At 46.4% G+C, this 288358-nt stretch overlaps 6 protein-coding genes across 15 annotated transcripts; 4 read left to right on the top strand and 2 right to left on the bottom strand.

Annotated features, from left to right (window-relative positions):
- The first annotated feature begins 681 nt into the window (after positions 1-681).
- LOC121283193 (solute carrier family 13 member 5-like) lies at positions 682-86546 on the top strand. Of its 3 annotated transcripts, XM_041197440.1 has the most exons (12): positions 682-937; positions 2949-3077; positions 5590-5726; positions 6282-6496; positions 12637-12838; positions 15133-15255; positions 43911-44126; positions 55350-55468; positions 74677-74786; positions 75923-76084; positions 83856-83993; positions 85341-86546. In XM_041197440.1, the coding sequence occupies exons 1-12, from the start codon at positions 836-838 to the stop codon at positions 85467-85469; spliced, it is 1782 nt and encodes a 593-aa protein (XP_041053374.1). In that variant the 5' UTR covers positions 682-835; the 3' UTR covers positions 85470-86546. The 3 variants fall into 3 exon arrangements, with proteins under 3 accessions (XP_041053374.1, XP_041053375.1, XP_041053376.1); XM_041197441.1 differs by lacking the exon at positions 43911-44126; XM_041197442.1 differs by lacking the exons at positions 15133-15255; positions 43911-44126.
- Positions 86547-103970: 17424 nt separating this feature from the next.
- LOC121283543 lies at positions 103971-115234 on the bottom strand. Of its 4 annotated transcripts, XM_041198247.1 has the most exons (5): positions 115114-115218; positions 112560-112744; positions 110637-110772; positions 106416-106524; positions 103971-105025 (listed from the first exon to the last, which is right to left on the bottom strand). In XM_041198247.1, the coding sequence occupies exons 3-5, from the start codon at positions 110745-110747 to the stop codon at positions 104754-104756; spliced, it is 492 nt and encodes a 163-aa protein (XP_041054181.1). In that variant the 5' UTR covers positions 110748-110772; positions 112560-112744; positions 115114-115218; the 3' UTR covers positions 103971-104753. The 4 variants fall into 4 exon arrangements, 2 of the variants coding, with proteins under 2 accessions (XP_041054181.1, XP_041054182.1); XR_005944281.1 differs by lacking the exons at positions 112560-112744; positions 115114-115218 and adding an exon at positions 112967-113918; XR_005944282.1 differs by lacking the exons at positions 112560-112744; positions 115114-115218 and adding an exon at positions 112967-113918 and having other exon boundaries at positions 103971-104424.
- med31 (mediator complex subunit 31) lies at positions 115007-119848 on the top strand. The gene is made up of 4 exons (XM_041198249.1): positions 115007-115228; positions 117776-117850; positions 118493-118589; positions 119306-119848. The coding sequence occupies exons 1-4, from the start codon at positions 115198-115200 to the stop codon at positions 119496-119498; spliced, it is 396 nt and encodes a 131-aa protein (XP_041054183.1). The 5' UTR covers positions 115007-115197; the 3' UTR covers positions 119499-119848.
- Positions 119849-125102: 5254 nt separating this feature from the next.
- On the bottom strand, positions 125103-225019 carry LOC121283115 (solute carrier family 13 member 5-like). 4 transcript variants are annotated; one of them, XM_041197238.1, is made up of 13 exons: positions 224697-225017; positions 189243-189351; positions 153635-153763; positions 152863-152999; positions 152078-152295; positions 150359-150563; positions 142419-142541; positions 139494-139709; positions 134664-134785; positions 134104-134213; positions 131462-131623; positions 130104-130241; positions 125103-126256 (listed from the first exon to the last, which is right to left on the bottom strand). In XM_041197238.1, exons 2-13 carry the CDS (start codon positions 189348-189350, stop codon positions 126128-126130), a joined length of 1797 nt encoding a protein of 598 aa, XP_041053172.1. In that variant the 5' UTR covers position 189351; positions 224697-225017; the 3' UTR covers positions 125103-126127. The 4 variants fall into 4 exon arrangements, with proteins under 4 accessions (XP_041053172.1, XP_041053174.1, XP_041053175.1 ...); XM_041197240.1 differs by lacking the exon at positions 134104-134213 and having other exon boundaries at positions 224697-225019; XM_041197241.1 differs by lacking the exon at positions 139494-139709 and having other exon boundaries at positions 224697-225019.
- On the top strand, positions 174099-182628 carry LOC121283116 (thiosulfate sulfurtransferase GlpE-like). Its single transcript, XM_041197242.1, has 3 exons — positions 174099-174444; positions 181750-181858; positions 182172-182628. Exons 1-3 carry the CDS (start codon positions 174334-174336, stop codon positions 182438-182440), a joined length of 489 nt encoding a protein of 162 aa, XP_041053176.1. The 5' UTR covers positions 174099-174333; the 3' UTR covers positions 182441-182628.
- A 2903-nt stretch (positions 225020-227922) lies between the features above and the next one.
- Positions 227923-283912, top strand: scarf1 (scavenger receptor class F, member 1). Of its 2 annotated transcripts, none has more exons than XM_041196746.1 (11): positions 227923-228423; positions 230563-230624; positions 234607-234708; positions 239077-239599; positions 254705-254923; positions 255588-255716; positions 260182-260285; positions 262292-262397; positions 265163-265287; positions 272382-272516; positions 281991-283912. In XM_041196746.1, the coding sequence occupies exons 1-11, from the start codon at positions 228323-228325 to the stop codon at positions 283034-283036; spliced, it is 2652 nt and encodes an 883-aa protein (XP_041052680.1). In that variant the 5' UTR covers positions 227923-228322; the 3' UTR covers positions 283037-283912. The 2 variants fall into 2 exon arrangements, with proteins under 2 accessions (XP_041052680.1, XP_041052681.1); XM_041196747.1 differs by having other exon boundaries at positions 227924-228423; positions 272442-272516.
- Positions 283913-288358: the final 4446 nt, after the last annotated feature.

Below are 288358 nucleotides of genomic sequence, written 5' to 3'. Positions count from 1 at the left end.
GAAGGAGCTGCATATAGGGTAAACACTGATGCCACTGGGTGCTGGTAGTGGTCAAAACCCCAAATCGATGGTCTGGTGGGGATAATATACAACCTCCCAGTGTCACCTGGTGGCTGAGATTTTACAGGGATTCAGGGAGAGGCTGACAAATCAGGTGAGAGGGCTGGGGGTTGCTGCACCCATTGCCTTCAGGCTATTACGGGCATTTTCCCAGTGGCAAATGGCCCTCCTACCCAGTGGCCAATTGAAGCTTTAAGTAGCCAACTAAGAGTCTCTTCCTGTCGCTGTAGGTATTTTACCAGAGGTGGGGGTGGGTCCTCTGACACGTGGGGAGACTGCCTGACGAACCGTGGTGGCCTTCTTGTGGAGTGGTTGGGGTGGGGGTCCCTCCTGATTGGGCACTCATTTGCCCGTGGAACCTCCACCCCCCACCCCCCAAATCCCCACCTCAGGTGGAAAGGGCTGTCTCCATGGTAACACCACCCAGCACTAACCAAACACACACCCACTTCCCTCACTGGCCCCATCCCCTTCAGTTCCAGTAGTGACCACCGGAGGCGCTGCTGAGATTTAAGTGTTGATTGGCTGATAGCCTCTGGGGGCGGTGCCTCCGCCTTTAGTGGGACAGGCCACTCTCCCGGGTGACGAAGCCACTGTGACGCCGGGAGGCAGTTGGTTAATAATAACCAGAATAGGTTAAACTGGTCAGTGGATCACTGAGAGTTAAAACAGATGAACTTTTGGAGAAGTTATTATACTGGGATCTTGGAGCTAGTGATGGTCACTCGAGTGGATTGTCAGTAAGTGGAGAGGCTCCGGCCACTGACCATCTACAATGCTGTCCTGGCTCAGACCACTTCGTAACTACAGGGATCCTTTGCTGCTCGCTGTCCCTGTGATACTCTTCATGCCTTTACCCATTGTTGTTCGGACCACAGTAAGTTCCATTTCCACCTTGAAATACGGTTCAGGATATCTAACAATCATTAGAAACAACTGTAAACTGTGTTTCATATTAAAACAACTAGCAATTTAAGACGGAAAACCAGAATGGCAGTGTGTGTGTGTATGTATGTATGTGTGTGCAATCTCAGATTTGAGAGCAGTTTGGAAAATGTGAAGGGATGTTTTTCTCGGAATATTTTTTGGGAATTGTAAAGTGCTGAAGGAGCTGAGCGTTGGACCGGCTCGTTAACAGGAGGGACTCAATCTGTAAAACACTGATCGGCCTGTTCCACCTATAGCAGAAGAGGAGTGGGAGCAACGGGCACAAACAAAAACAAAATTACCTGGGAAAACTCAGCAGGTCTGGCAGCATCTGCGGATAGGAGCACAGTTAACGTTTCGAGTCCGAATGACCCTTCAACAGAACTAAGTAAAAATAGAAGAGAGGTGAAATATAAGCTGGTTTAAGGTGGGGGGTGGGACAAGAAGAGCTGGATAGAGGGCCAGTGATAGGTGGAGATAACCAAAAGATGTCACAGACAAAAGGACAAAAAGGTGTTGAAGATATTTTCTAAAGGAATGTGCTAATTAAGGGTAGAAAGCAGGCAACGGGCAATTTATTTTTGTAGGTTACAAACATGCGAACATGGAGCAGGAGTCGGCCACTCGGCCCCTCGAGCGTGCTCTACCATTCAATAAGATCATGATTGACCCACATTCCCATCTACCCCGATAATCTTTCACCCCCTTGTTAATCAAGAATCTATTTAGCTTTTCCTTAAAAATATTCAAAGACTCTGCTTCCACTGCCTTTTGAGGATGATTTCCAAAGACTCCCAACACTCTGAGAGAAAAAATTTCTCACCTCTGTCTTAAACGTGTGACCCCTTATTTTTAAAACGTGACCCTTAGTTCTGGATTCTCCCACATCCTCTGCACATCCATCCTGTCAAGTCCCCTCAGGATCTTAAAGGTTTTGATCAAGTCACCTCTCACTCTTCTAAACTCCAGCGGATATAAGTCTAACCTTTCTAACCTTTCCTCAAGAGACAACCCACCCATTCCTGGTATTAGCCCAGTAAACCTTCACTGAACCGCTGCTAACACATTTACATCTTTCCCTAAGTAAGGAGACCAGTATTGTACACAATACTCCAGATGTGGTCTCACCAATGCCCTGCATAACTAAAGCACAAGCTCCTTACTTTTGTAGTCAATTCCCCTCACAATAAACCATAAAGTACTATTAGCTTTCCTAATTACTTGCTGTACCTGCATACTAGCCTTTTGTGATTCAGGCACTAGGACACCGAAAAGGCTGGTATGCAGGTGCAGCAAGGAATTAGGAATTACAAACAAAGGTTGGTTCTTGCAGTGTGAGTGTACTCATTACAACTTGACTTCTATTTCCTCAACTTTCCCATCTGTCTCCTGTCTGGACTCCCACATTCCACTCTCCATACGCTTGAGCTCATCAAAAACTCTGCTACCCTTGTCTTAACTCCCAGCAAGTCCTGTTACCCTGTCACCCTGTGCTTACTGACCTACATTGGCTCCTTGTTCGGCAATGCCTTGATTTTAAAATTTTCATCCTTGTTTTCAAATCCCTTCCTGGCCTTGCACCTCCCTATCTCTGTAATCACCTCCAGACCTACAGCCCACTAAGATCCCTGTGCTCCACTAATCCCGGCCTCTTGAGCATCTCCAATTTCTATCGCCCCCATTGCCTTCAGCTGCCTGGTCCCTAAGCTCTGGAACTCCCTCCCTAAATCTCTCCTCCCTCTACCTGTCTCTCCTCCCTTGAGAAGTTCCTTAAAGTTCTTTGACCAAACTTCTGCCCACCCCTCCTAACATTTCATGTGGCTTGGTGTCAACTTCTGTTTGGGAATGTTCCTGTGAAGCACCTTGGACAGTTCATTACATTAAAAGTGCTATATAAATATAAGTTGTTGTCACTACCATGGATTTCCTTCTGATCTGATTTTTGTTTCCCTCTCCAACAGGAAGCCTATTGCGGATATATTGTCCTTCTGATGGCTGTGTATTGGTGCACTGAAGTCATCCCCCTGGCTATCACATCCTTCCTGCCCATTTTACTTTTCCCAACATTTGGAATCATGCCATCCAAAACAGTAAGTTTCAGAAACAACACTGTTGTCCCCGAAATCACTTCTGTGAACCTGAGCAGACCAGCATATCAGTGCAAAAGATAAGGCTGAAGCATTTGCTACAATCTTCATCCAGAAGTGCCGAGTGGATGATCCATCTCAGCCTCCTCCGGAGGTCCCCAGCATCACAGATGCCAGTATTCAGCCAATTCAATTCACTCTCATGATATCAAGAAATGGCTGAAGGCACTGGATACTGCAAAGGCTATGGGCCGTGACAATATTCCAGCAAGAGTACTGAAGACTTGTGCTTCAGAACTTGCTGCGCCTGTAGATAAGATGTTCCAGTACAGCCACAATGCTGGCATCTACTCGGCTATGTGGAAAGTAGACCAGGTATGTCCTGTACCCAAAAAGCAGGACAAATCCAACCCAGCCAATTACCGCCCCATCAGTTTACTCTCAATCATCAGTAAACTAATGGAAGGGGTCATCAACAGTGCTATCAAGCAGCACTTGCATAGCATTAACCTGCTCACTGAAGCCCAATTTGGGTTCCATCAGGGCCACTCAGCTCTTGACCTCATTACAGCCTTGGTTCAAACATGGACAAAAGAGCTGAACTCCCGAGGTGAGGTGGGAGTGACAGCCCTTGACATCAAGGCGGCATTTGACAGAGTGTGGCATCAAGGAGCCCTAGCAAAACTAGAGTCAATGGGAATCAGGGGGAAAATTCTCCACTGATTGGAGTCATACCTAACATGAAGGAAGATGGTTGTGGTAGTTGGAGGTCAGTCATCTCAGCTCCAGGACATCACTGCAGGAGTTCCTCAAGGTAGTGTCCTTGGCACAACCATCTTCAGCTGCTTCTTCAATGACCTTCCTTCCATCATAAGGTCAGAAGTGGGGATGTTTGCTGATTGCATAATGTTCAGCACCATTCGCAACTCCTCAGATACTGACGCAGTCCAGGTCCAAATGCAGCAAGACCTGGACAATATTCAGGCTTGGGCTTCCAAGTGGCAAGTAACATTCACTCCACACAAGTGCCAGGGAATTACCATCTTCAACAAGAAAGAATCTAACCATTGCCCCTTGATGGTCAATGGCATTACCATTACTGAATCCCCCACTATCAGCATCCTGGGGATTACCATTGACCAGAAACTGAACTGGACTAGCCATATAAATACTGTGGCTACAAGAGCAGGTCAGAGGCTAGGAATCCGGCAGTGGGTAACTCACCTCCTGACTCCCCAAAGCCTGTCCACCATCTACAAGGCACAAGTCAGGAGTGTGATGGAAAACTCCCCATTTGACAGGATGAGTGCAGCTCCCACAACACTCAAGAAGGTTGACACTCTCCAGGACAAAGTAGCCTGCTTGATTGGCCCCACATCAACAAGCATTCACTCCCTCCACCACCGACGTATAGTAGCAGCAGTGTGTGCCATCTACAAGATGCACTGTAGGAATTCACTTAGGCTCCCTAGACAGCACCTTCCAAATCCACGACCAATACCATCTAGAAGGACAAGAGCATCAGATAAATGGGAAGACCACCACCTGGAAGTTCCCCTCCAAGTCACTCACCATCCTGACTTGGAAATATATCGCCGTTACTTCACTGTTGCTGGGTCAAAATCTTGGAACCCCCATCTCTAACAGCACTGTGGGTGTACCTACACCATGGACTGTAGCAGTTCAAGAAGGCAGCTCACCACCAGCTTCTCAAGGGTAATTAGGGATGGGCAATAAATGTTGGCCCAGCCAGCAAAGTCCACATCCTGTGAATGAATTTTTAAAAAATGAAACTTTAAAGAGAAACGAGATTGTAATGATATAATCATCATCTTCCCCTTGAACATTGATGATAAAGTGACTCCTCTGGCTGGCAATTCGTTAGTTTATGCCCAGTAACCTGTAATACAACATGGGATTGACCATATTATCTCAATGAGCTGGTACCTTTCCCAAACTGTCCAAAAAAAGGTTTACAACCAATCAGCAGGATTTCTCTAGGGCACTGTTTGATGCCAACCTTCTAATACCATTCACTAGCTAGAGGCACAGAGCCCACTGGCCCCAGTGTGAATGCAGATCACTGACCATAACCCACTGGCCCCAGTGTAAATGGAGATCACTGACCACAACCCACTGTTCCCAATGTGAATGGAGGTCACTGACCATATCCTACTGTTCCCAGTGTGAATGGAGATCACTGACCACAACCCACTGTTCCCAATGTGAATGGAGATCACTGACCACAACCCACTGTTCCCAGTGTGAATGGAGGTCACTGACAATAACCCACTGGCCCCAGTGTGAATGGAGGTCACTGACCATAACCCACTGTTCCCAGTGTGAATGGGGATCACTGACAATAACCCACTGTTCCCAGTGTGAATGGAGGTCACTGACTACAACCCATCCCAGTCTAGTTTTTGGCAATGCAGACTGGTCCTTGTCTCAGGATGTGTTACATACCCACATGGCCTCAATGTGATGTTGTATGACTGTGTACTTTCTGTTTCAGGTGTCCAAACAGTACTTGAAGGACACCAACGTCCTATTCCTTGGTGGGTTAATGGTTGCCATAGCTATTGAACATTGGAATCTTCACAAACGCATCGCACTGAGAGCCCTGCTCCTTGTGGGTGTCAAGCCAGCTCTGTAAGACTTCTATCCTTTGTCCAGTTGTGTTACAGATGGCATCAAGCACACAGTGAACATTAATGCATAGAATTAGAAAGCAGGATAAAAGGACAGGAAGTAGTTCCCTATGCAATTTATTTCAGGACAATGTCAGGTCCTGTAAATGTAGAATATTCAATGTCCATGGGTGGGGTGGGGGTGGGGGGGAAGAGTGGGTAGTGAGAGAAGGAGAAATAAGCTTCAGCATCAGGAATGCTTGAAGCAATATTGCCTCCAGTCTGCTTGTGGTCCCCACTCGGAGCCCAGAGCACAAGATATTCCAACACCCACATGCGGTCAAGGCTGTTCCCCACATCTGCTTTAGAGATGAACTTCATCAGACAGTTAATGTCCCGAGGGAGGGGCTTTGATGGGTTAATGTCCCGAGGGAGGGGCTTCGATGGGTTAATGTCCCAAGGGAGGGGCTTCGATGGGTTAATGTCCTAAGGGAGGGGATATTAGCGAGAGGTGGGGGCTTTGATGGGCTGGAAGCTATTTTCACGTCGCCAACTGGCTTGTTTCTATCCTTTCCAGGTTAATGTTGGGGTTCATGGCCGTGACAGCATTCCTCTCAATGTGGATCAGTAACACAGCCACCACTGCAATGATGGTCCCCATCGCAAAGGCCGTGCTTGACCAGCTCAGCAGCACTGACGAGGCAGCAAGGATGGAATTGGGAAATTCCCGTTCTTCTGCTCATGAAAAGGAAGTGGAGTCAAAGAGCACCATTCCTGACATGGAGTTGTCAGGTCTCTAACACATTAACTCACTCAATGAGGTGTCTTTAATAAGATTTCTCACTTCACTCCCACTCCCCAGGCCATGCGTGTTTCAGAGTCATTATAACACAGAAGGAGGCCATTCACAGTGGAAGTCTAAGCAGCCCCAGGGGATTCAAATCCCTGTGAGGGGGTTGGGAGGGAGGGTGGTGTGGACAGCTGGTCAGTGTCCAGGGTGTTACTGAGCCAGAGAGATGTGGTTCTAACTCTTGTGATATTGCAGATTGTGGCAGGTGGTCGACAGTTGCCCCTGGGCTATTCTTCCCCCCTCTCCAGCTTAACTTACTTCTTTTCACTGTCTACCCCAATCATTCTTTACATGTGTAGCAATAATCTGCACCATCAGGGCACAGAGTCTGGATGGAGAAAGTGTGCTGTGTAATAATCTCATGAATCAAATATTCATCACCCCCATTGTCTTCCCTATTTAACCTTGAACATCCAGTTCTGCCTCACAGAGTGAGCACTGGACGCACTAACCACTTGTTCAGTATTTGTGCATCAGCATCACACACTTGAGAAAAGCAGAATATTATTTAAGTGGAGAGAGACTGCAGAATGCAGGATGCAGAGGCATCTGGGTGTCCCTGATCATGAATCACAAGAAGATAACATGCAGGTACAGCAAGCAATTAGGAAAGCAAATGGAATGTTGGCCTTTTACAGCCAGGGGGATGGAGAATAAATGTGAGGAAGTCTTGCTACATCTGTTCAGGACCTTGGTGAGAATGTACCTAGAGTATCGCGTTCAGCTTTGGTCTCCTTCCTTAAGGAGAAACTTGAATTGGAAGCAGTTGAGAGAAAGTTCACCAGGCTGATTATGGGATGAAGGGGTTTGTCTTATGAGGAAAAGTTGGACAGGTTGGGCCTATACCCGTTGGAATTGTAGTGATTGTAGGTATAACCTTTCCTACTGCCTTTAGGGGTCACATGATTGTACTGATGAATGAACCCTAATTCTGGTAATCTTAGGGGCAGAGCTTTCTAGTCATGGACCTGGCTCAAGCATATAGCTTCTAAACGAGCTCTGTAATAAAATCATCTGATTCAAGTAAGAAACCTGTCTGCTACATTTAGTTTATTACAATTAGCGACGAGGATAAACAGCTCCGACGCTGTGCCTCGCCTTGTGAATGTGATTACACCAATTCTCAAGAAGAGAAGGAAAAGTATGCTCACCAGTCGTGCCACTGTTCAGCAGAATTGACCCATTTGATTCGACCATGGAAAACTGGAGCCAGTACATAGAGTGCCTAGGGTTTTATTTCATGGTGAATGAAATAACAGCACAGGAGAAGCAGAGAGCAATTCTTTTAAGTGTCTGTGGTAGCAAGGCATATAACTCAGTCAGACGGCCCCGAAGGTGCCTAATTCTAAATCTTTTAATGAGCTGGCAGACCTCGTGAAGACACATTTTCAGCCGAAGCCATTGGTAATTATGCAGAGATTTAAGTTCAACTCTAGAGTAAGGGCCCAGGGTGAGTCCATCACAACTTATCTCGCAAAGTTGAAACAGTTAACTGAGCACTGCGACTTCAGGGATACCCTCAATGACATGTTGCGGGTCTAGTTGGTTTGCAGCATACACAACGATGCCATTCGGTGCCGTTTATTTGCTGAAGTTAATGTTGATTTGAAGCGCGCCATGGAAATAATGCTAGTAATGGAGAGTGCTGCGGGGAGACTCGCAGGCTTTACAGAAAATGCAACATGGCACCATTCTTTAGCTGGGGCAGGAACCGACCTCCAGGCACGGTGCAAAAACCAGAGAGACAACAGTGAAGAGGGAGACAGTCTCTGCTGCTCGAAAAACAAAACAGCATCGTGGAAGCAACTCAGCAGCGATTCAGAAATCAATCTGTTACCGATGTGGGGGGTAACGATGTACCAGAAACCTGTATATTTAAGGAGGCAGAATGCTACTACTGCCACAAAAAAGGGCACGTTATAAAGCAACGCAGGACAAAATTGAGACAGCCAATCAGATAGCAGACCAAGATGATTAAATACAATTGAACCAGAAGCTGCTGATATTGATATCTATTTCCTATACAATGTTATAGCAGTAAAAACTGAACCAATTACCATCACGCTTCAAGTGTCTGGGATACCTCTAGGCATGGAGGTAGACACATGAGCATCGACCACAGTGGTGGGAGAACACACATTTAAATACCTAAGTGAAGGTACCCAGCCACTGAATCTGAAGCAAACCACTGTTCAGCTGAATACATACACTGGAGAGTCAATACAGTTGAAAGGCAGCACCACTCTTCTTGTGTCCTATAAGCAACAGACAGCCCAGCTTCCAGTGATCAATGTAACAGGCGAAGGACGTAGTCTGGGCTGCGATTGGTTACAAAAATTAAGCTCAACTGGTCAGAAATATTCCAAGTGAGAACAGGAGGAATTCCTGAGCTGTTAAGGAAGTCGACAGCATATCTCATGAATAATTGATAAAGATAAAAGGCTTACAAGCAAAAATATATGTAGATTTGGAGGTGACACCCCCCCCCCCCCCCCCACCCCCCCTCCCCGGTTCTTTAAGGCCAGACCCTGTGCCTTCTGCGCTAAAGGAGAGGGATACAGAACTGTGCAATTAAAGAAGGTCGGCATCATCCAGCCAGTCCAATTTTCGGAATGGGCAACACCCATAGTCCCTGTGATGAAATCAGATCAAACTATTTGCTTTTGCGGAGACTATGAATTAACTGTGAACAAGGTTGCTAAATTAGATAAATATCTTATCCCGAGGATTGAAGATTTGTATGCTAAAGTAGTTGGAGGAAAATCCTACACCAAACTGGACATGAGCCATGTATACCAACAGCTAGAGCTGGACAGCACATCAAGAGGGTATGTGACCATCAACATGCACAAGGGCCTGTACCAATATACACGCCTACCCTTTGGTGCATCACCTGCCTGTGCAATCTTCCAAAAGACCATGGAAAACCTATTGTAAGGACTTCCCCAAGTGTTTGTGTACCTAGATGACGTCCTGATCACAGGATCAATGGAAGCCGAACATTTGGCCAACCTAGAAGAGGTTTTAAGAAGATTTTTGGAAGCTGGTGTACAATTAAAGAGAGAGGAGTGTACTTTCCAAGCAACCGAAGTCACTTACTTGGGTCACCGAGTGGGTGCCCAGGGGTTGCATCCAGTAGAGGAGAAAGGGCAATCAAGGAGGTGTCCTCTCCTTTTTTTTAGGGCATGATAAATTATTACAGACGCTTCATGCCAAACTTGTCAACAGTGTTAGCACCTTTACACTTATAATTTAAAAAGAGCCATCGTTGCTCATGGAATGCACCAACAACAAGAAGCCTTCGTAAAAGTCAAGAAGCTAATACACTCATCATGTCTACTCATACATCATGACCCATCAAAAGAGTTAATATTAATCTGTGATGCATCTCCTTATGATGTGGGAGCGGTGTTGTCACACAGGATGGAAGATGGTTTCAAAAGACCAATAGGCTATGTCTGCAGAACCTTCTCTGCAGCCAAGAAGGAAAGTTTACCTGTTATATTTAGAGTGAAGAAATTCCATCAGTATCTGCATGATGACACTCCAGCATAGTGTCGGGCCATAAACCACTAATTGGTTTATTTTTTGAAGATAAAGCTATTCCGCCGATAGCCTCAGCAAAAATTCAACATTGATTTAGTCTTATTGGCGTTTGAGTACACCTGGTGTGCATATTGCAAATGAAGAGGCACTCAATTGGCTTCCATTACCAGGCAGCATTGTACATGCTCTAGTGCCACAAGAAGTTGTACTTGTGTTGAATTTCTTGGACTTTTTGCTGATCTGTGCGAAGCAAATAAGGAATTGGACAAACAAGGATCCAACTTTGTCAAAAGTCCGAGACAAGGTATTGCAAGTATGGTTGAATTCACCAGTCTCTGAAGAGATAAGACCATTCCATACCCATAAAACAGAGTTAAGTTGTCAAGATGGAATCTTGTGGGGATCAAGAGTTGTCCCTTCGCAAGGAAGAGAATCACTCTTGACAGATCTTCACAGTGCACATCCAAGCATTTTGAAGATGAAGAATCTTGCGCGAAGCTATGTCTGGGGCCAGGAATAGACAATGACATTGAAAGAATGGTCAAGCACTGTCTCCAGTGTCAGCAACAACAGAAGTTGCTGTTTCAGCTCCACTGCATTCGAGGGAGTGGCCTGGTTGACCCTGGGTTAGACTACATATAGATTATGTAGGTCCATTTTTAAATACCATGTTTTTGTTGATCATCAATTACAGATGGAATAGCACATTCTAAGTGGATGGATGTGTATGAAGTTAGATCACTAACATCATGTCCAACTATTGAAAAGCTGCGCCAATGTTTTAGTAAACATGACCTACCAGAAGCCATTGTTTCAGATAACTACTGTCTTCACTAGAACAGAATTCCAGAGATTCATGAGTTTAAATGGAGTGGAACATACTAAAACATCACCATATCATCCCTCATCAAATGGGTTAGCAGAAAGAGCAGTGAAAACTTTCAAATCAGGAATGAGGAAGTTATCCGAAGGAACGTTAGAAACTCGAATTTCACGTTTTCTTCTCAATTATTGTACGATTCCTCATGCAACTATGGTTCAACACCATCAGAATTACTGATGAAACACCATCTTCGTACAAGGTTAAGTCTGGTGTTTCCAAGTTTAGAGAGGAAGGTAGAGAAGAACCAGACTAGTCAGAAATTGAATCAAGATATTCATAACAAAGCTCGAAGATTTACTGCGGGAGATACAGTTCTCATATGGTATTTTGAAAATGGACCGAGTTGGGTTCCTGGTATAACTGTCTCAAACTGGGCCTTTGTCATTCCAAGTGGAAGTGGAAGACTGGATTGTTTGAAAACATGTGAATCATCTAAGGAGTAGAGAAACATTCCAACAACCAGCTATTCCCTCTGTAATTGATGTTGAAACATTAATCCCTGAGGTGCCAGATCGATCTAGAATAGACATGCCTGATGTCTCTGTTGAATTACCTAATACTGAACTACCACAGTCTAAGGATGTCCCTGATGCTGCAGTTCCTAATCATGTCGATCCAGTGGGAGAATCTCAAGTTACAGAGCTATGCCGCTCTAGCTGAATTAGAAAACCACCTCAGAGACTTAGTCTTTAATCGCACGACTTGTGTATCTATGTATATATTGTGGATTAAGATATTCTTTGTAAATAGGAAATGTAAAAAAAACTAAAGGGGGAGGAAATGTAGCAATTGTAGATGTAACCTTTCCTACTGCCTTTAGGGGTCATGTGATTGTACTGATGAATGAGCCCTAAGTGCGGGTAATCTTAGGGGTAGAGCTGTCTTGTCGTGGACCTGGTTCAGGCATGTAGCTTCTAAAAGAGCTCTGTAATAAAGTTATCTGCTTCAAGTAAGAAACCTGTCCAATACATCAAGTTCCTTACAGGAGTTTAGAAGAATAAGAGGTGATCTTATAGAAACAGATCCTGAGGAGGCTTGACAGGGCGGATGCTGAAAGGATGGTTCCTCTCATGGGGGAATCTCGAACTAGGGGGCACAGTTATAAGGGGTTTCCTATTTAAGACAGAGAAAAGGAAGAATTTCTTCTCTCAGAGGGTGGTGAATCTTTGGAATTCTCCACCCCAGACAGCAATGAAGGCTGGGTCAGTATACAGAAAGCTGAGTTAGATAGATTTTAACCTAAACTGGATTTTAAGTGTTATGTCTTGTGGCTTTCAGTTTGCTTATGGACTGATATATTGTTACTTAGTGAGGTAGTGAGTGAAGCGGCAATCTGGAAATATATGGGCATAACAATATAATCCCTAATTCTATTAATGATATAACAATATAACACAGGTTATGGGGGACAGGCAGGAAAGCGGAGTTAAGGTTACAATCAGATTAGCCATGCTTTTATTGAATGACAGAGCAGGTTTGAGAGGCCAAATGGCCTACTCCTGCTCCTATTTCTTATGAGCCATGGCCATGCAAGCGTCTCCCACTTCTCCTTATCGCTGTTGCACCATATTCGCAAATCATACTTAACAAAAGAGTCTGCCCCACTGGACATGAGGTAATGTTTGTGACATTTTTTTCCTCTGTATCCTGTAGATGTAGCTACTTCATCTAAAGAGGCAAATGTTCAGCAGAATAACTTGAATGTTTCCAAGGTTCCGATAGGATCCCATGATCAACATGAGAAGGACATGCATAAAGGTCTGACTTTGTGCATCTGCTATGCAGCCAGTATCGGTGGCACTGCAACTCTGACTGGCACTGGCCCCAACCTGGTACTGAAGGGGCAAATGAACCAGTGAGTGCTTCATTTTACACTATCCAAACAATTCCTCTCAAAAGCTGTACTTGTGTGGAATGTGCTGTTATTTACTAAACTGTTCCTTCTTATGTATCAGTCCCAACCTCATTTTATTCCGCTTAAAATTAAATTCCTGATCGCCGTTCTATTGGAGGGTCAGAACTGAGCGAGTGCAGCACTGTTGAAGGGTCAGTGCTGAGGGAGTGCTGCACTGTCGGAGAGTCAGTACTGAGGGAGCGCTGCGCTGCTGGAGGGTCAGTATGAGGGAGTGCTGCACTGTCGAAAGGTCGTTACTGAGGGAGTGCTGCACTGTCGGAGACTCAGTATGAGGGAATGCTGCACTGTCGAAGGGGCAGTACTGAGGCAATGCTGCACTATCGGAGCAGCAGTACTGAGGGCTGCTGTACTGTCACAGGGTCAGTACTGAGGGAGAGCCGCACTGTTGGAGGGGCAGTACTGGGGAAATGCTACACTGTTGGAGGGTCAGTACTGAGGAGCGCTGCACTGTCAGAAGGTCAATACTGAGGAAGTGCTGCACTTTTGGAGGGTAAGTAATGAGGGAGCACCACACTGCCCAGAGCATAAATACTGATGGAGTGCTGCACTGACAGATGGGCAGTACTAAGGGAGCGCTGCCCTGTCAGAAGGTCAGTACTGAGGGAGTGCCGCACTGTTGGAGGGGCAGTACTGAGGGAGTGCCACACTGTCGGATGGGCTGTACTCAGGGAGCGCTGTACTTTTGGAGGGTAAGTACTGAGGGAGCACCACACTGCCAAAGCATCTGTACTGACGGAACGTTGCACTGTCGGAGGGGAAGTACGGAGGGAGTTACCTACCTCGGTAGTGAAAATCCAGCCCCCAGTCTCAACAGCATTTTGGGAGAAAGAGTTCCAGATTTCCATTCCCCTTTTGTGAAGAAGTTCTTCCATGGGGAAACTGTGAGGTGATCCACTTTGAGCTGAGGCAGGATACAACAGAGTATTTTTTAAATGATGGGAAGTTAAAAACTGAAGGAGCAGAGAGAGAGAGATTTAAGGATCCAAGTACAGAAATCATTGGTGGGCAATAATTCAAAAAGCTAATAGGATATTGGTCTTTATCTCGATGGAGCTGGAATACAAAGGAGCGGAACTGATGTTACAGTTTATATAAAGCTCCAGTCAGACCCATCTGGAGTAACTGTGTTCAGTTCCGGGCACCGCACCTCAGCATTGCCCCTGGAGGGAGTGTGGTGCAGATTCATCAGAATGATACTGGGGCTAAAAGGGTTGAATTATGGCTTAAATCAAGAGTTTCACAGGTTAGGCTTGTAGTTCTTTGAGTATAGAAGGTTAAGGTGTGATCATATTGAGGTGTTAAAAATGATTAAAGGATTTGATGGGGTAGATAGAGATAATTCCTGTGAGGAGTGTGAGTCCAGAACAACAGGACAGAACCTTAAAATTGGAGCCAGGCCATTCATGGGTGATGTCAGGAAACACTTGTTCACACAAAAGGGAGTGGAAATCTGGAACTCTCTCCCTCCAAAAGCCCATTGAGACTGGGGATCAATAGGAAATTTCAAAACTGGGTTTGATTGATTTTGTTGGGTAAGGGGATTAAGGAAACCAAAGAAGGTACATGGAGAGAAGATACAGATCAACCATGATCTAACTGAATGGTGGGACAGACTGAATGGCATCCTCCTGTTCTGATCATCATAGCAATCTCTCTCATTCTCTGTCAGTTTAGGGGTATATAGCATAGTGGTTATGTGACTGGACTAGTCATTTAGAGCTCTGAACATGGGTTCAAATCCCACCATGGCAGTTGGGGGAATTTAAATTCAATTCATTCAATAAAATCTGTATTAAAAAGCTAGTCTTAGTAATGGTGGCCATGAAAGTACTGAAATGTCATAAAAACCCATCTAGTTCACGAATATTCTTTAGGGAAGGAAATCTGCCGTCCCTTACCTGGACTGGCCTCCATGTGACTCCAGACCCTTACCCGGACTGGCCTCCATGTGACTCCAGACCCTTACCCGGACTGGCCTCCATGTGACTCCAGACCCACAGCAATGTGGTTGATTCTAAACCACCCTCTAAAAGGGTCTAGCAAGGCACTCAGTTGTATTCAAGAAGGCAGCTCACCACCCCTTCCCCTGGGCAGTTAGGGATGGGCAATACGTGCTGGTCTTGCTAGCAATGCTCACATCCCAAGAATGAGTAAAAACAGGCCACTGAAAAGGTGTTTTATGAAAGAATGTGAGTATATTTTAATGAGTTCTTTTTGATCTTGTGTTTGTGAAGGCTATTTCCGGACAATGGAGATGTGATTAATTTTGCCTCGTGGTTTGGCTTCGCGTTTCCCAACATGCTGATCATGTTGTTTCTCTGCTGGCTATGGCTACAGGCTTTATTCCTGGGACTGAAGTAAGTGGCTGTTTTTTAAGGACAGTGAATTGTTTAATACTGCTGCGTGTCTGTACCTGTGACCCTGAGGGACAGTCAACACAATATAACTGGTTATTTAAAATCAGAGTTATGGAACTATATGAGTAAATGAAAATATACTTCAGTTGCAACAACAACTTGCATTTATATGGCACCTTCAATATTGGAAAATATTCCAAGATACTTCACAGGAGTGATTATCAAACATAATTTGGTACAGAGTCATATCAGGCAAGAAATTAGGACAGGTGACCAAAGACTTAGTCAAAGAGGCAGGTTTTAAGGAGCGTCTTAAAGGAGGAGAGAGAGAGAGAGAGAGGGGCAGAGAGGTTTAGTACAGAAATTCCTGAGCTTAGGGCTGAATGCATGGCGGAGAGGAAGCCACGGCGCACTGATTATAATTGGGGGATGTGCAAGAGGCCAGAATTAGAGGAGTGCTGAAATCTCTGTGGGTTGTAGGGAAGAAGAAGGTTACAGAGATAGGTATACAATGGTATGAAGGTGGCCCATGACAGTGGCATCAATTGCTGGTGCCTCCAGAGTCAAGAATAATGCTCCTTCATACATGATCCACCTTCATTCCCACCATTTTCAGGACAAGAAGACCATCAAAGGCCAGCCTGATGTTGATCTCCCATCTCTGGTGCAAAGATGCTGGGACGATGTTCTATTGGGCTTCCCCAAATCCCCCAATGTACCATGGCTAGAAATCCTGTAGAAACAGTCTTAACAAGCAGTATTTACCATTTCCCTGGGATTTCAATAAAAACCATCCAATGGGAGGCCATGAAACTGTTGCTGAATTTAACAATGCCGACTGTTGGTTTTGGGGGTGGGGTTTGAGGCCCTGTTGGTATGGGAACGGACTGGCCACAAAGTTCAGTCTTCAGGCTCCTTTAATGAGATAAAGTCAGAACAAGATTATTCCGATTCCAGGTAAATATTAGCATCTGACCCTGTGTTGCACCTGGCCTGGGAGTGTTTGACGGGGACAGTGTAGAGGGATCTTTACTCTGTATATAATCGCATGCTGTACCTGTCTTGGGAGTGTTTGATGGGGACATTGTAGAGGGAGCTTTAATCTGTATCCAACCGCGTGCTGTACCTGTCCTAGGAGTGTCTTATGGGGACAGTGTAGAGGAAGTTTTACACTGTATCTAACCCTATGCTGTATCTGTCCTAGGAGTGTTTGATGGGGACAGTGTAGAGGGAGCTTTACTCTGTATCTAACCCCATTCTGTACCTGTCCTGGAAGTGTCTTATGGGGACAGTGTAGAGGGAGCTTTACTCTGTATTTAACCCTGCGCTGTACCTGTCAAGGGAGTGACCAGAACCATGATAGGGTCCCCCCGTCCTCACTTTTCACCCCATCAGCCACTACATTCAAAGGATCATCCTCCCCCATTTCCGCCAACTCCAACAGGATGCGACCACCAAACACATCTTCCCTTCACCCCCCCCGCCCACCCCGTTGGCATTCTGTGGGTACCGTTCCCTCCGGGACACCCTGCTCCACTCCTCCATCACGCCCAACACCTCAAACCCCATCCCACGGCATCTTCCCATGCAATTACAGAAGGTGCAACACCTGCCCCTTTACCTCCTCCCTCCTCACTGTCCAAGGCCCAAACACTCCTTTCAAGTGAAGCAGCATTTCACTTGCACTTCCCTCAATTTAGTCTACTGCATTCACTGCTCCCAATGCTGTCTCCCCTACATTGGAGAGACCAAACGCAGACTGGGTGAACGCTTTGCAGAACACCTTCGGTCTGTCCGCAAGCATGACCCAGACATCCCTGTCACTTGCAGTTTCAACACACCACCCTGCTCTCATGCCCACATGTCCGTCCTTGGCCTGCTGCATTGTTCCATTGAAGCCCAACACAAACTGGAGGAACAGCACCTCATCTTCCCACTGGGCACTTTACAGCCTTCCGGACTAAATACTGAGTTCAACAACTTCAGACCATGAACTCTCTCCTCCATTCTCACCTCCTTTTTATCTCCTTTTTTAATATTCATTATCATTTTTTAATTATTATCTACTTATTTTTATTTACTTTCATTTTCATTCCTTGTTTTATCCCCACCTTTTATCCTATTTTCTATTTCCCACCACCATCCCCTCCCCCACCCCACCTCCACAAGGGCCATCTGTCACTTGTTCACATTGTTCTTTCTAGAGTGCTTACCCTTGTCCTGCTATTACCACATTCTGCTTTCTGACCTTAATGCCATCATCAGCACCTCCTTTAGCCAGTCCCACTACCATTAACACCCCTTTGTCCTTTTCTTCATGACATCTTTGGCAATCTCTCCTTTGCCCCCACCTATCGCTGGCATTCTATCCAGCTCCACCTGCTCCACCCCCACTTAAGCAGGATAAACTTCATCACATTATTACTTAACTCTAAGAAGAGTCATACGGACTCGAAAGTTAACAGTTTTTCTCACCACAGATGCTGTCAGACCTGCTGAGATTTCCCTGCATTTTCTGTTCTTGTTTCAGATTTCCAGCATCTGCAGAATTTTGCTTTTATCTTAGTGTTTGATGGGGACAGTGTCGAGGGACCTTTACTCTCTATCTAACCCCGTGCTCTATCTGTCCTGTGAGCGTTTGATGGGAAAGTGTAGTGGGAGCTTTACTCTGTGTCTAAACCTCTTTGCACTTGCCCTGGGAGAGGGTGATGGGGATAGTGTAGAGGGAGCTTTACTCTGTATCTAACCCCGTGTCCTAACTGCCCAGGGAGTGTTTGATGCGAACGTGTAGTGGGATCTTTACTGTGTCTAACCCTTGCTGCACCTGCCTTGGGAGAGTTTGATGGGGACAGTGTAGAGGGAGCTTTACTCTGTATCTAAACCTGTGCTGTACGTGTCCTGGGAGTGTGTGATGGGGAGAGTGTAGAGAGAGCTGTATTCTGTATCTAACCCCATGCAGTACCTGTCCTGGAAGTGTGTGATGGGGACAGTGTAGAAGGAGCTTTACTCTGTATCTAGCCCTGTGCTGTACCTGTCCTGGCAGTGTTTGATGGGGAGAGTGTAGAGGGAGCTTTAATCTGTATCTAACCCCGTTCTGTACCTGTCCTGGAAGTGTCTTATGGGGACAGTGTAGAGGGAGCTTTACTCTGTATCTAACCCTGTGCTGTACCTGTTAAGGGAGTGACCAGAACCATGATAGGGTCCCCCCGTCCTCACTTTTCACCCCATCAGCATCTACATTCAAAGGATCATCCTCCCCCATTTCTGCCAACTCCAACAGGATGCCACCACCAAACACATCTTCCCTTCACCACCACCCCCCACCCCGTTGGCATTCTGTGGGTACCGTTCCCTCCAGGATGCCCTGGTCCACTCCTCCATCACCCCCAACACCTCAACCCCCTCCCACGGCACCTTCCCATGCAATTACAGAAGGTGCAACACCTGCCCCTTTACCTCCTCCCTCCTCACTGTCCAAGGCCCAAACACTCCTTTCAAGTGAAGCAGCATTTCACTTGCACTTCCCTCAATTTAGTCTACTGCATTCACTGCTCCCAATGCTGTCTCCTCTACATTGGAGAGACCAAACGCAGACTGGGTGAACGCTTTGCAGAACACCTTTGGTCTGTCCGCAAGCATGACCCAGATCTCCCTGTCACTTGCCATTTCAACACACCACCCTGCTCTCATTCCCACATGTCCGTCCTTGGCCTGCTGCATTGTTCCAGTGAAGCCCAGCACAAACTGGAGGAACAGCACCTCATCTTCCCACTGGGCACTTTACAGCCTTCCGGACTGAATATTGAGTTCAACAACTTCAGACCGTGAACTCTCTCCTCCATTCTCACCTCCTTTTTATCTCCTTTTTTTAATATTCATTATTGTTTTTTAATTATTATCTACTTATTTTTATTTACTTTCATTTTCATTCCTTGTTTTATCCCCACCTTTAATCCTATTTTCTATCTATTTCCCACCACCAGCCCCTCCCCCACCCCACCTCCACAAGGGCCATCTGTCACTTGTTCAAGTTGTTCTTTCTAGAGTGCTTACCCTTGTCCTGCTATTACCACATTCTGCTTTCTGACCTTAATGCCATCATCAGCACCTCCTTTAGCCAGTCCCACTACCATTAACACCCCTTTGTCCTTTTCTTCATGACATCTTTGGCAATCTCTCCTTTGCGCCCACCTATCGCTGGCATTCTATCCAGCTCCACCTGCTTCACCCCCCCTTAAACAGGATAAATTTCATCACATTATTACTTAACTCGAAGAAGAGTCATACGGACTCGAAAGTTAACAGTTTTTCTCACCACAGATGCTGTCAGACCTGCTGAGTTTTCCCTGCATTTTCTGTTCTTGTTTCAGATTTCCAGCATCTGCAGAATTTTGCTTTTATCTTAGTGTTTGATGGGGACAGTGTCGAGGGACCTTTACTCTCTATCTAACTCCGTGCAGTACCTGCCCTAGTAGTGTTTTATGGGGACAATGTAGAGGGACCTTTACTCTGTATCTAACCCCGTGTCCTAACTGCCCAGGGAGTGTTTGATGCGAACGTGTAGTGGGATCTTTACTGTGTCTAACCCTTGCTGCACCTGCCTTGGGAGAGTTGATGGGGACAGTGTAGAGGGAGCTTTACTCTGTATCTAAACCTATGCAGTCCCTGTCCTGGAAGTGTGTGATGGGGACAGTGTAGAAGGAGCTTTACTCTGTATCTAACGCCGTGTTGTACCTGTCCGGGGAGTGTTTGATGGGGCCAGTGTAGAGGGAGCAGCTCCACCTGCTCCACCCCCCCTTAAACAGGATAAATTTCATCACATTTTTATTTAACTCGAAGAAGAGTCATACGGACTCGAAAGTTAACTCTGTTTTTCTCACCACAGATGCTGTCAGACTTGCTGAGTTTTCCCTGCATTTTCTGTTCTTGTTTCAGATTTCCAGCATCTGCAGAATTTTGCTTTTATCTTAGTGTTTGATGGGGACAGTGTCGAGGTACCTTTACTCTCTATCTAACTCCGGGCAGTACCTGTCCTTAGCAGTGTTTTATGGGGACAGTGTAGAGGGAGCTTTACTCTGTATCTAACCCCGTGCTCTACCTGTCCTGTGAGTGTTTGATGGGAAAGTGTAGTGGGAGCTTTACGCTGTGTCTAAACCTTTTTGCACCTGTCCTGGGAGTGTTTGATGGGGACAGTGTAGAGGGAGCTTTGCTCTGTATCTAACCCCGTGTCCTACCTGCCCAGGGAGTGTTTGATGGGAACGTGTAGTGGGATCTTTGCTGTGTCTAACCCTTGCTGCACCTGCCTTGGGAGAGTTTGATAGGGACAGTATAGAGGGAGCTTTACTCTGTATCTAACCCTGTGCTGTACGTGTCCTGGGAGTGTGTGATGGGGAGCGTTTAGAGAGAGCTTTATTCTGTATCTAACCCCATGCAGTACCTGTCCTGAAAGTGTGTGATGGGGACAGTGCACAAGGAGCTTTACTCTGTATCTAGCCCCGTGCTGTACCTGTCCTGGGATTGTTTGATGGGGCCAGTGTAGAGGGAGCTTTACTCTGTATCTAACCCTGCGCTGTACCTGTCAAGGGAGTGACCAGAACCATGATAGGGACCCCCGTCCTCACTTTTCACCCCATCAGCCTCTACATTCAAAGGATCATCCTCCCCCATTTCCGCCAACTCCAACAGGATGCCACCACCAAACACATCTTCCCTTCACCGCCGCCCCCACCCCCGTTGGCATTCTGTGGGTACCGTTCCCACCGGGACACCCTGGTTCACTCCTACATCACCCCCAACCCCTCAACCCCCTCCCACGGCACCTTCCCATGCAATTACAGAAGGTGCAACACCTGCCCCTTTACCTCCTCCCTCCTCACTCTCCAAGGCCCAAACACTCCTTTCAAGTGAAGCAGCATTTCACTTGCACTTCCCTCAATTTAGTCTACTGCATTCACTGCTCCCAATGCTGTCTCCTCTACATTGGAGAGACCAAACGCAGACTGGGTGAACGCTTTGCAGAACACCTTCGGTCTGTCCGCAAGCATGACCCAGACCTTCCTGTCACTTGCCGTTTCAACACCGTGCTCTCATGCCCACATGTCCGTCCTTGGCCTGCTGCAATGTTCCAGTGAAACCCAACACAAACTGGAGGAACAGCACCTCATCTTCCCACTGGGCACTTTACAGCCTTCCAGACTGAATATTGAGTTCAACAACTTCAGACCATGAACTCTCTCCTCCATTCTCACCTCCTTTTTATCTCCTTTTTTTAATATTCATTATTGTTTTTTAATTATTATCTACTTATTTTTATTTGCTTTCATTTTCATTCCTTGTTTTATCCCCACCTTTTATCCTATTTTCTATCTATTTCCCACCACCATCCCCTCCCCCACCCCACCTCCACAAGGGCCATCTGTCACTTGTTCACGTTGTTCTTTCTAGAGTGCTTACCCTTGTCCTGCTATTACCACATTCTGCTTTCTGACCTTAATGCCATCATCAGCACCTCCTTTAGCCAGTCCCACTACCATTAACACCCCTTTGTCCTTTTCTTCATGACATCTTTGGCAATCTCTCCTTTGCCCCCACCTATCGCTGGCATTCTATCCAGCACCACCTGCTCCACCCCCCCTTAAACAGGATAAATTTCATCACATTTTTACTTAACTCGAAGAAGAGTCATACGGACTCGAAAGTTAACTCTGTTTTTCTCACCACAGATTCTGTCAGACTTGCTGAGTTTTCCCTGCATTTTCTGTTCTTGTTTCAGATTTCCAGCATCTGCAGAATTTTGCTTTTATCTTAGTGTTTGATGGGGACAGTGTCGAGGTACATTTACTCTCTATCTAACTCCGGGCAGTACCTGTCCTTAGCAGTGTTTTATGGGGACAGTGTAGAGGGAGCTTTACTCTGTATCTAACCCCGTGCTCTACCTGTCCTGTGAGTGTTTGATGGGAAAGTGTAGTGGGAGCTTTACGCTGTGTCTAAACCTTTTTGCACCTGCCCTGGGAGAGGGTGATGGGGACAGTGTAGAGAGAGCTTTGCTCTGTATCTAACCCCGTGTCCTACCTGCCCAGGGAGTGTTTGATGGGAACGTGTAGTGGGACCTTTACTGTGTCTAACCCTTGCTGCACCTGCCTTGGGAGAGTTGATGGGGACAGTGTAGAGGGAGCTTTACTCTGTATCTAAACATATGCAGTACCTGCCCTGGGAGTGTTTGATAGGAACAGTATAGAGGGAGCTTTACTCTGTATCTAACCCTGTGCTGTACGTGTCCTGGGAGTGTGTGATGGGGAGAGTGTAGAGAGAGCTGTATTCTGTATCTAACCCCATGCAGTACCTGTCCTGGAAGTGTGTGATGGGGACAGTGTAGAAGGAGCTTTACTCTGTATCTAACGCCGTGTTGTACCTGTCTGGGGAGTGTTTGATGGGGCCAGTGTAGAGGGAGCAGCTCCACCTGCTCCACCCCCCCTTAAACAGGATAAATTTCATCACATTTTTACTTAACTCGAAGAAGAGTCATACGGACTCGAAAGTTAACTCTGTTTTTCTCACCACAGATGCTGTCAGACTTGCTGAGTTTTCCCTGCATTTTCTGTTCTTGTTTCAGATTTCCAGCATCTGCAGAATTTTGCTTTTATCTTAGTGTTTGATGGGGACAGTGTCGAGGGACCTTTACTCTCTATCTAACTCCGTGCAGTACCTGCCTTAGCAGTGTTTTATGGGGACAGTGTAGAGGGAGCTTTACTCTGTATCTAAACCTGTGCTGTACGTGTCCTGGGAGTGTGTGATGGGGAGAGTGTAGAGAGAGCTGTATTCTTTATCTAACCCCATGCAGTACCTGTCCTGGAAGTGTGTGATGGGGACAGTGTAGAAGGAGCTTTACTCTGTATCTAGCCCTGTGCTGTACCTGTCCTGGCAGTGTTTGATGGGGAGAGTGTAGAGGGAGCTTTAATCTGTATCTAACCCCTTTCTGTACCTGTCCTGGAAGTGTCTTATGGGGACAGTGTAGAGGGAGCTTTACTCTGTATCTAACCCTGCGCTGTACCTGTTAAGGGAGTGACCAGAACCATGATAGGGTCCCCCCGTCCTCACTTTTCACCCCATCAGCATCTACATTCAAAGGATCATCCTCCCCCATTTCCGCCAACTCCAACAGGATGCCACCACCAAACACATCTTCCCTTCACCACCACCCCCCACCCCGTTGGCATTCTGTGGGTACCGTTCCCTCCAGGATGCCCTGGTCCACTCCTCCATCACCCCCAACACCTCAACCCCCTCCCACGGCACCTTCCCATGCAATTACAGAAGGTGCAACACCTGCCCCTTTACCTCCTCCCTCCTCACTGTCCAAGGCCCAAACACTCCTTTCAAGTGAAGCAGCATTTCACTTGCACTTCCCTCAATTTAGTCTACTGCATTCACTGCTCCCAATGCTGTCTCCTCTACATTGGAGAGACCAAACGCAGACTGGGTGAACGCTTTGCAGAACACCTTTGGTCTGTCCGCAAGCATGACCCAGATCTCCCTGTCACTTGCCATTTCAACACACCACCCTGCTCTCATTCCCACATGTCCGTCCTTGGCCTGCTGCATTGTTCCAGTGAAGCCCAGCACAAACTGGAGGAACAGCACCTCATCTTCCCACTGGGCACTTTACAGCCTTCCGGACTGAATATTGAGTTCAACAACTTCAGACCGTGAACTCTCTCCTCCATTCTCACCTCCTTTTTATCTCCTTTTTTTAATATTCATTATCATTTTTTAATTATTATCTACTTATTTTTATTTACTTTCATTTTCATTCCTTGTTTTATCCCCACCTTTAATCCTATTTTCTATCTATTTCCCACCACCAGCCCCTCCACCACCCCACCTCCACAAGGGCCATCTGTCACTTGTTCATGTTGTTCTTTCTAGAGTGCTTACCCTTGTCCTGCTATTACCACATTCTGCTTTCTGACCTTAATGCCATCATCAGCACCTCCTTTAGCCAGTCCCACTACCATTAACACCCCTTTGTCCTTTTCTTCATGACATCTTTGGCAATCTCTCCTTTGCCCCCACCTATCGCTGGCATTCTATCCAGCTCCACCTGCTCCACCCCCCCTTAAACAGGATAAATTTCATCACATTATTACTTAACTCTAAGAAGAGTCATACGGACTCGAAAGTTAACAGTTTTTCTCACCACAGATGCTGTCAGACCTGCTGAGTTTTCCCTGCATTTTCTGTTCTTGTTTCAGATTTCCAGCATCTGCAGAATTTTGCTTTTATCTTAGTGTTTGATGGGGACAGTGTCGAGGGACCTTTACTCTCTATCTAACCCCGTGCTCTACCGGTCCTGTGAGTGTTTGATGGGAAAGTGTAGTGGGAGCTTTACTCTGTCTCTAAACCTCTTTGCACCTGCCCTGGGAGAGGGTGATGGGGATAGTGTAGAGGGAGCTTTACTCTGTATCTAACCCCGTGTCCTAACTGCCCAGGGAGTGTTTGATGCGAACGTGTAGTGGGATCTTTACTGTGTCTAACCCTTGCTGCACCTTCCTTGGGAGAGTTGATGGGGACAGTGTAGAGGGAGCTTTACTCTGTATCTAAACCTATGCAGTACCTGCCCTGGGAGTGTTTGATAGGAACAGTATAGAGGGAGCTTTACTCTGTATCTAACCCTGTGCTGTACGTGTCCTGGGAGTGTGTGATGGGGAGAGTGTAGAGAGAGCTGTATTCTGTATCTAACCCCATGCAGTACCTGTCCTGGAAGTGTGTGATGGGGACAGTGTAGAAAGAGCTTTACTCTGTATCTAATGCCGTGTTGTACCTGTCCGGGGAGTGTTTGATGGGGCCAGTGTAGAGGGAGCAGCTCCACCTGCTCCACCCCCCCTTAAACAGGATAAATTTCATCACATTTTTACTTAACTCGAAGAAGAGTCATACGGACTCGAAAGTTAACTCTGTTTTTCTCACCACAGATGCTGTCAGACTTGCTGAGTTTTCCCTGCATTTTCTGTTCTTGTTTCAGATTTCCAGCATCTGCAGAATTTTGCTTTTATCTTAGTGTTTGATGGGGACAGTGTCGAGGTACCTTTACTCTCTATCTAACTCCGGGCAGTACCTGTCCTTAGCAGTGTTTTATGGGGACAGTGTAGAGGGAGCTTTACTCTGTATCTAACCCCGTGCTCTACCTGTCCTGTGAGTGTTTGATGGGAAAGTGTAGTGGGAGCTTTACGCTGTGTCTAAACCTTTTTGCACCTGTCCTGGGAGAGGGTGATGGGGACAGTGTAGAGGGAGCTTTACTCTGTATCTAACCCCGTGCTCTACCTGTCCTGGGAGTGTGTGATGGGGAGCGTGTAGAGAGAGCTTTATTCTGTATCTAACCCCATGCAGTACCTGTCCTGAAAGTGTGTGATGCGGCCAGTGTAGAGGGAGCTTTACTCTGTATCTAACCCCGTTATGTACCTGTCCTGGGAGTGTCTTATGGGGACAGTGTAGAGGGAGCTTTACTCTGTATCTAACCCTGCGCTGTACCTGTCAATGGAGTGACCAGAACCATGATAGGGACCCCCTCCTCACTTTTCACCCCATCAGCCTCTACATTCAAAGGATCATCCTCCCCCATTTCCGCCAACTCCAACAGGATGCCACCACCAAACACATCTTCCCTTCACCGCCGCCCCCACCCCCGTTGGCATTCTGTGGGTACCGTTCCCACCGGGACACCCTGGTTCACTCCTACATCACCCCCAACACCTCAACCCCATCCCACGGCACCTTCCCATGCAATTACAGACGGTGCAACACTTGCCCCTTTACCTCCTCCCTCCTCACTCTCCAAGGCCCAAACACTCCTTTCAAGTGAAGCAGCATTTCACTTGCACTTCCCTCAATTTAGTCTACTGCATTCACTGCTCCCAATGCTGTCTCCTCTACATTGGAGAGACCAAACGCAGACTGGGTGAATGCTTTGCAGAACACCTTCGGTCTGTCCGCAAGCATGACCCAGACCTTCCTGTCACTTGCCGTTTCAACACCGTGCTCTCATGCCCACATGTCCGTCCTTGGCCTGCTGCAATGTTCCAGTGAAACCCAACACAAACTGGAGGAACAGCACCTCATCTTCCCACTGGGCACTTTACAGCCTTCCAGACTGAATATTGAGTTCAACAACTTCAGACCATGAACTCTCTCCTCCATTCTCACCTCCTTTTTATCTCCTTTTTTTAATATTCATTATTGTTTTTTAATTATTATCTACTTATTTTTATTTGCTTTCATTTTCATTCCTTGTTTTATCCCCACCTTTTATCCTATTTTCTATCTATTTCCAACCACCATCCCCTCCCCACCCCACCTCCACAAGGGCCATCTGTCACTTGTTCACGTTGTTCTTTCTAGAGTGCTTACCCTTGTCCTGCTATTACCACATTCTGCTTTCTGACCTTAATGCCATCATCAGCACCTCCCTTAGCCAGTATCACTACCATTAACACCCCTTTGTCCTTTTCTTCATGATATCTTTGGCAATCTCTCCTTTGCCCCCACCTATTGCTGGCATTCTATCCAGCTCCACCTGCTCCACCCCCTCTTAAACAGGATAAATTTCATCACATTTTTACTTAACTCTAAGAAGAGTCATACGGACTCGAAAGTTAACTCAGTTTTTCTCACCACAGATGCTGTCAGACCTGCTGAGTTTTCCCTGCATTTTCTGTTCTTGTTTCAGATTTCCAGCATCTGCAGAATTTTGCTTTTATCTTAGTGTTTGATGGGGACAGTGTCGAGGGACCTTTACTCTCTATCTAACTCCGTGTAGTACCTGCCTTAGCAGTGTTTTATGGGGACAATGTAGAGGGAGCTTTAATCTGTATCTAACCCCGTGTCCTACCTGCCCAGGGAGTGTTTGTTGGGAACGTGTAGTGGGTTCTTTACTGTGTCTAACCCTTGCTGCACCCGCCTTGGGAGAGTTTGATGGGGACAGTGTAGAGGGAGCTTTACTCTGTATCTAACCCCTTGCAGTACCTGTCCTGGGAGTGTTTCATGGGGACAGTGTAGAGGGAGCTTTACTCTGTATCTAACCCCGTTCTGTACCTGTCCTACGAGTGTCTTATGCGGACAGTGTAGAGGGAGCTTTACTCTGTATCTAACCCTGCGCTGTACCTGTTAAGGGAGTGACCAGAACCATGATAGGGTTCCCCTGTCCTCACTTTTCACCCCGGCAGCCTCTACATTCAAAGGATCATCCTCCCCCATTTCCGCCAACTCCAACAGGATGCCACCACCAAACACATCTTTCCTTCACCCCCCCACATTGGCATTCTGTGGGTACCGTTCCCTCCGGGACACCCTGGTCCACTCCTCCATCACCCCCAACACCTCAACACCCTCCCACAGCACCTTCCCATGCAATTACAGAAGGTGTAACACCTGCCCCTTTACCTCCTCCCTCTTCACTCTCCAAGGCCCAAACACTCCTTTCAAGTGAAGCAGCATTTCACTTGCACTTCCCTCAATTTAGGTCTACTGCACTCACTGCTCCTAATGCTGTCTCCTCTACATTGGAGAGACCAAACACAGAGTGGGTGTATGCTTTGCAGAACACCTTCGGTCTGTCCGCAAGCATGACTCAGACATCCTTGTCCCTTGCCATTTCAACACACCACCCTGCTCTCATACCCACATGTCCATCCTTAGCCTGCTGCAATGTTCCAGTGAAGCTCAACACAAACTGGAGGAACAGCACCTTATCTTCCACTGGGCACTTTACAGCCTTCCGGACTGAATATTGAGTTCAACAACTTCAGACCATGAACTCTCTCCTCCATTCTCACCTCCTTTTTATCTCCTTTTTTTAAATATTCATTATTGTTTTTTAATTATTATCTACTTATTTTTATTTGCTTTCATTTTCATTCCTTGTTTTATCCCCACCTTTTATCCTATTTTCTATTGCCCACCACCATCCCCTCCCCCACCCCACCTCCACAAGGGCCATCTGTCACTTGTTCAAGTTGTTCTTTCTAGAGTGCTTACCCTTGTCCTGCTATTACCACATTCTGCTTTCTGACCTTAATGCCATCATCAGCACCTCCTTTAGCCAGTCCCAGTCCCATTAACACCCCTTTGTCCTTTTCTTCATGACATCTTTGGCAATCTCTCCTTTGCCCCCACCTATCGCTGGCATTCTATCCAGCTCCACCTGCTTCACCCCCCCTTAAACAGGATAAATTTCATCACATTTTTACTTAACTCTAAGAAGAGTCATACGGACTCGAAAGTTAACTCTGTTTTTCTCACCACAGATGCTGTCAGACTTGCTGAGTTTTCCCTGCATTTTCTGTTCTTGTTTCAGATTTCCAGCATCTGCAGAATTTTGCTTTTATCTTAGTGTTTGATGGGGACAGTGTCGAGGGACCTTTACTCTCTATCTAACTCCGTGCAGTACCTGCCTTAGCAGTGTTTTATGGGGACAGTGTAGAGTGAGCTTTACTCTGTATCTAACCCCATGCTCTACCTGTCCTGTGAGTGTATGATGGGAAAGTGTAGCAGGAGCTTTGCTCTGTGTCTAAACCTTAAAGCACCTGCCTTGGGAGAGTTTGATGGGGACAGTGTAGAGGGAGCTTTACTCTGTATCTAACCTCTTGCAGTACCTGTCCTGGCAGTATTTGATGGGGAGAGTGTAGAGGGAGCTTTACTGTGTATTTAACCCCGTGCTGTGCCTGTCCTGGAAGTGTGTGATGGGGACAGTTTAGAGGGAGCTTTACTCTGTATCTAACCCTGTGCTGTACGTGTCCTGGAAGTGTGTGATGGGGACAGTTTAGAGGGAGCTTTACTCTGTATCTAACCCTGTGCTGTACGTGTCCTGGGAGTGTGTGATGGGGAGAGTGTAGAGAGAGCTTTATTCTATATCTAACCCCATGCAGTACCTGTCCTGGAAGTGTGTGATTGGGACAGTGTAGAAGGAGTTTTACTCTGTATCTGGCCCCGTGCTGTACCTGTCCTGGGAGTGTTTGATGGGGCCAGTGTAGAGGGAGCTTTACTCTGTATCTAACCCCGTTCTGTACCTGTCCTGGAAGTGTCTTATGGGGACAGTGTAGAGGGAGCTTTACTCTGTATCTAACCCTGCGCTGTACCTGTCAAGGGAGTGACCAGAGCCATGATAGGGTCCCCCCGTACTCACCTTTCACCCCATCAGCCTCTACATTCAAAGGATCATCCTCCCCCATTTCCGCCAACTCCAACAGGATGCCACCACCAAACACATCTTTCCTTCACCATCCCCGTTGGCATTCTGTGGGTACCGTTCCCTCCGGGACACCATGGTCCACTCCTCCATCACCCCCAACACCTCAACACCCTCCCACAGCACCTTCCCATGCAATTACAGAAGGTGTAACACCTGCCCCTTTTCCTCCTCCCTCTTCACTGCCCAAGGCCCAAACACTCCTTTCAAGTGAAGCAGCATTTCACTTGCACTTCCCTCAATTTAGTCTACTGCATTCACTGCTCCCAATGCTGTCTCCTCTACATTGGAGAGACCAAACGCAGACTGGGTGAACGCTTTGCAGAACACCTTCGGTCTGTCCGCAAGCATGACCCAGACATCCCTGTAACTTGCCGTTTCAACACACCACCCTGCTCTCATGCCCACATGTCCGTCCTTGGCCTGCTGCATTGTTCCAGTGAAACCCAACACAAACTGGAGGAACAGCACCTCATCTTCCCACTGGGCACTTTACAGCCTTCCGGACTGAATATTGAGTTCAACAACTTCAGACCATGAACTCTCTCCTCCATTCTCACCTCCTTTTTATCTCCTTTTTTTAATATTCATTATCATTTTTTAATTATTATCTACTTATTTTTATTTGCTTTCATTTTCATTCCTTGTTTTATCCCCACCTTTTATCCTATTTTCTATCTATTTCCCACTACCATTCCCTCCCCCACCCCACCTCCACAAGGGCCATCTGTCACTTGTTCACGTTGTTCTTTCTAGAGTGCTTACCCTTGTCCTGCTATTACCACATTCTGCTTTCTGACCTTAATGCCATCATCAGCACCTCCTTTAGCCAGTCCCACTACCATTAACACCCCTTTGTCCTTTTCTTCATGACATCTTTGGCAATCTCTCCTTTGCCCCCAGCTATCGCTGGCATTCTATCCAGCTCCACCTGCTCCACCCCCCCTTAAACAGGATAAATTTCATCACATTTTTACTTAACTCTAAGAAGAGTCATACGGACTCGACAGTTAACTCTGTTTTTCTCACCACAGATGCTGTCAGACCTGCTGAGCTTTCCCTGCATTTTCTGTTCTTGTTTCAGATTTCCAGCATCTGCAGAATTTTGCTTTTATCTTAGTGTTTGATGGGGACAGTGTCGAGGGACCTTTACTCTCTATCTAACTCCGTGCAGTACCTGCCCTAGTAGTGTTTTATGGGGACAATGTAGAGGGACCTTTACTCTGTATCTAACCCCGTGCTTTACCTGTCCTGTTAGTGTTTGATGGGAGAGTGTAGTGGGAGCTTTACTCTGTGTCTAAACCTTTTTGCATCTGCCCCGGGAGAGGGTGCGGGGCATAGCGTAGAGGGAGCTTTACTCTGTATCTAACCCCGTGTCCTACCTGCCCAGGGAGTGTTTGACGGGAACGTGTAGTGGGATTTTTACTGTGTCTAACCCTTGCTGCACCTGCCTTGGGAGAGTTTGATGGGGACAGTGTAGAGGGAGCTTTACTCTGTATCTAAACCTATGCAGTACCTGCCCTGGGAGTGTTTGATAGGGACAGTGTAGAGGGGGCTTTACTCTGTATCTAACCCCGTGCTGTACCTGTGCTGGCAGTATTTGATGGGGAGAGTGTGGAGGGAGCTTTACTGTGTATCTAACCCTGTGCTGTGCCTGTCCTGGAAGTGTTTGATGGGGACAGTGTAGAGGGAGCTTTACTCTGTATCTAACCCCATGCTGTACCTGTCCTGGCAGTGTTTGATGGGGACAGTGTAGAGGGAGCTTTACTCTATATCTCACCCCATGCTGTACCTGTCCTGGGAGTGTCTTATGGGGACAGTGTAGAGGGAGCTTTACTCTGTATCTAACCCCGTTCTGTACCTGTCCTACGAGTGTCTTATGGGGACAGTGTAGAGGGAGCTTTACTCTGGTATCTAACCCTGCGCTGTACCTGTCAAGGGAGTGACCAGAACCATGATAGGGTCCCCCTGTCCTCACTTTTCACCCCGTCAGCCTCTACATTCAAAGGATCATCCTCCCCCATTTCCGCCAACTCCAACAGGATGCCACCACCAAACACATCTTTCCTTCACCCTCCCCGTTGGCATTCTGTGGGTACCGTTCCCTCCGGGACACCCTGGTCCACTCCTCCATCACCCCCAACACCTCAACACCCTCCCACAGCACCTTCCCATGCAATTACAGAAGGTGTAACACCTGCCCCTTTTCCTCCTCCCTCTTCACTGCCCAAGGCCCAAACACTCCTTTCAAGTGAAGCAGCATTTCACTTGCACTTCCCTCAATTTAGTCTACTGCATTCACTGCTCCCAATGCTGTCTCCTCTACATTGGAGAGACCAAACGCAGACTGGGTGAACGCTTTGCAGAACACCTTCGGTCTGTCCGCAAGCATGACCCAGACATCCCTGTAACTTGCCGTTTCAACACACCACCCTGCTCTCATGCCCACATGTCCGTCCTTGGCCTGCTGCATTGTTCCAGTGAAACCCAACACAAACTGGAGGAACAGCACCTCATCTTCCCACTGGGCACTTTACAGCCTTCCGGACTGAATATTGAGTTCAACAACTTCAGACCATGAACTCTCTCCTCCATTCTCACCTCCTTTTTATCTCCTTTTTTTAATATTCATTATCATTTTTTAATTATTATCTACTTATTTTTATTTGCTTTCATTTTCATTCCTTGTTTTATCCCCACCTTTTATCCTTTTTTCTATCTATTTCCCACTACCATCCCCTCCCCCACCCCACCTCCACAAGGGCCATCTGTCACTTGTTCACATTGTTCTTTCTAGAGTGCTTACCCTTGTCCTGCTATTACCACATTCTGCTTTCTGACCTTAATGCCATCATCAGCACCTCCTTTAGCCAGTCCCACTACCATTAACACCCCTTTGTCCTTTTCTTCATGACATCTTTGGCAATCTCTCCTTTGCCCCCAGCTATCGCTGGCATTCTATCCAGCTCCACCTGCTCCACCCCCCTTAAACAGGATAAATTTCATCACATTTTTACTTAACTCTAAGAAGAGTCATACGGACTCGAAAGTTAACTCTGTTTTTCTCACCACAGATGCTGTCAGACCTGCTGAGTTTTCCCTGCATTTTCTGTTCTTGTTTCAGATTTCCAGCATCTGCAGAATTTTGCTTTTATCTTAGTGTTTGATGGGGACAGTGTTGAGGGACCTTTACTCTGTATCTAACCCCGTGCTCTACCTGTCCTGTGAGTGTTTGATGGGAAAGTGTAGTGGGAGCTTTACTCTGTCTCTAAACCTTTTTGCACCTGCCCTGGGAGAGGGTGATGGGGACAGTGTAGAGGGAGCTTTACTCTGTATCTAACCCCGTGCTGTACCTGTCCTGGGAGTGTTTGATGGGGACAGTGTAGAGGGAGCTTTACTCTGTATCTAACCTCTTGCAGTACCTGTCCTGGCAGTATTTGATGGGGACAGTTTAGAGGGAGCTTTACTCTGTATCTAACCCCTTGCAGTACCTCTCCTGGCAGTGTTTGATGGGAACGTGTAGTGGGATCTTTACTATGTCTAACCCTTGCTGCACCTGCCTTGGGAGAGTTTGATGGTGACAGTGTAGAGGGAGCTTTACTCTGTATCTAAACCGATGCAGTACCTGCCCTGGGAGTGTTTGATAGGGACAGTATAGAGGGAGCTTTACTCTGTATCTAACCCCGTGCTGTACCTGTCCTGGGAGTGTTTGATAGGGACAGTATAGAGGGAGCTTTACTCTGTATCTAGCCCCGTGCTGTACCTGTCCTGGGAGTGTTTGATGGGGCCAGTGTAGAGGGAGCTTTACTCTGTATCTAACCCTGCGCTGTACCTGTCAAGGGAGTGACCAGAACCATGATAGGGACCCCCGTCCTCACTTTTCACCCCATCCGCCTCTACATTCAAAGGATCATCCTCCCCCATTTCCGCCAACTCCAACAGGATGCCACCACCAAACACATCTTCCCTTCACCGCCGCCCCCACCCCCGTTGGCATTCTGTGGGCACCGTTCCCTCCGGGACACCCTGGTTCAATCCTACATCACCCCCAACCCCTCAACCCCCTCCCACGGCACCTTCCCATGCAATTACAGAAGGTGCAACACCTGCCCCTTTACCTCCTCCCTCCTCACTCTCCAAGGCCCAAACACTCCTTTCAAGTGAAGCAGCATTTCACTTGCACTTCCCTCAATTTAGTCTACTGCATTCACTGCTCCCAATGCTGTCTCCTCTACATTGGAGAGACCAAACGCAGACTGGGTGAACGCTTTGCAGAACACCTTCGGTCTGTCCGCAAGCATGACCCAGACCTTCCTGTCACTTGCCGTTTCAACACACCACCCTGCTCTCATGCCCACATGTCCGTCCTTGGCCTGCTGCATTGTTCCAGTGAAACCCAACACAAACTGGAGAAACAGCCCCTCATCTTCCCACTGGGCACTTTACAGCCTTCCAGACTGAATATTGAGTTCAACAACTTCAGACCATGAACGCTCACCTCCATTCACACCTCCTTTTTATCTCCTTTTTTTAATATTCATTATCATTTTTTAATTATTATCTACTTATTTTTATTTACTTTCATTTTCATTCCTTGTTTTATCCCTACCTTTTATCCTATTTTCTATCTATTTCCCACCACCATCCCCTCCCCACCTCCACAAGGGCCATCTGTCACTTGTTCATGTTGTTCTTTCTAGAGTGCTTACCCTTGTCCTTCTATTACCACATTCTGCTTTCTGACCTTAATGCCATCATCAGCACCTCCTTTAGCCAGTCCCACTACCATTAACACCCCTTTGTCCTTTTCTTCATGACATCTTTGGCAATCTCTCCTTTGCCCCCAGCTATCGCTGGCATTCTATCCAGCTCCACCTGCTCCACCCCCCCCTTAAACAGGATAAATTTCATCACATTTTTACTTAACTCTAAGAAGAGTCATACGGACTCGAAAGTTAACTCTGTTTTTCTCACCACAGATGCTGTCAGACCTGCTGAGTTTTCCCTGCATTTTCTGTTCTTGTTTCAGATTTCCAGCATCTGCAGAATTTTGCTTTTATCTTAGTGTTTGATGGGGACAGTGTCGAGGGACCTTTACTCTCTATCTAACTCCGTGCAGTACCTGCCCTAGTAGTGTTTTATGGGGACAATGTAGAGGGAGCTTTACTCTGTATCTAACCCTGTGCTCTACCTGTTCTGTTAGTGTTTGATGGGAGAGTGTAGTGGGACCTTTACTCTGTGTCTAAACGTTTTTGCACCTGCCCCGGGAGAGGGTGCGGGGCATAGCGTAGAGGGAGCTTTACTCTGTATCTAACCCCGTGTCCTACCTGCCCAGGGAGTGTTTGATGGGAACGTGTAGTGGGATTTTTACTGTGTCTAACCCTTGCTGCACCTGCCTTGGGAGAGTTTGATGGGGACAGTGTAGAGGGAGCTTTACTCTGTATCTAAACCTATGCAATACCTGCCCTGGGAGTGTTTGATAGGGACAGTGTAGAGGGGGCTTTACTCTGTATCTAACCCCGTGCTGTACCTGTCCTGGCAGTATTTGATGGGGAGAGTGTGGAGGGAGCTTTACTCTGTATCTAACCCCATGCTGTGCCTGTCCTGGAAGTGTGTGATGGGGACAGTTAAGAGGGAGCTTTACTCTGTATCTAACCCTGTGCTGTACGTGTCCTGGGAGTGTGTGATGGGGAGAGTGTAGAGAGAGCTTTATTCGGTATCTAACCCCATGCAGTACCTGTCATGGAAGTGTGTGATGGGGACAGTGTAGAAGAAGCTTTACTGTGTATCTAACCCCATGTTGTACCTGTCCTGGCAGTGTTTGATGGGGACAGTGTAGAGGGAGCTTTACTCTGTATCTAACCCCGTTCTGTACCTGTCCTACGAGTGTCTTATGGGGACAGTGTAGAGGGAGCTTTACTCTGGTATCTAACCCTGCGCTGTACCTGTCAAGGGAGTGACCAGAACCATGATAGGGTCCCCCTGTCCTCACTTTTCACCCCATCAGACTCTACATTCAAAGGATCATCCTCCCCCATTTCCGCCAACTCCAACAGGATGCCACCACCAAACACATCTTTCCTTCACCCTCTCCGTTGGCATTCTGTGGGTACCGTTCCCTCCGGGACACCATGGTCCACTCCTCCATCACCCCCAACACCTCAACACCCTCCCACGGCACCTTCCCATGCAATTACAGAAGGTGCAACACCTGCCCCTTTACCTCCTCCCTCCTCACTCTCCAAGGCCCAAACACTCCTTTCAAGTGAAGCAGCATTTCACTTGCACTTCCCTCAATTTAGTCTACTGCATTCACTGCTCCCAATGCTGTCTCCTCTACATTGGAGAGACCAAACGCAGACTGGGTGAACGCTTTGCAGAACACCTTTGGTCTGTCCGCAAGCATGACCCAGACATCCCTGTAACTTGCCGTTTCAACACACCACCCTGCTCTCATGCCCACATGTCCGTCCTTGGCCTGCTGCATTGTTCCAGTGAAACCCAACACAAACTGGAGGAACAGCACCTCATCTTCCCACTGGGCACTTTACAGCCTTCCGGACTGAATATTGAGTTCAACAACTTCAGACCATGAACTCTCTCCTCCATTCTCACCTCCTTTTTATCTCCTTTTTTTAATATTCATTATCATTTTTTAATTATTATCTACTTATTTTTATTTGCTTTCATTTTCATTCCTTGTTTTATCCCCACCTTTTATCCTATTTTCTATCTATTTCCCACTACCATCCCCGCCCCCACCCCACCACCACAAGGGCCATCTGTCACTTGTTCATGTTGTTCTTTCTAGAGTGCTTACCCTTGTCCTTCTATTACCACATTCTGCTTTCTGACCTTAATGCCATCATCAGCACCTCCTTTAGCCAGTCCCACTACCATTAACACCCCTTTGTCCTTTTCTTCATGACATCTTTGGCAATCTCTCCTTTGCCCCCAGCTATCGCTGGCATTCTATCCAGCTCCACCTGCTCCACCCCCCCCTTAAACAGGATAAATTTCATCACATTTTTACTTAACTCTAAGAAGAGTCATATGGACTCGAAAGTTAACTCTGTTTTTCTCACCACAGATGCTGTCAGACCTGCTGAGTTTTCCCTGCATTTTCTGTTCTTGTTTCAGATTTCCAGCATCTGCAGAATTTTGCTTTTATCTTAGTGTTTGATGGGGACAGTGTCGAGGGACCTTTACTCTCTATCTAACTCCGTGCAGTACCTGCCCTAGTAGTGTTTTATGGGGACAATGTAGAGGGAGCTTTACTCTGTATCTAACCCTGTGCTCTACCTGTTCTGTTAGTGTTTGATGGGAGAGTGTAGTGGGACCTTTACTCTGTGTCTAAACGTTTTTGCACCTGCCCCGGGAGAGGGTGCGGGGCATAGCGTAGAGGGAGCTTTACTCTGTATCTAACCCCGTGTCCTACCTGCCCAGGGAGTGTTTGATGGGAACGTGTAGTGGGATTTTTACTGTGTCTAACCCTTGCTGCACCTGCCTTGGGAGAGTTTGATGGGGACAGTGTAGAGGGAGCTTTACTCTGTATCTAAACCTATGCAATACCTGCCCTGGGAGTGTTTGATAGGGACAGTGTAGAGGGGGCTTTACTCTGTATCTAACCCCGTGCTGTACCTGTGCTGGCAGTATTTGATGGGGAGAGTGTGGAGGGAGCTTTACTCTGTATCTAACCCCATGCTGTGCCTGTCCTGGAAGTGTGTGATGGGGACAGTTAAGAGGGAGCTTTACTCTGTATCTAACCCCGTGCTGTACGTGTCCTGGGAGTGTGTGATGGGGAGAGTGTAGAGAGAGCTTTATTCGGTATCTAACCCCATGCAGTACCTGTCATGGAAGTGTGTGATGGGGACAGTGTAGAAGAAGCTTTACTGTGTATCTAACCCCATGTTGTACCTGTCCTGGCAGTGTTTGATGGGGACAGTGTAGAGGGAGCTTTACTCTGTATCTCACCCCATGCTGTACCTGTCCTGGGAGTGTTTGATGGGGACAGTGTAGAGGGAGCTTTACTCTGTATCTAACCCCGTTCTGTACCTGTCCTACGAGTGTCTTATGGGGACAGTGTAGAGGGAGCTTTACTCTGGTATCTAACCCTGCGCTGTACCTGTCAAGGGAGTGACCAGAACCATGATAGGGTCCCCCTGTCCTCACTTTTCACCCCGTCAGACTCTACATTCAAAGGATCATCCTCCCCCATTTCCGCCAACTCCAACAGGATGCCACCACCAAACACATCTTTCCTTCACCCTCTCCGTTGGCATTCTGTGGGTACCGTTCCCTCCGGGACACCATGGTCCACTCCTCCATCACCCCCAACACCTCAACACCCTCCCACGGCACCTTCCCATGCAATTACAGAAGGTGCAACACCTGCCCCTTTACCTCCTCCCTCCTCACTCTCCAAGGCCCAAACACTCCTTTCAAGTGAAGCAGCATTTCACTTGCACTTCCCTCAATTTAGTCTACTGCATTCACTGCTCCCAATGCTGTCTCCTCTACATTGGAGAGACCAAACGCAGACTGGGTGAACGCTTTGCAGAACACCTTTGGTCTGTCCGCAAGCATGACCCAGACATCCCTGTAACTTGCCGTTTCAACACACCACCCTGCTCTCATGCCCACATGTCCGTCCTTGGCCTGCTGCATTGTTCCAGTGAAACCCAACACAAACTGGAGGAACAGCACCTCATCTTCCCACTGGGCACTTTACAGCCTTCCGGACTGAATATTGAGTTCAACAACTTCAGACCATGAACTCTCTCCTCCATTCTCACCTCCTTTTTATCTCCTTTTTTTAATATTCATTATCATTTTTTAATTATTATCTACTTATTTTTATTTGCTTTCATTTTCATTCCTTGTTTTATCCCCACCTTTTATCCTATTTTCTATCTATTTCCCACTACCATCCCCTCCCCCACCCCACCTCCACAAGGGCCATCTGTCACTTGTTCATGTTGTTCTTTCTAGAGTGCTTACCCTTGTCCTTCTATTACCACATTCTGCTTTCTGACCTTAATGCCATCATCAGCACCTCCTTTAGCCAGTCCCACTACCATTAACACCCCTTTGTCCTTTTCTTCATGACATCTTTGGCAATCTCTCCTTTGCCCGCAGCTATCGCTGGCATTCTATCCAGCTCCACCTGCTCCACCCCCCCTTAAACAGGATAAATTTCATCACATTTTTACTTAACTCTAAGAAGAGTCATACGGATTCGAAAGTTAACTCTGTTTTTCTCACCACAGATGCTGTCAGACCTGCTGAGTTTTCCCTGCATTTTCTGTTCTTGTTTCAGATTTCCAGCATCTGCAGAATTTTGCTTTTATCTTAGTGTTTGATGGGGACAGTGTCGAGGGACTTTACTCTGTATCTAACCCCGTGCAGTACCTGCCTTAGCAGTGTTTTATGGGGACAGTGTCGAGGGACCTTTACTCTGTATCTAACCCCGTGCTCTACCTGTCCTGTGAGTGTTTGATGTGAAAGTGTAGTGGGAGCTTTACTCTGTGTCTAAACCTTTTTGCACCTGCCCTGGGAGAGGGTGATGGGGACAGTGTAGAGGGAGCTTTACTCTGTATCTAACCTCTTGCAGTACCTTGTCCTGGGAGTGTTTGATGGGGACAGTGTAGAGGGAGCTTTACTGTGTATCTAACCTCATGCTGTGCCTGTCCTGGGAGTGTGTGATGGGGACAGTTTAGAGGGAGCTTTACTCTGTATCTAACCCCTTGCAGTACCTGTCCTGGGAGTGTTTGATGGGAACGTGTAGTGGGATCTTTACTATGTCTAACCCTTGCTGCACCTGCCTTGGGAGAGTTTGATGGTGACAGTGTAGAGGGAGCTTTACTCTGTATCTAAACCTATGCAGTACCTGCCCTGGGAGTGTTTGATAGGGACAGTATAGAGGGAGCTTTACTCTGTATCTCACCCCATGCTGTACCTGTGCTGGGAGTGTTTGATGGGGCCAGTGTAGAGGGAGCTTTACTCTGTATCTAACCCTGTGCTGTACCTGTCAAGGGAGTGACCAGAACCATGATAGGGACCCCCGTCCTCACTTTTCACCCCATCAGCCTCTACATTCAAAGGATCATCCTCCCCCATTTCCGCCAACTCCAACAGGATGCCACCACCAAACACATCTTCCCTTCACCGCCGCCCCCACCCCCGTTGGCATTCTGTGGGTACCGTTCCCACCGGGACACCCTGGTTCACTCCTACATCACCCCCAACACCTCAACCCCATCCCACAGCACCTTCCCATGCAATTACAGAAGGTGCAACACCTGCCCCTTTACCTCCTCCCTCCTCACTCTCCAAGGCCCAAACACTCCTTTCAAGTGAAGCAGCATTTCACTTGCACTTCCCTCAATTTAGTCTACTGCATTCACTGCTCCCAATGCTGTCTCCTCTACATTGGAGAGACCAAACGCAGACTGGGTGAACGCTTTGCAGAACACCTTCGGTCTGTCCGCAAGCATGACCCAGACCTTCCTGTCACTTGCCGTTTCAACACACCACCCTGCTCTCATGCCCACATGTCCGTCCTTGGCCTGCTGCATTGTTCCAGTGAAACCCAACACAAACTGGAGGAACAGCCCCTCATCTTCCCACTGGGCACTTTACAGCCTTCCAGACTGAATATTGAGTTCAACAACTTCAGACCATGAACGCTCTCCTCCATTCTCACCTCCTTTTTATCTCCTTTTTTTAATATTCATTATCATTTTTTAATTATTATCTACTTATTTTTATTTACTTTCATTTTCATTCCTTGTTTTATCCCTACCTTTTATCCTATTTTCTATCTATTTCTCACCACCATCCCCTCCCCACCTCCACAAGGGCCATCTGTCACTTGTTCATGTTGTTCTTTCTAGAGTGCTTACCCTTGTCCTGCTATTACCACGTTCTGCTTTCTGACCTTAATGCCATCATCAGCACCTCCTTTAGCCAGTCCCACTACCATTAACACCCCTTTGTCCTTTTCTTCATGACATCTTTGGCAATCTCTCCTTTGCCCCCAGCTATCGCTGGCATTCTATCCAGCTCCACCTGCTCCACCCCCCCTTAAACAGGATAAATTTCATCACATTTTTACTTAACTCTAAGAAGAGTCATATGGACTCGAAAGTTAACTCTGTTTTTCTCACCACAGATGCTGTCAGACCTGCTGAGTTTTCCCTGCATTTTCTGTTCTTGTTTCAGATTTCCAGCATCTGCAGAATTTTGCTTTTATCTTAGAGTTTGATGGGGACAGTGTCGAGGGACCTTTACTCTCTATCTAACTCCGTGCAGTACCTGCTTTAGCAGTGTTTTATGGGAACAGTGTCGAGGGAGCTTTACTCTGTATCTAACCCCGTGTCCTACCTGCCCAGGGAGTGTTTGGTGGGAACGTGTAGTGGGTTCTTTACTGTGTCTAACCCTTGCTGCACCTGCCTTGGGAGAGTTTGATGGGGACAGTGTAGAGGGAGCTTTACTCTGTATCTAACCCCTTGCAGTACCTGTCCTGGGAGTGGTTGATGGGGACAGTGTAGAGGGAGCTTTACTCTGTATCTAACCCCGTGCTGTACCTGTGCTGGCAGTATTTGATGGGGAGAGTGTAGAGGGAGCTTTACTGTCTATCTAACCCCATGCTGTGCCTGTCCTGGAAGTGTGTGATGGGGACAGTGTAGAGGGAGCTTTACTCTGTATCTAACCCTGTGCTGTACGTGTCCTGGGAGTGTGTGATGGGGAGAGTGTAGAGAGAGCTTTATTCTGTATCTAACCCCATGCAGTACCTGTCATGGAAGTGTGTGATGGGGACAGTGTAGAAGGAGCTTTACTCTGTATCTAACGCCGTGTTGTACCTGTCCTGACAGTGTTTGATGGGGAGAGTGTAGAGGGAGCTTTCCTCTGTATCTCACCCCATGCTGTACCTGTCCTGGGAGTATTTGATGGGGACAGTGTAAAGGGAGCTTTACACTGTATCTAACCCCGTTCTGTACCTGTCCTACGAGTGTCTTATGGGGACAGTGTAGAGGGAGCTTTACTCTGGTATCTAACCCTGCGTTGTACCTGTCAAGGGAGTGACCAGAACCATGATAGGGTCCCCCGTCCTCACGTTTCACCCCGTCAGCCTCTACATTCAAAGGATCATCCTCCCCCATTTCCGCCAACTCCAACAGGATGCCACCACCAAACACATCTTTCCTTCACCTTCCCCGTTGGCATTCTGTGGGTACCATTCCCTCCGGGACACCCTGGTCCACTCCTCCATCACCCTCAACAGCCTCCCACAGCACCTTCCCATGCAATTACAGAAGGTGTAACACCTGCCCCTTTACCTCCTCCTTCTTCACTGTCCAAGGCCCAAACACTCCTTTCAAGTGAAGCAGCATTTCACTTGCACTTCCCTCAATTTAGTCTACTGCATTCACTGCTCCTAATGCTGTCTCCTCTACATTGGAGAGACCAAACGCAGACTGGGTGTACGCTTTGCAGAACACCTTCGGTCTGTCCGCAAGCATGACCCAGACGTCCCTGTCACTTGCCATTTCAACACACCACCCTGCTCTCATGCCCACATGTCCGTCCTTAGCCTGCTGCAATGTTCTAGTGAAGCACAACACAAACTGGAGGAACAGCACCTCATCTTCCCACTGGGCACTTTACAGCCTTCCGGACTGAATATTGAGTTCAACAACTTCAGACCATGAACTCTCTCCTCCATTCTCACCTCCTTTTTATCTCCTTTTTTTAATATTCATTATCATTTTTTAATTATTATCTACTTATTTTTATTTACTTTCATTTTCATTCCTTGTTTTATCCCTACCTTTTATCCTACTTTCTATCTATTTCCCACCACCATCCCCTCCCCCACCCCACCTCCACAAGGGCCATCTGTCACTTGTTCACGTTGTTCTTTCTAGAGTGCTTACCCTTGTCCTTCTATTACCACATTCTGCTTTCTGACCTTAATGCCATCATCAGCACCTCCTTTAGCCAGTCCCACTACCATTAACACCCCTTTGTCCTTTTCTTCATGACATCTTTGGCAATCTCTCCTTTGCCCCCAGCTATCGCTGGCATTCTATCCAGCTCCACCTGCTCCACCCCCCCCTTAAACAGGATAAATTTCATCACATTTTTACTTAACTCTAAGAAGAGTCATATGGACTCGAAAGTTAACTCTGTTTTTCTCACCACAGATGCTGTCAGACCTGCTGAGTTTTCCCTGCATTTTCTGTTCTTGTTTCAGATTTCCAGCATCTGCAGAATTTTGCTTTTATCTTAGTGTTTGATGGGGACAGTGTCGAGGGACCTTTACTCTCTATCTAACTCCGTGCAGTACCTGCCCTAGTAGTGTTTTATGGGGACAATGTAGAGGGAGCTTTACTCTGTATCTAACCTCTTGCAGTACCTGTCCTGGGAGTGTTTGATGGGGACAGTGTAGAGGGAACTTTACTCTGTTTCTAACCCCGTGCTGTACCTGTCCTGGCAGTGTTTGATGGGGAGAGTGTAGAGGGAGCTTTACTGTGTATCTAACCCCATGCTGTGCCTGTCCTGGAAGTGTGTGATGGGGACAGTTTAGAGGGAGCTTTACTCTGTATCTAACCCCGTGCTCTACCTGTCCTGGGAGTGTTTGATGGGAAAGTGTAGTGGGAGCTTTACTCTGTGTCTAAACCTTTTTGCACCTGCCTCGGGAGAGGGTGAGGGCATAGCGTAGAGGGAGCTTTACTCTGTATCTAACCCCGTGCTGTACCTATCTTGGGAATGTTTGATGGGGACAGTGTAGAGGGAGCTTTACTCTGTGTCTAACCCTGTGCTGTACCTGTCCTGGGAGTGTTTGATGGGGACAGTGTAGAGGGATCTTTAATCTGTATCTAACCCCATGCTGTACCTGTCCTGGGAATGTTTGATGGGGACAGTGTAGAGGGAGCTTTACTATGTATCTAACCCTGGGCTGTGAGTTAGAGGAAGGCAGGAGCAGGTGGCTCCACAAGTTGACTCTATTTCAGCCTCCATAAGAACTGTGGGAAACTTCTCGGAGAATCCTCAAGGAAACCTTTGGCCTCTTCAGCTCAGATTTGCTCCTCCATACTGAGTCCTCTGATTGCAAGTCTCTCCAATTCCCTGGAGAGATTGGGATTGGGGAATTGCGAATAGTCGGGGATCTAGTACTGCAGAGAGCTGTATAAGAGAGAGGAGATCAGTTCCACCAGATTGCTGTCCAAATGTTGAAGGTGATAATTCTCCATGTAGTATATTTAGGGTCTGGGGCTGAGGTCCATTGCTGTCCAACACTGTGCCCCATGCAGAGGCCTCAATCCTTCCCCATCCACATTTAGATGCTAATGATATCTCAATGGGATAGAGCTGATAAAATGCTTCTAAAGTGAACTTGTCTTGCTAACAGTTTTCGGAGGCTGTGGGGATGCGGAATTCCGATCTCGTCGAAGGAGAAGAGAGCTTATGGTGTCATCCAAGAGGAGTACAAGAAGCTGGGCCCCATGGGCTTTGCAGAGAAAGCTGTCCTCATCCTCTTCGTCTTGTTAGTGGTGCTGTGGTTCACCCGGGATCCCGGGTTTGTCCCAGGCTGGGGAAATGTCCTCTTCAACAAAAATGGCCAGGAGTGAGTACTGAAGACAGGGTAACAGAACCCGAGGCTGGATTGTAAAGTGAGACAGGGCAGCCACACATTCACTCTGCTTTTAGCAAAGACTTGCATTTCCATATCGCCTTTCACCCACTTAGGAAGTGTAATCACAATTTTAATGTAGGAAACAGGGCAGCCTTTTTCTGCACGGCAAGATCCCACAATCCAAAACATGGTAAGGACCCAGATAATGTGGTTTAATGTGGGCTGTTCAGGGATAAATATTGGCCCAAGACAACGGGGAGAACTCCCTCTGCTCTCCTTCCGATAGTGGCCATGGGATCTTTTACTTCCGGTTAAGAACATAGACAGGGGATTTGGTTTAACTTCTTATCCAAAAGATGGCAGTACTCCCTCAGTACTGACCCACTGACAGTGCAGCACTCCCTCAGTACTGACCCTCTGACAGTGCAGCACTCCCTCAGTACTGACCCTCTGACAATGCAGCACTCCCTCAGTACTGACCCTCTGACAGTGCAGCACTCCCTCAGTACTGACCCTGTAACAGTGCAGCACTCTCTCAGTATTGACAGTGCGACATGCTCTCATTGCTGACCCACCAGCAATGCAGCAGTCCCTCAGTACTAAATAACATCGATGACACCAAGATAGATAGGAAAGTAAGTTGCAAAGAGGAGGTAAAGAATTTACAAAGGGACTTAGGCAGGTTAAGTAGTGGGCACAAATTTACAGTTGGAGGATAAACTGGGAAAATGTGAACTTGTGCGGCTTGGTAGGAAGAATTGAAAAGCTCTATACTATTTAAATGGAGAGAGATTGCAGAACTCTGAGGTACAGAGGGATCTGGGTGTCCTAGTACACAAATCACAAAAAGTTAGTATGCAGGTACAAGTGATTAGGAAGGCAAATGGAACATTGGCATTTATTGCAAGACGAATAGAATATACAAGTAGGAAAGTTTTACTGCAGCTGTACAGGACCTTGGTGAGACCATGGCTGGGAATTTCCAGCCCGTTGTGGCAGAACCTGCTGTGGGAGATTCAGCGGCCCAAAGTCCATTGACTCTCGGTGCGACTGGACCATCCCGGCAGCAGGCAGGGCCGGAAAACAACCCCCCACATCTGGAGTACTGTGCACGGTTTTGGTTTCCTTATTTGAAAAAGGATATAACTGCATTAAACATCGTAAAACATCTGAAGGTGCTTCACAGGAATGCTATCCAACAAATTTGACAGAATCACAGAACTATGATGCAGGAGGCCATTCGGTCCATTGTGTCTGCAATGGGTAGCAAGTCACAGAGGAGATATTAAAATAGATGAGCAGTTAATAATACTATCTCGTTGGTCAATACCAGGTCTAGTATAGCCTACTCACTGCTGGTGCCAAAACATGCTGTTCTAAAAAACTATCTGAAAAACATTCTATTGAAGGAGGGCACCCAAGAAGTAGGTTTTGAGACACATCTCAAAGCGGGTGAAAGAGATGAAGAGGTTTAGAGAGGGAGTTCCAGACCTTAGGGCCCAGGCAGCTGAAGGGACGGCTGGCAATGGTAGACTGATTAAAATCGACAGAACAAGATGCCGAATAGTCAGCCTGGATTCTAGAAATGGAGTTGGACAGCAACAGGAATGTATGACTGTTTGTGGTCGCATTGGGAGGAGGGAGGTTGGGGACAGGAAGATGTTAAATCTTGATCCAAGCAGTCTTAGGTTGTAACCCTCACCAGCCTGTGAACATGCCCTAGATGGGGGAGGGGGGCAGACTCCAAATTGAGCAAACTGTACAGAAACCCATAATCAGAGAGGACCCTCAAAGGGCAATAATTCAGCTCCTGCACAAACCAGGAGATTTGGAAACCTGGAAATGTACAGAGCCCATCGGAGAGACTCGAGAACTCAGAGTTGTAGCAGCTTCAGAGGAGTTTCTGGGGAACACACAGCTCATTGTTCAATTGGAAATTCAGCCAAGAACATATTTAGAGAATAAAGCTGGAACAAATCCGTTGCCTAAGGTTACCATCAGTTCTCTGCACTTGTTCTCAGAGTAGGTTGAGAGGGCCCATCGAGTGCCAAGATAGAGTGTCAACATCGAGCATCCTGCAGTCAGGTGTAACATGGATACAGTGCAGGATAAACTACCTGGTGCTATGCTGAGGGAGCTCACAAACACATGAGCAATACTTAGAAACGCATGTGTACAATTCCATGGGAGATCTCCCCCCATCCTGGGCTTGGGATTCTGATTGGTATAAACTCCATTTTGGAGGAGGGCACCCTCCCTCCCTTGTCAGAAAGGTACGATGATCATCATGGGGATTTTAATCTACATTTAGACTGAAAAAATCAGATGGGCAAAGGCAGCGAGATGTGGAATTCATAAGATGTTTTTTGGATAGTTTCTTAAAACAACATGTTCTGGCACTAACCAGAGAGCAGGCTACACTAGACCTGGTATTGACCAATGAGATAGTAGTAATTAATGACCTCATAGTGAAGGCGCCCCTAGGTAGCAGTGAACATAATAGGATTGAATTTTACATACAGTTTGAAGGAGAGAAGAGTGGGTCTAAGACTAATAGTTTAAAGTTATATAAGGGCAACTGCGAGGGCATGAAAGCAGAGCTACCGAAAGTGAACTGGCAATTTAGGTTAAGGGGTAGGTCAGTAGAGATGCAGCGATGGACACATTTCTTTTATTCATTCATGGGATGTGGGCTTTGCTGGCTGGGCCAGCATTTATTACCCATCCATAGTTGCCCTTGAGAAGGTGGTGGTGAGCTGCCTTCTTGAACCGCTGCAGTCCATGTGGTGTAGGTACACCCACAGTGCCATTAGGGAGTTCCAAGATTTTGACCCAGCTACAGTGAAGGAACAGCGATATATTTCCATGTCAGGATGGCAAGTTACTTGCAGGGGAACCTCCAGGTGGTGGTGTTCCCATCTATCAACTGCTCTTGTCCTTCTAAGTGGTAGTGGTCGTGGGTTTGGAAGGTGCTGTCTAAGGAGCCTTGGCGAATTCCTGCAGTGCATTTTGTAGATGTTACACACTGCTGTTACTGTGGGTCGGTGGTGGAGGAAGTGAATGTTTATGGATTTGATGCCAATCAAGTGGGCTGCTTTGTCTGGATGGTGCCCAGCTTCTTCAGTGTTTAAGCAGCTGCACTTATCCAGGCAAGTGGGGAGTATTTCATCACACTCCTGACTTGTGCCTTGTAGATGGTGGACAGGCTTTGGGGAGTCAGGAGGTGAGTTACTCGTCACACGATTCCTAGCCTCTGACCTGCTCTTGTAGCCATAGTATTTATATGGCTAGTCCAGTTCAGTTTCTGGTCAATGATAACCTCCAGGATGTTGATAGTGGGGGATTCAGTGTTGGTAATGCCATTGAACATTAAGGGGCGATGGTTGGATTCTCTCCTTTTGGAGATGGTCATTGCCTGACATTTGTGTGGCGCAAATGTTACCTTCCAATTGTCAGTCTAAGCCTGGATGTTGTCCAAGTCTTGCTGCATTTGGACATGGACTGCTTCAGTATCTGAGGAGTCACAAATGGTGAACATTGTGCAATCATCAGCGAACATCCCCACTTCTGACTTTATGATGGAAGGAAGGTCACTGATGAAGCAGCTGAAGATGGTTGGGCCGAGGACACTACCCTGAGGAACTCCTGCAGTGATGTCCTGGAGCTGAGATAACTGACCTCCACCAACCACAACCAACTTCCTTTATGCTAGGTATGACTCCAACCAGCGGAGAGTTTTACCCCTGATTCCCACTGACTCCAGTTTTTCTAGGGCTCCTTGATGCCACACTTGTCAAATGCTGCCTTGATGTCAAGGGCAGTCACTCTCACCTCACCTCAGGAGTTCAGCTCTTTTGTCCATGTTTGGACCAAGGCTGTAATGAGGTCAGGAGCTAAGTGTCTCTGGCGGAACCCAAACCGGGGGTCAGTGAGCAGGTTATTGCTGAGCAAGTGCTGCTTGATAGCACTGTTGATGACCTCCTCCATTAGTTTACTGATGATTAAGAGCAGACTGATGGGGTGGTAATTGGCCGGGTTGGATTTGTCCTGATTTTTGTGTACAGGACATGCCTGGGCAATTTTCCACATATCCGGGTAAGATACCAGTGTTGTAGCTCTACTGGAACAGCTTGGCTAGGGATGCAGCAAGTTCTGGAGCACAAGTCTTCAGTACTATTGCCCGAATATTGTCACGGCCCATAGCCTGTGAAGTATCCAGTGCCTTCAGCCGTTTCTTGATATCACACGGAGTGAATTGAATTGGCTGAAGACTGGCATCTGTGATGCTGGGGACCTCTGGAGGAGGTCGAGATGGATCATCCACTCGGCACTTCTGACTGAAGATTGTAGCAAATGCTTCAGCCTTATCTTTTGCACAGATGTGCTGGTCTCCTCCATCATTGAAGATGCGGATATTTGTGGAGCTTCCTCCTCCAGCATGTTGTTTACCACCACCAGTCATGACTGGATGTGGCAGGACTGCAGAGCTTAGATATGATCTGTTGGTTGTAGGATTGCTTAGCTCTGTCTATCACTTGCTGCTTATGCTGTTTGGCATGCAAATAGCCCTGTGTTGTAGCTTCACCTGGTTGACACCTCATTTTTAAGTATGCCTGGTGCTGCTCCTGGCATGCCCTCCTGCACTCTTCATTGAACCGGGTTGATCCCCTGGCTGGATGGTAAAGGTAGAATGGGGGATATGAGGTTACAGATTGTGTTCGAGTACAATTCTGCTGCTGCTGATGGCCCACAGAGCCTCATGGATGCCCAGTCTTGAATTGCTAGATCTGTTTGAAATCTATCCCTTTTAGCACGGTGGTAGTGCCACACAACATGATGGATGGTATCCACAATGTGAAGGTGGGACATCATCTCCACAATGACTGTGTGGTGATCACTCCTACCGATACTGTCATGGACAGATGCATCTGCAGCAGACAGGTTGGTGAGGATGAGGTCAAGTATGTTTTTCCCTCACCACCTGCCGCAGACCCAGTCTCGCAGCCATATCATTTAGAACTCGGCCAGCAGTGGTACTATTGAGCATTGAAGTCCCCTGCTCAGAGTACATTCTGTGCCCTTGCCACCCTCAGTGCTTCCTCCAAGTGATGTTCAACATGGAGGAGCACTGATTCATCAGCTGAGGGAGGGCAGTATGTGGTAATTGGCAAAAGGTTTCCTTGCCCATGTTTGACCTGATGTCATGAGACTTCATGGGGTCCAGAGTTGATGTTGAGGACTCCCAGGGCAACTCCCTCCCATTGTGCCGCCAGCTTTACTGGGCCTGTCCTGCCCGTGGGACAGGACATACCCAGGGATGATGATGATGTGTCTGGGACATTATCTGTAAGGTATGATTCCGTGAGGATGACTATGTCAGGCTCTCCCAATTTTGGCACTAGCCCCCAGATGTTAGTAAGGAGGACTTTGCAGGGTCGACAGGGCTGAGATTGCCGTTGTCGTTTCCAGTGCCTAGGTCGATGCCGGGTGGTCCGTCCGGTTTCATCCTTTTTTGTGATATTGTAGCGGTTTGTTACAACTAAGTAACTTGCTAAAGGCATTTAAGAGTCAACCACATTGCTGTGGGTCTGGAGTCACATGTAGGCCAGACCAGGTAAGGACAGTGTCCCCTATCATTAGTAAACCAGATGGGTTTTTACAACAATCAACAATGGTTTCATGGTCATCATTAGACTTTTAATTCCAGATTTTTATTTAATCCAAATTCCACCATCTGCCATGATTTGAACCCAGGTCCCCAGAGCATTACCATGGGTTTCTGGATTACTAATTCAGCAACAATTCCCCCACGCCATTGCCTCCCCTACAAAGAGGATATTTCAGAATACACAGAATAGATACATTCCAATGAGAAAGAAAAATTCCCAGGGGAGGTCCCACCACCCATGGTTAACTGAAAAAGTTAAAGATAGCATCATACTTAAAGCAGAAGCATATAATTGCGCAAAGATGGGTGGCAGGTCAGAAGATTGGACAGAATATAAAAAATAGCAAAGAATGAGTAAAAGATTAATTATGATGGAAAAATTAGAGTATGAGAGAAAGCTTGCTAGAAATATAAAGACAGATAATAAGTTTAAAAAAGAAAATAGTTAAAGTGAGCATCGGTCCTATAAAAAGTAAGTCTGGGGAATTAGTAATGGAAAATAAGGAGATGGTAGATGAATTGAACAGGTCACAGTTATAGAAGCATAGAGGTCTACAGCACTGAAAAAGGCCCTTCAGCCCATCAACTCTGCGCTGGTCAAACAAGTACCTAACTATTCTAATCCCATTTTCCAGCACTAGGCCCATAGCCTTGTATGCCATGGCATCGCGAGTGCACATCCAAATGCTTCTTAAATGTTATGAGGGTTTCTGCCTCTACCACCCTTTCAGGCAGTGAGTTCCAGATTCCCACCATCCTCTGGGTGAAAAAATTCTTTCTCACGTCCCCTCTAAACCTCCTGCCCCTTAACTTAAATCTTTGCCCCCTGGTTATTGATCCCTCCACCAAGGGGAATAGTTCCTTCCTGTGTACCCTATCTATGCCCCTCATAATTTTATACACCTCAATCATGTCCCCCCTCAATCTCCTCTGCTCCAGGGTAAATAACCCCAGTTTATCCAATCTTGCCTCATAACTGAAACTTTCCAGCCCAGGCAACATCCTGGTAAATCTCCTCTGCACTCTCTCTAGTGCAATCACATCCTTCCGATAATGCGGATTCCAGAACTGCACGCAATACTTTAGCTGTGGCCTAACAAGCATTTTATACAGTTCCAGCATAACCTCCCTGCTCTTATATTCTATGCCTTGGTTAATAAAAGCAAGTATCCCATATGCCTTCTTAATCACCTTATCTACCTGTCCCACTACCTTAAGGGACTAGTGGACATGCACACCAAGGTCCCTCTGATCCTTGGTACTTCCCAGGGTCCTACCATTCATCGTGTATTCTCGTGCCTTGTTTGTCCTACCCAAGTGCATCACCTCATACTTATCCGGATTAAATTCCATTTGCCACTGATCAGCCCATCTGACCAGCCTGTCTATATCCTCCTATAATATAAGGCTATCCTCCTCACTATTTACCACCCCACCAATTTTGCAGTATATTGCATTTTTATGTTGCATTTGTCTTTTCTATAGAGGATACAATTGACATCCCAGAAATAGCTGAAAATCAGGAAATGGAAGGGAGGGAGGACCTCAAGAAAATTACAAACACCGGGGAAATGATACTAAGTAAATTGTTGGAACAATGGGTTGACAAGTCCCCAGGTCCTAATGGACTTCATCTTAGGGTCTTAAAAGAAGTGGCTAGTTCGTTTCAATTTTCCAAAATTAACTAGATTTGGGGAAGTTCCATTAGATTGGAAAATAGCTAATGTAACCTCTTTATTCAAAAAGCAGGAAAGCAGGAAACTACAGGCCAATTAGCTTAACATCTGTCATAGGGAAAATGTTAGGAGCTATTATTAAAAGCATTATAACAGGCACTTAGATAAATTCAAGGTAACCAGGCAGTGTCAACTTGGTTTTGTGAAAGGGAAATCATGTTTATCCAATTTATTGGAGTTCTTTGAAGAAGTAACATATCCTGTGGATAAAGAAGATATATTGTACTTGGATTTTCAGAAAGCATTTAATTAGGTGCCACATCAAAGATTATTGCGGAAAATAAAAGCTCATGGTGTAGGGGGTATCATATTGGCATGGATAGAAGATTGGCTAGCTAACAGGAAACAGAGGGTCGCCATAAATGGGTTATTTTTTGGTTGGCACTATGTAACTAGTGTACTTCCACAGGGATCAGTGCTGGGGCCTCAACTCTTTACAATTTATATAACTGAATTGGATTAAGGGACCGAAGTTATGGTTGATAAATTTGCTGATGACACAAAGATAGGTAGGAAAGAAAGTTGTGAAGGGGACTTAAGGAGGCTACAAAATGATATAGATAGGTTAGGTGAGTGGGCAAAGATCTGGCAAATTAAGTATAATGTGGGAAAATGTTAAATTGTCCATTTTGGCAGGAAGAATAAAAAAGAAGCATATTATTTGAATGGTGAGAGATTGCAGAGCTCTGAGATGCAGAGGGATCTGGGTGTCCTAGTGCATGAATCGCAAAAGGTTAGTATGCAAGTAATTAGGAAAGCTAAGAGAATGTTATAGTTTATTGCAAAAGGAATTGAATGCAAGAGTAGGAAGGTTATGCTTCAGTTGTACAGAGCACTGGTGAGAGCACATCTGTTATAATATTGGTCTCCTTATTTAAGGATGTAAATATGCTGGAAGCAGTTCAGAGAAACTTTACTAGACTAATACCTGGAATGCCTGTTATTATGACAACCGCCCATTGCCATTGATGAGTTGGTTTCCATAACCCAGCCGATCCTCAGCACCTGTATTATGCCAGGTTGAAAATCTGGCTCAGAGGCAAGTATGGCAGGATTGCTAGTGGTTGCCATTGGATGCCAACACTAACTCATTGTGCCATCCAAACACTTTTCCTTCCCTGAAACTTAGAAGGTTTGGGGGTGATTAATTAAAATTTTCAAGATATTTAAGGGGAACAGACAAGGGAGATAGAGAGAAACTATTTCTGCTGGTTGGAGAGTCTAGGCCTAGGGGGTAGAGTCTAAAAATTAGAACCAGACCTTTCAGGACGGAAATGAGGAAACATTTCTTCGCAAAAAGGGTGGTAGGAGTTTGGAAGTCTCTTCTACAGATGGCAATTGGCACTAGATCAATTATTACCTTTAAACCTGAAATTGACAGATTCTTGTTAACCAAAGATATTAAGGGATATGGGGCAAAGGCAGCTATATGGAGTTAGATCACAGATGAGTCACAATCTCATTGAATGACAGGACAGGTTCGAGAGGCTGACTGGCATCCTCCTATTCCTGTGTTCTGCAGTATGTCAGTGCTGGGGTCAGGGGGAGCATCTTTCTCATCCTTTACTTCATACGAAGTGAGTGGAGAAAATTAAAAGGGAAGAAATAAAGGACAAGAGAGTTAATTCAACAAGGATGGAATAATGAGAATTCTTGATATCAAATCAACCAAATGTTACATGATCCAGGGTGAGAGGTTGTGGGAAAAGACTGAGTGAAGATTGAAAGCACATTACACCAGGATGACTGAGCTCAAAGACTGGCTGTCAGGGGCTGAATGTTCAGGAGATCTGATGTGACTGGGTGTATGCAACTGAAGCTGTGTATTAAGCACTGACTAATGTCTGCTTCTCTGCTGACAGGATGCAGCCTGTCTCAGACTTCCCACTCAGGGGATTTTTAAAATTCATTCATGGGATGTGGGTGTTGCTGGCTATGCCAGCATTTATTGCCCATCCCTAAATGCCCTTGAGAAGCTGGTGGTGAGCTGCCTTCTTGAACCACGGCAGTCCATGTGGTGTAGGTACACCCTGAGTGCTGTTAGGGAGGGAGTTTCAGGATTTTGACCCAGCAACAGTGAAGGAACGGCGTTATATTTCCAAGTACAGTGTGTGGCTTGGAGGGGAACTTGCAGGTGGTGGTGTTCCCATGCATCTGCTACCCTTGTCCTACTAGGCAGTAGAGGCCACTGGTTTGAAAGGTTCTGTCTAAGGAGCCTTGGTGAATTGCTGCAGTGCACTGTGTAGATGGTACACACTGCTGCTACTGTGCATCATTGGTGAGGGGATTGAATGTTTGTAGAAGGGTGCTAATTAAGTGGGCTGCTTTGTCCTGGATGGTATCAAACTTCTTGAGTGCTGTCGGAGCTGCACTTATCCAGGCAAGTGGAGATTATTTCATCACATTCTTGGCTTGTACCTTGTAGGTGGTGGACAGGCTTTGGGGAGTTAGAAGGCAAGTTACTCATCGCTGGATTCCCAGCCTCTGACCTGCTCTTGTAGCCACAGTATTTATATGGCTGGTCCAGTTCCGTTTCTGGTCAATGATAACCCCCAGGACATTGATACAGCGATGTTACTGCCATGTCAAGGGGTGAAGATTATGTATGCTTGTAAGTGACGGTCATTGCCTGGCACTTGTGTGGCGCCAATGTAACTTGCAGCCCATTGCAGGTTGTTTACCTCAATATATGCCCCAGGTGCAGTCTCAAAATGTCCAATAATGATATGTCTATGTTTAGTTTCTCCACAATTTTCCTGCTAGAGGTGCTGTCAGGGAGTGAGATCCAATACCTTGGCTACTGTCAACCAAGTGGCTATTGTTCTTGTGTGAACCCAGACAATGAGGCATCACAGCCAGGCCTGCCCTGCCCTCATGAGTTATCACAGGGTTACTGAGGACAGTGGCTACTCTAGCTGGGAACTTACCGCTCAATGAAGTTGAGTTTCAGATAGTTTACCCCCAGAGCCACTGGGAGAGGCAGGACAACGCTTCCACACTTTATCGAGAAAACAACTCAGATCTCTAATGAACTAAAATGGCATTTTGACCGTTTGGAGTAGGTGCCTAGTTCCACAATGTGCTGGCCTGACACTGAACCTGGCTCTGTGCCTACACCCTGCATTCAGCTGTTTCAGTCTAATTGACACGAAGCACACGGGCTCTGGCCTAGGGGCTAACTGCCAAATGGCCTCAGCCAAGATGCACCAGAAACTGTCGAAGAAACCTAAAGCAGGGAATAAAAGATAGAGTGAAACAAGAGGAAGTGACAGAGTCTGAGAGTGATGAATGGGCCTGGTCTGATGAAGATCAAAGTGACAAAATCCAAATCTGAAATCCCAAGTCTGGAGGTTGAATAAATTTGGAACTCCTTTTGTTTTCGGCCTGTTTCCCTCCATGAGGCCAACTTGCTCTTGGAAACTGTGCCAGAGCATTGGCTACTGTCCAGAAACTTACCCACATTTGTGTTTGGACGCCAGCATTGAGGCAAACCCTTTATGTTTCTGCGCTTTTTGAAACTTTGACTATTCACATTCACGGTGAAAAAACTGATTCTGCAGAGCGTGGGAACAGAATCTTTTCCTGTGGATTATGAATGAACATCCCACACTGAGCTGAACTCATTTTCACCCTTCACCCAATGTCCAGACTTCAGTCATAGGTACTGATCATGATCGGGAGCTCGAACATTTTCACTGCCCCTTTCCGGCTCCACACTAGACTCTGTGACACTGAGACCATCTCTCATCCACAGTGATGAACCAGTAGAGATCTACTAACTTGACTCTAACTAACTTTTGCTCATTTCAGATATGTCACTGATGCCACTGTGGTTCTCTTCATCGCTTTCCTCATGTTCATAGTTCCATCGCAGAAGCCAAAGTTTAAACCCTGGAATCGGCTCAAGGGCTCGAAGAAGAGAATTTCAGGTTTGTGTGCAGGACAGGTACAGCAACGGGGTTAGATACAAAGTAAAGCTTCCTCTACACTGGCCCCAACGATGTGTCTCTGCCCCAAATGGAACATAGGATTTAGGAGCACGAGTAGGCCACTTGGTCCTTCGAGCCTGCTCCACCATTCAATAAGATCATGGCTGATCTGGTTGTGGTCTCAGCTATACCTTCCTGTCTGCGCCCCCATAACCCTTGACTCCCTTGTCAATCAAAAATCTGCCCAACTCAGCCTTGAATAAATTCAATGACCCAGCCTCCACTGCTCTCTAGGGAAGAGAATTCCACAGATTAACAGTATCACAGTATCATTCCAGGGCAGAGGAGTCCAATCGGCCCATCAAGTCTGTCCTGGCTCTCTGAAAGAGCATTCCACCTAGTCCCACTCCCCTGTCTTATCCCCGAAACCTGGCACATTCTCTCTTTTCAGGTAGCAATCCAATTCCCTTTTGAATACCTTGATCGAACCAGCTTCCACCATCCTATCAAGAAGTTTGTTCCAGACTCCAGCCAGCCTCTAGGTGAAAAAAATTTTCTTCGCATCACATTTACTCCTTTTGCCATTTATTTTGAATCTATGTCCTTTAGTTCTTGATGTTCTCTTGAGTGGGAACAGTTTCTCACTATTTACCCTGTCCATACCTCTCAGGATCTTGAATACCTCTATCAAGTCTCCTCTCAGCTTTCTTTACTCAAAGGAAAACAGTCCCAACCTCTCCCAGTCTATCCTCATAGCTACAGTTATTTATCCCTGGAATCATTCTTGTGAATCTCCTCTGTACTCTCTCCAATAGCTTCACATCCTTCAAATATGGCACCCAGAACTGGACGCAGTACTCCCGATGAGGCCCAACTCGTGTCTTATACAAGTTCAACATGACCTAGTCATAGAGTCATAGAGGTCTACAGGGCAGAAAAAAGCCCTTCGGCCCATCGAGTCTGCGCCGGTCAAACAAGTACCTAACTATTCTAATCCCATTTTCCAGCACTAGGCCCATAGCTTCTTCTGCCATGATATCATGAATGAACATCCAAAAACATCCTAAATGTTATGAGGGTTTCTGCCTCTATCACCCTTTTAGGCAGTGAGTTCCAGATTTCCACCTCCCTCTGGGTGAAAAAATTCTTTCTCACATCCTTTCTAAACCTCCTGCCCCTTAACTTAAATCTATGCCCCCTGGTTATTGATCCTTCCACCAAGGAGAATAGTTCATTCCTGTCTACCCTATCTATGCCCCTCATAATTTTATACACCTCAATCATGTCCCCCCTTAATCTCCTCTGCTCCAGGGAAAATAACCCAAGTCTATCCAATCTCTCCTCATAATTAAAACTCTCCAGCCCAGGCAATATCCTGGTAAATCTCCTCTGCACTCTCTCGAGTGCAATCACATCCTTCCGATAATGCGGATTCCAGAACTGCATGCAATACTTTAGCTGTGGCCTAACAAGCATTTTATACAGTTCCAGCATAATCTCCCTGCTCTTATATTCTCTGCCTCAGCTAATAAAGGCAAGTATCTCATATGCCTTCGTAACCGCCTTATCTACCTATCCCATTACCTTAAGGGACCGTTGGACATGCACACCAAGGTCCCTCTGATCCTTGGTACTTTCCAGTGTTCTATCATTCATCGTGTATTCCCGTGCCTTGTTTGTCCTGCCCAAGTGCATCACCTCACGCTTATCCAGATTAAATTCCATTTGCCATTGATTAGCCCATCTATATCCTCCTATAATCTAAGACTATCCTCCTCACTATTTACCACCCCACTAATTTTCTTGTCATCTGTGAACTTACTGATCAACCCTCCTACGTTCAAATCTAAATCGTTTATATTTACCACAAACAGCAAGGGACCCAACACCAATCCCTGTAGAACCCCACTGGACACAGGCATCCAGTCACAAAAACACCCCTTGACCATCACCCTCTGCTTCCTGCCATTCAGCCAATTCTGGATCAAATTTACCAAATTGCCTTGGATCTCGTGGGCTCTTACCTTCATTATCGGTCTCCAATGCGGGACCTTATCAAAAGCCTTGCTGAAGTCCAAGTAGACCACGTCAAATGCATTACCCTCATCTGATCACCTCTGGGAAAAATTCAGTCAAATTGGTCTGACATGACCTCCCTTAACAAAACCATGCTGACTATCCTTGATTAAGCCCTGCCTCTCCAAGTGTAGATTAATTCTGTCCCTCAGAATTGCTTCCAATAGTTTCCCCACCACTGTGGTTAGACTGACTGACCTGTCGTTCCCTGGTTTATCTCTTCCTTCCTTCTTGAATAACGGTGCCACATTGGTTGTCCTCCAGTCCTCTGGCACCTCTCCTGTGGCCAAAGAGTATTGAAAATTATTGCCAGCGCCCCTGCTATCTCCTCCCTTGCCTTAATCAACAGCCTGGGATACATTTCATTCGGGCCTGGAGATTTATCTACTTTTAAGCCTGCCAGACCACTTAGAACCTCCTCCCTTTCTATGCTAATTTCTTCAATTATATCACAGTCCTTCTACCTGATTTCCAGACCCACATCACCCCTCTCATTTGTGAACACCGACACAAAGTATTCATTTAGAACCCTAACCACGTCTTCTGGCTCCACACACAAATTACCACGATGGTCCTTAATGGGCCCTACCCTTTCCCTAGTTATCCTCTTACTCTTCATGTACTTGTAAAATAACTTTGGATTTTCCTTCATTTTACCTGCCAATGTTTTTGCATGCCCCCTATTTGCTCTCCTAATTTCCTTTTTAAGTTTCCCCCCTACACATTCTGTACTCCTCTAGGGCTTCCGTTGTTTCTGGCCCATCCTTGTCCTTTTCCATAACAACCTTGAACCTAACGGAGTTATGATCACTATCTGCAAAATGCTCCCCCACTGATACCTCTACCACTTGCCTGGCTTCATTCCCTAAAATTAAGTCCAGGACTTCTTGTTGGACCTCCTACATACTGGCTTAAAAAGCACTCCTGGATGCATTTTAAGAATTCCACTCCCTCTAACACTTCAACTAACCCAGTTAACTTTGGGGAGGTTGAAATCCCTCAATATTACTACCCTATTATTTTTATACTTATCTGAAATTTGCCCACATATTTGCTCTTCTATTTTTTTCTGACTGTTTGGGGGCCTATAGTATACTCCCAGCAATGTGATTGCTCCTTTATTGTTTTGCAGTTCTACCCATACGGTTTCATTTGAGAAGCCTTCTAAGATGTCCTCCCTCCTTACTGCTGTAATTGATTCCTTGATCAATATTGCGATAGCCTCTCCTCTTTTACCTCCTTCCCTGTCTCATCTGAAGGCCCTATATCCTGAATATTGAGCTGCCAATCCTGCCCCTCTCTCAGCCATGTCTCTGTGACAGCAATGACATCATACTTCCATGTGTTAATTTGTACCCTCAACTCATCTGCCTTATTCGTCAGACTCCTTGCATTAAAATAAATACCATCCAACCTTGCCAAATTCCCTTGTGCCTTAATTGGCCTATAATTTCTATGGCTTCCAGACTCACTTGCTCTCTCTTCTAATTTTGGCTGTGCATCTCCCCCCTGCTGAACCTCCTCTCAGGATCCCATCTCCCTGCCATGTTAGTTTAAACCCTCCCCGCAAGGAGGCAATTCTAGATTTAGTGATGTGTAATGAGGCAGATTTGATAAGGGAGCTTAAGGTGAAGGAACCCTCAGGAAGAAGTGACCCTAATATGATAGAATTCACCCTGCAATTTGAGAGGAAAAAGCTGGAATCAGATGTAACAGTATTACAGTTGAATACAGGCAACTATAGAGGCATGAGAGAGGAGCTGGCCACAATTGACTGGGAGATGAGCCTAGCGGGAAAGACAGTGGAACAACAATGGCAGGAGTTTCTGGGAGTAATTTGGGAGACACAGCAAAAATTTATCCCTAGGAAGAAGAAGCATACTAAAGGGAGGACGAGGCAACCATGGCTGACAAGGGAGTCAGGGACAGCATAAAAGCTAAAGAGAAAGCATACAATGCGGCGAAGAGCAGTGGGAAACTAGGGGTTTGGGAAGCCTACAAAGACCAACAGAGGACAACTAAAAAAGAAATAAGGAGGGAGAAGATTAAATATGAGGGTAAACTAGCCAGTAATATAAAAGAAGATTGGAAGTGTTTTTTTAGATATATAAAGGGTAAGAGAGAGGCAAAAGTGAACATTGGGCCGTTGGAAAATGACGCTGGAGAAGTAGTAGTGGGGAACAAAGAAATGGCGGAGGAACTGAATAGATACTTTGCGCCAATCTTCACGGTGGAAGACACGAGTAACATCCCCAAAGTTCAAGAGAGCTGGGGGGCAGAGATGAGTATGGTGGCCATTATCAAGGAGAAGGTGCTAGGAAAACTGAAAGGTCTGAAGGTGGATAAATCACCTGGACCAGATGGATTACATCCCAGAATTTTGAAGGAGATAGCTGAAGAGATAGTGGAGGCGTTAGTGGTGATCTTTCAGGAATCACTGGAGTCAGGGAGGGTCCCAGAGGACCGGCAAATCACTAATGTAACCCCCCTGTTTAAGAAGGGAGTGAGGCAAAAGACGGGAAATTACAGGCCAATTAGCCTGACCTCGGTTGTTGGTGAGATTTTAGAGTTCATTATTAAGGATGAGATTTCAGAATACTTGGAAGTGCATGGTAAAGTAGGGCAAAGTCAGCATGGTTTCATCAAGGGGAGGTCATGCCTGACAAATTTGTTAGAATTCTTTGAGGAGGTAACGAGTAGGTTAGACAAAGGAGAGCCAATGGATGTTATCTACTTGGACTTCCAGAAGGCCTTTGACAAGGTGCCGCACAGGAGGCTGCTCAGTAAGATAAGAGCCCATGGTGTTAGAGGCAAGGTACTAGCATGGATAGAAGATTGGCTGTCTGGCAGGAGGAAGAGAGTGGGGATAAGGGGGTCCTTCTCAGGATGGCGGCCGGTGACTAGTGGAGTTCCGCAAGGGTCAGTGTTGGGACCACAACTTTTCACTTTATACATTAATGATCTAGATGAAAGAACTGAGGGCATTCTGGCTAAGTTTACAGATGATACAAAGATAGATGGAGGGACAGGTAGTATTGAGGAGGCAGGCAGGCTGCAGAAGGATTTGGACAGGTTAGGAGAATGGGCAAAGAAGTGGCACATGGAATACAACATGGGGAAATGTGAGGTCATGCACTTTGGTAGGAAGAATAGAGGCATAGACTATTTTCTAAATGGGGAGAGAATTCAGAAATCTGGAGTGCAAAGGGACTTGGGAGTCCTAGTCCAGGATACTCTTAAGGTTAACAGGTTGAGTCGGTAGTTAGGAAGGCAAATGCAATGTTGGCATTTATTTCAAGAGGACTAGAATATATGAGCAGGGATGTGCTGCTGAGGCTTTACAAGGCACTAGTCAGACCACATTTAGAATATTGTGAGCAATTTTGGGCCCCGTACCTCAGGAAGGATGTTCTGGCCCTGGAGAGGGTCCAGAGGAGGTTCACGAGAACGATCCCAGGAATGAAAGGCTTAACATATGAGAAACGTTTGAGGACTCTGGGCCTATACTCGATGGAGTTTAGAAGGATGAGGGGGGATCTGATTGAAACTTACAGAATACTGAAAGGCCTGGATAGAGTGGACGTGGGGAAGATGTTTCCATTAGTAGGAGAGACTAGGGCTCGAGGGCACAGCCTCAGAGTAAAGGGAAGACCTTTTAGAACAGAGATGAGGAGAAAATTCTTTAGCCAGAGAGTGGTGAATCTATGGAATTCAGTGCCACAGAAGGCTGTGGAGGCCAGGTCATTGAGTGTATTTAAGACCGAGATAGATAGGTTCTTGATTGGTAAGGGGATCAAAGGTTACGGGGCGAAGGCGGGAGAGTGGGGTTGAGAAACTTATCAGCCATAATTGAATGGCGGAGCAGACTCGATGGGCCGAATGGCCTAATTTCTGCTCCTATTCTTATGGTCTTATGATGTTGGTCCCATTCTCGTTCAGGTACAACCTGCCTGCCTTGTAGAGGTCCCACCGCCCACAGAAATGGTCCCAATGTCCTAGAAATCTAAATCCCTCCCTCCTGCATCATCTCTCCAGCCACGCATTCATCTGGACTAACCTCCTATTTCTATACTCACTAGTGTGTGGCACTGGAAGTAATCCAGAAATTACTACCTTTGAGGTCCTGTTTTTTAATGTTTCCCAGCTCCCTAAATTCTGCTTGCAGGACCTCATCCCTCTTTCTACCTATGTCATTGGTACCAATATGTACCACGATCTCTGTCTGTTTGCCCTCCCCCTTTAGAATGCCCTGCAGCCGTTCAGTGACATCCTTGACCCTGGCACCTGGGAGGCAACATACCATCCTGGAGTCACGCCTATGGCTACAGAAACGCCTGTATGTTCCCCTTACTATCAAGTCTCCTTCCACTATTGCTCTTACCCTCTTTTTTCTCTCTCCGCACCCCCCCGTGCAGCTGAGCCACTCACAGTGCCATGAGCGTGGCTGAACTCCCCAGAGGAACCATCACTCTCACTATTCACCAACACAGAAAAACGGTTCTCAAGCGAGATGCACCCTGGGGATTTCCTGACTACCTGCCTGCCACCTTTCTTCTGACTGATGGTTACCCATTCTCTCTCTGTCTGCACTTCAGTAAGGTGTGGGGTGACCACATCTAAAAATGTGCTATCCACGAAACTCTCAGCCTCGCGGAGGTACCTCAGTGCCTCCAGCTGCCGCTCAAGTTCCGAAACCCTGAGCTCAAGTAGCTGCAGCTGGTGGCACTTCCTGCACATGTGGTCGGTCAGAGTGCAAGGAACATCTAGGACTTCCCACATGTTGCAGGCGGTACATAACATGAGACAGAACTGCCCTGCCATGCCTCTAGTTGTGGAAAAAAACCCTTACTTTAAGTTAAATAGTAAAAAAAGTTAAATTATTTATGTACTTTAAATAAAAACTAGAATGCTTACCTTTCCTTAGCTTAATCTATTTTAAACTGGAGAAAAGCTGGAGTAAAACACTTACTCACTACTCATCAATCAGCTCTCAGCTTTGTGCTAATGTAACTTTTTGAAGCTTCCCCACACTCATTCTGGTTCTGATCTCTCCGCCGCTCTCTCACAGTCTTGCGATGTCACTCTTGTTATTTTCAACAAGAACTGACTGCAGGACACTCTTCCCAGTCTGCTTCACCACAATGCTGATTGCAGGACACTCTTCCCAGACTGCTTCACCACGATGCTGACTGCAGGATGCTCTTCCCAGACTGCTTCACCGTGATACTGACTGCAGGACAGTCTAACCACGACCTCCTTACTCTTGTACTCAATGCCCCTACTAATAAAGTCTAAGATACTATATGCTTTATTAACTGCTCTCTCAACATGCTCTGCCTTCTTCAATAACCTATGTACATATACACTGAGGTCCCTCTGTTCCTGCACCATTTTTAGAGGCTTGCCCTTTATTTTATACTGTCTCACCACATTTTTCCTGCCAAAATGAATCACCTCACACTTCTCTGCATTGAACCCCATCTGCCACTTGTCTGCCCAATCCACCAACATGTCTATGTCCTTTTGAAGTTCAACACTATCCCCATCACAGTTGACTCATTTCCAATCTTCGTATCATATGCAAATTTTGAAATTATGCCCTGTGCACTGCAGTCTAGGCCATTAAAAATATCAGGAACAGCAAGGGTCCCAATACTGACCCCTGGGGAACGCCACTACAAACCTTCCTCCAATCTGTAAAACAACCATTTATCACTACTCTGTTTCTTGTCACTCAGCCAACTTCTTATCCAAGTGCCTACTTTCCCTTTTATTCCATGACCTAGAATTTTGCTCACCTTTGTTGTGTGGTACTGTATCAAATGTCTTTTGAAAACCCATATACACCACATCAACAGCATTTCCCTTATCAACCTTCTCTGTTACCTCCTCAAAAAATTTCAAAGAGTTAGTTAAACATGATTTTCCCTTAATGAACCCATGCTGGCTTTCCTTAATTATCTTGTGCTTGTCTACGCGATTATTGATTTTGTCCCCAACTATAGTTTCCAGAAACTTCCCTAACACTGAGGTCAAACTGACTAGTCTGTAGTTGCCAGCTTTATATTTGCATCCCTTTTTGAACAAAGGTGCAGCATTCGCAATTCTGCAGTCCTCTGGCACCTCCCCTGTGTCTAAGGAAGACTGAAAGATTATCACTAGTGCATCTGCAATTTCCACTCTCACTTCGCTCAGTATCCTTGGATGCATCTCATCCAGTTCTGGTACCTTATCTATTTTAAGTAAAGATAATCTTTCTAACACCTCCTTCCTCTCAGTTGTAAGTTCTTCTAGTGTATGAGTTACCTCCTCTCTCACCTCGGTCTGGGTAGGATCCTCTTCCTTTGTAAAGACATGCAAAGGGCTTGTTCAGCAACTGCACTATTTCTCCAGCCTCCACATGCAAGTCCCCTTTTTTTGTCCCTAATTGGCCATACTCTTTCTTTTACTACCCTTTTATTATTTACATGCTTATGGAAGACCTTGGAATTCCTTTTTATGTTTATTGTCAGCCTCTTTTCATGCTCTTTCCTTGTTTTTTCTTATTAATTTCTTCATTTCCCCTCTGGTCCTTCTGTATTCAGCCTGATTTCCATTGTGTTTTCTACCTGACATCTGTCATATGCACACTTCTTCCTTTTCATCTTTACCACTATCTCTCTCATTTTCCAGGGTGCTCTGGATTTATTTGTCCTGCCTTTCCCCTTCAAGGGAATATACCTGGACATTGCCTGCAATAGTTTTTCTTTAAAGGTGGCCCATTGTTCAGCCACCATCTTTTTTGTCAATGTTTGATTCCAACTCATTTTACTCAGATGCATTCCCATCCCCATCGAAGTTGGCTTTCCCCTAATTAATTATCACTGCTCTGGATTGTTCTCTGTCCTTTTCCATGATTAACATAAACCTTATGATACGACGGCCACTGTTCCCTGGACGCTCTCCCACTGACATTTGATCCACTTGCCAAATCATTCCCCAAAACCAGGTCCAAAAGTGCCTGCCTTCTGGAAACATACTGCTGCAGAAAATGATCTTGAACACATTCCAGGAACTCTCGCCCCTCTTGTCCCTCTGTACTATTCCTATCCCAGTCTTTTTTAGATAATTGAAGTCCCTCTATAATTCTTGCGCCTCTCTGTAATTTTTTTGTAAATTTGTTTATCCACATCCTTTCAACTAGTTGGTGGATTATATACTACACCAATCAATGCTATTGCAAATTTTTCATTCCTTATCTTTAGCCAGAGAGATTCTGCCCTTGACCACTCTAGAATATCCTCTCTCTCCAGTACTATAATGCCATCTTTAATCAATATTGTTACTCCCCCACCAACCCCCCCCCAACCTCCTCTCTTGTCTCTCCTAAACAACTTGTACCCAGAAATATTTAATGCCCAGTCCTGCCCTTCTTTAAGCCAGGTCTCTATTGTAGCAACATTATAACCTGTGCCTACAGTTCACCAACCTTATTAACCACACTCTGTGCATTCACATACATGCACTTTACTTTCCCCTTTACTCTAGCCCCATCTAATGACTGACTATTGCCTACTCTAATTTTATCAAACTCTCCAAGTATTCTACCTACCTTGATATTACTCTCTGATATATCCTCATTATCAGTTGATACTTCACTACTTCCAGCTGCCAGTTTTTCTCCTCTGAACACTGAATTTCCCCATAGGTTCCCATCCCCCTGCCAATCTAGTTTAAACCCTCCCCAAAAGCACTAGCAAACCCCCCCATGTGGTCATTAGTCCCAATCCTGTTACGGTGTAACCTGCCCTTCTTGTACAGGTCCCACTGCCCCAGAACCGGTCCCAATGCCTCAGAATTCTAAACCCCTCCCTTCTACTCCATTTCTCCAGCCACATGCTGAACTGCTCAATCTTCCTATTCTTATACTCACATGCACATGGCACTTGGAGTAACCCTGAGATTACGGCTCTTGAGATTCTGTTTTTTATTTCCCTTCCTAACTCCCTAAAATCTGCTTTCAGGACCTCATCCCTTTTCTTACCAATGTAATTGTTCCCAACGTGGACCAGGATCTTTGGCTGTTCACCCTGCCCCAAAAGAATGTCCTACAGCTACTTTGTGACATCCTTGACCCTGGCACCAGGGGGGCAACATACCATCCTGGAGTCACATCTGTGGTCACAGAAATGCCTGTCTGCTCCCCTAACTATGGAATCCCCTACCACTATAGCACTTCCACTCTTCTACCTCCCCTCCTGTGCAGCTGAGCCACCCATGGTGCCACAAACCTGGCTCTTGCTACAGTCCCCTGAGGAGCCATCTCGCCTACCAGTATTCAAAATGGAAAAGAGAGTGAGATACCCCCAGGGGATTCCTGCAAGACCTGCCTGTTTCTCTTAGATACTCTGGTGGTCACCCATTCCCTCTCTGCAAGTGTACTTCTTAGCTGTGGTGTGACCACCTCTCTAAACATGCCATCCACATAATCTTCAGCCTTGCGGATGCACCACAGTGACTCCAGCTGTTGATCAAGCTCCACAACTCGAAGCTCAAATTTCTGCAGCTGGTGACACTTCCTGCAGATGTGGTCTTCGAGGGCATTTTGTGTCTGCACTACTTCCCACATCCCACAAGATGTACATTCCACATGGCTGAGCTGCACTGACATACTTTAAACTTTATGTAACATCTACCTGTTTTCCTTTATCTACCTTGACTGTTACTTTGTCAAAAGATAGTTTGGATTTCCCTTTAATAAAGCCATGTTGCCTCTGCTTAACAGTGGGAGAGTGAGAGGAGAGTGGCTTTTTAACAGTGAGAGTATGAAAGGAGCATGTACTTTAACATAGAGAATGTGAGAGGAGAGTGTCCTTTAAAAGTGAGAGTGTGAGAGGAGTGTGAGAGACCATTTAAAAGCGCTAGAGGGAAAAGAGGGTGGAGAGCAGCTGATTGGTGAGTAGGATTGGTGAATATTTCTAGTCTTTAAAACTAAGGTCTAAATTTCTAAATATCTTGCCATAACATCCTTAATAATGGAATCTAGCACTTGCCCTATGACAGATGTTAGGCTAACTAGCCTATAGTTTCCCACTTTATGCCTGCTTCCTTTCTTGAATAAAGACGTTACATTTGCTATTCCCAATCTGCTGGGACAGTTCCAGAATCTAAGGAATTTTGAAAGATTCTAACCACTGTCTCTACCATCTCTGCAGCCACTTCTTTTAAGACCTTAGGATGCAGGCCATCCAGTCCTGGGGCTTGTCAGCAGCAGGGCCATTTACAGAGAGAGTGCTTGTGAAAAGCAGCAGGGCCATTTACAGAGAGAGCTCTTGTGAAAAGCAGCGGGACCTTTAACAGTGAGACAGTGAGAGAAGCAGCAGGATCTTTAACATTGAGAGAATGAGAAGAGAGTGGCCTTTAACAGTGGGAGAGTGAGAGGAGAGTGGCCTTTAACAGTGGGAGAGTGAGAGGAGAGTAGCCTTTTAACAGTGAGAGTATGAGAGGAGAGTGTACTTTAACAGAGAGAATGTGAGAGGAGAGTGTCCTTTAAAAGTGAGAGTGTGGGAGGAGTGTGAGAGACCATTTAAAAGCGCTAGAGGGAAAAGAGGGTGGAGAGCAGCTGATTGGTGAGTAGGATTGGTGAATATTTCTAGTCTTTAAAACTAAGGTCTTTAGTTTGTGTTTAGGTCTCCAGTCTTTTTTTCTCTTTTTCTTATAGATAGCTCGTTAAGTATAAGATCGATACTGGTGTGTGTAAGAAATAATTATAATAAAGTGTAAAGTGCGGGGATACTAGAGTAATTAATTAATAATTTGAATAAAATGTGTTGCTGCTGCAACATGTGGGAGCTGCTGGACACAAACGTGATCCAGAGCGAGCACATCTGTACCAGGTGTTTGCAGTTCAAGGAACTTCGGATCTGAGTTAAGGAGCTGGAGTCCGAGCTGCAGACTTTGCGCCACATCAGGGAAGGGGAAAGTTACCTGGACACTTTGTTCCAGGAGGCGGCCACACCTCTCAGATTAGGTCATTCAAATCTGGTTTGTGATCAGGGACATGAGGGTGTGACTGCAGGTGAAGCATGTATGGGGGCCCAGTGGGTAGAGTTTGAGGAGCCTCGGCCCCTGCAAAGGTCCAACAGTTACAAGGTTCTTGCAAGCTGTGTGGACAAGAGCGAGGACTGCAGGGAGGATGAGCGAACTGACCACAGCACCGTGGTGCAGGGAGCCATTCAAGTGGGGGGAGGAAATAGGAACATAGTAGTGGTAGGGGACAGTATAATTAGGGGGATAGACACTGTTCTCTGCAGCTATGAGCGTGAGTCCCAAAGGCTGTGTTGCCTGCCCAGCGCCAGGGTTAAGGACATCTCCTCAGGGCTGGAGAGGGACTTGGAGTGGGAGGGGAGAGATCCAGTTGTTGTCATCCACATTGGTACCAATGACGTTGATAGGACTAGAAAAGAGGTTCTGATTTGAACAGTTAGGAGCTAAATTAAAAAGCAGAACCTCCAAGGTAATAACCTCAGGCCTACTACCTGAGCCAAAACCAAAGCAACAATTGCTAGAAAAACTCAGCAGGTCTGACAGCATCTGTGGAGAGACAGACAGAATCAACGTTTTGAGTCCGTATGAGTCTTCTTCAGTACTACCTGAGCCGTGGGCAAACTAGCATAGGATAAATAAAGTCAAAGAGTTAAATACGTGGCTCAAAGATTGGTGTGGGAGGAATGGGTTTCTGTTCATGGGGCACTGGCATCAGTACTGGGATAGAAGGGAGCTGTTCCGGTGAGGCGGGCCTCACTTGAACCATGCTGGGACCAGTGTCCTGGGCAAATTGAATAACTAGGGCCGTAGAGAGGGCTTTAAACTAAATAGATGGGGGAAAGGTTCGGGAAAGGGGATACATAGGCTTACAAAGCAAAAGGGTTTGGTATCATTGCAGGGCAGCTATTTTGGTCATGATACCCAGAGTGTGACAGGAAGGGACAGAGTGTACAAACATAAAAAAAAGCAGCAAATAGGGTCAAAGGTGGAAAAAATGGTAAAAAGGCAAAATGAATGGCTCTTTACTAAAATGTACGTAGTTTTCGGAACAAAATAAATGAATTAACAGCACAAATAGAGGTTAATGGCTATGATCTTATGGCCATTACGGGGGACATGCTTACAAGGAGATAAAAGCTGGGAACTACATATTCAGGGGTATGTGATTTTTGGATAGGATAGGCAGGAAGGAAAGAGTGGTGGGGCAGCTTTGCTACTACGAGATGGAATATGTATGATAGCAAGAAATGATCTTGGATCAGAAGATGTAGAATCCATATGGGTGGAGGTAATAAATATCAAGGGGAAGACGACACTGGTGGGAGTAGTCTATAGGCCCCTGCACAGTAGCTATACTGTAGATAAAAACAAAAAACAAAAAACTGCGGATGCTGGAAATCCAAAACAAAAACAGAATTACCTGGAAAAACTCAGCAGGTCTGGCAGCATCGGCGGAGAAGAAAAGAGTTGCCGTTTCGAGTCCTCATGACCCTTCGACAGATAGGACAGAGAATAAATCAGGAGATAATAAGGGCATGTAAAAATGACATTACATTAATCATGGGTGACTTTAATCTTCATGTAGATTGGGAAAAACAAATTGGCAGAGGTAGCCATGGGCAAGAATTCATAGAGTATATTCGGGACAGTTTCCTAGAACAATATGTTGTGGATCCAATCAGGGATCAGGCTAGTTTGGATCTGATAATATGTAATGAGGCAGTTTACTGAATGATCTCAGAGTAAAAGATACCCTAGGAAACAATGACCATAACATGGTAGAATTTAGCATTCAGTTTGAGTGTGGGAAACTTGGTTCGGAAACAAATGTGCTAAACTTAAATAAGGGTAATTACAAAGGAATGAGGGCAGAGTTGACTGGAGTGGACTGGGATAGGATTTTAGCAGAAAAAACAGATGATGAACAATAGCAGACATTTTGTTCATGACTATCCCAGTGAGGGAGAAGGATTCAAGGAAGGGGATAAACCAACCATGGTTAACCAAGGAAGTTAAGGATACTATCAAATTAAAAGAAAAGACATACAATGTGGCAAAGATTAGTGGTAAGCTAGAGGATTGGGAAAGTTTTAAAAACCAACAAAAGATGACCAAATAAAAAAATAGAGGGAGAAAATAAGCTTTGAGGGTAAACTAGCAAGTAATATAAAAACAGACTGTAAGAGCTTCTTTAAATATATAAAAAGGAAGAGAGACCAAAGTGAACATAGACCCCTTACAGAATGAGGCTGGGGAAATAATAATGGGGAACCAGGAAATGGCAGAGGAATTGAATAAATACTTTGTTTCAATCTTCACGGTAAAGACACTAATAGCAATCCAATACTAAGTAATCAAGGGGCAAAAGAAGGGGAGGAAATAAATACAATAACTATCACTAGAGAAAAAGTACTAGGGAAATTAATGAGGCTAAAGGCCGATAAGTTCCCCGGACCTGATGGGTTGCATCCTAGGATATTAAAAGAAGTAGCTACAGAGATAGTGGATGTACTGGTAGTAATCTTCCAAGAATCCTTAGATGCTGGACGTGTCCCAGAGGACTGGAAAACTGCCAATGTAACACCCTTATTCAAAAGGTTGGTGGGGGGGGGGGTGGTGGTGACAAAAAACAGGTAATTATAGGCCAGCTAGCTTAACATCCATCATTGGGAAAATGTTAGAGTCTATTATAAAGGATGTAATAGCAGAGCATTTACAATTACATAATCTAATCAAGCAGTCAACATGGCTTTATGAAGGGGAAATCATGTCTGACAAATTTATTAGAATTCATTGAGGAGGGAACAAGCAAGATAGATAAAGGGGAACCAGTATATGTAATATATTTCGATTTCCAAAAGATGTTTGATAAGGTACCGCAAACAAGGCTATTTAATATAAGAGCCCATGGTGTTGGGGACAGCATATTAGCATGGATAGAGGATTGGCTAACTAATAGAAGTCAGAGAGTTGGGATAAGGGGGGCATTTTCAGGATGGCAACCTGTAACTAGTGGAGTGCCACAGGGATCAGTGCTGGGGCCACAATTATTTACAATATATATTCCTGACTTGGATGAGGAAAGTGAATGTGCTCTCGTCAAATTTACAGATGACACAAAAATAGGTGGAAGGCAAGTGGTGAGGATGATGCAAGGAGTCTGCAGAGGGATATAGACAGGTTAAATGAGTGGGCAAAAAAGTGGCAAATGAAATATAATGTGGGGAAAATGTGAGGTTATGCACTTTGGCAGGAAGAATAGAGGAGCTGAATATTAATTAAATGGAGAAAGACCGCAGAAAGCTACAGCACAGAGGGATTTGGGAGTCCTTGTGCATGAATCTCAAAAAGCTAACATACAAGTTCAACAGGTAATAAGGAAGGCAAATGGAATGTTGGCCTTTATTTCAAAGGGAATGGAGTATAAAAATAGGGAAGTCTTGCTAAAACTATACAAGGCACTAGTTAGACCATACATAGAATATTGTGAGCACTTTTGGTCCCTTTATCTAAAGAAACATATACTGGCATTGGAGGCAGTCAAGAGAAGGTTCACTAGGTTGATTCCGGGTATAGAGGGATTTTGTTTTGAGGAGAGATTGAGTAGGTTGGGCCTGTACTCATTGGAGTTTAGAAGAATGAGAGGCGACCTTATTAAAACATATAAGATTCTTAGGGAGCTTGACAGGGTAGATGCTGAGAGGTTGTTTCCCCTTGTATGAAAGTCTAGGACCAGAGGGCATAATCTCAGAGTAAGGGGTTGCCCATTTAAAACGGAGATGAGGAGGAATTTCTTCTCTCAGAGGGTAGTTAATCTGTGGAATTCTTTACCGCAGAGGGCTGTAGAAGCTGAGTCGTTAAGTATATTCAAGGCTGAGATAGACATTTTTAATCAGTAAGGGAATCAAAGGTTATGGGGAAAAGGCAGGAAAGTGGAGTTGAGGATTATCAGATCAGCCATGATCTCATTGAATGGCAAAGCAGACTCGAAGGGCCGAATGGCCTACTTCTGCTCCTATGTCTTATGATCAACCTTTAGGTCTAATAGTTTTCCCAACATCCTTTCCCTGACGATTGTGATTGGTTTAAGGTCATCCCTCCCTGTCACCTCTTGATTTTCAAGTATCTTTGGGAAATTTTCTAAGTCTTCTACCGTGAAGACAGACACAAGATACTTGTTCAACACCTCTGCCATTTCTTTGTTTTTCATTTCCGAGCCTCACTCTCTGGAGGACCAACACTAGCTTTAGTGAATCTTTTCTTATTTAAATATTTGTAGAAACTCTTAATTTCTCTTTTTATATTACTACCTAGTTTTCTCTCTTCTTTCTGCCTCTATTTTTTTTTAGTCATTCTTTGCTGGTTCTTAAAGTCTGTCTAACCCTCTGACCTGCCACTAATCTTTGCAGATTTGTAGTGTTTCTTTCGATTTAACTTCCTTATTTATCCAAAGATGATCCATCCTTCTCTCTTTCTCACTGAGTTAAATCTTTGCTGAGAGTTATTAAAAATCTCCTTAAAAGTCTGCCACTGCAGCTCTACTGTCCTACATTTTAACCTAATTTCCCATTTATTTTAGCTAGCTCTGCCTTAATACCCTCATAGTTACCTTTATTTGAGTTTAAAACACTAGTCATGGACCCACACCCCTTGCTTTCAAACTGAACATTAAATTCTATCATGTTGTGATCGTTATCACCTAGAGGCTCCTTTACCATGAGATTATTGATTAATCATAGCACATTACCAGATCCAGAATAGCCTGCTCCCTGGTTGGCTCTAGAACACACTGCTCTAAGGAATTGTCCCAAAAACATGCAACTTATTTTCCCAAGCTACCTTTGCCAATCTGTTTCGTCCAATCTACATGTAGATGAAAGTCACCCATGATTATTGTAGTGCCTTTCTTACACAACCCATTTTTTTCTATACCCTGTCCTACTGTGTAAGTACTTTTAGGGGGCCTATAAACTACGCCCACAAGTGACCTATTAACTTTACTATTTCTTATCTCTACCAAAACTGATTCTGAATCTTGCTCTTTCAAGCTAAGGTCATCTCTTAGTACCAAACTAATGCCATCCTTAATTAACAAAGCTACCCAGCCACATTTTTCTAGCTTCCTGTCATTCCGATATGTCAAATACCCATCAACATTCAGGTACCAACCTTGGTCATCTTTCAACCATGGCCGGAATTTTCCATGCCAGCTGGCATCAGAAGTGTTTGGTGGCATGAGCGGACAATGTGGCGAGAAAGCCAAAAATCGGTTTCACATTGTTGTGAAACCAGTTACCATGGTCCGCTCTGCCCACCAATGGTGGGCCATGTTCCCTGCCATCGGATGTCGGGAACCTTATTGTAATATATCAGCATATCATTATAGGGCCAGCCTGCCAGACTCATCCCCCACTGCTAGATTGTCTGACCATGTCGGCGGACGGGTTTGACAACAGTATATATAAGGCATGTACTTGGCAGGCTGCACATCGCTCAGACTTCAGGGTTTGTTTGCCTACCTTGCTTCGGGCAGCACTCATACTCATCAGCGCCAGACTTCACAGACAGCACCACATGGCTTTTAGAGAGACTCACAGCAGGTCTCTACCTACCAGATCAGCCGTTATGTGGGTGGCTTTTCAATGGCTGCAGGGCTAGGTCTTGCTTGATGAAGGGAGAGAAATGGCCTCAAGCAAGGGAAGAGACTGCAGGACGAGAACTGTACTGGGGAAGGGGGTATCCCAGGGTGGGTGTGGGGGCACATGTTGATCTGTGCAAGTGGCCTCAAGATGGTAAGAGCTGAGAAAGCAGCCTCCAGAGGAGATGAGGCCGGATGGACATGTGAGGGTGTGTGTGAGAATGGGTGGTGATGTCCCTTGAGCTGGCCGTGAGTGAGATGCCAGTGAATACGTGATGGGCTTGAGTCTGTGAGCTTAGAGTGATGAGATGGTTGCCTTACCCTGGCTTAATGGATGAGATCATTCATCCTCTATCTGCATTGAATGGCCAACCTCTTCTGTGCAGCATTGGCATTGATCCCCACTGCCATTGCCTACCAAGCCGGAGTGCTAATGTCACTGCCCCTCCTGTGGCCAGAGAGGTGGTAGAGGACATCACAGTGAACCTTCATGGCATCCAGAAGGCACTTGAGAGCTGCAGTCTTTTTGCCTTTTGGGGCTATGTCTTCTTTGCTGCAGCCCTGGGAGCACTGAGTGTAGCTATACTTTAAATTTGGTGCCTAGCATGATGAAGCAGCGAGGTGATGGCGTGGCGGGTGAATGAGAGCCCAGTCAGCATGGAAATGGTATGTTTCCCAGGAATGCATAATTAATGCAGCAGATGTGGGATGATACAGCGTGAAAACCTGCCATTGCGACCAGTGGACAAAATGTCATTTTACCCGCCCGCTATCGCACTAGCGCAAAACTGGGACAATTCCACCCCGTGTCTCTGTAATGCCTATCAGGTCATACATATTTGTCTCTATTTCTGCTAACAATTCAACCCTTTTGTTGCAAAACTGCATGCATTCAGATCTAAGGGCTTAAACTTTTTTTGAAAAAAAGATTTTTGCTATCTCCGCCCTTACCTGTTGGTGCACTCTTATGATTGTATGTTCTGTCCTTTCCTGTCACACTCTGGAACTCATTACCCAAATTGCTGCCCTGCTCTATTACTTTGTTGTTTCCCTTTACTATATCTCCTTTTGCATGACGCCTTCCCCCAATCTCAGAGTATCAGCTGCTACCAGTGTGGGTGGCCATTCTGAGTTGGAATTACAGGCAGTTCTGTGCCATGGCCCTTTAGGGGCTCAACTATAACTGCACAAATTAACTTCACACTTCCACACCTGAGAAATTCCGGTTGACATCCCTCCTGTATCCTGGGCTGCATTTGAACTCATATTGTTGAGGTGAAAGGACTCCATCTGGTCCACTGCTCCACACATCTCCCTTTAACCTTTCAAACTTGCCTCTTGAATGCCGGGATCTTTGCTGCTAATTTAGCGATCCTATGTCAAACGCGTTCCAGCCAATTGCTGTGCAGAAATGATTGGGTAGGAAGAAAATGATAATTAGATTGTTTCTTTCTAAAACACTGGCCAGACAAGAAGCAGGTGAAGAAACTCCTCGACTGGAATACCGTCCAACATAAGCTTCCCTGGAATGTGGTGTTATTGCTGGGAGGAGGCTTTGCATTGGCTAAGGGCTGTGAGGTAAGCACCTATTATAACTTTCCTCTGCCAGGAATCTAGAAACCCAGGGGTAAACAGAGAGAAGTCAATAGTGTGGTTGAACTGACCACGTTCATGACCAGTTCAATCGAGTGCAATCTGGACCATTTTGGGACTTTGCCCTTACAGATAAATCTGAGCAACCTCAGATTGATGATGTGTCTGATTTCATAGAATCACATAGCACAGAAGGAGGCCATTCAGCCCAGTCTGCCTGTGCTGGTTCATTGAAAGAGCTATCCAATTAGTTCCAACCCCTGCCTGCTCTTTTCCCATTATCCTGCAAATGTTTTCTTTTCCAGTATTTATCCAATTTCCTTTTGAAAGTTATTATTGAATCTGCTTCCACCATTCTTTCAGGCAGCACATTCCAGAATACAACAACTCGCTGTGTAAAATGGTTCTGTCACCATCCGCCATCATGTGAATTGAAGACGTTTACCTGGGACTAGACTGTCATTTCCTTTCAAGTTGATTTTGTGGGCACAGGAAGAGTACATTGGATCATTGGAAACAGGAGGAGGCCATTCAGCCCCCCAAGCCTGTGCTGTTATTCAGTGGGCTGACCTATACCTCACCTTCATTTATTCACCTTAGCTCACCCGACACATTTACCCAACAAACATCTATCCATCTCAGTCTTGGAAATTCCACTGATCACCCCAATTTCAACCGCGTTTTTTGGGGGGACAGTGTTCCAGATTTCCACCCCCCTCTGCATGAAGAAGTGCTTCCTGATATCACCCCTGAATGGCCCGGCTTGAATTTTAACATTCTGCTCCCTTGTTTTGCACTATCCCCACCAGGGGAAATATTTTCTCTTCATTTATTGATTCTCTTTGATTTTAAACCCCTTGCTCAGATCATCCTTCAATCTCCTAAACTCAAGAAAGTACAAGTCATAATTCAAACTCCAATTTCTGACAGTCGAGTTGGGGAGCTGTGTATGTACCCTGCAACAGTAACTGGTCAGTACAAAGTGAAGGTTTTGTACTTTGAGCTTGGGAATGGGATGGAGAATTGGCCTGGCAAGTGACCAGAAGCCCAGGATCATACTTATGGACTGGACATTTATCAAAAACACTGTCAGAGATAAAACCTTCATCCTTTTTTTCCAGGTGTCTGGTCTCTCCCAATGGCTGGGGAATCAGTTACTTCCACTGCAGAAAATCCCTCATTGGGCCATTGCTGTTATCTTGTGTGTGGTGATTGCAGTCTTCACAGAGTGCACCAGCAACGTAGCTACAGCCACACTCTTCCTCCCTATCCTGGCTTCAATGGTACGCCTTGCCTTCTTCATGTTGCTGTGTGTTATTGAGGATAAAATGGGGAGGGGGTGGGGTGAGAGTTTCCTTTCAAGAGTTTTTTTTTCTTTCATGGGATGTGGTCATCACTGCCAAGGTCAGCCTTTGTTGCCCATCCCTAAATGATCAAAGAAGCTTATTGGCCATTTAAGAGTCAACCACATTATTGTGGGCCTAGAGTCACAGCTAGACCATACCAGGTAAGGATGGCAGATTTCCTTTCCTAAAGGGGATTAGTGAACCAGATGGGTTTCTATGGTCGATGATAGTTCATGGTCACCATTACTGAAACTAGCTTTCAATTCCAGATGAAGTGAATTCAAATTCCATCAGCTGCTGTGGTGGGATTTGAATGCATGACCCCAGAGCATTTGCCTGGGTCTCTGGATTACTAGTCCAGGGACATTCCCACTTCTCCACCATCTCCTCTTGGAGTCACCTAGTTGTGATTTCCAGCCCCACACCAGACTTTGAGCACATAATTCAGACTCTAGTGTACTGAGGGAGCGCTGCGTTGTCAGATGTGCTGTCCTTTGGACAAGGACGTGTTAGCCTGTTCAGGTGGATGCTGAACTCTAACAGGGAATCAGCAGGGTTGATATTCTGGAAGTTGAGGATCAAATGGGCCGAAGGGCCCTATTTAATTTAAACCCATCGCCAGTACAAATCCATTCAAACTTCTAATCCAATTGTTCTTTTTGTTTTTGAGATGTGAGCTTCGCTGGCTAGTCCAGCATTTATTGCCCATCCCTAATTATCCTTGGGAAGGTGGTGGTGAGCTGCCTTCTTGAACCGCTGCAGTCCATGTGCTGTAGGTACACCGACAATACTGTTAGGGAGGAAGTTCCAGAGTTTTGACCCAGCAACAGTGAAGGAACAGCGACATATTCCCAAGTCAGGATGGTGAGTGAGAGGAAAACTTGCAGGTGGTGGTGTTCCCATTTGTCTGCTAACCTTGTCCTTCTCAGTGGTAGGGGTCGTGGGTTTGGAAGGTGCTGTTGAAGGACGCTTGGTGAGTTCCTGCAGCGCATCTTGTAGATGGTACACACTGCTGCTACTGTGCGTCGGTGGTGGAAGGAGTGAATGTTTATGGTGGTGAATGGGGTTCCAACCAATTGGGCTGCTTTGCCCTGGATGGTGTTTAACTTCTTGAGTGTTGCTGTAGCTGCACTCATCCAGGCAAGTGAGAGTATTCCATTACATCAAGGAAACTGTGTAAAAATGAAACATGTACCAATAACATAAAGAGCAGAATTAATACTGACTGAGGGAACAGGAAAAGAGGCAGAAGGGAGCGTTGAATAGGGTGTGAAGTTTCATGTTCCCAACATCGGAAGAGAAGCGACAAATTCTCCTGGCAGTGGGTTGGAAGGAGGCAGTGCTGAAGGCAGGCAGCATGAAGCTAATTGGAATTGAATTGCATGCAATGAATATTCACTAAAACACAACTTCCTCGGAGTGGCAATCAGTGTCCGGTTGCCGCTTGGTCCCGTTTTTTGCCTTAATTTTTTTTCAATCTGGTCTCGCCCGACCTCCCGACTCAGGCCAAAAAAGGTCCAGGCAATGCAGCGCATCCTCAGGGCTGAGCATCAACGTGCAGCTGAGTCGAAGGGAAAGCAGCCAGGCCCCTTTTTCACTGACTGCCATAAAGTTAAGGGTTCACTGAAGTTTAAAGGTCCTTGACAAACCAGGGAGAAGGAAAGTGCCTAAGGTAAATGGATAGAAGTTGGGGCGGTTTGGGAAGCAAATCGGAGGTCTGGGGGGGGAACCGAGGTTGGGGGGGATGGAATGAAGGTTGGGGGGTTGTGCCTTCGGGTCCAGTCATGTCAGGCCTTGGGGGAGTCAGGGGTCGGGGGGGTAGGGTGTATCGAGCCAAGTCACTGGCCAGGGGATGGTTGGAGGTTGGCAGGGGGTGAGAGATTGGGGGTGTTGGAAGTCGGATCAGGTTGGGCCTTGGTGGGGAGTGGGAGTGAAAGTGAGGGTTGGGAATGGCTCGGGTTGGGGGGTGGGGGGGTCTGTTGGAAAAGTCCACCTGAAATTGGGGAAATCCTGTAGTCTGGGAAGTTCCTGTAGAGGGGTGTTGTCCCTTGGGGGTGGAGAGGAATCCCATGGGGAGGGCAGTCAGGTGGGGGTGGGGGAATGGAGTTTGGGAGACCCCTGGGTGTTTGGGGGGTGGGGTGTCCCTTGGAGAGGGGGGTGGGTAGTCAGAGGTGTTGGGGAGTCTCCTGGATCTGTTCAGCAGTTACCCAGAAGTTAGAAGTGGTTTTAATCCTCCTAACCTTTTCTGGGTAACTATTGGTGTAACCCAGTCAGAACAATCCAAAGTTTGCAATTTAAATTGCATTTTTAGATGGTTCTCAGTGCAGGGCAATTACTTGGAGGAAGTTTGCACTTCTGGGCAATTGCTGTGCAAACCCTTACCTAGGAACTTCCAAAGGGGATTCACCAGCATATCTTTGGGTACCCTCCCAGTACAACATTGGGGAGCTCGGATGTTACGGCCCAACATTTTACGATTAGGCTCATTTACGGCATAGAGGAGGCTATTCAGCCCATTTTGTCCATTCTGGCTCCTCGCAGAGGAATCTAGTCAGTCCCACTCCTCATCTCGATCCCTGCAGACCTGTAAGTTTATTTCCATCAAGTGCACATCCAATTTCCTTTTGAAATTGCTTGTCATAATCTTGTGCCCCTCTATCAAATCTCTCAGAACAACCCCAGCTTCCCCAACCTTATCTTGTGACTAAACCTTCCCCCCATTCCCGGAACCATTCTGGTAAATCTCCTCTGCACCTTCTCAAAGACGTTCATATCTTTCCTAGAGTACAGTGGCCAGAATCAGACACAATACTCTAGTTGGAGCCTAACCGCACCTTTATACAGGTGCAAATGCAGCCCCACTAGAGCTATACCTTGAGTGCCCTACCATCCATTCTTAATTAGCACATTCGTTTAGATAATATCACCAACTTCGACACCTATATGTTCTTTTGTTCTGCCGTCTGTGACATCTTTTGATGATCTGCTTCTATCACTGCTTTTGCCTACAACCACACCACCCCCCTCCACTTCTCTCCCCCCACCCAACAACACCCGCCACCTTAAACCAGCTTATATTTCAACCCTTCCTGGGATTCACCTAGTTCTGTCGAAGGGTCATGAGGACTCGAAACGTCAACTCTTTTCTTCTCCGCCGATGCTGCCAGACCTGCTGAGTTTTTCCAGCTAATTCTGTTTTTGTTTTGCAATGTAACTTTGCTACTTTAGTTCTCAATGCCCCTATGCATGAAGGCCAAGACTTTGTTAACCTCTCTTTCAAGATACTCTGTCACCTTCAAAGATTGATGCACATATACCCCTGGGTCCCTTTGTCCCTGCATTGAATTGTGCCATTAAGTTCTTTATTTCCTCTCGCTATCCCTCTGTCAAAATGCATCACCTCCATGTAATACACTGCCCTGCATTAAACTCCATCTGCCACTTGTCTGTCCGTTCTACCAGTTATTCTGTCTACGCCCTGTTACAGTTAATTCATATCTTCACTACCTTTGCAGTTAAGTTGGAGTTGCACAAGAATCATGGGCCTTCACTTTTACGACTAGTTAAAGCTGGCATGGAGCTGCAGAAGCAGTCTCCAAGGTGACAGCCGAGCGAGTTGAAGCTGTCTGTCATCACTGGGAGAATTTTCTGGAAGAGAGGAGGGGAGGCTGAGAACTTTTGTGGGAAAGGCTGACGGGGACCAAGGGAAAGTCGAGGGTGATTGAGAAGCAATCAAGGGTGATTGAGGAACAGGAGAGGCACTTTGAGTGGAGGTCGAAGGTCATTGAGAGCAAGACCAGGATGTGATTGAAGAGGACCAGGGTGAACACCATAAGGCACAAGGTTCTGGTTCAGGGTCAGGTCACCAGTGCAGGACACATCTTTGCCTGGCTTCTGCCCTTTGTTCAACTTCTGGAGGCAAAATAGGTCTCGTCCACCCAGTGTCCCTGGAACCTCAGGTGGAGGTGGAGCAGAGCAAAGGAACAATGGCATTGACTCCTGTACAACAGTGGCCTGAATGCCAACAAGGGGCGGCATGAGACAATGAGGCCATTGAGGATGGAGGTAACCAGGGGCCACTGTGGTGATGAAAAATGGCACGCCCTAGAGTTACCACATGCACCTAAACTACCTTCAGATAGCTGAGAGGCTGTACCAACAATGGCTGAGGATGTCTAGGATGGCAGTCACTGACCCGATGCTCTCCTTCCAGACCACCTGAACTGGGAGGGAACCCAATGCCAGTGGTGTTAGAAGTGACTGCAGCATTGAACTTTCACACCAGCAGCTCCCTCCAGAACCCCAGGGGGAACATGTGGCATCTCACAGACGCCTGCACGTTGTTGCATCAGAGGGTCACAAATGCACTGCTTAGTACAGATTCAGAGAGCCAGGCTGAAAGATCTGTGGGGTTCGGGACCATCACAGTTGTCCCAAAGGCACCCGAGGTTACTGACTGCAGGTATGTGGCGATCAGAGCTCCCTGGGACAAGCCTGCAACCTTGATCAATAGAAAAGGGTTCAAATCCATTAATCTGCAATTGATCTGCCACCACAGGAGACCTAACTGCCAGATGGGTCTGCTTGGTTCCCAGGGAACTCTCATGATGCAAACATTCTTCACAACCCCCAGGTGTCACAGCTGTTTGAGGCCCCCCCACACGCCTGCATGGATGGATTCTAGGTGACAGGGGCTATCCCCTCAAGACTTGGCTGATGACAGCAGCCAGAAACCCTCAAACCCCAGCTGAGGAGCACTATATGAATCCCATGAACCAGATGGGCTCATATAGACAGACTGTCGCAATGTTGAAAATGAGGTTCTGCTGCCTGGACTGCTGTGGTGGTGGTCTCCAATATGTGTCTCCAATATGCGCCTCAAAGGGTCTTGTAGATTCTAGTTGTCTGCTGTGCCCTGCACGACCTCGCGCAGCAGAGTGGGGGGCGGACTTGCCAACCATGGACATAGAGAATCCACACTCCTGATTGGACAAGGAGGATGTAATGGAGAGGCAGGCTTTCATGTTGGGGTCTCAGCATCAGGTGCCGGGGTGAGGGAGACTTCTCATTCTGAACAGGTTTCAGCAAGCATGATGCCCTCGAAAACCAATCAGCCTTACACCCACATGAACTTAGCATATCCATTGAACATGAAATCACCATTGAACAAAGACAAGTCACTCCATCCTCACCAGCCCAGTCACTGAGATATCAATACTTCCCCTTCATCCATACAGGATTACCATTTATCATGCAAGCAATTACGCTGCTAACCAGGCCCCACCAACAAAACCATTCAGCACATGTGAATAAAGTGAACAAGATTATTTAAACCTACACTAACATATATACTGCATCCTAATGTCAGATCACCTGTGCCACCTTTGTGCAACCATAAGCTCTTATGTTTATGCTTGTGGTCACTACGATGGTGCGACCTCAACATCTGCAGTTGAAATGGAGGCGAGCTGCTGACTGTGATGCTCATTGCCTGGGATGACCTTGGCGACTGACCTCCCATTGCCTGAGGCCTGGAAAGTGCCCCTCCTGAAGAGTGCAGGTGCATCCTGTTTGGCCTTGGCTACTGGAGACACTGAGGTCACTGGCAGAGGAGCTAAGGAGCAGCTACTCGCCCTTGGAGCACCCCGAGAGGAAGCACTTCCTCCATCGCAGTGAGCAATGCTGCGTCCCTGACAACTCGAGGAGGAGGGATAGCTGGGGGCAGGTCCGCACTGTTCGTTCCCCTCTCAGCTGGCCATCACTACACAGAGCCCATGGCCTAGAGTGACAGCATGCTTACCAGAGCCCACATCTGGCATCCAGTGACTACTCTGCTGAAACCTAGCTCTTCATGAAGGCTGCCAACCTCTCCATGGAGGAGACCAAGTGCTCACCCACCTGAGACATGGCAGAACTCATGGACTGGATGGTCTTCTCCATCATCTGTGCATGTCTGCCCTGTGGGGGAATCCAAAACCAAGGGGCACAGTTTCAAAGTAAGGGGTTCTCCCATTTAAGATGGAGATGAGGAGGGATTTCTTTTCTCAGAGGTCATTAGTCTGTGGAATGCTCTTCCCCAGCAAGCCTTGGAGGCTGAGTCATTGAATATATTCAAAGCTGATATAGACAGATTTTTGACTGGCAAGGGAGTCAGGGGCGATATAATTTAGGTCTGCGTGTGAGGAGCCATGTCATTAAAGAGAAGCTAAAATAAACCATCAGCCAATTTTCACCCAACCCAGAATGTGGAACTAATTAAACCAACAAGCCATATCTCTACTAGGTAATGAGGGATTAACCTTTTAACCACAACCAAAAGCCCTCTCCAAATAGTTATGGTCATTAGGTAATAATTAAGTGAACATGAGGGATTTAAAAAATCCAATTGCTAAGGGCACACCTATTACACTCAACAACTTCTCCTTCTCCCCATGCTTATTAGTTCACACTGGACAGCAAACTGAGCACCTTCTAAACTCGTGACTTCTACCATCTAGAAGGACAAGGGCAGCAGATACATGGAAACAACACCACCTGCAAGTTCCCTTCCAAGCCACTCACCTTCCTGACTTGGAAATATATCGCCATTCCTTCACTGTCGCTGGATCAAAATCCTGGAACTCCCTTCCTAACAGCACTGTGGGTGTACCTACACCACATGGACTGCTGCGGTTCAAGGCGGCAGCTCATCACTTGTCAAGGGCAACTATGGATGGACAATAAATGCTGGCCTAGCCAGCGATGCCCACATCCCATGAACAAATGTTTTGTAAAAAGAAATCCTTAATTTAAAGCAATGAATTAAACCTTAAATATCTCGCTTTGGATGAAGCTGAGGTGCAGACTAGCAGATACCTAAAAATACAACTGGCTCTCTTTAAAGGGAGATGTGAAGCTTTTGGTTTGTGACCTGGCCACAATTCCTCCCTGAATGTGAAACTCCACAAATCAGATGAACTGGAGCATTTATCTCATCGGCATTTGTGGGAACTTGTACATAAAATAGCAGCTGTGGTTACTTCCATAAGAACAGTCACTGCATCTCCAAGTAGCTCACTGTTCCTGAGACCCTTTGATAAGGTGCTACATAAATACAAGATTAAAAGATTGGCATTTCTATAGCTCCTCACAGCCTCAGGACGTCCCAAAGCAAATCAGAGCCAATGAAATACTTTTGAAATGTGGTCGCAGTGTATAATGTGGGAAACACAGCAGCCAAGTTGTACACAGCAAGCTCCCAGAAACAGCAACAGAATAAATGACCAGATCATCTGTTTTTTCCTGACATTGGTGGAGGGATCAATATTGGCCAGGACACTGAGATTAACTGCTCTGTTCCTCTTCAAAATAGTGCACTTGTGGGATCTCTTACATCTACCTGACAGACCAAATGAAGACTCAGGTTAATGTCTCATCTGTTATAGTGAGGCGCTGTGCATTAAGAGCACATGTGCACTAAATTGCATGCCCAAATTCTGCTGCTCACTCTGCTTTTCATTTGTTGGGTTGAATGTTTTGGACCAGGCTTCACCCAATACATTGAAGATTGCCCAAGTTAAGCATTAACTCCCAGGATTCAATAATTACCCCGATGTAACTAGGTTAGATTGTGTTACATTAAGCAACATTGCTGCAGCTACTAATCCGAACCAACCAATACTGATCTGACATGTCCCCCCATCTAACTCATTTCTCTTTTCCAACCTAGGCTACCATGATCCGTATGAATCCGCTGTATGTGATGATTCCAACCACTTTAAGCACCTCCTTTGCCTTCATGCTGCCTGTTGCCACTCCCCCCAATGCCATTGTGTTCTCCTATGGCCACCTCAGGGTCTTAGATATGGTAAGTGATTTTGATTGACAAGGGAGTTAAGGGTTATGGGGGAGGAGGGTCAGGCAGGAAATCGGAGTTGAGGCCACAATCTGATAAATCATGATCGAATTGAATGGCAGAGCAGACTCAAGCTAAATATTTATTAAATGCAGGTCAGAGTATTGTGTTCAATTCTGGGCATCGCACCTTAAGAAAGGTATGAAGTCTTTGCAGAGGGCGCAGAGTTTACTAGAATGATTCCAGGGATGAAGGAGAAGCTGGGTCTGTTCTCCCTAGAGCAGAGAAGCCTAAGAGGAGATTTGGTAGAAGTGTTCAAAATCTTGAACAATATTGATAGATTAAATAGGGAGAAACTGTTTCCATTGGCAGGAGGATCAGTAACCAGGAGGACACAGATTCGAAGTATTTTGCAAAAAACTCAAAGGCAAGGTGAGGAAACATCTTTTTGTGCAGTGAGTTGTTGCAATCTGGAACACGCTGCCTGAAAGAATGGTGGAAGCAGATTTAACAATAACTTTCGAAAGAAAACTGGATAAATCATAGAATAGAATTATAGAAAAGTACAACAGAGAAAGAGGCCATTTGGCTCATTGATTCAGTGCTGGCTCTTTTGATGAGCAATCCAGTCAGTGCCACTTCCCCACTCTTAACCACTTCACTGCAATGTTTTCTCCTTCAGTTCTGATTCAATCTGTGCCTTCTCATTACTGATGCTTCAGCTATTGGAAATATTATTTATTTATATTAAGTGTAAATACTTAAAAGAAAAATAATTTGCAGGGATATGGGGAAAAGAGTGGAGAAATTGAAGTAATCTACCAAAGAGCTGGCAAAGACATGATTGGGCTGAATAAATTCCTTCTATGCTGTATGATTCTAACAGACTGGAGGGGGCCGAATGGCTTCCTCATGTTCTTGTGTAACAGGCTCGAGTGCTGAAAGGCCTGCTCCTTTCATGTGTAACAGGCTCGAGGGCTGAATGTCCATCTCCTGTTTCTGTGAAATAGGCTCGAGGGGCAGAGGAACCTCCCCTGTACCTGTGGGACACATTTGAAGAGCTGAACAACCTCCTCCTGTTCCTGGTTAACAGTTATTGAGAGGCTGAACGGCCTCCTCCTATTCCTATTTAATAGTTATTGAGGAGCTGAAAGGTCTCCTCCTGTTCCTATGTAATATATTAAGGGGCTGAATGGCCACTTCCGGTTTCTATGTATATGCAATGTTATCTTCTATTGGACTCCAGGGCTTGTACCGCTACCAGTCACCAACATCAGGAATGTATCAGCTAGACATTCAGCTTCTGAGAGGGCAGATTCTAATCCGATTTGACTGAAACTATGTTCTATCAATCTACAGGTCAGGGCAGGAAGCTTCATCAATATAATCGGAGTGGCCAGCGTTACTCTCGCCATCAACACCTGGGGTTATGCAATTTTCAATCTCAACACCTTCCCCGAATGGGCTAATGTCACCCGGAGAGTGTGACAGGCTGAGGCCATGCACTGTCATGTCATGTGGAAGTTAGAGGTTATTGAAGTGACAATGGGGAAAGTTGAGGATTAGAGGCTGTGACTGAATCAGCTAATGATGCACGTTCGAATTCCAAAGGAATGTGATTGAACCAAGTATGACTTGTGGGGAGAACACCAATTTAATGTGCAGAAATAGGGGTGTGCTGATTAAAAGATTAGCTTATCCATGATTGCAGTATCCTGTAGTTGTGTTCCTCGTTTCTATTCCTCCATGGCTTTGTCCCTCCCTATCTCTGTAACCTCCTCCAACCCTACAACATTCTGAGATCTCTGTGCTCCTCCACTTTTGGTCTCTTGAGCATCCTTGATTTCCATCGCTCCACCATTGGTGGCTGTGCCTTTAGCTCTTGGGCCCTGAGCCCTGAAATTCTCTCCCTAAACTTCCCCATCTCTCTCTCTCTCTCCTACTTTAAGACTCTAGTTAAAACCTCCCTCTTTGACCAAGCTAAGAGTCTCCTGGCCTATTATTCCCTACGTGACTTGGTGTCAGGTTTTGTTTGATAATACTCCTGTGAACTGTGTTGGAATGTTTTACTATGTCAAAGGACAGGTCAAGACCCCTGTGCAGGCAACCTCCACCTCTGGGGCCTCTGTGCAAACTCCTTCTGTACTTGTGGAGAGACCAAGCAATGCTGCACATTACTGAAGAGTGTTCCCTCTACAGCCTAAGTGGTGGGGTTATCACCTTAAACTCAGCAAATGAGGAGGCTATCGTATCTGGCTTCAGGGATTTGCATTTGCTAAATAATAAATCTGTTAAAGGCGCTATATAAATGCAAGTTATTATTGCCCAATGCTGAATGAAGTTTAACGAAGTGACTTGGTTGGACTGATCACCATCCAATATCCCAATTCTGTTACCGCCCCCCCCATATGTAGTTATTGTCAGATTGGAACCGAGTCTAGAATTGGCCCTCACTGTTTAAGCAGCTCAACTTCACAAAACAAAAAACAATTATCAAATACAGGAAAAATAAAAGTGGCCTTGCCAATCAATTTACTGTTTTGTTTGTGTCCAATCAGTACATTCTCTAAGACATGTATCCTTCTCTATTTCTCCTGTGGTAAATTTAAATCATTTTCAATAAATCTGACTTTGAAAAGTGGCTGATCTTATTCATGAATTGTGGTTTGAAAGTTGATTTCTCTTCTCTGCTGAAGAATCCTTGGCTTTTTCCACAGTTGCATATTAACAGTTTCAGACGGGACAGGTTCTTCAGCCCATCTAGCCCACCAAAGTACTGCCTTAGGGTAGGGTCGCCAACTGTGACTGGACGTATTCCTGGAGGTTTCATCACATGACCTCTCACCCCCAACTGATACTTCTTCCCATCTTCAATATTTGAAAACATAAGAAATAGAAACATGAGAATGCCATTCAGCCCATCTAACCTGCTCTGCCATTCAAAAGGATCATGGCTTTACCTCAACTCCACCTTCCCGCACTATCCCCTTATCCCTTCATAGCTTAGTGTCCAAAAATCTATCGACCTCTGTCTGGGATATACTCATTGACATGGCCCTCTGGGATAAAGAATTCCAAAAATGTGACTAAGATTCTCCTCATCTCAGTGCTAAAGGGAGGTGATGTCTTAGTGATATTACTGTTGCTGGACTAGTGATCAAGAGACCCAGGGTAATGTTCTGGGGACCCAAGTTCAAATCCTGTCAGTTTTTTATTGAATTTGAATTCAATAAAAAACTGAAATTAAAAGTCTAATGATGACCATGAGACCATTGTTGATTGTTGTAAAAACCCATCTGGTTCAGTAATATCCTTTAGGGAAGGAAATCTGGCATCCTTACTGAGAGTCACCTACATGTGACTCCAGATCCACAGCAATTTGGTTGACTCTTAAATGCCCTCTGAAATGGCCTAGCAAGCCACCCAATTGTATCAAACCGCTACAAAATCTCAAAAAAGGAATGAAACCAGATTGACTACCTAGCATTGACCTAGGCACGGTAAACAACAATGGCAAACTCAGCCTTACTAACATATTAGTGCCAAAATTGGGAGAGCTGTCTCACAGAATAATCAAGCAACAAGCTGACAGAGTCATCCTCACGGAATTATATCTTACAGATAATGTCTGACATCACCATCATCATCCCTGGGTATGTTCTGCTCCACTGGCAGGACAGACCTGGCGGTGGTGACGGCACATTCGGGAGGGAGTTGCCCTGGGAGTCCTCAACATCGACTCCAAACCCCCTGAAGTCTCATGGCATCAGGTCAAACTTGGGCAAGGAAACCTCCTGCTGATTACCATGTACTGCCCTCCCTCAGCTGATGAATCAGTGCTCCTCATGTTTAACACCACTTGGAGGAAGTACTGAGGGTGGCAAAAGCACAGAATGTACTCTGGGTGGGGGACTTCAATGTCCATCACCAAGGGTGGCCTGGTAGCACAAGTGGCTCAGTCTGTGGCAGCTGGTGAGGGAACGGACAAAAGGGAAAAATATACTTGACCTCATCTTCGCCAACCTGCCTGCCACAGATGTATCTGTCTATGACAGTATCGGTAGGAGTGACCACCGCACACACGTTGTGGAGACGAAGTCCCACCTTCACAATGAGGATACCCTCCATCATGTTCTGTGGCACTACCACCTTGCTGAATGGGATAGATTTCGAACAGATCTAGCAACTCAAGACTGGGCATCCAAGAGGCACTGTGGGCCATCAGCAACAGCAGAATTGTACTCGAACACAATCTGTAACCTCATGGCCCGGCATATACCCCACTCTAACATCACCATCAAGCCAGGGGATCTACCCTAGTTCAATGAAGAGTGCAGGAGGATATGCCAGGAGCAGCACCAGGCACACCTAAAAATGAGGGGTCAACCGGGTGAGACTGTAACACAGGATTATTTGCATGCCAAACAGCATAAGCAGCAAGTGATAGACAAAGCTAAGCGATCCCACAACCAACGGATCAGATCTAAGCTCTGCAGTCCTGCCACATCCAGTCGTGAATGTTGGTGGGCAAATAAACAACTCACTGGAGGAGGAGGCTCCACAAATATCCCCATCCTCAATGGTGGAGGAGTCCAGCACAACAGTATAAAAGATAAGGCTGAAGCATTTGCTACAATCTTCAGCCAGAATTGCTGAGTGGATGATCCATCTCGGCCTCCTCCAGAAGTCCCCAGCATCACAGATGCCAGTCTGCAGCCAATTCGATTCACTCCATATATCATCAAGAAATGGCTGAAGGCACTCGATAGTGCAAAGGCCAAGGGCCCTGACAATATTCTGGGAATAGTACTGAAGGCTCGTGCTCCAGAACTTGCCGCATGCCTAGCCAAGCTGTTCCAGTACAGCTACAACACTGGAACCCGGCTATGTGGAAAACTGCCCAGTTACATAAAAAGGTTAAATGCAACCTGGACAATTACCGCCCCATCAGTCTATTCGCAATCATCAGTAAAGTAATAGAAGTGGTCATCAATAATGCTATCAAGCGGCACTTGCTTAGTAACCTGACGCCCAGTTTGGGTTTTGCCAGGGCCACTCAGCTTCTGACCTCATTACAGCCTTGGCTCAAACATGAACAAAAGAGCTGAACTCCCGAGGTGAAGTGAGAGTGACTGCCCTTGACATCAACTGGAATCGATGGGAATCGGGGAAAACTCTCCACTGGTGGGAGTCATACCTAGCACAAAGGAAGATGGTTGTGGTTGTTGGAGGTCAGTCATCTCAGCTCCAGGACATCACTGCAGGAGTTTCTCAGGGTAGTGTCTTAGAACCAACTGCTTTCAGCTGTTTCATCAATGACCTTCCTTCCATAATAAGGTCAGAAGTGGGGATTTTTGCTGATGATTGCACCATGTTCAGCACCATTCATGACTCCTCAGATACTGAAGCAGTCCATGTCCAAATGCAGCACGACCTGGACAATATCCAGGCTTGGGCTGACAAGTGGCAAGTAACATTTGCGACACACAAGTGCTAGGCAATGACCATCTCTAACAAGTGAGAATCCAGCCACCTCTCCTTGATGTTCAATAGCATTACCATCCCTGAATCCCCCATTTTCAACATCCTGGGGGTTACCATTGACCAGAAACTGAACTGGACTAGCCATATAAATACTGTGGCTACAAGAGCAGGTCAAAGGCTAGGAATCGTGTGATGGGCAACTCACTTCCTGACTCTCCAAAGCCTGTCCACCATCTACAAGGCACAAGTCAGGAGTGTGATGGAATACTCTCCACTTGCCTAGATGAGTGCAGTTACCTCAACACTCAAAAAGCTTGACACCATCCAGGACAAAGCAGCCCACTTGATTGGCACCACATCCACAAACATTCACTCCCTCCATCACCTACACACAGTAGCAGCAGTGAGTACCATCTACAAGATGCACTGTAGGAATTCACCAAGGCTCCTTAGACAGCACCTTCCAAACCCACAACCACTCCCATCCAGAAAGACAAGGACAGCAGACACATGAGAACACCACCACCTGGAAGTTCCCCTCCAAACCACTCACCATCCTGACTTAGAAATATATCACCTTTCCTTCACTGTCACTGGGTCAAAATCCTATAACTCCTTCCCTAACAGCACTGTTGGTGTACCTACACCACATGGACTGCAACAGTTCAAGAAGGCAACTCTCCACTACCATCTCAAGGGCAATTAAGGATGGGCAATAAATGCTGATCCAGCCAGTGAAGCACACATCCCATGAATGAAAAAAAAATTATTCTCTAAACTCCAGAGAGTATTGACCCAATGTATTCAATCTCCTCATACGATAATCAGTATCTTTCCATTTAAGTAAGATGATGGACATGCAGCAAATCCATTGGGAATGGGGTAGCTTTATATTGTGCACTTTTGTTGATGGCTGAAGAAACAATGAGAGGCAGGTTTTGCCACAAGTGTTGTACATGAAGTGGTTTTCAGGTGTTGCTGTGGGTTGTTGTTTTTGGTGCTGGCGCTTTGATAGAAAAAAACAGAAAGGCAGAGTATTTCTTAAATGGTGAGAGGTTGGGAAGTGTTCTTGTTCACAAGTCACTAAAAGCTAGCACGCAGGTGCAGCAAGGTATTAGGAAGGTAAATGGTATGTTGACCTTCATCACAAGAGGATTTGAGTACAGGAGTAAAGATGTCTTGCTGCTATTGTATTGAGCCTTGGTGAGACCGCACCTGAGGTACTATGTATAGATTTGGTCCCCTTATCTAAGGAAGGATATACTTGCCATGGAGGGAGTGGAACAGACTAATTCCTGGGGTAACGGAATTGTCCCGTGAGAAGAGACTGAGGAAACTGGACATGTATTCTCTAGAGTTTCGAAGATCTCATTGAAACTCACAAAATTCCTACAGGGCATGACAGAGTAGATGTAGATAAGATGTTTCCCCTGGCTGGTGAGTCTAGAACCAGGAGACTCAGAATAAGAGGCAGTCTGATTGAGACAGAGATGAGGAATTTCTTCAATCAGACAATAGTGAATCTTTGGAATTCTCTACCTGCGAGGGCTGTGGAAGGTCCATCATTGAGCATGTTCAAGGCAGAAATCAATAGATTTCTGGATACTCATGGCATCAAGGGATATGGGATGGTGCGGGAAAGTGGCGTTGAGGTAGATGATCAGTCATGACCTAATTGAATAGCGGAGCAGGCTCAAAGGGCCAAATGGCCTACTAATGCTCCTATGTTCTAATGTCCAATTCCTGGAAACTCTAGGGCAATGCTAGAGGGTTATTAAGTCCCATGTTGGTACATCTCGAATAATCCAAAATCCCAGTTGTTAACAAATAGCCTGCTCAGTTACTTCTTGAAATCCTTTAAGGTTTCTTGTTCTCCATTAATCTTTTAGAGGTGTTGATATCTCTGGGTTTACCTGTTCTGCCCTTCTATAGAGTTTCTGCTTATTGATATTGATGTGATTAATAGTCATTCTAATTCTTCTTTATGTTCTGGCCAACATGCCCCACTTAACTGAAAACCTACATTCAGCTCAGTATTACTCGTGGGGTTTTACTCTACTCAAAATGGCTGCCACATAGCAACTATTACTGGATTCAAATTAATTCAGTGGATGTGAAGAAATTTGAAATATGAGGGGGGAGTAATGATATTTTTTAATTCATTCACAGAATTTGGTTTTGCTGGTACAAGCTCTTTTTTCTAGATTTAATTAAATTCCAAATTCTACAGCTGCCATGGTGGGATTTGAACTCTCAGAATCATTAGTTAAGGCCCTGGGTTATAAGTCCAGTAACATTACCACAATGCTAACATACCCCTGTGCTAGTGCCATACCTATTACCGGTATTGAGTTCTCACAGATGCTCCAGAAGACTTGTGTTCCAGTGCTTGCCATGCCCCTAGCCAAGCTGTTCCTGGAGTGGAAATTGCAGGGGCACTGGCCATAATCTTTCAGTCTTCCCTAGCAGGGAAGATAACAGAGGACTGGAGAATTACAAACATTACGCCCTTGTTCAAGAAGATTGTAAGGCCCAGCAATTACAGACCAGTCAGTTTAACTTGAGTGGTGGGAAAGCTTCTAGAAACAATTACTTGGGATAGAACTGGTAATCACATGAAAAAATATGGGTTGATTCGGAAGTACCTGCATGCATTTCTAAAGGGGAAATCATGTTTAACTTTTGAAGAGGTAACAGAGACGGTTGATGAGGGTATTACAGTTGATGTGATGTACATGGGCTTTTAAAAGGCATTCAGTACAGTACCACACAACAGACTTGTGAGAATAAAAGGGACAATAGCAACGTGGTTACAAAATTGGCTGAGTAGTAGGAAACGGGGGTAAAGGTCAATGGATGTTTTTCAGGCTGGTGGAAGGTTTGTAGTGCATTTCCCCAGGGGTCGGTATTGGGACCCTTGCTTTTCCTGATATATATTAATGATCTAGATCTTGGTGTGCAGGGGACAGTTTCAAAGTTTGCAGATGATATGAAACTTGGAAGCATTGTAAACTGTGAGGACAGTGTCGAACTTCAAAAGGACATAGACGAGTTGGTGGAGTTGACAGATTGGTGCAGATAAATGCAGAAAACCAGTGCGGAAAACTGAGACGATGCATTTTGGTAGGATGAACGCGGAGAGACAATATAAAATAAGGGGTACAATTGTTAAGGGGGTGAAGAAGTAGAGAGACCTGGGTGTATGTGTGCATACGTCATTAAAGATGGCAGGACAAGTGGAGTGCGCGGTTAATAAAGCATACAATATCCTGGGCTTTATTAATAGGGGAAAACAAAAACAAAATTACCTGGAAAAACTCAGCAGGTCTGGCAGCATCGGCGGAGAAGAAAAGAGTTGATGTTTCGAGTCCTCATGACCCTTGAACAGAACTAGGTGAATCCAAGGAAAGGGGTGAAATATAAGCTGGTTTAAGGTGTGTGTGTGTGTGTGTGTGTGTGTGTGGGTGGTTGGGTGGTGGGAGAGAAGTGGAGGGGGGGGTGTGGTTGTAGGGACAAGCAAGCAGTGATAGAAGCAGATCATCAAAAGATGTCACAGACAAAAGAACGAAAGAACACATAGGTGTTGAAGTTGGTGATATTATCTAAACGAATGTGCTAATTAAGAATGGATGGTAGGGCACTCAAGGTATAGCGCTAGTGGGGGTGAGGGGAGCATAAAAGATTTAAAAATATTTAAAAATAATGGAAATAGGTGGGAAAAGAAAACTCTATATAATTTATTGGAAAAAACAAAAGGAAGGGGGAAGATACAGAAAGGGGGTGGGGATGGAGGAGAGAGTTCAAAACCTAAAGTTGTTGAATTCAATATTCATTCCGGAAGGCTGCAAAGTACCTAGTCGGAAGATGAGGTGCTGTTCCTTCAGTTTGCGTTGGGCTTCACTGGAACAATGCAGCAAGCCAAGGACAGACATGTGGACAAGAGAGCAGGGTGGAGTGTTAAAATTGCAAGCGACAGGGAGGTTTGGGTCATTCTTGCAGACAGACCGCAGGTGTTCTGCAAAGCGGTCGCCCAGTTAACGTTTGGTCTCTCCAATGTAGAGGAGACCGCATTGGGAGCAATGAATACAGTAGACTAAGTTGGGGGAAATGCAAGTGAAATGCTGCTTCACTTGAAAGGAGTGTTTGGGCCCTTGGACGGTGAGGAGAGAGGAAGTGAAGGGGAAGGTGTTACATCTTTTGCGTGGGCATGGGGAGGTGCCATAGGTGGGGGTTGAGGAGTAGGGAGTAATGGAGGAGTGGACCAGGGTGTCCCAGAGGGAACGATCCCTACGGAATGCCGACAGGGGGATGAAGGGAAGATGTGTTTGGTGGTGGCATCATGCTGGAGTTGGCGGAAATGGCGAAGGATGATCCTATGAATGCGGAGGCTGGTGGGGTGATAAGTGAGGACAAGGGGGACCCTATCATGTTTCTGGGAGGGAGGAGAAGGCGTGAGGGCGGATGTGCGGGAGATGGGCCGGACACGGTTGAGGGCCCTGTCAACGACTGTGGGTGGAAAACCTCGGTTAAAGAAGAATGAGGACATGTCAGAGGAACTGTTTTTGAAGGTAGCATCATCGGAACAGATGCGACGGAGGCGAAGGAACTGAGAGAATGGGATGGAGTCCTTACAGGAAGCAGGGTGTGAGGAGCTGTAGTCGAGGTAGCTGTGGGAGCCGGTAGGCTTGTAATGGATATTGGTGGACAGTCTATCACCAGAGATTGAGACAGAGAGGTCAAGGAAGGGAAGGGTCAGAGATGGACCACGTGAAAATGATGGAGGGGTGGAGATTGGAAGCAAAATTAATAAATTTTTCCAAGTCCCGACGAAAGCATGAAGCAGCACCGAAGTAATCATCGATGTACTGGAGAAAGAGTTGTGGAAGGGGGCCAGAGTAGGACTGGAACAAGGAATGTTCCACATACCCCTTAAAGAGACAGGCATAGCTGGGGCCCATGCGGGTACCCATAGCCACACCTTTTATTTGGAGGAAGTGAGAGGAGTTGAAGGAGAAATTGTTCAGTGTGAGAACAAGTTCAGCCAGACAGAGGAGAGTAGTGGTGGATGGGGATTGATTGGGCCTCTGTTCGGGGAAGAAGCTAAGGGCCCTCAGACCATCCTGGTGGGGGATGGAGGTGTAGAGGGATTGGACGTCCATGGTGAAGAGGAAGCGGTTGGGGCCAGGGAACTGGAAATTGTTGATGTGACGTAAGGTGTCAGAGGAATCACCAATGTAGGTGGGAAGGGACTGGACAAAGGGAGAGAGAAGGGAGTCAAGGTAATGAGAAATGAGTTCCCTGGGGCAGGATAAGGCTGACACGATCGGTCTGCTGGGACAGTTCTGTTTGTGGATTTTGGGTAGGAGGGAGAAGCGGGCCATCCGAGGTTGGGCAACTATCAGGTTGGAAGCTGTGGGAGGAAGATCCACAGAGGAGATGAGGTCAGTGACAGTCCAGAAAACAATGGCTTGATGTTCAGTGGTGGGGTCATGGTCCAGGGAGAGGTAGGAGGAAGTGTCTGCGAGTTGACGCTCAGCCTCTGCGAGGTACAGGTCAATGCGCCAGACAACAACAGCAACACCCTTGTCAGCGGGTTTGATGACAATGGAAAAACTCAGCAGGTCTGGCCGCATCGGCGAAGAAGAAAAGAGTTGACGTTTCGAGTCCTCATGACCCTTCGACAGAACTTGAGTGAGTCCAGGAAAGGGGTGAAATATAAGCTGGTTTAAGGTGTTGAGGGGGGGTGGTTGGGTGGGGGGAGAGAGAGAGAAGTGGAGGGGGTTGGTGTGGTTGTAGGGACAAACAAGCAGTAATAGAAGCAGATCATCAAAAGATGTCACAAACAACAGAACAAAAGAACACATAGGTGTTAAAGTTGGTGATATTATCTAAACGAATGTGCTAATTACGAATGGATGGTAGGGCACTCAAGGTATAGCTCTAGTGGGGGTGCGGGGAGCATAAAAGATTTAAAAATATTTAAAAATAATGGAAATAGGTGGGAAAAGAAAAATCTATATAATTTATTGGAAAAAACAAAAGGAAGGGGGAAACAGAAAGGGGGTGGGGATGGAGGAGGGAGCCAAGACCTAAAGTTGTTGAATTCAATATTCAGTCCAGAAGGCTGTAAAGTGCCTAGTCGGAAGATGAGGTGTTGTTCCTCCAGTTTGGGTTGGGCTTCACTGGAACAATGCAGCAAGCCAAGGACAAACATGTGGGCAAGAGAGCAGGGTGGAGTGTTAAAATGGCAAGCAACAGGGAGGTTTGGGTCATTCTTGCAGACAGACTGCAGGTGTTCTGCAAAGCGGTCGCCCAGTTTACGTTTGGTCTCTCCAATGTAGAGGAGACCACATTGGGAGCAACGAATGCAGTAGACTAAGTTGGGGGAAATGCAAGTGAAATACTGCTTCACTTGAAAGGAGTGTTTGGGCCCTTGGACGGTGAGGAGAGAGGAAGTGAAGGGGCAGGTGTTGCATCTTTTGCGTGGGCATGGGGTGGTGCCATAGGAGGGGGTTGAGGAGTAGGGGGTGATGGAGGAGTGGACCAGGGTGTCCCAGAGGGAACGATCCCTACAGAATACCGATAGGGGGGGTGAAGGGAAGATGTGTTTGGTGGTGGCATCATACTGGAGTTGGCGGAAATGGCGGAGGATGATCCTTTGAATGCGGAGACTGGTGGGGTGATAAGTGAGGACAAGGGGGACCCTATCATGTTTCTGGGAGGGAGGAGAAGGCGTGAGGGCGGATGCGCAGGAGATGGGCCGGACACGGTTGAGGGCCCTGTCAACGACCGTGGGTGGAAAACCTCGGTTAAGGAAGAAGGAGGACATGTCAGAGGAACTGTTTTTGAAGGTAGCATCATCGGAACAGATGCGACGGAGGCGAAGGAACTGAGAGAATGGGATGGAGTCCTTACAGGAAGCAGGGTGTGAGGAGCTGTAGTCGAGGTAGCTGTGGGAGTCGGTGGGTTTGTAATGGATATTGGTGGACAGTCTATCACCAGAGATTGAGACAGAGAGGTCAAGGAAGGGAATGGAAGTGTCAGAGCTGGACCATGTGAAAATGATGGAGGGGTGGAGATTGGAAGCAAAATTAATAAATTTTTCCAAGTCCCGACGAAAGCATGAAGCAGCACCGAAGTAATCATCGATGTACCGGAGAAAGAGTTGTGGAAGGGGGCCGGAGTAGGACTGGAACAAGGAATGTTCCACATACCCCATAAAGAGACAGGCATAGCTGGGGCCCATGCAGGTACCCATAGCCACACCTTTTATTTGGAGGAAGTGAGAGGTGTTGAAGGAGAAATTGTTCAGTGTGAGAACAAGTTCAGCCAGACGGAGGAGAGTAGTGGTGGATGGGGATTGTTCGGGCCCCTGTTCGAGGAAGAAGCTAAGGGCCCTCAGACCATCCTGGTGGGGATTCGTCTCCGGGCTCACTTCTTTGGGCAGGAGTCCTCTCCCTGTTCAACGGATCCTTTCACCCACCTCCAATATTCTCCCTCCACCTGGACCCCTCCCTCTGGATTCTTACCTTCTCTTGATCTTTTCATTGAGAACTGTCGGCGCGACATTATTTGTCTCAATTTCTCTGCTCCTCTCACCCATTCTAATCTCTCTCTCTCTGAACTTACTGCACTCAATTCTCTCAGCTCCAACCCTGACATTGTCATCAAATCCGCTGACAAGGGTGGTGCTGTTGTTGTCTGGCACACTGACCTCTACCTCGCGGAGGCTGAGTGTCAACTCGCAGACACTTCCTCCTATCTCTCCCTGGACCATGACCGCACCACTGAACATCAAGCCATTGTTTCCAGGACTGTCAATGACCTCATCTCCTCTGGGGATCTTCTTCCCACAACTTCCAACCTGATGGTCGCCCAACCTCGGACGGCCCGCTTCTATCTCCTACCCAAAATCCACAAACAGAACTGCCCCGGTAGACCGATCGTCTCAGCTTGCTCCTACCCGACAGAACTCATTTCTCGTTATCTTGACTCCCTTCTCTCTCTCCTTGTCCAGTCCATTCCCACCTACATTGGTGATTCCTCTGACACCTTACGTCACATCAACAACTTCCAGTTCCCTGGCCCCAACCGCTTCCTCTTCACCATGGACGTCCAATCCCTCTACACCTACATCCCCCACCAGGATGGTCTGAGGGCCCTTAGCTTCTTCCCCAAACAGAGGCCCGAACAATCCCCATCCACCACTACTCTCCTCTGTCTGGCTGAACTTGTTCTCACACTGAACAATTTCTCCTTCAACTCCTCTCACTTCCTCCAAATAAAAGGTGTGGCTATGGGTACCCGCATGGGCCCCAGCAATGCCTGTCTCTTTATGGGGTATGTGGAACATTCCTTGTTCCAGTCCTACTCCGGCCCCCCTCCACAACTCTTTCTCCGGTACATCGATGATTATTTCGGTGCTGCTTCATGCTCTCGTCGGGACTTGGAAAATTTTATTAATTTTGCTTCCAATCTCCACCCCTCCATCATTTTCACGTGGTCCATCTCTGACACTTCCCTTCCCTTCCTTGACCTCTCTGTCTCAATCTCTGGTGATAGACTGTCCACCAATATCCATTACAAACCCACCGACTCCCACAGCTACCTCGACTACAGCTCCTCACACCCCGCTTCCTGTAAGGACTCCATCCCATTCTCTCAGTTCCTTCGCCTCCGTCGCATCTGTTCCGATGATGCTACCTTCAAAAACAGTTCCTCTGACATGTCCTCCTTCTTCCTTAACCGAGGTTTTCCACCCACGGCCGTTGACAGGGCCCTCAACCGTGTCCGGCCCATCTCCTGCGCATCCGCCCTCACGCCTTCTCCTCCCTCCCAGAAACATGATAGGGTCCCCCTTGTCCTCACTTATCACCCCACCAGCCTCCGCATTCAAAGGATCACCCTCCGCCATTTCCGCCAACTCCAGCATGGTGCCACCACCAAACACATCTTCCCTTCACCCCCCCCTATCGGCATTCCGTAGGGATCGTTCCCTCTGGGACACCCTGGTCCACTCCTCCATCACCCCCTACTCCTCAACCCCCTCCTATGGCACCACCCCATGCCCACGCAAAAGATGCAACACCTGCCCCTTCACTTCCTCTCTCCTCACCGTCCAAGGGCCCAAACACTCCTTTCAAGTGAAGCAGTATTTCACTTGCATTTCCCCCAACTTAGTCTACTGCATTCGTTGCTCCCAATGTGGTCTCCTCTACATTGGACGTAAACTGGGCGACCGCTTTGCAGAACACCTGCGGTCTGTCTGCAAGAATGACCCAAACCTCCCTGTTGCTTGCCATTTTAACACTCCACCCTGCTCTCTTGCCCACATGTCTGTCCTTGGCTTGCTGCATTGTTCCAGTGAAGCCCAACCCAAACTGGAGGAACAACACCTCATCTTCCGACTAGGCACTTTACAGCCTTCCGGACTGAATATTGAATTCAACAACTTTAGGTCTTGACTCCCTCCTCCATCCCCACCCCCTTTCTGTTTCCCCCTTCCTTTTGTTTTTTCCAATAAATTATATAGATTTTTCTTTTCCCATCTATTTCCATGATTTTTAAATATTTTTAAATCTTTTATTCTCCCCCCACCCCCATTAAAGCTATTCCTTGAGTGCCCTACCATCCGTTCTTAATTAGCACATTCGTTTAGATAATATCACCAACTTTAACACCTATGTGTTCTTTTGTTCTGTTGTTTGTGACATCTTTTGATGATCTGCTTCTATTACTGCTTGTTTGTCCCTACAACCACACCAACCCCCTCCACTTCTCTCTCTCTCCCCCCACCCAAGCCCCCCACACCTTAAACCAGCTTATATTTCACCCCTTTCCTGGACTCACTCAAGTTCTGTCGAAGGGTCATGAGGACTCGAAACGTCAACTCTTTTCTTCTCCGCCGATGCTGCCAGATCTGCTGAGTTTTTCCAGGTAATTCTGTTTTTGTTTTGGATTTCCAGCATCCGCAGTTTTTTTGTTTTTATCTCTGGGTTTGATGACAATGTCAGGGTTGGACCTGAGAGAACGGAGTGCAGTAAGTTCAGAGAGAGAGAGATTAGAATGTTTTCCTTGGAGAGGAGAAGTTTGATAGAGGCCTTCCCAAACATGAAGCAGCTGGATAGAGTAGATAGGGAAAAACTGCTCTTGCTCGTAAAAGGATCAAAAATGAAATGGCACAGATTTAAAGTGATTTACAAAAGAAGCAAATGTGATGTGAGAAAAAACGTCGTCACACGGTGAGTGGTTTGAGTCTGGAATGTACTGCCTGGAAACGTGATGGAGGCAGGTTCAATCAAGGCATTCAAGAGGGCATTGGATGATTGTTTGAATAGGAATAATGTGCAACAATACGGGGAAAAGGCAGGAGAATGGCACTAAGTCATAATGCCCATTTGGACAGCCGGAGCAATCACGATGGGCTGAATAGCCTCCTTCTGTGCTGTAACAATTATGTATAAATACTGTGGCTATAAGAGCAGGTCAGAGGCTGAGAATTCCGCAGCGAGTAACTCATCTCCTGGCTCCCCAAAGCCTATCCAACATCTACAGGCGCAAGTCAAGAATGTGTTGGAATACTCTCCACTTGCCTGGATGAGTGCAGCTCCCACAACACTCAAGAAGCTTGACACTATCCAAGACAGAGCAGCCCGCTTAATCGACATCCCCTCCACCATCAATGCACAGTGGCAGCAGTGCATACATAGGAACATGGGGAAATAGAAACAGGAGTAGGCCATTCAGCCTGTTGTACCTGCTCTGCCATTCAATATAATCATGGCTGGTCACCCACTTCAATGCCTTTTTCCCCACACTATCCCCTTATCCCTTTATGACATTGGTATTTAGACATCTGTCAATCTCTGCTTTAAACATATTTAATGACTGAGCTTCCACAGTCCTCTGGGGTACAGAATTCCAAAGATTCACAAAAAAGTACCATCTACAAGATGCACTGCAGGAACTCACCAAGGCTCCTTCGACAGTACCTTTCAAACCCACGACCTCTACCATCTAGAAGGACAAGGGCAGCAGACGCATGGGAACACCACCACCTGGAAGTTCCCCTCAAAGCCACTCACCATCCTGACTTGGAAATATATCAGCTGTTCCTTCACTATCACTGGGTCAAAATCCTGGAACTCCCTTCCTAACAGCACTGTGGGTGTACCTACACCACAGAGACTGCAGCCGTTCAAGAAGGCATCTCACCCCCACCTTCTCAAGGGCATTAGGGATGGGTAATAAATGTTGGCCTAGCCAGCGATGCCCACATCCCATGAAAGAAAGAATAAATTAAAAATAATTATGCATTTTGCTCACTTAAAGTTACCATACCCATATAGCTGCAGAGGGAGCCTAGAAGAATGAAAGAATCCATGTTTTAACAGCACATGCAGTTCTGATTCTGAATGCTGCTTACTGAACCTCACCATATTTTCCCAAGGACTTCACAATGACCTTTCAGCTGTCAGGTTGAGGGATGGGCCGCTCTCAGTAACCAGCATGACATCAAGCCTACGACATGCCTAAAAATAAATAATAACATATTATTTCGCCAATGCATGGATATTGTATGTTATTTAAATCACTTAAAAGTGAATGACTGGGCTGCCACGCTCACAGAAATATCGCCGAAGGGACCACGCTCTTCAGCTTGTTGTCTGGCTGCATTCACTTTGCTAAGTGTTTCACTCGGGAGTTTAAATTTAGACATTTAAAAGGAAAAGCATGAGAGAAGTAAAGATATCATTCCCCCGGGAGTGGTCAGCACTCCTGGGGGTGGACAAAATAATCAAAAAGGCTAATGAAATGCTGGCCTCTATATCTAGAGCACTAGAAACAAGAGGGTACACCATACAAAGCCCTGACTCAACCACACCTGGAGTAACTGAGCATTTCTAGGCAACTTAACTTTGGAAGGATCTATTGGCCTTGAAGGGAGTTCATCCTAGGGTTACTAGGATTTACCTGGATTTAAAGGGTTAAATGACAAGGTGAGATTACACAAACTAGGGCTGTATTCCGTGGGAATTAGATGGTTAAATGGTGATTTGATTGAAGTTTTCAAGAGGTCAATAGAGAGAAACTATTTCCGCTGGTTGGACATTCTTGGACTAGGGGACAGAGTCTAAAAATGAGAGGCAGACCTTTCAGGAGGGAAATTAGGAAACACTTCTTCACACATAGGATGGGAGGAGTTTGGAACACTCTTCCACAAACGGCAATTGTGGTTAGATCAAATGGTAATTTTTAATCCGACATTGGTAGATTTTTGTTAGCTAAAGGTATTCAGGGCAAAGGCATGGATATGGACTTAGATGGCCGATCAGACATGATCTCATTGAATGGTGGAATGGGCTCAAGAGAATTAAATGGCCTCCTCCTGTCCCTAGACCTTGACCTAGTGCAATAGTATGACACATGTGATAACCTGTCTAAAAGCTCTCTATTGACATGAATATAAATAAAACCTTGGGACAGATGATAAACATGCTCCAGCTCACATACTCCTTTTACACTGTAGTACTGAATCACAATCTATACATCGACGTCTTGATATTAATAAACACTGGAGTTTATTTCAGAGTCTGCCTTGGATAAATCTTGATGCTGAATGATTGCAAAATCAATCTGAATTGATTCATATCCCAGAAACAGTAACAGTCAAACTAAGACCTTAAGTTCCATGCTGTGTTAGAGTGACACACTAATATCCTTGAGGTAAATGGTTATTCACAGATTTATTTCAATCGTTAGTGTACAGAGAAGATTATGGTTGATCCAATTCCAGAACGACATGGCAATGTATTACAATGAGCAAGAGGGTCCAAGCACTGGAAGGAAATTATACAGCAGTGAGAATCAGCACCTTCAGGAACTGTCCCCCAGTGAGAGTCAGCACCTTCAGGAACTGTCCCCCCGTGAGAGTCAGCACCTTCAGGAACTATCCCCCAGTGAGAGTCAGCACCTTCAGGAACTGTCCCCCAGTGAGAGCCAGCACCTTCAGGAACTGTCCCCCAGTGAGGGTCAGCATCTTCAGGAACTGTCCCCCAGTGAGAGTCAGCACCTTCAGGAACTGTCCCCCAGTGAGAATCAGCACCTTCAGGAACTGTCCCCCAGTGAGAATCAGCACCTTCAGGAACTGTTCCCCAGTGAGAGTCAGCACCTCCAGGAACTGACTCCCAGTGAGAGTCAGCACCTTCAGGAACTGACCCCCAGTGTCCCAGTGAGAGTCAGCACCTTCAGGAACTGTCCCCCAGTGAGAGTCAGCACCTTCAGGAACTGACTCCCAGTGAGAGGCAGCACCTTCAGGAACTGTTCCCCAGTGAGAGTCAGCATCTTCAGGAACTGTCCCCCAGTGAGAGTCAGCACCTTCAGGAACTGTCCCCCAGTGAGAGTCAGCACCTTCAGGAACTGTCCCCCAGTGAGAATCAGCACCTTCAGGAACTGTTCCCCAGTGAGAGTCAGCACCTTCAGGAACTGACTCCCAGTGAGAGGCAGCACCTTCAGGAACTGTTCCCCAGTGAGAGTCAGCACCTTCAGGAACTGACCCCCAGTGTCCCAGTGAGAGTCAGCACCTTCAGGAACTGTCCCTCAGTGAGAGCCAGCACCTTCAGGAACTATCCCCCAGTGAGAGTCAGCACCTTCAGGAACTGTCCCCCAGTGAGAGCCAGCACCTTCAGGAACTGTCCCCCAGTGAGAGTCAGCACCTTCAGGAACTGTCCCCAGTGAGAATCAGCACCTTCAGGAACTGTCCCCCAGTGAGAATCAGCACCTTCAGGAACTGTTCCCCAGTGAGAGTCAGCTCCTTCAGGAACTGTCCCCCAGTGAGAGTCAGCATCTTCAGGAACTGTCCCCCAGTGAGAGTCAGCTCCTTCAGGAACTGTCCCCCAGTGAGAGTCAGCACCTTCAGGAACTGTCCCCCAGTGAGAGTCAGCACCTTCAGGAACTGTCCCCCAGTGAGAATCAGCACCTTCAGGAACTGTCCCCTAGTGGGAATCAGCACCTTCAGGAACTGTTCCCCAGTGAGAGTCAGCACCTTCAGGAACTGACTCCCAGTGAGAGTCAGCACCTTCAGGAACTGACCCCCAGTGTGCCAGTGAGAGTCAGCACCTTCAGGAACTGTCCCCCAGTGAGAGTCAGCACCTTCAGGAACTGACTCCCAGTGAGAGGCAGCACCTTCAGGAACTGTTCCCCAGTGAGAGTCAGCACCTTCAGGAACTGACTCCCAGTGAGAGTCAGCGCCTTCAGGAACTGACCCCCAGTGTCCCAGTGAGAGTCAGCACCTTCAGGAACTGACCCCCAGTGTTCCAGTGAGAGTCAGCACCTTCAGGAACTGACCCCCAGTGTCCCAGTGAGAGTCAGCACCTTCAGGAACTGAGTGTCTTCACGGATGGGGGCGTTGGTTTGAAGCATTCGCTTTCGTCCATAATTTTATTATTTAAATGCAATTTACAATTATCATTCATTCCTCAAAATAATCAGATTCACAGCATTAAATGTGGTCATAAATTTAATATACAATAATTAATCACTTCACAGTAACACCTTGTGAGTCTTTAGCCAGAGTGCTGGGCCGAATGATCAGTCCTTAATTGGATTCCATAGAATCGGTTCCAATGTCCACTCGCTATACCTTCCCCCCTGACCCCAGCTTCCATGTGACAATTTGCATGTTGTATCGTTCAAATCAATGGTGGTTTGATTGTCGTTGTGTTTGCTGTGACACAGGTCTGTAACTCTTTTTGAGTCACCCCGCCCCAGCTTTGAGTGGACGAGGTGAACAATTCTTACTTTTCCTGTCTGAATCTTCCACGTTAACAAGTTCTTTTGTGACAGGCCGTTCACAATTTGTTATTCTGAACAGTTCCATACTGGTCTCCTGCCACTCGAAATAATGATGTATTTGCAGATTCCTCCCTCTGCAGAACTTGTCATTGCTAATTCCAGTTCTCTGTAAAATGGCATGGAAATACCCTTAAATTAGGCTTGTGGCCTAAACTAACCATTGCTGTAAGGTCAGTCTTCATTTAGCAGTTCATATTAAACACACTTAAGTATAAAATATCCAGCCTCTCTCAAGATTACACTTTTATTCTTCTAAGAGTCAGTTAACAAGTAAAAGTTAATGTTAATATTAAAGAAACATCGATTGTATTATAAGATTAGCAGTCAATACGTCCGATTAACCCCGTCCTTCTATTGCAGAATTTCCCATTTAATGATACCCATTGGATGCTGTGGTTTCTCCATCCTAATTTACTGATGCCAAGCACAATTTGCTCAGATCTGGGCCCTGAATGCAGGCTCAAGGAGCTGACCCCACATCATATTGTAGGGGTGGACGAGGCTCGTGGGCTGATTCTCACTGTCCACAATGGCTTTCCTCTCATTGGCCCATTTCACCAGCCCCCCCTCCAGGTTGTAAACCTTCAGTAGCCCGCGCAGGTGCTGCCCGGCATCACTGGCTAGAAACTCCAGGAGTTTCTGTGCCACTTTGGAGGAGCGATATCCCACTGTACAGTAACATATCACCTCTGTGATTTCGATACAATCTGCAAAAACAAAATAGCAACAAAACAGTCACGTAGGATGGCAAGCAGAAACTCTCTTGGGGTGACATGGTGAACTTACAGCCTGGAGCTCCATCCAAACACAAGCACCTGGAGCAAGTGCAAAGAGCCATTTGGAAAGCAACCCTGTTCATTTCTGGTAGAACAACCCACCATATCCTCCAATCCCACCACCTCTCTGAATCCCACCAATCCCGCCGCCTCTCTGGATTCCACCAATCCCACCACCTCTCTGGATCCCACCGCCTCTCTGGATCCCACCGCCTCTCTGGATCCCACCGCCTCTCTGGATCCCACCATCTCCCCATAACACTCAGCGTCATTGTCTCCTCATATTCCCAATCGCACCCACCCTCTCTCCAGAAACACATCCAATTGCTCCTTGATTCCATTTAGTCTCTGCTTTAATCTCCTAGCCTGGGAAAAGAAAGAGAGGGAAGGAGTTGGGGAATGGGAGAAGGGGCTGTGAGGAGTTAGAGGAAAGGGGGAGGGAGCATGCTGGGGGAGTCACAAAGTAGGGGGGGGCAGGTAGGGAGAGAGAGAAGGAGAAGGAGTGGGGAGGAAGAGGGAGTGGAAGGGTGGAAAGCAGAGGAAGGGGGAGAGGGACGGAGGCAAGAAGGAGCAGGATTGAAGGAGAGGGGGAGGGGAGGGAATGAGGGAAGAGAGAAGCCACGAGCATTTTAAAAGACCCAAGAGGTTCAGTAGAAAAATATTTAGTTTGTTGATTCCTTTCAGCAACAACGGAACAGATGTTTAAAATATTCTCTCATGGGATGTGGCCAGTATTTATTGCCCATCTCTAATTGCCCTTGAACTGCGTGGCTTGCTAGGGCAGTTAAGCAGTCAAGAATCAACCAGTTAAATCAGCGGGAATGATTTAACACAGTTCAGGCTGTCACTGTGTCTCTTGGTGAGAGGGACATTATCAGAGAAACAAAAAGAAGATTTTACCTCAGATGAACACAAGAGCTGTCTGTCCCAATCAAGACCTGAGGTCAGAAAATTATTCAACTGAGAAGCAAATTAAAGACAGCGACAGAGACAGAAAAGAAAGGGAGGCTGGAACTACTAGGGCTGAGGTTAAATCATGGTAGAATAGTCAGAGACTGTGAAATCCCGAGATCCTGTTTTAAGCAGTAAGTCTGAAACAGCAGATACCGTAGAACAGTGGTAACAGGCTGCCCAAAACAATGTCATTCGGAATTCAGCACTTCCCCTTCAGAGTCCGGGTTGTCTGTGACCCCATTTGGTTTGTTGTTGTTGTTGCAGAGACAGTCTGCACTTTAACTGTCTCACAGGCCAGAGGCTGGATGTTGTCATCCTGTCCAGACAGCAGTGAAGAACCCATGGATGAGAGTTAGGCTGTCCCTACCTGCCAGGCCCAGATCCTTGACCAAATGATCCATGTTGGTGGTTTCTGGGTCAATGCGAATGGCCCCTTGTAAGTGACTGATCTCATATTCAGGCGGACTCCGAATATCCTGGAAGAACAGGAAGACATTCATAGGGCAATGATAGGGAGTTTCAATGCCAGTTCATACCCATGTGTATACCCACGCTGGGAGTGTTTGATGGGGACAGTGTCGAGGGAGCTTTACTCTGTATCTAACCCCATGCTGTACCTGTCCAGGGAGTGTTTGATGGGGACAGCGTAGAGGGAGATCTACTCTGTATCTAAACCCCTGCTATACCGGTCCTGGGAGTGCTTGATGGGGCAGTGTCAAGGGAGCTTTACTCTGTATCTAACCCTGTGCTGTAGCTGTCCTGGGAGTGTTTGATGGGGACAGTGTAGAGGGAGGTTTACTCTGTATCTAATGCCCTGCTATACCTGCCCTGGGAGTGTTTGATGGGGACAGTGTAGAGGGAGCATTACTCTGTATCTAACCCCATGCTGTACCTGTCCTGGGAGTGTTTGATGGTGACAGTGTAGAGGGAGCTTTACTCTGTATCTAACCCCGTGCTGTACCTGTCCTGGGAGTGTTTGATGGGGACAGTGTAGAGGGAGACTTACTCTGTATCTAACCCCGTGTTGTACCTTTCCTGGGAGTGTTTGATGGGGACAGTGTAGAGGGAGCTTTACTCTGTATCTAACCCCGTGCTGTATCTGCCCTGGGAGTGTTTGATGGGGATGGTTTAGAGGGAGCTTTACTCCGTATCTAACCCCATGCTGTACCTGTCCAGGGATTGTTTGATGGGCACAGTGTAGAGGGAGCCTCACTCTGTATCTAACCCCATGCTGTACCTGTCCTGGGAGTGTTTGATGTGGACAGTGTAGAGGGAGATTTACTCTGTATCTAATGCCCTGCTATACCTGCCTTGGGAGTGTTTGATGGGGACAGTGTAGAGGGAGCTTTACTCTGTATCTAACTCCATGCTGAACCTGTCCTGGGAGTGTTTGATGGCGACAGTGTAGAGGGAGCTTTACTCCTTTTTTAACCCCGTGCTGTAGATGTCCTGTGCGTGTTTGATGGGGACAGTGTAGAGGGAGCTTTACTCTGTATCCAACCCCGTGCTGTACCTGTCCTGGGAGTGTTTGATGGGCACAGTGAGGAGGGAGCTTTACTCTGTATCTAACCTCGTGCTGTACCTATCTTGGGAGTGTTTGATGGGGACAGTGAGGAGGGAGATTTACTCTGTATCTAAGCCCATGCTGTACCTGTCCTGGGAGTGTTTGATGGGGCCAGTGAGGAGGGAGCTTCACTCTGTATCTAACCCCGTGCTGTACCTGTCTTGGGAGTGTTTGATGGGGACGGTGTAGACAGAGCGTTACTCTGTATCTAAGCCCGTGCTGTACCTGTCCTGGAAGTGTTTGATGGGGACAGTGAGGAGGGAGCTTCACTCTGTATCTAACCCTGTGCTGTACCTGGCCTGGGAGTGTTTGATGGGGACGGTGTAGAGGGAGCTTTACTCTGTATCTAACCTGACGAGGCCAAGATAATTTTGACATGTCTGGAATATTTAATTCATTAAAAAATGTCTAAGTCTGTGAGCAATCGCAGCCCAGTCAGCACCAGCCTGATGTGTGTTTAATAAGGAGCTCCTCATGTTGAACTTCTATATGTTTGTGTGGCCACTATTACTTTATGAAAGTTACAGAATGAATTTTTCATTGTGTGGTTCTGTCTTGAAATGTAATTCCACCCCCCCCCCCGCCCCACCCACTGCTCAGCTGATGGATTTCCTTGCGAGGATTTCTCTGTAATTACCAATGAGGAGGAAATGTGTGAGAGACAGTGAATCTCATCTCACTGTGTAATTACAAATACCTACTCTGTGTTTCCGTGATGAATCCACACAATTTTTTCAGATCTGTCTCGGGTCCTGTCGGGGACACACACCCAGGTTTGTGATGGAAGCAGCCAGCAAGGGAAAGGATCAGAAGGTGTGGGTGAGTGGGGCAGGGTGTTGAAGAATATGCGCCAATATACCCAGGCTGGTTTAGGAAGGATTTCATCCCTCGTTCGCTCTATCAGGCGTATTAAACTTGGGCAGTACAATAATCCAAACACAGCTCCCTTACTCACCAACTACAGAACTGGGCCTGATAGAGCGAACGAGGGATGAAATCCTTCCTAAATCAGCCTGGGTATATTGGCACATATTCTTCAACACACTGCCCCACTCACCCACACCCTCTGAACTTTCCCTTGCTGGCTGCTTCCATCACAAACCTGGGTGTGTGTCACTGGGCTGGCTACAGTGAAGGGATGATCAACGAACGGGTAGAAGCTGGTGTAGTGGTAAATGTCACTGGACTAGTAATCCAGAGGCCCAGGCTAATACTCTGGGGACACAGGTTCAAATCCCACCACAGCAGCTGGTACAATTTAAATTCAATTAATAAATCTGGAATTGAAAAGCTAGCCTCAGTAAATGGTAACCATGGTTGATTAACATAAAAACTCACCTGGTTCACTAATGCCTTTTAGGGAAGGAAATGTGCTGTCCTTACCTGGTCTGGCCTATGTGTGACTCCAGACCCACAGCAACATGGTTGACTATCAACTGCCCTTGACGTGGCCTAGCAAGCCACTTAGTTCAAGGGTAATTGGGGATGGGCAACAAATGCTGGCCTTGCCAGTGATCATCCCATTAAAGAAAATGAAATGGTCTGCAGCGTGAAGCCACTGGGATGTCACAATAGAAGATAAGCAGTGAGGGGCAGGGTCATCACAGTTATGGAGAGGGACCGGAGGGGAGGAGTTTATGGGAGGAGGGGGCAAGTAAAATTCTGAAGGTCTATGGGGAGTTTCAGGAGGGCTTGTGGTGCAGTGGGTAGCATCCCAGCCTCTGAGCCAGAGTCTCTCGGTTCAAATCCCACTCCAGGACTTGACGACCAAGGAAGGTGCGTTCATACTCTGCAGTCAACAGGTTGATTATCAACTTGTAAATCCTTCCAACACATGCCAATGGCAGGCTGTAAGAGCAGGAGAGATTCCTGCTCTGCCATGTGATGGAAAGATGGACCCTCCACCATTACTATCCATAGCTCCAGACTACAACATGCATGGTAAAACTCATGTTGTCACAGCAACTCGGACCCCTTGGGGGGCCGGCTGGTTCAGTTGGCTGGTGTGGATCAGATTGGTGGCAACCCATTCGATCCCCATTCCGGCTGGGGTAGATTTGGCACCTTCTCCCTTGCGCTACCCACAGTGCAGATCGAGATGCTGTGGGTCAGAACTGCTTTTGGCAGAGAACTCTCAAGAAGGTGGTGAGATCCAATATACAAATCATACGTATACATACATATATACATAGACATTTATATATACACCTTGTATGATTTTTTTATATGCACAATGTGAGTAAAGGAAGGATGTGATTGCACTGGAGAGGATGCAGAGGAGATTCACCAGGATGCTGCCTGGGCTGGAGCGTTTCATCTATGAATAGAGACTGGATAGGCTGGGGTTGTTTTCCTTAGAGCAGAGAAGGCGGATCGGGGACCTGATAGAGGTATAGAAAATTATGAGGGGCATTGACATGATAAGATTAGAAGAAACTTTTCCTCTTAGTGGAGGTATCAATATCCAGGTGGCATAGATTTAAGGTAAGGGGCAGGAGGTTTGGAGGGAATTTGAGGAAATAATTTTTCATCCAGAGGGTGGTTGGAATCTGGAACTCGCTGCCTGAGGGGGTGGTAGAGGCAGGATCCCTCAGAACATTTAAGAAGTATTTAGATGAGCACTTGAAATGCCGTAGCATACAGGGCTACGGGCTAAGTGCTGGAAAATAGGATTAGAGTAGATAGGTACTTGATGGCCGGCATGGACACGATGGGCCCAAGGACCTGTTTCTGTGCTGTATAACTCTACAGAAACAGGCCATTCAGCCCATCTACTCTGTGCTGGTGTTTATGTGCCATATGAGCCTCCTCCTACCCCTCTTCACCTCATCCTGTCATCCTAGCCTTCTATTCTTCCTCGTGTGTTTATCCAGCTTCCCTTTAAATGTATCTAAACTATTCACCTAAACCACTCCTTGTGGTAGCGAGTTCCACATTTTCACCACTCTCCCTATACGTACAGAAACACATATATACACTAACACACACACACATTATATTAAAGAGTTGCACAGTGCTCATTACCAGCAACAAAATCCGATTCTGATTCTTCACAATCAGCTGTTCAGCGGCTTCTGAACTCAGGTCTTGCACTGAATTAAAGCTCTTCCGAATCCACCAGATGACAGGCTCCATCCTCCCTGTGGGCAACAGCTTTCACCTGTAGAGGGGTGGGAGGGGGAGAGTAGGGTTTTAAAGATGTGTTGAAGGGGTTGGTGAGGCTAAATGTGTTAATGCTCGCTGGGCAAGTTTACAGGGAAAGGCCAGATTGCAGAAAGACACATCAGGAATGTCGCTTATCCATCAGGAACTCACCAACTGGACGGAGGACAAGGACAAGGGCATGCCGACAAACACTCAGAAACAAAACAAAGTCAGTAACATGGTGAGCAAATATTTGACAATATTTAAACAGCTCTTCAATATAGTAAAACATCCCTAGGCATTTAACAGGAGTGTTAACAAATAATTCAACACTGAGCCACAGCTCAGCAAAAGTTTAATTAAAAAGAAGTCGGTTTAAGAGGAGTGTCTTAAAGGAAGAGAGAGAGTTGAAGAGGTTTAGGGAAGGAATTCCAGAGCTTAGGGTCCAGGGAGCTAAAGGCATGGCTGCCAATGGTGGAGTGATTAAAATCGGGGATGCTCAAAGGTCAGGCTTGCAGAAACGCACAGGCCTTGGGGCAGGAGGTTACAGAAATAGGGGGAGGCAAACAAGGATGAGCATTTTAAAATTGAGACGTTGCTAAACTGGGAGGCAATGTAGGTCAGTGAGCACAGGGGCGGTAGAGCAACAGGAATTGGTCAGAGTTAGGACATGTGCAGCAGAGTTTTGGATGAACTGTAGGTATGGAGGGCGGAAGTGAGAGGCCGACAAGGAGAACACTGGAATAATCAAGTCTAAAGACAAGAATGGCACAGATAAGGGTTACAACAGCAGATGAGTTGAGACAGGGTAAAGTCGGGCGATTGAAGGACAAGGGCAGCAGATAGATGGGAACACCACCACCTGGAAGTTCCCTTCCAAGTCACTCACCATCCTGACTTAGAAATAGATCACCGTTCCTTCACTGTCATTGGGTCAAAATCCTGGAACTCCCTCCCTAACAGCAGTATGGGTGTACCTACACCACATCGACTGCAGCGGTTCAAGAAGGCAGCTCACCACCACCTTCTCCAGGGCAATTAGGGATGGGCAACAAATTCTGACCTAGTGAGTGAACCCACATCTCATGGATGAATTAATAAAAATGTTACGGAAATGGAGGTAGGCAGTGTTAGTGCTGGTATGGGGTTGGAAGTTCAGCTCAGTGTCAAATAGGGGGTGACGTATGTGTGCAGTAACTGCACATTAAATTAAAACACAGGGTAGTTTCTCTCCAAATTGCTGGCTTAAAGCATAAATATCCATTAAACATTACACTGTGAGTAGCAGCAAGGATCTAAATATCCCCAGAATAAACTTTTTGAGTTACAAAGCAGTGCAGATGAAAGTTAAACTGGGCAAGTACCACAGACACTATCATCTTACAAGGACTACAAGGAAGTCAGGAGGGCGAAACAAGCAGTCTGCCTGTGGAGAGCTCCATCCACAAACACTTGGCCTGTCCCTTATCAGTTCAGCACCCCCTCTAAAAGTGTGAATGTTGACCTTAGTCGTTCAGTGCGTCGGGAAGTATTAAGATAAACGTTGCTTTCACACTTTGTGTGCTTGACTTGAAAAAGATTCATCCTGTGCTGAGCCCAATGGGTTTTAGAATTAGAAAATGCCTGAGGGAGTTCAGATTGGGGGCTGTCAGTGGTCACAGCTGAGGCCTGGGCATGAGCACCCGAGGTGCCCAAACTACACAAAAATGTTAACATGGTTAAAACTAAACAAGTAAAAAGCCAAATACAACATTTGTTACAAGGCTGAAACAAGAGCCAGCATTTTATAGCATTATACAGCACCTTTGATGTAGGATAACGTCCTAATACACTTGACAGCGGCCTAGGTATACACCAAGCCAGAGCAGGAGATTATTAGGAGGTGTTAACAAAACCTTGGCCAAAGGGGCGGCTTTAAGGTGGAAGGGGGCGGGAATTCTTGATTCGAAACTGAAAATGCTGGAAGCACTCAGCCAGCCTGAGAGCATCTGTGGAAAGAGAGAGAGAGAGGGAGAGAGAGGTGAATGTTTGAAATCCTGCTTCAGAATTTGAAATGCCGCAAATATGTCTCTCATTCACTAAACTTCTCCCCAGGGTCACGACAGTGACATAGCCTTCCCAAACCCTAGATCCTCCCTCGACAACAAGACTGTTCCAGAAAATACCATCTCGCCCCCACCCAGGACACCCTCGTTCACTTCTCCATTAACCTTCTTTCCAGTGGCCCTCCAGACTCTGCTGTGCAACTCCCGTATTTCACCTGAGGAGAAAAGGCTTGTACACAATACAATGGGCCAAATAGCCTCCTTCCGCGACATAATAATTAGTACCACCCCCTCCTCCAGACCAGACAGCAGCACTGCCTCCTCTCGCTCCTCCAGTCCAGGGGGCAGTACCACCTCCTCTTGCTCCTCCAGTCCAGGGGGCAGTACCACGTCCAATCGCTCCTCCAGTCCAGGGGGCAGTACCACCTCCTCTCGCTCCTCCAGTCCAGGGGGCAGTACCACCTCCTCTCGCTCCTCCAGTCCAGGGGGCAGTATCACCTCCTCTCGCTCCTCCAGTCCAGGGGGCAGTACTACCTCCTCCCGCTCCTCCAGCCCTGGGAGCAATACCGCTTCCTCCCCCTCCTCCAGACCAGGAGGCAATACCACCTCCTCCCCCTCTTCCAGACCAGGGGGCAGCAACGCCTCCTCCTGCTCCTCCAGCCCAGGAGGCAGAACTGCCTCCTCCTGCTCCTCCAGCCCAGGAGGCAGCACTGCCTCCTCCCACTCTTCCAGCCCAGAGGGCAGCAACGCCTCCTCCCGCTCCTCCAGCCCAGGGGGCAGCAACGCCTCCTCCCACTCCTCCAGCCCAGAGGGCAGGACCGCTTCCAGTTCTTCCACCTCTTGCTCCTCCAGCCTAGGGGGCAGCACTGCCTTCATCCCCCACTCTTCCAGCCTAGGGGGGCAGCACTGCCGCCTCCTCCTCCTCCAATCTAGGGCAGCACTGCTTCCTGCTCTGCCATCTCCTGCTCCCCCTGATATATGAAGAACGGTAGCCAGCAAGAAAGAGCAACTCCGTTACACATCAGATGAGAAGCACCCTCAACATGGTCATACACCTACACCCAGCCGCCTAAAGTCAAGGAAGAGCTTCATGAACATTGGTCCAATGAAGCTCAACGCAAACTGGAGGAACAGCACCTCATCTTCCGACTAGGCACTTTACAGCCTTCCGGACTGAATATTGAGTTCAACAACTTTAGATTATGAACTCTCTCCTCCATCCCCACCCCCTTTCTGATCCCCCCCCTCCTTTTTTTTCCAATAATTTATATAGGTTTTTCTTTTCCCACCTATTTCCATCATTTTTAAATATATTTCCATCCATTGTTTTATCTCTTTTAGCCTATTTCGATTCCTTCACCCCACCCCACTAGGGCTATCTGTACGTTGCTTGTCCTGTTTTCTACCCTTAATTAGCACATTCCTTAAATAATTTCACCACCTTCAACACCTCTTTGTCCTTTTGTCTATGACATCTTTTGGTTATCTCCACCTATCAGTCACTTTTATCCAGCTCTACCTGTCCCACCGCCCCCCTTCCCCCTTAGCCCAACTTATAGTTCACCTCTCTTCTATTTTTACTTAGTTCTGTTGAAGAGTCATACGGACTTGAAATGTTAACTGTGTTCCTCTCTGCAGATGCTGTCAGACCTGCTGAGTTTTTCCAGGTATTTTTATTTTTGTTTTGGATTTCCAGCATTCGCAGTTTTTTGCTTTTATCTTCATGAACAGCGTTGTTCCATTACAATCAACCCCATCTGAAGCCCGCATCACCTTGTGGAAAGACCGGCTCGCCAGTCTCGAACAACCCCCAGCGATGGAAATTCTACCTGCTGAAAGCCTTCCCCCAGGAACTAATTGCAACTGGGCAACCTGGAAGTGCCTTAACAGATTTAGGACTGGTTTGGTCGTTCAATCTGCCTGACAACTTGTGAATGTGGAACTGAGCCACAGACTATGCAACATCTCCTGCAATGCTTATTGCTAGAGGAACCCTGCACTGTTGCAGATCTTGCCGAATTCAACAACAAAGGTGCAAAAATGTGTCCAGTTCTGGCTGGGCCATGTATAGACTGTCTGTGGACACGATAAGAAGATGATCTCCCGCTCCTCCAGCCTAGGGGGCAGCATCGCTTCCTGCTCCGCCATCTCCCGCTCCTCCAGACTAGGGGGCAGCACCGATCTCACTGTTGCTCTGGGAGCAGTTATTTGATTCGGCTGCTGGCGCCAGGCGGAGTCACTGTGGATCGGAGCGCCGGTTAGTTATATAAATTTGTATAGTTATACTGGTTAGAAGACATTAGAACTGTTACCGATCAGTAGAAGCGGCAACAGTGATTAACCGAAGCGGCTCCATCCTATATGTTCGGCTGAGAGAGGAGGAGAGAAAAACAATAATGGCCGCAGCTCCAGCCGCCATGGAGACAGGTGAGGGGAAGCGGAAGTAAATACTCATGTCACCAAATGCGGGGCGGAGCTGGGGATCAAGGGCCAACAGCGGGGCGGAAATGGAAGTCCAACTGTTCAAGCTTGGTACTGGGGGTGGGAAAGGGGTTACTGCTATTTAATAGTGAAGGCGCAGACTCTGACTGGAATAAATAGAAATAGGAGGAGGCCATTCAGTGAGACCATGGTTGATCAGTATCATAAGATAAAAGCAAAATATTGCAGATGCTGGAAATCTGAAACAAAAACAAAAATAGTTGGAAAAACTCAGCAGGCCTGACATAACCAAAGGACCAAAACGCAGACTGGGTGACCGCTTTGTGGAACACCTTTGGTCTGTCCGCAAGCATGACCCAGACCTTCATGTTGCTTGCCATTTCAACACTCCACCCTGCTCTCATGCCCACATGTCCATCCTTGGCCTGCTGCAATGTTCCAGTGAAGCTCAACACAAACTGGAGGAACAGCATCACATCTTCTGACTAGGCACTTTACAGACTTCCGGACTGAATATTGAGTTCAACAACTTCCGATCATGAACTCTCTCCTCCATCCCCAACCCCTTTCCAATCTCCCTTTTTTCAATAATTTATAATTTTTTCAAAATATATTTTTCTTTTCCCACCTATTTTTAAATTTATTTTGATCTATTGTTTTATCGCCACCTTTTAGCCCATTTCGATCCCTTCCCCCACTAGGGCCATCTGCCACTAACTTGTCCTGCTTGCTACCTTTAATGTCCCCATTAGCACATTCCTTAGATTATATCACCACTGTCAACACCCCTTTGTCCTTTTGTCTATGACATCTTTGGCAATCTCTTCTTTGCCTTCACCTATCACTGGCCCCCTATCCAGCTCTCTTGTCTCACCCCCCTCTACCAGCTTATATTTCACCTCATTTCTCTATTTCCTTTGTTCTGATGAAGAGTCATACGGACTCGAAATGTCAACTGCATTCCTCTCTGCAGATGCTGTCAGGCCTGCTGAGTTTTTCCAGCTTTTTTTTTGTTTCATAATTCCATTACCTTGGCTCCATATCCCAGGATGACCAACTGGAGGGTGAGGGGGGGGTGGAAGTCTGGCATACCTGTCCATGCTCGAGGGGCTGAATGGCCTACTCCTCCTGATCCGAGCAAACCTGCATTTGTGAGCAGTGCGTGAATGAAATTTAAAAATGTGAAAAACAGCACCACGTGTGGTACAGCATGGGACAATAATGTTGATTATGGGATGAACCTGTAAAACCTGTGACATTTGCTCACCCTGCCATATCCTTTAATGCTCTTGACTAGTAAAGGTTTAGCCACCTAGAATATAAAATGATTAATTGGACCCCAGAATCTACTGTATTGCCTTTTCTGGGAGAGAGTTTCAGCACTACCAGCCCTTGTATTAAGAAGTGTTCCCTAACTTCCCTCCTGAATAGCCTGACTCGGATTTTAAAGTTATGCCCTGCCCCTTGCTCTAGACTCCCTCACATCCCAGATGAAAAATGTTTCTATCTATCTACCCTATCAATTCCTTTTAAAATCTTCAATCAAAATTGCCCCTTTAACATTTTATATTCCAGTAAATACAAACCTAGTTTGTATAATCTAATCCTTATTCACTGGTTCCATTGCCCTGCCATGCTCACTGATTAAACCCCACCTCCCGTCCCCCCGTCCCCCTTCCAGTGGCAATTCTTTGTGTGAGCCCTGCCACTAACATATTTGATCCTGGAAGGCATCAGAACTGATACTGAGCTGATCTTCAGCTGATACACATGCACTCATACTGGCTGTCAGATCCTCAACACCACCAGAAGATACAGGAGAGGGGACCTCCTGGCTGATTTCCTCTCCTCTAACCAGGCACTTTCAGACTAATTTGAGGTCTAGAGCTCAGGCTGAGGTTGGACATTCCTGCTCTGGTGGTTTGTCTGAGCACTGGAGTGATTTGGGTCATCCACTCCGCCCCGGTCCAAGGGAGGAATCATCGTTCTCCATTTGCTGGAACCCCATGGTGGGCTACATTGGTCACAAAGCAAGGCGACAAAGTGGAACTTTCCGAATGCATTCATGGAGGAGATGTGATCACCTCTTTATTGTTGGACTTTGTTTTGAAGTCTCATGCCACAATTAAATTGCTTACCCATAGTACACTGCCCTGCTGAGCTTGCTGAGTGCAAATTGGCTGCTACACTACCAACGTTTTTCATTGGCTGTAAAATGCTTCAGGCTGTGAAAGTGCTACAGAAATGCAAGATTTTTCTTTATACATTCAAATTAGTGAATTTGTTTGAAGTTAAATGGGATGGGCTGTTCCAAACCTCCACATCACTCTCCACAACTTGCAGCTGGTTTGACACCGAGCCTGATGCCAGCCTGTGGGCAAGCGGCTGCAACTGGGTAGGGTTTGACAGTTGCGATTCCCTTTATTCACGGGCACGAGTTATGCCTCCACTAACAAGTATCCCCCTGCATTCCTATTTAAATAATGAGAAAATAAACTTTCCTTTTCTTTTCTCCCTTTCTCTGGACTCAAGAGGAACAGTCGAAGCTGCGATTTCAGATGGAGCTGGAGTTTGTTCAGTGTCTGGCGAACCCAAACTACCTGAACTGTAAGTGTGTGCAGGAGCATTCCGGGAAATTGACAAACTGCTGTTTGACACAATAATGGTGCAATTACCGGGCGCCATCCAATTACAGACAGGAATCGATCTCCTTTGTTCTAACCAGTGATACTGTCACACAGAGAGTGCCCATAATCAAATAACCAGACAAACCAGTAAAATACTGCGTTTGCTGGAAATCTGAAACAAACAGAAAATGCTGGAAAAACACAGCAGGTCTAACAGCATCTGTGAAGAAAGAAACAGAGTTAATGTTTCGAGTCCGTATGACTCTTCTTCAGAACTTAGACCAGTAATACTATCACACAGAGAATGTCCATGATCAAACAATCAGATATCGGGCCTTGGGTGAGGAGGGATTTGCAGGAGGAACTGCGCAATATGATGTTACCTACTGCAAATGCTCAATTTTGGTTAGAAGATTGAGGCTCAGCTTTACTAGCAGACGCACACGAGGAGAGTAACATTTCCAACTCCCTCAAGTGAAGTAACATCACTGACAGTGAAACCGCCCCTCCCGGTTAGGTGTGCTGCTCTCTAGTTAAGAGTCCTCACTCTAACGATTGGTACCTGGGGAGAATTGGCAGTGGCGATAACCCAATTCTTCCTTTTCTTTTTTCAATACGGCAGTCCTGGCACAGCGAGGGTACTTCAGAGACCGAACGTTTGTCAATTACTTCAAATATCTGCTGTACTGGAAGGAGCCGGAATATGCCAAGTACCTGAAGTAAGTGCCTGTGCCCCGAGCAGGGCGTGCTCATCTGGGTGGGAGGATCGGTATGGTTTTCCACTCTCACTGGATTATCTAGGATACTCCCTACTGCCTAACCGCCATATTCTCCATTCCTCTTGATGTCATTTGTCCTTTGTTGGGGCAAGAAGCACTCATTGCCTTGCTCAGTTATTCATCTCCAGTTGTCACTATGAGCTTCAGAAGGGATAGGAGAAAGAGGAGGCAATTCAGCACCTTGTGTCTATTCCACTTTTCAGTTAAATCATGGCTGCCCTTCAGCAGAGCTTGATACGGAGTAAAGCTCCCTCTACACTGTCCCCATCAAGCGCTACCAGGACAGGTACAGCACGGGGTTAGATACAGAGTAAAGCTCCCTCTACACTGTCCCCATCAAACACTCCCAGGACAGGTACAGCACGGGGTTAGATACAGAGTAAAGCTCTTTTTCACCAACAAAATTTGCTCCCATTTCTTATTGCTCCTCTGCTCCCTCCCCTCTCTCTGTCTCTCCCTGTTTACAGGTATCCCTAATGCTTTCATAAGCACCCTGTCCCTCTCCCACTCTCCTGCAAGTTTCCCCAAACCATCCACAAGTTCCATCCCCCTTCCCTGCTCTGTGCCTCACTGTTCCCCCTCACCTGTGCCCACGCCCTGCACTCTTCCAGGATATCTCTCCGTGTCCTCTGTCTCTCACTCTCTCTCTGCCACAGGTACCCCCAGTGCCTCCACATGTTGGAGCTGCTGCAGTACGAGCATTTCCGCAAGGAGTTGGTCAACGCACAGTGCGCCAAGTTCATTGATGAGCAGCAGCTACTGCACTGGCAACATTATTCAAGGAAACGGGTGAGGCTGCAGCAAGCATTGGCTGAACAGCAACAGCAGAACAACACGTCCAGCAAATGAGGGGACGGGTCTTCGGGAAGGGGGATGGTGGTGGATGTGAAGGATTCCCCCCAGCAGAGCAAGGGGTCCCCAACCCGAGAAGAAAAAACATGGAAGTTTCCTCCAGTGTCGTTGAGGAGGTTCTGGGTGGGAAAGGACAATCCTCCCCCGGCATTTCTGTTTCATGACAAACAAGATGGAATTGTCAGTCTTCAGACCTCCTGTTCAGGCCTGGCCAGGATGTTGTCAGTGCAGCAATGGAGTAGTCACCTCTTGGACAGAAGAAACCAAATTCAGCTGGATTAATACAGAAGTAAGATACTGTGGATGCCTAGAAATCTGAAATAAAAACAAAAAATGCCGCAAATACACAGCAGGTCTGGCAGCATCTGTGAAGAGAGAGACAGAATTAAGTACAGGTCTGTCACTGTATAACACTGGGATACAGTACTGGTGGGGACAGGTCTGTCATTGTGTAACACTGGGGTACGGTACTGGTGGGGACAGGTCTGTCATTGTGTAACACTGGGGTACAGTACTGGTGGGGACAGGTCTGTCACTGTATAACACTGGGGTACAGTACTGGTGGGGACAGGTTTGTTAATATAACACTGGGGATACAGTACTGGTGGGGACAAGTCTGTCACTGTATAACACTGGGGTACAGTACTGGTGGGGACAGGTCTGTCGCTGAGTAACTTTATTCACAATATGATGAACAGTACAGTGTGCCTCATGTTGCTGAGCGGTTGTTGGTTATCAGTAGATGCTATCCCGAATCTCTTGTGTGACTTTGGTGGGGAATTGGTGAACTCTGAGAGAAACAGTTTAATGAAGGCTGTTTAGAGCTTTACTCTGGCTCACCTACCCAGTGTCCACCAGGAGTTGGGAAAATTCAGGGCTGTGGGATTTGCTCAAGCAACTCACTTCTCTGCTGATTTTCATACATGGACTTATCCACAGTATTTCCAAAGTCATTTTTCAGATGTTTGAAACTAAGGGAGGTTCGTATCCATGGCCGCTGTTATCACGATCTGTAGCCACTGTTGTGTAGTGTTGTGAAATTTTAGTTTTTACTACCAAGAGAACAATCACAGGGGAATTTAAGAAACACGGTATGTTTTTTCCTTTGATCACTTTTGCCTATTAATGATAAAAAAAAAATATTGGTATTGTGTGGGGGAAAGGCTGTTTAACCAAGAGTTAAGACTCAACCAGTCACATCATGATAACCCTGTTCCCTTTTTGATTGGCTGTGGGAAGGGCAGGGCATCGTGAGGATGGACCCTATCCCTAACCCAAGGGTTAGGATATCAGGCAATCAGTGGTGGGGGCAGTGGAGGGGGTGCAATTGAAACTCATGTGACAAGAACCATCCCAAAGCTCTGTTAGACACTTCATTACTTTTCAATAGTAGTCACTATTGCAGATTAATCTTTAGCTCAGTTGAGTGGAGAGAGAATCTGTTTTCTCCGCTATGGAGTCAGGTTTAACCTTCTGTGTTTTACTTTATTTCAAGAATGTCATGAACTCCACATAGTTCCGTTAAGATCTTTCATTCATTTTCTGTTACTTTCTGAGTCATAAATATCTCACCTCACTGTCAGTAGATGTTCAACAGCAAAAGGTTGTTGTTTGGGGTAAAATCTCAAGGAAGAAAAGTTATTGTTTCATTCGGTGAAAGTGTAGCTGAGCTAATGGGTGACATCATCACAGGACTCAAGTTTGACTCACAACTGAGAACTTGAGAGAGAGAGAGACTTTTATGGAACTATGAGGAAGAAAAAACACTGGGCCCCTTAAAAACTGACTTGATTTTGGTGAAAGAAAGGAAATGACGGGTGTACTGAATGATTATTTTGCATCAATATTTACAGTAGAGGAAGAGGTCAGTGTGCCAGATATCCCCAGGAAACTAATATTGCATCAGTGACAGTGCCCCTCTGCACTTAACATATAATATCAGTAATAAAGAAAATAATGGCAGTAAAGAGTGAGAGATCCCCAGGATTAGTTGGTTTATATCCTAGGGATTTAAAGGAAGTAGCTGAGAACATTGTAGATGCCCTAGCTATAATCTTCTCAAGTTCTCTTATCCTTTTAATTGGAAAGTTGCGAAAGTCCCTCCACTATTTAAGGAAATGAGAGAGGAAGACCAGGTAATTATAGAGCAGTTAGCCTGACAACTGGTGTCAGGCCCAATCAGTGGGCTTCACTGGCTGAGTCAGCATTATTACAGTCTAAATAAGGAAGGAATAACTTGAAAATTTTCAACTGATTGGAGAGAATCAGTATGGATTTGTAGGACATGCCTGTCAAGCCTGATTGAATTTTTGAAGAAATGTTTAAAGTAGTGGAGAGAAGAATGTCTATGGATGTTGTTTATATGGACAAAGTCCCCAAGAAGAGACTGCTAGCTAAAGTTGAAGCTCAGGATTGAAGGCAAACTATTAACCTGGCTCGGAAGTTGGCTGAGCCACAGGAGACAGAGTAGGGATGCTGGACAGATTCCCTAATGGGCAGAATGTGACCAGTGGTGTCCCACAAGAATCTGTGTTGGGGCTTCAACTAGTCAAAGACCACACCTGGAGTTACTGTGAACAGTTCTCAGGAATGATATATTAGCCTTGGAGTGCAGTGTATATTTATCAGAATGATACCTGGAATCCATGAGTTAAATTAGGAGGAGAGATGTGGTTGTATTCCTTGAAATTTAGAAGTTTAAAGGGTGATTTGATCAAAGTTATCAAGATGCTAAGAGCAACTAATAGGGTTAATAGAGAGAAACCTTTTCTACTGGTTGGGAAGTCTAAGACGAAAGGATTTAGCTTAAACATTACAGCTTTTGGTAATGAAATTGGGAAACACCTCTGAGACGGGGGTGGGAGTATGGTTTTGGCGGGGGAGTATGGGATGGGCTTGCAATTACCATTTCACTCACATCGTGCAGTATTTAGAGCCCTCGTCGGCAGTCCCTCGAATTGAGGAGACACCCGTCAGGCTTGGTGAGACTTCAGATGACTGAGGAGCCCAAATCTGGATCACATCTCCTGGTCAGTGGGCTCCCTGGGTGTCAAACTTGTGCTGACCCTCATTTTTTTTTAACCATTCATGGGATGTGGGCTTCACTGGCTGAGTCAGCATTTATTGCCCATCCCTAATTGCCCTTGAGAAGGTGGTGGTGAGCTGCCTTCTTGAACTGCTGCAGTCCCTGTGGTGTAGGTACATCCACAGTGCTGTTAGAGAGGGAGTCCCAGGATTTTGACCCAGCGTCAGTGAAGGAACGGCAATATATTTCCAAGTCAGGATGGTGAGTGACTTGGAAGGGAACTTCCAGGTGGTGGTGTTCCCATCTATCTGCTGCCCTTGTCCTTCTAGATGGTACTGGTCATGAGTTTAGAAGGTGCTGTCCAAAGAGCTTTGGTGAATTCCTGCAGTGCATCTTGTGCATGGTACACACTGCTGCCACTGTTCAGTGGAGGAGGGAGTGAATGTTTGTGGATGGGGTGCCAATCAAGTGGGCTGCTTTGTCCTGGATGGTGTCAAGCTTCTTGAGTGTTGTTGGAGCTGCACTCATCCAGGCAAGTGGGGAGTATTCCATCACACTCCTGACTTGTGCCTTGTAAATAGTGGACAGGCTTTGGGGAGTCAGGAGGTGAGTTACTCACCGCAGGATTCCCAGCCTCTGACCTGCTCTGGTAGCCACAGTATTTATACGTGTGGTCCAGTTCAGTTTCTGGTCAATGATAACCTCCAGGATGTTGATAGTGGGGGATTCAGTGATGGTAAAGCCATTGAACATCAAGGGGCAATGGTTAGATTCTCTCTTGTTGGAGATGGTCATTGCCTGGCACTTTGGTGAGAAAGTTACTTGCCACTTGTCAGCCCAAGCCTGTATGTTGTCCAGGTCGTGCTGCATTTGGACATGGACTACTTCAGTATCTGAGGAGTCGCAAATGGTGCTGAACATTGTGCAATTGTCAGTGAACATCCCCACTCCTGACCTTATGATGGAAGGAAGATCATTGATGAAACAACTGAAGATGGTTGGGTCTAGGACACTACCCTGAGGAACTCCTGCAGATATGTCCTGGAACTGAGAGCTTAATACCGGTAATAGGTATAGCACCAGCAAAGGAGTATGATAGTGGTAATGTTACTGGACAACTAAGCCAGAGGCTTGAACTAATGACTTTGAGAGTTCAAATCCTACCATCGCAGCTGTAGAATTTGAGATTCAATTAAACAAATCTAGAATTGATAAGCTTGTTTCAGCAAAACTCAAATTCTGTGGATGAATTTTTAAAAAGATCATTCCTCTCGCCTCACCTTTCAAATTCCTTCACATCCAGTGAATTAATTTGAATCCAGTAATAGTTGCTATGTGGCAGCCATTTTGAGTAGAGCAAAACCCCACGAGTAACACTGAACTGAATGTAGGTTTTCAGTTAAGTGGGGCATGTTGGCCAGAACATAAAGAAGAATTAGAATGACTATTAATCACATCAGTTTTATATCAATAAGCAGAAACTCTAGGGAAGCATAGGGCAGGTAAACCCAGAGATATCAACACCTCTTTCACACTCTTTTTTAGCACTTGATATAACTACACATCTGGAACCCAGCGCATGTTTAAAAGATTAACAGAGAACGAGAAACCTGAAAGGGTTTCAAGAAGGAACTGAGCAGGCTATTTGTTAACAACTGGGATTTCAGATTATTGGAGATGCACCAACATGGGGCTTGAATACCCTCCAGCATTGCCCTAGAGTTTCCAGGAATTGGGCATAAATCTTCCAGAGACTGTTGTGGGAATATGTATCATCAGGTAACGACACACTCAATTAGTAGTTATAAAAATTGATTCCTGAAAGAGAGGGCTGACCTATGAGGCAATTTTCCCAAGGATTTTTGGTGTGAGGAGGTAGACGGAGCCAGAACAGCAGTAATATGCCAAAGCTCCCCTTCAAGGATGTTCGCAAGTGTGGATATGAAGGTCCTTAACATCGATTCTTGTAGCCGGGTGACACTAGCCAATGACGGAGGGAAATGACAGCTGTGGCCGGTGTGTGCCGCCATGATGATCAGTGCCCATAGCGGCTTGAGAACAGGTGCCAACACCAAAGACAACAACCCACAACAAGTCTGAAAACCACTTCATGTGTGGCACTTGTGGCAAAACCTGCCTCTCATGGTTTGGTCTCTTCAGCCATCAGCAAAAGTGCACAATATGAAGCATTCCCAATGGATGAATGAATGGCCTCCTCATGCTTCTATTTCTTATGTTTTTAAAATACTGAAGATGGGAAGAAGTATCAGTTGGGGGTGAGAGGTCATGTGATGAAACCTCCAGGAATACGTCCAGTCACAGTTGGCGACCCTACCCTAAGGCAGTACTTTGGTGGGCTAGATGAGCTGAAGAACCTGTCCCGTCTGAAACTGTTAATACGCAACTGTGGAAAAAGCCAAGGATTCTTCAGCAGAGAAATCAACTTTCAAATCACAATTCATGAATAAGATCAGCCACTTTTCAAAGTTGAAACTTATTTAAATTTACCACAGGAGAAATAGAGAAGGATACATGTCTTAGAGGATGTACTGATTAGACACAAACAAAACAGTAAATTGATTGGCAACATAAAGGCCACTTTTATTTTTCCTGTATCTGATAATTGTTTTTTGTTTTGTGAAGTTGAGCTGCTTAAACAGTGAGGGCCAATTCTAGACTCGGTTCCAATCTGACAATAACTACATATGGGGGCGGGGTAACAGAATTGGGATATTGGATGGTGATCAGTCCAACCAAGTCACTTCGTTAAACTTCATTCAGCACTGGGCAATAATAACTTGCATTTATATAACGCCTTTAACAGATTTATTATTTAGCAAATGCAAATCCCTGAAGCCAGACACGATAGCCTCCTCATTTGCTGAGTTTAAGGTGATTACCCCACCACTTAGGCTGTAGAGGGAACACTCTTCGATAATGTGCAGCATTGCTTGGTCTCTCCACAAGTACAGAAGGAGTTTGCACTGAGGCCCAGAGGTGGAGGTTGCCTGCACAGGGGTCTTGACCTGTCCTTTGACATAGTAAAACATTCCAGGAGTATTATCAAACAAAACCTGACACCAAGTCACATAGGGAATAATAGGCCAGGAGACTCTTAGCTTGGTCAAAGAGGGAGGTTTTAACTAGAGTCTTAAAGTAGGAGAGAGAGAGAGATGGTGAAGTTTAGGGAGGGAATTTCAGGGCTCAGGGCCCAGGAGCTAAAGGCACAGCCACCAATGATGGAGCGGTGGAAATCAAGGATGCTCAAGAGACCAAAAGTGGAGGAGCACAGAGATCTCAGAATGTTGTAGGGTTGGAGGAGGTTACAGTGATAGGGAGGGACAAAGCCATGGAGGAATAGAAACGAGGAACACAACTACAGGATACTGCGATCATGGATAAGCTAATCTTTTAATCAGCACATCCCTATTTCTGCACATTAAATTGGTGTTTTCCCCACAAGTCATACTTGGTTCAGTCACATTCCTTTGGAATTCGAACGCGCATCATTAGCTGATTCAGTCACAGCCTCTAATCCTCAACTTTCCCCATTGTCACTTCAATAACCTCTAACTTCCACATGACATGACAGTGCATGGCCTCAGCCTGTCCGGGTGACATTAGCCCACTCGGGGAAGGTGTTGAGATTGAACATTGCATAACCCCAGGTGTTGATGGCGAGAGTAATGCTGGCCACTCCGATTACATTGAGCACCCATCCAGACCTGACCTGCAGAATGATAGAACGTAGATTCAGTCAAATCAGATTAAAATCTGCCCTCTCAGAAGCTGAATGTTTAGCAGATACATTCCTGATGTTGTGAAGCATTGAGGTGATTGGTAACATTGCATATACATAGAAACAAAACAGGAGGTCATGTAGCCCCTCACAATGTTACATAGGAACAGGAGGAGGCCCATTAGGCCCCTCAAGCCTGTTCCACAGGAGCAGGAGGAGGCCCATTCAGCAGTGCCTGGGAGAGGGGGGTGCACAAGGTGTAAAACACTGGGGGCCTAGGGGTCCCAGGCTCAACTGGCAACATTTGCCTTTACCAACTCCACCGCCCCCGTCCATCTAAATGGCAGCCTCACGCCCTTTGTTACACTGACTCCTCCGAATCTGAAATGGCCACAGAGCGAGCCGCTCCAGGACAAAGTTCGAGCACTCGAGATCCAATTGTCCTGAAGCGAGAGCCCAGGTGCGTGCGGCCATCTGTTTCGACAAGGTGCATCCGGGGTGGTGTATTCCGCCCTTGGCTGCGCTCTCGCCCTCCTGCTCAGGCGCTGGTCCACTCAAGGACTGCAGGATTCAAAGTGCACCATGAAGGCACTCGATGGATGCTGTCGCTGCATAAACAGAGAGAGGGAGCATTGAAAATTAGCCAGCGGTCTGCAGTATCTTATTGTGGGAGAATTCATTCGAAACAAGGACAAATGTGTTCTTGGGGAAAGACATGGAAATGAGTTGCTAGAATGAAGTGAGGGCAAGGCAGTGACCTTTAGGCGGTGTGGATAATGTGGGAAACCATGAGTGTAATGTAAAAACAGTATACAAACATCAACATCCTGTAACCATTAATGCATTGAAATTTCCACAGGGTGAAACTGGAGATTCAGTGTTGTCTAGAATTCAACTTTTTATTCAGCTTCAGGTCTATATTTGCTAAAAGCTGCTTAAGGTTGTTGGTGTTGCTTTTCTTTTGAATAAAACCAATTAAACTAAATTAGGAAAACAAGGGACAGGTTGGTGTTGCTATTTAATGATGATCAACTGATGATTAAGATGCACTTATCCTATCTCAATCAGCTCTTAACTACCATGGGGACAATTCAACCAGAGGGTAGTAACTGGGTATTTTTTGCTAGTAGGAATTATAATCAGCAACAAAAAGTGATTTTCATTCATTTACTTTGATTCATTCCACATTTTGAATTATTAATTTAATTTAAAAAAAAATAACAGAAAGAATTAGGACATGGGAACATAGGAACAGGAGTAGGCTATTCGGCCCTTTATGCCACCTCCACCATTCCATAAAATCATGGCTGATGTGGTTGTGGTCTCAACTCCACTTTCCTCTCTGCCCCCCCATAACCCTTGACTCCCTTGTCGATCAAAAATCTATTTTTCAGCTCCTCATTTTAAACTAAAATAGAAAGGCAACCACTTATTCTCTGTCAGGCTATGATATTCAATGTACATGTACTCAGCATTGGAGTCAGAGCGTGCAGCTATCTTTGGTCTTATCCACAGCTATTTGCTATTGCTGGTCATTTAAATCAATTTTAATGTTTGTCAGAATCACTTTTGACTATTTGTCCCTTTTATTTGCTCCAACTGAAATATTTGAGAATTATTAACCACTCCTGATACAGAAACAAACAATGCAGAGAAATCTCACCAGGACAGGCAACATCTGTGGAAAAGACAAAAGTTGACAAACTGTTCAGACGCTCAAACATTCCCTGTTCTGGGGAAGGGTCTATACCAAAAAGGTTGACAGATTTCTGAGCAGATCCTCTTGGTTTGCTGACAGTTGAATGGTTAATATGATAATTTCAAGCATGACAGTGAATTGTTAAGAAATATTAATTCTAATGATATTACTGATTCACGTGCAGCCATGAAAGCTAGAAAAGGCATTCTAGCTTAATTCACTTTTATTCCAATGCATAATTTTTATCCTGGTGTCACTCCCTTATTCTCAAATATTGAAAGCTCATCTTTGTTTCAAATAAAATTTCCCAATTTCAGTTTGTCTCGTCATATATTTTTTATTCTTTCACAGGATGTTGGCGTCGCTGGCTAGGCCAGCATTTAATCCCCATCCCCTAATTTCCCTTGAGAAAGGTGGTGGTGAGCTGCCTTCTTGAACCGCTGCAGTCCATGTGGTGTAAGTACACCCACAGTACTGTTAGGGAGGGAGTTCCAGGATTTTGACCCAGCGACAGTGAAGGAACAACAATATAGTCCCAAGTCAGGATGGTGAGTGGCTTGGAGGGAGAATTTGCCGGTGTTAATGCTTAATCAAGTTTAAGCCATTAATATCTATCAAAATATGCAGTGGTTCTAATACTGACTCCTGTGGAACACTGGTGTACACTTCCCTCCAGTCTGGCATTCAACATTACCCTCTGCTTTCTGTTTAGCCCAATTTTAGCCATTTATCCACACAGCCACTGCCCCTTTAACACCACGGGCTTTAACTTTCAAACAAGCCTATTATATGGAACTTTCTCAAACATCTTTTGAAAGTCTGTATACACAGCATCAGCCACACTACCGAAACAACCCTTTCAGTTCTGCAAAGAACTCAATTTATTCAAATACAATTTGCCTTTAACAAATGCATGCGGACTTTCATTAATTCGTACTATCCTAGGGCCAATTAATTTTGTCCAAGATTATTGGTCAATCTGTACCTCAACCCCATTTACCTGTCTTAGCTCCATGTCCCTAAAGACCCTTTACCCAACAGAAACCTATCAACCACAGCACTGAAAATTTCAATCAATCCTCAGTATCTATATTCCACATTTCCATTACCCTTTATGTGACAAAGTGCTTGCTGATTTCACTCCTGAACAGCTTGGCTTTAATTTTAAGATTCTGTCCCCATGTTCTGGACATCCCCCACCTCCCAGCACCCCTGGCCCATCACCTGAGGAAATGGTTTCTCTGCATCTCCCCTCCCTTAATCATTTTAAGAAGTTCATTCCCCATCCTGCCCATGGACTCCGATGGTGATCTTTCTTACACTTTTGGACAAGTTTGGCAAATCCAATCCGGCATTGGGCAACTTTCAGAAGGAATGGTTCACCAGAAACCTGGGCCAGGGCTTTGAAATGACAAATTCATCCAGCCATTCCCAAAGGTACTGACTCCATGGGCATCAGCAACCTTTCCAATACCTCACCCAATGGACATTCTTTGATCATGTGAGTTAGGAAGGGTTATTTCCCATCACTGGGGAGTCAGTAACAAGGGGTCATCAAATAAAAATACTCAAAAGAGTAAGATGAGGGATTAATTTCTTTGCATTTTTGGAGCATGGGACGTTTGGGTACGTCAGAGACCATTACATCTTATAAAAATTGGTTAAATATATCTGAAGTACAAAAAGAAAGACCATGGGATTCATTTTGAATTGTTTTGGTAAAGGGCCAGTACAGAAAGGATGTGCCAAATGGCTTCCTCCTGCCCTATAAATGTCTCTGGTTGCCCATTGAGCAGCCCAATCAGCCAGTGTGGCTGAACATAGTTGAAAGATTGTCTCTGTTCACATAAACATTCAGGAGTTTGGAGTAAACCGTACAATGTAAGGTAGCAGCTTTACAGTATGAAAGGAGCAAATGTTCCCAGTGGCCGTCAGGCTGAACAGTGAAACCTCATGTTTCTTCTCTACGTACTTAACAGGATATAAGAAATAGGAGCAGGAGTAGGCCATTTGGCCTTTCAAAGCTGTTTCCCATTCAATTCGATCATGGTTTATCAGATTGTGGTCTCAACTCCGATTTCCTGCCTCACCCCCCCCCCCCAATAACCCTTGACTCCCTTGTCAATCAAAATCACTTACCATATCTAAGACCCTGAGGTGGCCATAGGAGAACACAATGGCATTGGGGGGAGTGGCAACAGGCAGCATGAAGGCAAAGGAGGTGCTTAAAGTGGTTGGAATCATCACGTACAGCGGATTCATATGGATCATGGTAGCCTGGGTTGGAAAGAAGAAGAGAAATGAGTTAGCAAGAGGGGGGGACATCTCAGATCAGTATTGGTTGGTTGGGATTAGCAGCCGCAGCAATGTTGCTTAATGTAACACAATCTAACCTAGTTACATCGGGGTAATTATTGAATCCTGGGAGTTAATGCTTAACTTGTGCAATCTTCAATGTATTGGGTGAAGCCTGGTCCAAAACATTCAACCCAACAAATGAAAAGCAGAGTGAGCAGCAGAATTTGGGCGTGCAATTCAGTGCGCATGTGTTCTTAATGCACAGCGCCTCACTATAACAGATGAGACATTAACCTGAGTCTTCATTTGGTCTGTCAGGTAGATGTAAGAGATCCCACAAGTGCACTATTTTGAAGAGGAACAGAGCAGTTAATCTCAGTGTCCTGGCCAATATTGATCCCTCCACCAATGTCAGGAAAAAACAGATGATCTGGTCATTTATTCTGTTGCTGTTTCTGGGAGCTTGCTGTGTACAAATTGGCTTCTGTGTTTCCCACATTATACACTGCGACCACATTTCAAAAGTATTTCATTGGCTCTGATTTGCTTTGGGACGTCCTGAGGCTGTGAGGAGCTATAGAAATGCCAATCTTTTAATCTTGTATTTATGTAGCACCTTATTAAAGCGTCTCAGGAACACTGAGCTACTTGGAGATGCATTGACATCTTATGGAAGTAACCACAGCTGCTACTTTATGTACAAGTTCCCACAAATGCCAATGAGATAAATGCTCCAGTTCATCTGATTTGTGGAGTTTCACATTCAGGGAGGAATTGTGGCCAGTTCACAAACCAAAAGCTTCATATCTCCCTTTAAAGAGAGCCAGTTGTATTTTTAGGTATCTGCTAGTCTGCACCTCAGCTTCATCCAAAGCGAGATATTTAAGGTCTAATTCATTGCTTTAAATTGAGGATTTCTTTTTACAAAACATTCATTTATTAGATGTGGGTGTCACTGGCTGAGCCAGCATTTATTGCCCATCCCTAATTACCTAGTTCCTAGTTCCAGGATTTTGACAAAAATGAACTCTCTCCCTAACAGCACTGTGGGTGTACCTACACCACATGGACTCCAGCGGCTCAAGAAGGCAGCTCATCACCACCTTCTCAAGGTTAATTAGGAGGAGAGGAAACTCACCCCATCCCCTCCCCATTTCATCCTCAATAATACACAGCAACATGAAGAAGGCAAGGCGTACCATTGAAGCCAGGATAGGGAGGAAGAGTGTGGCTGTAGCTACGTTGCTGGTGCACTCTGTGACAATTGCAATCACCGCACACAAGATAACAGCAATGGCCCAATGCGGGATTTTCTGCAGTGGAAGTAACTGATTCCCCAGCCATTGGGAGAGACCAGACACCTGGAAAAAAAGGATGAAGGTTTTATCTCTGACAGTGTTTTTGTTAAATGTCCAGTCCATAAGTGTGATCCTGGGCTTCTGGTCACTTGCCAGGCCAATTCTCCATCCCATCCCCAAACCTTCACTTTGTACTGACCAGTTACTGTTGCAGGGTACATACACAGCTCCCCAACTCGACTGTCAGAAATTGGAGGTTGAATTATGACTTGTACTTTCTTGAGTTTAGGAGATTGAAGGATGATCTGAGCAAGGGGTTAAAAATCACAGAGAATCAATAGATGAAGAGAAAATATTTCCCTTGGTGGGGATAGTGCAAAACAAGGGAGCAGAATGTTAAAATTCAAGCCGGGCCATTCAGGGGTGATATCAGGAAGCACTTCTTCATGCAGAGGGGGGTGGAATTCTGGAACTCTGTCCTCCCAAAAAAGCTGTTGAAATTGGGGTGATCAGTGGAATTTCCAAGACTGAGATGGATAGATGTTTGTTGGGTAAATGTGTCAGGTGAGCTAAGGTGAATAAATGAAGGTGAGATACAGGTCAGCCCACTGAATAGCAGCATGGGCTTGGGGGGCTGAATGGCCTCCTCCTGTTTCCAATGATCCAATGTACTCTTCCTGTGCCCACAAAATCAACTTGAAAGGAAATGACAGACTAGTCCCAGTTAAACGTCTTCAATTCACTTGATGGCGGATGGTGACAGAACCATTTTACACAGAGAGTTGTTGTGTTCTGGAATGTGCTGCCTGAAAGGATGGTGGAAGCAGATTCAATAATAACTTTCAAAAGGAAATTCGATAAAATACTGGAAAAGAAAACATTTGTAGGCTTATGAGGAAAGAGCAGACAGGAATTGGAACTAAAATAAAAACAAAAAAACTGCGGATGCTGGAAATCCAAAACAAAAACAAAAACAGAATTACCTGGAAAAACTCAGCAGGTCTGGCAGCATCGGCGGAGAAGAAAAGAGTTGACATTTCGAGTCCCCATGACCCTTCGACAGAACTTGAGTTCGAGTCCAAGAAAGAGTTGAAATATAAGCTGGTTTAAGGTGTGTGTGTGGGGGGCGGAGAGAGAGAGAGAGAGGTGGAGTGGGGGTGTGGTTGTAGGGACAAACAAGCAGTGATAGAAGCAGATCATCAAAAGATGTCAACAACAATAAAACAAAAGAACACATAGGTGTTAAAGTTAAAAGTTGGTGATATTATCTAAACGAATGTGCTAATTAAGAATGGATGGTAGGGCACTCAAGGTATAGCTCTAGTGGGGGTGGGGAGAGCATAAAAGATGTAAAAAAAAATAAAATAAATTAATAAATAATTTTTTTTCTTTTTCTCTTTTTATAATGGAAATAGGTGGGAAAAGGAAAATCTATATAATTTATTGGAAAAAAAAGAAAAGGAAGGGGGCAACAGAAAGGGGGTGGGGATGGGGGAGGGAGCTCACGACCTAAAGTTGTTGAATTCAATATTCAGTCCGGATGGCTGTAAAGTGCCTAGTCGGAAGATGAGGTGTTATTCCTCCAGTTTGCGTTGGGCTTCACTGGAACAATGCAGCAAGCCAAGGACAGACATGTGGGCAAGAGAGCAGGGTGAAGTGTTAAAATGGCAAGCAACAGGGAGGTTTGGGTCTGAATATTGAATTCAACAACTTTAGGTCGTGAGCTCCCTCCCCCATCCCCACCCCTTTTCTGTTTCCCCCTTCCTTTTCTTTTTTTTCCAATAAATTATATAGATTTTCCTTTTCCCACCTATTTCCATTATAAAAAGAGAAAAAGAAAAAAAATTATTTATTAATTTATTTTATTTTTTTTTACATCTTTTATGCTCTCCCCACCCCCACTAGAGCTATACCTTGAGTGCCCTACCATCCATTCTTAATTAGCACATTCGTTTAGATAATATCACCAACTTTTAACTTTAACACCTATGTGTTCTTTTGTTTTATTGTTGTTGACATCTTTTGATGATCTGCTTCTATCACTGCTTGTTTGTCCCTACAACCACACCCCCACTCCACCTCTCTCTCTCTCTCTCCGCCCCCCACACACACACCTTAAACCAGCTTATATTTCAACTCTTTCTTGGACTCGAACTCAAGTTCTGTCGAAGAGTCATGAGGACTCGAAACGTCAACTCTTTTCTTCTCCGCCGATGCTGCCAGACCTGCTGAGTTTTTCCAGGTAATTCTGTTTTTGTTTTTGTTTAGGAATTGGAACTAATTGGATAGCTCTTTCAATGAGCCAGCACAGGCAGACTGGGGTGAACGGCCTCCTTCTGTGTTATGTGATTCTATGATATCAGACACATCATCAATCTGAGGTTGCTCAGTTTTATCTGTAAGGGCAAAGTCCCAAAATGGTCCAGATTGCACTCAATTGAACTGGTCATGAACGTGGTCAGTTCAGCCACACTATCGACTTCTCTCTGTTTACCCCTGGATTTCTAGATTCCTGGCAGAGGAAAGTTATAATAGGTGCTTACCTCACAGCCCTTAGCCAATGCAAAGCCTCCTCCCACCAATAATACCACATTCCAGGGCATCTTATGTTGGACGGTATTCCAGTCGAGGAGTTTCTTCACCTGCTTCTTGCCTGACCAGTGTTTTAGAAAGAAACAATCTCATTATAATTTTCTTCCTACCCAATCATTTCTGCACAGCAATTAGCTGGAACTCTTTTGACAGAGGATCGGGAAATGTGTGGACCAGATAGAGTCCTTTCACCTCAACAATGTGGGTTCAAATGCAGCCCAGGGATGTCACCAGAACCTATTGGCTGTGGAAGTGTAAAGTTAATTTGTGCAGTTATAGTCGTGCCCCTAAAGGGCCATGGCACAGAAATGCCTGTAATTCCAACTCAGAATGGCCACCCACACTGGCATTGTAGCAGCCGGTACTCTGAGATTGTGATAGAGACACCTTGTTGGGGACAGTGTAGAAGGAGTTTTACTCTGTATCTAACCATGTACTGTACCTGTCCTGGGAGTGTTTGATGGGCACAGTGTAGACGGAGCTTTACTCTATATCTAACCCCGTGCTGTACCTGTCCTGTTCTCTTTCGAGCTCTCCAGGACCCGATTCCAGGGTTTAAAATTTGGCTTCTGCGATGGAATTATGAACATGAGGAAGGCGATGAAGAGTGCAACAGTGGCATCAGAGACATATCTGAAACGAGGAAGAGTTGGTTAGAGTCAAGTGTTAGCCTAGAACAGACACTCTCCCCAATTCCAGCACTGTCATACTGCACTAGATTTAAAACGAACATGGGAACAGGAGGAGGCCGTTCAGTCCCTCGAGCTTGTTCTAACATTCTCTAAGATCATGGCTAATCTGTGATCTAGCCCCATATTCCTTACTATCTCTGGTTTACAAACATCTATTAATCTCGGATTTAACTTTAGATCCAACATCAATTGCCATTCTCGAAAGAGTTTTCCATGGTGAGGATGGAGGGAGAGTGGAAGATGGAGCGATAGTGGAGGGAGTATGGTGGGAGGGTGGAGAGAGGGTGGTGGATGGAGAGATGGTGGAGGATGGAGGCAGGACGGAGGGTGGGTGCAGGTTGGAGGGAGGGTGGAGGGAAGGTGGTGGTTGGAGGGAGGATGGAGAACGGAGGGAGGGTAGAGTGGTGGGAGGGATGAGGGAGGTTGGATCATGTGTGGAGGATGGAGGGAGGGTGGAGGATGGAGGGACGGTGGAGTGGAGGATGGAGAGAAGAGGAGGATGGAGAGAAGGTGGAGGATGGGATGTGGAGGGAATGTGGCAGATGGAGGGAGGTTGGAGGGAGGGTGTGGAGTAGAGTGAGGGCGGGGATGGAGGGTGGTGGAGTATGGAGATGGGTGCAAGGAGGGTAGAGGTGGATAGAGGGAGGGTGGAGGTTGTAGGGAGGATGGAGGAGGATCAAGAGAAGGGCAATATTAAACCCCACCTGCAAGAGAAAGATCTACTCTGACATTGTCCTCCTCCAAAAAAGAATTTATACCAATAAGAACCCCAAGCCTAAGATGGGGAGAGATTCAGAATTTTTTATTAATTCACGGGATGTGGGCTTCACTGGTTGGGCCAGCATTTATTGCCCATCCCTAGTTGGCCTTGAGAAGGTGGTGGTGAGCTGCCTTCTTGAACCGCTGCAGTCCTTTTGGTGTAGGTACACCCACAGTGCTGTTAGGGAGGGAGCTCCAGGATTTTGACCCAGCCACAGTGAAGCAACGGTGACATGTTTCTAAGTTTTGCTCGTGCTTGTGAGCTCCCCCAGCATAGCACCAGACAGTTTATCCTGCATTGTATCGATGTTACACCTGACTGCAGGATGCTCGATGTTGACACTCTATCTTGGCACTCGATGGGCCCTCTCAACCCACTCTGAGAACAAGTGCAGAGAACTGATGGTAACCTTAGGCAACGGATTTGTTTCAGCTTTATTCTCTAAATATGTTCTTGGCTGAATTTCCAATTGAACAATGAGCTGTGTGTTCCCCAGAAACTCCTCTGAAGCTGCTACAACTCTGAGTTCTTGAGTCTCTCCGATGGACTCTGTACATTTCCAGGTTTCCAAATCTCCTGGTTTGTGCAGGAGCTGAATTATTGCCCTTTAAAGGCTCCTCTCTGATTATGGGTTTCTGTACAGTTTGCTCAATTTGGAGTATGCCCCCCTCCCCCATCTAGGGCATGTTCACAGGCTGGTGAAGGTTACAGCCTAAGACTGCTTGGATCAAGATTTAACATCTTCCTGTCCCCAACCTCCCTCCTCCCACTGCAACCACAAACAGTCATACATTCCTGTTACAAAAACAGAATTACCTGGAAAAACTCAGCAGGTCTGGCAGCATCGGCGGTGAAGAAAAGAGTTGACGTTTCGAGTCCTCATGACCCTTCTGTGAGCATCCTGCACTCAGGTGTAACATGGATACAATGCAGGATAAACTAGCTGGTGCTATGCTGGGGGAGCTCACAAACACATGAGCAAAACTTAGAAACACGTCACAGAAGGGTCATGAGGACTCGAAACGTCAACTCTTATCTTCTCCGCCAATGCTGCCAGACCTGCTGAGTTTTTCCAGGTAATTCTGTTTTTGTTTTGGATTTCCAGCGTCCGCAGTTTTTTGTTTTTATCATACATTCCTGTTGCTGTCCGACTCCATTTCTAGAATCCAGGCTGAATGTTCGGCATCTTGTTCTGCCGATTTTAATCAGTCTACCAATGCTGGCCGTCTGGGCCCTAAGCTCTGGAATTCCCTCTCTAAACCTCTTCATCTCTCTCACCCACTTTGAGATGTGTCTCAAAACCTACCTCTTGGGTGCCCTCCTCCAATAGAATGTTTTTCAGATAGCTTTTTAGAACAGCATGTTTTAGGACCAGCCAGTGAGTAGGCTATACTAGACCTGGTATTGACCAACAAGATAGTATTATTAACTGCTCATCTATTTTAGTATCTCCTCTGTGACTTGCTACCCGGTGCAGACACAATGGACTGAGTGGCCTCCTGCACCATAACAGTTCTGTGATTCTGTCAAATTTGTTGGATAGCATTCCTGTGAAGCACCTTCAGATGTTTTATGATGTTTAACGCAATTATATCCTTTTTCAAATAAGGAAACCAAAACTGTGCACAGTACTCCAGATGTGGGGTGTGGTTTTCCAGCCCTGCCTACTGCCGGGATGGTCCAGTCGCACCGAAAGTCAATGGACTTTGGGCCGCTGAATCTCCCACAGCAGGTTCTGCCACAACGGGCTGGAAATTCCCAGCCATGGTCTCACCAAGGCCCTGTACAGCTGTAGTAAAACTTTCCTACTTGTATATTCCATTCGTCTTGTAATAAATGCCAATGTTCCATTTGCCTTCCTAATCACTTGTACCTGCATACTAACTTTTTGTGATTTGTGTACTAGGACACCCAGATCCCTCTGTACCTCAGAGTTCTGCAATCTCTCTCCATTTAAATAGTATAGAGCTTTTCAATTCTTCCTACCAAACCGCACAAGTTCACATTTTCCCAGTTTATCCTCCAACTGTAAATTTGTGCCCACTACTTAACCTGCCTAAGTTCCTTTGTAAATTCTTTACCTCCTCTTTGCAACTTACTTTCCTATCTATCTTGGTGTCATCGATGTTATTCAGTACTGAGGAACTGCTGCATTGCTGGTGGGTCGGCAATGAGAGCATGCCGCACTGTCAATACTGAGGGAGTGCTGCACTGTTACAGGGTCAGTACTGAGGGAGTGCTGCACTGTCAGAGGGTCAGTATTGAGGGAGCACTGCACTGTCAGAGGGCCAGTACTGAGGGAGCGCTGCACTGTCAGAAGGTCAGTACTGAGGGAGCGCTGCACTATTGCAGGGTCAGTACTGAGGGAGTGCTGCACTGTCAGAGAGTCAGTACTGAGGGAGTGCTGCACTGTTGCAGGGTCAGTACTGAGGGAGTGCTGCACTGTCAGAGAGTCAGTACTGAGGGAGTGCTGCACTGTTGCAGGGTCAGTACTGAGGGAGCGCTGCACTATTGCAGGGTCAGTACTGAGGGAGTGCTGCACTGTCAGAGAGTCAGTACTGAGGGAGTGCTGCACTGTTGCCGGGTCAGTACTGAGGGAGTGCTGCACTGTTAAAGAGTCAGTACTGAGGGAGTGCTGCACTGTCAGAGGGTCAGTACTGAGGGAGTGCTACACTGTTGCAGGGTCAGTACTGAGGGAGTGCTGCACTGTTGCAGGCTCAGTAGTGAGGGAGTGCTGCATTGTCAGAGGGTCAGTACTGAGGGAGTGCTGCACTGTCAGAGGGTCAGTACTGAAGGAGCGCCGCACTGTCAGAGGGTCAGTACTGAGAGAGCGCTCCCTCCTCTTCCCCCTCCCCTCTCCTCGCCACCTCCCTCTTCTCTTCCCCCCTCCCCCTCCCTCTTCCTCTTCCTCCCTTCCCTTCCCCCTCCCCCTTCCCTTCCCCTTCCCCCTTTCCTTCCCCCTCCCCTTCCCTTCCCCTCCCCCTCCCTCTTCCCTACCCCTCCCTCTTCCCTCTTCCCTGCCCCCTCCCCCTCCCTCTTCACTACTGAGGGAGTGCTGCACTGTCAGAGGGTCAGTACTGAGGGAGTGCTGCACTGTCAGAGGGTCAGTACTGAGGGAGTGCTGCACTGTCAGTGGGTCAGTACTGAAGGTGTGCTGCACTGTCAGAGGGTCAGTACTGAAGCTGTGCTGCACTGTCAGAGGGTCAGTACTGAAGCTGTGCTGCACTGTCAGAGGGTCAGTACTGAGGGAGTGCTGCATTGTCAGTAGGTCAGTACTGAGGGATTGCTGCACTGTCAGAGGGTCAGTACTGAGGGAGTGCTGCACTGTCAGAGGGTCAGTACCGAGGGAGTGCTGCACTGTCAGAGGGTCAGTACTGAGGGAGTGCTGCACTGTCAGTGGGTGAGTATTGAGGGAGTGCTGCACTGTCGGAGGGTCAGTACTGAGGGAGTGCTGCACTGTCAGAGGGCCAGTACTGAAGGAGTGCTGCACTGTCAGAGGGTCAGGACTGAGGGAGTGCTGTCATCTTTTGGATAAGAAGTTAAACCAAATCCCCTGTCTACGCTCTTAACCTGAAGTAAAAGATCCCATTGCCACTATCAGAAGGAGAGCAGGAGGAGTTCTCCCCGTTGTCATGGGCCAATATTTATCCCTGAACAGCCCACATTAAACCACTTTATCTGGGTCCTTATCATGTTTCTGATTGTGGGATCTTGCTGTGCAGAAATAGGCTATCCTGTTTCCTACATGAAAATTGTGATTACACTTCCTGAGTGGGTGAAAGGCGCTATGGAAATGCAAGTCTTTGCTAAAAGCAGAGTGGATGTGTGGCTGCCCTGTCTCACTTTACAATCCAGCCTCGGGTTCTGTTACCCTGTCTTCAGTACTCACTCCTTGCCATTTTTGTTGAAGAGGACATTTCCCCAGCCTGGGACAAACCCGGGATCCCGGGTGAACCACAACACCACTAACAAGATGAAGAGGATGAGGACAGCTTTCTCTGCAAAGCTCATGGGGCCCAGCTTCTTGTACTCCTCTTGGATGACACCATAAGCTCTCTTCTCCTTGGATGAGATCGGAATTCCGCATCCCCACAGCCTCCGAAAACTGTTAGCAAGACAAGTTCATTTTAGAAGCATTTTATCAGCTCTATCCCATTGAGGTATCATTAGCATCTAAATGTGGATGGGGAAGGATTGAGGCCTCTGCATGGGGCACAGTGTTGGACAGCAATGGACCTCAGCCCCAGACCCTAAATATACTACATGGAGAATTATCACCTTCAACATTTGGACAGCAATCTGGTGGAACTGATCTCCTCTCTCTTATACAGCTCTCTGCAGTACCAGATCCCCGACTATTCGCAATTCCCCAATCCCAATCTCTCCAGAGACTTGGAGAGACTTGTAATCAGAGGACTCTGTATGGAGGAGCAAATCAGAGCTGAAGAGGCCAAAGGTTTCATTGAGGATTCTCCGAGAAGTTTCCCATAGTTCTTATGGAGGCTGAAATAGAGTCAACTTGTGGAGCCACCTGCTCCTGCCTTCCTTTAACTCACAGCACAGGGTTAGATAAAGAGTAAAGCTCCCTCTACACTGTCCCCATCAAACATTCCCAGGACAGGTACAGCACAGGGTTAGACACAGAGTAAAGCTCCCTCTACATTGTCCCCATCAAACACTCCCAGGACAGTGACAGCATGGGGTTAGATACAGAGTAAATCTCCCTCTATACTGTCCCCATCAAACACTCCCAGGACAGGTACAGCACGGGGTTTGATGTAATGTTTACTTCTGGATTGCGCCCACACTGGGAATCTGGACTTTGATCTCCTGAACCCATTTGTGTGTTTTGTATATTTTGGAGTTTTTCACCCCCCTCACTGTTATGGGACCTAATAATTCTTTCTAAGAACCAAGCGAAGATTGGATACAGAGAAAAGGTATTTTTTAAAATTCATGATTTATTGCTGATATATATTGCTAAACTCTGGCTTTCTATACACTGTAATATGACTTTCTTTATCTATATCTTGTTCCTCTTTTATAACCCGGTGCCTGAATTATGTGTGGATGAGTTATGTGTTAATAACTTGGAATCAGCGGCAGTCCTTCAGAGATAAAGGATATCATTGAGTGAAGTGATCTGCAAGTTGGCACTGCCAATCTATACATCTATACAATCTACTCCATACAATCTATACAATCTGTTGGGAATAGCTTGGTTAGCCAGAAATCAGTTGTGAGGGGCTTGATAATGATACCTTCCCATCAACCAGGGCAGTTTGTAATTAGATTATTAAACATTTTTAATGTTTAACTTTATCCAACAGTTTCTCTGTAGCATAAAGAGTGCAAAAAGTTAGAAACAGGGCACAGTGCAGAATGATGGCAAGGTAAAGGGGTTCTGGGAGTTTATGTCAAGTTTTAAAAGCATCCTGCAGCTAAAAGAAACTCTTGAAGCTGCTTGCGTCAGCTCAAACAGAGAGGGAGGCATTTGTTTAAGATAAGGAGCAACAGGATGAGACAGCCTTAAAATAAGAGGAAATAGAACAGCTATGAACAAGCAGAACATTACGTGATGCACATTGCTCATTTAACTATGACTGGACACAGGGATGGGTTAATTGTGTAAGAGTCCGACTAGAAGAGACCCTCCCGAATAAGGCCACATGGTGGAGAAAACTAGAAACCAGAAAACAAGAGTCAAGAAGGGAGAGAAAAAAGAAAAACAGAGAAGAGCTCAAAGATCAAAAAAATGCAAGAAGGGAAGGTCATTGTCCATATCCCACCCTGTCTTTATATGGGGAATATTTAGCTGACATTAGACTGTAAATCACTACCTGAGTTTATTGCTATAAATTACCAGGCATCGGAATAATCTTGTTCTGACTTTATCTTATTAAAGGAGCCTGAAGACTGAACTTTGTGACCAGTCCGTTCCCAGACCAACAGGGCCTCAAACCCCACCCCCAAAACCAACAGTCGGCATTGTTAATTTCAGCAACAGTTTCATGGCCTCCCATTGGATGGTTTTTATTGAAATCCCAGGGAAATGATAAATACCGCTTGTTAAGACTGTTTCTACAGGATTTCAGGCCATGGTACATTGGGGGATTTGGGGAAGCCCAATAAAACATCGTCCCAGCATCTTTGCACCAAAAATGGGAGATCAACATCAGGCTGGCCTTTGATGGTCTTCTTGTTCTGAAAATGGTGGGAATGAAGGTGGATCATGTATGAAGGAGCATTATTCTTGACTCTGGAGGCGCCAACAATTGGTGCCGCTGGCATGGGCCACCTTCATACCATTGTATACCTATCTCTGTAACCTTCTTTTTCCCTACAACCCACAGAGATTTCAGCACTCCTCTAATTCTGGCCTCTTGCACATCCCCCAATTATAATCAGTGCGCCGTGGCTTCCTCTCCGCCATGCATTCAGCCCTAAGCTCAGGAATTTCCGTACTAAACCTCTCTGCCTCTCTCTCTCTCTCTCTCTCTCCTTCTTTAAGATGATCCTTAAAGCCTGTGTCTTTGACCCAGCCTTTGTCCTAATTTCTTGCCTGATATGACTCTGTACCAAATTATGTTTGATAATCGCTCCTGTGAAGTATCTTGGAATATTTTCCAATATTGAAGGTGCCATATAAATGCAAGTTGTTGTTGCAACTGAAGTATATTTTCATTTACTCATACAGTTCCATAACTCTGATTTTAAATAACCAGTTATATTGTGTTGACTGTCCCTCAGGGTCACAGGTACAGACACGCAGCAGTATTAAACAATTCACTGTCCTTAAAAAACAGCCACTTACTTCAGTCCCAGGAATAAAGCCTGTAGCCATAGCCAGCAGAGAAAAAACATGATCAGCATGTTGGGAAACGCGAAGCCAAACCACGAGGCAAAATTAATCACATCTCCATTGTCCGGAAATAGCCTTCACAAACACAAGATCAAAAAGAAATAATTAAAATATACTCACATTCTTTCATAAAACACATTTTCAGTGGCCTGTTTTTACTCATTCTTGGGATGTGAGCATTGCTAGCAAGACCAGCACGTATTGCCCATCCCTAACTGCCCAGGGGAAGGGGTGGTGAGCCGCCTTCTTGAATACAACTGAGTGCCTTGCTAGACCCTTTTAGAGGGTGGTTTAGAATCAACCACATTGCTGTGGGTCTGGAGTCACATGGAGGCCAGTCCGGGTAAGGGTCTGGAGTCACATGGAGGCCAGTCCGGGTAAGGGTCTGGAGTCACATGGAGGCCAGTCCGGGTAAGGGTCTGGAGTCACATGGAGGCCAGTCCGGGTAAGGGTCTGGAGTCACATGGAGGCCAGTCCGGGTAAGGGTCTGGAGTCACATGGAGGCCAGTCCGGGTAAGGGTCTGGAGTCACATGGAGGCCAGTCGGGTAAGGGTCTGGAGTCACATGGAGGCCAGTCCGGGTAAGGGTCTGGAGTCACATGGAGGCCAGTCCGGGTAAGGATCTGGAGTCACATGGAGGCCAGTCCGGGTAAGGGTCTGGAGTCACATGGAGGCCAGTCCGGGTAAGGGTCTGGAGTCACATGGAGGCCAGTCCGGGTAAGGGTCTGGAGTCACATGGAGGCCAGTCCGGGTAAGGGTCTGGAGTCACATGGAGGCCAGTCCGGGTAAGGGTCTGGAGTCACATGGAGGCCAGTCCGGGTAAGGGTCTGGAGTCACATGGAGGCCAGTCCGGGTAAGGGTCTGGAGTCACATGGAGGCCAGTCCAGGTAAGGGTCTGGAGTCATATGGAGGCCAGTCCAGGTAAGGGTCTGGAGTCACATGGAGGCCAGTCCGGGTAAGGGACGGCAGATTCCTTCCCTAAAGAATATTCGTGAACTAGATGGGTTTTTATGACATTTCAGTACTTTCATGGCCACTATTACTGAGACTAGCTTTTTAATACAGATTTTATTGAATGAATTGAATTTAAATTCCCCCAACTGCCATGGTGGGATTTGAACCCATGTTCAGAGCTCTAAATGACTAGTCCAGTCACATAACCACTTGCTATATACCCCTAAACTGACAGAGAATGAGAGAGATTGCTATGATGATCAGAACAGGAGGATGCCATTCAGTCTGTCCCACCATTCAGTTAGATCATGGTTGATCTGTATCTTCTCTCCATGTACCTTCTTTGGTTTCCTTAATCCCCTTACCTAACAAACTCAATCAAACCCAGTTTTGAAATTTCCTATTGATCCCCAGTCTCAATGGGCTTTTGGAGGGAGAGAGTTCCAGATTTCCACTCCCCTTTGTGTGAACAAGTGTTTCCTGACATCACCCATGAATGGCCTGGCTCCAATTTTAAGGTTCTGTCCTGTTGTTCTGGACTCACACTCCTCACCGGAATTATCTCTATCTACCCCATCAAATCCTTTAATCATTTTTAACACCTCAATATGATCACACCTTAACCTTCTATACTCAAAGAACTACTAGCCTAACCTGTGAAACTCTTGACTTAAGCCATAATTCAACCTTTTTAGCCCCAGTATCATTCTGATGAATCTGCACCACACTCCCTCCAGGGGCAATGCTGAGGTGCGGTGCCCGGAACTGAACACAGTTACTCCAGATGGGGTCTGACTGGAGCTTTATATAAACTGTAACATCAGTTCCTCTCCTTTGTATTCCAGCTCCATCGAGATAAAGACCAATATCCCATTAGCTTTTTGAATTATTGTCCACTAGTGATTTCTGTAAGTGGATCTTTAAATCTCTCTCTCTGCTCCTTCAGTTTTTAACTTCCCATCATTTAAAAAATACTCTGTTGTATCCTGCCTCAACTCAAAGTGGATCACCTCACAGTTTCCCCATGGAAGAACTTCTTCACAAAGGGGGAATGGAAATCTGCAACTCTTTCTCCCAAAATGCTGTTGAGGCTAGGGGCTGGATTTTCGCTACCGAGGTGAGTAACTCAAGTCAGGAAATTTCCCGACTTGCCTTGGTTTTAAGGGTCCCATTAGATCAAGTTTTTGCTCTGGGGAGGCGAGGGCAGCGTAGGCTCCGGCCCACCGACTCTGGAGGCAGAGCATAGGTGACCATGGGGTGGGGGGGTGCTGGCAAGTGTTGAGGTGGGCTGGTTAGAAGGCCCACCTCAGTTCTCTGTGACCTTGTTATTTAGACACTGTTAATCCCTTGAGCCCTCACCCTTCGCACCATCTCACCCCCATCCACTCCTCATGCCTCTCCACCCACCCTATGCCCCATCATAGCCTTATGCCACCTCCATGCCACCTCATACCCAAATGATATCTCCATAGCCACTCACCCAGTGTCCACTATGGGTAGACCTCAGGAACCATGTGGACCTCTGAAGAAGAGTCATATGGACTCGAAACATTAACACTGTTTCTCTTTCCACAGATGCTGCCAGAACTGCTGACTTTTTCAAGTATTTCTGTTTTTATTTCCAGCATCCTCGGTATTTTGCTTTTATCAAAGACAGCTAATTCTTTACTAGCCTCTTGAAACTATCAATCAAATTGCAAACTCATCCCTCCCACTGAGATAAGTGCTTATGTGGCTTTTGAAACTCAGTCAAGCATTTACCATGACCTCAGCTTTAATTAAAGCTCATGGGAAATATCAACCAAGAACTCTATTGAAAGTCCAGGAACAACTAGTAAAGGTTTTCTTAATCTACACCAGATGTCCTGTCAATCAAAACATAGGGTGCTTTTTTAACTGACAGCTTCAGCCTGTTTCCTGTTTAAAGCGCTGGGGATTTAAATTTTTCAAATTATTACACTAAAAGAGGTCTTATCTACCCTTCACAAGCATTTATAGCTGGTATATAAATTTATGACTCCTACACTGCAGGTTAAGGCCCGTGGAAGAAGAAAAATGGGGTCTGTTTGAAATGAGCACCAATTTCAAATGCGCCTGCCCACCACCCCCCCCCCCGCCACTGCCAAAAAAATGGGATCTGTCAAAAATGGATGCCTGGTCCCACCCACCATTTTTAAAGGTCTCCAGAGTCAACCTGACTCCCTGAAAGTCAACAAAAAGTTTCAAAGCTAGGATTGATAAATTTTTGTCGGTAAGGATATTAAGGATTATGGGATCAAAGTGGATTAATTGGAGTTAAATTTACAGAGTGTCCATTCACACCACTGTCCCAGACAATGACTTGGAGCTAGGGTGGGATTTGCATCAGGACTCACAGCAAACAGTCAACTTTCCAGCCAACAAAGTTGACTCAAGAAGTTCATAGAAAATCAGACACATGATGAAATCTGCAGCTGCATCTCCCAATAAAGGCAGCGTGAATTCTCCACCAAAAATGCAATCACTGGAGGATAGTTACACATTACAAATTCTGCGTGTGAAATGAATCCCAGTCTTGGACAGCAGTGCAGTCTGCTGACAGGAACGACTCGTGTTTTTTATTCTTAATGCCCACCCCCCCGCCCCAACAACGCCACCCCACCCCACCCCCCCCCCCGACTCCAGCCCTCCACCACTCCTCTGCCCTCCCCCCACCCCATCCCAGAAGCACCCTGGCAAGTCTGACAAGCCATTTAATTATATAAAATAAAACAGAATCACTTTCTAGGCTGAAAGGTTTGGCTGAGGTTCTGCGGTTAGCTAGTGATGGTGGAATTGTATCCCAGCAGCTTGGGGAGACCAGACGTGAAATTTGAAATTAAAAAACAGATTTTGTCAACTCAATCTAAACCCCAAATAATATTACACAAGGAAAGCATGAATACACCTGAGGAGAGAGTAGAGAGAGGAAGAGAGAGAGATGGAAAAGAGCAAAAGTAAGAGAGAGAGAGAGAAAGAGAGAATCAAGAAAGAGTGAGGGAGAGAGAGAGAGAAAAAGAGGAAGAAACACAGAGATACTGACAGCCTAAGTGATGTTATAAATTCATTCTATTTACATGGAGTCAAAGAAAGAAGAGCTGACAGGTAAATCACCTCTCCCCTAGTCTTCTAAGATATAATTTACATTATGTGAGATTTTAAGGGATGTCCTGTTTTTTTTTGCAAAAATATACTTTATTCATAAATCTTCAACAACATTTCAAACCATTTCAAAATCACCATCACAAAAATACAATTAGGTTCAACTTTTACAACATGAATCACAAGGTGTATCAGTACAAACAATGAATATTACAATCATTAGCAGACATTCATTTTGAGCTGTACATCCCGAGGGGCTCTACACAGTTCCCAGCCCCTCGGTGCACTGTGGCAGAAAGGTCTTAGGCAGCGACCCTTCCCCATTGCGCCTTTGTGGCAGCTGCCCCAAGCTTTAGTGCGTCCCTCAGCACGTAGTCCTGGACTTTGGAATGTGCCAGTCTGCAACACTTGGTCGGGGACAACTCTTTGCGCTGGAAGACCAACAAGTTACAGGCAGACCAAAGAGCGTCTTTCACCGAGTTGATGATCCTCCAGCTGCAGTTGATGTTTGTCTCAGTATGTGTCCATGGGAACAGCCCGTAGAGCAGAGTCCTGTGTCACAGAACTGCTCGGGATGAACCTCGACAGAAACCACTACATCTCTCTCCAGACCTTCTTTGCAAAGGCACAATCTACAAGGAGGTGAGCAACGGTCTCTTCCCCACCACAGCCACTTCGAGGGCAACGTGCAGAGGGGGTGAGACTCCTGGCGTGTAGGGAGGATCTGACGGGGAAGGCTTTTCTCACCACCAGCCAAGCTACGTCTTGGTGCTTGTTGGAAAGTTCTGGCGATGAGGCATTCTGCCAAATGACTTTGACAGTCTGCTCGGGGAACCATCCCACTGGATCCACCCTCTCCTTTTCCCTCAGGACCTCTAAGACGTTATGTGCCGACCACTGCCTGATGGACTTGTAGTCAAAGGTGTTTCTCTGCATAAATTTTTCCATGAGGGACAGGTGGTACGGCATGGTCCAACTACTTGGACTTGTGCTGTCAGTATGTGGGTGAGAGAATCAGGATTACAGTCCCGTTTCCAAATTACACTCCTTGTGAACACAGTCCACCTCAAGGTTATTGACACATCCCATTTCTCTATCAACAGCAATAGCCATTAACAAGTGCACTATTTGTAAATTTACAGCACCTTCTCAATCCAAAATCATCTCAAAGTGTTGCCACCGCAACGAATTATTGTAGACTGTGCGGTATAAGGGTCTGGCATTGAAAGGGTTAAGGTGGTACTGGGTATAGTAAAGTCCTGTGATGTAAAGGAACACATGACCCAAGTCTAGAGACAGTCTTGTACTAGACAGAGACGTATGTAGAGGCAAGCATGGAGACAGGTCCTAGCTTAGACCTGACACTGTATATATGTATACAGTTATTATTAGTTAATAAACAATTACTGTCAAACTATACAAGACTCAGAACCTCTTCATGAGACCTCCTGAACTACACAAAATATCTTACAACATGGTGACAGCTATCAGAACAACCCAGATCTTCACAGAAGCTGCAGAAGAAATTTCAAAGCTGGAAGATTGAAAAGCAGCATTCTGACCTGACGAAATGCACCAGAAGCAAAGCTGCAGAAGGAGTTTGTCAGACAAAAGCTTTAAAGCAGGGCAGGAAGCAGAGACAGAAATAAAACTCCACACTGCAGCAGAAGACTCCATTGAATCTAGTGGAAGTCCAGCTTCAATACCCAGAGAGAGTGCAGAGTCAGAACACCCAGCAGGAGTGAGCTAAAAAAAAACAACTTAATTTTGTGGCCAGAATGAGTTTTAAAGTCAGCAGCAGTCAGAATTGTCATTCGAATGAGCAGTCAGTGACCAGAGAAGAGCGACTCTGAAAGGAACTGAATGCCCAGGTGAAGTTGTTAAGCTTGTATTAGGATCCTGCAGACAATTCAGCACAACAAAAGAGTAGTTGCTCAGCTGGATGAAAAGATTCATAAGCTCGAAAAACAACTGGAAAATAAGAGTAATCACATTTTTGGCTATTGTGAATCAAGCGGGAATGAAGATTTCATTCTGGAAACATCAATTCCCATGTAAACCGCACATGGGAAGAAAAACCAACTAAATGCCAGAACAACCACATCCGAAACAACCTCCTAATCATCAAGGTTTACCCAGTACAACAGAGTCTACCACTTCTCCAACTGTTATAAAGACGATATCTGGAAGAATGATAAAGCCTCCAGGCCACCTGATATTGTAAACACAGAGACTTGGTGGTGGGGGGTGGGGAGAAGGGGGTCATAGAAGTAATGTAAATGTGCTGGGTAAACAGGAACGTATGGTAAGTATTTTGAATAAAGGCTTGGGGGAGACATATAAGGGTCTGGCATAGATAGGGTTAACATGGGACTGAGTATAGTGCCACCCACATAGTGATGTAAAGGAGTATTTGACATGGTCCAGAGGCAATTCTGTATGTACAGAGACATATATAGAGGCAAGCAGGGAAATAGCACCTAGCTGAGAACTTAGACTGTATGTAGGTATATAGTTAATAGTAGTTAATAAAAGCTTATTGTTAAACTATTCAAGACTCAGAACCTCTTTATGAGACCTACTGAACTACACACAACATCTTACAACAAAGTGAAGCGAGTGTTGTTATGTAGGCAGCACACACCACAGCCTTTCTTAGAATGAGGTCTCAGAAGCCGGAACAAGCCAAATCCTTACTTCCCTAATTCTTGTTGCAGCAGAAACATTGGTCAGACACAGGAAGAATCGTTAACATTCAACAGAACAGAAAGACAGGGCTTCGGTTTAAAGCCACATCTAAAAGGCAACACCTCAGTACTGATCCTCTGACAGTGCAGCACTCCCTCAGTACAGACCCTCCAACAGTGCAGCACTCCCTCAGTACAGACCCTCCAACAGTGCGGCACTCCCTCAGTACAGACCCTCCAACAGTGCGGCACTCCCTCAGTACAGACCCTCCAACAGTGCGGCACTCCCTCAGTACAGACCCTCCAACAGTGCGGCACTCCCTCAGTACAGACCCTCCAACAGTGCAGCAGTCCCTCAGTACTGACCCTCCAACAGTGCGGCACTCCCTCAGTACAGACCCTCCAACAGTGCGGCACTCCCTCAGTACAGACCCTCCAACAGTGCAGCACTCCCTCAGTACAGACCCTCCAACAGTGCGGCACTCCCTCAGTACAGACCCTCCAACAGTGCAGCACTCCCTCAGTACTGACCCTCCAACAGTGCGGCACTCCCTCAGTACTGACCCTCCAACAGTGCGGCACTCCCTCAGTACAGACCCTCCAACAGTGCGGCACTCCCTCAGTACAGACCCTCCAACAGTGCAGCACTCCCTCAGTACAGACCCTCCAACAGTGCGGCACTCCCTCAGTACAGACCCTCCAACAGTGCAGCACTCCCTCAGTACTGACCCTCCAACAGTGCGGCACTCCCTCAGTACAGACCCTCCAACAGTGCGGCACTCCCTCAGTACAGACCCTCCAACAGTGCAGCACTCCCTCAGTACAGACCCTCCAACAGTGCGGCACTCCCTCAGTACAGACCCTCCAACAGTGCGGCACTCCATCACTACTGCACTGGTTGTGTGAGCCTGCATTTTACGTTCAAGTTTCTAGAGTTGTGCTTGAACTGATTTTGGCTCAGAGCTTGGGAACTCCCCACTGAGCCACAACATTTTATTCAGGCATTTCATTTTAAAAGGAATAAGATGAGGTTGGGGCTGATACAACCGAGGGAACAGTTTAGTAAATAACAGCACATTCCACACAGCTTTTTGAGAGGAATTGTTTTGATAGTGTAAAATGAAGCACTCACTGGTTGATTTGCCCCTGCAGTACTAGGTTGGCGGGGGTGCCAGTCAGAGTTGCAGTGCCACCAATACTGGCTGCATAGCAGATGCACAGAGTTAGACCTTTATACATCTTCATCTGCTCATGTTTGTCCTTGTGTTCTATCATCATTGTGGAAACATTCACGCTCTGCGCCTGAACATTTGTCTCTCCACCTGGAGAAGCCATACCTGCAGGGTACACAGAAAAAAAATTGTCACAATCACTACCTCACCCCCAGTGGGGCAGACACTTGTGTTAAGCATGCTGTGGGGCCAATGGTGCAATAGCACTAATGGCAAGTGGGAGACATTTTTATATCCGGGGCTCATAAGATCCCTAACAGCATTATGGGTGCACCTATGCCACATGGACTGAGGCAGTTCAAGAAGGCAGCTCACCACCACCTTCTCAAGGGCAATTAGGGATGGGCAGTAAATGCTGGCCCAGTCAGTGAAGCCCTCATCCCATGAACAAACTTTAAAAACACCATAAGAAAGATCAACCCATAAGTGTGAGATGACATCCCCAGAAGGGGAGGTCAAACAAGGTTTAACTCAGCTTTGAGTATACTGACAAAGCCTCCACTGCTCTCTGCGGTAGAGAATTTCAAAGATTCACAACCCCCTGAGAGAAGAAATTCTTCATCTCTGTCTTAAATGGGAGACCTCTTATAACTGTAACCCTTGTTCAAGACTCCTCAATGAGAGGAATCATCCTGTCAGCAGCTGTCCTGTCAAGTCCCCTCATAATCTTATCTGTTTCAATAAAATCACCTCTCATTCTTCTAAACTCCATTGGGTATAGGCCTAACCTGTCCAAAGTGTCCTCATAAGACAAACCCCTTCATCCCATAATCAGCCTGGTGAACTTTCTCTCAACTGCTTCCAATTCAAGTTTCTCCTTAAGGAAGGAGACCAAAGCTGAACTCAATACTCCAGGTACATTCTCACCAAGGTCCTGAACAGATGTAGCAAGACTTCCTCACATTTATTCTCCATCCCCCTGGCTGTAAAAGGCCAACATTCTATTTGCTTTCCTAATTGCTTGCTGTACCTGCATGTTACCTTCTTGTGATTCATGATCAGGGACACCCACGTGCCTCTGGACTGCAGCATTCTGCAGTCTCTCTCCACTTAAATAATATTCTGCTTTTCTCATGTGTGTGATGCTGATGCACAAATACTGAACCAGTGGTTAGTGCGTCCAGTGCTCACTCTGTGAGGCAGAACTGGATGTTCAAGGTTAAATAGGGAAGACAATGGGGGTGATGAATATTTGATTCATGAGATTATTACACAGCACGCTTTCTCCATCCAGACTCTGTGCCCTGTTGGTGCTGATTATTGCTACACATGTAAAGAATGATTGGGGTAGACAGTGAAAAGAAGTAAGTTCAGCTGGACAGGGGGAAGAATAGCCCAGGGGCAACTGTCGACCACCTGCCACAATCTGCAATATCACAAGAGTTAGAACAACATCTCTCTAGCTCAGTAACACCCTGGACACTGACCAGCTGTCCACACCACCCTCCCTCCCAACCCCCTCACAGGGATTTGAATCCCCTGGGGCTGCTTAGACTTCCACTGTGAATGGCCTCCTTCTGTGTTATAATGACTCTGAAACACTCATGGCCTGGGGAGTGGGAGTAAAGTGAGAAATCTTATTAAAGACACCTCATTGAGTGAGTTAATGTGTTAGAGACCTGACAACTCCATGTCAGGAATGGTGCTCTTTGACTCCACTTCCATTTCATGAGCAGAAGAACGGGAATTTTCCAATGCCATCCTTGCTGCCTCCTCTTCAGTGCTGCTGAGCTGGTCGAGCACGGCCTTTGCGATGGGGACCATCATTGCAGTGGTGGCTGTGTTACTGATCCACATTGAGAGGAATGCTGTCACGCCCATGAACCCCAACATTAACCTGGAAAGGATAGAAACAAGCCAGTTGGCAACGTGAAAATAGCTTCCAGCCCATCAAAGCCCCCACCTCTCGCTAATATCCCCTCCCTCTGGACATTAACTCATCGAAGCCCCTCCCTCGGGACATTAACCCATCGAAGCCCCTCCCTCAGGACATTAAACCATCGAAACCTCTCCCTCTGGACATTAACTCTCCGAAGAAGTTCATCTCTAAAGCAGATGTGGGGAACAGCCTTGACCACATGTGCATGATGGAATATCTTGTGCTTTGGGCTCTACGTGGGGACCACAAGCAGACTGGAGGCAATATTGCTTCAAGCTTTCCTGATGCTGAAGCTTATCTCTCCTCTCTGTACCCAGGAACTTCCCCCCCCCCGCCAACTCCCCCCTGGACATTGAATATTCTACATTTACAGGACTTGACATTATCCTGAAATAAATTGCATCGGAGACTACTTCCTGCTACTTCCTGTCCTTTTATCCTGCTCTCTAATTCTATGCATTAATATTCACTGTGTGCTTGATGCCATCTGTAACACAACTGGACAAAGGATAGGAGAAGTCTTACAGAGCTGGCTTGACACCCACAAAGAAGAGCGTTGTCAGTGCGATGCGTTTGTGAAGATTCCAGTCTTCAATGGCTATAGCAACCATTAACCCACCAAGGAAGAAGGCACTGGTGTCCTTCAGGTACTCCATACACACCTGAAACAGAAAGCACACAGATGCACAACATCACAGTGAGGCCATGTGGGTGTGTCACGCATCCTGAGGCAAGGACCAGTCTGAATTGCCAAAAATTAGACTGGGATAGGTTATGATCAGTGAGCTCCATTCACACTGGGACCAGTGGGTTGTGGTCAGTGATCTCCATTCACACTGGGAACAGTGGGTTATGGTCAGTGATCTCCATTCACACTGAGGCCAGTGGGTAATGGTCAGTGATCCCATTCACACTGGGGCCCATGGGTTATGGTCAGTGATCTCCATTCACACTGGGGCCAGTGGGCTCTGTGCCTCTAGCTACTGAATGATATTAGAAGGTTGGCATCAAACAGTGCCCTAGAGAAACCCTGCTGATTGGTTATAAACCTTTGTTTTGGCAGTTTGGGAAAGGAATCAGCTCATTGAGATAACATGGTCAATCCCATGTTTTATTATAGGTTACTGAGGATTAACTAACTAATTGCCAGCCAGAACAGTCACTTTATCATCAATGTTCAAGGGAAGGATGATGATTATATAGAGACTTAATGTTACAATCTTGTTTCTCTTTAAAGTTTCATTATCAAGTTCACAGAAGTGATTTCGGGGACAACAGTGTTGTTTCTGAAACTTACTGTTTTGGATGGCATGATTCCAAACGTTGGGAAAAGTAAAATGGGCAGGAAGGATGTGATAGCCAGGGGGATGACTTCAGTGCACCAATACACAGCCATCAGAAGGACAATATATCCGCAATAGGCTTCCTGTTAGAGAGGGAAACAAAAACCAGATCAGGAGGAAATCCATGTCAGTGACAACAACTTATATTTATATAGCACCTTTAATGTAATGAACTGTCCAAGGTGCTTCACAGGAACATTCCCAAACAGAAGTTGACACCAAGTCACATGAAATGTTAGGAGGGGTGGGCAGAAGCTTGGTCAAAGAACTTTAAGGAACTTCTCAAGGGAGGAGAGACAGGTAGAGGGAGGAGAGATTTAGGGAGGGAGTTCCAGAGCTTAGGGACCAGGAAGCTGAAGGCAATGGGGGTGATAGAAATTGGAGATGCTCAAGAGGCCGGGATTAGTGGAGCACAGTGATCTCAGTGGGCTGTAGGGCTGGAGGTGATTACAGAGATAGGGAGGTCCAAGGACAGGGAGGGATTTGAAAACAAGGATGAAAATTTTAAAATCAAGGCATTGCCGAACCAGGAGCCAATGTAGGTCAGTAGGCACAGGGTGACAGGATAACAGGACTTGCTGGGAGTTAAGACAGGGACAGCAGAGTTTTCAATGAGCTCAAGCGTATGGAGGGTAGAATGTGGGAGTCCGGACAGGAGACCGATGGGAAAGCTGAGGAAACAGAAGTCAAGTTGCAATGAGTACACTCACACTGCAAGAACCAACCTTTGTTGTAGACAAGTCCCTCCATCCCACAAAAATAAATTGCCCATTGCCCCCATCCCTCCTCTCTTAGAGGTGGAACAGGCCAATCAGTGCCAGGCAGCCAATTGGGTCATTGGCAGTGCCCAATGACTTGCTGGTTGTGACACTGAGCGAGCAGTTCAGAGGCTGCAAGTTGAAATCCCATTGGCTAAGTGATGCATTAAATGGGAGAGAGTTTTAATCCCAAGAATAAAAATCTGATCATAGAAACTGACAGATTGTTGGACAGACCCAAAGGGGTTACTAACGTCCTGTAAGGAAGGAGAGTAATGAGCCCCTGGTGTTGCCCTATGTGTGACCCCAATCTCACACTGCCTTGACTCTTGATGCCCTCAGGGGCAACTAGTGATGGACAGTAAATGCTGCCTTGACAGGGCCACCCACATCCGAGAACATAGAAGAGAATGACCACTCTCTCTGTATATAAACAGCAGAGATACCAGGTTATTGAGGAAAATCTGTACAGATCAACAAGAGCATAGAAATGACTGGACAATGAGAGCACAGACCGTCTAAACGTGCCTGTAGTCTGCTGGTACAAAGATAATGGAGTAATTGACCAGAGTGACCAATCTCTATCAATGAGTCTACAGCAGAGCCGGACATGGGGGGAGGAAACCCCCCCCCCCCCCCCCCCCACCCACAGTGGGGGAGAGATTCGGGAAATATAGATCCAAACTCACCTGTTTCTCTCAATGTTCACCAAACACGTCAGGTCTCTAATAACTTATATACTGCACCCAAAAATATTATTTTCTGAAATAAATTTCAATAATTCACACGTGAAAAGGTCAATATTAATTGTTTCCACCTTCTCGCATGGGAATCTGTTTCTCACTCGCTCCCTGAAATACTGACCCCAATCTTCACTGGAGTAGGATTTCCCAGCGGGGGTGGGGAGGGGGCAATAGCAGATTGAGGCAAAGATGACAGGGGGATTCGGGGGTTAGAGTGGGGAAGGGATCACAGGGGAGAGTGATCACAGAGAGATACCGTGGGGGGAAGAGATCCTGTGAACTCTCCGGCTGAAAGTGCAGAGAGTGTTTTACGGATTGAGTCCCTCCTGTTAACGAGCCAGTCCAACGCTCAGCTTCTTCAGCACTTTACAATTCCCAAAAAATATTCCGAGAAAAACATTTTCCAAACTGCTCTTAAAATCTGAGATTGCACACACATACACACATACACACACACACTGCCATTCTGGTTTTCCGTCTTAAATTGCTAGTTGTTTTAATATGAAACACAGTTTACAGTTGTTTCTAATGATTGTTAGATATCCTGAACCGTATTTCAAGGTGGAAATGGAACTTACTGTGGTCCGAACAACAATGGGTAAAGGCATGAAGAGTATCACAGGGACAGCAAGCAGCAAAGGATCCCTGTAGTTACGAAGTGGCCTGAGACAGGACAGCATTGTAGATGGTCAGTGGCCGGAGCCTCTCCACTTACTGACAATCCACTCGAGTGACCATCACTAGCTCCAAGATCCCAGTATAATAACTTCTCCAAAAGTTCATCTGTTTTAACTCTCAGTGATCCACTGACCAGTTTAACCTATTCTGGTTATTATTAACCAACTGCCTCCTGGTCCCTGTTCAAGGGTAGTAAAGTCCTGGTGGGGTTTGGGGCTGGTATGTGGTCAAAGTCCCAACCGGCAGCTCCTAGGAAACCCGAGCCGGATTTTACCTGTAGCTGGTAATTTATTACCCCCCCCGGGAGGGTGGCCTGTAACTTTAAGGGCGGAGGCACCGCCCACAGAGTCTGTCAGCCAATCAGCCTTTCAGACTCAGCAGCGCTGCCAGTGCTCTCTTCAGGAATTGCAACTACAGGGGGCGTCTTTGGTGAGGGAAGGGTGTGTGTGTTTGGTTAGTGCTGGGTGGTGTTACCATGGAGACCTTTCCATCTGAGGTGGGGTTTTGGGGGTTGAGGGTGTGGGGGGGCGTGGTGGGGTGGGGGGGGGGGGGGTTCCACGGGCAAACGAGTGCCCAGTCAGGAGGGATCCCACCCCAATCACTCCACAAGGAGGTCACCACGGTTCGTCAGGCAGTCTCCCCACGTGTCAGAGGACCCACCCCCACCTCTGGTAAAATACCTGCAGCGACAGGAAGAGACTCTTAGTTGGCTACTTAAAGCTTCAATTGGCCTTTGGATGGAAGGGCCATTCACCACTGGGAAAATGCCCGTGACAGCCTGAAGGCAATGGGTGCAGCAACCCCCAGCCCTCTCACCTGATTTGTCAGCCTCCCCATGCTCTCAGCCCATTCCCTGAATCCCTGTAAAATCTCAGCCTCCAGATGACACTGGCAGGTTGTGTATTATCCCCACCAGACCATCGATTTGGGGTTTTGTCCACATTATAATTACACTCCCTCCACCACCAGCACCCAGTGGCATCAGTGTTTACAAACCTTCGACAGCACCTTCCAAACCTACAACCACAATCACTTAAATTGTCTCCAATTTCACCACTCTCATAGCCAAGTCATTATCACCCGCTCTGTTACAAAGCCCCCAGGTCTCTCTGTTCCTGTACCCAGTTTAGAATTCTATCCTTTAGTTTATAATGCCTCTCCTTGTTCTTCATACCAAAATGAATCCCTTCACATTTTCATCTGCCATTTGTATGCCCAAGCCTGTCTATATCCTCTTGAGGTTTATCTCTATCCTCCTCACGTTTCATAATACTTTCAAATGTTGTGTCACTTGACATGTGAACTTTAAGTACATACTTCCTATTTGCCAATTTTTAGCCAATCAGTGTTTCAGTTGTTTCCTCTTTCACCATGACTCTGGCAATGTTTCGGGCTGCCACCATGTTTTGCACTGTCACCGTGATTTGGCTTGATGCCCTTTATTTGTATTGTCTACTGGCTGAATAAAGCTCCTTTTACTTTATGGGTGACTTGGAAATAGTCGGTCTTTTATTTTTCTCAAAACTGTTTATTTACACTATTTACATCCAAGACCTTAACACAGACTGCTCTGTGTCTTATTCCCTTGGAGTCTCTTGCTCACCTGATCCTAATGTCATGCCTGCATCATCATTAACATCATTTTCTAATTAACATAACCATTAACCCCTTACTCGACATCTCCCACTTAAGTATGATCTCAAAACTGTTACATTATTTTGTTAGACTATTTACATTCTCACCATCTGTTAACCTCATGTACTGTTTACAGTTTCCATCCAAATCTTAACCCCCACCCCCAACCCCCACCCACTCTCCAAGTCACTGTCACCCTAGACGTCAATCCCTAGCTTTCAGCCCCCTCGGAGGACATGTAGGATGTTTGTGTTCTGTTATCTTCTCCATGGAAGGCAATCACATTGGTGGCTTGGGACAGCCGCTTCACACGACTGCTGGCTCCTGGGCTCAGACTCTTACAATCACCTGAATGTAAAGGCAGTGAAAATCAATCAAGGAAAAACTGATTGAAGAGTTTTTCAATCCTCCAGGACTGGAACGATCACAAACCCCCTGAAAAAGGAGACAAGAACTGATATTCTCTCTCTCATCTCCTTCGGTAGTGCCCTCTGGGGAAAGGTTAAAGCACCAGCTGGAGAAAATGAAGCACTTTCAGCTCCTATAAAGAACTTTGAAGATGTATCTTTCACTGCTGCTGTGATGACAAGAAAAGTGTTCAATGCCTGAGACATGAATAAATCTGGTAGACAAGAAGAACGAAGAACATCCTGAAGACACTTCAGGATACAAGGGGAGGAAGACTTCCCTACTCCCTGGGGTAGGGGTTTCACTTTCTGTAAGTAGTAGGATCATTTCCATGCTTGCTTCAGCATGAGGCTGCTCCACTGTGGACAATGAGATCACAGGGTCAGCAGGAGAGTGTAGGATTGCATCATCATCAACAATGGAATTAATAGTTGTTTGGTAGTACAGAACTTTGGTATTGCTGAAAAAAGAGACACGTCAAAGTTTTTCATCTTACACTCATCAGGACACTTTGCAATAATACCAATATAAGGGGAAAACAACAATTTTTACTGTATGTGAAGAGAGTGCTGATTGGTTGGCAAGTGGATTCTGATTGGTAGAGGCATTGCTATGGAGAATGAATCAGCGATGGTGACTAACAGTTAACTACCAAGCATTGTTTGAAAATTAAACCAGGTAGCTTGACCCTGATTGGTCAAGGAATTGTCCTAAGGAATGAGTCAGCGAACGACTGTCACTTACTTTGTTTAGCTGAAAAAGATGGAATGTGTGTACATGTTCTTTCTGTCTGCAAAGAAAAGGGACCCGTGTATTAATATATGTAGCTTCCAGGACACACAAATGCATAACACTGCAAGCCTAACTGACAACCTTAGACTGGTTGTCAATGTAATTCTCGGCACACTGAGGATTATTTAGCAAATGTTGTCCAATCGCGGAATCACATCTAGTGTTGGACACTGTGTTTTGAGTTTTGCAAGCACAGGCTGGTTGGGTACAGTCTCTACCTTGCCCATTGTGAACAGCAGCTGGGGCATGCTGTTTGATACCATCTGCTAGTCTTTGGAATGTGTGGCCTCCATACCTTCATCTCACCCTCAGCAAACTTCCCACTGGAGTGGAGCTAAACTACAGAACAATGGAAACCCATTCAACCTCCGCCCCCTGCAGGCCAGATCCATGGTCATTCCATCCTCTGTCATTGAACTCCAGTACGCAGATGATGCTCACGCCTGCGCACACTTGGAGGCCGAGCTCCAAACCATCATCAACACCTTCGCCGAGGCATACGAGAGCATGAGCCTTACACTAAACATCCATAAGACAAAGGTCCTCTACCAGCTCGCTCCCTCCACACCATACTGCCATCCACCCACCCCCTCTCTCCCCATCCAACCCACCCCGCACCCCCCCAAACTCCCCCGCACCCCCCCCAACCCCCCTACTGCTTATGAAGATCAGTTACGAGGCCTTGCACAATGTGGACCAAGTTCCATACCTTGGGAGCCTACTGTCAACAAGGGCAGACATCAACGACGAGTTCAACGCCGCCTTCAATGTGCCTTTGGCCGCCTGAGGAAGAGAGTGTTTTAAGACCAGGACCTCAAAACCAGCACCAAGCTCACAGAGCAGTAGTGATACCTGCCCTCCTTTTTTTTAAATTTATTCATGGGCTGTGGGCTTCACTGGCTGGGCCAGCATTTATTGCCCATCCCTAGTTCCCCTTGAGAAGGTGGTGTTGAGCTGCCTTCTTGAACCACTGCAGTCCCCGCGGTGTAGGTACACCCACAGTGCTGTTAGGGAGGGAGTTCCAGGATTTTGACCCAGCGACAGTGAAGGAACAGCGATATATTTCCAAGTCAGGATGGTGAGTGACTTGGAGGGGAATTTCCAGGTGGTGATGTTCCCATCTACCTGCTGCCCTTGTCCTTCTAGATGGTAACGGTTGTGGGTTTGGAAGGTGCTGTCAAAGGAGCCTTGGTGAGTTCCCAGTGCATCTTGTAGATGCTATACACTGCTGCTACTGTGCATCGGTGGTGGAGGGAGTGAATGTTTGTGGATGTGGTGCCAATCAAGTGGGCTGCTTTGTCCTGGATGATGTCGAGCTTCTTGAGTGTTGTGCGAGCTGCACTCATTCAAGCAAGTGGGGAGTATTCCATCACACTCCTGACTTGTGCCTTGTAGACAGTGGACTGGCTTTGGGGAGTCAGGAGGTAAATTACTCCTATATGGCTCAGAGACATGGACTGTGTACAGCAGACACCTCAAAACTCTGGAGAAGTACCACCAGCGCTGTCTCCGCAAGATCCTGCAAATCCATTGGCAGGATAGGTGCAGCAACCTCAGTGTTCTCATTCAGGCCAACATCCCCAGCATTGAAGAACTGACCACGCTCGATCAGCTCCACTGGGTGGGCCACATCGTCCGCATGCCTGACACGAGACTGCCAAAACAAGCGCTCTGCAAGGAGCTTCGACAAGGCAAGTGAGCCCCAAGAGGGCAGAGGAAATGCTTCAAGGACACCCTCAAAGCCTCCTTGAAAAAGTGCAACATCCACACCAACATCTGGGAATTCCTGGCCCAAGACCACCCGAAGTGGAGGGAAAGCATCCTGGAAGGAGCTGAACACCTTGAATCGCATTGCCAAGGACTAGCTGAAGCCAAACATCAACAGCAAAAGAAGCACATGGCAACTTGAGTACCCAACCCACCCATTCCCCCTACCACTGTCTGTCCCATCTGTGACAGAGACTGTAGGCCGTGCATTGGACTCTTCAGTCACCCGAGAACTCATTTTTAGTGTGGAAGCAAGTCATCCTCGACCCCGAGGGACTGCCTAAGAGAGACATACCTAGCATCACACTAGTACTGAAATTCAGATACCACATTACTCATTTCTGTGATAGGCAGAATGTCTTTTTAGCTTGACAGCAGCACCCTGTTAGTGGCAAATACCACTTGTGTTGCTTCTGCATTGTAGCAGCGTGAAACAGCTAGCTTCACCTGTTCCCAAATTTTTGAGATACCTTGCCCTTCCAGGAAAATGTGAGATAGACTGGGCACTTCTCAGGGTTGAAAGTGATGGCCTTAGGCCCGTTCATGGGTTTGCACAATATACAGTGCAATATGATCTGAACAGGATAGCCATTATCCTGCAGGATGTCTTTGACACGCCTTATTACAGCATCAAGCTTGCATGGTGAGCAAATGGCTTGGGTCCTATTTACAAGGTTAACAATAAAGCCAATCTTATAGCGATTGGAACTATAACAATCCCAATGCGTATATTGACTCATGAAGGCTTGCGGTAGACCCTGGTAGAGAACCCACTGGCAGACTTCTCAACTAGTATATCAAAGAAAGGGAGTTCATTTGACTGCTCCATTTCAAGGTGAATTTGAGCACAGAGTGGAGCACATTAAGACATGTAAGGAAATTATTACATGCTGCTACGGATTTAAATATAGCAAACGTATCATCCACATATTGGAAATATGCAAGCGGTGGGATGGTCGGTGTAATTCCATCGAAGACCCATTTCTTATGGAACCCAACAAAGATGTTTGCGAGAGCTGGGTTAGAGGGTTCCCATGGCAACACCATCTATTTGGGCATACACGGTGTCACTAAAGTTTCACTCAACTACAAGAGTTGCCGAGTTCATGCAAGCTTGTTGTTTTCCCCTATTTGGGTATTCTTGCAAAGTATCCTGATGAGTGCAAGACAAAAAGCTTCGGTATGTCTCTTTTTTCAGCAACGGAATTAATCTCCAGACCGGTATGTAGAGGAAGTTCCTGCGTAATACTGTTTAGGTCCATGTGTGAGCTGCAGCTTACATTTGTACAAGTGATTAAGCTCTGAACTTTCACAATTGGTTTGATCCAACTTGGAATTAAGCATCTCATTCTCCCTGGATAGATTCCTGCTGGCTGCTTGCAATTGTTGATGCCTGTCATTGGTGGACTCAGTGAAATAAGTTGACAAATTCAGCTCTTTGTTACCTTCTTCAATGAAAGGATGATTCCCCTCAATAGAGGCAATAAAGTCTTCACAGGCATTGGCAGTGGAATCCAAACAGTGTAAATAAGATCTAGGACTTCTTCTTCCAACAGATCAGCTGTTTCTGCAGTGGCTTCATTCTCTTGAGCTATGTCCTAAAAGAGCCACCAAGGTCTAGAAGCTCCTCCAGTGGATGGTCACCATCTTTATTAGTACATCCTGTTTCCACCCCTTTTAGCCTGTCTCCAAAGTGAAGTCAGAGATCTGCAATCTCCTATGGTCCAATGGATGGTGTTTACACAATAAAGACCGGCTCACTGCATAATGCGTCAACTTCAATTTCTGCTTCAGTTTAAGCTTTCCCAGTCCTCAGAACACCTTAGGAAATTCATCCCTGAGAATCGCTCCACTGTCATCTAGTGTTACCTCATTGACCTTTTGCTGAAGGTCAACTCACGAACACACTGTCCAGCTGAGCAGAGAAATTTGCTGGTTCCGTAAGATATAAAGAGTTTTGTTAGTTTCTTTACCTTCAAATCTAAGGGTTGTGGTGAACTGACCCTTCACTTTGAGGTTTGTGTGCCCTGGCCACTGTAACTTTATTTTAGATGACTGGATTTCTACTTTCTTGAGCCAGTCCTAAAGCCAGGTAATTTGTCCAATAAGACTCTGACCCCAACCTTGGTGTCCAATTTAAATTCTGTTCTGTATCCTTGGACTTCCAGCTCTACAGAGCAGAAGTACTTATCAGGAATCCTTTCTCCTTGGAAATTGTTGGGTTGAAATGCTGTATTTCCAATTTCCTGGACTTCAAAATGGTGTCATGATGATTTGATGTGTGCATGTGTAATATTAATCTTTAATTTCATTGGCCAGCCAAATATATATTTAACCTCTTTACAGGACTTTCTAAAATAAAGAAAGACACTGACTTAAGATGGCTGCCATAGATCACCTGACATACCTGGCATGACTGTTTCTGGAAGGTTCCAATGTGGATTACAATTAAGGCATGCCAAGGCAAACCTCCTGTGGAATTTCACACCTGCTGATGCCAAGAACTATTTCAAAGATGAACTGTAACTTGAAGTTGGCTCTCACCATTTTAATTTTTTTAAAGCTACTTTTCAGGCTGAGGCAGGAAGTCTATTGGGACAATGGCTATATGTATAAGTGTTCTTCCTGGATCATCATAGGGAAGCATGGTCTATTCAGAAGTGATGGTTGGGACATTAAAGAAATTAATCACCTAGACCATAGCACAATAGCCAAGGTACGCCCAGACATGAGCTAATCAATTACCTTCTGTGAAATACCCAAATCATTATGGGGAGAGAGGTCATGTGGCCAGAATGGTTATTTTGAAATGTCTTTTATTACAACACCCCGGTTGTAATTGGGCAGTCTACAATAGGAAGTCTAATGAAGCATTAACACCATCACTCTCCCCTCTGTTCTCAACTTAGGAGCCCTATCTCTGTTACATTATAGAATCTATCACAGAGATAGAGATTTTCAATCAATAAGAACTTCAGGTACAATAACGTCGATTTTTGGAAAGGTGGATTACAGTTTAAAAGAGACTGTCTCCAGAAATTGCGATTTACTTCAGCCTCAACCCCACTGGAGTTTCAAGACCACTGTGGAAAAACTGCCTCAGCCACGAATAACATGAAGGACTCATAAACAGTGAACTCTCCTTTTTTTTCCCCTTTTATCATTGAGTCTTAATTTGTAAGTTTGCATGCCTATCTGTGTGTGTTGTGAAGGTCAAGACATGAGTTTTAAATATCTTTACATATTTACCTGAGTGGGTTTTTAGCACAATAAAAACTAACCCCTTTGTGTTTAAATTCAAGGAAGCCCGTTGGACTGAATTCTTTGCAATCAGCTCATAAATGGTTAGATGCAGACACTGAATTAATACCTTCATCCTTATAAATTACAAAAACTCAGTTACAATTGAGGTGTGGGAAAGAAATGCCAAGTCCTGACATCATGTCTCCACCAGTCGTAACATTGGTTGGAAGCTGGTTCCAACCTTCTTTGTTTAAATTGTGCCTTAGAGCTGCAGAATTGTTTAAAATGTCCAGTTTTGCCTCAGAGAAAGAATTCGGCTCTCCCTGCTGAGCACTCTTCATGGTGATGCTGCATTTTAGTGCCACATCTGCAACATTTTAAAATAGTTGGAAGGGTTCTTCCCGGCCTTTCGGCAGCTTTGGTGGGCTTTTTTTGCAGGCTTTTCATTGCATGAGGTTCCCAACTTTGGGCCTAGATACTAGATCGGCCCCTCCTGCTGAAGTACACACCGATTCTGATTTCACAGCTCCACTTCCCTTGCAAACTGTTTGGCCTTCTCTAGTGTTAAATCCTCCTTGGTTTGCAAGAGGACCACCAGCACCTCATTGAACATTTGACTACAATGTGGTCACAAATTAAATCACATTTCAAAGCTCTGTCGCTGAAACTACTGGCCAGTCTAAACAACTTGTTAATAAATGAATCGACGGATTCACCTGGCCTCTGGCTCCTCTCGATGAATCTCACCCTTTCAATAACCAGGTTCTTCTTAAGGCTGAAATAATAATTGAAGGCCCTCAAAATCTCCTGTTGGACGCGGAGATCTCCTCGACTCCTTCTCTCACCAGGACACCATCCACTATGGTCCCAATCACATTTAAAAGAGTAGTGACCTGGTGTTTTTGTGCCCTCACTGGTAAACCTGAAGCTCTCTGGCACCTTTCAGACAGTTGCCAACAGTGCTCCCATCTCTGTACCTGCTGTGGACCCTCGATGTATTGGAAAGGCTGTGGAAGGGGTAATGTCTGTTCAATGGCTTTAACCAACATGAGTGCTTCATTCACTATCCCTATCAGGATACACCTTATTTCTGTTCTTCTTCTTTGTGAAGTTGAGCTGTTCCTAGGTCTACACCCATGGATTATCAATCTGGGGTCTCAGTTTCCTTAACCTGCGGCCTCTGCCACCATGTTTTGGGCTGCCACTATGTTTTGTGCTGTCACTGTGGTTTGGCTTGTAGCCCTTTACTTGTATTGTCTTCTGGCTCAATGAATTTTCTCTTACTCTATGAGTGACTTGGAGATAGTCGGTATTTAGTTTTTCTCAAAACTGTTTATATACACTATATATATCCAAGGCCTCATGGTAAGTACAATGTTTTTTGGACACAGAATGTTCTGTGTCTTGTTCCCCTGGAGTCTCTTGGTCATCTGACCCTGATGTCATACTTACATCATTACTAACATCATCGTCTAATTAACATAACCATTAACGCTTTACTCTACAGACAGCATCTTCTTCCTTGGTAAAGACAGGCTGAAACCTTCATTTAGTACCTCAACCATGCCCACTAACTCCACGTATAAATTTCCTTATTGGTCCCTGATCAGCCCCACCCGCACCAACCCCCCCACCCTCCCGCCCCCCCCCCCCCCCCACCCCACCCCCACCCCCCAACTTTTACCACCCTTTTAATATTTATATGCCTATAGAAAACTTTGGATTCCTTTTATATTAGCTGCCCATCTCTTCTCTTACCCTCTCTTTGCCTCTCCTATTTCATTTTTCATTCCCCTCTGAACATTCAATTTTCAGCCTGGTTCTCACTTGTATTACCCACCTGACATCTGACATGTTCACCATTTTTTCTGCTTCACCTTCCTCTTCATATTATCTCTTTTGTCATCCAGGGAACTCTGGCTTTCGTTGCCCTATCTTTCTACCTCGTGGGAATATACCTTGGTTTTACCCAAACTATCTCCTCTCTAAAGAGAGCCCATTGTTCATTTTGTCTAATCTAGGATTCCAAGTTAACCTGGACCAGATCTGAAGCTGGACTTGCCCCTGTTAATTATTTTTACTCCGGATTGCTCCTTGTCCTTTTCCATAGCTAACCAGTCCTGTCCCTGTCCCCCAAAAGTGCCCCTACTAACACCTGATTCACTTGACCCACCTCATTCCCCAGTACCAGATCCAGCATTACCTCCTTCCTCATTGGAATGGAACATACTGATGTTGAAAATTCTCCCGAACACACTGTAGAATCTCTTGCCTCTCTCTGTCCTTTACACCATTACCACCCAATCTATCTTCTGATAATTAAAGGCTCCCATTCTAACTACACTACTGGTTTTGCAACCCTCTGTAAATTCCCTGTAAATAAATTCTTCAATATCTTTCCCGCGAGTTGGTGGCCAATAGAATACACCAGGGGCAGAATTTTTAGATCGGTGGTGGGGGTGCGATCGGCAGTTCGGGGATTGGCCGGGGTACAGACCGCTGACCGCGATCATCCCCCGACCATGATTTCATACCAGCTGGCCAATTAATGGCCAGCCAGCGTGAAACACGCACTGAGAAGCTTAGCGTTGCTGGGGTCGGGGTGGGAAGAGGGTAGCCGCCGATGTCAGCGCGGGTGAGCGCTGACAAAAATCTCCCTGAAGGCAAAAAACGTCCAAACACCACAGTCACCTGAACATATACACGTTAAAAATGCTGTCCATAGGTTTTTCTTTTTCTTTCATTTAACAACAGAAACCTCATGCCACCCATGGATGAGGTTTCATGAAAAATACAAAGTCTGCCTGGTCGATTCACCCATCCGCCAACCGTAAAGCTGGATGGGCAATGTAAAATTAAAGACAATTGCGTCGTTGGCTGCTTAATCGTCGGCAGGTGCACTGCCGACTTTTGTGTGTGCCCACTGACCGAAATATTGAGCGAGCGCAGGATGATGCCGGGGCACTCGCCTGACGTCATCTCGAGCGACTTTCCACATTGGAGCGAGTCGGGCACGGGCCTGCCCACAGAGCTAAAAATTCTGCCCCGGTTGTGTAATGTACCTCGATTGTTACTCAGCTCTAACCAAATAGATTCTGTTACTGTCCCCTTGAGCACAGTAATATTCTCCTTCATCAATACTACCAGCCCTCCTCCCAGCATCACCAGTATCTAAATCAAGCAATATAGCGAAGGGTTAAGGGCAAAATTTTTAGATGATAGAAATGGGCTTGATCTGGGGTGGTGGGTTGGGGGGCGGGGGGGGGGGGGGGGGGGGGGGGGGGGGGGGGGGGGGGGGGGGGGGGGGGGGTGGAATGCAAAGATCAAGAGCTGTGAAGGGAGACCAGATAGGGAAAGATTTATTCTGTTGTTACGACTGCAGCTGATGTTATGCTGAGCAAGCTGAATCTCAGATTAAAATCCATCTCAGCTGATCATAACTTTTTTTCGGTATTGTAGAAACGAGGAGGGAAAGCCACTGAACGCAAAACCACGGGGCTCCAGTGAAAATTTGAAGAATCAAAATGTGTATTAACAGAAAAGGAAAAATGAATAAAACATTTTTTTAATTCTTTCACAGGATGTGGGTGTCGCTGGCTGGGCCAGCATTTATTGCCCATCCCTATTTGCCCTTGAGAAGGTGGTGGTGAGCTGCCTTCTTGAACCGCTGCAGTCCATGTAGTGTAGGTACACCCACAGTGCTGCTAGGGTGGGAGTTCCAGGATTTTGACCCAGCGACAGTGAAGGAACAGTGATATATTTCCAAGTCAGGAAGGTGAGTAACTTGGACGGGAACTTCCAGGTTCCCATCTATCTGCTGCCCTTGTCCTTCTGGAAGGTGCTGTTGAAGGAGCCTTGGTGAATTCCTGCAGTGCATCTTGGTACACATTGCTGCTATTGTGCGTTGGTGGTGGAGGGAGTGAATGTTTGTGGATGGGGTGCCAAGCAAGCAGGCTGCTTTGTCCTGGACAGTGTCAAGCTTCTTGAGTGTTGTGGGAGCTGTACTCATCCAGTCAAATGGGGTGTATTACATCACACTCCTGACTTGTGCCTTGAAGATGGTGGACAGGCTTTGGGGAGTCAGGAGGTGAGTTACTCATTGCAGGATTCCAAGCCTCTGACCTGCTTTTGTAGCCACAGTATTTATATGGCTAGTCCAGTTCAGTTTCTTGTCTGATGGTAACCCCCAGGATGTTGATAGTGTGGGATTCAGTGATAGTAATGCCATTGAACATCAAGGGGCTATGGTTGGATTCTCTCTTGTTGAAGATGGTTATTGCCTGATACTTGTGTGGCGCAAATGTTACTTGTCAGCACAAGCTTGGATACCGTCCAGATCTTGCTGCATTTACACATGGACTGCTTCAGTATCTGAGAAGTCGTGAATGGTGCTGAACATTGTGCAATCATCAGCGAACATCCCCACTTCTGACCTTATGACAGAAGGAAGGTCATTGATGAAGCAGCTGAAGATGGTTGGGCCGAGGACACTACCCTGAGGAATTCCTGCAGTGATGCCCTGGAGCTGAGATGACTGACCTCCAACAACCACAACCATCTTCCTTCGTGCTAGGAATGACTCCAACCAGTGGAGAATTTTTCCCCTGATTCGCACTGACTCCAGTTTTGCTAGGGGTCCTTGATGCCACACCAAGTTAAACAGATTCTTGACATCAAGGGCAGTCACTCTCACCTCATCCATGGAGTTCAGTTCTTTTGTCCATATTTGAACCAAGGCTGTAATGAGGTCAGGAGCTGAGTGGCCCTGGCGGAACCCAAACTGGGCATCAGTGAGCAGGTTATTGCTAAGCAAGTGCTGCTTGATAGCTTTGTTGATGAGCCCTTCCATTACTTTACTGGTGATCGAGAGTAGACTGTTGGGGTGGTAATTGGCCAGGTTGGATTTGTCCTGCTTTTTGTGTACAGGACATACTTTGGCAATTTTCCACATAGCCAGGTAGATGCCAGTACTATTGCTGGAATATTGTCAGGGCCCATTGCCTTTGCAGTTTCCAGTGCCTGCAGCCGTTTCTTGATATCACACGGAGTGAATCGAATTGGCTGAAGACTGGCATCTGTGATTCTGGGAACCTCCGGAGGAAGCCAAGATGTATCATCCACTCGGCAATTCTGGCTGAAGATTTTAGCAAATGCTTCAGCCTTAACTTAAACACACACAATATAAAAGATACGCAGTTAGAAAAAAAATCTTCCAAAATAAACCCCAAAATGCTTTACCAAACATACACAGTCAAACACTAGGATAAAAACAAAATACTGCGGATGCTGGAAATCTGAAATAAAAACAGAAAAGGCTGGAAAAACTCAGCAGGTCTGACAGCATCTGTGGATCAGCACTTCTATCTTGTTCCTAAAATCCACAAACAGGACTGTCCTGGTAGACCCATCGTGTCAGCCTGTTCCTGCCCCACGGAACTCATTTGTTCCTATCTTGACTCCGTTCTCTCTCCCCTTGTTCAGTCTCTTTCCACCTACATCCACAATTTTTCTGATGCCCTACGTCATATCAACAATTTCCAGTTCCCTGGCCCTAATTGACTCCTCTTCACCATGGACGTCCAATCCCTCTACACCTCCATCCCCCACCAGGATGGTCTGAGGGCCCTTAGCTTCTTCCTTGAACAGAGGCCTGAACAATCCCCATCCACCACCGCTCTCCTCCATCTGGCTGAACTTGTTCTCTCAGTGAACAATTTCTCTTTAAACTTGTTTCATTTCCTCCAAATAAAAGGTGTGGCTATAGGTATCTGCATGGTCCCCAGTTATGTCTCTTTATGGGGTATGTGGAATATTCCTTGTTCCAGTCCTACTCAGGCCCCCTCCCACAACTCTTCTTTCAGTACATCGATGGTTATTTTGGTGCCGCTTCATGCTCTCTCCTGGACCTGGAAAAATTTATCAATTTTTCTTCCAATTTCCACCCCTCCATCACCTTCACATGGTTCATCTCCAACACTTCCCTTCCTTGACCTCTCTATCTCCATTTCTGGTAATAGACTGTCCACCAATTTTCATTACAAGCCCACCGACTACAGCTCCTTACATCCTGCTTCCTGTAAGAACTCCATCCCATTCTCTCAGTTCCTTCGCCTCCGTCGCATCTGTTCCAGTGATGACACTTTCCAAAACGGTGCTTCTGACATGTCTTCCTTCTTCCTTAACTGAGGTTTCCCACCCACGGTGGTTGACAGGGCCCTCAACTGTGACTGATCCATCTCCTGCGCCTCTAGCCTCACACCTTCCTCTCCCTCCCAGAACCATGATAGGGTTCCCCTTATCCTCACTTTTCACCTCACCAGCCACCGCATTCAAAGGATTATCCTCCGCCATTTCCGCCAACTCCAGCATGATGCCACCACCAAACACACCTTCTCCTCACTCTCCCTGTCAGCATTCCGTAGGGACCATTCCCTCCGGGACACCCTGCTCCACCCCTCCATCACCCCCAACACCTCATTTCCTTCTCACAACACCTTCCCCTGCAATCGCAGGAGGTGTAACACCTGCCCCTTTACTTCCTCCCTCCTCACCGTCCAAGGGCCCAAACATTCCGTTCAGGTGAAGCAGGGCTTCACTTCCACCTCCTTCAGTTTGGTCTACTGCACTCGCTGCTCCCAATGAGGTCTCCTCTACATTGGAAAGACTAAACACAGACTGGGTGACCACTTTGCGGAACACCTTCAGTCTGTCTGCAAGCATGACCCAGACCCTCCTGTTGCTTGCCATTTCAACAATCCGCCCTGCTCTCATGCCCACATGTCTGTCCTTGGCCTGCCGCAATGTTCCAGTGAAGCTCACCGCAAACTGGAGGAACAGCCCCTCATCTTCTGATTAGGCACTTTACAGCCTTCCGGACTTAACATTGAGTTCAACTACTTCCAACCATGAACTCTCTCCTGCATCCTCACCCCTTTTTCAATCCAATTTTTAAAAATTTATTTGTATTTTTTATCCACTTATTTTCATTTTTATTTTTATTCCTTTATTCATTGTTTTAACCCCTTTTGTATTCCCTTTTCTATCCTTTCTTCTATCCCCAAAAGGGGCATCTGTTACTCATTCCATGTTGTTCTTTCATGGAATGCTGACCCTTGTTCTGCTATTAACACATTCTGCTTTCTTACCATTATGCTGCTATCAGCAGCTCCTTTAGCCCTTACCACTACCATTAACACTCCCTTTGTCTTGTGTCCTTGAAATCTTTGTCAAGCTCTCCTTAGCCCCCACCTATCGCTGACCTTCTATCCAGTTTCACCTGCTTAAGGGGGGTAGTCCTTAAACTGTATAAATTTCATCACATTTCTGTTTAGCTCTGAAGAAGACATACTGACTTGAAACATGAACTCTGTTTCTCCCTCCATAGATGCTGTCAGACCTGTTGAGTTTTTCCAGCATTTTGTTTTTATTTTAGTACACAATCAAACTATCTTTTTGGCAACAGCACTTATAGATTCTTAACCATAAAATCCAGGAAATATTACCCAAACCGAGAAATTGCTTCCACTTTAAACAGAAGTACAATCCATGACTTCCCAGAACAAGTCCACACTGATGTGGGTTTTCAAAAGGGAGATTTAAAACAAATGGTTTCTCAGGATAAATATTCTCCTGGTCCAGAACTGAGCTGCTTCCTTCATTTAAAAGATTTTCACAGCGTAATGTTTGTGTTTAATGTTTATGCTTTTTTCTGTAAAAGAACATTTTAGTTAAAAAGAATTGTAATATAAAATCTGACAGTAGGGTGTGCTAAGTCCTGGACGTATTGCCCTCTGGTGGAGAATAAGGAATAAAGGAACTTTCTGTTTTTCATACAGGAAGTTGGAGTTCAGAAGCAGATAGCTGTATGTGCATTCTTAATTGTTAAGGAGTGACAAAACACTTCACACAGTTTTTCAGCACATTCCAAAACATCAGAGTTGGCCTTCAGTGGGACTCCCTACACAGCAGCTACTACATCTGAAACCCAGTTTTCATAATCACTTTTTCACTCCTTTCATGTTAGTTCTCCATTCTCTTTAAATATCTTTCTAAAAACTCAGGTTCCCAAATATCGAAACCTTTCATGCTCCTATTTTACTTCTATTTTGGGTCAATAAAATTTAAAACACTAACTCCTGTTTACTCACAAATCTCTTTGTCAAATGCAAATATTCTCACCTTTGGGACCCCTTCAAAATGTAACAGCTATCAATCAATTTCAAAACTTATCCCCAAATGCTAATTTCAAGATATACTCTGTTTCCTTGTAAATTAACACCCACCATAAGGCCTCACTAGAAAGGCCTCATCCCTGAGATTCTACAGACAATCTGACTCCAACAATCTCACCTTTAATTAACCCTGGACACACACAGACACAGCTTACCCTTATGTATACAGAATATATACATAAACACAGCAATATAAAAAATATTCACATACCATCAAACTGTATCCGGACGGTGCTGTACCTGTCCTGGGAGTGTTTGATGGGGACAGTGTAAAGGGAGCTTTACCCGTTAGCTGACCCCATGCTGTACCTGTCCTGGGTTTACTTTGATGGTGACAGTGTAGAGAGAGCTTTACTCTGTATCTAACCCCGGCCTGTACCTACCCTTGGAATGTTTGATGGGGACAGTGTATGGGGTGCCTTATTCTGTATCGATCCCTGTGCTGTACCTGTCCTGGGAGTGTTTGAAATAGAGAGTGTTCTGTTTCCATATTCTCCATTCTAATGTCCTTTAATCAGATTAGCAAAACAAAAATGTGCAGACAATGCTGGATTGTAATTCTGAATTATATAAATGATGAAGGTGAAATCTGATTTTTTTGTGTGAATCTATATGATTAAATTACAATCGCACACCCTGCTTTTGACAAGGAGATGTAATTTTCTGCTCCTTAGCATCAAGAATGATAAGATGCTGTAATCCCCATCCTAACAAGTCAGCATGTGGATCGTGACCTATACTTTGCCGAACCTCAGCCTTGGCTAATGATCTCTTACTGAGGCCCCACCTACTTTTAAGAATCAGTTTGTGAGTGGGATGTGATGCTTCATCATTCATTTGCTGGTTCATAATTCTTGGGTCTGGGTGCTCCTGTCCTCGAGCTGCCCTTCTCCCTTCAGCAGTGTTTTTTAATTGCAGTCTAGAGCATGAGTTCTCAAATTCTTAGCTTCTGCGTATCCTCCCCATCGTTATAAATATTCCATTGACTCCCTCTTAGGGACAGTGTGGAGGGAGCTTTATTCTGTATTTAACACCGTGCTGTACCTGTCCTGGGAGTGTTTGATGGGGACAATGTGAAGGGAGCTTTACTCTGTATCTAAACCCGTGCAGTACTCCTTCGGCACTGGCCCACAAACAGTGCAGCACACCCTCAATGTGCCCTGCCAACAGTGCAGCACTCCCTCAGTACTGACCCTCTGACAGTGCAGCACTCCCTCAGTACTGACCCTCTGACAGTGCAGCACTCCCTCAGTACTGACCCTCTGACAGTGCAGCACTCCCTCAGTACTGACCCTCTGACAGTGCAGCACTCCCTCAGTACTGACCCTCTGACAGTGCAGCACTCCCTCAGTACAGACTCTCTGACAGTGCAGCACTCCCTTAGTACTTAATTTCCAACTTTCATAATTTACTGCACTGTGAACCTTCATTATCTGGTCATTCTCACATCGCTGTCCGTGGGTCTTGCTGTGTGTAAAATGTCTGCTGCCTTTCCTACCTCACAACAGTGACTACATTTCCCAAATACCTCATTGGCTGAAAGGTCTTTGGGCTGGCCTGTGCTGGTGACGAGCACCTCACCCTGTTCGCTGCTCCCTCACTCTCTGGGGGAGTCAAGCATTGCAGGGTGAGTGAGGCACACCCAGGGTCTCTGAGGGCCTCCCTCACCAATGTTCCTCACGGGGGCATAAACAATAAGAGCTGGAACTGACCATTCGGCCCCTCCACCTGCTCCACCATTTTGTAAGATCATGGCTGATCTGATTGTGACTTTGACGCCACTTTCCTGCCTTAACCCTTGACTCCCTGGTCTGTCTAACTCAGCCCTGAATATATTCAATGACCCAGCCTCCACCGCTCGCTGCCGGAGAGAACTCCAAGCACGAATAACCGTCTGGGAGAAGAAATTCCTCCTCGCCCCTGTCTGAAATGGGAGACCTGTTATTTTGTAACCGTGTCAAAGCCCCTGACAATCTTATATATTTCACAAGGTCATCTCTCATTCTGCTGAAGTTCAGTGGGTAAGGACCCAACCTGCTCAGCCTTTCCTCATAAAGACAAAACCAACTTCACCGTGCCTGGAACCAGCCTGGTGAACCCTCTCTGCATTCTAGCCAGTGCCAGTACATCCCTCCTTTAGTGAGGAGAGCAGGACTGGACACAGGGCTCCAGGTGCCAGTTCCAGCCTGAGCCGAGCGCCCAAATAACCCCGGTGTTTGCAGTCAAAGAGCCGGAGCCCAGAGGGTTCCTGCTTAGTTATTAAGCAGAGACGAGAGAGTGAGTGTGTTCAGACTGACCGCGGGGTGAACAGTGAGAGTCTCAGCCTCCGCCAACATCTCTCAGTCTGTCCCCGGGGAGAAGTGGAACCGGCCCCGAGGGTTGAAGCGGCGGCTGGGACATGGAGCCAGTGAGTGAGTGGATCCGACAGCGGTTCCCCACGGTGGAGAATGTTTGTTCGGACACAGTGGAGCAGCTGCTGAAGGAGAATCGGGAGCGGGTGCTGCTGCTGGTGAGTGAGTGGCTCCTGCTCCACCCTCCCAGTCAGGGCAGCTGTTCGACTTGGGGGGGGGGGGGGGGTGGGATCGCTGAGGGATTGGGGATCTGAGCTGGGGGAGGGGGATCACTGAGGGATTGGGGATCTGAGCTGGGGGGTTTGGGGGGGATCGCTGAGGGATTGGGGATCTGAGCTGGGGGGTTTGGGGGGGATCGCTGAGGGATTGGGGATCTGAGCTGGGGGATTTGGGGGGATCGCTGAGGGATTGGGGATCTGAGCTGGGGGAGGGGGATCACTGAGGGATTGGGGATCTGAGCTGGGGGGTGGGGGGGGATCGCTGAGGGATTGGGGATCTGAGCTGGGGGGTTTGGGGGGGATCGCTGAGGGATTGGGGATCTGAGCTGGGGGGTGGGGGGGGGGTGATCACTGAGGGATTGGGGATCTGAGCTGGGGGTGGGGGGGGATCGCCGAGGGATTGGGATCTGAGGTGGGGGGTGGGAGGGGTGATCACTGAGGGATTGGGGATCTGAGCTGGGGGTGGGGGGGGATCGCTGAGGGATTGGGGATCTGAGCTGGGGGAGGGGGATCACTGAGGGATTGGGGATCTGAGCTGGGGGGTTTGGGGGGGATCGCTGAGGGATTGGGGATCTGAGCTGGGGGGTTTGGGGGGGGATCACTGAGGGATTGGGGATCTGAGCTGGGGGAGGGGGATCACTGAGGGATTGGGGATCTGAGCTGGGGGAGGGGGATCACTGAGGGATTGGGGATCTGAGCTGGGGGGTTTGGGGGGGGATCACTGAGGGATTGGGGATCTGAGCTGGGGAGGGGGGAATCACTGAGGGATTGGGGATCTGAGCTGGGGGGTGGGGGGGGTGATCACTGAGGGATTGGGGATCTGAGGTGGGGGGATCACTGAGGGATTGGGGATCTGAGCTGGGGGGATCACTGAGGGATTGGGGATCTGAGCTGGGGGGATCACTGAGGGATTGGGGATCTGAGGTGGGGGGTGGGAGGGGTGATCACTGAGGGATTGGGGATCTGAGCTGGGGGGTTTGGGGGGGGATCGCTGAGGGATTGGGGATCTGAGGTGGGGGGATCACTGAGGGATTGGGGATCTGAGGTGGGGGGATCACTGAGGGATTGGGGATCTGAGCTGGGGGGGGATCGCTGAGGGGTTGGGGATCTGAGCTGGGGGGGTTGGGGGGATCACTGAGGGATTGGGAATCTGAGCTGGTGGGGTGGGGGGGGATCACTGAGGGATTGGGGATCTGAGCTGGGAGTGGGGGGTGGGCAGCTCTTGATGTTGGACAGCAGGAGGTTGGGTAAAGAATGGGCTGGGAATGGGGCAGAGATTGTCCCCTCAGAGCCACTTTGCACATGGACATGGCGGGGGTGGGCAGGAGAATGAGCTTCGTCCTTCCTATAGGACATTCTGGAATGTAATTGTGAAAGTGAAAGGTTGATGTTGCTGCTGCTCCAGTGATAAACACTGGCTGGATGTCGGCCATCCCTTCAGCCTGTTGATCTGGTGCAGGTTTAGCTGGTTTATCTTAAACTGTTTAAGCCCTGCAGCAAAAAACTGGGCCGCAGCAATGTGAGTGCTGAAGATTTTCACTCTTCATTCACTGGGGCCCTCAGATGGGCATTTCCTCCATCAGTAGTTATCCAGTTGCCTCAGACCAGTGCTCAGTGCTCCCCTCAACTCGAACCATCACTGGCCCAACTGAGTCAGGAAAGGCCCCTGCTTCAGGCCGGCCTGTGCTGGGTAACTGCAGCTCCATGGAGTCACTCGCTGGGGTTGGCTTGGCTCTGCCACCTTCACCTGACGCTTTCTCTGAGGGCCCCTGCGAGTGGAGGAATCATCGACCGAAACTTGGCTTGCTCTCATTCAGATTTCAAGGTCTGACCTGATCGAGGGATAAGATTTGAAAATAGATGGCTGAGTGGGAAATGATTAACTGGTGCAGAGCTCTCTGACTCGCCTGCCAATGGAAAGCAGTCCAGGAGATCTCACGGACACAGTGCCATATTTGTTAATAATAAAAGGGTTGGAGAGGGCAGGTAGAGGGAATCTATTTTCTCTGCCAGGCGGTGTCCAGAACAAGAGGTCTGGTTGGGTTTTGAAATGCAACAGTACTACATGTCCTAAACAGTACCACGTGTCCTAAACAGTACCACATGTCCTAAGATAAAAGCAAAATATTGCGGATGCTGGAAATCTGAAACAAAAACAGAAACTGCTAGAAAAACTCAGCAGGCCTAACAACACCTGTGAAGAGAAAGACAGAGTTAACGTTTCGAGTCCGTATGAGTCTTCTTCGGAGCTATTGTATTACAGCAACATGTGCTATCTGGCTTGCTGTAGTCATGTGACCTCTGCCATCAAGGGAATTCTCTGTAAACTGCCATTTTAGATCGGTTCAGTAAAGACATCCAATGAGAAAGCACCGCTGTCCCTGAACTCGAAATATGGTGTCAGAAGTGGTTTCAAAATAGAATTTTCAATCCCTAAAAATGATACCACAGAAAGAGAAGCCACGGCTCAGATCTCAAATCTGCTAAGAAATGACAAGGAAAAGCAAACAAAAACTAAACACTGCAATAAAATATTGGGTGAGTGAACATGATTGTAAACTTTCCCCTCCTTTCTCTGGTAGAAATCAAAGGTGGTATGTGGCAGAACTTGCAGTTTTTCTACTTTCGATGGCAAGACTATGAGCTGGCAGCAGAGTTAATTAGCAAGCCAGAGCTGATAAGAGTAGCCACACTTCTAACATTGCTCAGGTGGGACTGCTATAAATTGTATTTTACCCTAAATCTAACTGTCGAATAAAGGAAACAGACAACAGAGATTTTTAAAACCTTGAATGCACATTTTGAAGCCCAAGTGAACGTTACATTCGAACACTGTGGATTCCACACTAAGGCTCAAGGTGAAAAGAAAAGCATAGATCAGTATGTGACTGCAGTAACACAGATTGCCGAAACATGTGAATTCAGACAGCTAAAAGATGATCTGATTAAAGATCAAATAGTCTTAGCCTATGAGGCCCCTCAGTGAGAGCAAGTCAACTGAAAAAAGGGAAAATTATGCACAGGAAAGCGATAGGCAAGTAAAAATGCAGAGGTTGTGAAACATCAGCTCCAACACATGTATGGCAGAGCAGAGATATTATACTGAGATACATTCCAGGCCGAAAGAGCAGAACAGTCGCAGATACAGGGTAAGATGGAAATACTTCGGAGGAAAAGAAGGATTGTCCAGCATGGGGAAAGCAGTGCCTTAACTGCAAGAAGCTGAATCATTTTGCACACAAGTGTTTGGCTTGGAAGAAGCAAAACAAGCCGATGCTGATGACCACTGGAGAAATGTCAGCCGAAGAGTCTGAAGAAGCATAGACACCATTTAACAGGTTGGTTCTGTCAAGTCTATATGTGATAAATAGCTTGTGACTGTTACAATGACTGTAAAGGGGGATGATCAAATGAATATGAATTGTCAGATAGACACTGGTGTCTCAGGCATCATAATGACCTTCACAGACCTGTGTGAAGTGGCTCAACATAGCAGTCTGAAAATGAAGCCCTCGAAAGTAAGATTGAGGCTATATGATGGCACGATACTCATACCAAGAGGACAAAGTAACCTGAGAGCCCAATGCAATGGTAAGAAAGAAGATCTGGAGTTCCAGGTCGTAGACGGCACATAATGGCCACATATTCCAGCTGAAACAAGTCTAAAGCTTGGACTGGTAACTCTGAGCATGCGCCCAGAGATCCACAACATGTCACAGCACACTAAACCAGGAACTGCTGAACAGATCCTAGAGGAGTACAAAGATGTGTTTACAGGGTTGGGATGTCTACCAGGTGAATATCATCTCCGAGTAGATGAGAGTGCAAAACCAATTCAGCATCAGAAGAATCAAGTCCAGTCTAAAAAACAAGATAGAAGGACTGGAAAAGAAGGGAGGAATCAAGAGAGTGACAACTCCTACAGACTGGATTAACAGCCTGGTAGCAGTGAGACAACCTGGGAAGCTGTGATTCTGCTTAGACCCAGAGGATCAAAATAAAGAGCTGAAGAGATCTCACTGCCCTATGCCAACCATCAAAGGAATTTTACCACAACTTGCCAAGGCAAAGATCTTTACTACCCTAGATACGAAGGATGGTTATTGGTAAGTGAAGCTGGATGAAAGCAGCAGCTTTCTAATGACATTCTGGATACCGTTTGGGAGATACTGATTCTATTTGACATTTCCACAGCTCCAAAAGAGCATCAACGCAGACAGCGCGATATAGTGAGTGATCTTCCCAGAATGGAAGCCATAGTGGATGATCTGTGAGTCTATGGGTGTGGAGACACAATGGAAGAAGCTGTAATTGACCATGATCATAATTTAATATGACTGCTGGAGAGAGCTCACCAGATGAACCTGAAGCTGAACAAGAAAAAGTTGCAACTGAAGATGCCTGAGGTTAAGTACATAGGTCACATATTGACAGCAAAAGGTCTTCATCCAGAATCTGACAAGGTCAGAGCTGTAGCAGCGATGGAGCAACCAGCAGGTGTGAAAGCAGCGCAACCATTTATTGGATTTGTGAACTATTTAGCAAATACTGTGTCTAATTTAATATTGAAGTGTGAACCATTATGCAAGCTCACTGCCAAGGGGGTGCAGTGGTATTGGGGAACAGAACAAAGAGCAGCGTTCAATAAAATCAAACAACTCATCATGACGATGCCAGTGCTGAAGTATTATGACGCAAATGATGAAGTCACCTTGCAGTGTGACATCAGTGAGACAGGTTGTAGAGCAACCCTAATGCAGCATGGACAACCAGCCGCATATGCATCCAGGGCACAAATGCAAATTTAGCAACGCTACGCTCTGAGCGAGAAAGAGTGCCTGACATTGTTTTTGCTTGTGAGCACTTTCATCAATACCTGTTTGGCAGAGACAAAGTAATACTGGGGTCCGACAACAAGCCACATCAAAGCATTTTTCTCAAACCGCTACTATCTGCTTCAAAGCGTCTGCAAAGAATATTACTTTGTTTACAGAGATATCATCTGGATGTGACATACAAGCAAAGAAAACAGATGAGCATTACTGACATGCTGTCAAGAGCAGCACTCCCAATGAAGAAAGTTGAGAGGCTGCAACAGAGTGTGAAATCTTCCAGGTTCAATGTGCAGCAGCAGCTCGACATGTTCTTGAAGTCATAAACCCAGCAAAGACATTGAATCTGACAGACAAGCACCTCGCTCAAATCAAGCAAACTATATAACAAGATGCAGCTGTCCAAGCGCTGCAGGACGTGACGATGAAAGGATGGCTTGAGAGCATCAAAGACACACCTGTGGTCACAAGAGAATATTGGGTACACCGAGATGAATTGACAGCCCATGATGGCATCTTGTACAAAGGAAATAAAGTCATCATCCCTAAGTAGATGAGAGGAGAGATGCTGAAGTGCATCCAAATTAGCCACCAAGTAACTGAATCAAGTTTGAGAAAGAAAAATGAAACTAAAGACCACATAAGCCAGTGCTTGTAACAAACACCAAGCTAGCGAGCTGTGGAAGACATATGACATCTCAGAGACGACATGGATGAAAGTGGTTGTAGACCTCTTCACTATAGCAAGAACTGACTATCTTGTCACCGTAGACTACTATTCTGACTACTGGGAGTTAGACCAGCTGACTTCAACAACGACAGGAGATATAATGGGATTCCTGAAAGCATGCTTTAGTTGTTATGGCATTCTAGACATTGTGATGAGTATTAATGGCCCTTAGTTCATGAGTGAAGAATTCAGCCGCTTCACAAAGGATTGGGCAATTCAACACGATAGACCATCTCCGCACTATCCCCAGTCGAATGGAGAGGCTGAGGCAGCAGTGAAATTCGCAAAATGAATCATCAAGAGATCAAGCAAATCTAGCACAGATGTATACAAGGCAATCCTCGAGTGGAGATACACACCGGCTGAAGGCACAGAATGTAGTCCAGTTCAAAGACTAATGTCATACCGCACGCAAACCACTCTTTCAATAGCAAAAAAGCTGCTGAAGCCAGAAGTAGTAATAGGCATGAGTGAAAAGATTGAGGTGAAACAGCAAAAAAGCCAAATTTCATTTTGCCCAGACTGCCAAACCATTTGCAGAATTGAGCACTGGAGAGCCAGTCAAGGTATAGACGTTCTAGGCTCTCAATAGGAATCAGCCCATGTGGAAACGTGGGACAAGCGCAGAGAATTTGTCACCTCGATGACATGCGATGGAAGTGAATGACCAATTATACCAGCAAAACTGCAGGCAGATACAAACACTAGTGATAGTGAAGCTGTTCCTTCACAGTCATTGGCCAGTCAGGGAGAAGGGATCTCAGTCTATGTAGGGAGTACAGAATGACTATCAATCCCCGTTGTCCCCAACAACGGAAATAGAACAATAGTTACCACGGTATCAAGTGGCATGGGAACAACACTCTCCAGACAAGAATAATCACCCAGATGAACAGCCAATGACAATGTGCATTAAGAGGCCTGCACGATTTAAAGACTATGACTGCAATGCAGGGGCTAAGACTGACTAGTAGAACAAACACTTGTTAATGCATGAGAACAGTGGGTATCTTGGGTAACTCACAGATAAACATGATCTGCATGCAAATTTGCCTTTTGTTTGTTATGAAAAGGGGGATGTTTGGGTTTTGAAATGCAACAGTACTACATGTCCCAGCTGGCTTGCTCTAGTCATGTGACCTCTGCCAAGAAGGAAAATCTGTAAGCTGCCAGTTTAGATCAGTTCGATAAAGACAGACAAAGAAGACGAAACAGGCGCAGAATCTTAAAATTAGAGCCAGGCTGTTCAGAGGTGATGTCAGGAAGCAATTCTTCACACAAAAGGGTAGTGGAAATCTGGATCTCTCTCCTGCAAAAAGTTCTGGATCCCTGCGGGTCAATTGGAGGTTTGAAGACTGAAATTGGTAGATTTTTGTTGGGCAAATGTATTAAGGGACATGGAACAAATGTGGAAAATTGGCTTTTAGGTACAGATCAATCATGATCTAATTGAATGGTGAAACAGGCTAGAGCGTCTGTATGGCCTCTGCTTGTCCCAGTGGGTATAGTTGTTTGATACCAAGTCAGTGTTGCTGCAGTGGTTCTGATGCTGGGACTCACTCTCTCACACATCACTGTGAATTTATTCTGTCTGTCAAGTGCTTTGGGACAGTTGAACCAGTTAAAGAGCGTGGAGTGATATTCCACACAGAGAAACAGATTCCTGTCTTCCTGTTCTTCCAGGATATTCGGAGTCCGCCTGAATATGAGATCAGTCACTTACCAGGAGCCATTCGCATTGACCCAGAAGCCACCAACATGGATCATTTGGTCAAGGATCTGGGCCTGGCAGGTAGGTTCAGTCTAACTCCCAGCCACAGGTTCTTCACTGCTGTCTGCATAGGATGACAACATCCAGCCTCTGGCCTGTGAGACGGTTAAAGTGCAGACTGTGTCTGCAACAAAGAGACCAAATGGATCAAAGCCCCTGTACAGCCCAAGGTCTAAAACCCAGGACCCGTAAACATTGGACAATCAGCTAATGCAAACAGCTGTTCTTTGTCTACTCTATCTAAACTTTTATTAATCTTGTATGCCTCTCTCAATCTCCTTCATTCTAAGGAGAAAACCCCAGCTTCTCCAATCTAACTGTATTTTTCTTCCAGGTTCAATGGATAAAACAGTAATCTGTTATTGTACCGCTGGATATCACGGCTCAGAAATGGCACAGAGAATCCGCAGCTTTCTGACACACGATGATAGGCAGGAGGGGTCCGATTCGCTGAAGGTTTACAACCTGGAGGGGGGGCTGGCGAAATGGGCCAATGAGAGGAAAGCCATCGTGGACAGTGAGAATCAGCCCACGAGCCTGGTCCATCCCTACAATACAGAGTGGGCTCAGCTACTGGAGCCAGAGTTCAGGGCCCCAATATGAGTGGACATGGGGAATTAGGGTCCTTTCTGTCCACTCGGATTGTGCTGGTGTTCATTTACTGAGGGGGTCACATCCTGAGACTGCGCAATCTAAAGGGGACTATTGACCCTAGAATTCTGATGCTGAACATGATGTGAGAAGCTGAAGACTGGGTGGATCTCAGAATAAAAGAAACCTTTCTGGAAAAACAAGTTTGTTATGTGTGGAGTCAATATCTGTTACTACACCCCACCCCGCATGAAGATGCTGACTCCCACTGGGGTATGGGTCCCACACACAGTGACTCTCACTGGGGTACGGGTCCCACACACAGTGACTCTCACTGGGGTACGGGTCCCACACACAGTGACTCTCACTGGGGTACGGGTCCCACACACACTGACTCCCACTGGGGTATGGGTCCCACACACAGTGACTCTCACTGGGGTACGGGTCCCACACACAGTGACTCTCACTGGGGTATGGGTCCCACACACACTGACTCTTACTGGGGTACGGGTTCCACACACACTGACTCTCACTGGGGTACGGGTTCCACACACACTGACTCTCACTGGGATACGGGTCCCACACACACTGACTCTCACTGGCGTACGGGTCCCACACACACTGACTCTCACTGGGGTACGAGTCCCACACACACTGACTCTCACTGGGGTACGGGTTCCACACACTGACTCTCACTGGGGTACGAGTCCCACACACACTGACTCTCACTGGGGTACGAGTCCCACACACACTGACTCTCACTGGGGTACGGGTCCCACACACACACTGACTCTCACTGGGGTACGGGTCCCACACACACTGACTCTCACTGGGGTACGGGTCCCACACACACTGACTCTCACTTGGGTACGGGTTCCACACACTGACTCTCACTGGGGTACAGGTTCCACACACACTGACTCTCACTGGGGTACGGGTCCCACACACACTGACTCTCACTGGGGTACGAGTCCCACACACACTGACTCTCACTGGGGTACGGGTCCCACACACACACTGACTCTCACTGGGGTACGGGTCCCACACACACTGACTCTCACTGGGATACGGGTCCCACACACACTGACTCTCACTTGGGTACGGGTTCCACACACTGACTCTCACTGGGGTACGGGTTCCACACACACTGACTCTCACTGGGATACGGGTCCCACACACACTGACTCTCACTGGGGTACGGGTCCCACACACACACTGACTCTCACTGGGGTACGGGTCCCACACACACTGACTCTCACTGGGGTACAGGTTCACAATTCATAAAACGCTTTAATCACAGAAAATAGTTCATCTTCAAGGACTAAGAGCATTCTGGAAGAATGTGTGTTTTATCAGACATTGTCCTTTAAAGGGTTAATGCAAGGACTCCGGCTGCTGCTGTTCCTGGAGAAGACAGCATTTTACAAGAAAAGATAATTAAGCAGCTTTAAAGAAGCTGGAAACCTCTTGACCCTGCTGGACTGTTTACGAAAGGGTCACATGGTGGTTTATGGCCTTGAAAAAGAAAATGTCTGGAAAGCTGTTTTAAAAGCTGGCAGGCTGGTTTTGCTTTGGGGGGAAAAATGAAGGATCAACTGTTTGAGTAAAGACGACAACAGCTCTTGCAGCTCCAGGCCCAGTCAAAAGCAAAAAGCGAATGGAAGTTGCCCTGAAGGCACACTACGTTCTGAAGTCGACTGATTGCAAGTTTTCTGCAAAGTTCGCCTGGAAAATAGTGCAAGAGTTATCAATTGTTTTGCAGACCAGTGCTGAGATACCAACTATACAAACAGGGACACCATCATCTATCCTTTTCCTTTGAACCACTGTATTTAGCAGAATTCCTCTATTTTAGCTGAGGGTGCACAGACGCATGCAAGTTAGGAGATTTAGAAAGTGTAATATACTCTCATATTTCATACGGTTTGTAAATAAACTTTGCCTCCTATTTGACAAGTCTCCTTTTATAATAAACTAATCATTTTGTTGCTTAGTGAAGAAACCTGGGCATTGAGTGGCCATTCTGAGATTCATTGGTAAAGCACATATTTGGCCATATAGCTAGCTGGAGAAAGCATTTAAATATATGTTGTGACCCATGAAGTAGTGGAACTCGGACAGTGCACTGCTCCCACCTCAGTCATAAAAAACAGGATCCTGTGAAGCTGGACTCTCAGAACACCATTTCTCGAGCATCTTCACGACCCCAGGTTGCTTCAATGCCTTTTCCAGAAAATGAAGTATTTTTGAAGTGTTGTCAGTGTTGTGATGCAGAGAATTCCACTGCCAGTCTGCACATTGACAAACCCACGACACATAGCACTGTGATAAAGCCCAGATAATTTGTTTTAATGATGTTGATTGTGGGATAATTTACATCCACCATAGAGCAGCTGGAGCCTTAATTTAATGTTTCATCAAAAAGGCACACCGAACCGTGGCACTCCCTCAGTTCTGACCCTCCGACAGTGCGGCACTCCCTCAGTACTGACCCTCCGACAGTGCAGCACTCCCTCAGTACTGATCCTCTGACAGTGCAGCACTCCCTCAGTACTGATCCTCCGATAGTGCAGCGCTCCCTCAGTACTGATCCTGACAGTGCAGCACTCAATCAGTACTGACCCTCCAATGGTGCAGCAATCCCTCAGTACTGATCCTTCGACAGTGCAGCACTCCCTCAGTTCTGACCCTCCAACAGTGCAGCACTCCTTCAGTACTGATCCTTTGACAGTGCAGCACTCCCTCAGTACTGATCCTCTGACAGTGCAGCACTCCCTCAGTACTGATCCTTCGACAGTGCTGCACTCCCTCAGTACTGACAGTCCAGTGCTCCCTCAGTACTGATCCTCTGACATTGGATCGCTCCATCAATACTGACCAACTTGACAGTGCAGCACTCCTTCAGTACTGACTGTCTGATAGAAACTGAACTGGACCAGCCATATAAATTCTGTGGCTACACGAGCTGGTCAGGGGCTAGTAATCCTGCGGCGAGTAACTCACCACCTGACTCCCCAAAGACTATCCACCATCTACAAAGCACAAGTCAGGAGTGTGATGAAATATTCCCTACTTGCCTGAAAGAGTGTGACTCCAACAACATTCAAGAAGCTTGACACCATCCAGGACAAAGCAGCCCTCTTGATTGGCACCACATCCACAAACATTCATTCCCTCCACCACCAACGCACAGTAGCAGCAGTGTGTACCATCTACAAGATGCACAGCAGGAATTCACCAAGGCTCCTTTGACAACACCTTCCAAACCCATGACCGCTACCATCCAGAAGGACAAGGGCAGCAGATAGATGGGACCACCACCACCTGGAAGTTCCCCTCCAAGTCATTCAGCATCCTGACTTGGAAATATCTCACCATTCCTTCACTGTCGCTGGGTCAAAATCCTGGAATTCCCTTCCTAACAGCCCTGTGGGCATATCTACACCACATGGACTGCAGCTGTTCAAGAAGGCAGTTCATCACCACCTTCTCAAAGACAATTCGGGATGGGCAATAAATGCTGGCCCAGCCAGTGACAACCTCATCCTATAAATGAATAAAAGCAACACAGCATTCCCTCAGTGCCAACCCTCCGACAGTGCAGCACTCCCTCAGTACCAACCCTCTGACTGTGCAGCATTCCCTCAGTACCAACCCTCCGACAGTACAGCATTCCCTCAGTACCAACCTTCCGACAGTGCAGCACTCTCTCAGTAACAACCCTCCGACAGTGCAGCACTCCCTCAGTACTGACCATCTGACACTGCAGCACTCCCTCAGTACTGACCCTCCAACAGTGCAGCACTCCCTCGTACTGACTCTCCGGAAGTGCAGCACTCCCTCAGTACTGACCCTCAAGCAGTGCAGCAGTCCCTCAGTACTGACCCTCCGTTAGTGTAGCACTCCCTCATTACTAACCCCCCAACAGTGCAGCCCTCCCTCAGTACTGACCCATTGACAGTGCAGTGCTCCCTCAGTACTTGACCGAGCGTGTCAGGCTGGATTTTAAACTTATGACACGGGACTGGGACATGTACTGTCAGGCGGGAGGGCAAGTGGTGAGGATGACACAGAGAGTCTACAGAGGGATATAGGGACAACAGAGGGACTAGTGGGATAATAAATGCCTGACTGATAATAAATTCACATCCCATGAAAGAATTAAAAAAAGACCAGCATGGTGCTGTGGGCAGAATGGCCTGTAGGAGTTCCAGGTGATTTTATGACTTCAGGCATGATCCAGTTAAGATTTAGATTCTGTGCAGATGCATTGTTCCCGGGAATCGTTCCTGCTGATCCCAGCAAACCAGGAATTGTCAGCCACAGATTTGTTAACGCTTCAGGATTGTCTAGGATTTTCCAGAAATTGAAGATTAATTTCCAGGGCGCTGCAGCAAGTAACAGCAGGAAAAAAAAAACATTTCAGAGGTGAACAGAAAGGTGAATTTTATTTAATTTTCCTTGAGCAGTTTGTTCATTCGCTCTAAAAAAGATCAGAGACTGGGCAAAAGATGCAGTTTGATTGATGGTCAACAACCCAATCACAAAATGAAGAGTTAGATCACTATCCAATTATCTGGGGAAGGTGAGATGATTGGCAGGTTTGATGACCAATGGTGTGAGAGGGTGGGTGGGACATTATGAGCATGGGTATCAGGTGATGAATGATGGGGGAGTGGCAGTAGACAGATGAAAATCATGTGAAGAAACCTGAGTGTCCAATCAGAGTTGGCAGCCCAGGTTGGTAGGTTGGTAGGTTGGTGATGGGTTGGGTCAAGGCCAATGGCACCAAATTACCTCATCCAGAGGCTTTGAAGTCAGCTTTGAGTAGCTGAACCCAGAGCTGGGTGTAGGGGTGGACAAGGCTCGTTGTCTGGTTGCTGCTGTCAACCAAAGCCTTCTTCTCATTGGACCATTTCAGGAGCCCCCCCTCCAGGTTGGAAATATTCATCGAGCTGTGCAAATTCTGTCTGGAATCTCCAGCTAAAAAGTTACAGAGTTTCTGTACCAACTGCGATGCATAAAATCCGACTGTACAATAACACACAACAGCTGGGTCAGCTTCACTTCCTGTATGAGGAAAAAAACACAGGTAGGTGAAACTGTATAAAGCCCAACACTCACACATACACAGACCCCAATACACACTCCCCAACACAGAGCCCAATACACATTCCCCAACACAGACCCCAATACAGAGTCCAATACACACTCCCCAACACAGAGCCCAATACACACTCCCGAACACAGACCCCAATATAGACCCCAATACACACTCCCCAACACAGACCCCAATACACATTCCCCAACACAGACCCCAATACACACTCCACAACACAGAGCCCAAAAGACACCAGGGAGATGGTGGCATAGTAACTGGACAAGTATTCGGGGGACCTGGGTTCAAATCCCACTATGGCAGATGGTAAAATTTGAATTGTATCAAAATCTGCAATTAAAAGTCTGATGATGACCATGAAACCATTGTCAATTGTTGTAAAAACCCCCCTGGTTCGCTTTGGGGAAGGAAATCCATCATCCTGATCTGGTCTACATGTGACTCCAGACCCACAGCAAAGTGGTTGAGTGAGACACTCAGTTCAAAGAGCAATTAGGAATGGGCAACAAATGCTGGCCTTGCCAGCAACACCCATATCCCTAATACACAAACACACACAATCTCTATTATACACACTCCAAAATATACACATTCTTTGTCTCTCCCTCTCACACATATAATGGCCCATAAAATACTCTTCAAGTTATTCTTTATTCAAATTAAGTGGACTTTACTAAGATTTCCACAGGTTCCAACTGGAGAACGGGGATGAGTGTGGGAGGATGAGGAGGAGTGAGTCAGACCCTTTGTCATTTCATTTTTCCTTTAAATCCAGGGAACACATGTCCCAGTGAGAGTCAGTGTGTGTGGAACCCGTACCCCAGTGAGAGTCAGTGTGTGTGGAACCCGTACCCCAGTGAGAGTCAGTGTGTGTGGAACCCGTACCCCAGTGAGAGTCAGTGTGTGTGTGGGACCTGTACCCCAGTGAGAGTCAGTGTGTGTGGGACCCGTACGCCAATGAGAGTCAGTGTGTGTGGAACCCGTACCTCAGTGAGAGTCAGTGTGTGTGGGACCCATACCCCAGTAAGAGTCAGTGTGCATGGGACCCATACCCCACTGAGAGTCAGTGTGTGTGGAACCCATACCCCAGTGAGAGTCAGCGTGTGTGGAACCCATACCCAAGTGAGAGTCAATGTGTGTGTGGGACCCGTACCCCAATGAGAGTTAGTCTGTGTGGGAACTGTACCCCGTGCGATTCAGCATGTGTGGAACCCATACCCCAGTGAGAGTCAGTGTGTGTGGGACCCGTACGCCAGTGAGAGTCAGCGTGTGTGGGACCCGTAAACCAGTGAGAGTCAGTGTGCATGGGACCCATACCCCACTGAGAGTCAGCGTGTGTGGAACCCATACCCCAGTGAGAGTCAGTGTGTGTGGGACCCGTACCCCAGTGAGAGTCAGTGTGTGTGTGGAGCCTGTACCCCAGTGACAGGCAGTGTTTGTGGGACCCGTACCCCAGTGAGAGTCAGTGTGTGGGGAATTCCTTGCAGGGTAGATTGTATATGGGGAACTCAAAAGATTCACCGTCTGAACTCCAGACACAGCGTCATCTACCTCCATGATTTCCTGGGGAGCCATTCTTGGTCTGGATTTGTAAAGACCCTGGGCGGCCCTGTGTCCAATCAGTTCACTTCACTCACAGCTTTACTGTGCAGACAGCAGTGAAGAACCCGTGGATGGGAGTTAGACTGTCCCTACCTGCCAGGCCCAGATCCTTGACCAAATGATCCATGTTGGTGGCTTCTGGGTCAATGCGAATGGCTCCTGGTAAGTGACTGATCTCATATTCAGGCGGACTCCGAACATCCTGGAAGAACAGGAAGACAGGAATCTGTTTCTCTGTGTGGAATATCGCTCCACACTCTTTAACTGGTTCAACTGTCCCAAAGCACTTGACAGACAGAATAAATTCACAGTGATGTGTGACAGAGTGAGTCCCAGCATCAGAACCACTGCAGCAACACTGACTTGGTATCAAACAACTATACCCACTGGGACAAGCAGAGGCCATACAGACCCTCTAGCCTGTTTCACCATTCAATTAGATCATGATTGATCTGTACCTAAAAGCCAATTTTCCACATTTGTTCCATGTCCCTTAATACATTTGCCCAACAAAAATCTACCAAGTTCAGTCTTCAAACCTCCAATTGACCCGCAGGGATCCAGAGCTTTTTGCAGGAGAGAGATCCAGATTTCCACTACCCTTTGTGCGAAGAATTGCTTCCTGACATGACCTCTGAACAGCCTGGCTCTAATTTTAAGATTCTGCCCCTGTTTCGTCTTCAAGGACAGCAGTGCTTTCTCATTGTCTGTCTTTATTGAACTGATCTAAACTGGCAGCTTACAGATCTTCCTTCTTGGCAGAGGTCACATGACTAGAGCAAGCCAGCTGGGACATGTAGTACTGTTGCATTTCAAAACCCAAACATCCCCCTTTTCATAACGAACAAAAGGCATATTTGCATGCAAATCATGCCTATCTGTGAGTTACCCAAGTTACCCACTATACACCCACTATTCTCATGCATTAGCAACTGTTTGTTCTACTAGTCAGTCTCTGCCCCTGCATTGCAGTCATAGTCTTTAAATCATGCAGGCTTCTTAATGCACATTGTCATTGGCTGTTCATCAGGGTGATTATCCTTGCCTGGAGAGTGTTGTTCCCTTGGCATTTGTTACCGTGGTAACTATTGTTGTTCTATTTCCTTGTTGAGGACAACTGGACCTCTGGGATTGATGGTCATTCTGTACTCAGTGCATAGAATGAGATCCCTTCTCCCTAACTGGCCAATGACTGTGAAGGAACAGTTTCACTATCACTAGTGTTTGTATCTGCCTGCAGTTATGCTGGTATAATTGGTCATTCACTTCCATCGCATGTCATCGAGGTGACAAATTCTCTGCGCTTGTCCCACATTTCCACATGGGCTGATTCCTGTTGAGAGCCTAGAAGGTTTATACCTTGACTGGCTCTCCAATGCTCAGTTCTGCAAATGGTTTGGCAGTCTGGTCAAAATGAAATTTGGCTTTTTTGCTGTTTCACCTCAATCTTTTCACTCATGCCTATTACTACTTCTGGCTTCAGCAGCTTTTTTGCTATTGAAAGAGTGGTTTGCGTGCAGTGTGACATTAGTCTTTGGACTGCACTACATTCTGAGCCTTCAGCCGGTGTGTGTCTCCACTCGAGGATTGCCTTGTATACATCTGTGCTAGATTTGCTTGATCTCTTGATGATTCATTTGGCGAATTTCACTGTTGCCTCAGCCTATCCATTCGACTGGGGATAGTGCGGAGATGGTCTATCGTGTTGAATTCCCCGATCCTTTGTGAAGTGGCTGAATTCTTCACTAAGGGCCATTAATACTCATCACAATGTCTGGAATGCTATAACAACTAAAGCGTGCTTTCAGGAATCCCATTATTTCTCCTGTCGTTGTTGAAGTCAGCTGGTCTAACTCCCAGTAGTCAGAATAGTAGTCTACGGTGACAAGATAGTCAGTTCTTGCTATAGTGAAGACGTCTACACCCACTTTCATCCATGTCGTCTCTGAGATGTCATGTGTCTTCCATAGCTCGCTAGCTTGGTGCTCATTACAAGAACCGCACTGGCGTATATGGTCTTTAATTTCATTGCTTATGATTGGCCACTAGAGCACTTCTCGTGTCTTTCTCAAACTTGATTCAGTTACTTGGTGGCTAATTTGGATGCGCTTCAGCTTCTCTCCTCTCATCTACTTGGGGATGATGACTTTATTTCCTTTGTACAAGATGCCATCATGGGCTGTCAATTCATCTCGGTGTACCCAATATTCTCTTGTGACCACAGGTGTGTCTTTGATGCTCTCAAGCCATCCTTTCATCGTCACATCCTGCAGCGCTTGGACAGCTGCATCTTGTTATATAGTTTGCTTGATTTGAGCGAGGTGCTTGTCTGTCAGATTCAATGTCTTTGCTGGGTTTATGACTTCAAGAACATGTCGAGCTGCTGCTGCACATTGAACCTGGAAGATTTCACACTCTGTTGCAGCCTCTCAACTTTCTTCATTGGGAGTGCTGCTCTTGACAGCATGTCAGTAATGCTCATCTGTTTTCTTTGCTTGTATGTCATGTCCAGATGATATCTCTGTAAACAAAGTAACATTGTTTGCAGACGCTTTGAAGCAGATAGTAGCGGTTTGAGAAAAATGCTTTGACGTTGTTTGTGGTCAGACTCCAGTATTACTTTGTCTCTGCCAAACAGGTATTGATGAAAATGTTCACAAGGAAAAACAATGTCGGGCACTCTCTCTCAATCTGAGAGTAGCGTCATTCAATTTGCATTAGTGCCCTGGATGCATATGCGGCTGGTTGTCCATGCTGCATTAGGGTTGCTCTACAACCTGTCTCACTGATGTCACACTGCAAGGTGACTTCATCATTGACGTCATAATACTTCAGCACTGGCATCGTCGTCATGAATTGTTTGATTTTACTGAACGCTGCTCTTTGTTCTGTTCCCCAATACCACTGCACCCCCTTGGCAGCGAGCTTGCATAATGGTTCACACTTCAATAATAAATTAGACACAATATTTGCTAAATAGTTCACAAATCCAATAAATGGTTGCGCTGCTTTCACACCTGCTGGTTGCTCCATCGCTGCTACAGCTCTGACCTTGTCAGGTTCTGGGTGAAGACCTTTTGCTGTCAGTATGTGACCTATGTACTTAACCTCAGGCATCTTCAGTGGCAACTTTTTCTTGTTCAGCTTCAGGTTCATCTGGTGAGCTCTTTCCAGCAGTCATATTAAATTATGATCATGGTCAATTACAGCTTCTTCCATTGTGTTTCCACACCCATAGACTCACAGATCATCCACTATGGCTTCCATTCTGGGAAGATTACTGACTATCTCGTGCTGACTGCGTTGATGCTCTTTTGGAGCTGTGGAAATGTCAAATAAAATCAGTATCTCCCAAACGGTATCCAGAATGTTGTTAGAAAGCTGCTGCTTTCATCCAGCTTCACTTACCAATAACCATCCTTCGTATCTAGGGTAGTAAAGATCTTTGCCTTGGCAAGTTGTGGTAAAATTCCTTCGATGGTTGGCATAGGGCAGTGAGATCTCTTCAGCTCTTTATTTTGATCCTCTGGGTCTAAGAACACTCACAGCTTCCCAGGTTGTCTCACTGCTACCAGGCTGTTAATCCAGTCTGTGGGAGTTGTCACTCTCTTGATTCCTCCCTTCTTTTCCAGTCCTTCTATCTTGTTTTTTAGACTGGACTTGAGAGTAGCTGGAATTCTTCTGATGCTGAATTGGTTTTGCACTCTCATCTACTTGGAGATGATATTCACCAGGTAGAAATCCCAACCCTGTAAACATGTCTTTGTACTCCTCTCGGATCTGTTCAGCAGTTCCTGGTTTAGTGTGCTGTGACACATTGTGGATCTCTGGGCGCACGCTCAGGGTTACCAGTCCAAGCTTCAGACTTGTTTCAGCTGGAATGTGTGGCTATGTGTTGTCTATGACCTGGAACTCCAGATCTTCCTTCTTGCCATTGCTTTGAGCTCTCAGGCTACTTTGTCCTCTTGGTATGAGTATCGTGCCATCATATAGCCTCAAACTTACTTTCGAGGGCTTCATTTTCAGACTGCTATGTTGAGCCACTTCACACAGGTCTGTGAAGGTCATTATGATGCATGAGGCACCAGTGTCTATCTGACACTTCGTATTCACTTGATCATGCCCCTTTACAGTCATTGTAACAGTCACAAGCTATTTATCACATATAGACTTGACGGAACCAACCTGTTAAATGGTGTCTATGCTTCATCAGACTCTTCGGCTGACATTTCTCCAGTGGTCATCAGCATCGGCTTGTTTTGCTTCTTTCTAGCCAAACACTTGTGTGCAAAATGATTCAGTTTCTTGCAGTTAAAGCACTGCTTTCCCCATGCTGGACAATCCTTCTTTTCCTCCGCAGTATTTCCATCTTATCCTGTGTCCGCGACTGTTCTGCTCTTTTGGCCTGGAATGTATCTCAGTATAATATCTCTGCTCTGCCATACATGTGTTGGAGCTGATGTTTCACAACCTCTGCATTTCTACTTGTCTATCGTTTTCCTGAGAGTGCGTTTCCCCTCTTTCAGTTGACTTGCTCTCACTGAGGGGTCTTGCTGTTGAAAGTGGAACAACTACCAGTTCTGCCACATATCACCTTTAATTTCAACCAGCGAAAGGAGGGGAGAGTTTATAGCCTTGTTTAATCGCCCAGTATTTTACTTGCAGCCTTCAGTTAGAGTTTGCTTTCCCTTGTCATTTTTTAGCAGCTTTTAGCAGATTTGAACATTTCTGTCTGCCTTTCTGAGCTGCGGCTTCTCTGCGTCATTTTCAGAATTGAAAATTCTATTTTAAAACCACTTGTGACACCATATTTTGAGTTAAGGGACAGCGGTGCTTTCTCATTGTACGTCTTTAATGAACTGATCTAAAATGGCAGCTCACAGAGCGCTTCCTTCATGGCAAAGGTTACAAGTCTACAACAAGCCAGATAGGACATGTATTCTATTGTAGTTGCTGTAATACAGTAGCTCTGAAGAAGACTCATACAGACTTGAAACCTTAACTCTGTCTTTCTCTCCACAGGTGTTGTTAGGCCTACTGAGTTTTTCCAGCATTTTCTATTTTTGTTTCAGATTTCCAGCATCCACAGTATTTTGCTTTTATCATAGGACATGTGGTACTGTTTAGGACATGTAGTACTGTTTAGGACACGTGGTACTGTTTAGGACAAGTAGTACTGTTTAGGACATGTAGTACTAGTTAGGACATGTAGTACTGTTTAGGACACGTAGTACTGTTTAGGACACGTGGTACTGTTTAGGACACGTGGTACTGTCTAGGACATGTGGTACTGTTTAGGACATGTGGTACTGTTAAGGATGTAGTACTGTCTAGGACATGTAGTACTGTTTAGGACATGTGGTATTGTCTGGGACATGTAGTACTGTTTAGGACACTTGGTACTGTCTAGGACATGTAGTAGTGTTTAGAACATGTGGTACTATTTAGGACATGTAGTACTGTTTAGGACAAGTGGTACTGTTTAGGACATGTGGTACTGTTTAGGACATGTGGTACTGTTTAGGACATGTAGTACTGTTTAGGACACGTGGTACTGTTTAGGACATGTAGTACTGTTTAGAATGTGTAGTACTGTCTAGGACATGTAGTACTGTTTAGGACATGTAGTACTGTTTAGGATGTAGTACTGTCTAGGACATGTAGTACTGCCTAGGATATGTAGTACTGTTTAGGATGTAGTACTGTCTAGGATAGGTGGTACTGTTTAGGACATGTGGTACTGTTTAGGACACGTGGTACTGTTTAGGACATGTAGTACTGTTTAGGACATGTGATACTGTTTAGGACACATGGTACTGTCTAGGACATGTGGTACTGTTTAGGACATGTGGTACTATTTAGGACACGTGGTACTATTTAGGACATGTGGTACTGTTTAGGACATGTGGTACTGTTTAGGACATGTGGTACTGTTTAGGGTGTAGTACTGTCTAGGACATGTAGTACTGTTTAGGACATGTGGTATTGTCTGCTACATGTAGTACTGTTTAGGACACTTGGTACTGTCTAGGACATGTAGTACTGTTTAGGACATGTGGTACTGTTTAGGACATGTAGTACTGTTTAGGACACGTGGTACTGTTTAGGACATGGAGTACTGTTTAGAACGTGTAGTACTGTCTAGGACATGTAGTACTGTCTAGGACATGTAGTACTGTTTAGGATGTAGTACTGTCTAGGACATGTAGTACTGTCTAGGATATGTAGTACTGTTTAGGATGTAGTACTGTTTAGGACATGTAGTACTGTTTAGGACACGTGGTACTGTTTAGGACAAGTAGTACTGTTTAGGATATGTAGTACTATTTAGGACATGTAGTACTGTTTAGGACACGTAGTACTGTTTAGGACACGTGGTACTGTTTAGGACACGTGGTACTGTCTAGGACATGTGGTACTGTTTAGGACACGTAGTACTGTCTAGGACATGTGGTACTGTCTAGGACATGTGGTACTGTTTAGGACATGTGGTACTGTTTAGGACATGTAGTACTGTTTAGGACATGTGGTACTGTTTAGGATGTAGTACTGTCTAGGACATGTAGTACTGTTTAGGACATGTGGTATTGTCTGGGACATGTAGTACTGTTTAGGACACTTGGTACTGTCTAGGACATGTAGTACTGTTTAGGACATGTGGTACTATTTAGGACATGTAGTACTGTTTAGGACACGTGGTACTGTTTAGGACATGTAGTAGTGTTTAGGACATGTAGTACTGTTTAGGACATGTGGTACTGTTTAGGACATGTAGTACTGTTTAGGACACGTGGTACTGTTTAGGACATGTAGTACTGTTTAGAACGTGTAGTACTGTCTAGGACATGTAGTACTGTCTAGGACATGTAGTACTGTTTAGGATGTAGCACTGTCTAGGACATGTAGTACTGCCTAGGATATGTAGTGCTGTTTAGGATGTAGTACTGTCTAGGATAGGTGGTACTGTTTAGGACATGTGGTACTGTTTAGGACACGTGGTACTGTTTAGGACATGTAGTACTGTTTAGGACATGTAGTGCTGTTTAGGACATGTAGTACTGTTTAGGACACGTGATACTGTTTAGGACATGTACTGTTTAGGACATGCAGTACTGTTTAGGACACGTGGTACTGTTTAGGACATGTAGTACTGTTTAGGACATGTAGTACTGTTTAGGATGTAGTACTGTCTAGGACATGTAGTACTGTTTAGGACATGCAGTACTGTTTAGGACATGTGGTACTGTTTAGGACATGTAGTACTGTTTAGGACACGTGGTACTGTCTAGGACATGTAGTACTGTTTGGGACATGTGGTACTGTTTAGGACACGTGGTACTATTTAGGACATGTGGTACTGTTTAGGACATGTGCTACTGTTTAGGACATGTGGTACTGTTTAGGATGTAGTACTGTCTAGGACATGTAGTAATGTTTAGGACATGTGGTATTGTCTGGGACATGTAGTACTGTTTAGGACACGTGGTACTGTTTAGGACATGTAGTACTGTTTAGGACATGTAGTACTGTTTAGGACATGTGGTACTGTTTAGGACATGTAGTACTGTTTAGGACACGTGGTACTGTTTAGGACATGTAGTACTGTTTAGAACGTGTAGTACTGTCTAGGACATGTAGTACTGTCTAGGACATGTAGTACTGTTTAGGATGTAGTACTGTCTAGGACATGTAGTACTGTCTAGGATATGTAGTACTGTTTAGGATGTAGTACTGTCTAGGATAGGTGGTACTGTTTAGGACAAGTAGTACTGTTTAGGATATGTAGTACTATTTAGGACATGTAGTACTGTTTAGGACACGTAGTACTGTTTAGGACAAGTGGTACTGTTTAGGACACGTGGTACAGTCTAGGACATGTGGTACTGTTTAGGACACGTAGTACTGTCTAGGACATGTGGTACTGTCTAGGACATGTGGTACTCTTTAGGACATGTGGTACTGTTTAGGACATGTAGTACTGTTTAGGACACGTGGTACTGTTTAGGACATGTGGTACTGTTTAGGACATGTGGTACTGTTTAGGATGTAGTACTGTCTAGGACATGTAGTACTGTTTAGGACATGTGGTATTGTCTGGGACATGTAGTACTGTTTAGGACACTTGGTACTGTCTAGGACATGTAGTACTGTTTAGGACATGTGGTACTATTTAGGACATGTAGTACTGTTTAGGACACGTGGTACTGTTTAGGACATGTAGTACTGTTTAGGACATGTGGTACTGTTTAGGACATGTAGTACTGTTTAGGACACGTGGTACTGTTTAGGACATGTAGTACTGCTTAGAACGTGTAGTACTGTCTACGACATGTAGTACTGTCCAGGACAGGTAGTACTGTTTAGGATGTAGTACTGTCTAGGACATGTAGTACTGCCTAGGATATGTAGTACTGTTTAGGATGTAGTACTGTCTAGGATAGTTGGTACTGTTTAGGACATGTGGTACTGTTTAGGACACGTGGTACTGTTTAGGACATGTAGTACTGTTTAGGACATGTAGTACTGTCTAGGACACGTGATACTCTTTAGGACATGTAGTACTCTTTAGGACATGTAGTACTGTTTAGGACATGTAGTACTGGTTAAGACACGTGGTACTGTTTAGGACATGTAGTACTGTTTAGGACATGTGGTACTGTTTAGGACTTATGTACTGTTTAGGACACGTGGTACTGTTTAGGACATGTAGTACTGTTTAGGACATGTGGTACTGTTTAGGACATGTGGTACTGTTTAGGACATGTGGTACTGTTTAGGATGTAGTACTGTCTAGGACATGTGGTACTGTTTAGGACATGTGGTATTGTCTGGGACATGTAGTACTGTTTAGGACACTTGGTACTGTCTAGGACATGTAGTACTGTTTAGGACATGTGGTACTATTTAGGACATGTAGTACTGTTTAGGACACGTGGTACTGTTTAGGACATGTAGTACTGTTTAGGACATGTAGTACTGTTTAGGACATGTGGTACTGTTTAGGACATGTAGTACTGTTTAGGACACGTGGTACTGTTTAGGACATGTAGTACTGTTTAGAACGTGTAGTACTGTCTAGGACATGTAGTACTGTCTAGGACTTGTAGTACTGTTTAGGATGTAGTACTGTCTAGGACATGTAGTACTGCCTAGGATATGTAGTACTGTTTAGGATGTAGTACTGTCTAGGATAGGTGGTACTGTTTAGGACATGTGGTACTGTTTAGGACACGTGGTACTGTTTAGGACATGTAGTACTGTTTAGGACACGTGATACTGTTTAGGACACGTAGTAATGTTTAGGACATGTAGTACAGTTTAGGACACGTGGTACTGTTTAGGACACGTAGTACTGTTTAGGACATGTGGTACTGTTTAGGACATGTAGTACTGTCTAGGACATGTAGTACTGTCTAGGACATGTAGTACTGTTTAGGACATGCAGTGCTGTTTAGGACACGTGGTACTGTTTAGGACATGTAGTACTGTTTAGGACATGTAGTACTGTTTAGGACGTGTGGTACTGTTTAGGACATGTAGTACTGTTCAGGACATGTGGTACTGTTTAGGACATGTAGTACTGTCTAGGACATGTAGTACTGTCTAGGACATGTAGTACTGTTTAGGACATGCAGTACTGTTCAGGACATGTGGTACTGTCTAGGACATGTAGTACTGTTTAGGACATGCAGAACTGTTTAGGACACGTGGTTCTTTTTAGGACATGTAGTACTGTTTACGACACGTGGTACTGTCTAGGACATGTAGTACTGTTTAGGACACGTGGTACTGTCTAGGACATGTAGTACTGTTTAGGACATGTGGTACTGTTTAGGACATGTGGTACTGTTTAGGACATGTGGTACTGTTTAGGATGTAATACTGTCTAGGACATGTAGTACTGTTTAGGACATGTGGTATTGTCTGGGACATGTAGTACTGTTTAGGACACTTGGTACTGTCTAGGACATGTAGTACTGTTTAGGACATGTGGTACTATTTAGGACATGTAGTACTGTTTAGGACACGTGGTACTGTTTAGGACATGTAGTACTGTTTAGGACATGTGGTATTGTCTGGGACATGTAGTACTGTTTAGGACACTTGGTACTGTCTAGGACATGTAGTACTGTTTAGGACATGTGGTACTGTCTAGGACATGTAGTACTGCTTAGGACATGTGGTAGTATTTAGGACATGCAGTACTGTTTAGGACACGTGGTACTGTTTAGGACATGTAGTACTGTTTAGGACATGTGGTACTGTTTAGGACATGTAGTACTGTTTAGGACATGTGGTACTATTTAGGACATGTAGTACTGTTTAGGACACGTGGTACTGTTTAGGACACGTGGTACTATTTAGGACATGTGGTACTGTTTAGGACATGTGGTACTGTTTAGGACATGTGGTACTGTTTAGGATGTAATACTGTCTATGACATGTAGTACTGTTTAGGACACTTGGTACTGTCTAGGACATGTAGTACTGTTTAGGACATGTGGTACTATTTAGGACATGTAGTACTGTTTAGGACACGTGGTACTGTTTAGGACATGTAGTAATGTTTAGGACATGTGGTACTGTTTAGGACATGTGGTACTATTTAGGACATGTAGTACTGTTTAGGACACTTGGTACTGTTTAGGACATGTAGTACTGTTTAGGACATGTGGTACTGTTTAGGACATGTAGTACTGTTTAGGACACGTGGTACTGTTTAGGACATGTAGTACTGTTTAGAACGTGTAGTACTGTCTACGACATGTAGTACTGTCTAGGACAGGTAGTAATGTTTAGGATGTAGTACTGTCTAGGACATGTAGTACTGCCTAGGATATGTAGTACTGTTTAGGATGTAGTACTGTCTAGGATAGTTGGTACTGTTTAGGACATGTGGTACTGTTTAGGACACGTGGTACTGTTTAGGATATGTAGTACTGTTTAGGACATGTAGTACTGTTTAGGACACGTGATACTGTTTAGGACATGTAGTACTGTTTAGGATGTAGCACTGTCTAGGACATGTAGTACTGTTTAGGACACGTGGTACTGTTTAGGACATGTGGTACTGTTTAGGACATGCGGTACTGTTTAGGATGTAGTACTGTCTAGGATAGGTGGTACTGTTTAGGACATGTGGTTCTGTTTAGGACATGTAGTACTGTTTAGGACATGTGGTACTGTTTAGGACATGTAGTACTGTTTAGGATGTGGTACTGTTTAGGACACGTAGTACTGTCTAGGACATGTGGTACTGTCTAGGACATGTGGTACTGTTTAGGACATGTGGTACTGTTTAGGACATGTAGTACTGTTTAGGACATGTGGTACTGTTTAGGACATGTGGTACTGTTTAGGATGTAGTACTGTCTAGGACATGTGGTACTGTTTAGGACATGTGGTTTTGTCTGGGACATGTAGTACTGTTTAGGACACTTGGTACTGTCTAGGACATGTAGTACTGTTTAGGACATGTAGTACTGTTTAGGACATGTGGTACTGTTTAGGACATGTAGTACTGTTTAGGACACGTGGTACTGTTTAGGACATGTAGTACTGTTTAGAACGTGTAGTACTGTCTACGACATGTAGTACTGTCTAGGACAGGTAGTACTGTTTAGGATGTAGTACTGTCTAGGACATGTAGTACTGCCTAGGATATGTAGTACTGTTTAGGATGTAGTACTGTCTAGGATAGTTGGTACTGTTTAGGACATGTGGTACTGTTTAGGACACGTGGTACTGTTTAGGACATGTAGTACTGTTTAGGACATGTAGTACTGTCTAGGACACGTGATACTCTTTAGGACATGTAGTACTGTTTAGGACATGTAGTACTGGTTAAGACACGTGGTACTGTTTAGGACATGTAGTACTGTTTAGGACATGTGGTACTGTTTAGGACTTATGTACTGTTTAGGACACGTGGTACTGTTTAGGACATGTAGTACTGTTTAGGACATGTGGTACTGTTTAGGACATGTGGTACTGTTTAGGACATGTGGTACTGTTTAGGATGTAGTACTGTCTAGGACATGTGGTACTGTTTAGGACATGTGGTATTGTCTGGGACATGTAGTACTGTTTAGGACACTTGGTACTGTCTAGGACATGTAGTACTGTTTAGGACATGTGGTACTATTTAGGACATGTAGTACTGTTTAGGACACGTGGTACTGTTTAGGACATATAGTACTGTTTAGGACATGTAGTACTGTTTAGGACATGTGGTACTGTTTAGGACATGTAGTACTGTTTAGGACACGTGGTACTGTTTAGGACATGTAGTACTGTTTAGAACGTGTAGTACTGTCTAGGACATGTAGTACTGTCTAGGACTTGTAGTACTGTTTAGGATGTAGTACTGTCTAGGACATGTAGTACTGCCTAGGATATGTAGTACTGTTTAGGATGTAGTACTGTCTAGGATAGGTGGTACTGTTTAGGACATGTGGTACTGTTTAGGACACGTGGTACTGTTTAGGACATGTAGTACTGTTTAGGACACGTGATACTGTTTAGGACACGTAGTAATGTTTAGGACATGTAGTACAGTTTAGGACACGTGGTACTGTTTAGGACACGTAGTACTGTTTAGGACATGTGGTACTGTTTAGGACATGTAGTACTGTCTAGGACATGTAGTACTGTCTAGGACATGTAGTACTGTTTAGGACATGCAGTACTGTTTAGGACACGTGGTACTGTTTAGGACATGTAGTACTGTTTAGGACATGTAGTACTGTTTAGGACGTGTGGTACTGTTTAGGACATGTAGTACTGTTCAGGACATGTGGTACTGTTTAGGACATGTAGTACTGTCTAGGACATGTAGTACTGTCTAGGACATGTAGTACTGTTTAGGACATGCAGTACTGTTCAGGACATGTGGTACTGTCTAGGACATGTAGTACTGTTTAGGACATGCAGTACTGTTTAGGACACGTGGTTCTGTTTAGGACATGTAGTACTGTTTACGACACGTGGTACTGTCTAGGACATGTAGTACTGTTTAGGACACGTGGTACTGTCAAGGACATGTAGTACTGTTTAGGACATGTGGTACTGTTTAGGACATGTGGTACTGTTTAGGACATGTGGTACTGTTTAGGATGTAATACTGTCTAGGACATGTAGTACTGTTTAGGACATGTGGTATTGTCTGGGACATGTAGTACTGTTTAGGACACTTGGTACTGTCTAGGACATGTAGTACTGTTTAGGACATGTGGTACTATTTAGGACATGTAGTACTGTTTAGGACACGTGGTACTGTTTAGGACATGTAGTACTGTTTAGGACATGTGGTATTGTCTGGGACATGTAGTACTGTTTAGGACACTTGGTACTGTCTAGGACATGTAGTACTGTTTAGGACATGTGGTACTGTCTAGGACATGTAGTACTGTTTAGGACATGTGGTACTATTTAGGACATGCAGTACTGTTTAGGACACGTGGTACTGTTTAGGACATGTAGTACTGTTTAGGACATGTGGTACTGTTTAGGACATGTAGTACTGTTTAGGACATGTGGTACTATTTAGGACATGTAGTACTGTTTAGGACACGTGGTACTGTTTAGGACACGTGGTACTATTTAGGACATGTGGTACTGTTTAGGACATGTGGTACTGTTTAGGACATGTGGTACTGTTTAGGATGTAATACTGTCTATGACATGTAGTACTGTTTAGGACACTTGGTACTGTCTAGGACATGTAGTACTGTTTAGGACATGTGGTACTATTTAGGACATGTAGTACTGTTTAGGACACGTGGTACTGTTTAGGACATGTAGTAATGTTTAGGACATGTGGTACTGTTTAGGACATGTGGTACTATTTAGGACATGTAGTACTGTTTAGGACACGTGGTACTGTTTAGGACATGTAGTACTGTTTAGGACATGTGGTACTGTTTAGGACATGTAGTACTGTTTAGGACACGTGGTACTGTTTAGGACATGTAGTACTGTTTAGAACGTGTAGTACTGTCTACGACATGTAGTACTGTCTAGGACAGGTAGTACTGTTTAGGATGTAGTACTGTCTAGGACATGTAGTACTGCCTAGGATATGTAGTACTGTTTAGGATGTAGTACTGTCTAGGATAGTTGGTACTGTTTAGGACATGTGGTACTGTTTAGGACACGTGGTACTGTTTAGGATATGTAGTACTGTTTAGGACATGTAGTACTGTTTAGGACACGTGATACTGTTTAGGACATGTAGTACTGTTTAGGATGTAGCACTGTCTAGGACATGTAGTACTGTTTAGGACACGTGGTACTGTTTAGGACATGTGGTACTGTTTAGGACATGTGGTACTGTTTAGGATGTAGTACTGTCTAGGATAGGTGGTACTGTTTAGGACATGTGGTACTGTTTAGGACATGTAGTACTGTTTAGGACATGTGGTACTGTTTAGGACATGTAGTACTGTTTAGGATGTGGTACTGTTTAGGACACGTAGTACTGTCTAGGACATGTGGTACTGTCTAGGACATGTGGTACTGTTTAGGACATGTGGTACTGTTTAGGACATGTAGTACTGTTTAGGACACGTGGTACTGTTTAGGACATGTGGTACTGTTTAGGACATGTGGTACTGTTTAGGATGTAGTACTGTCTAGGACATGTGGTACTGTTTAGGACATGTGGTTTTGTCTGGGACATGTAGTACTGTTTAGGACACTTGGTACTGTCTAGGACATGTAGTACTGTTTAGGACATGTAGTACTGTTTAGGACATGTGGTACTGTTTAGGACATGTAGTACTGTTTAGGACACGCGGTACTGTTTAGGACATGTAGTACTGTTTAGGACATGTAGTACTGTTTAGGACATGTGGTACTGTTTAGGACATGTAGTACTGTTTAGGACACGTGGTACTGTTTAGGACATGTAGTACTGTTTAGAACGTGTAGTACTGTCTAGGACATGTAGTACTGTCTAAGACATGTAGTACTGTTTAGGATGTAGTACTGTCTAGGACATGTAGTACTGCCTAGGATATGTAGTACTGTTTAGGATGTAGTACTGTCTAGGATAGGTGGTACTGTTTAGGACATGTGGTACTGTTTAGGACACGTGGTACTGTTTAGGACATGTAGTACTGTTTAGGACACGTGATACTGTTTAGGACACGTAGTAATGTTTAGGACATGTAGTACAGTTTAGGACACGTGGTACTGTTTAGGACACGTAGTACTGTTTAGGACATGTGGTACTGTTTAGGACATGTAGTACTGTCTAGGACATGTAGTACAGTCTAGGACATGTAGTACTGTTTAGGACATGCAGTACTGTTTAGGACACGTGGTACTGTTTAGGACATGTAGTACTGTTTAGGACATGTAGTACTGTTTAGGACGTGTGGTACTGTTTAGGACATGTAGTACTGTTTAGGACATGTGGTACTGTTTAGGACATGTAGTACTGTTTAGGATGTAGTACTGTCTAGGACATGTAGTACTGTTTAGGACATGCAGTACTGTTTAGGACACGTGGTTCTGTTTAGGACATGTAGTACTGTTTACGACACGTGGTACTGTCTAGGACATGTAGTACTGTTTAGGACACGTGGTACTGTTTAGGACACGTGGTACTATTTAGGACATGTGGTACTGTTTAGGACATGTGGTACTGTTTAGGACATGTGGTACTGTTTAGGACATGTGGTACTGTTTAGGATGTAGTACTGTCTAGGACATGTAGTACTGTTTAGGACATGTGGTATTGTCTGGGACATGTAGTACTGTTTAGGACACTTGGTACTGTCTAGGACATGTAGTACTGTTTAGGACATGTAGTACTGTTTAGGACACGTGGTACTGTTTAGGACATGTAGTACTGTCTAGGACATGTAGTACTGTTTAGGACACGTGGTACTATTTAGGACATGTAGTACTGTTTAGGACACGTGGTACTGTTTAGGACATGTAGTACTGTTTAGGACATGTGGTACTGTTTAGGACATGTAATACTGTTTAGGACATGTGGTACTGTTTAGGACATGTAGTACTGTTTAGAACGTGTAGTACTGTCTAGGACATGTAGTACTGTCTAGGACATGTAGTACTGTTTAGGATGTAGTACTGTCTAGGACATGTAATACTGTCTAGGACATGTAGTACTGTTTAGGATGTAGTACTGTCTAGGACATGTAGTACTGTCTAGGATATGTAGTACTGTTTAGGATGTAGTACTGTCTAGGATAGGTGGTACTGTTTAGGACATGTGGTACTGTTTAGGACACGTGGTACTGTTTAGGACATGTAGTACTGTTTAGGACTTGTAGAACTGTTTAGGACACGTGATACTGTTTAGGACATGTAGTACTGTTTAGGAAATGTAGTACTGTTTAGGACATGTGGTATTGTCTGGGACATGTAGTACTGTTTAGGACACTTGGTACTGTCTAGGACATGTAGTACTGTTTAGGACATGTGGTACTATTTAGGACATGTAGTACTGTTTAGGACACGTGGTACTGTTTAGGACATGTAGTACTGTTTAGGACATGTGGTATTGTCTGGGACATGTAGTACTGTTTAGGACACTTGGTACTGTCTAGGACATGTAGTACTGTTTAGGACATGTGGTACTGTCTAGGACATGTAGTACTGTTTAGGACATGTGGTACTATTTAGGACATGCAGTACTGTTTAGGACACGTGGTACTGTTTAGGACATGTAGTACTGTTTAGGACATGTGGTACTATTTAGGACATGTAGTACTGTTTAGGACACGTGGTACTGTTTAGGACACGTGGTACTATTTAGGACATGTGGTACTGTTTAGGACATGTGGTACTGTTTAGGACATGTGGTACTGTTTAGGATGTAATACTGTCTATGACATGTAGTACTGTTTAGGACACTTGGTACTGTCTAGGACATGTAGTACTGTTTAGGACATGTGGTACTATTTAGGACATGTAGTACTGTTTAGGACACGTGGTACTGTTTAGGACATGTAGTAATGTTTAGGACATGTGGTACTGTTTAGGACATGTGGTACTATTTAGGACATGTAGTACTGTTTAGGACACGTGGTACTGTTTAGGACATGTAGTACTGTTTAGGACATGTGGTACTGTTTAGGACATGTAGTACTGTTTAGGACACGTGGTACTGTTTAGGACATGTAGTACTGTTTAGAACGTGTAGTACTGTCTACGACATGTAGTACTGTCTAGGACAGGTAGTACTGTTTAGGATGTAGTACTGTCTAGGACATGTAGTACTGCCTAGGATATGTAGTACTGTTTAGGATGTAGTACTGTCTAGGATAGTTGGTACTGTTTAGGACATGTGGTACTGTTTAGGACACGTGGTACTGTTTAGGATATGTAGTACTGTTTAGGACATGTAGTACTGTTTAGGACACGTGATACTGTTTAGGACATGTAGTACTGTTTAGGATGTAGCACTGTCTAGGACATGTAGTACTGTTTAGGACACGTGGTACTGTTTAGGACATGTGGTACTGTTTAGGACATGTGGTACTGTTTAGGATGTAGTACTGTCTAGGATAGGTGGTACTGTTTAGGACATGTGGTACTGTTTAGGACATGTAGTACTGTTTAGGACATGTGGTACTGTTTAGGACATGTAGTACTGTTTAGGATGTGGTACTGTTTAGGACACGTAGTACTGTCTAGGACATGTGGTACTGTCTAGGACATGTGGTACTGTTTAGGACATGTGGTACTGTTTAGGACATGTAGTACTGTTTAGGACACGTGGTACTGTTTAGGACATGTGGTACTGTTTAGGACATGTGGTACTGTTTAGGATGTAGTACTGTCTAGGACATGTGGTACTGTTTAGGACATGTGGTTTTGTCTGGGACATGTAGTACTGTTTAGGACACTTGGTACTGTCTAGGACATGTAGTACTGTTTAGGACATGCAGTACTGTTTAGGACATGTGGTACTGTTTAGGACATGTAGTACTGTTTAGGACACGTGGTACTGTCTAGGACATGTAATACTGTTTAGGACATGTGGTACTGTTTAGGACACGTGGTACTATTTAGGACATGTGGTACTGTTTAGGACATGTGCTACTGTTTAGGACATGTGGTACTGTTTAGGATGTAGTACTGTCTAGGACATGTAGTAATGTTTAGGACATGTGGTATTGTCTGGGACATGTAGTACTGTTTAGGACACGTGGTACTGTTTAGGACATGTAGTACTGTTTAGGACATGTAGTACTGTTTAGGACATGTGGTACTGTTTAGGACATGTAGTACTGTTTAGGACACGTGGTACTGTTTAGGACATGTAGTACTGTTTAGAACGTGTAGTACTGTCTAGGACATGTAGTACTGTCTAGGACATGTAGTACTGTTTAGGATGTAGTACTGTCTAGGACATGTAGTACTGTCTAGGATATGTAGTACTGTTTAGGATGTAGTACTGTCTAGGATAGGTGGTACTGTTTAGGACAAGTAGTACTGTTTAGGATATGTAGTACTATTTAGGACATGTAGTACTGTTTAGGACACGTAGTACTGTTTAGGACAAGTGGTACTGTTTAGGACACGTGGTACTGTCTAGGACATGTGGTACTGTTTAGGACACGTAGTACTGTCTAGGACATGTGGTACTGTCTAGGACATGTGGTACTCTTTAGGACATGTGGTACTGTTTAGGACATGTAGTACTGTTTAGGACACGTGGTACTGTTTAGGACATGTGGTACTGTTTAGGACATGTGGTACTGTTTAGGATGTAGTACTGTCTAGGACATGTAGTACTGTTTAGGACATGTGGTATTGTCTGGGACATGTAGTACTGTTTAGGACACTTGGTACTGTCTAGGACATGTAGTACTGTTTAGGACATGTGGTACTATTTAGGACATGTAGTACTGTTTAGGACACGTGGTACTGTTTAGGACATGTAGTACTGTTTAGGACATGTGGTACTGTTTAGGACATGTAGTACTGTTTAGGACACGTGGTACTGTTTAGGACATGTAGTACTGTTTAGAACGTGTAGTACTGTCTACGACATGTAGTACTGTCTAGGACAGGTAGTACTGTTTAGGATGTAGTACTGTCTAGGACATGTAGTACTGCCTAGGATATGTAGTACTGTTTAGGATGTAGTACTGTCTAGGATAGTTGGTACTGTTTAGGACATGTGGTACTGTTTAGGACACGTGGTACTGTTTAGGACATGTAGTACTGTTTAGGACATGTAGTACTGTCTAGGACACGTGATACTCTTTAGGACATGTAGTACTGTTTAGGACATGTAGTACTGGTTAAGACACGTGGTACTGTTTAGGACATGTAGTACTGTTTAGGACATGTGGTACTGTTTAGGACTTATGTACTGTTTAGGACACGTGGTACTGTTTAGGACATGTAGTACTGTTTAGGACATGTGGTACTGTTTAGGACATGTGGTACTGTTTAGGACATGTGGTACTGTTTAGGATGTAGTACTGTCTAGGACATGTGGTACTGTTTAGGACATGTGGTATTGTCTGGGACATGTAGTACTGTTTAGGACACTTGGTACTATCTAGGACATGTAGTACTGTTTAGGACATGTGGTACTATTTAGGACATGTAGTACTGTTTAGGACACGTGGTACTGTTTAGGACATATAGTACTGTTTAGGACATGTAGTACTGTTTAGGACATGTGGTACTGTTTAGGACATGTAGTACTGTTTAGGACACGTGGTACTGTTTAGGACATGTAGTACTGTTTAGAACGTGTAGTACTGTCTAGGACATGTAGTACTGTCTAGGACTTGTAGTACTGTTTAGGATGTAGTACTGTCTAGGACATGTAGTACTGCCTAGGATATGTAGTACTGTTTAGGATGTAGTACTGTCTAGGATAGGTGGTACTGTTTAGGACATGTGGTACTGTTTAGGACACGTGGTACTGTTTAGGACATGTAGTACTGTTTAGGACACGTGATACTGTTTAGGACACGTAGTAATGTTTAGGACATGTAGTACAGTTTAGGACACGTGGTACTGTTTAGGACACTTAGTACTGTTTAGGACATGTGGTACTGTTTAGGACATGTAGTACTGTCTAGGACATGTAGTACTGTCTAGGACATGTAGTACTGTTTAGGACATGCAGTACTGTTTAGGACACGTGGTACTGTTTAGGACATGTAGTACTGTTTAGGACATGTAGTACTGTTTAGGACGTGTGGTACTGTTTAGGACATGTAGTACTGTTCAGGACATGTGGTACTGTTTAGGACATGTAGTACTGTCTAGGACATGTAGTACTGTCTAGGACATGTAGTACTGTTTAGGACATGCAGTACTGTTCAGGACATGTGGTACTGTCTAGGACATGTAGTACTGTTTAGGACATGCAGTACTGTTTAGGACACGTGGTTCTGTTTAGGACATGTAGTACTGTTTACGACACGTGGTACTGTCTAGGACATGTAGTACTGTTTAGGACACGTGGTACTGTCTAGGACATGTAGTACTGTTTAGGACATGTGGTACTGTTTAGGACATGTGGTACTGTTTAGGACATGTGGTACTGTTTAGGATGTAATACTGTCTAGGACATGTAGTACTGTTTAGGACATGTGGTATTGTCTGGGACATGTAGTACTGTTTAGGACACTTGGTACTGTCTAGGACATGTAGTACTGTTTAGGACATGTGGTACTATTTAGGACATGTAGTACTGTTTAGGACACGTGGTACTGTTTAGGACATGTAGTACTGTTTAGGACATGTGGTATTGTCTGGGACATGTAGTACTGTTTAGGACACTTGGTACTGTCTAGGACATGTAGTACTGTTTAGGACATGTGGTACTGTCTAGGACATGTAGTACTGTTTAGGACATGTGGTACTATTTAGGACATGCAGTACTGTTTAGGACACGTGGTACTGTTTAGGACATGTAGTACTGTTTAGGACATGTGGTACTGTTTAGGACATGTAGTACTGTTTAGGACATGTGGTACTATTTAGGACATGTAGTACTGTTTAGGACACGTGGTACTGTTTAGGACACGTGGTACTATTTAGGACATGTGGTACTGTTTAGGACATGTGGTACTGTTTAGGACATGTGGTACTGTTTAGGATGTAATACTGTCTATGACATGTAGTACTGTTTAGGACACTTGGTACTGTCTAGGACATGTAGTACTGTTTAGGACATGTGGTACTATTTAGGACATGTAGTACTGTTTAGGACACGTGGTACTGTTTAGGACATGTAGTAATGTTTAGGACATGTGGTACTGTTTAGGACATGTGGTACTATTTAGGACATGTAGTACTGTTTAGGACACGTGGTACTGTTTAGGACATGTAGTACTGTTTAGGACATGTGGTACTGTTTAGGACATGTAGTACTGTTTAGGACACGTGGTACTGTTTAGGACATGTAGTACTGTTTAGAACGTGTAGTACTGTCTACGACATGTAGTACTGTCTAGGACAGGTAGTACTGTTTAGGATGTAGTACTGTCTAGGACATGTAGTACTGCCTAGGATATGTAGTACTGTTTAGGATGTAGTACTGTCTAGGATAGTTGGTACTGTTTAGGACATGTGGTACTGTTTAGGACACGTGGTACTGTTTAGGATATGTAGTACTGTTTAGGACATGTAGTACTGTTTAGGACACGTGATACTGTTTAGGACATGTAGTACTGTTTAGGATGTAGCACTGTCTAGGACATGTAGTACTGTTTAGGACACGTGGTACTGTTTAGGACATGTGGTACTGTTTAGGACATGTGGTACTGTTTAGGATGTAGTACTGCCTAGGATAGGTGGTACTGTTTAGGACATGTGGTACTGTTTAGGACATGTAGTACTGTTTAGGACATGTGGTACTGTTTAGGACATGTAGTACTGTTTAGGATGTGGTACTGTTTAGGACACGTAGTACTGTCTAGGACATGTGGTACTGTCTAGGACATGTGGTACTGTTTAGGACATGTGGTACTGTTTAGGACATGTAGTACTGTTTAGGACACGTGGTACTGTTTAGGACACGTGGTACTGTTTAGGACATGTGGTACTGTTTAGGATGTAGTACTGTCTAGGACATGTGGTACTGTTTAGGACATGTGGTACTGTTTAGGACATGTGGTTTTGTCTGGGACATGTAGTACTGTTTAGGACACTTGGTACTGTCTAGGACATGTAGTACTGTTTAGGACATGTAGTACTGTTTAGGACATGTGGTACTGTTTAGGACATGTAGTACTGTTTAGGACACGCGGTACTGTTTAGGACATGTAGTACTGTTTAGGACATGTAGTACTGTTTAGGACATGTGGTACTGTTTAGGACATGTAGTACTGTTTAGGACACGTGGTACTGTTTAGGACATGTAGTACTGTTTAGAACGTGTAGTACTGTCTAGGACATGTAGTACTGTCTAAGACATGTAGTACTGTTTAGGATGTAGTACTGTCTAGGACATGTAGTACTGCCTAGGATATGTAGTACTGTTTAGGATGTAGTACTGTCTAGGATAGGTGGTACTGTTTAGGACATGTGGTACTGTTTAGGACACGTGGTACTGTTTAGGACATGTAGTACTGTTTAGGACACGTGATACTGTTTAGGACACGTAGTAATGTTTAGGACATGTAGTACAGTTTAGGACACGTGGTACTGTTTAGGACACGTAGTACTGTTTAGGACATGTGGTACTGTCTAGGACATGTAGTACTGTCTAGGACATGTAGTACTGTTTAGGACATGCAGTACTGTTTAGGACACGTGGTACTGTTTAGGACATGTAGTACTGTTTAGGACATGTAGTACTGTTTAGGACGTGTGGTACTGTTTAGGACATGTAGTACTGTTTAGGACATGTGGTACTGTTTAGGACATGTAGTACTGTTTAGGATGTAGTACTGTCTAGGACATGTAGTACTGTTTAGGACATGCAGTACTGTTTAGGACACGTGGTTCTGTTTAGGACATGTAGTACTGTTTACGACACGTGGTACTGTCTAGGACATGTAGTACTGTTTAGGACACGTGGTACTGTTTAGGACACGTGGTACTATTTAGGACATGTGGTACTGTTTAGGACATGTGGTACTGTTTAGGATGTAGTACTGTCTAGGACATGTAGTACTGTTTAGGACATGTGGTATTGTCTGGGACATGTAGTACTGTTTAGGACACTTGGTACTGTCTAGGACATGTAGTACTGTTTAGGACATGTAGTACTGTTTAGGACACGTGGTACTGTTTAGGACATGTAGTACTGTCTAGGACATGTAGTACTGTTTAGGACACGTGGTACTATTTAGGACATGTAGTACTGTTTAGGACACGTGGTACTGTTTAGGACATGTAGTACTGTTTAGGACATGTGGTACTGTTTAGGACATGTAATACTGTTTAGGACATGTGGTACTGTTTAGGACATGTAGTACTGTTTAGAACGTGTAGTACTGTCTAGGACATGTAGTACTGTCTAGGACATGTAGTACTGTTTAGGATGTAGTACTGTCTAGGACATGTAATACTGTCTAGGACATGTAGTACTGTTTAGGATGTAGTACTGTCTAGGACATGTAGTACTGTCTAGGATATGTAGTACTGTTTAGGATGTAGTACTGTCTAGGATAGGTGGCACTGTTTAGGACATGTGGTACTGTTTAGGACACGTGGTACTGTTTAGGACATGTAGTACTGTTTAGGACTTGTAGAACTGTTTAGGACACGTGATACTGTTTAGGACATGTAGTACTGTTTAGGAAATGTAGTACTGTTTAGGACATGTGGTATTGTCTGGGACATGTAGTACTGTTTAGGACACTTGGTACTGTCTAGGACATGTAGTACTGTTTAGGACATGTGGTACTATTTAGGACATGTAGTACTGTTTAGGACACGTGGTACTGTTTAGGACATGTAGTACTGTTTAGGACATGTGGTATTGTCTGGGACATGTAGTACTGTTTAGGACACTTGGTACTGTCTAGGACATGTAGTACTGTTTAGGACATGTGGTACTGTCTAGGACATGTAGTACTGTTTAGGACATGTGGTACTATTTAGGACATGCAGTACTGTTTAGGACACGTGGTACTGTTTAGGACATGTAGTACTGTTTAGGACATGTGGTACTGTTTAGGACATGTAGTACTGTTTAGGACATGTGGTACTATTTAGGACATGTAGTACTGTTTAGGACACGTGGTACTGTTTAGGACACGTGGTACTATTTAGGACATGTGGTACTGTTTAGGACATGTGGTACTGTTTAGGACATGTGGTACTGTTTAGGATGTAATACTGTCTATGACATGTAGTACTGTTTAGGACACTTGGTACTGTCTAGGACATGTAGTACTGTTTAGGACATGTGGTACTATTTAGGACATGTAGTACTGTTTAGGACACGTGATACTGTTTAGGACATGTAGTAATGTTTAGGACATGTGGTACTGTTTAGGACATGTGGTACTATTTAGGACATGTAGTACTGTTTAGGACACGTGGTACTGTTTAGGACATGTAGTACTGTTTAGGACATGTGGTACTGTTTAGGACATGTAGTACTGTTTAGGACACGTGGTACTGTTTAGGACATGTAGTACTGTTTAGAACGTGTAGTACTGTCTACGACATGTAGTACTGTCTAGGACAGGTAGTACTGTTTAGGATGTAGTACTGTCTAGGACATGTAGTACTGCCTAGGATATGTAGTACTGTTTAGGATGTAGTACTGTCTAGGATAGTTGGTACTGTTTAGGACATGTGGTACTGTTTAGGACACGTGGTACTGTTTAGGATATGTAGTACTGTTTAGGACATGTAGTACTGTTTAGGACACGTGATACTGTTTAGGACATGTAGTACTGTTTAGGATGTAGCACTGTCTAGGACATGTAGTACTGTTTAGGACACGTGGTACTGTTTAGGACATGTGGTACTGTTTAGGACATGTGGTACTGTTTAGGATGTAGTACTGTCTAGGATAGGTGGTACTGTTTAGGACATGTGGTACTGTTTAGGACATGTAGTACTGTTTAGGACATGTGGTACTGTTTAGGACATGTAGTACTGTTTAGGATGTGGTACTGTTTAGGACACGTAGTACTGTCTAGGACATGTGGTACTGTCTAGGACATGTGGTACTGTTTAGGACATGTGGTACTGTTTAGGACATGTAGTACTGTTTAGGACACGTGGTACTGTTTAGGACATGTGGTACTGTTTAGGACATGTGGTACTGTTTAGGATGTAGTACTGTCTAGGACATGTGGTACTGTTTAGGACATGTGGTTTTGTCTGGGACATGTAGTACTGTTTAGGACACTTGGTACTGTCTAGGACATGTAGTACTGTTTAGGACATGTAGTACTGTTTAGGACATGTGGTACTGTTTAGGACATGTAGTACTGTTTAGGACACGTGGTACTGTTTAGGACATGTAGTACTGTTTAGGACATGTAGTACTGTTTAGGACACGTGGTACTGTTTAGGACATGTAGTACTGTTTAGAACGTGTAGTACTGTCTAGGACATGTAGTACTGTCTAAGACATGTAGTACTGTTTAGGATGTAGTACTGTCTAGGACATGTAGTACTGCCTAGGATATGTAGTACTGTTTAGGATGTAGTACTGTCTAGGATAGGTGGTACTGTTTAGGACATGTGGTACTGTTTAGGACACGTGGTACTGTTTAGGACATGTAGTACTGTTTAGGACACGTGATACTGTTTAGGACACGTAGTAATGTTTAGGACATGTAGTACAGTTTAGGACACGTGGTACTGTTTAGGACACGTAGTACTGTTTAGGACATGTGGTACTGTTTAGGACATGTAGTACTGTCTAGGACATGTAGTACTGTCTAGGACATGTAGTACTGTTTAGGACATGCAGTACTGTTTAGGACACGTGGTACTGTTTAGGACATGTAGTACTGTTTAGGACATGTAGTACTGTTTAGGACGTGTGGTACTGTTTAGGACATGTAGTACTGTTTAGGACATGTGGTACTGTTTAGGACATGTAGTACTGTTTAGGATGTAGTACTGTCTAGGACATGTAGTACTGTTTAGGACATGCAGTACTGTTTAGGACACGTGGTTCTGTTTAGGACATGTAGTACTGTTTAGGACATGTGGTACTGTTTAGGATGTAGTACTGTCTAGGATAGGTGGTACTGTTTAGGACATGTGGTACTGTTTAGGACATGTAGTACTGTTTAGGACATGTGGTACTGTTTAGGACATGTAGTACTGTTTAGGATGTGGTACTGTTTAGGACACGTAGTACTGTCTAGGACATGTGGTACTGTCTAGGACATGTGGTACTGTTTAGGACATGTGGTACTGTTTAGGACATGTAGTACTGTTTAGGACACGTGGTACTGTTTAGGACATGTGGTACTGTTTAGGACATGTGGTACTGTTTAGGATGTAGTACTGTCTAGGACATGTGGTACTGTTTAGGACATGTGGTTTTGTCTGGGACATGTAGTACTGTTTAGGACACTTGGTACTGTCTAGGACATGTAGTACTGTTTAGGACATGTAGTACTGTTTAGGACATGTGGTACTGTTTAGGACATGTAGTACTGTTTAGGACACGTGGTACTGTTTAGGACATGTAGTACTGTTTAGGACATGTAGTACTGTTTAGGACACGTGGTACTGTTTAGGACATGTAGTACTGTTTAGAACGTGTAGTACTGTCTAGGACATGTAGTACTGTCTAAGACATGTAGTACTGTTTAGGATGTAGTACTGTCTAGGACATGTAGTACTGCCTAGGATATGTAGTACTGTTTAGGATGTAGTACTGTCTAGGATAGGTGGTACTGTTTAGGACATGTGGTACTGTTTAGGACACGTGGTACTGTTTAGGACATGTAGTACTGTTTAGGACACGTGATACTGTTTAGGACACGTAGTAATGTTTAGGACATGTAGTACAGTTTAGGACACGTGGTACTGTTTAGGACACGTAGTACTGTTTAGGACATGTGGTACTGTTTAGGACATGTAGTACTGTCTAGGACATGTAGTACTGTCTAGGACATGTAGTACTGTTTAGGACATGCAGTACTGTTTAGGACACGTGGTACTGTTTAGGACATGTAGTACTGTTTAGGACATGTAGTACTGTTTAGGACGTGTGGTACTGTTTAGGACATGTAGTACTGTTTAGGACATGTGGTACTGTTTAGGACATGTAGTACTGTTTAGGATGTAGTACTGTCTACGACATGTAGTACTGTTTAGGACATGCAGTACTGTTTAGGACACGTGGTTCTGTTTAGGACATGTAGTACTGTTTACGACACGTGGTACTGTCTAGGACATGTAGTACTGTTTAGGACACGTGGTACTGTTTAGGACACGTGGTACTATTTAGGACATGTGGTACTGTTTAGGACATGTGGTACTGTTTAGGACATGTGGTACTGTTTAGGACATGTGGTACTGTTTAGGATGTAGTACTGTCTAGGACATGTAGTACTGTTTAGGACATGTGGTATTGTCTGGGACATGTAGTACTGTTTAGGACACTTGGTACTGTCTAGGACATGTAGTACTGTTTAGGACATGTAGTACTGTTTAGGACACGTGGTACTGTTTAGGACATGTAGTACTGTCTAGGACATGTAGTACTGTTTAGGACACGTGGTACTATTTAGGACATGTAGTACTGTTTAGGATACGTGGTACTGTTTAGGACATGTAGTACTGTTTAGGATGTAGTACTGTCTAGGAAATGTAGTACTGTCTAGGATATGTAGTACTGTTTAGGATGTAGTACTGTCTAGGATAGGTGGCACTGTTTAGGACATGTGGTACTGTTTAGGACACGTGGTACTGTTTAGGACATGTAGTACTGTTTAGGACTTGTAGAACTGTTTAGGACACGTGATACTGTTTAGGACATGTAGTACTGTTTAGGAAATGTAGTACTGTTTAGGACATGTGGTATTGTCTGGGACATGTAGTACTGTTTAGGACACTTGGTACTGTCTAGGACATGTAGTACTGTTTAGGACATGTGGTACTATTTAGGACATGTAGTACTGTTTAGGACACGTGGTACTGTTTAGGACATGTAGTACTGTTTAGGACATGTGGTATTGTCTGGGACATGTAGTACTGTTTAGGACACTTGGTACTGTCTAGGACATGTAGTACTGTTTAGGACATGTGGTACTATTTAGGACATGCAGTACTGTTTAGGACACGTGGTACTGTTTAGGACATGTAGTACTGTTTAGGACATGTGGTACTGTTTAGGACATGTAGTACTGTTTAGGACATGTGGTACTATTTAGGACATGTAGTACTGTTTAGGACACGTGGTACTGTTTAGGACACGTGGTACTATTTAGGACATGTGGTACTGTTTAGGACATGTGGTACTGTTTAGGACATGTGGTACTGTTTAGGATGTAATACTGTCTATGACATGTAGTACTGTTTAGGACACTTGGTACTGTCTAGGACATGTAGTACTGTTTAGGACATGTGGTACTATTTAGGACATGTAGTACTGTTTAGGACACGTGGTACTGTTTAGGACATGTAGTAATGTTTAGGACATGTGGTACTGTTTAGGACATGTGGTACTATTTAGGACATGTAGTACTGTTTAGGACACGTGGTACTGTTTAGGACATGTAGTACTGTTTAGGACATGTGGTACTGTTTAGGACATGTAGTACTGTTTAGGACACGTGGTATTGTTTAGGACATGTAGTACTGTTTAGAACGTGTAGTACTGTCTACGACATGTAGTACTGTCTAGGACAGGTAGTACTGTTTAGGATGTAGTACTGTCTAGGACATGTAGTACTGCCTAGGATATGTAGTACTGTTTAGGATGTAGTACTGTCTAGGATAGTTGGTACTGTTTAGGACATGTGGTACTGTTTAGGACACGTGGTACTGTTTAGGATATGTAGTACTGTTTAGGACATGTAGTACTGTTTAGGACACGTGATACTGTTTAGGACATGTAGTACTGTTTAGGATGTAGCACTGTCTAGGACATGTAGTACTGTTTAGGACACGTGGTACTGTTTAGGACATGTGGTACTGTTTAGGACATGTGGTACTGTTTAGGATGTAGTACTGTCTAGGATAGGTGGTACTGTTTAGGACATGTGGTACTGTTTAGGACATGTAGTACTGTTTAGGACATGTGGTACTGTTTAGGACATGTAGTACTGTTTAGGATGTGGTACTGTTTAGGACACGTAGTACTGTCTAGGACATGTGGTACTGTCTAGGACATGTGGTACTGTTTAGGACATGTGGTACTGTTTAGGACATGTAGTACTGTTTAGGACACGTGGTACTGTTTAGGACATGTGGTACTGTTTAGGACATGTGGTACTGTTTAGGATGTAGTACTGTCTAGGACATGTGGTACTGTTTAGGACATGTGGTTTTGTCTGGGACATGTAGTACTGTTTAGGACACTTGGTACTGTCTAGGACATGTAGTACTGTTTAGGACATGTAGTACTGTTTAGGACATGTGGTACTGTTTAGGACATGTAGTACTGTTTAGGACACGTGGTACTGTTTAGGACATGTAGTACTGTTTAGGACATGTAGTACTGTTTAGGACACGTGGTACTGTTTAGGACATGTAGTACTGTTTAGAACGTGTAGTACTGTCTAGGACATGTAGTACTGTCTAAGACATGTAGTACTGTTTAGGATGTAGTACTGTCTAGGACATGTAGTACTGCCTAGGATATGTAGTACTGTTTAGGATGTAGTACTGTCTAGGATAGGTGGTACTGTTTAGGACATGTGGTACTGTTTAGGACACGTGGTACTGTTTAGGACATGTAGTACTGTTTAGGACACGTGATACTGTTTAGGACACGTAGTAATGTTTAGGACATGTAGTACAGTTTAGGACACGTGGTACTGTTTAGGACACGTAGTACTGTTTAGGACATGTGGTACTGTTTAGGACATGTAGTACTGTCTAGGACATGTAGTACTGTCTAGGACATGTAGTACTGTTTAGGACATGCAGTACTGTTTAGGACACGTGGTACTGTTTAGGACATGTAGTACTGTTTAGGACATGTAGTACTGTTTAGGACGTGTGGTACTGTTTAGGACATGTAGTACTGTTTAGGACATGTGGTACTGTTTAGGACATGTAGTACTGTTTAGGATGTAGTACTGTCTAGGACATGTAGTACTGTTTAGGACATGCAGTAATGTTTAGGACACGTGGTTCTGTTTAGGACATGTAGTACTGTTTACGACACGTGGTACTGTCTAGGACATGTAGTACTGTTTAGGACACGTGGTACTGTTTAGGACACGTGGTACTATTTAGGACATGTGGTACTGTTTAGGACATGTGGTACTGTTTAGGACATGTGGTACTGTTTAGGACATGTGGTACTGTTTAGGATGTAGTACTGTCTAGGACATGTAGTACTGTTTAGGACATGTGGTATTGTCTGGGACATGTAGTACTGTTTAGGACACTTGGTACTGTCTAGGACATGTAGTACTGTTTAGGACATGTAGTACTGTTTAGGACACGTGGTACTGTTTAGGACATGTAGTACTGTCTAGGACATGTAGTACTGTTTAGGACACGTGGTACTATTTAGGACATGTAGTACTGTTTAGGATACGTGGTACTGTTTAGGACATGTAGTACTGTTTAGGACATGTGGTACTGTTTAGGACATGTAATACTGTTTAGGACATGTGGTACTGTTTAGGACATGTAGTACTGTTTAGAACGTGTAGTACTGTCTAGGACATGTAGTACTGTCTAGGACATGTAGTACTGTTTAGGATGTAGTACTGTCTAGGACATGTAATACTGTCTAGGACATGTAGTACTGTTTAGGATGTAGTACTGTCTAGGACATGTAGTACTGTCTAGGATATGTAGTACTGTTTAGGATGTAGTACTGTCTAGGATAGGTGGCACTGTTTAGGACATGTGGTACTGTTTAGGACACGTGGTACTGTTTAGGACATGTAGTACTGTTTAGGAAATGTAGTACTGTTTAGGACACGTGGTACTGTTTAGGACATGTAGTACTGTCTAGGACATGTTGTACTGTTTATGACATGTGATACTGTTTAGGACACGTGGTACTATTTAGGACATGTGGTACTGTTTAGGACATGTGCTACTGTTTAGGACATGTGGTACTGTTTAGGATGTAGTACTGTCTAGGACATGTAGTACTGTTTAGGACACGTGGTACTGTCTAGGACATGTTGTACTGTTTATGACATGTGGTACTGTTTAGGACACGTGGTACTATTTAGGACATGTGGTATTGTTTAGGACATGTGCTACTATTTAGGACATGTGGTACTGTTTAGGATGTAGTACTGTCTAGGACATGCAGTACTGTTTAGGACACTTGGTACTGTCTAGGACATGTAGTACTGTTTAGGACATGTGGTACTATTTAGGACATGTAGTACTGTTTAGGACACGTGGTACTGTTTAGGACATGTAGTACTGTTTAGGACATGTAGTACTGTTTAGGACATGTAGTACTGTTTAGGACATGTGGTACTATTTAGGACATGTAGTACTGTTTAGGACACGTGGTACTGTTTAGGACATGTAGTACTGTTTAGGACACGTGGTACTGTTTAGGACATGTAGTACTGTTTAGAACGTGTAGTACTGTCTAGGACATGTAGTACTGTCTAGGACATATAGTACTGTTAAGGATGTAGTACTGTCTAGGACATGTAGTACTGTCTAGGATATGTAGTACTGTTTAGGACATGTGGTACTCTTTAGGACACGTGGTACGGTTTAGGACACGTGGTACTGTTTAGGACATGTAGTACTGTTTAGGACATGTAGTACTGTTGCATTTCAAAACCCAACCAGACCCCTTGTTCTGGACACTCCCTGGCAGAGAAAATAGATTCCCTCTACCTGCCCTCTCCAACCCTTTTATTATTAACAAATATGGCACTGTGTTCGTGAGATCTCCTGGACTGCTTTCCATTGATAGGCGAGTCAGAGAGCTCTGCACCAGTTAATCATTTCCCACTCAGCCATCTATTTTCAAGTCTTATCCCTCGATCAGGTCAGACCTTGAAATCTGAATGAGAGCAAGCCAAGTTTCGGTCGATGATTCCTCCGGTCCCAGGGGCCTTCGGAGAAAGCGTCAAGTGAAGGTGGCAGAGCCAAGCCAACGCCAGCGAGTGACTCCATGGAGCTGCAGTTACCCAGCACAGGCCGGCCTGAAGCAGGGGCCTTTCCTGACTCAGTTGGGCCAGTGATGGTTCGAGTTGAGGGGAGCACTGAGCACTGGTCTGAGGCAAAACAAAAACAGAATTACCTGGAAAAACTCAGCAGGTCTGGCAGCATCGGCGGAGAAGAAAAGAGTTGACGTTTCGAGTCCTCATGACCCTTCGACAGAACTTGAGTTCGAGTCCAGGAAAGAGCTGAAATATAAGCTGGTTTAAGGTGTGTGTGTGGGGGGCGGAGAGATAGAGAGACAGAGAGGTGGAGGGGGTTGGTGTGGTTGTAGCGACAAACAAGCAGTGATAGAAGCAGATCATCAAAAGATGTCAACAACAATAGTACAATAGAACACATAGGTGTTAAAGTTAAAGTTGGTGATATTATCTAAACGAATGTGCTAATTAAGAATGGATGGTAGGGCACTCAAGGTATAGCTCTAGTGGGTTTTTTTTTTATATTTTATATAATGGAAATAGGTGGGAAAAGGAAAATCTTTATAATTTATTGGGAAAAAAAAAAAGAAGGGGGTAACAGAAAGGGGGTGGGGATGGGGGAGGGGACTCACGACCTAAAGTTGTTGAATTCAATATTCAGTCCGGAAGGCTGTAAAGTCCCTAGTCGGAAGATGAGGTGTTGTTCCTCCAGTTTGCGTTGGGCTTCACTGGAACAATGCAGCAAGCCAAGGACAGACATGTGGGCAAGAGAGCAGGGTGGAGTGTTAAAATGGCAAGCGACAGGGAGGTTTGGGTCATTCTTGCGGACAGACCGCAGGTGTTCTGCAAAGCGGTCGCCCAGTTTACGTTTGGTCTCTCCAATGTAGAGGAGACCACATTGGGAGCAACGAATGCAGTAGACTAAGTTGGGGGAAATGCAAGTGAAATGCTGCTTCACTTGAAAGGAGTGTTTGGGTCCTTGGACGGTGAGGAGAGAGGAAGTGACGGGGCAGGTGTTGCATCTTTTGCGTGGGCAAGGGGTTGTGCCATAGGAGGGGGTTGAGGTGTAGGGGGTGATGGAGGAGTGGACCAGGGTGTCCCGGAGGGAGCGATCCCTACGGAATGCCGATAAGGGGGGTGAAGGGAAGATGTGTTTGGTAGTGGCATCATGCTGGAGTTGGCGGAAATGGCGGAGGATGATCCTTTGAATGCGGAGGCTGGTGGGGTGATAAGTGAGGACAAGGGGGGACCCTATCATGTTTCTGGGAGGGAGGAGAAGGAGTGAGGGCGGATGCGCGGGAGATGGGCCGGACACAGTTGAGGGCCCTGTCAACGACCGTGGGTGGAAAACCTCGGTTAAGGAAGAAGGAGGACATGTCAGAGGAACTGTTTTTGAATGTAGCATCATCGGAACAGATGCGACGGAGGCGAAGGAACTGAGAGAATGGGATGGAGTCCTTACAGGAAGTGGGGTGTGAGGAGCTGTAGTCGAGATAGCTGTGGGTGTCGGTGGGTTTGTAATGGATATTGGTGGACAGTCTATCACCAGAGATTGAGACAGAGAGGTCAAGGAAGGGAAGGGAAGTGTCAGAGATGGACCACGTGAAAATGATGGAGGGGTGGAGATTGGAAGCAAAATTAATAAATTTTTCCAAGTCCTGACGAGAGCACGAAGCAGCACCGAAATAATCATCGATGTACCGGAGAAAGAGTTGTGGAAGGGGGCCGGAGTAGGACTGCAACAAGGAATGTTCCACATACCCCATAAAGAGACATTATTAAGAGACTCCCCTTATCGGCATTCCGTAGGGATCGCTCCCTCCGGGACACCCTGGTCCACTCCTCCATCACCCCCTACTCCTCAACCCCCTCCTATGGCACAACCCCTTGCCCACGCAAAAGATGCAACACCTGCCCCTTCACTTCCTCTCTCCTCACCGTCCAAGGACCCAAACACTCCTTTCAAGTGAAGCAGCATTTCACTTGCATTTCCCCCAACTTAGTCTACTGCATTCGTTGCTCCCAATGTGGTCTCCTCTACATTGGAGAGACCAAACGTAAACTGGGCGACCGCTTTGCAGAACACCTGCGGTCTGTCCGCAAGAATGACCCAAACCTCCCTGTCGCTTGCCATTTTAACACTCCACCCTGCTCTCTTGCCCACTGTCTGTCCTTGGCTTGCTGCATTGTTCCAGTGAAGCCCAACGCAAACTGGAGGAACAACACCTCATCTTCCGACTAGGGACTTTACAGCCTTCCGGACTGAATATTGAATTCAACAACTTTAGGTCGTGAGTCCCCTCCCCCATCCCCACCCCCTTTCTGTTACCCCCTTCTTTTTTTTTCCCAATAAATTATAAAGATTTTCCTTTTCCCACCTATTTCCATTATATAAAATATAAAAAAAAACCCCACTAGAGCTATACCTTGAGTGCCCTACCATCCATTCTTAATTAGCACATTCGTTTAGATAATATCACCAACTTTAACTTTAACACCTATGTGTTCTATTGTACTATTGTTGTTGACATCTTTTGATGATCTGCTTCTATCACTGCTTGTTTGTCGCTACAACCACACCAACCCTCTCCACCTCTCTGTCTCTCTATCTCTCCGCCCCCCACACACACACCTTAAACCAGCTTATATTTCAGCTCTTTCCTGGACTCGAACTCAAGTTCTGTCGAAGGGTCATGAGGACTCGTAACGTCAACTCTTTTCTTCTCCGCCGATGCTGCCAGACCTGCTGAGTTTTTCCAGGTAATTCTGTTTTTGTTTTGGATTTCCAGCATCCGCAGTTTTTTTGTTTTTATCACTGGTCTGAGGCAACTGGATAACTACTGATGGAGGAAATGCCCATCTGAGGGCCCCAGTGAATGAAGAGTGAAAATCTTCAGCACTCACATTGCTGCGGCCCAGTTTTTTGCTGCAGGGCTTAAACAGTTTAAGATAAACCAGCTAAACCTGCACCAGATCAACAGGCTGAAGGGATGGCCGATATCCAGCCAGTGTTTATCACTGGAGCAGCAGCAACATCAACCTTTCACTTTCACAATTACATTCCAGAATGTCCTATAGGAAGGACGAAGCTCATTCTCCTGCCCACCCCCGCCATGTCCATGTGCAAAGTGGCTCTGAGGGGACAATCTCTGCCCCATTCCCAGCCCATTCTTTACCCAACCTCCTGCTGTCCAACATCAAGAGCTGCCCACCCCCCACTCCCAGCTCAGATCCCCAATCCCTCAGTGATCCCCCTCCCCCAGCTCAGATCCCCAATCCCTCAGCGATCCCCCCCCCCCACCCCCCCCCAAGTCGAACAGCTGCCCTGACTGGGAGGGTGGAGCAGGAGCCACTCACTCACCAGCAGCAGCACCCGCTCCCGATTCTCCTTCAGCAGCTGCTCCACTGTGTCCGAACAAACATTCTCCACCGTGGGGAACCGCTGTCGGATCCACTCACTCACTGGCTCCATGTCCCAGCCGCCGCTTCAACCCTCGGGGCCGGTTCCACTTCTCCCCGGGGACAGACTGAGAGATGTTGGCGGAGGCTGAGACTCTCACTGTTCACCCCGCGGTCAGTCTGAACACACTCACTCTCTCGTCTCTGCTTAATAACTAAGCAGGAACCCTCTGGGCTCCGGCTCTTTGACTGCAAACACCGGGGTTATTTGGGCGCTCGGCTCAGGCTGGAACTGGCACCTGGAGCCCTGTGTCCAGTCCTGCTCTCCTCACTAAAGGAGGGATGTACTGGCACTGGCTAGAATGCAGAGAGGGTTCACCAGGCTGGTTCCAGGCACGGTGAAGTTGGTTTTGTCTTTATGAGGAAAGGCTGAGCAGGTTGGGTCCTTACCCACTGAACTTCAGCAGAATGAGAGATGACCTTGTGAAATATATAAGATTGTCAGGGGCTTTGACACGGTTACAAAATAACAGGTCTCCCATTTCAGACAGGGGCGAGGAGGAATTTCTTCTCCCAGACGGTTATTCGTGCTTGGAGTTCTCTCCGGCAGCGAGCGGTGGAGGCTGGGTCATTGAATATACTCAGGGCTGAGTTAGACAGACCAGGGAGTCAAGGGTTAAGGCAGGAAAGTGGCGTCAAAGTCACAATCAGATCAGCCATGATCTTACAAAATGGTGGAGCAGGTGGAGGGGCCGAATGGTCAGTTCCAGCTCTTATTGTTTATGCCCCCGTGAGGAACATTGGTGAGGGAGGCCCTCAGAGACCCTGGGTGTGCCTCACTCACCCTGCAATGCCTGACTCCCCCAGAGAGTGAGGGAGCAGCGAACAGGGTGAGGTGCTCGTCACCAGCACAGGCCAGCCCAAAGACCTTTCATACCTCAGATTGAGGTATTTGGGAAATGTAGTCACTGTTGTGAGGTAGGAAAGGCAGCAGACATTTTACACACAGCAAGACCCACGGACAGCGATGTGAGAATGACCAGATAATGAAGGTTCACAGTGCGGTAAATTATGAAAGTTGGAAATTAAGTACTAAGGGAGTGCTGCACTGTCGGAGAGTCAGTACTGAGGGAATGCTGCACTGTCGGAGGGTCAGTACTGAGGGAGTGCTGCACTGTCGGATGGTCAGTACTGTGGGAGTGCTGCACTGTCGGAAGGTCAGTACTGAGGGAGTGCTGCACTGTCGGATGGTCAGTACTGTGGGAGTGCTGCACTGTCGGAAGGTCAGTACTGAGGGAGTGCTGCACTGTCGGAGGGTCAGTACTGAGGGAGTGCTGCACTGTCGGATGGTCAGTACTGTGGGAGTGCTGCACTGTCGGAAGGTCAGTACTGAGGAAGTGCTGCACTTTTGGAGGGTCAGTACTGAGGGAGTGCTGCACTGTTGGAGGGTCACTACTGAAGGAGTGCTGCACTGTCAGAAGGTCAGTACTGAGGGTGACATGAAAATTGGTGAGGTGGTAAGTAGTGAGGAGGATAGCGTTAGATTACAGAAGGATATAGATGGGCTGGTCAGCTGGGCTGATCAGTGGTAAATGGAATTTAATCCAGATAAGTGGAGGTGATGCACTTGGGCAGGACAAACAAGGCACGGGAATACACGATGAACGGTAGGACCCTGGGAAGTACCGAGGATCAGAGGGACCTTGGTGTGCGTATCCACCGGTCCCTTAAGGTAGCAGGACAGGTAGATAAGGTGGTTAAGAAGGGATATTGGATACTTGCCTTTATTAGCCGAGGCATAGAATATAAGAGCAGGGACAGGATCTGTATAAAACGCTGGTTAGGCCACAGCTAGTGTATTGTGATTGCACGAGAGAGAGTGCAGAGGAGATTTACCAGGATGTTTCCTGGGCTGGAGAGATTGGATAGACTGGGATTGTTTTCCCTGGAGCAGAGGAGATTGAGGGGGAACATGATTGAGGTGTATAAAATGATAAGGGGCATAGATAGGATAGACAGGAAGGAACTTTTCCCCTTGGTGGAGGGATCAATAACCAGGGGGCAAAGATTTAAGGTAAGGGACAGGAGGTTTAGAGGGGATGTGAGAAAGAATTTTTTCATCCAGAGGGTGGTGGGAATCTGGAACTCACTGCCTGAAAGGGTGGTAGAGGCAGAAACCCTCATAACATTTAAGAAGTATTTGGATGTGCACTCACGATGCCATGGCATACAAGGCTATGGGCCTAGTGCTGGAAAATGGGATTAGATAGTTAGGTACTTGTTTGACCAGCGCAGACTCGATGGGCCGAATAGTCTTTTTCTGTGCTGTAGACTTCTATGACTCTATAACTATGACTGTACTGAGCGAGAGCTGCACTGTCAGAGGGTCAGTACCGAGGGAGTGCTGCACTGTTGGAGGGTCAATACTGAGGGAGTGCCGCACTGTTCAGAGGGTCAGTACTGAGGGAGTGCTGCATGGTCGGAGGGTCAATACTGAAGGAGTGCCGCACTGTTCAGAGGGTCATGCTCCATTTGCCCTGTTATGTGGATGCAAAAATGCCAGGATAGCATTTTGAAGAAGTGCTGGGTCATTCTCCTGGTTTCCTGGGAGAAATATTAATCCTCAATAACATCACTGAAACAGTCTATCTCTCAATATCATATTGCTGTTAATGGGATCTTGCTGTGCATAAACTGACTGGTGTTTTTTCCAACATTACAGCCACGACTAAACTTCTCAAAGTACTGCTTTGGCTGCAAAGTGCTGTGGGATGCCCTGAGGTTGTGAAAGGTGCTGCAGAAATGCAAGTCCTTTAATTCTCCGCCCTTGTTAGAGGAAAGGATGTCCGGGTCTTGGGGAGGGTACACAGTGGACTTCCTGTAGGCCAGCAATTTGGGATTGTTCTTGTTTGAACACAGAAGGTTAAGGGGGAACTTTTGTGGTGATCTTTAAAGGGTTTTGATCGAGTGAATTAGGAGAAACTATCGGTAAAAGAGCCAGAGGGGGGTGATGAGGAGGATTTTATTTACACAGCGGGGTGTTGTGATATAGGATGCGCTGCCTGGGAAGGTAGTAGAATCAGATTCAATAACAACTTTCAAGTGGGAATTGGATAAATAATTGAAAATGAAAAAAATTTGCAGGACCACGGGGAAAGAGCAGGGGGAGTGGGACTCATTGGATAATTCTTTCAAAGCTGCATCGCAGGCATGATGGGCTGAATGGCCTCCTCCTGTGATAATATTAATGAAGACATTTCTTGTGAATCTCATCACCTTGGATTCCACTTGTATGTTTGAGGGTTTTGCCCCTTTACTGACACTAATATCTGATTTCTCCCATCCTATTTTTTTGTTTCTCCCGAGCTGACGGCACTTGAATAGGAGGAACTGGTTAAACCGCCCCTCACTTCCCCAGGAAGGAGCAGCATTTCCCTGGGAGGAAGCCACACACTGAGCTCAGGATCTGGGGAACTCACTCAGGACAACCCTGCTCAGTCCCCTGCCTAGTGGCCACTCGCTCTGGGATAAGGGGCGCAGAACCCAAACAACAACAGGACTGCACAGCAACTCCCCCTCGGACCTGCCATGGGACCTCTGATCATTCTGGTCAGTTTATATCCTCTGACCTGGGCCTCTTACATTCAGCAGCTCAATCCCAATGGAAACAATGTGTGTTCATCAACAAGGTAACATCACTTCTGTTTGCATTGTTCAATTTATTGCCAGAGTTGAGTTTTCCCCTTAAGATTTACTGTGATTCACTGAGGGTTTCTCTCACCTCTCTATCAAATTCCCTTTATACTTCTTCCATCCTGTCTCCATCTCATGTCTGTATCTGTCTCTGTCTCAAATGGTTTCAATCTCTGCTTCTCTCCCTGTCTCTGTTTCTTTTGTTGTGTCCCTGTCTGTCCCTCTATGTGTCTGTCCCTCTGTGTGTCTGTACCTCTGTGTGTCTGTCCCACTGTGTGTCTGTCCCACTGTGTGTCTGTCTCTGTCTCTCTCTCTCTGTCTCTGTGTCTCAAATGGTCTCAATCTCTGCTTCTCTCTCTGTCTCTGCTTCTCCTGTGTCCCGGTCTGTCCCTCAGCGTGTCTGTCTCTCAGCGTGTCTGTCTCTGTGTGTCTGTCTCTCTCTCTCCCAAACCCTCTCCATTGTTCCCCTGTAAGTTGTGACCAGCTCTGGCTGATTTGCCTGTAGTTGGGTTCTTACCTTCAGTTTCTTAGTTCCTCTGGGAGGTGTGACTCACACTGAAATGGGATTGTATTGTGCTAAATCCATGATCTAAACACAGGCTCATCTCTCTGTGTCAAAACTGAAGGCATTCATAAGAGTGGGAGAGATCATTTGTTAAAAATCTTGCAACTGATTCCTGTTTAATTCAATCTCAGTTCCTGTAAGACACTGATTGTGTGATTCCCGGACTCTCACACAATTGATAAATCAAGATAAAAACATCCCCATTCTCAGGAGATTCAAATTCCATATAGATATCCAACCCCACCCTATGGATACCCAACCCCATCCTTTAGATGTCCAACCCCACTCTATAGATATCCAACCACATCCTATAGATATCTAACCCCACCCTATAAATAACAAAACAAAAACAGAATTACCTGGAAAAACTCAGCAGGTCTGGCAGCATCGGCGGAGAAGAAAAGAGTTGACGTTTCGAGTCCTCATGACCCTTCGACAGGGTTCTGTCGAAGGGTCATGAGGACTCGAAACGTCAACTCTTTTCTTCTCCGCCGATGCTGCCAGACCTGCTGAGTTTTTCCAGGTAATTCTGTTTTTGTTTTGGATTTCCAGCATCCGCAGTTTTTTTGTTTTTACCCACCCTATAGATATCCAACCTCACCCTGTAGATATCTAACCCCATCCTATTGATATCCAGCTTCTCTCTACAGATATCCATTGCCTGCCCTATAGGACCTGCACATTGTGGGGCGGGGAACGGGTATTGTAGGAATTGGGTGGTTGGGAGCGGGGGCGAGGGACAGAGGAAGGGGATGGGGAGGGGAAAAGAGGGACAGGGATGGGGCCGGGGATGGGCAGGGAGGAGGGAGAGAGAGAGGAGGGGGAGAGGAAGGGAATGGGCTGGAAGACAGGGGGAAGGGGAGGGGAGGGGGAAGGAAGGGGATGTGGAGAGGTAAAGGTGGGGGGGAGGGGTCAGGATGGGGAGGGGGAGAGGAAAGGGGAGGGTGAGGGGCTGAATCCTGGAGTTCATTGTGGACCATGTGATTTTCTTCTGTAACCTGATTGGCTCTTAATTGCTAATTGTGCACTTCCCATTATGGTTCATTTGGGAAATGTGGTCCTCAGTGTGGTCCTGAGGCCAACTCACAGAGCAGGAAAGGCCTCAGATCCATCTCCAGCCTGGGCTATTAACTCATCTTGCAGCTGGAGATAGAATGAGTTATGGTTGCCATGTGAACACCTGTACAGTGGATTGGATATCTATATTGAATGTAGCCAGTAGAAACAGTGACACCATGCATCAGAGCGGTGCCAGCTGGGATCCAAATTGAGTATTGAAGGGCCATATCCTTCAACACTTTCATTCTCTGTTCTCATCCAGTCCCAGATACCTCCAGTTGCTCAAACACCCTGATCCTATGGGTTGTTCTGTATCGTAATTTATCAGTCAATGAGACAACAGCTGTAAGAACAGCCATTCCCAAATTCCTAAACCATGGAATTTAATTCAGAGAAAGCAGTGAGTATGGAATAAGCCTGATTATGGGAGAATGTGTTTGAAGAGTATATGGTCATCAGACATTAATCAAATTGATTGTCACTAACTCTCACACTTTCCTTGTCTTTGTAGGGGGCCTCCCTCATGGAGCTGCTGCCCGGGCTGGAGACAGCAAGGGAACGAGTGCACCATCGGTAGGTGTTTAACTCACTAAAAACATTTCAAATTTAAAGTCAAACAATTGTCTTCTAAAGACACTGAGTTGATGGTGACATTAGACCTCTGACCTATGACCTCATTGCTGTAAAGTGACTGACAGTTTTTTGTACAGGCTGTGATTGGTTGGGTAAGGATGTCAAGAGGAATTGAGTGATTTGATTGGTTGGGTAAAGATGCTGGGCGGAATTTTTTTTATTCATTCATGGGATGTGGATGTCACTGGCTAGGTCAGCATTTATTGCCCATCCCTAATTGCCCTTGAGAAGGTGGTGATGAGCTGCCTCCTTGAACTGCTGCAGTCCCTGTGGTGTAGGTACACCCACAGTGCTGTTAAGGAAGGGAGTTCCAGGATTTTGACCCAGCAACAGTGAAGGAATGGCGATATATTTCTAAGTTAGGATGGTGAGTGACTTGGAGGGGAACTTCCAGGTGGTGGTGTTCCCATCTATCTGCTGCCCTTGTCCTTCCTGATGGTAGTGGTTATGGGCTTGGATGGTGCTGTCTAAGGAGCCTTGGTGAATTCCTGCAGTGCATCTTGTAGATGGTATACACTGCTGCTACTGTGCATCAGTGGTGGAGGGAGTGAATGTTTGTGGATGTGGTGCCAATCAAGTGGGCTGCTTTGTCCTGGACAGTGTAAAGCTTCTTGAGTGTCGTGGGAGCTGCACTCATCCAGGCAAGTGGAGAGTATTCCATCACACTCCTGACTTGTGCCTTGTAGACGGCGGACAGGCTTTGGGAGTCAGGAGGTGAGTTACTCGTCGCAGGATTCCTAGCCTCTGACTTGCTCTTATAGCCACAGTATTTATATGGCTAGTCCAGTTCAGTTTCTGGCCAATGACAACCCCCAGAATGTTGATAGTGGGGGAATTCAGTGATGGTAATGCCATTGAATGTCATGGGGTGATGATTAGATTCTCTCTTCTTGGAGATGGTCATTGCCTGGCACTTGTGTGGCACAAATGTTACTTGCCACTTGTCAGCCCAAGCCTGGATATTGTCCAGGTCTTGCTGCATTTGGACATGGACTGTTTCATTATCTGAGGAATCGCGAATGATGCTGAACATTGTGCAATCATCAGCAAACGTCTCCACTACTGACCTTATGATGGAAGGAAGATCATAGATGAAGCAGCTGAAGATGGTTGGGCCGATGACACTACCCTGAGGAACTCCTGCAGTGATGTCCTGGAGCTGAGATGACTGACCTCAAACAACCACAGCCATCTTCTTTTGTGCTAGGTATGACTCCAACGAGTGGGGAGTTTCCATCCTGATTCCCATTAACTCCAGTTTTGCTAGGGCTCCTTGATGCCACACTTGGTCAAATGCTGCCTTGATGTCAAGGGCAGCCACTCTCACTTCACCTTAGGAGCTCAGTTCTTTTGTCCATGTTTGAACCAAGGCTGTAATGAGATCAGGAGCTGAGTGGCCCTGGCAGAACCCAAACTGGGCATCAGTGAGCAAGTTATTGCTAAGCAAGTGCCGCTTGATAGCACTGTTGATGACCCCTTCCATTACTTTATTGATGATGGAGAGTAGACTGATGGGGCAATAATTGGTTGAGTTAGATTTGTCCTGTTTTTTGTGTACAGGGCATACCTGGGCAATTTTCCACATAGCCGGGTTGATGCCAGTGTTGTAATTGTACTGGGACAGCTTCGCTGGGGGTGCAGCAAGTTCTGGAACATAAGTCTTCAGTACTATTGCCGGAATATTGTCAGGGCCCATAGCCTTTGCAGTATCCTGTGCCTTCAGCTGTTTCCTGATATCATGTGGAGTGAATCGAACTGGCTGAAGACTGGCATCTGTGATGCTGGGGACCTCCAGAGGAGGCCAAGATGGATCATCCACTCAGCACTTCTGGCTGAAGATTGTAGCAAATGCTTCAGCCTTATCTTTTGCACTGATGTGCTGGGCTCCTCCATCATTGAGGATGGGGATATTTGTTTAGCCTCCTCCTACAGTGAGTGGTTTAATTATCCACAACCATTCATGACTGGATGTGGCAGGGCTGCAGAGCTTAGATCTGATCCGTTGGTTGTGGGATCACTTAGCTCTGTCTATCACTTGCTGCTTATGCTGGTTGGCATGCAAGTAGTCCTGTGTTGTAGCTTTATCAGCTTGACACCTCATTTTTAGCTATGCCTGGTGCTGCTCCTGGCATGCCCTCCTGTACTCTTCATTGAACCAGGTTTGATCCCTTGGCTTGGTGATAATGGTAGAGTGGGGGATAGGCTGGGTCATGAGGGTGCAGATTGTGTTCGAGTACAATTCTGCTGCTGCTGATGGCACTTCATGGATGCCCAGTCTTGAGTTGCTAGATCTGTTCGAAATCTATCCCATTTAGCACAGTGGTAGTGCCACACAACAGGATGGAGGGTATGCTCAATGTGAAGGTGGGACTTCATCTCCACAAATGGCTGTGCAGTGGTCACTCCTACTGATACTGTCATGGACAGATGCATCTGCGACAGACAGGTTGGTGAGGATGAGGTTAAGTATGTTTTTCCCTCTTGTTGGTTCCCTCACCACCTGCTGCAGACCTAGTCTAGCAACTATGTCCTTTAGGACTTGGTCAGCTCGATCAGTAGTGTTGCTTGGTGATGGACATTGAAGTCCCCCACCCAGAGTACATTCTGTGCCTTTGCTACCCTCAGTACTTCTTCCAAGTGGTGTTCGACATGGGGGAGCACTGATTCATCAGCTGAGGGAGGGCAGTACGTGGTAATCAGCAGGAGGTTTGCTTGCCCATATTTGACCTGATGCCATGAGACTTCATGGGGTCTGGAGTCAATGTTGAGGACTCCCAGGGCAACTCCCTCCCCACTGTATACCACTGTGCCGCCACCTCTGCTGGGTCTGTCCTGCCGGTGATGTCCGGGACATTGTCTGTAAGGTGTGATTCCGTGAGGATGATTATGTCAGGCTGTTGCTTGACTAGTCTGTGAGATTTGCTTGTGATTTGGTGATGGTGTGGTTTGATTGGTTGGGTCAGGATATTGGGAGGGATTTTATTGGGCAGCTAACTGAGTGAATAAGATTAGTGGGAGCTATGAAAACAGCGAATGGTTAGTTACAACCTGGTAACAGGCCATTGACTCCAATTAGTTCAGGGTGGAGTTTCCCCTTCACACAAGCATCTAGTTTGAGTTTTTTACATAGTGGCAAAATAATGATTATCATCAACCATTTCCCTCCTCATTTTCGTTTTTTTTATTCTCTCATGGGATGTGAGCATCACTGGCTGGACCAGCATTTATTACCCATCCTTCATTGTCTTGAGAGAGTGATGGTGAGCCCCCTTCTTGAACAGTTAGAGTCTGTGTGGTGAAGGGAGGTTCGATGGTGATAAATGACCAGAGGGATGGCAGGCTCAGAGTTGATGGTTGATGATGAGATTGAATAGCTTGCTGCGGCAAGTGATTTATCACTCGAACACTCAGAAAACCAGCGGTGTCACTCCTTGGGGACACCGAGTTAGAGTCTGCAGACTAGGCTGGTGAGTTATCACAGCACACATAAGCCCATGGGCCAGTAACCACTCTGTCACAAGATCTGTGTTTGAGGCTTTGAGAGTTATGGCAATCGGCACGTAGGCAGGTACATGCCAGGGATTATCAGGTAGGAGGTGCCTAAGGTAAGACTTTAACCCAAGGCCCTGCTGGCTCTCTCAGGTGGAAGTAAATAGATTCCATGGCTGCTATTTTGATGACAAGCAGGGACGTCCTGGTCAATATTTACCCCTGGAACAACATCACTAAAACAGATTATCTACTTATTATCTCATTGCTCTTTGTGGGATCTTGCTGTGCCCAGATTGGCTGTTGTGTTTCCTACATTACAATGGTGATCACACATCAAAGAAACATGTCATTGGGTAGAAAGCACGTAGGGGCACTCTGAAACCAGCAAAGTCTCTACAGAAATGCCTGTCTTCCTATTCCTTCCTTGCAGCAATCTGTGAGGCACCAAATTCCTGCAGTCCGGAAGAGATTTGTGTCAGACCTGGAGTGTGTCGCTGTCCCCATGGATTCTTTGGAGCTAACTGTGTGACCAGTAAGTACTGTGAAAGCAGCTTCTGCTTCTGCCAATTACAACTCAACCAAAACTCTATGTCTCAAACTCATGCCAAGTCTCGTTCCCCTAACACGACCCCTCCAACCCGCACCCCACCCTGGGCATGATGACCTACACTGGCTCCATGTCCGTCAATGCCTCAATTTTAAAATTCTCATCCTTGTTTTCAGATCCCTTTGTTGCCTCACCCCTCCCTATCTCTGTAATCTCCTCCAGCCCCAAACCCTCCGAGATCTCTGTGCTGCTCCAATTCCGGCCTCCTGAGCATCCCCCATTTTAATCGCTCCACCACTGGTGGCTGTACCTCCAGCTGCCTGAGGCTTCAGTTGTACAGGGCACTAGTGAGGCCACACCTGGAATACTGTGTACAGTATTGTTCACCTTATTTAAAGAAAGATGTAAATGTGTTGAAAGCAGTCCAGAGAAGGTTTTCCAGACTAATACCTTGAATGGGTGGGTTGTCTTATGAGGAAAGGTTGGACAGACTAGGCTTGTATCCGCTGGAGTTTAGAAGAATGAAAGATGACTTGATTGAAACCTTTAAGATCCTGAGGGGACTTGACAGGGTGGATGTGGAGAGGGTGTTTCCACTTATGGGAGAATCTAGAACTAGGGGCCACTGTTTAAAAATAAGGGGTCACCCATTTAAAACAGAGATGAGGTGAAATTTTTTCTGAGTGCCGTGAGCCTTTGGAACTCTATTCCTGGAAAGATGGTGGAAGCAGAGTCTTTGAATATTTTTAAGACAGAGGTGGATAGATTCTTGGTAAGCAAGATTAGGTTATCGGGGGTAGGTGAGATGCAGATTTCAGGTTACTGTCAGATCAGCCATGATCTTATTAAATAGTGGAGCAGGCTCGAGGGGCTGAATGGCCTACTCCTGCTCCTTGTTCGTATGTTCGTAAGCTCTGGAATTCTCTCCTGAAACCTCTCAGCCTCTCTCTCGTCCTTTAAGATGCTTCTTAAATACTACCTCTTTGACCGAGGTTTTGGTCACCTGTCCCTAATATCTCCTTAAGTGGCCTGATGTCAAATTTTATTTGATTAATATTCCTGTAAAACATCTTTGAGAAGTTCTACAGCATTGAAATACTATATAAATGCAAGTTGTTGTTGTAACATAGCGTAGGCATAAAGTGCCCTCAGTGCAAATCTTTGCTACTTTTTGTCATGGGATTCTCTTCTCCACTCCCATCCCGCCCTTCCTGTCCTGTTGACCTGGTGATCTGCTGCCAGGATTTGGAGTCACTGCGCTCCTTCCCTGCTCTCTGTTCTCTCCAGTGACAGGAAACAAGGGGAGAGAGTAACAATACTGAAAACCTCCACACTTGCAACATCAGAGAATAAAAAACACAGAAACACAATTAAAATTCATCGTTCCCCTTGGAGCAGTGATGGTCAGGGGGCAGATTTAACAGAAGGTGTTCAAAATGTGAAAGGGTTTGGGCAGAATAAATAAAGACAAACTGTTCCCAGTACCAGGAGGGTCGGTAACCAGAGGGGTACAGATTTAAGGTGATTGGCAAAGACCCAGAGGGGGAGGTCAGGAAACAATTTTTCACGTGGCGAGTTGTTGTGATCTGGAAGGTGCTGCCTGAAAGGGTGGTGGAAGCAGATTCATTGGAACTTTCAAAAGGGAATTGGATAAATCCTGGAAAAGGGAAAGTTTTAGGGCTTTGTGGGAAAAAGCAATGGGTGTGGGATGAATTGGATAACTCTTTGAAAGAGCCAGAATAGGCATGATGGACTGAACGGCCTCCTTCTGTGATGCACCATTCTATGAATGCACATGCTCCCTTCCCAGGCTGGGTGGGTGGGTACATCATCTGCTATGGCTCTGAGTCAAATCGATCAGTGAGGGACCAACATCATTCCTCAGTCACTCCTTGTAAACTGACCTCAGCTGGAGTGGTTGTCAGGAATGGGACAGCTGCCCAGGAGCTGGATAGGAAAGAATCAGTAATTCCTGATCCTAATCCTAATACCCTGCCAGAGAGCGGGTATGGATTGACATCAGGCAGGAACAGGTTCAGGGTTCAGATGTGACGCTAACGGCAGTCAAATAGCTGATACACTCCAGCAAGGCACGTGTGTGAAGGTTGGGAAGGTCAAACCAGTAACTGAGAACATCAGAGCCTCCAGAATTTAACAGAGCCTCCAGAATTTAACTCAATAAATCCTGAATAGCAGGAAAATGGTAAGATAACTAACTATAACTTGCATTTATATAGTGCCTTTAAAGCAGTAAAACTTCCCAAGGCACTTCACAGTAGTGTTACCAAACTAAATTTGACAGCAAGCACCTCAAGGAGAGATTAGAGCAGTTGGGTTTTAAGCACAGGAGGAGAGAGAGGCTCGGGGAGGGAATTCCAGATCTTGGGATCCAGAGGGCTGGAAGTAGATCCACCAGTGGTGAAGTGATTAAATCGAGGGAAGCCCCCTACACTAGAACAGACCTTTCTCATCATTAAAAAAAAAATTGTACCTGGAGTGTAAGTGACACTGATGTGAAAATGCTCACAAATATCCTTATCCCGAATATTAGGATGAACCACTCAGCTACTTCTGCTGCCAGCAGACACCCCCCAGGAGTTGCTCAGTAAGACAGCTCCGACCCCCAAACCCCTCCCCACCTTCACCTGGGACCATCCTCTTGGTTGTCTACACTAGGAGCCCCAAGTTTCACCTTCTGGCTCCGAATGGGAACATCTTCAGTCAATGTCCTCTGGCTGTCCTCATGTGACACAGGCTTGATGGGCTAGAGTGGCTTTTCACACTCTCTATCTTTCTCTTGCTCTCCTGCTCTCTCTCTCTCTCTCTCTGTCTGTCTGTTTCTCTCTCTCTCTCCATCTCTCTCTCGCCCTATTATCCCCTCTCTCCAGCACTCCCTCACTCCATTGCTCTCTCTCTCCATCGTTCTCTCTTACTGACCCTCTGTCTCTAACTCTCTCCCTTCATTGCTCTCTCTCTCTCTCAGTTCCTCCCTCACTGTCTCTCTCTCTCTCTGGCACCGTCTCTCTCTTGGTTGCTCCCTCTCCATCCCTCCCTCTCCACCGCTCTCCCTCAGTTGCTCCCTCTCTCTCCTCTCTCTCTGTCTATTACCCTCTCTCTCTTTCTCATCTCTGGGTTAGAGAGTTGTGGGTTCAACTTCCACTGCAGGAACTTGAGCACAAAAATTGAAGCCAATATTGAAGGAGCGCTGCACTGTTGGAGGGTCAGTACTGAGGGAGTGCTGCACTGTTGGAGGGTCAGTACTAAGGGAGTGCTGCACCTTTGGAGGTTTAGTATTGAGGGTTGCTGCACTATTGAAGGGTCAGGACTGAGGGAGTGCTGCACTGTTCAGAAGGTCAGTACTGAGGGAGTGCTGCACTGTTCAGAGGGTCAGTACTGAGGGAGGGCTGCACTGTCAGAGGGTCAGTACTGAGGGAGGGCTACAATGTCAGAGAGTCAGTACTGAGGGAGTGCTGTACTGTCAGATGGTCAGTACTGAGGGAGTGCTGCACTGTTGGATGGTCAGTGCTGAGGGAGTGCCGCACTGTCGAAGGATCAGTATAGAGGGAGTGCTGCACTGTCAGAGGGTCATTACTGGGGGAGTGCCGCACTTTTGTTTATTCATTCATGGGATGTGGGCTTTGCTGGCTGGGCCAGTATTTATTGCCCATCCCTAATTGCCCTTGAGAAGGTGGTGATGAGCTGCCTTCTTGAACTGCTGCAGTCCATGTGGTGTAGGTACACCCACTGTGCTGTTAAGGAGTGAGTTCCAGGACTTTGACCCAGCAACAGTGAAGGAGCAGCGATATATTTCCAAGTCAGGATGGTGAGTGACTTGGAGGGGAACTTCCAGGTGGTGGTGTTCCCATCCATCTGCTGCCCTTGTCCTTCAAGATGGTAACAGTCATGGGTTTGGAAGGTGCTGTTGAAGGAGCCTTGGTGAGTTCCTGTAGAGCATCTTGTAGATTGTACACAGTTGGAGGGTCATTACTGGGGGAGTGCGGCACTGTCGGAGGATCAGTATTTCCAATTAGATGTTAAAATGTCTATCCTCTGTGTTGGATGTCATAAATCCCATGGCCAACATTTCGAGGAAGAGTGGGGGAGCTCACCTGAGTGTCTTGGGGCCAAATTCTATCCTCCAGTCAAAATCAGTCAGAAACAGATTACCTGGTAATTTTCTCATCAATGTTTGTGGGAGCTTGCTGTACACAAATTGGCTGCTATTTTTTTCCTCTATTACAACTGTGACTGCTTTCCAAATTATTTAGTTGACAGTGAAACACTGTGTGACGCGCTGAGGTTGTGAAATTAACTATAAAAATGCAAGTCCTGTTTTTTATTTTGTTCCTCCAGGATGTCCGGACCAGTTCTGGGGTCCGGATTGTCGGAACGTGTGCTCCTGTCATCCCAATGGGAAGTGTGACGCAGTGTCAGGGATTTGCAGCTGCTACCGGGATCGCTGGGGACCGAGCTGTGCCAAGAGGTGCCGATGTAAACATGGGCACTGTGACCCAGACACTGGGCACTGCCTGTGCGAGCTTGGCTGGTGGGGAAGTGACTGCAGCAAGATGTGCCAGTGCCACTTGGGGCACTCGCTCTGCGATCCGATCACTGGGAAGTGTAACTGCTCCTCTGGATACTGGGGCAAGCAATGCAACATTTATTGCTTCTGTAACCAATCTTCCTGTGCCCAGCTCACGGGAGTGTGTGAGTGTCGAGAGGGTTGGTGGGGTACCCTGTGTGAGCGCAGGTGTGTCTGCGTGCATGGGAGATGTAACTCCAGTGACGGGCAGTGTCTGTGCCACACTGGGTACCAGGGACGGACCTGCAGTGAGCCCTGCACCGCTGGGTTCTACGGAGATAAGTGCAGAAAAAGGTAGGAAGAGAACAAATTATCAGGGCATTGGATCCAGGCAGTACTGAATTTACTGTGCATGTAATCATCATGGATTGTGTAGTACTTAATATGATATACACACACAGACACTCGCACGTTATATATCAATGAAATCAAAATACTGCAGAAATCTGGAAATAAAAATGGAGAGATGGTACAGGAGGGAGGGCTTGAGACTTCTGGGACACTGGGACTGGCTCTGGGGGAGACGGCAGCTGTACAAGCCAGACAGGTTGCATCTGAACAAAGCCGGGACTGAGTTCCTTGCTAGTGCTGCTGGGGAGGGTTTAAACTAACTCAGCAGGGGTGTGGGAACCAGGAGAGAATATTAGTAAATACCAGGGTGCACGGAATGCTGGGAGAGGCAGATAGCACTCAAATAGAGAATAATAAGTTAATAGATGGAGTCGGAGTAAGGGAGCAAGTAACGAAGTCTAAATCCGGGTTCCACTGCATGTATGTGAATACACAGAATAGTTAATAAAATTGGGGAGTTACAGGCACAGATTGCCTTGTGGGATTATGATGTTGTGGTGATAACGGAGACCGGCTTAAAGAAGGGCAGATCTGGGTGTTAAACATTCCTGGTTACAAGGTGTTCAGAAAAGATAGGAAAGGGAAAATAGGAGGAGGGTGGCGTTTTTGGTTAAGGAAAGTATTGCAGTACTGGAGAAAGAGTATATGTCAGAAGATTGAAGGACAGAATCAATTTGGCTACTTCTAAGTAATAAGAAGGGTGCAATTACATTGCAAGGCGTAATATATAGACCATCAGCTAATGGGAAGGATATAGAAGAACAAATCTGCGAGGAAATAACAGAGAGGTGTAAACATCATAGGGTAGTTATAATGGAGGACTTTATTTACCTGTATATAGACTGGGATCGTGGTAGTGTGAGGGGCAGTGAGGGACAGATGTTCCTAGATTGTGTTCAGGAGAATTTCCTACAGTAGTATGTGTCCAATCCAACAAGAAAGGAGGCACTGCTAGACCTGGTTTTTGGGAATGAGGTGGGCCAAGTAGATCAAGTGAAAGTAGGGGAACATTTAGGGGACAATGATCATTGTATCATAAGTTTTAGGATGATGGCAGAAAATGATATTGGTCAATCCAGAGTAAGAATAATCAACTGGCACAGAGTGGACTTCAATGGTTTAAGAACGGAGCTGGGCCAGATAGACTGGAACCAAAGGTTGGCGAGAGAAACAGTAGCTGAACAGTGGGCTACCTTCAAAGAGGAGATGGTTTGGGCACAGTCAAGGTATGTTCCCTCAAAAGGGAAGGGTAGGACAAACAAATCCAGAGCCCCCTGGATGACAAAGGAGACAGAAATTAAGTTAAAAAAGGAAAAAGTGTGCTTATGGCAGGTGTCAGGTAGTAAAATACAATTGAGAACTAAGCTGAATACGGAAGGTTCAGAAGGGATGTAAAAAAGCAAATACGAGAAGCAAAGAAGGATTATGAGAAAAGACTGGCAACTAACATAAAAGGAAATTCCAAAGTATTCTATAAGCACATCAATAATAAAAGGGTGGTAAAAGGAGGAGTAGGGACCAAAAAGGGGATTTACACATAGAGGCAAGAGGCATGGCTGAGGTGTTAAATGAATACTTTGCATCTGTCTTTATCTATGAGGCAGATGCTCCCAGGCCATGCTGACAGAGGAGGAAACTCAGTCACTAGAAGGGTTTAAAATTGATAAGGAGGAGGTATTGGATAAGCTGTTAGTACTTAAAGTTGATAAGGTACCGGAAACAGATGAGATGCATCCAAGAATATCGGAGGAAGTGAGAGTGGAAATTGCAGAGGCACTGGCAATAATCTTTCAATGTTCCCTGAATTTGGGGGAGGGGCCAAAGGACTGGAGAATTGCAAACATTATGCCCTTATTCAAAAAAGGTTGTAAAGATCTGTCCTGCAATTACAGGCCAGTCAGTTTAGCTTTGGTGGCGGGGAAACTTCTAGAAACAATTATTCGGGATTGAGTTAATAGTCACATGGAAAAATGTGGATTTATTTGGAAGAGTCAGGATGGATTTGTTAAAGGAAAATCGTGTCTAACTAACTTGCTGGAGTTTTTTGAAGGGGTATCAAAGATGGTTGATGAGGGCAAGGCCATTCATGTAGTGTATAGGGGCTTCCAAAAGACATTCGATACAGTGCCACACAACAGAGTTGTGAGGAAAGCTATAGGTCATGGAACAAAAGGGACAGTAGTAACGTGGATACAAAATTAGCTGAGGGATAGGAAACAGCGAGTAATGGGTAATGGGTATTTTTCGAGCTGGAGGAAGGTTCGTGGTGGAGTTCCCCAGGGGTCGGTATTGAGACCCTTGCTTTTCCTGATATATATAAGTGATCTAGATCTTGGTGTGCAGGGGACAATTTCAAAGCTTGTGGATGACACAAAACTTGGGAGAATTATAAACTGTGAGGAGGACAGTGTAAAACTTCAAAAGGACATTGACACATTGGTGGAGTGGGCAAATAAATGGCAGATGAAGTTCAATGTGGAGAAGTGTGAGGTGATACACTTTGGTACAAAGAACATGGAGAGACAGTATAAAATAAAGGAGATAAAAACAAAAAAACTGCGGATGCTGGAAATCCAAAACAAAAACAGAATTACCTGGAAAAACTCAGCAGGTCTGGCAGCATCGGCGGAGAAGAAAAGAGTTGACGTTTCGAGTCCTCACGACCCTTCGACAGAACAAAAATAAAGGATACTATTCTAAAGGGTGTACAGGAGCAGGGAGACCTGGGTGTATATGTAAATAAGTCATTAAAGGTGGCAGGGCAGATAGAGAGAGCTGTTTCTAAAGCATACAGTATTCTAGGCTTTATTAACAGGGGCTTAGAGTTCAAGAGCAGGGAGGTTATGATAAACTTATACAAGACACTGATTAGACCTCAGCTGGAGTATTGTGCACAGTTCTGGGCGCCACACTATAAGATGTGAACGCATTGGAGAGAATGCAGAAGAGGTTTACAAGAATGGTTTCAGGGATGAGACACATCGGTTATGAGGAAAAATTGGAGAAGTTGGGACTGTTTTCCTTGGGGAGAAGAAGGCTGAGAGGAGACTTGATAGAAGTTTTCAAAATCATGAGGGGTCTAGACAGAGTAGAAAGGGAGAAACTGTTCCCACTGATAAATGGATCGAGAACCAGAGGGCACTGTTTTAAAGTGTTTTGCAAAAGAAGCAAATGCGAGGTGAGGAAAAACTTTTTCACATAGTGAGTAGCTAGGGTTTGGATTGTGCTGCCTGGAAGCGTGGTGGAAGTAGGTTCGATTGAGGCATTTAAGAGGGCATTGGATGATTATTTAAATAGAAACAATGTGCAGGGTTATGGAGAAAAGGCAGGAGATTGGCACTAAGTTAAAATGCTCAGGGAGCCGGTGCAGACATGATAGGCCAAATGACCTCACTCTGCACCGTAACAACTCTGTGAAAATGCTGGAAAAACTCAACAGGTCTGGCAGCATCTGTGGAGAGAGAAACAGAGTCAACGTTTTGAGTCTGTATCGCTCTTCTTCAGAGCTAAAGAGAAGTAGAAATGTGATGGCTTTTTATCCAGTTTAAGGAGTGGAGCAGTTAGAGCAAAATAGAAGGTTTGAGATAGGCGAGAGCTCAGGAGAGATTTGATAAAGATATCATGGACACAAGACAAAGGAAGTGTTAATGGTAGTGTTAAAGACTAAAGAAGGTGCTGATAGTGGCATAAAGGTAAGATAGCAGAATGTGCGAATAGCAGAACAAGGGTCAGCTTGAAAGCAAAATATAAGAACAAGTGACAGTTGGCCCTGTAAAGGGAGGGGGGCACTGATACATCTTGCTGCTCCCAATGCAGTCTCCTGTACACTGAGGAGACTAAACACAGACTGGGTGACCACTTTGCAGAACAGCTTCAGTCTGTCCGCAAGCATGACCTAGACCCTCCTGTCGCTTGCCATTTCAACACACCATCCTGCTTTCATGCCCACATGTCTGTCCTTGGCCTGCTGCAATGTTCCAGTGAAGCTCAATGCAAACTGGAGGAACAGCAACTCATCTTCCGACTAGGCACTTTACAGCCTCCCGGACTTAACATTGAGTTCAACAACTTCAGATCAATGAACTCTCTCCTCCATCTTTACCCCTTTTTTTAATCCATTTTTTCCCCCAGCAACACCCCCTCCCCCACGCTCACAGGGCTGTCTGTCAATTGTTTTTATGTTTTGCTTTCACAGAGCGTTGACCCTTGTTCTGCTATTCACACATTATGCTTTCTTACCTTTATGCCACTATCAGCACCTTCTTTAGTCTTTAACACTACCATTAACACTCCCCTTGCCTTGTGTTCACGACATCTTTGTCAATCTCTCCTGAGCTCCCACCTATCCCTGACCTTCTATTTTGTTCCACTCTCTCAAACAGCATAAAATCCATCACATTTCTACTTCTCTTTGGCTCTGAAGAAGTGTCAAATGTTAACTCTGTTCCTCTCTCCACAGATACCGCCAGACCTGCTGAGTTTTTCCAGAATTTTCTGTTTATATTTCCTGTTATATATTATTATGTTCATATTTATCCAGTGTTGTTAAGAGGTATTCGGGAGATTTACTCAAATGGGACCAGGGATGAGGGACCTTAGTTTTCTGGAGAGACAGGAGAAGTTAGGATTATTCTTCTCAGAACAGAGCAGATTTGGGGATATTGAATAAAAATCTTTAAAGCATGAATGGTTTGAGTAACTAAATCTTCAGTGGCAGAAGGATGGGTAACTGGAGGACACAGATTTTCAAATAATTAGCAGAAGAATTGCAGTTAACATAAAAAGTAATGCCAAGGTCTTCTATAAGCACATAAAGGATAAAAGGGTGGTGAAAGAAAGAATAGGGCCAATTAGGGATAAAGGGGGACTCACAAATGTAGGCAGGAGAAATAGCGGAAGTATTAAGCGAGTACTTTAAATCTGTCTTTACAAAGGAAGAAGATGCTACCCAGGCCAAGGTGAGAGAGGAGGCAACTGGTACACTCGAAGAATTCACAATTGAGAAGGAGGAGGTGTTAGAAAGGCTATCTTTACTTAAAATAGATAAGGTACCAGAACTGGATGAGATGCATCCAAGGATATTGAGGGAAGTGAGAGTGGAAATTGCAGAGGCACTAGTGATAATCTTCCAGTCTTCCTTATACAGAGGTGTGGTGCCAGGGGACTGGAGAATTGTGAATGTTACACCCTTGTTCAAAAGGAATGCAAGGATAAAACCGGCAACTACAGGCCAGTCAGTTTGGCCTCAGTGGCAGAGAAACTTCTGGAAACTATCGTTCGGGACAAAATCACTAGTCGTTTAGACAAGTGCAGGATAATTAAGGAAAGCCAGCATGGATCCATTAAGGGAAAATCATGTTTAACTAACTTGCTGGAGTTTCTTGAGGAGGTAACAGAGAATGTTGATAAGGGAAATGCTGTTGATGTGGTGTATATGGATTTTCAAAAGGCATTTGATACAGTGCCACACAACAGACTTATGCGCGAAATTCTAGCTCATGGAATAAAAGGGAAAGTAGGCACTTGGATAAGAAATTGGCTGAGTGACAGGAAACAGAGAGTAGTGATAAATGGTTGTTTTTCAGATTGGAGGAAGGTTTGTAGTGGAGTTCCCCAGGGGCCAGTGTTGGGACTCTTCCTGAAATATATGAATGGCTTAGATTGTGGTGTTCAGGACATGATTTCAAAATTTGCAGATTATATGAAGATTGGAAACATTATCAACTGTGATGAGGATAATCTTGAACTTCAAAAGGACATAGACATTTGGTGGATTGGGCAGACAAGTGGCAGATGAAGTTCAATGCAGAGAAGTGTGAGGTGATTCATTTTGGCAGGAAAGATATGGTGAGACAGTATAAAATAGAGGGAGTGCCTCTAAAGAAGGTGCAGGAACAGAGGCACCTCGGTGAATATATACATAGTTCATTGAAGTTGGCAGGGCATGTTGAGACAGCAGTTAATAAAGTATATAATATCTTAGGCTCTATTAATAGGGGCATTCAGTACAAGAGTAAGGAGGTCATGTTGAACTTGTAAAGGACATTAGTTGGGCCTAATCTGGAGCACTGTGTCCAGTTGTGGGCATCATACTTGAGGGAGGATGTGAAGGTATTGGAGAGAGTATAGAGGAGATTCACAAGTATGATTCCCGGGATGAAGAACTGCAGCTACGAGGATAGACTGGGAGAGGCTAGTATTGTTTTCCTTGGAGAAAAGAAGGCTCAGAGGAGGCTTGATAGAGGTATTCAAGATCCTGAGGGGTATGGACAGGGTAAATAGTGATAAACTGTTCCCACTCAAGAGAACATCAAGAACTAGAGGGCACAGATTCAACATAATTGACAAAAGGAGTAAATGTGAAATGAGGAAAAAAAATTCCACCCAGAGAGAGGTTGGAGCCTGGAACAAACTTCCTGATAGGATGGTGGAGGCAGGTTCAATCGAGAGATTCAAAAGGGAATTGGATTGCTACCTGAAAAGAGAGAATGTGCCAGGTTACAGGGATAGGGCAGGGGTGTGGGACTAGGTAGAATGCTCTTTCAGAGAGCCAGTGCAGACTTGATGGGCTGAATGGCCTCCTTCTGCACCCTAAGGATACTGTGATTCTGTGAAGCAGAGGGAACGGCAGGGGTTGTCCTGGTCTGGAACACACTGTGTGAAGGGAGCGGGAATCGGATTCTGGAGGACATTGCAAAGCACAATTAGACATTACGGAATTGGCAGGGTGTTTGGGGAAAAAGCTGCTGAGTGGTACTAATTAGATTGTTCTCTCAGAGAGCTGGCACAGGCATGATGGACTGAATGGCCTCCTATTTCACTGTGAGATTCTGATTCTGTGTAATTGCTGACTAGACAAGGGTGGGAAATACTGTTCCCGAATGGTCAATGACAATGTGGTTAATTCGGAATCCATATCTGACTAGTTACTTTCAGATTAATAACCAACAATAGGCACCATCAATATCAGATAGTCACAAATAAATCCAATCGGGAATTCAGGAGAAACTCAGGTGACAATATGGAACTCAGTACCACAGGGAGCATTGAGATGAATAGGATAGATACATTTAGAGGAAAGCTGGATAAACACATGCGGGAGGAAGGAATAGAAGGATTTGGGGTAGGGTGAGAGGATGAGATCGTGGGAGGAGGCTTGTGTGGACCAGGAACACTGACAGAAACCTAATGGGCTGAATGGCCTGTTTCTGAGCTGTTTATTCTGTGCAATGATGTTTGAATAATCACTGTCGTTGGGAAATCCCAGAACTAGAGATTCCGGTCTGAACTGCATCATTATCAATGAGGAAGAGCGAGAAAATGTTCAGAGCAGTGTGGAGCACATTGTATCTATTGTATTGAGTTTGGTATATATATGGATAAAGCGTATTGAAAATATATATTGATTAAAACTTGAAAAGGAAATATTTGAGGTGTTATGCGGGAAAGAACATGAGAGGGGAACCAGCTGGAGAACTCTTTCAGAAAGCCAGCACAGACACGATGTGCTGAATGGCCTCCGGCTATGATTCAATGTGAACAGTAGAACAATACATTGGATGTTAGAAATAATTTGCATTTCTATAGCACCTTTCACATCCTCAGGGCTCCACCAAGTGCCTGATAGAGGATGAAGTCAGTACTTGTGAAAGTGCAGCCTTTGCTGTCAAATGGCCAATCACAGCAATAAGATCCCACAAACAGCAGTGGTTGTATATCCCCCGATAAATACCAAGTTTCGGAGAAAAAATTTCTAGCCAAATTGCAGGGGGCTCAACTTTTACACGAGTAATATTTTCAGGCGGCTAAAAGCCCTCTCCCATTGCCTCACTATCACAGAGTTACCAGGTTAGAGACTGTTCCTGCCAACCTCGGCCCCCCAAGAGTAGCACAAAAAGAGCCAAAAAAATATTTTTATGATTGAGTTTTGATTGAGAAATGAAAAAAACCTCCATGCAAACAGACCTTAATTTGTGTAAACTAAATGCATCAAATTTATCAAAACTATCAAAAACAAAATCCATCTGCACAATTTCATTCAGTTCTTTTCATGGCCATTTGTCTTCACGAAGACTGTTTTCTCTCCAACTTTGCTCACTGCTTGACTGGCTGGCATGTCAAAATTCCTCAGAGTCTCATCCATGTTGCCGATACAGGGCCATCTGGATCCATTGTTTTGTCGGTTTGGTTATAAACTGCTGAAACTCAATAAGCCTTTCATCAGGTTCTGTGGGAGACGTTATGAAACCTTGGTCTTCTGTCGCAGTCCAAAATTGTTTCTCTTCATTAACCTGCTACACCATCCAGGACTGGCTTTGAAACCTGCAATGCCTAATTCTCTTCAGGGTGAAGAAATGGGCAGATCCTCGAGGAACTGAGAGTCAATTCTGGTGATTTTCATTGACTTTTTGTTTTTGCATCTTGTTCTTTCCAACCTGTGGCCCACATGCTGGGGCTTTCCTCTGTTTGCCTTTTTATTCTTGGGTACCTGTCTTGGCTGTGTAGAGAGCTTCCTCCAACCTCTCACTTGCTTCTCCGTTATCTTGAATTCTCGAGCTGCTGCACAATTATCTGTCTGCTTTGTAAACTCAGCGGCCTTAACTTTGAACCGGGCTGTGTGTCTGCCATTCCTTCTCGATACCGTGCTGCCATAATAGAGAGTGGGATTGGTAAGAATGCAGTGTGTGCTGGTGAAGTGGTAGCCTTAACATTGCATGTGGTGCACAGACATGAGGAACTGAACCGTCGCCCTTGATGCCGTGCTGTTCCATAACTCTGTCCATGAGTAGGTTTGCACAAGGCAAGTGTGGCTTCAGTGTCAAGCTGATGGAAGCCGATAGAAGCCGATGGAAGCTGATGGAAGCCGATGGAAGCCAATAGAAGCTGATGGAAGCCGTTGGAAGCTGATGGAAGCCGATGGAAGCTGATGAAAGGAGAGTTTGGACTTTGTGGCCAAAAGTCGGGGTCGACTTTTGCTCAAGATCGAGCATTACTCAAGTATGTCCGTACCCAGCTAATGTGTTTCAGGTGTTGGTTCAATGATAAATATTGTCCAGGACACTAGAGAGCTCCCTGCAGAATCTTCATGTGCACATGAGAGGGTAGACGGGGCCTCGATATAATCCCTCATCTGCAACACAGAATCACCGACAGTGCAGCACTCCCTCAGTACTGACCCTCCGATAGTGCAGTACTCCGCCAGTACTGGCCCTCCGACAGTGCAGCACTCCCTCAGTACTGACCCTCCAACAGTACATTACTCCCTCAGTATTGACCGTCCGACAGGGCAGCACTCCCTCAGTACTGACCCTCTGACAGTGCAGCACTCCCTCAGTACAAACTGCTCCCTGTGTGCACCAAGGGAGATCCATTTGTACTGTCTTTAGGTTTAGTTTGTTGTTACTTCATGCTGTACAGTACCAGAACAATCACATTGTATAACACCAGATCTACACATTGTATTAAAAATTCTGCTTTTATTTTCTTTGAACTTTTTCTATTCTGCCTCCACTTTTATCATGGAGGAAGTCGTTGTAAACAATGGATGTTGTAATCCCTCATTCCTCCTACTGGGGGCAGGTTTACTAATGTTGCAATCTTAAAATTCTCATCCTTGTTTTCAAATTCCTCCATAGCCTCACATCTCCCTCTATTATCGTTGAGTTGTCTCAGGAGACTTTGCCTTCTTACTCCAAGAGATCTTGCTGGAGGCAACGGTTTTTCCCTCAAAATGTTTTTATGTACATCACCATCTATCCATGAGGTTACAGAACATCAGGACGGAGCCAGAGTTCCTCTTTTACGTGCTTCTCACTCATCTCTCTCCGAGAGTGACATCACTGTGACATGGCTCCTTATGCACATGCTCAATACCTTTAATTGAAGTTAACCCTGTACTCTACATCTCCCTCCAAGTCTTTATCCCCATATTATTTTGTACACATCCTTCTACATCTCCCTCCAAAGTCTCAGCCTTTACAGGGATAGTCTCCTTGGCCGTTTCACCCTTCTCCCTGAATGTGTGCGGAGTCCTTTTTAAGGTTGTTGAGGATCTGTTTGCTTCAAATTCATTCCCTGAGGGTGGTCACTCCTTGTTTCCCTTGTTTGTGGTTCTGTAGGTGTGACATCTCCTGAGGATCAGGGGATGCAGCCCATCCTTTGGATGATACCTGATTGCGTCTCCATTATGGTACCTTCTCACAGCTGGTCTCAGTCGACACCATTGCTCCCTTTCCGAGAATAGGAAGGTCGTACACCCTGTCTCGTTGGTTGGAAGTGCAGGCTTGACCTGCTCTGTAACATTCTTCCCTTTGTCAGGTCCGAACATGGTCTCATATGGTATCAGCGTGTGGGGGAGGAAAGGAAGTTGGGGGTTCTTAACCTGTGGCCCATCAGAGGCTCACATGGGGTGAAACTGTTCTGTAATGGTGTAATGTGCTAATTGAGCAAGGCCAGCTCAAAATCTTCATTTCTTCCGCGTGGGTCTTCAATGGTGCGCAATCCTCTCTCAGCCTCTCTGTCGGACTGGGGGTACTTTGGTAAACTTGTGGCATAGACAAATCCATATGACACTGCGAAGGATTGAAAATGCTCAATGGCGAATTGTGGCCCCTCATCACTGCTGGCGACATATGTGGAAAACTCCCTCCTTGGAGGGGGAACACCGGCTTGTGGCTTTTGCAGCTCTGCCCAGCGGGAATAATAATCCCACGATGAGAATCACTTTCCCTTTGAAATTGAAAAGGTTCATACACAGCATTCCCACAGCCTGGACGGGAAGGAGGAGGACAGGAGTGACCCTTTTTGTTCCTGCCTGTGAATGGCACAGGTGATGCAGCTGGAGACGTTGGCCTGGATTTTTCACCGAGTCAGGTTGTCTCAGGAGACCTTTAAAAATGGCGGGTGGGGGGGGGTGCGGTGGAGCGGTGGTGGTGTGGGATCCCAATTCTGGGATTCCCAAACTCATTCCCCGGCTGTCTAATTTTTGGGAGTGCCTTTAAAGGATGCGGCTGGTTCCTGTTAAAAGCCAGCATCCAGCACTCCTGACCTGGCCAGCTCCATTGCAGAGATTGGCATCCCCTGCTTCTCCACAATTTTCATGGAGTCAGGCCAGGTTTTTAAAGAGTTGTGGTTCACAGCCCCTTACAGGAGCCAGGAACCCCAGCCTGAGGAGGCCTTTCAAAAGGTAAGTTCAAAAGGTCCTCCTCATGCCAGGTTATGCCCCGCCCCCCCCCCCACCCAACTCCTATGTCCCTCCTACCCCTTATGCCAAGCTCTACCCTTCCACTCACCACCTCAGGCCCCTCATGTCCTCTGTCATTACAGTGGATTACAGCCCCAAATGACTTAACGGGCATATTGAACTTTTTAAGGAAGATGTGTTTTTTAAAAAGACATAAAGCAAAAACACTGAGCAAAAGCTGGCTGAGAATGTAAAGCAATCACTTTCTGGAAAATTCCTATGTGGATTATACTTGACCAACTAGTCCAGAGAGACCATGGAATGCAGAACCTAAAAGGGTGTCAAGGCCTATTTCAGACAGAGACACTTGAAGGGGAAAGATGAAATGCAAAAGATTGAACTTTAATCTCCTGTGGTTGCAGAGTCAATGGAGACTGATTATCTCAGCAGAAACCATCCCCTGTTGAGTTATATTTCAGAACGTGGAAATGACCTGAGTTGAAAGAAAATAGACTCTGGGAGAAAGACATGTTTGTTTTTTCCCTTCCAGGAATACACAATGAAATGTGTTCAAAAGCTAGCTGCAGACTTGATCTGTGTGTTTTAGTTCTGGTGTGCCTGTGTGTGCTAGTGAGAGTCACAATAGAAGAAGAGTGACTAGGCACCCCTTTGCATCTTGTAGGCACAGGCTCTCTCCTCTCTGTCTGTGGCTGGGGCAGTTGAGCAAAGCCACAATCAAAAAAGAATATAGGACAACTTTTTCAACTAACCTGCAGAACTAAGTGTCTCCAAACCAACTGCAAAACTGCCAAAGTCAGCTGTACCAGAATCACTCAACTGCAGCGTTTCACCATCTACTCCTCACGGACAAGCCAAAGACTGATTCGTATATCTTTTTATTTGGACTCAACTTCTCATTTCTGATCTGTGTGTGTGTGTGTGTGTGTGTGTGTGTGTGTGTGTTTTTTTTTATTATTTTTTCCCCGGGTTTTAGTAACTAATAAACTTACTCTTTCTTTGACTCAAGAAAGCCTGGTTACATTGGCTCCTTCTAAAACATAAATACAGTTGGACTTGGGAAAGGTTTCCACGAGGGAAGGGATCCCTTTTAAATTAATCTTGTTGTGACCGACTGAGGGGCTTGAATAAAGAAGGGGAGCCAGCTCATTCCTTCTCAGCCGGGAGCGTAACAAATTGCAGTCCCGTTCAGGAAATGAACAATTTGGGATCTCATCCAGGATCATAACAAATTGGGGGACCTCACCTGGAGACCGTTTTTAACACCCCTGTGCCAGGCCCTGGCACTTCCATGTCCATTGACCCACTGTACACTTTCTAGAATTAATGAACCCCAGAGTGTAAAGTGTATATGTAAAAACTCCTTTGAAAAGTTGTAATCCATTGATAAATTTCTCTTATGAAAAAAACCTGAACAGCAAGCTAATAAAAGTGTCAATCATCCAGGCCCTTTGATGTTTCAAACCCCACAAGCCACAGACATTTGATACCACAACTTATGTCAACAAACATTGTGAAATTGACCACAGAGATCAAAGAGCCTGAGCTGTCAATCAACCAATGTTTCCTCTGTGGAGCAGGTGCTCTCATAATTTAATAGGTATCTGGTCTCTCAGCCGAGCTTCATTATGTATGCTTAGGAGAAGGTTAGTGTATAAGGTATGTGAGGCTTGGCCTGAATAGCCAAGTGGTTATGGTACTGGGTTTGGAACCCCAAGATCAAGAGTTCAAATCTTACAATGGCAAACTATGAAACAATGTAACTTCATCTGAAACAGATGGAAATGGGTTTGTACTCAAAAGCGTTATAAGGTATGTGAGGCTTGGCCTAAATAGCCAAGTGGTTATGGTACTGGGCTTGTAACCCCAAGATTAAGAGTTTCGGTGGGCACCGCGGGGACTGGGGTGTTTTGTTGACCCCTTTAATCACATTTTGATTTAAAGTTTGTAAGTTTCCTTTAAACTTTGTTCTTGGTTTTACAGCTGACCTGAATTAGGGGCTGTGCCTGATTTATCCCAATTTTTTTGATTTGGTTTTCATTTAAAAGATTATCAAGAGTTCAAATCTCACAATGGCAAACTATGAAACAATGTAACTTCATCTGAAAGAGATGGAAACGGGTTTGTACTCGAAAGAGTTACATTTGGCTTGGCCTGAATAGCCAAGTGGTTATGGTACTGGTTTTGGAACCCCAAGATCAAGAGTTCAAATGCCACAATGGCAAACTATGAAACAATGTAACTTCATCTGAAACAGATGGAAACGGGTTTGTACTCGAAAGAGTTATAAGGTATGTGAGGCTTGGCCTAAATAGCCAAGTGGTTATGGTACTGGGCTTGTAACCCCAAGATCAAGAGTTCAAATCTCACAATGGCAAACTATGAAACAATGTAACTTCATCTGTATAAACAGATGGAAACGTGTTTGTACTCGAAAGAGTTATAAGGTATGTGAGTAGGATGGTTCAGGGAGGTAAAATGGATTGTGGGTGGGTCAAGAGCATAGTCATGGGTGGTGGGAAGGTAATTAGCAGTGTGGTTGGGGGTAGTCAGAGGGTGGGGGTAGTCTGGGATTGGTAGGGTAGTCAGGTGTATAGTCAGGAAGCTTGGGCGTAGTTGGAGGTGGGGGGTAGTCAGGAGTGTGGGGGGGTTGTCAAGTGGTTGGGAGGGGTAGTCAGAGGTCCAGTGGGAGTCATGGAGGGGTTAGTACCATAGATACCCAGGAATTAGAAGTGGTTTTAATTCTTCTAACTTTTCCTGGGTAACTATTCTGCTGAGAGAGTCAGAACCATCCAAAGTCTCCGATATTGGATGGTTCTCAGTGCAGGGTAATTTGACATCAGAAGTTTAAACTTCCTGGGCCATTCCCATACAATCCTTGCATGGGAACTTCCAGGGGAGTCCCCAAGCACATCTTCTGGGGTACCTCCTGGGTACAACCCTCCAGGGATCAGGAGCTCTAGGCCATGTCTCAGAGATTTGTACTTTAATGTTGCACTGAGCTGACCTTTGACATTGGCTTGACCCCTCCTGGACCTTGGAGTTGGGTTGATGAAGTTACAGACTGACCTTTTACAGCCAGTGAACTCTACCAGACAACACTGAGACTCCAGCTCCTGTATCCAACTGAAATTCTGTATGATGTCCATTGATTCAATGTTAGCACTCTAGTATTGGCTTTTTAAAAATTTCTCCTAGGAAGGTGATTTTCTGGTTCCTCTATTTCTTGTATAGAGCTTTCTTTGAAACATTTCTCCTTCTGTCCTGTAGACACTGCCTCCTTTCAGTGACATACTGGTTTTCAATGACCAATCTTGCCATACCCACAGCACTTGTGTGGTTCATGTGGGACGTTCTTCCCACCTCTTAAATATCCCTGATTTTAACTGCTCCCAGACTGGGGGCCCAAAGCTCTGGAATTCCCTCCCCCAACCTAAACCTCCAGCTCACCACCTCGGTTTCCTCCTATAAGGGAGTTCCTTGAAACCGACCTCTTTGACCAAGTTTTTGGTCACCTGTCCTCATATCTCCTTCTGTGGCTCCATGTCAAACTTTGCTTGATAATTGCTTCATATAAATGCAGGTTGTTGCAATTGCTGTGTGACAGTTTACATAGGATTTTTCAATTTAACAGTGGGGTAATTGTGAGGACTGATTGCCTGATTTTCCACCGGCTCAGATTCACAGCTCTGTTTCCTGTTCTAACCTCACGCGGGCTGCAGGTTACCTGGGTGGCCTTGACTCTGTGTTCAGTGCCAGGGACAGCTCGGCGAGTCTGCTGTGTATCTCTGTGGGTAGTTGGACTGTCGGTTTTGTTACATTTAACAAGCCTTGTGCGCCCCTCACAGGTGCGGTCAGTGTAAGGAATCCCAGCCCTGCTCCCCATTCGATGGTTCCTGTCAGCCCTGCCAGCCTGGTTGGAATGGAAGTCGCTGCGATCAGCCCTGCTCCCCAGGACTCTACGGAGAAAACTGTGCCGAGAAATGCCCGAGGTGCCGGGACGGAGAATTCTGCCACTTTGTGACTGGGGTTTGCCGCGCCTGTAATCCTGGTTGGATCGGGCCCAGGTATGTGATCCGAGGTGGGGACACTCAGCTTTCTGAAGCAGATTTCATAGAGTGACAGAAATGGTCAGCCACAAAAGAATGGACTTGCATTACCAAAGCGCCTTTCACATCCTCGAGCACAGCCCAAAGTGCTTTACAGCACGTTCATCATTTCAGAATTTAGTTGGTTTTGATTGGTGGAGAAACACAGTAGCCAATTTATACACAGCAAGCTCCCACAAGGAGATAAATGGCATGTTTTTCTGATTCTTACATTGATTGAAGGATAAACATTGGCCAAGACATTGTCAGAACTCCCCTGTTCTTCTTCAGAAAGAGTCTAGTGATCCAATGCATTCATCTGAGAGGCAGACGGAGGACTTGGTTTAACATCAAATGTGAATGATGGTACCTTTCAATGCAGCACTCCCTCAGTACAGACTCTCCGACAGTGCAGCACTCCCCCAGTACTGACCCTCCAACAGTGCTGCACTCCCTCAGGGCTGTACGGGGAGTGTCAGCCTGGATTTTGTGCTCAAGTCGCCAGAGTGGTCTTGAACCCTTGACTTCCTGAGTCAATAACAATACTGTTCCAGGCTGCAGCTGGTTATGTTGGATGTTTGATTTTGGAATCAGTTGTATTGTCTGTGACTAGCTGCCTGTTAATCTTTGTCTTTGTGCGCAGGTGTAATTCTCCCTGTACATCTGGGACCTTTGGGCAAAGCTGTCAGTCACCCTGTCCAGAGTGTAACTACGGAAAATGCCATCACATCACAGGGGAGTGCATCTGTCATGTGGGTTACACTGGAGCCAGGTAAGGAGTCACTTGGTGATCAGCGTACGCTTGTATATATAAAGAGTCAAGTGTAGCACACCCTTAGCTACAGAGTCCAAATGCTAGAGTCTCTGTAGGTGGCAGCACATGTTGGTGCTCAGGGGTGTGAAATGCAGAGTGCAAACTGGCACACAATCATGTGCCTTGATAAACCATGGCTGGTATGTACGTCAGGGTTGATGTGTGACAGTGCGACAGGCAATTGTTCCTGTCTCTTTGGGAGGTGGGGGTGGCTGCAGTGTGGCAGCGTGTTGTGGGGTGGAGGTGGAGGGGGCACTAATGGAAGCACTTTTTCCCCTAAAGGAGAAGAGGAGTCACAATTCATGGAGTGAGGTCGGAATGGTGAGGGAGATAGCAAACCCGCTTATCCTCAGGCAGGCAGAGAGCAGGCTTTAGAAATGGCCTGTGAGTGTGGAGCTAGGTACACAGCTTGTGGAGAGGCAGGGGTCTCGGATACACGTAAGAGTCCAAGGGAGTGGGAAGAGATTGGTTTGGGTCTCAGAGGTGTGGGGTTGTGATTGTAAGACTGACAGTGAAACGCGTTTATTCCCGTTGGTCATCCATTCAAAAGTATTTGCTCAGCCAGATCTCCATTCTAATGGGAAAGACTCTGCGCGCACTCTGACTTTGTAATGATGGTCAATGCTAACGCTTTTGCCTCCTCCCTCGGGTGGCTCATCATCATGACCCCAAAAGGACCCTCAGGACCACCCCCCACCCCCCACCCCCCACCCTTGACCCCGAGGAGGAGCACCTGCCAGATGCACCCGCATCACATCCTCCCTCTGATCTAAGCACTAGCACAGATACAGACACATGGGTGGACATTAGCATCTTGGCTCAGATGGTGGTGCACAGTGGTGAAGGCACATTGCACCCACCTGAGGAGCAGGTAGAGGCAGTGCGGAAGAGGCCTGGGCCTTGCGTGTGACACAGAGGAAGGGCTGCAAAGTTTATTTCAGAGGTCAGAACCTGACTTAAGGGTGAGAGGACTGCCCCGTCGGGAGAGATCAGTGAGGTGATGTGCCGCTTGCTGTGACTCCTGGATTTGGAAGCCTGGCTGAAAATCCTCTGGATCAAGACCTCCCTGGTCTCCCCATCTCCCATAAGCATCCTCACACCTGGATCCTGCTCCTCATCCCGGGTCTCCTCCGGCTCCTCCTCAGACCCAGCACTTAAGTTGTCCCCTGCTGCCTGTGGAGCAGGATCACTGTCTCCGTCCCTCAGTGGGTCCCCCCTGAGAGAGCCAGATTGTGCAGAGTGCAGCACACAAGCACAATAAGGGAAAGATGCTCAGGAGGATATTGTAGTGATCCCCCCTGAGCAGTCCAGGCAGTGGAACCTCACCTTGAGCAGGCCTATGGGCCTCTCGATTACTGCCCTCATGTTGTCATGACTGCGATTACAGCTCTCCCCGGCTTCCGGCCTTGCGTGTCTCAGTGAGGTCATGAGCCTCCTTTTCAGCAAATAACCTTTGTGCACCAGGAACCAACAATCCAAGCGAGCTGGAGCAATGAAAAGCCTTGGCACCTGGGAGTGACTAAGGCTGCAGGCATCATGACAGTTGCCCAGATACCTGGCACGAACCTGCAGTACCTGACTCCTGTGGTCACACACAATCTGTATATTAAGGGAGTGGAAGTCCTTTCTATTGACGAAGGCACCCATCTCCCCCTGCTGGCACCTTTATGGGCACATGCGTGCAGTCAGTGCCTGCATTTGCAGTGACTCCTCTGGCTGGCTCAGCCTGGCTGGCTCCATTGGACCGGAAGTGGATGAAAGTGCTGACCCCTCAGGACAGCGTGTCGATGAGCAGCTTGATGCCGCTGTGGGTAGCCGATTGGGAGGCACCAAGTCGATCTCCCACTGACCCCCGGAAAGAACCTGAGGTGTAAAAGTTCAGGGTCACTGTCACGTTAAGAGCCACTGGCACAGGGTGGCCACCTACACAGTTGGAGGCCATCTCTGCACCAATCATCTTGCATATGGAGGAGACAGCCTCGCTGGGAGGCGGAGCCTTCTCCAGCACAGAATCTTAGACATGTCCAGGAAGAGCGCTGCCAGCAGACTCTGCCTGCTGGGGGATGGTGCCTTCCCCAGACCCTTCTGCCTTGCACTTCCTGCTGGCCCTGTACCCCTTCTGGCTGCACCTCCTAATTCTCGAGCCTGTGGGTAACTGGCGCCCTCCTCCTTCTGGCCCTCTTCTCCTCTTCTGAGGAGCTCCCTCCAGCAGAGTTAACAATCCCCATTTCTGTGTTGATGTTTCCACAGGTTTCTGTACTGAGCTTGCCATTGGCTAAAGGCCTCTGCAAACGATAAGAAACCAGACAGTTCCCCTGGACACAAAAGCGCCAGAAACCATCAATAAATCAGCTCCAAACCAGTCACGGTCAAACTCCTAACTACTCACCTCTGCATCTGCCTGGGGGACCTTTATCCCACCCAGAATGTAGAATCCATGAAAAATGTGAAGGCCTCCTGGCCAAGAGGCCCATGCGCTGAGCGTAAAAGCGCACAGGCTACGTAAAACCACACCCGATTGCCCTTTCAATGGAAAAACTCAGCAGGTCTGGCAGCATCGGCGGAGAAGAAAAGAGTTGACGTTTCGAGTCCTCATGACCTTTCGACAGAACTTGAGTTCGAGTCCAAGAAAGAGTTGAAATATAAGCTGGTTTAAGGTGTGTGTGTGGGGGGCGGAGAGAGAGAGAGAGGGAGAGAGGTGGAGTGGGGGTGTGGTTGTAGGGACAAACAAGCAGTGATAGAAGCAGATCATCAAAAGATGTCAACAACAATAATACAAAAGAACACATAGGTGTTAAAGTTAAAGTTGGTGATATTATCTAAACGAATGTGCTAATTAAGAATGGATGGTAGGGCACTCAAGGTATAGCTCTAGTGGGGGTGGGGAGAGCATAAATGTCCGGCCCATCTCCCGCGCATCCGCCCTCACGCCTTCTCCTCCCTCCCAGAAACATGATAGGGTCCCCCTTGTCCTCACTTATCACCCCACCAGCCTCTGCATTCAAAGGATCATCCTCCGCCATTTCCGCCAACTCCAGCATGATGCCACCACCAAACACATCTTCCCTTCACTCCCCCTATCGGCATTCCGTAGGGATCGCTCCCTCCGGGACACCGTGGTCCACTCCTCCATCACCCCCTACTCCTCAACCCCCTCCTATGGCACCACCCCATGCCCACGCAAAAGATGCAATACCTGCCCCTTCACTTCCTCTCTCCTCACCGTCCAAGGACCCAAACACTCCTTTCAAGTGAAGCATTTCACTTGCATTTCCCCCAACTTAGTCTACCGCATTCGTTGCTCCCAATGTGGTCTCCTCTACATTGGAGAGACCAAACGTAAACTGGGCGACCGCTTTGCAGAACACCTGCGGTCTGTCCGCAAGAATGACCCAAACCTCCCTGTCGCTTGCCATTTTAACACTCCACCCTGCTCTCTTGCCCACATGTCTGTCCTTGGCTTGCTGCATTGTTCCAGTGAAGCCCAACGCAAACTGGAGGAACACCTCATCTTCCGACTAGGCACTTTAACAGCCATCCGGACTGAATATTGAATTCAACAACTTTAGGTCGTGAGCTCCCTCCCCCATCCCCACCCCCTTTCTGTTTCCCCCTTCCTTTTCTTTTTTTTCCAATAAATTATATAGATTTTCCTTTTCCCACCTATTTCCATTATTTTAAAAAATTATTTATTTATTTATTTTTTTTTTTACATCTTTTATGCTCTCCCCACCCCCACTAGAGCTATACCTTGAGTGCCCTACCATCCATTCTTAATTAGCACATTCGTTTAGATAATATCACCAACTTTAACTTTAACACCTATGTGTTCTATTGTACTATTGTTGTTGACATCTTTTGATGATCTGCTTCTATCACTGCTTGTTTGTCCCTACAACCACACCACCCCCACCTCCACCTCTCTGTCTCTCTATCTCTCCGCCCCCCCCCACACACACCTTAAACCAGCTTATATTTCAACTCTTGGACTCGAACTCAAGTTCTGTCGAAGGGTCATGAGGACTCGAAACGTCAACTCTTTTCTTCTCCGCCGATGCTGCCAGACCTGCTGAGTTTTTCCAGGTAATTTTGTTTTTGTTTTGTTTTGGATTTCCAGCATCCGCAGTTTTTTTGTTTTTAGCCCTTTCAATGACCTCAGCTGGCCCTTTAATTGTCGGCAGGCGCGCTCCTGACTTCCACCACCCCACCCCCCCCCCCCCCCCCCCCCCCCACGCTTGCTCGCCCGCCGACAGTCATGGCAAGGCAGCACCCCGACATCGGGACGCTCTCCTAACGTCACCGTGCCCCGCCTCACGAGCGATGGGGCCCGCCGCACCCCCGCCCGCACATGTCAAAACTCCGGCCAGTGTTTTCCGGTCTCCTCCTCAGCAGTTTTTATTTTGTGTGTGGTTTGGTTTTCCAGCTGTAATCTCACCTGTGCGAATGGATCTTACGGAGTGAATTGCTCATCGCCGTGTCGCTGCCTCGGAGCTCCCTGCGACCCTGTGACCGGCGGCTGCCATTTCAGTGAGTAACTCGCGTGCGCTCTGCTACCCCCCGACACTCTCTCCCTGCAGCGTAGGGCGCCCGCGCTTACCGGTGTGCTTTATTCACCATCGAGCCCTCTGGTTTTTGATCTTCCCGTGCCTTGGTATAATGGATGGGATGCTGGAAGTGAAGTCCCCTGCCCTGCGACCTCGCTGTCAGTCAGAGCTCCGCGCGCAGTGGGAGGGGGGGCGGGGTTAGTCTAATGGCCTTTGAATATTTTCAAGGGTTGGGATCAAACGTGAGCCTCGACCCCCACTGGCGATGCCCTGGCCACTCGCCTGCGCCGCCTCACCCGGCAGCCAATGAAGAGGCTGCCTCCCCAGAGCGTCATCCATTCGAGGACGGTGGGTGGAGCAGGCACCCACCCGGCCCAATGGCAGGGCCCGGAACCTTGCCCTCATGGGGAAAGCGGGCACGGCTATGCCAGCCAAGGGGACCGCAGGAGGAGCCCCCCACCCCACCCCCTTAGGATTGAGGCACCATCAGGAGGTGTTTAAATAACGTGTGCGGCCACAGATGCCAGGCCATCATCGTGGGGGAGGGTGGGGAGATATCCCCTGCCCAGGATGCCTCGCTGCTGCGGCTGTGACAGAAGGGGCTCCGAGGCAGGGCGGTAGGTATGTGAACCCCTCGCCCATCGCTGACAAACTACCTCTAGGCAGCTTCCTGATTCCTGGGATGGCAGGATTGTCCAGTGAGGAGAAACTGGGCCAACTAGGCCTGTGTTCACTGGCGTTTAGAAGAATGAGAGGGGATCTCATTGAAACGTATAAAATTCTAACAGGGATGGACAGACTGGAGGCAAGGATGATATTTCCTCTGGCTGGGGGGAGGGGGGGCTCTAGAACAAGGGGTCACAGTCTCAGGATGTGGGGTAGGCCATTTAGGACTGAGATGAGTAGAAACTTCTTCACTCAAAGGGTGGTGAACCTGTGGAATTCTCTACCACAGAGGCTGTGGAGGCCAAGCCACTGAATATATTTAAGAAGCAAATAGATAGATTTCTAAACTCTAAAGGCATCAAGGGGTTGGGGAGAGAGTGGGAGTATGGCATTGAGGTCAAGGATCAGCCATGTTCACACTGAATGGTGGAGCAGGCTCGAAGGGCTGAATGGCCTATCCTATTTTCTTTGTTTCTGTTTCTACCAGGCTTTGCCCTCAGCAGGGGCCAGTCCACCATAAGGCAGATCCCAGTGACACTTCCAATCACCCCACATTTAGGGCAATTAAGTATTCAACTTCACTGGGATTGGTCACTGCCAGGGATAGACTGCATGGGATATTAAAGGGTGTGGGAGTGAGAGAGGAGAGTGGGATTAGACTGGGTGGGATATTAAAGGTTGTGGGAGTGAGGCGGGAGAGTGGGAATGGACTGGGTGGGATATTAAAGGGTGTGGAAGTGAGGGGCAGAGTGGGATAAGACTGGGTGGGATATTAAAAAGTGTGGGGAGTGAGGGGAGAGCGGGATTAGACTGGGTGGGATATTAAAGGGTGTGGGGAGTGAGGAGTAGAGTGGGATTAGACTGGGTGGGATATTAAATGGTGTGGGAGTGAGGGGGGAAAGTGGGATAAGACTGGGTGGGATATTAAAGGATGTGGGGAGTGAGGGGAGAGCGGGATTAGACTGGGTGGGATATTAAAGGGTGTGGGAGTGAGGGGAGAGCGGGATTAGACTGGGTGGAATATTAAATGGTGCGGGGAGTGAGGGGGGAGAGTGGGATTAGCCTGGGTGGGATATTAAAGGGTGTGGGGAGTGAGGGAAGAGTGGGATTAGGCTGGGTGGGATATTAAAGAGTGTGGGAAGTGAGGGGAGAGTGGGAATAAGATGCTGCTGATAGAAGCCACTGATGGGCCGAGTGGTCAGTTTCTATACAAAAGGTCCTCTGTCCACATTCTGATTCCACAACTTCAGGACTGCCTTGGGATCTTGCTTTGCATTTCAGCCAGCGTCTGCCCCTAACTGTGACTGTTTAATGTTTTTCCAGGTAAAGCAGGAGTTGTGACAGCCATTGTCATGATGACTCTCCTCATCCTGCTCTGCATCTTCTGCTGCTGTTGCTGTGGAAACGACAAGAATGATCCCAGGAACAGGTAGGGGACCCGGTGAAGGCTTTCCCCTTTCTCTGGGTGAATATTTTGTAGCCTGGAGGAGGCTGCACAGCCTGTCGAACAGTGAGAGGCAGGAAACATTCCCGAATCCGCTGGCATGTGGGATTGCATTTCTGGCAACAGATCCAGCCAAATCCCTGCCAGGGATGATGGTTTAAAATTTCAGGGTGTGATCCTCTGACAGGCCTGAATAAACAAGAGCTTTAGAAAGGGCTGAGGGAAAATGACACAATCATAGAATGATACAGTCCAGGAGGAGGCCATTTGGTCCATCATATCTGTGCTGGCTCTTAGAAAGAGCTATCCAATGAATCTCACTCATCTTGCTCTTTCGCCAGAGTCTGCGAGTATTTTCTTTTTAAGGATTTATCCAATTTCCCATTTGAAAGTTCCTATTGAATCTGCTTCCACCTCCCTTTCAGGCAGCGCCTTCCAGATCACAACAACTCGCTGTGTGGAAAACATTCTCCTCATCTCCCGCTCTGGCTCTTTTGCTGATTCTCTTCAATCTGTGTCCCTCTGGTTACCGACCCTCCTGCCACTGCAAACAGTTTCTCCTAATTTACTCGATCAAAACTCTTCATGATTTTGAATACCTCAATTCAATCTGTCCGTAACTTTTCTCTGGTCTAAAGAGAACAATCCCAGCTTCGCCAGTCTCTAAACCTGAATTGGAGTCCCTCATCCCTGGCAGCATCCTAGTAAGTGGCCTCTGTGTTGTTCCTGTGCAGGAACTGGGCATGTGGTACACATACACCACCTTCCCATTTCCCTGCATGCCTGACAGACAAATATTAAAGAGGCCATGGACTTAAACTAAAAATCTTCATAGTCCAAAAATATAATCAAGGGAGAATTTCCTCTTGTGGGTGGCATGTTCCGGGCTGTGAGTTACTGATATTACCGCTTTCTCCTGACAATTGCTGTCTGTGAGTTACTGATATTCCCGCTTTCTCCTGACCGTTCCTGTCTGTGTGTTACTGATATTCCTGACTTTCTCCTGACTGTTCCGGGCTGTAGTTACTGATATTCCTGACTTTTTCCTGACTGTTCCGGGCTGTAGTTACTGATATTCCTGACTTTCTCCTGACTTTCTCCTGACTTTCTCCTGACTTTCTCCTGACTTTCTCCTGACTTTCTCCTGACTTTCTCCTGACTGTTCCTGGCTGTGAGTCACTGATATTCCTGACTTTCTCCTGACTGTTCCTGGCTGTGAGTCACTGATATTCCTGACTGTTCCTGGCTGTGAGTCACAGATATTTCTGACTTTCTCCTGACTGTTCCTGGCTGTGAGTCACAGATATTCCTGACTTTCTCCTGACTGTTCCTGGCTGTGTGTCACTGATATTCCTGACTTTCTCCTGACTGTTCCTGGCTGTGAGTCACTGATATTCCCGCTTTCTCCTGACTGTTCCGAGCTGTGAGTTACTGATATTCCTGCTTTCTCCTGACTGTTCCTGGCTGTGAGTCACTGATATTCCTGACTTTCTCCTGACTGTTCCTGGCTGTGAGTCACTGATATTCCCGCTTTCTCCTGACTGTTCCGAGCTGTGAGTTACTGATATTCCTGCTTTCTCCTGACTGTTCCTGGCTGTGAGTTACTGATATTCCCGCTTTCTCCTGACTGTTGCAGGCTGTGAGTTACTGATATTCCCATTTTCCTCTGACTGTTCCGGGCTATAGTTACTGATGTTCCTGAATTTCTCCTGATTGTTCCTGTCTGTGAGTCACTGATATTCCTGACTTTCTCCTGACTTTCTCCTGACTTTCTCCTGACTTTCTCCTGACTGTTCCTGGCTGTGAGTCACTGATATTCCTGACTTTCTCCTGACTGTTCCTGGCTGTGAGTCACTGATATTCCTGACTTTCTCCTGACTGTTCCTGGCTGTGAGTCACTGATATTCCTGACTTTCTCCTGACTGTTCCTGGCTGTGAGTTACTGATATTCCTGACTTTCTCCTGACTGTTCCTGGCTGTGAGTCACTGATATTCCCACTTTCTCCTGACTGTTCCTGGCTGTGAGTTACTGATATTCCCGCTTTCTCCTGACTGTTCCGGGCTGTGAGTTACTGATATTCCCGTTTTCCTCTGACTGTTCCGGGCTGTAGTTACTGATGTTCCTGAATTTCTCCTGATTGTTCCTGTCTGTGAGTCACTGATATTCCTGACTTTCTCCTGACTTTCTCCTGACTGTTCCTGGCTGTGAGTCACTGATATTCCTGACTGTTCCTGGCTGTGTGTCACTGATATTCCTAACTTTTTCTTGACTGTTCCTCGCTGTGTGTCACTGATATTCCTGACTTTCTCCTGACTGTTTCTGGCTGTGAGTTACTGATATTCCTGACTTTCTCCTGACTGTTCCTGGATGTGAGTTACTGATATTCCTGACTGTTCCTGGATGTGAGTCACTGATATTCCTGACTTTCTCCCGACTGTTCCTGGCTGTGTGTCACTGATATTCCTGACTTTCTCCTGACTGTTTCTGGCTGTGAGTTACTGATAGTCCTGCTTTCTCCTGACTGTTTCTGGCTGTGTGTCACTGATATTCCTAACTTTCTCCTGACTGTTCCTGGCTGTGAGTTACTGATATTCCCACTTTCTCCAGATTGTTCTGGGCTGTGAGTTACTGATATTCCCACTTTCTCCTGACTGTTCTGGGCTGTGAGTTATGGATATTTACGCTTTCTCCAGACTGTTCTGGGCTGTGAGTTACTGATATTCCCGTTTTCTTCTGACTGGATATACAGGATGCTGGATGAGGAAGATGGTCCATTAACACGGATGAAACATCACGTACAGGGAGTTCTGGCCAATCTCGGCTCCGCCCTCCCCTGCATTTCATTTGGAAACCAAAAGCTCCCAAAGGTCACAGGTAAGAGGAATCGAGGCACCAGTGACCTGGCCGCTTTTTGATCCTTTAGTGATCTTGTTCATGGTCCCAACCTGCTTATGTGTGAAATATTGTTAAAATCAGCAATTAATTTTCAGAGTGACTGATGAGCTCTTCTGACAGGTTCTACAGATGAATTCCTGCTCCTGACAGCGCCTGATAATATCAGGGAGTTGATAAGGAATTGATGTTCGTGTCTGCCCCCCTCAGTCTGACACAGCGAGGAGCAGAGTCACAGGGGGAAGGCTGTGGGAATTAAAGATGAATTAATCAGCCATGATCTTACTGAATGGTGGAGCATGTTCGAAGGGCCGAATGGCCTATTGCTGTTCCTAATTCTTATGTTCTTATATCATTGGGGTGATTAAAAAAAAGTTATGCTTTTGAAAAAGAATTACGTCAAATTTACTGCCCAGAATAGACCATTCAGTTCTATTGTCCCTGCTGGTGTTTCTGTTCCACACAAGCCCTCTCCCACCCACCCCCCACTTCATCTCACCCTATCCCCATATCCTTCCAACCCTCTCTCTCTCTCTCTCATGTGTTTATCCAGCTTCCCTTCAAATGTCTCTACGCTATTCACCTCGACCACTCGTTGTGGGAGTGAGCTCCACATTCTCCCCAGTCTCTGGGTAAAGAAGTTTCCAGTCCAATGAGAGGACAGGCACTGTCGGGCCTGGTTCTGGGGAATGAGATGGCCCCAAGTGGATCAAATACCAGTGGGAGAGCATTTAGAGGACAGTGACCATTGTGTCATAAGGTTTAGGTTAATCATGGAGAAGGACGAGGAACAATCCAGAACAGGGATAATTAATTGAGGGGAAACCAACTTCGATGGGATGAGAATGCATCTGAGTCAAGTGAGTTGGAATCAAACGTTGGCAGAAAGGACAGTGATTGAACAATGGGCCACCTTCAAAAAAGGTATTGCAGGCAATGTCAAGGTATATCCACTTGAAGGGGAAAAGTAGGACAAATAAATCCAGAGTGCCCTGATGACAAGAGAGATAGAGGTGAAGGTGACAAGGAAGAAGTGTACATATGACAGAAGTCAGGTAGAAATACAATGGAGAATCAGGCTGAATACAGAAGGACCAGAGGGGAATTGAAAAAACGAATACGAAAAGCAAGGAGAGAGCATGAAAAGAGACTGGCAGATAACATTAAAGGGAACCCCAAGGTCTCCTGTAAGCATATAAATAACAAAAAGGTGGTAAAAGAAAGGATAGGGCTGATTAGGGATAAAAGGGGACTTGTATGTGGAGGCAGAGGAAAAGTGGAGGTATTAAACGAGTACGTGGCATCTGTCTTGACAAAGGAAGAAGATGCTACCCAGGCTGAGGTGAGAGAGGAGGCAACTGGTACACTCGAAGAATTTACAATTGAGAAGGAGGAGGTGTTAGAAAGGCTATCTTTACTTAAAATAGTTAAGGTACCAGAACTGGATGAGATGCATCCAAGGGTACTGAGGGAAGTGAGAGCAGAACTTGCAGAGGCACTAGTGATAATCTTCCAGTCTTCCTTATACAGAGGTGTGGTGCCAGAGGACTGGAGAATTGTAAATGTTATACCCTTGTTCATGAAGGGTTGCAAGGATAAAGCCAGCCACTACTGACCAGCCAGTTTGACTTCAGTGGTAGGGAAACTTCTGGAAACTATCATTCGGGATAAAATCACTAGTCGTTTAGACAAGTGCAGGATAATTAAGGAAAGCCAGCATGGATCCATTAAGGGAAAATCATGTTTAACTAACTTGCTGGAGTTTTTTGAGGAGGTAACAGAGAAGGTTGATAAGGGAAATGCTGTTGATGTGGTGTATATGGATTTTCAAAAGCCATTTGATACAGTGCCACACAACAGACTTATGCGCGAAATTCTAGCTCATGGAATAAAAGGGAAAGTAGGCACTTGGATAAGAAATTGGCTGAGTGACAGGAAACAGAGAGTAGTGATAAATGGTTGTTTTTCAGATTGGACGAAGGTTTGTAGTGGAATTCCCCAGGTGTCAGTGTTGGGACTCTTACTCTTCCTGACATGTATTAATGACCTAGACTGTGGTGTTCAGGACATGATTTCAAAATTTGCAGATGATACGAAGATTGGAAATGTTGTCAACTGTGATGTGATTAGTCCTGAACTTCAAAAGGACATAGACATGTTGGTGGATTGGGCAGACAAGTGGCAGATAAAGTTCAATGCAGAGAAGTGTGAGGTGATTCATTTTGGCAGGAGGAAGATAGCAGAGCATGTTGAGGGAGCAGTTAATAAAGTATATAGCTTTATTAACCAGGGCATTGAGTACAAGAGTAAGGGGTCATATTGAACTTGTATAAGACACTAGTTAGGCCTCATCTGGAGTACTGCATCCAGCTCTGGGCACCATACTTGAGGGAGGATGTGAAGGTATTGGAGAGAGTACAGAGAAGATTTTACAAGAATGATTCCCTGATGAAGAACTGTAGATATAAGGATAGACTGGGAGAGGTTGGGACTGTTTTCCTTGGAGAAAAGAAGGCTGAGAGGAGACTTGATAGAGGTATTCAGGATCCCGAGGGGAATGGACAGGGTAAATAGTGAGAAACTGTCCCCACTCAAGAGAACAGCAAGAACTAGAGGGCATAGATTCAAAATAAATGGCAAAAGGAGTAAATGTGATGCGAGGAAAATTTTTTTCACCTAGAGGCTGGTTGGAGTCTGGAACAAACTTCCTGATAGGATGGTGGAGGCTGGTTTGATCGAGGTATTCAAAAGGGAATTGGATTGCTACCTGAAAAGAGATAATGTGCAAGGTTACGGGGATAAGACAGGGGAGTGGGACTAGGTGGAATGCTCTTTCAGAGAGCCAGTGCAGACTCGATGGGCTGAATGACCTCCTCCTGCACTGTAATGTTACTGTGAATTCCTGATTGGATTTATTAGTGGCTATCTGATATTTACAGACCCTAATTCTGGTCTCTCTCACCAGTGGAGAGGTCTTCTCTACATCTGCCCTTCATTATCACACTCTTTAATAATTTTAAAGACCTGGATCAGGTCACCCCCTCATCCTTCTCTTATCCAGAGAAAAGAGCCCCAGTTCATTCAATTTTTCCTGATAGTTATAAGCTCTCAGTTCTGGTATTATCCTTGTGAATGTTTTTTGCACCTTCTCCAGAGCCTCGATATCCGTTTTATAATATGGAGACCTGAAATGTTCTGCATTTTGCGGTCGGCGAGCAGGGATGGGCTGCCTCACTGATGCGTAAAATGGTGCGGGCATGTGTCCCGACGTCACTGCACATTGTTCCGATCCTTAGTTCGGCAGGCGCGCACTGGAGTCGGCTGTGCTCCCGCCGAGCTGTCAACAGCCACTTAATGCCTTTAAAAAAGTAATGAAGCTAATTAATGGACCTGCCCGTCTCACCTTAAGGTTGGGAGGCAGGCCGGGAGCCCAGGCGGCCTTCAGAAAAAACATGAAACCTCATCCATGGGCGGGATGAGATTTTGTGAGGGATTTAAAATGTGCGTAACATTTTTAAATAAAAGTAATTGGCATGCCCCTGCTCAGGTGACAGTGTCACATGAGGGGACATGTCAGGAATATTTTATTCTCCCTTTAATAAAGTTTTCAATCTTGAGCCGATCTCCCTGAGGCAGCACTTCGCCTCAGGGAGATCTGTGCGCTCTTCCCTGCGCACTCCCAGCTGAGGGAATCCACCCCCACCCCACCCCGCATAGGGGGCACATAGCCCACGTCAAATGGCAGCTCGCACCCGACCGGGGGCGCTGATCGGGAATCCGCCCACTCACACACAACCCCCTGATGGAGGGAAAATGCTGCCCCATATTCCAAGTGCGGTCCAACCAAGAGGATATAAATGTCAATATAAGTTTAACATCACTCCTCTAATTTTTAATTCTATCCTTCTCGAAACGAGCACAGTGCTTGGTTTGGTTTGGTATTTTATGGCCTTTTTAACCCATGTGAATTATTTACTGATTTCCCTATCTGTATTTCCAGGTCCCTCTGCTCCTCTTTTAGATTATTGCTTTCCAAAGAGCTGCTTTCTTTGTTATTTCTCTGGCAAAAGTGTGGCACATTTTCTCATGAACACTTCGGGGGGGGTTATTGGTTAGAAAAATCTTGGAGATTGGGAAAACATTTTTAAAATTCATTCTCAGGATATAGGCGTCGCTGGCTGGGCCAGCATTTATCCCATCCCTAATTGCCCTTGAGAAGGTGGTGGTGAGCTGCCTTCTTGAACTGCTGCAGTCCATGTGGTGTAGGTACGCCCACAGTGCTGTTAGGGAGGGAGTTCCAGGATTTTGACCCAGCGACAGTGAAGGAACAGCGATTATATTTCCAAGTCAGGATGGTGAGTGGCTTGGAGGGGAACTTCCTGGTGGTGGTGTTCCCATCTATCTGCTGCCCTTGTCCTTCTAGATGGTAGTGGTCGTGGGTTTGGATGGTGCTGTCAAAGGAGCCTTGGTGAATTCCTGCAGTGCATCTTGTAGATGGTACACACTGTTGCTGTGGTGGAGGGAGTGAACATTTGTGGATGTGGTGCCAATTAAGCGCACTGCTTTGTCCTGGATGGTGTCAGACTCCTTGAGTGTTGTGGGAGCTGCACTCATCCAGGCAAGTGGGGAGCATTCCATTACACTCCTGACTTGTGCCTTGTAGATGGTGGACAGGCTTTAGGGGATCAGGAGGTGAGTTACTCGATGCAGGATTCCTGGCCTCTGACCTGCTTTTGTAGCCACAGTATTTATATAGCTAGTCCAGTTCAGTTTCTGGTCAATGGTGACCCCCAATATGTTGATAGTGGGGATTCAGTGATGGTAATGCCATTGAATGTCAAGGGGCGATGGTTGGATTCTCTCTTGTTGGAGATGGTCATTGCCTGGCACTCGTGTGGCACGAATGTTACTTGCCACTTGTCAGCCCAAGACTGGATATTGTCCAAGTCCTGCTGCATTTGGACATGGACTGCTTCAGTATCGGAGTCGCAAATGATGCTGAACATTGTGCAATCATCAGCGAACATCCCCACTTCTGACCTTATGATGGAAGGAAGGTCATTGATGAAGCAGCTGAAGATGGTTGGGCCTAGTCAAGAATCATCCAATCAGGTGATGAAGAGTCACTTTCTAACAGCCACTGGAGAGGATCCACAAGGATTGACATGTTGGTCAGCCAATGGCTGGGATGAGATGGTTGGGGGAGTGGTGTGGTGAGGGGTTTTGCATGGATTGATGTGTTAGCTCACCAATGGCAGGAGCATCTGGGGCTGGGGCCATGGGAAGCAGTAGGTCATGTGTGATGAATCCTCCATTGGTGTCCAACCAGAATTGACAACCCTAAACAGGTGGGGAGGGTTAAAAAAAACCCACTTTTTACCCCGTGTTCAGAGTTTTGGAGGATGAGTTCCTCCGTTGTGTTCAACAAGGTGGCTCTTTCTGGGTTAAACCCCTGCTCAATGCACCTTCTCCTGGACTCTCCATACCCTGATAAGGATTTAACAGACACCAATTCAAAGATGAGCGGGCAGGAGGAGGGAGAGTTCTTGCCTGTATCCTGGGGCCAATATTTATCCCGCAGTCGATGTCACTAAAAACAGATTAACAGGTCATTATCACATTGCTTTTTGTGGGATCTTGCTGTGCCTACCTTGGCTGCTGCGCTTCCTACATTACAGCAGTGACCGCACTTCAAGAAGTTCTTAATTGGCTGTGAAACACTTGTGGATGTACTGAGACGGGGAAAGGTGCTATAGAAATGCAAGTCTCCTCTTTCCTTTACACCTTCTATTCTTTTGAAACAGGGAAGGAGAAAAATGAAAGAGCAAAAGGACAAGTGTTGAAATATCATTGATGATCTGGAGGGTGTGATTCCAGACATTCAAATTCCAGGCATACGAATTCTCCCTCATCCCCAATTCAGAGGTGGTAAATGTGTAATAAATCACTTGTGTCAATCTGAGCATGGATTGTTTCCAATGGATCAGCTCCAAATCCACTTCAATAGATTCAAAACAGGAAATGGCTCAAGCCTCTGTTCCAACAATCCCGGTGAATTGTGCAGGAAAGTATAATCCAGCTCATTCACAAGAGCAGTAGAGGGATTGCTAGTGAGAGAATGTCACACAATGCAGCGAGTGTGTCACACAGCACAGGGTGAAGTGGGCCACATTACATCATTGGTGTATGGGAGCAGAGTGATTATGTTACTGGACTAGGAACCCGGAGATCTGGACTAACGATCCTGAGGCTGTTGTTCAAATCCCCCCATGAAAGCTGGGGAATCTAAATTCAATTAATAAACCTTGTATAAAAAGTTAATCCCATTAACAATAATTATATGAAATACACGATTGTTGTAAAAACCCGTCTGGTTCAGTAATGTCCTTTAGGGCAGGAAGTCTGCCGTCCTTAACCGGCCTGGCCTGCATGTTATTCCAGACTCACAGCAATGTGGTTGACTCTGAAATGGCCGAGTGGGACACTCAGTTGCTGCCATGGGAAAAACAGCACTGTGGGTGTACCTGCACCACATGGACTGCAGCGGTCCAAGAAGGCAGCTCACCAGCATCTTCTCAAGGGCAATTAGGGATGGACAGTAAATGCTGATGTTGCTCCTGGCAACATCAGCACTTATTGCCCACCCCTATCAAGAATTAATTTTTTAAAATGCGGTGTACAGTGAGTGTGACACAGCGTGGTGTACAGTGAGTGTGACACAGCGTGGTGTGCAGTGAGTGTGACACAGCGTGGTGTGCAGTGAGTGTGACACAGCGTGGTGTGCAGTGAGTGTGACACAGCGTGGTGTGCAGTGAGTGTGACACAGCGTGGTGTGCAGTGAGTGTGACACAGCGTGGTGTGCGGTGAGTGTGACACAGCATGGTGTGCGGTGAGTGTGACACAGCGTGGTGTGCAGAGTGTGACATAGCGAGTGTGTCACAGCGTGGTGCACGGTGAGTGTGACACAGCGTGGTGTGCAGAGTGTGACATAGCGAGTGTGTCACAGCGTGGTGCGCGGTGAGTGTGGCACAGTGCTGTGTACAGTGAGTGTAACTCTAGCTCTCTTTCCCTTGCAGTTTCCCATCACGATGCCGATGTCAGTTTTAACTGCAGTTTTATCGACTCTCCCTCTGCAGGCTGGGATTCAGCATCATTCTCCTCCTTCGAGACAGATGAGGGGGAGCCCGTGTACTGTGTACCCACTCAGGAAGGTGAGACAGATGGTGGGGGACACAGCAAACCCCAGATAAGAGAGCAGCAATGGTGCATTTGAACCCACATTGTAACTCGGAATAGTGCATGTCCTCACACATAGCTGCAGACACTCAGTCACAGGGACAAAACACATCCCAATCAGAGGATCCGGGGAAAGGACAAAGATAATCTCTGGAATGAGGGATTACAGTGATGATACATGGTTAAGGAGTTTGTATTTCTTACCTTTCGAATGGAGGTTTCTAAATTTGAGTTTTTCAAGGATTTGACAAAGATAATTGAGGCAAGTTGTTCCCTGTGATAAAGTTTTCAAATACCAGGGACAGAAGATAAAAAATGAAGAGAATAATACTGCAGCGCGAGTCAGCACCTTCAGGAACTGTCCCCCAGCGAGAGTCAGCACCTTCAGGAACTGCCCCCCAGTGAGAGCCAGCACCTTCAGGAACTGTCCCCCAGCGCGAGTCAGCACCTTCAGGAACTGTCCCCCAGCGCGAGTCAGCACCTTCAGGAACTGTACCCCAGCGCGAGTCAGCACCTTCAGGAACTGTCCCCCAGCGCGAGTCAGCACCTTCAGGAACTGTCCCCCAGCGCGAGTCAGCACCTTCAGGAACTGTCCCCCAGCGCGAGTCAGCACCTTCAGGAACTGTCCCCCAGCGCGAGTCAGCACCTTCAGGAACTGTCCCCCAGCGCGAGTCAGCACCTTCAGGAACTGTCCCCCAGCGCGAGTCAGCACCTTCAGGAACTGTCCCCCAGCGCGAGTCAGCACCTTCAGGAACTGTCCCCCAGCGCGAGTCAGCACCTTCAGGAACTGTCCCCCAGCGCGAGTCAGCACCTTCAGGAACTGTCCCCCAGCGAGAGTCAGCACCTTCAGGAACTGTCCCCCAGTGAACGAGTGAGAGTCAGCACCTTCAGGAATTGTCCCCCAGTGAGAGTCAGCACCTTCAGGAACTGTCCTCCAGTGACCCAGTGAGAGTCAGCACCTTCAGGAACTGTCCCTCATTGAGAGTCAGCACCTTCAGGAACTGTCCCCCAGTGAGAGTCAGCACCTTCAGGAACTGTCCCCCAGTGAGAGTCAGCACCTTCAGGAACTGTCCCCCAGTGAGAGTCAGCACCTTCAGGAACTGTCCCCCAGTGAGAGTCAGCACCTTCAGGAACTGTCCCCCAGTGAGAGTCAGCACCTTCAGGAACTGTCCCCCAGTGAGAGTCAGCACCTTCAGGAACTGTCCCCCAGTGAGAGTCAGCAACTTCAGGGACTGTCCCCCAGTGAGAGTCAGCACCTTAAGGAACTGTCCCCCAGTGAGAGTCAGCATCTTCAGGGACTGTCCCCCAGTGAGAGTCAGCACCTTCAGGAACTGTCCCCCAGTGACCCAATGAGAGTCAGCACCTTCAGGAACTGTCCCCCACTGAGAGTCAGCCCTTTCAGGAACTGTCCCCCAGTGAGAGTCAGCACCTTCAGGAACTGTCCCCCAGTGAGAGTCAGCAACTTCAGGGACTGTCCCCCAGTGAGAGTCAGCACCTTCAGGAACTGTCCCCCAGTGAGAGTCAGCACCTTCAGGATCTGTCCCCCAGTGAGAGTCAGCACCTTCAGGAACTGTCTCACAGTGAGAGTCAGCACCTTCAGGAACTGTCCCACAGTGAGAGTCAGCACCTTCAGGGACTGTCCCACAGTGAGAGTCAGCACCTTCAGGGACTGTCCCCCAGTGAGAGTCAGCATCTTCAGGGACTGTCCCCCAGTGAGAGTCAGCAACTTCAGGGACTGTCCCCCAGTGAGAGTCAGCACCTTCAGGAACTGTCCCCCAGTGAGAGTCAGCACCTTCAGGGACTGTCCCACAGTGAGAGTCAGCACCTTCAGGTACTGTCCCACAGTGAGAGTCAGCACCTTCAGGGACTGTCCCCCAGTGAGAGTCAGCACCTTCAGGGTCTGTCCCCCAGTGAGAGTCAGCACCTTCAGGATCTGTCCCCCAGTGAGAGTCAGCACCTTCAGGGACTGTCCCACAGTGAGAGTCAGCACCTTCAGGAACTGTCCCCCAGTGAGAGTCAGCATCTTCAGGGACTGTCCCCCAGTGAGAGTCAGCAACTTCAGGGACTGTCCCCCAGTGAGAGTCAGCACCTTCAGGAACTGTCCCCCAGTGAGAGTCAGCACCTTCAGGGACTGTCCCCCAGTGAGAGTCAGCACCTTCAGGAACTTTCCCCCAGTGAGAGTCAGCACCTTCAGGAACTGTCCCCCAGTGAGAGTCAGCACCTTCAGGAACTGTCCCCCAGTGAGAGTCAGCACCTTCAGGAACTGTCCCCCAGTGAGAGTCGGCACCTTCATGAACTGTCCCCAGTGAGAGTCAGCACCTTCAGGAACTGTCCTCCAGTGACCCAGTGAGAGTCAGCACCTTCAGGAACTGTCCCTCATTGAGAGTCAGCACTTTCAGGAACTGTCCCCCAGTGAGAGTCAGCACCTTCAGGGACTGTCCCCCAGTGAGAGTCAGCAACTTCAGGGACTGTCCCCCAGTGAGAGTCAGCACCTTCAGGAACTGTCCCCCAGTGAGAGTCAGCACCTTCAGGAACTGTCTCACAGTGAGAGTCAGCACCTTCAGGAACTGTCCCACAGTGAGAGTCAGCACCTTCAGGGACTGTCCCACAGTGAGAGTCAGCATCTTCAGGGACTGTCCCACAGTGAGAGTCAGCATCTTCAGGGACTGTCCCCCAGTGAGAGTCAGCAACTTCAGGGACTGTACCCCAGTGAGAGTCAGCACCTTCAGGGACTGTCCCACAGTGAGAGTCAGCACCTTCAGGGACTGTCCCACAGTGAGAGTCAGCACCTTCAGGTACTGTCCCACAGTGAGAGTCAGCACCTTCAGGGACTGTCCCCCAGTGAGAGTCAGCACCTTCAGGTACTGTCCCCCAGTGAGAGTCAGCAACTTCAGGATCTGTCCCCCAGTGAGAGTCAGCATCTTCAGGATCTGTCCCCCAGTGAGAGTCAGCACCTTCAGGGACTGTCCCCCAGTGAGAGTCAGCAACTTCAGGGACTGTCCCACAGTGAGAGTCAGCACCTTCAGGAACTGTCCCCCAGTGAGAGTCAGCATCTTCAGTGACTGTCCCCCAGTGCGAGTCTGCAACTTCAGGGACTGTCCCCCAGTGAGAGTCAGCACCTTCAGGAACTGTCCCCCAGTGAGAGTCAGCACCTTCAGGAACTGTCCCACACTGAGAGTCAGCACCTTCAGGGACTGTCCCACAGTGAGAGTCAGCACCTTCAGGGACTGTCCCACAGTGAGAGTCAGCACCTTCAGGAACTGTCCCTCAGTGAGAGTCAGCATCTTCAGGGACTGTCCCCCAGTGAGAGTCAGCAACTTCAGGGACTGTCCCCCAGTGAGAGTCAGCACCTTAAGGAACTGTCCCCCAGTGAGAGTCAGCATCTTCAGGGACTGTCCCCCAGTGAGAGTCAGCACCTTCAGGAACTGTCCCCCAGTGACCCAATGAGTGTCAGCACCTTCAGGAACTGTCCCCCACTGAGAGTCAGCCCTTTCAGGAACTGTCCCCCAGTGAGAGTCAGCACCTTCAGGAACTGTCCCCCAGTGAGAGTCAGCAACTTCAGGGACTGTCCCCCAGTGAGAGTCAGCACCGTCAGGAACTGTCCCCCAGTGAGAGTCAGCACCTTCAGGAACTGTCCCCCAGTGAGAGTCAGCACCTTCAGGATCTGTCCCCCAGTGAGAGTCAGCACCTTCAGGAACTGTCTCACAGTGAGAGTCAGCACCTTCAGGAACTGTCCCATAGTGAGAGTCAGCACCTTCAGGGACTGTCCCACAGTGAGAGTCAGCAACTTCAGGGACTGTCCCCCAGTGAGAGTCAGCATCTTCAGGGACTGTCCCCCAGTGAGAGTCAGCAACTTCAGGGACTGTCCCCCAGTGAGAGTCAGCACCTTCAGGAACTGTCCCCCAGTGAGAGTCAGCACCTTCAGGGACTGTCCCACAGTGAGAGTCAGCACCTTCAGGTACTGTCCCACAGTGAGAGTCAGCACCTTCAGGGACTGTCCCCCAGTGAGAGTCAGCACCTTCAGGATCTGTCCCCCAGTGAGAGTCAGCACATTCAGGATCTGTCCCCCAGTGAGAGTCAGCACCTTCAGGGACTGTCCCACAGTGAGAGTCAGCACCTTCAGGAACTGTCCCCCAGTGAGAGTCAGCATCTTCAGGGACTGTCCCCCAGTGAGAGTCAGCAACTTCAGGGACTGTCCCCCAGTGAGAGTCAGCACCTTCAGGAACTGTCCCCCAGTGAGAGTCAGCACCTTCAGGGACTGTCCCCCAGTGAGAGTCAGCACCTTCAGGAACTTTCCCCCAGTGAGAGTCAGCACCTTCAGGAACTGTCCCCCAGTGAGAGTCAGCACCTTCAGGAACTGTCCCCCAGTGAGAGTCAGCACCTTCAGGAACTGTCCCCCAGTGAGAGTCGGCACCTTCATGAACTGTCCCCAGTGAGAGTCAGCACCTTCAGGAACTGTCCTCCAGTGACCCAGTGAGAGTCTGCACCTTCAGGAACTGTCCCTCATTGAGAGTCAGCACTTTCAGGAACTGTCCCCCAGTGAGAGTCAGCACCTTCAGGGACTGTCCCCCAGTGAGAGTCAGCAACTTCAGGGACTGTCCCCCAGTGAGAGTCAGCACCTTCAGGAACTGTCCCCCAGTGAGAGTCAGCACCTTCAGGAACTGTCTCACAGTGAGAGTCAGCACCTTCAGGAACTGTCCCACAGTGAGAGTCAGCACCTTCAGGGACTGTCCCACAGTGAGAGTCAGCATCTTCAGGGACTGTCCCACAGTGAGAGTCAGCATCTTCAGGGACTGTCCCCCAGTGAGAGTCAGCAACTTCAGGGACTGTACCCCAGTGAGAGTCAGCACCTTCAGGGACTGTCCCACAGTGAGAGTCAGCACCTTCAGGGACTGTCCCACAGTGAGAGTCAGCACCTTCAGGTACTGTCCCACAGTGAGAGTCAGCACCTTCAGGGACTGTCCCCCAGTGAGAGTCAGCACCTTCAGGGACTGTCCCCCAGTGAGAGTCAGCAACTTCAGGATCTGTCCCCCAGTGAGAGTCAGCATCTTCAGGATCTGTCCCCCAGTGAGAGTCAGCACCTTCAGGGACTGTCCCCCAGTGAGAGTCAGCAACTTCAGGGACTGTCCCACAGTGAGAGTCAGCACCTTCAGGAACTGTCCCCCAGTGAGAGTCAGCATCTTCAGTGACTGTCCCCCAGTGCGAGTCTGCAACTTCAGGGACTGTCCCCCAGTGAGAGTCAGCACCTTCAGGAACTGTCCCCCAGTGAGAGTCAGCACCTTCAGGGACTGTCCCCCAGTGAGAGTCAGCACCTTCAGGAACTGTCCCCCAGTGAGAGTCAGCACCTTCAGGAACTGTCCCCCATTGAGAGTCAGCACCTTCAGGAACTGTCCCCCAGTGAGAGTCGGCACCTTCAGGAACTGTCCCCCAGTGAGAGTCGGCACCTTCATGAACTGTCCCCAGTGAGAGTCTGCACCTTCAGGATCTGTCCCCCAGTGACCCAATGAGAGTCAGCACCTTCAGGAACTGTCCACCAGTGAGAGTCAGCACTTTCAGGAACTGTCCCCCAGTGAGAGTCAGCACCTTCAGGAACTGTCCCCCAGTGAGAGTCAGCACCTTCAGGAACTGTCCCCCAGTGAGAGTCAGCACCTTCAGGAACTGTCCCCCAGTGAGAGTCAGCACCTTCAGGAACTGTCCCCCAGTGAGAGTCAGCACCTTCAGGAACTGTCCCCCAGTGAGAGTCAGCACCTTCAGGAACTGTCCCCCAGTGAGAGTCAGCACCTTCAGGATCTGTCCCCCTGTGACCCAATGAGAGTCAGCACCTTCAGGAACTGTCCCCCAGTGAGAGTCAGCACTTTCAGGAACTGTCCCCCAGTGAGAGTGAGCACCTTCAGGAACTTTCCCCCAGTGAGAGTCAGCACCTTCAGGAACTTTCCCCCAGTGAGAGTCAGCACCTTCAGGAACTGTCCCCCAGTGAGAGTCAGCACCTTCAGGATCTGTCCCCCAGTGACCCAATGAGAGTCAGCACCTTCAGGAACTGTCCCCCAGTGAGAGTCAGCACCTTCAGGAACTGTCCTCCAGTGACCCAGTGAGAGTCAGCACCTTCAGGAACTGTCCCTCATTGAGAGTCAGCACTTTCAGGAACTGTCCCCCAGTGAGAGTCAGCACCTTCAGGGACTGTCCCCCAGTGAGAGTCAGCAACTTCAGGGACTGTCCCCCAGTGAGAGTCAGCACCTTCAGGACCTGTCCCCCAGTGAGAGTCAGCACCTTCAGGAACTGTCTCACAGTGAGAGTCAGCACCTTCAGGAACTGTCCCACAGTGAGAGTCAGCACCTTCAGGGACTGTCCCACAGTGAGAGTCAGCATCTTCAGGGACTGTCCCACAGTGAGGGTCAGCATCTTCAGGGACTGTCCCCCAGTGAGAGTCAGCAACTTCAGGGACTGTACCCCAGTGAGAGTCAGCACCTTCAGGGACTGTCCCACAGTGAGAGTCAGCACCTTCAGGGACTGTCCCACAGTGAGAGTCAGCACCTTCAGGTACTGTCCCACAGTGAGAGTCAGCACCTTCAGGGACTGTCCCCCAGTGAGAGTCAGCACCTTCAGGGACTGTCCCCCAGTGAGGGTCAGCAACTTCAGGATCTGTCCCCCAGTGAGAGTCAGCATCTTCAGGATCTGTCCCCCAGTGAGAGTCAGCACCTTCAGGGACTGTCCCCCAGTGAGAGTCAGCAACTTCAGGGACTGTCCCACAGTGAGAGTCAGCACCTTCAGGAACTGTCCCCCAGTGAGAGTCAGCATCTTCAGTGACTGTCCCCCAGTGCGAGTCTGCAACTTCAGGGACTGTCCCCCAGTGAGAGTCAGCACCTTCAGGAACTGTCCCCCAGTGAGAGTCAGCACCTTCAGGGACTGTCCCCCAGTGAGAGTCAGCACCTTCAGGAACTGTCCCCCAGTGAGAGTCAGCACCTTCAGGAACTGTCCCCCATTGAGAGTCAGCACCTTCAGGAACTGTCCCCCAGTGAGAGTCTGCACCTTCAGGAACTGTCCCCCAGTGAGAGTCGGCACCTTCATGAACTGTCCCCAGTGAGAGTCAGCACCTTCAGGATCTGTCCCCCAGTGACCCAATGAGAGTCAGCACCTTCAGAAACTGTCCTCCAGTGAGAGTCAGCACTTTCAGGAAAAGTCCCCCATTGAGAGTAAGCACCTTCAGGAACTGTCCCCCAGTGAGAGTCAGCACCTTCAGGAACTGTCCCCCAGTGGGAGTCAGCACCTTCAGGAACTGTCCCCCAGTGAGAGTCAGCACCTTCAGGAACTGTCCCCCAGTGAGAGTCAGCACCTTCAGGAACTGTCCCCCAGTGAGAGTCAGCACCTTCAGGATCTGTCCCCCTGTGACCCAATGAGAGTCAGCACCTTCAGGAACTGTCCCCCAGTGAGAGTCAGCACTTTCAGGAACTGTCCCTCAGTGAGAGACAGCACCTTCAGGAACTGTCCCCCAGTGAGAGTCAGCACCTTCAGGAACTGTCCCCCAGTGAGAGTGAGCACCTTCAGGAACTTTCCCCCAGTGAGAGTCAGCACCTTCAGGAACTTTCCCCCAGTGAGAGTCAGCACCTTCAGGAACTGTCCCCCAGTGAGAGTCAGCACCTTCAGGATCTGTCCCCCAGTGACCCAATGAGAGTCAGCACCTTCAGGAACTGTCCCCCAGTGAGAGTCAGCACTTTCAGGAACTGTCCCTCAGTGAGAGACAGCACCTTCAGGAACTGTCCCCCAGTGAGAGTCCGCACCTTCAGGAACTGTCCCCCAGTGAGAGTCAGCACCTTCAGGAACTGTCCCCCAGTGAGAGTCAGCACCTTCAGGAACTGTCCCCCAGTGAGAGTCAGCACCTTCAGGAACTGTCCCCCAGTGAGAGTCAGCACCTTCAGGAACTGTCCCCCAGTGAGAGTCAGCACCTTCAGGAACTGTCCCCCAGTGAGAGTCAGCACCTTCAGGAACTGTCCCCCAGTGAGAATCAGCACCTTCAGGAATTGTCCCCCAGTGAGAGTCAGCACCTTCAGGAACTGTCCCCCAGTGAGAGTCAGCACCTTCAGGGACTGTCCCCCAGTGAGAGTCAGCACCTTCAGGAACTGTCCCCCAGTGAGAGTCAGCACCTTCAGGAACTGTCCCCCATTGAGAGTCAGCACCTTCAGGAACTGTCCCCCAGTGAGAGTCGGCACCTTCAGGAACTGTCCCCCAGTGAGAGTCGGCACCTTCATGAACTGTCCCCAGTGAGAGTCTGCACCTTCAGGATCTGTCCCCCAGTGACCCAATGTGAGTCAGCACCTTCAGGAACTGTCCACCAGTGAGAGTCAGCACTTTCAGGAACTGTCCCCCAGTGAGAGTCAGCACCTTCAGGAACTGTCCCCCAGTGAGAGTCAGCACCTTCAGGAACTGTCCCCCAGTGAGAGTCAGCACCTTCAGGAACTGTCCCCCAGTGAGAGTCAGCACCTTCAGGAACTGTCCCCCAGTGAGAGTCAGCACCTTCAGGATCTGCCCCCCAGTGAGAGTCAGCACCTTCAGGAACTGTCCACCCAGGTGAGAGTCAGCACCTTCAGGAACTGTCCCCCACTGAGAGTCAGCACCTTCAGGATCTGTCCCCCAGTGAGAGCCAGCACCTTCAGGAAATGTTCCTCAGTGAGAGTCAGCACATTCAGGAACTGTCCCTCAGTGAGATTCAGCACCTTCAGGAACTGTCCCCCAGTGAGAGTCAGCGCCTTCAGGAATTGTCCCTCAGTGAGACTCAGCACCTTCAGGAACTTTCCCCCCAGTGTGAGTCAGCACCTTCAGTTACTTTCCCCCAGTGAGAGTCAGCAACTTCAGGAACTGTCCCTCAGTGAGAGTCAGCACCTTCAGGATCTGTCCCCCAGTGACCCAATGAGAGTCAGCACCTTCAGGAACTGTCCCCCAGTGAGAGTCAGCACTTTCAGGAACTGTCCCTCAGTGAGAGACAGCACCTTCAGGAACTGTCCCCCAGTGAGAGTCCGCACCTTCAGGAACTGTCCCCCAGTGAGAGTCAGCACCTTCAGGAACTGTCCCCCAGTGAGAGTCAGCACCTTCAGGAACTGTCCCCCAGTGAGAGTCAGCACCTTCAGGAACTCTCCCCCAGTGAGAGTCAGCACCTTCAGGAACTGTCCCCCAGTGAGAGTCAGCACCTTCAGGAACAGTCCCCAGTGAGAGTCAGCACCTTCAGGAACTGTCCCCCAGTGAGAGTCAGCACCTTCAGGAACTGTCCCCCAGTGAGAATCAGCACCTTCAGGAATTGTCCCCCAGTGAGAGTCAGCACCTTCAGGAACTGTCCCCCAGTGAGTGTCAGCACCTTCAGGAACTGTCCCCCAGTGAGAGTCAGCACTTTCAAGAGGGAAGGAATAACTAAAAAAGAATTAAGCTGAGATATTTATTTGAATATTTTCCCTGTCTTTCAGGAAATGGCTTGCTGCCTCCTGTGGGTGGATGCCAGGAATTGAATTCCAGGTGTAACTATTTGCCAGCGGATCAGGCGGATTTGAACAGTGAAGATGGGCTGCAGCCCTTGTCCATTCCCAGAACGTCCAGCATCGTGAAGGCTAAGAGACCCTCTGTCTCATTTGCAGAAGGGACAAAGTTTGGTCCTGAGCTCAGAAGGGGATCCATGCCAGAGAGCAGGATTGTCCCCACTGCCAACGCGCAGCGTAAGAGGAATCTCTCATGGACACTCAGTAAACTATCGCCCATCGAGTCAGAGCCTGCAGCTGGTGACAGTCCCAATGCTGTCTGCCAGCCCTATGAGTGCACTAACCTCCCTGGTATTTACCCAGAGGCCGAGGGTCCCCATTGCCACAGCAGACCCTGTGGAGAGCGCAGGGGCACCTCATCCACAGCCAAGAAAGACAGCCAGGCATTGGAGAGCAGGGACATGACAGGGACACCTGGTGAGCCCAAAGTCACGGCCAGTGATCAGAAAGTGGCAACAGCCTACGTAATGCCAAGAGAAGCAAAGCGGTGCTCTAAGATTTGGGGGAGCTCAGGGGACGGAGTTGGGACAGTTCAGGCAATGTTGAAAAGATTTGGGAACTTTCAGAGACAGCGATCAATTCCCAAAGAGGAGCTAAGACCCAGGGTCCGCGGAGAGAATATCAACAAAATCCACCGGAAACTGGCTGCCCTGGATAAAAACCTCAAACCCCAGGCATCAAGTAACGTGGCGGCTTCTGCATATGAGAATTTGCCCCCTAGGGTTCCTGCCATGCCAGCTCATGGCACTCAACAAGGCCAAGCAGAAGGCAATGCCACCCTGACAAAGAAACCACTTCTCCCAACCACCCCCATCCTTCAGAAGTTGGTGGCCAACATGGCGGAGGACACAGAGAGAAGACTGGGCACGATGTCCTCTCCCAGCCAAAGGGACAATCCTTGTGAACAGGACTGTGAGAACGGGCACGAGCACAGTGAGGACATCCCCACCCAGCACACAAAGCAGGAAATCCAGTGAGAAGCTAGCTGAAGCTGCGAAAGGTTTACACTAGCTCAGAGACTGGGGACAATAGGGGATTAATACTAGGGACAGAATGGGTTTGAGTGTGACATGGCTAAGGCATATAAGCTTTCACTCTGCAGAGTGGGATTGTTCTCAGGTCTTCAGGATAAGAATCTTGAAACATTGAAGGAGAATGGAGGGATTGGGAGAATGAAGGGATTGGGAGAGGGATTTGGGGAAGAGAAGTCAATGGAAATAAAATTTAAGAGGGAGGTAAATGAACTGCTGATTGGCTGACTCCCATTTTACCTTAACTTCCCCATTGGCTGTGCTGCAGTGAAGCAGTGTTCAATAGGAGTGTCCAATAGGCATGTTTGAGAATGAATGGGTGAACTAGCAGTGTGGGTAAGGGTTATTTAACTATCAGCACCCACATATACAGGCACTTCCCCACTCTTGGCCTGATTAACACTGGCTGGGGTGAGAGCTATCCAGGGGAACTCTCTCTAACCCCAATGGGAACGGTACCTCTGAAGGAATATCCTGGGGCAAAGACTCGTCTGAGGTTCTGCTCTGTTTCAGTGCAGGTGCTGGCCAGTTTATGATCTACAGAATCCAGAGATAACACAGAGGAGAGGAATTTCACACAAAAGTGTTTATTATTTGCCTCGATCTCCATTCCATGTTTATCTCATTGCTGTTTTATGACAATACTGGGGCTTTACCCCTCCTGCTGAAATGAACACTGCTCTCAGTGAGATGAGGTGGGTGAGGATTACTTGCCATGACTCACAGCATCAACAGGTACTCTCTGCCCCGCTCAATGCTCCCTCTCCGCACATACCCCTAGGTCTGACTTCATGGCCACCAATCCATCTCTCCAACCCCAACCACCAGCCCCCCCCCCCCCCACCACGTGACCCCTAACCCCTCCACACACCCATTTCCACACACCCCCCTGCGCCCCCCCTTCCTACCCTCTTACTCCCCAGCCTGCATCACCCCCTCTGCATCCAATACCCTTTCTGTGCCTCCACGTTGCACCTCCACCCCCCAAGCTCCCTGCCACCATCACCCCCCCAAATATCCTGGCGGTTTGAACACGAACCAAGCTTCTTAAACCCGGCCGGAATTCTCGCCAGTGTTTGGGATTTTCCGGCGTTGGAGAGCTGCCGATAGACGAAGGATTGATCCCAAAGCTCCAATGTTCTGGAGTTTGTCCTTGGTCTGCAGCCTGAGGCAGTGAAAATACACTGACAATTTAAGCAATATCTGTATGTGTTTGAAATGTTATTCAATGTTTTATAAAAAGATTATATCAAACTTTACAATGGAGGCTGTTGGGAGATGATGAATTTCATTTGGGACAAATGCAAAAAGCAACTTATAATAGGGCTGGGTGGGGAACAACAGACGAGTTATTCACCATCGGTTTGAACAGTTCTGATGAAAGGTGACCAACCTGAAACATTATCTCAGCTTCTCTCTCCACAGATGCTGTCAATCTGCTGAGCATTTCCAGCATTTTCAGTTTCATTTTCAGATTTTCGATATCTGGAGGATTTTGACTTTGTCTCGATATTTTATAGTGATGTTGGTTGGTTGAGGGATAAGTGTTGCCTCAGACACTGGGAAGGATCCTCTTCCAGGGGCAATGGGATAATTTACATTCAGCAGAGAGGAGGCAGAGGGGCCCCTTGGTTTAACATCTCACCCGAAAGACAGCACCTCCAACAGTGCAGCACTCCCTCAGTACTCACTCTCTGACAGTGCAGCGCTCCCTCAGTACTGACCCTCTGACAGTGCAGCGCTCCCTCAGTACTGACCCTCTGACAGTGCGGCACTCCCTCAGTACTGACCCTCTGACAGTGCAGCACTCCCTCAATACTGATCCTCCAACAGTGCAGCATTCCCTCAGTACTGACTCTCTGACAGTGCAGCACTCCCTCAGTACTCACCCTCTGACAGTGCAGCACTCCCTCAGTCCTGACCCTCTGGCAGTGCAGAGAGATAGACAGAGAGAGAGAGATGGAGAGAGATAGACAAATTCATATTACTTAATTTAATCTGGAATAAGCTGGTGGCAGTAATGATTGTCCTGAAAACCCATCTGGTTCACTAATACTCTTCACTGAAGGAAATCTGCTGTCCCCACCTGGTCCGGCCCACATGCATTGAGGGAGCATTGAGAGAGAGAGAGAGATAGACAGAGTGAGAGAGGAAGAGAGAGACAGATAGACAGGGAGAGAGAAACAGATAGAGCGACAGGGAGAGAGACACAGAGACAGGGAGAGAGAGATAGACAGAGAGAGAGAAAGATGGACAGAAAGACAGGGAGAGAGAGAGATAGAGGGAGAGAGAGAGATATAGACAGAGAGAGAAAGAGAGGGAGAGATGGAGGGAGAGGTAGGGAGAGAGAGAGATGGACAGAGAGAGACGAGAGAGAAAGAGAGAGCGAGACAAAGAAAGAGACAGAGAGAGGGACAGAGAAAAAGAAACAGCACAAGGAAGAGAGATTGCGAGAGAGAGACAGAGCGCGAGAGAGAGTCAGCACGAGAAAGATGGAGAGAGAGGGAGATAGAGAGACGAGAGAGAAAGAGATAGAGGAAGAGAGACAGAGAGAGAGAGTGAGACAGAGAGGAAGAGGGATAGAGATAGGGAGAGCGAGATAGAGAGAGAAAAACAGAGAGAGAAAATGAGACGGAGAGCGCCAGAGAGAGAGAGAGAAGAGAGACAGAGAGAAAGAGAGACAGAGAGAGAGATGGAGAGAAAGAGACAGAGAGGAGAGAGAGAGATAGAGGAGGCAGAGAGAGACAGAGAAACAGAGAGTTAGAGAGTGCAAGAGAGAGACAGAGAGGAGAGAGGTAGAGAGACACGAGAGAGAAAGAGAAAGAAAGAGGGATAGTGAGGGAGAGCGAGACAGAGAGAAAAAAAAGTGAGAGAGAGACAGAGAGAGAGAAGAGAGAGAAAGACGGAGAGAGAGAGAGGAGAGAGAGAAAAACAGGGACAGAAAGAGAGATGGAAAGAGAGATAGTGAGACAGAGAGATAGAGGGAGATAAAGAGGCAGAGAGATAGAGAGCGAGAGAGATATAGAGATGGATAGAGAGAGAGATTGATAGACACAGACAGAGAGACAGAGAGAGAGAGGAGACAGAGTCAGGGAGATAGAGCGATAGAGAGAGATGGAGACATAGAGACATAGAAAGAGATAGGGAGATAGAGAGATATAGAGAGACAGAGAACGAGATAGACAGAGGGGGAGAGAGAGATAGAGAGAGAGGAGACAGAAAAGAGACAGGGAATGAAAAGGAGAAAGATAGAGGAGACAAAGACGGAGAGAGCGAGACAGAGAGAAGGAGATAGAGACAGAGAGAAGGAGAGAGAGGGAGAAACAGAGAGAAAGAGTGAGAGGCAGAGAGAGGGAGATAGATAGAGTGATAGAGAGAGACATAGGGAGAGAGACAGAGAGGCAGAGAATGAGATAGAGGGGGAGACAGAGATAGAGAGGATACAGAGAGAGAGGAAGAGAAAAGGATAAAGAGAGATAGAGAGGAGACAAAGACGGAGAGAGCGAGATGGAGAGAATGAGACAGAGAGAGGGAGATAGAGAAGGAGAGACAGAGAGAGAGGGGGAGAAACAGAAAGAGTGAGAGGCAGAGAGAGAGGGAGATAGAGAGATAGAGTGATAGAGACATAGAGAGAGATAGAGAGACAGAGAGGCAGAGAATGAGATAGACGGGGAGACAGAGATAGAGAGGATACAGAGAGAGACAGGAAGAGAAAAGGATAAAGAGAGATAGAGAGAGGAGACAGAGACGGAGAGAACGAGACGGAGAGTGAGACAGAGGGAAGGAGATAGAGACAGACAGAGAGAGAGATGGACAGAGAGATAGAGAGAAGAGACAGAGAGAGGGAGAAACAGAGAGGGAGATAGAAAGAGATAGAGTGATAGAGACATAGACAGAGAGAGAGATAGATAGATAGGGAGATAGAGAGACAGATATAGAGAGACAGAGAACAAGATAGAGGGGGAGATAGAGAGAGAGGATACAGAGAGAGAGACGGAGAGAAAAGGATAAAGAGAATTAGAGAGAGGAGACAGAGACGGAGAGAACGAGACGGGGAGATATAGACAGAGATAGAGAGGAGAGAGAGAGGATACACAGAGAGACAGAGAGAGGGAGATAGAGACAGAGAGAAAGAGAGATAGAGCGATAGAGATGGAGACATAGAGACAGATAGAGAGAGATAGATAGAGAGACAGAGGGATAGAGAGAAGAGAGCAAGAGAGATATAGAGAGACAGAATGAGATAAATAGAGAGAGGGAGACAGAGAGGGAGACAGAGAGGGAGAGACATAGAGAGAGAAAGAGAGATAGAGAAATAGAGAGAGATGGAGACATAGAGAGACAGGGAGAGGGAGATAGAGAGGGAGATAGAGAGATAGAAGAAAGCAAGAGAGATATAGATAGAGAGGGAGACAGAGAGAGAGACAGGAAGAGAAAGGGAGAGAGACAGGGAGAGAGAGAGAGACTGGGAGAGATAGAGAGAGAGATAGAGAGAGGGAGAGACAGTGAGAGGGACAAAGATAGAGAGTGAGAGAGAAATAGAGAGACAGAGAGAGAGAAAGAGATAGAGAGGAGACAGAGAGACGGAGAGAAAGAGAGAGAGGATACAGAGAGCAAGACAGAGAGAAAGTGAGACAAAGAGGGAGATAGAGAGACAGAGAGAGAGATAGACAGAGATAGAGGGAGGGAGGGAGAGACAGAGAGAGAACTGGAGAGAGAGATAGTGAGAGAGACAGAGAGAAGCAGAGAGAGAGATCAAGAGAGAGAGGAGACAGAGAAAGTGAGAGAGAGAGACAGAGGGAGAGACAGAGATAGAGCATTAGACAGAGATAGAGACATAGAGAGAGACATAGACAAAGAGAGATATAGATAGACAGAGAGAGAAATATAGAGAGAGAGACTGACAGACAGAAACAGAGAGAGCGAGAGACAGAGAGAGCGAGAGACAGAGAGAGCAAGATATGAGTGAGTGATAGACAAAGAGGCAGGGAGACAGAGAAAGAGATAGCAAGAGAGAGAAGGCAGGGAGAGAGAGAGCAAGAAAGAGGAGACACAGAGAGACATAGAGAGGAGACAGAGAGGAGCCACAGAGAGAGAGATCGAGACAGAGAGGAGACCGACAGTGAGAGAAAGAGAGAGAGTGAGACAGAGAGAACAAGAGACAGAGAAGGAAAGAAAGACAGAGAAAGAGTGAGACAAAGAGAGAGAAAGAGAGATAGAGAAAAAGATGAATAGACAGAGATAGAGATTGATAGATGCAGAGCGAGA

The sequence above is a fragment of the Carcharodon carcharias genome, chromosome 10 (genome assembly GCF_017639515.1).
Source record: "Carcharodon carcharias isolate sCarCar2 chromosome 10, sCarCar2.pri, whole genome shotgun sequence".
Taxonomy (NCBI): Eukaryota; Metazoa; Chordata; class Chondrichthyes; order Lamniformes; family Lamnidae; genus Carcharodon; species Carcharodon carcharias.
Note: the sequence above shows the minus strand (reverse complement) of the source record. Positions and strands in the feature narration are given on the sequence as shown.

What these genes read in the sequence shown, in the direction of transcription:
- LOC121283193 (XM_041197440.1), top strand. Translation starts at nt 836, where the DNA reads ATGCTGTCCTGGCTCAGACCACTTCGTAACTACAGGGATCCTTTGCTG. An exon ending in GTGGGTGTCAAGCCAGCTCT is followed by an intron (nt 5,727 to 6,281) that starts GTAAGACTTCTA and finishes TATCCTTTCCAG; the next exon opens with GTTAATGTTGGGGTTCATGG. An exon ending in TTCAACAAAAATGGCCAGGA is followed by an intron (nt 44,127 to 55,349) that starts GTGAGTACTGAA and finishes TGCTCATTTCAG; the next exon opens with ATATGTCACTGATGCCACTG.
- LOC121283543 (XM_041198248.1), bottom strand. Translation starts at nt 110,747, where the DNA reads ATGGAGCCTGTCATCTGGTGGATTCGGAAGAGCTTTAATTCAGTGCAA. An exon ending in AGAATCGGATTTTGTTGCTG is followed by an intron (nt 106,525 to 110,636) that starts GTAATGAGCACT and finishes CTGTTCTTCCAG; the next exon opens with GATATTCGGAGTCCGCCTGA. An exon ending in CAAGGATCTGGGCCTGGCAG is followed by an intron (nt 105,026 to 106,415) that starts GTAGGGACAGCC and finishes TTGTTTTTGCAG; the next exon opens with ATTGTATCGAAATCACAGAG.
- med31 (XM_041198249.1), top strand. Translation starts at nt 115,198, where the DNA reads ATGGCCGCAGCTCCAGCCGCCATGGAGACAG. An exon ending in GAACCCAAACTACCTGAACT is followed by an intron (nt 117,851 to 118,492) that starts GTAAGTGTGTGC and finishes TCAATACGGCAG; the next exon opens with TCCTGGCACAGCGAGGGTAC. An exon ending in GAATATGCCAAGTACCTGAA is followed by an intron (nt 118,590 to 119,305) that starts GTAAGTGCCTGT and finishes TCTCTGCCACAG; the next exon opens with GTACCCCCAGTGCCTCCACA.
- LOC121283116 (XM_041197242.1), top strand. Translation starts at nt 174,334, where the DNA reads ATGGAGCCAGTGAGTGAGTGGATCCGACAGCGGTTCCCCACGGTGGAG. An exon ending in GGGAGCGGGTGCTGCTGCTG is followed by an intron (nt 174,445 to 181,749) that starts GTGAGTGAGTGG and finishes CTGTTCTTCCAG; the next exon opens with GATATTCGGAGTCCGCCTGA. An exon ending in CAAGGATCTGGGCCTGGCAG is followed by an intron (nt 181,859 to 182,171) that starts GTAGGTTCAGTC and finishes TTTTTCTTCCAG; the next exon opens with GTTCAATGGATAAAACAGTA.
- LOC121283115 (XM_041197238.1), bottom strand. Translation starts at nt 189,350, where the DNA reads ATGTTCGGAGTCCGCCTGAATATGAGATCAGTCACTTACCAGGAGCCA. An exon ending in GCTTTATTCCTGGGACTGAA is followed by an intron (nt 139,710 to 142,418) that starts GTAAGTGGCTGT and finishes TCTTGCTAACAG; the next exon opens with TTTTCGGAGGCTGTGGGGAT. An exon ending in ACCTCAGGGTCTTAGATATG is followed by an intron (nt 126,257 to 130,103) that starts GTAAGTGATTTT and finishes ATCATTCTGCAG; the next exon opens with GTCAGGTCTGGATGGGTGCT.
- scarf1 (XM_041196746.1), top strand. Translation starts at nt 228,323, where the DNA reads ATGGGACCTCTGATCATTCTGGTCAGTTTATATCCTCTGACCTGGGCC. An exon ending in TGGAGCTAACTGTGTGACCA is followed by an intron (nt 234,709 to 239,076) that starts GTAAGTACTGTG and finishes TTGTTCCTCCAG; the next exon opens with GATGTCCGGACCAGTTCTGG. An exon ending in AAAGCTCCCAAAGGTCACAG is followed by an intron (nt 265,288 to 272,381) that starts GTAAGAGGAATC and finishes TTTCCCTTGCAG; the next exon opens with TTTCCCATCACGATGCCGAT.